Consider the following 288,358-nt stretch of genomic DNA (forward strand, 5'->3'; position numbering starts at 1 on the left):
GGCCGCCCAGGTCGGAGGTCCCCAGGAAGCGGCGAACAGCATCCAACCCATAGGAGTGATCTATGCACGTGTATAAACCCTCGACGTCGGCTGTAACCAGGATAGTGTCGTGATCCACAAGGATGCCATCAACCCTCGACAGGACGTCCGTGGTGTCTTTAATGTATGACGGTAAAGTTTCGACAAATGGTTTAAGATAAAAGTCGATAAATTGGCAAACTGGATCACAAATTCCATCAATACCTGACACAATCGGACGTCCCGGGGGGTCGAGGGCATCCTTGTGGATTTTTGGAAGCAGATAGAATGTGGGGACCCTGGGTGATTTGACAGTGAGTCCGTCAAGTACCTGCTTGGTGATAATATTGGCCTCAAAGGCCCCCACCAATATACAGTATTCTGTAGTTCCCGTGAGAAGGAGGCCATGGGATTGGAGGAAAGCTTGAGATATGTGTTAGAATCTTTAAGCTGTCGGAACACTTCCCGCTCATATTTCACACACGGCCAAACCACCACGTTCCCCCCCTTATCCGCTGGCTTAATTACCACATCTTTCATTTCTCTAAGTTGTTTTATGGCGTAGCGCTGTTGTGATATCAAATTATCATGCGTACGCCGTGAAGATAACTTTTTGAAATCCTCACCAACCAATTTGGTGAAGATCTCAATCGCCGGTGACAGGGCCAAGGAGGGGAACCTGGCGGACTTTGGACGGGTGGACGGTGGAAACTTACTTAAACTAGATGTCTGTTGTTCTTCAAGCAGATCCTCCAAATCCCGAAGGGTCTCCCTCTCACTTTCACTCATATCTCCATCAGTATATCTGCTAGTATGGAGCTTCTTAAAGATCAATTTACGTGAAAATAAATGATCTTTCAATGCTGCAAAGTAATTAAAAGAGTTAGTGGGAGAGAATGTCAATCCTCTGCTCAGAACCTCTGTCTGACTTGCTGAAAGGACATGTGTAGAAAGATTTATCACCCGCAACAGCCCCTGCGTATTTACCTGGGCGGACCTCCCTCCAGTAGTCTTAGTTTTAGCCAGTTGTCTTGTGGCCATTCTTTTGTTATCAGTAGGTCCTGTGGGAACTGGGCCACTAGGTTGGGACATAGTAGTCAGGTCCTCATCATGAGTGGATCTGTTAGAGCGCATAGAGGTAGATCTAGATCTAGATTGGTAATTATTCCTAGATCTATCCCGGGACCGTCCATAAGAGTGTTGCCATCTATAAACTCGACCTAGTTGTTTATCTTGGGCATCCCGATGAAATTTCTTAGCCTTGGTTGACTGAATATCATTGGCCCATCTCTGAAGTTCAATATCCACCTCATCGTTTAATTTTTTGAGAGAATCCCCTTTCATGTCCTTATGCAAGATGGCTTGTAGGCCCTCGATCTCAGTCTCCATGCTTTCTAATGATTTCTGGTTCATTTGTTTCAAAAGAACCATAAAGCCTTTGGAGCAATTGTTGGTTAGATCTTCCCATTTCCCCTTAAAGGGAACCTGTCACCACGTTTTTGGAAGATGGGATAAAAATAGCGTTAAATAGGGGCAGAGGTGGGCGTTACATTAGTGTGTGTGTTATGCGTTTATTACCCACCTAAGTTGCCGAAATAACTTTGCAAAGTCTCCGTTTTCGCCTGTCAATCAGGCTGGTCAGGTCGCATGGGCGTGGTGTCTTCACCCAGATTTGGCGTAGTTTTCCGTTGGTGGCGTAGTGGTGTGCGCATGCCCAAAGTCCGGAATCCTCTTCCAGGGGATTTAAAATAGCGCGGTGTTCGTTATTGCATTGGTGATCGGTGGGCGCGGCCATCTTCCTTTGGCCGCGCGTGCGCAGAAGCGGCGCTCTGCTGGCCGCGGCTTCAGGAAAATGGCCGCCGCGATGCCGCGCGTGCGCAGATGGATATCGCGGCGGCCATTTTCCTGAAGCCGCGGCCAGCAGAGCGCCGCTTCTGCGCACGCGCGGCCAAAGGAAGATGGCCGCGCCCACCGATCACCAATGCAATAACGAACACCGCGCTATTTTAAATCCCCTGGAAGAGGATTCGGGACCTTGGGCATGCGCACACCACTACGCCACCAACGGAAAACTACGCCAAATCTGGGTGAAGACAACGCCCATCTGACCAGACTAGCCTGATTGACGGAGACTTTGCAAAGTTATTTCGGCAACTTAGGTGGGTAATAAACGCATAACAAACACACTAATGTAACGCCCACCTCTGCCCCTATTTAACGCTATTTTTATCCCATCTTCCAAAAACGTGGTGACAGGTTCCCTTTAAATTCCTCATCCTCTATGGGGAATGAGGGAAACACCTGTATGCGGAGTCCCCTCGGGATGAGGTCTTTTTGGATGTATTTATCTAGGAACTCGTGATTCCACCAAATGCGCGTTCTCTTGCGCAATAGGTCCTTAAAGCGTGTAATCGTCTCCTGTAATTCTCTGCTTGGCCCATCATTACCCCCTTCTATGTTATCATGGAACACCTCGTTGAGTTGTGCACGCCAAGTGCGATCGCGTGCACGGAAGTCCATGAATGTAGAGGGAAAAACTGTGAAACACACAGAAATAGTTAATAATATAACAAATCCCAAAGTCATATTAATAGTCTGGAACAAACACATGTGTGTTGTATATCATCAGACTTATCACTTTGCTCCAAAAATTTATGAATAAGAATAGGAGAACCCGGAGCGTAATATAAAAGAAGTACTTTATTGATACAAGAATTTAAAACCGACATAAATCAACAATACTAGGAGGTGCATGGTGGTTGCCATGAATCACATATATAAGGGGAAGCCCACCCCTCTGAAGTCCCCATAATATATAGTAACACTGGGAGGGGAATAGAAAGAAACCCCTGCCATGCAGTAAAACTTGGTAAAGCGCCCAGCTAAATAGCCAAATAACAAGCCCAAAGGTCAATGTGCAAATAAAGACTCAACCTGAGTCAGCTTACCAAAGTATCCGGGGGGAGACAGAGAGGCGGGGTCCCACCAGAATAACGACCCCGACACGTGTTTCGCGGCTGAGAAACGCCGCTTTTTCAAGGAAGTGCAGCAGCAGTGGGAATTTTGAGCAGGAAGGTGTCAAAGCCAAACAAAATGGATTGGAATGCAGTGAAGAGAGTAATCCGTTATTTGAAAGGGACTAGCAGCGTTAAACTGAAACTACCTGCAGGTGAGAAATGCATTTTAACTGGATACGATGATGCAGACTGGGCTGGAGATCCAATTGACATGAAATCTACCAGTGGCTATCTTTTCTTGCTCTCTGGTGGACCAATTAGTTGGACTAGTAAGAAACAATCTACAGTAACACTGTCGTCGACAGAAGCAGAATATGTTGCCGCAGCACATGTCAGTCAAGAAGTTCTGTGGTTAAGACAACTGCTAACAGACTTAGGACAACAATAAATGGGACCAACAAAGATGTATGAGGACAATCAAGGATGTCTAGTTCTTGCTCAGATGGAAAGAGATAATCCAAGAATTTAACACATTGATGTGAAGTTTCACTTCTTGAGAGATCACCATGAATAAGGAATCCTAAATTTAGAGTACTGCTCAACTGAAGATATGACAGCAGATATTTTCACAAATGCATTGAATGCTGAAAGACATCAGAGACTGATTAAGAAATTAGGCTTAACTGAATAAGTCCTTACTGTTGAGAAAGGGTGTTGGCAGATATGCAACAGATACAGGCTTATTTGTGTGCAGGAGGAGTTTACACTTTTCTGACAGTAGATGGCATTGTTGTTACTGTTATATGCTTAGTTGAATGCATATACTTGTTGTACTTTGATTTCACTTTCTCTCTGGTAAAAGGTCTTTCAGACTTCCTGTTATGCTGTATTAAGAAGCTGATGCAAGTACCCCATGTTCTGTGAATATAAAACTTGAATTACCCCATATAATCTACTCTGACAAGTTTCTTCTGCAACCAAACTATGCAACAGTGGGCAAGGTGAAACTGTGCCTCCTATGGGTGCACAGTAAACACACACATCATGTCGACATAATTTCTCTCTCTTGAAGCCAGACCATTGTGAAAAGGTCATTGGATGGATAGCAGATAATGCTTCAAGTCACTTTGCCAGTTCCAACCTGTTTTCCACATGGTCCAATTTTAGTAGCTGTGATTCTGGACCACATAATCCTCACCCTGCTCCTCCTTCCTTCCACCATGCCCAGTGCCTGGAGATAAGTGATCCCACTGAGCTGTTCATATTTCCATTTATAGATTCTGACCTCTCACCCTGCCTGTTTCAAGTGGGCTTTGAGGAGATTGCATGTAGCAATGCCCAAATATTTGAACAGCCACATTCACAAGAAGGTGACGGTGGGAAAATGCAATTACTGTAGCAAGAGCTGGATGATAATGAGACACAATTGCCAACAAATGATGTTGTTACGTCAGGAAGTCAGGAGTAGTTATGAGCAAATTTGTTCGGAAAATGATCGCCAAACATAAATGCTGTACAAATATGGTATATTCGGAATCATGATCGGAAACCAGAGCAAAATTTTATTAAATCTGTAAAAATCGGTAGCATTCTGTAAAAGTGGGGGAAAATATTGCGTTGCCACAAAAATATTTTCAGCACCTTAGAAACGATAATGGTGGTGTATCATGAGAGCTTGGCACGTGTTTGATGAGGGGTGGGGGTTTGCTGTTCTTGTAAGCACAGCATAGCAGTCGTTTTTCTCCTAGCTTTATGTGTGCACATTGCGGCTAGCCAATTAGGACGCAAGAAACACCTACACCTACACCTACAATGTCCTGACACTATGGCTTATGTCATTGGCCTGCTGAAATCACATGTTCCTCTCCATATACATAGCTGACATCTTGTTTTAGCACCATTTTGACACTGTAACAGCGCAGAGAGGCTGCTCCTGACACTGTCACTGTTGACAGCAAGATTTTAGCTAGTTAGTTAGGCAGTTGTATATCAATCAGATAGTGTAGCTAGATAGTGTCCAGTGTGGCTGTAAAATTTACCTTACAGAATTTTTTGGGGGCCATTACTGAGGTCCACAGACAAAGCCGGCAGGGCACATGTCCTACAAGTGTGTTGTGTGCTGCTTCTATTGGGCTCCATGCACAAGTATAACATTCTAAATAATATTTTTTCTAGCTATAGCTAAATGTGAAAAAGCCTGCTGTATCCAACATTGTCATTTAGTGCTGTGGTAATATGAAAATGTCTGCAGACCTAAGGCACATTAAAAAAAAGTATAACTTTTTCTGTTGCTGAATGTGATACAGCCCACCATATCCCACATTGTCATGTTGTGGCGATAATACAGGGCCGCCATCAGGCTGCCCTTACTGCTGTTTGGGGCTTGGTGAGCAGCAATACACAGAGAGCAGGTCTGGGGCCCCGCTTATGCGATTCTGCTCACTGGGCCTGATCGTGCATTAAAGTGGTGCGTGCTGCGGCACACTTGTCGGCGCTGGGGCCTGGGAGCTTTCTCAGAGATGTGCACAGCTGTCTAACCTTCATGGCTGCACAGCTCCCGCTCCCTCCCTCAGTCTTCTGTGCACTTCCTGTCAGGTGACGGCGGTGCATATGCGACGATGTCATCACATACGTGCCGACATGTACCAGATGCTGGAAGCAGAGCTGCGCTGCTGAGGGACATCTGTGAGATAAGTATCCAAACCATTTTTGTTTTCTTTATAAAATGAATTACATGGGTGAGGGGAGGAGGTGGAACTGAGAAGGATGAATTGGGGAGGTTAAAGGGGACTGCACATGATCAAGTGGGGGTTAAAGGGGACTGCACATGATGAAGTGTGGGGGTTAAAGGGGACTGCACATGATGGAGTAGGGGGTGGGGACTACACACGAAGTGGGAGGTGGGGGTGGGGACTGCACATGATGCAGTGGGAGGCTAAAGGGGACTGCATATGATGAAGTTGGGAGGTTAAAGGGGATTGCACATGATGAAGTGGAGTGTTAAAGGGGACTGCACATGATGAAGTGGGGTGTTAAAGGACACTGCACATGATGAAGTGGGGGTTAAAAGGGGCTGTGTATGATGAAGTGGAGGGTTAAAAGAGACTGCACATGATCAAGTGGGGGTTAAAAGGGACTGCACATGATGAAGTGTGGGGGTTAAAGGGGACTGCACATGATGGAGTGGGGTTTAAAGAGGACTGCACATGCTGAAATGGGGGGATTAAAGGGGACAGCACATGATGAAGTGGGGGGTGGGGACTACATACGATGAAGTGGGGGGTGGGGTTGGGATTGCACATGATGCAGTGGGAGGCTAAAGGGGACTGCATATTACGAAGTTGGGAGGTTAAAAGGGACTGCACATGATGAAGTGGGGGGTTAAAGGGGACTGCACATGATGAAGTGTGGGGATAAAGGACACTGCACATGATGAAGTGGGGGTTAAAAGGGGCTGTATAAGATGAAGTGGAGGGTTAAAGGGGACTGCACATAATGAAGTGGGGGTTAAAGGGGACTAGACATGGTGAAATGGGGGTTAAAGGAGACTGCACATGATGAAGTGGGGGTTAAAGGGGACTGCAAATGATGAAGTGGGGGGTTAAAGGGGACTGCACATGATGAAGTGGGGGGTTAAAAGGAACTGCACATGATGAAGTGGGGGTTAAAGGGGACTGCACATGATGAAGTGGGGGAGAGGGGGACTGCACATGATGAAGTGGGGGAGGGGATGGGGGACTGCAAATGATTAATTGAAAGTGAGGGATGGGGACAGCAATTGAATTGAAGGTGGAGAGAGAAAATGATCTCATGGAGAGAAAATAATGAATTTTGATGGTGGGGGAGTAAATAATATATTGAATGTGGGGGGAGAGCTGTTGATAATGAGTAGAGAGCATGTAAATATAATGAATCGAGGGAGCGGGAGGTACATATTGGGGGCATTGAGTATGCAGTGACTTGTAATGAATTGGGGGAAAGAGTACAGGTGTTAATTAATTTATATATTTATTAAGTGGGAAAGTGGCTATGTATAGTTAGTTGGGGCACAGTGGCAGATTATAATGTATATTTGGAATGGTGAGTTGCATAATAACCAATTATATGATAATGGTGAGTGCATATCTGTATTCAGAGGTGTAGTGTAGAAGAAAGGGAAAAAGTGGGGAATGTGCTCTGGAAGCTGTGCTCTAAGTAACTAACTATGTGTTATTTTATGCAGAGACGAGTCCTGGCTGGAAGAAGTGATGACAGTCTGCACTGCATGAAAAGAAAAGCAAAGATGAAGGACATCAGCTAGAATCATCACTGGTGAGTCAGTGTGTTACCTGTACACTGACACTATACATTGTATACTATATACAAAGGTCCTGTGTATAATGTCACTAGTGATCACTGTATTATATGTACACTGACACTGTATACTATATACAGAGCTCCTATATTTAATATCTCTGGTGATCACTGTATTACCTGTACACTGACACTATATACAGAGGTCCTGTGTATAATGTCACTAGTGATCCCTGTATGACCTGTACAGTGACACTATAATAATAATAATAATTTTATTTATATAGCGCCAACATATTCCGCAGCGCTTTACAAATTATAGAGGGGACTTGTACAGACAATAGACATTACAGCATAACAGAAATCACAGTTCAAAATAGATACCAGGAGGAATGAGGGCCCTGCTCGCAAGCTTACAAACTTTTAGGAAAAGGGGAGACATGAGAGGTGGATGGTAACAGTTGCTTTAGTTATTTGGACCAGCCATAGTGTAAGAATCAGGTGTTCATATAAAGCTGCATGAACCAGTTAACTGCCTAAGTATGTAGCAGTACAGACACAGAGGCTATTAACTGCATAAAGTGTATGAGAACATGATACGAGGAACCTGATAATGTTTTTTTTTTTTTTTTTTTTATGATAGGCCACACAGGGATTGTTAGGTTAATGCATTGAGGCGGTAGGCTAATCTGAACAAATGAGTTTTTAGGGCACGCTTAAAACTGTGGGGATTAATCGTATTAACCTAGGTAGTGCATTCCAAAGAATCGGCGCAGCACGTGTAAAGTCTTGGAGACGGGAGTGGGAGGTTCTGATTATTGAGGAAGCTAACCAGAGGTCATTAGCGGAGCGGAGGGCACGGGTAGGGTGGTAGACTGAGACCAGAGAGGAGATGTAGGGTGGTGCTGAGCCATGGAGTGCTTTGTGGATGAGGGTAGTAGTTTTGTACTGGATTCTGGAGTGGATGGGTAGCCAATGTAATGACTGGCACAGGGTAGAAGCATCGGTGTAACTGGAGCACCCCCACTGTCGCAGGGCCGAGGGGCACCCGGTACCGGGCCTCTCTGTCTCGGTTCTGGGATTGTCACGGTGGCTAGACCCGGTCCGTGACCCTGCTAAGGGGCATCCAGTAAAAGTTGAGAGTGATAATGTGTGGTGCAGGGTGCGATGAATAACGAGGACACAGGGTTGCAGTCTCTTTACCTCTTTACCGAAGGCTCCAGGATCCTCAATCCAGAGTACAGTTAACAGGGCTGTCTGAGACCGGCCGGTCCGATGGCACCTCCAGAGTTCCCTTTGCAGGTGGAAATCTGTGCCTTCCTTCTAGCGCTTGTGTGTTGTAGTCCTTCCCTGCTGAGCACCACGGGATAGTCCTCACAACTGTTGTGTCTGTTTCTGATGTTCCCTTACAACTGATTCTGATGTTCTTCTCCGTCCCCCAGATGATATGGCTAGGACGCACCCGTATGACGGGTAGGCCTGGAGTTCTTCCGGGACCCTAGAGTCACTCCTCTCCCACTGTTGCCCCCCTATGTCTGCTTAGGTGATTTAGGTGAGACAGCCCGCCTATAACTGACTGTCCTGCCGTTGGTTTGAAGTAAGGCTTGGAGCCAGTACTTCCTCGGCGTTTCCGGCCACCGGCTACACGCCTCAGTAGGATGTTGCCTCGATCTTACAGCACGACTCCTACTGGTGTTTTCGCCTTGTTGCGTTGATCTCGTTTCTCACTCTTCACAATAAACCTCGCTTCTTGTCCTTTCTTGGGGTACCGCCGCGATGAAGTGCAGGCGCGGTCCCGTAACGTTCTTTCTGTTCGCTAGGCCTCTGTCAGGATCCCACCCAACAGGGACCCCCCTGAAACTTCCCCTGCAACACCCTCTGCCACAGGATGTTGCCTGGTTCCAACCCAGTCAGCTTTCTGTCTAACTTTCTAACCCCCAGTTTTACCAGATTGTGAGGAGTGGCCTAATGCATAGTGCCCTTTGCTCCCCCTGGAGGCCAGACTATGAAGTGTATTGGTGTCTGTGATACCTGGTCAGGTGAACCCCTTCAGTGCCATCAGACGTACCATCACTCCCCTTAGTGGCGGAGCGATGTCACTGCAACGACCAGGTCTCTGGGGCGCTGCATAACGGTTGGTGAGGAATATGATCCTGGCTGCAGCATTCAGGACAGATTGGAGCGGGGAGAGTTTGGTAAGAGAGAGGCCGATTAGTAGAGAGTTACAATAGTCCAGACGGGAATGAATAAGTGAAACAGTAAAGGTACCTTCACACTGAACGATATCACTAGCGATCCGTGACGTTGCAGCGTCCTGGCTAGCGATATCATTGAGTTTGACAGGCAGCAGTGATCAGGATCCTGCTGTGATATCGCTGGTCGGAGCAGAAAGGCCAGAACTTTATTTCGTCGCTGGATCTCCCGTAGACATCGCTGGATTGGTGTGTGTGTGACGCTGATTCAGCGATGTCTTCACTGGTAACCAGGGTAAACATTGGGTTACTAAGCGCAGGGCCGCGCTTAGTAACCCGATGTTTACCCTGGTTACCAGCGTAAATGTAAAAAAAAACAAACACTACATACTTACATTCCGGTGTCTGTCCCCCGGCGCTGTGCTTCTCTGCACTGTGTAAGCGCCGGCCGGCCGGAAAGCAGAGCACAGCGGTGACGTCACGGCTGTGCTTTCCGGCTGGCGCTTACACAGTGCAGAGAAGCACAGCGCTGGGGGACAGACACCGGAATGTAAGTATGTAGTGTTTGTTTTTTTTTACGTTTACGCTGGTAACCAGGGTAAACATCGGGTTACTAAGCGCGGCCCTGCGCTTAGTAACCCAATGTTTACCCTGGTTACCAGGGGACTTCGGCATCATTGGTCGCTGGAGAGCTGTCTGTGTGACAGCTCTCCAGCGACCACACAGCGACGTTGCAGCGATCGGGATCGTTGTCTAGATCGCTGCAGCGTCGCTAAATGTGACGGTACCTTAAGAGTTTTTGCAGAGTCGAAAGTAAGAAAAGGGCGAATTCTAGAAATGTTTTTGAGATGAAGATAGGAAGAGCGAGCCAGTGATCGGATGTGGGGGGTGAATGAAAGCTCGGAATCAAGGATGACCCCAAGGCAGCGGGCATGTTGCTTTGGAGTAATGGTGGAACCGCACACGGAGATGGCAATGTGTAATGTGAATATAAAAATGGCTATTTTGAGTCCATTTTGAAATATAGAGAACGCATTTAGACCATTACAGAGCAGCATTTCTTGTCATACATTAACAGACAGACAATGCTCATTGTGACACAATCTTGAGAACTGTTTATTTATTGTCTGAAGACCTTTCAGTTCACAAACAGTTTTAGGTTTCTGTTTACTATTGTAAAACATTAAGGTTTATTTAACCTCTGTCTGTGGTAGTTTTATCTAAAGGTACCTTCACACTGAACAACTTAACAACGATAACGACAACGATCCATGATGTTGCAGCGTCCTGGATAGCGATCTCGTTGTGTTTGACACGCAGCAGCGATCAGGATCCTGCTGTGACATCGTTGGTCGGAGCTAGAAGGCCAGCACCTTATTTCGTCGCTGGATCACCCGCTGACATCGCTGGATCGGTGTGTGTGAGGCGGATTCAGCGATGTCTTCACTGGTAACCAGGGTAAACATCGGGTTACTAAGCGCAGGGCCGCACTTAGTAACCCGATGTTTACCCTGGTTACCATTGTTAAGTAAAAAAAAAAAACACTACATACTTACATTCCTGTCGCGTCCCTTAGCATCAGCTTCTCTGCGTCCCCCAGTGTCAGCGCCGGCCGGCCGTAAAGCAGAGCACAGCCATGACGTCACCGTCATGACAGGAATGTAAGTATGTAGTGTTTTTTTTTTTACTTTTACAATGGTAACCAGGGTAAACATCGGGTTACTAAGCGCGGCCCTGCGCTTAGTAACCCGATGTTTACCCTGGTTACCCGGGGACTTCAGGATCGTTGGTCGCTGGAGAGCTGTCTGTGTGACAGCTCTCCAGCGACCAAACAGCGATGCTGCAGCGATCGGCATCGTTGTCTAGATCGCTGCAGCGTCGCTTAATGTGACGGTACCTTAACCCTTGTGGGCTTTTATGTATCTATGGGTTTATGGCCCATTGTCTGATGTACGACTGATATCTTGGTCTCATCCTATCTTGAAAGCTGGCCACTTGAAGGGCAGGGTGAAACCAAATGAAGCATAGCGCAAATCACTATATAAGGCCAGAGAAACATGACTAAGACAGAAGCATAAACTGGAATACCTGTACTTACATGTGTACAGTGTTGAAGATACCTGCATAATTGGGGACGCCCGTGCAGTGTTGTGAATTTTCCAGGGGTTCTCTGTCTTGGTGTTGCTTCTCTGATTTTCCAGACTGATGATGTTTAAAAGCCCCTTGGTGACGGATGATGTGAGTATATGTACTTAATCCTTATATGTACTTAATCGTTATATGAATTTAATCCTTATATGTACTTTGTATCTTAAAATATACAAAGGTCTATGCGATCATACTATTCAATCATACCATTCCTTTAATTTTGTACTTTGAAATAAAATTACGTTATATCGCAAGTAGTAGCCTTTTTTAAAGCCGTATCCGAACCTTAGAGTTAAAAACTTGGCAATACACAATGTCAGGCAAAGGTAGGTTAGTGGAGGGAGAGAACACGAGGAGTTCAGTTTTTGACAGGTTCAGTCTCAGATAGAGGGAGGACATGATGTTAGAGACAGCGGTAAGACAATCACTGGTGTTTTCTAAAACAAACAGAGCTCCTGTGTATAATGTCAACGGTGATCACTGTTTTACCTGTACACTGACATTGTATATAGAGTTCCTGCGTATAGTCACTGATGATCTCTGTATTACCTTACACTGACACTGTATACTTTGTACAGAGCTCCTGTGTATAATGTCACTGGTGATCCCTGTATTACCTGTACAATGACACTGTATACAGAGCTCCTGTGTATAGTCACTGATGATCTCTGTATTACCTTACACTGACACTATATACAGAGCTCCTGTGTATAATGTCACCAGTGATCACTGCATTACCTGTACACCGACACTATATTCAGAGCTTCTGTATATAATGTCACTGATGATGACTGTATTACCTGTACGCTATATACTATATACAGAGTTCCTGTGTATAATGTCACTGGTGATCAATATATTACCTGTACATTGACACTATATACAGAGCTACTGTGTATAATGTCACTGCGGATCCCTGTGCAGCGCCCCAGAGTCCTGGTCGTTGCAGTACTGGAGCTCCGCCGCTAAGGGGGGCTATGGTACGTCTGATGGCACTGAAGGAGTTCATCTGACCAGGTATCACAGACACCAATACATTTCACAGTCTGGCCTCCAGGGGGAGCTAAGGGTGCTATGTATTAGGCCACTCCTCACAGTCTGGTAAAACTGGGGGTTAGATAGGAAGTTAAAAAAGAAAGCTGACTGGGTTGGAACCAGGCAACACCTTGTGGCAGAGGGTGTTGTAGGGGAAGATTCAGAGGGGTCCCTGTCAGGGGTGGGATCCTGACAGAGGCCTAGCAATCAGAGAGAACGTTACGGGACCGCGCCTGCACGATATAGCGGCGGTACCCTAAGAAAGGACAAGAAGCGAGGTTTATTGTGCTGAGTGAGAAACGAGATCAACGCAACAAGGAGAATACCAGTAGGAGTCGTGCTGTAAGACGAGGCAATATCCTACTGAGGCGCATAATCGGTGGCCGGAACGCCGAGGAAGTATAGAGCTCCAAGCCAAACTTCAAACCTACGGCAGGACAGTCAGTTAGAGGCGGGCTGTCTCACCCAATTGACCTAGGAAGACACAGGGGGGTAACAACAGGAGTGGGGCGACGCTAGAGTCCCGGAAGAGCTCCGAGCCTCCCCGTCATACGGGTGCGTCCTAACCATAAGATCTGGGGGACGTGGAAGAACATCAGAATCGAGTTGTGAGGGAACACGAGAAACAGACACAACAGTTGTGGGGTACTATCCCGTAAGCACAGCAGGGGAGGACCACAACACACAAGCGCTAGAAGGAAGGCACAGATTTCCACCTGCAAAGGGAACTCTGGAGGTGCCATCGGACTGGCCGGACTTGCGCAGCCCGGTTAACCGTATTCCGGATTGAGGACCCTGAAGCCTTCAGTAAAGAGGTAAAGAGACTGCAACCTGGTGTCCTCGTTATTTACTGCGACCGGCACTTCACCGCACCATAACTTCATCACCAAACATCCACTTTCATCGGGTGCCCCTCAGCAGGGTCACGGACCGGGTCTAGTCACCGTGACAATCCCAGAGCAGAGACTCAGAGGCCCGGTACCGGGTACCCCTCGGCCCTGCGGCAGTGGGGGCGCTGCACCTGTATTACCTGTAAACTATATACTACAGTGTGTCCGAAAAGTCATGGTGCACGTTTGACCAGTCACATGATCTATTTATAGTTTACATTTTAGCACCCTTTCTCTGGCCCAGTCATATCAGACCTGTTCATGAGGAGAGACAACAAGAATCAATCAAAAAACACATACTCATTTAAGCTGTTGCTGAGCCCCCACTCAGATTAACCCCTGATAAACTGAACTCTGATTAATACACTGCCAGGTCTGTGACATCATGCAACCACAAGCTTATGCCAGCTGTTTGGTTTTCCATGCCAGTCGAGATGTGGACGGTACAGTGGAAAGTTCAGTGTGTTCTGTGGCTCCCTAAATTCGAATCCATGACCAAAGTGCTACGTGAATGTCGGTGCGTTTATATTGAAGCGCCACCACATAGTAATAGGGATAAGCAGTTGAAGGAAATCGGCAGTTTTGTGGAGAAACTCCGTGATAGGCCCATTTTTTTTCGCGGAGCGGTCTGTGATGGCATGTTGGAATTGAATGCAGTGCCACAATTTCCAGAAGGAGTCATCTTTCAGCAGGACAGCGCTCCTCCATACTACGCCACCATTGTTCATAAGCTTCTGGATAGAACATTCCCCTGGTGTTGGATAGGCAGGGGTTCTGTCAAGCCATGGCCACCACGATCCCCGGATCTGATGCCTTTAGACTTTTACTTTTGGGGTTATGTGAAGCAACACATGTACATTGAATGTATCAACAACATTAATCACTTAAAACAGAGAATCACAGACGTTATTCACTCTGTTACACCAGACGTCCTTACCCGTGTGTGGCAAGAACTTCACTATCGTTTAGATATGTGTAGGGCAACAAATGGAGCCCACATCGAACTGCACTGAATAGTTATGAAACTGGGAGAGTTTTTCTTTTATTTGGAGCAGATTTCACATTTCTATCGTTTTTTGTTGCATTCCAGTGACTGGTCAAAAGTGCACCATGACTTTACGGGCACACTCTATATACAAAGCTCCTGTGTATAGTGTTACAGGTGATCCCTGTATTTCCTGTGAGCTATATACAGAGCTTATATGCATAATGTCACCAGTAGTGTTGAGCGATACCTTCCGATATCCAAATGTATCGGTATCGGATTGGATCAGCCGATATTCGAAAAATATCGGATATCGCCGACACCGATACCCGATACCAATGCAAGTCAATGGGACCAAAATATCGAATTAAAATAATCCCTTTTTTTCCTTGTAGGTTCATTCTACATGAAGGAAAACAACTAAGAATAATGTAGGATATATTGGGGGAGGTGGATGAGACATTAAAGGCATAGAGGTTTAGCCCAATCAAATGGAATAGCAGGAATTATTTTTTTTTTAAAAGACGTTCGGAGTTACAAAGATATTGACTATGTTAAGATTTTTTATATTTTGTCAGATATTGATGTTTCACTAATTCCATGCTCTTCACCTTCTTTTTTACTTCTCCGACACTTTCTTCTTCATCATCCTCAGCATCCAGCATCTTTTACATCAACTTCTTCTTCACCTTATTCATCTTCTTCTTCATCTTCTACCTATTATTCTTTTTTGTTACATTCTTCATATTCTTTTTATTAAACTATTAATCTTCTTCATATTCTACTTCTTCATCATATTCTTATTTGTGACAGGCATTCCTGTAGTTGTTATCTATAAAAGTTTGAAGATTACACCTTCCATTCTGCCTGTCACAAAAGAGTTACAACAGGATTTGTCGGCGTTCAGTTTGGTCTGCAGCAGCAGGATTTTTCCAGGGGCACCATGAGAAGGAACGGACTCACCCACATACACTGCTTAGTCTTCTTCTGCTTATAATTTAGATAATATCTTTTGCTCTGATGTTTAGTCTTATGCTTAATGTTCTTCTGCTCTTTGTTCTGCAGCTTCTTGTTCTTCTGCTTCTCGGTCTTCAGGGTCGTCGTCTCCGGGGTCGTCGTATTCGGGGTGGTCTTCAGGGTCGTCGTCTCCAGGGTCGTTGTCTCAGGGGTCGTCGTCTCTGGGGTCATCGTCATCTTAGGGGTGGTCTTCAGGGTCATCATCTTTAGGGTCTTGAACTTGGAAATGTAGCAGAAGGTACAAGAAGGCTGAGGAAATGCCGAGGACCAGCTGACGGTACTGGAACACGGTTACAAAGCAGGAGGTACCCGTGTCAGAAAGCACTACCAAGGACCACCTGACGTTGGTGGAACTCAGATACCCAGAAGGAGGCACCTAAGCCAAAGGCTCTGCCCGGAATCAGCTGATGGTACTGGAACCAGGAAGGGGAGCAGAAGGTACAAGAGCAAAAGACACTGCCGAGAACCAGCTGACGGTACTGGAACCCGGATGGGTAGCCAAAGGTACAAGAGCCAATGGAACTACCGAGGACCAGCTGACGTTACTGGAACCTGGTTACTAAGCATGAGGTACCCGTGCCAGAAAGCACTACCAAGGACCACCTGACGTTGGTGGAACTCAGATACCCAGAAGGAGGCACCTAAGCCAAAGGCTCTGCCTGGAATCAGCTGATGGTACTGGAACCAGGAAGGGGAGCAGAAGGTACAAGAGCAAAAGACACTGCCGAGAACCAGCTGACGGTACTGGAACCCGGATGGGTAGCCAAAGGTACAAGAGCCAATGGAACTACCGAGGACCAGCTGACGTTACTGGAACCTGGTTACTAAGCATGAGGTACCCGTGCCAGAAAGCACTACCAAGGACCACCTGACGTTGGTGGAACTCAGATACCCAGAAGGAGGCACCTAAGCCAAAGGCTCTGCCTGGAATCAGCTGATGGTACTGGAACCAGGAAGGGGAGCAGAAGGTACAAGAGCAAAAGACACTGCCGAGAACCAGCTGACGGTACTGGAACCCAGATGGGTAGTAGAAGGTACAAGAGCCAATGGAACAACCGAGGACCAGCTGACGTTACTGGAACCCGGTTACTAAGCAGGAAGTACCCGTGCCAGAAAGCACTACCAAGGACCACCTGACATTAGTGGAACTCGGATACCCAGAAGGAGGCACCTAAGCCAAAGGCTCTGCCTGGAATCAGCTGATGGTACTGGAACCAGGAAGGGGAGCAGAAGGTACAAGAGCAAAAGACACTGCCGAGAACCAGCTGACGGTACTGGAACCCGGATGGGTAGCCAAAGGTACAAGAGCCAATGGAACAACCGAGGACCAGCTGACGTTACTGGAACCCAGTTACTAAGCAGGAGGTACCCGTGCCAGAAAGCACTACCAAGGACCACCTGACATTGGTGGAACTCAGATACCCAGAAGGAGGCACCTAAGCCAAAGGCTCTGCCCGGAATCAGCTGATGGTACTGGAACCAGGAAGGGGAGCAGAAGGTACAAGAGCAAAAGACACTGCCGAGAACCAGCTGACGGTACTGGAACCTGGATGGGTAGCAGAAGGTACAAGAGCCAATGGAACAACCGAGGACCAGCTGACGTTACTGGAACCTGGTTACTAAGCAGGAAGTACCCGTGCCAGAAGGCACTACCAAGGACCACCTGACATTGGTGGAACTCGGATACCCAGAAGGAGGCACCTAAGCCAAAGGCTCTGCCCGGAACCAGCTGACGGTACTGGAACCAGGGGGACCTATTCAAGATTGTCTTCCTAAGAACCAGCTAATGGTGCTGGAACTCAGATAGGCAGCAGAAGGTCCACAGGAAAAACAAAAGTTGCTAGGCCGCGAGCTGGCCGTGGTTACCAAAAATTCACAGTCCTGAAGGGGGAGCTTGTCCTATTGGCATTACGGAACCAGCCTTGATTGCCAGTTCCCGCAGCCCACATAGGAAGCACCTAAACTGCAAGCACCATAGAGTCGGCTAACCCAACCTCAACCCGACAGGACAACGTATTGGAGGCCAAGTGACCTTGACACTACCCGTAAACAGCTGGCGTGCTGTAACCGGGCTGGGTAGGAGAGAGTACCCATGCCAAAGACATTTCTGAGCAGCAACTAGCGGTGTTAGAGCCCAGGGACAGCAGGAGGAGCAGAGTGTAGGCCGAAGCCTGCACTCGAGGCAGTTTAATATCTGTTGTTGTGTCAGCGTGGCGGTCGCAGGACACATTGCCGGATACACAGCTGGGGATCTGCTGAAGTTACTGAAACCCAATAACATGGCAGCAAGTGTTGACTGTGCAAACAGCACTTCCGGGCAGCAACTGGCGGTGTTGGAGCCCAGGGTCAGCAGGAGGAGCAGAGTGTAGGCCGAAGCCTGCACTCGAGGCAGTTTAATATCTGTTGTTGTGTCAGCGTGGCGGTCGCAGGACACATTGCCGGATACACAGCTGGGGGTCAGCTGACGTTACTGAAACCCAATAACACAGCAGCAAGTGTTGACTGTGCAAATAGCACTTCCGGGCAGCAACTGGCGGTGTTGGAGACCAGGGACAGCAGGAGGAGAAGAGTGTAGGCCGAAGTCTGCACTCGAGGCAGTTTAATATCTGTTGTTGTGTCAGCGTGGCGGTCGCAGGACACATTGCCGCATACACAGCTGGGGATCAGCTGAAGTTACTGAAACCCAATAACACGGCAGCAAGTGTTGACTGTGCAAACAGCACTCCCGGGCAGCAACTGGCGGTGTTGGAGCCCAGGGTCAGCAGGAGGAGCAGAGTGTAGGCCGAAGCCTGCACTTGAGGCAGTTTAATATCTGTTGTTGTGTCAGCGTGGCGGTCGCAGGACACATTGCCGGATACACAGCTGGGGATCATGTGACGTTACTGAAACCCAATAACACGGCAGCAAGTGTTGACTGTGCAAACGGCACTTCCGGGCAGCAACTGGCGATGTTGGAGCTCAGGGAATGCAGGAGAAGCCGAGTGTAGGCTGAGGCCAAATTGGAGAAAGTTGAAAGGGAACCTTTAATTTCCCCCAGGTATTTGTAACTGAAAGAGCCACCTTGTGCAGCACTAATGCTGCACAAGGAAAAGGTGGCTCTTTTAATTATGCTCCTTGCAAACGCAGAACTAAACACTTATAAAATGTGTCCCCTGATACCGTGAAACCGTCCCGGAGGTGGGACTTTCCTTCATAATGAGACGCAACACAGCCGTCATTCCTACCCCCTTGGCGCCATGCGCCGCCTCCTCAGCGTTGTTTGAATCTGTCCCGTAGCCTGCGCTGTTATGTTAAACCCTGGCCATGAGAAGTTAGCGATGCCCGTCTTCTGACATCATTTGGTGTCAGGCTGACTGCGCCTGTGCGGCCGCGCTGCCCGAGATCCCGCCTCGCAGTGTCTTCTCATTTAATCACACTGCGGGGCTGGGATTCATGGGCATGCGCAGTGCATATCTTCGCCTCACTCATCTCCTTCTGCCTTCTTCAGACTGTGCGGCGTCACGGCCGTGGCATGTGATTAGGGATCAGCTGATGCCGCACAGTCTGAAGAAGGCGGAAGGAGATGAGTGAGAGGCGAAGGTATGCACTGCGCAAGGCTATAAATCCCAGGCCCGCAGTGTGAATAAATCAGAAGACACTGCGAGGCCGGATCTCTGGCAGCGTGGCCGCACAGGCACAGTCATCCTGACACCAAATGATGTCAGAAGATGGACAGCGCTAACTGCGCATGCCCAAGGTTGAACATAACAGGGCAGGCTCCGGGACAGATTCAAACAACACTGAGGAGGCGGCGCACGGCGCCAAGGGGGTAGGAATGACGGCTGTGTTGCATCTCATTATGAAGGAAAGTCCCACCTCAGGCACGGTTTCACGGTATGAGGGGACACATTTTATAAGTGTTAAGTTCAGCGTGTGCAAGGAGCATAACTAAAAGAGCCACCTTTTCCTGAACACAAGGTGGCTCTTTCAGTAACAAACGCCTGGGGGGGGGGGAGACAGGTTCCCTTAAATTTCTGTTGTAGTGTCAGCGTGGAGGTAGCAGGAATCATTGCCGGATACACAGCAGGGGATCAGCTGACGTTACTGAAACCCTTTAACACTGGGTCATGTGTTGACTGTGCAGATGACACTTCTGAGCAGCTGTAAGAGGGTGGTGCTGTTATGGACAGTAAGAAACACGCTGTCACTTTAAGAGGCTGCATCCCCTTGTCTGGTGTGAGATGGAATGGTCTGCTCCCCCCCTGCTCTAATCGTTGTGATGAACCAGTCAGTGCAGTGTGGAGGGGTGGAGCTGAGGCAGCGTGTGTGAGAAGAAGCTGATATAGAAGACGGTGTGCTGTTTTGCTGCAAGAAGGGTTACACAGCTTGAGACGGACTGCATTTTTGAAATAGACTTTTCCAGTTACAGCAAAGGTGGCTGTCCTGTGCTAGTTTGTGAAGCCACGAAGATACTGAGAAGGGGACTTACAGTTTCCATGAGCACCCCTAGGATCCGGAAGCAAGGAGAAGACCACGCTTCGCAGAGCTGACAGGAATCCGTGCGCACCACCGTGTTGGACTTCTGGGGGCCCCCTGGGACTGGACCTGTGTCCCCAACATCACCGTGAGTCTGTTCCTGTATGGTGCACCAGTTAGGGCCTAGTGCAGGCTTCAGTAATCAGAACACGGTAGCCGTGTGGCCTGCGTAGTAAAGGCCAGGGAGGTTATACATAGAGTAGCATCGACATTTGTTTATCGTTTAAAGTTGCTTGTGAGACAAATTCTGAGTTTGTAATTGTTGAAGCACCGTGCTATTTTACGGACAAGATAACTCATGTGCATTATCTTTTCCTATTGTAAACCCCTGTTTGCATCTTCCTTGTTCCTTCCATTCCCTGTCTCCCAATAAATCTACCCTTTGCTGTTTGCACCTCATCTTCTGTACAGTAGTCTTCCTGCACAGTGGTGGTCCCCCGGCCATCGCTTCAAGTGGTGCTGCGAGCAGGGTACTGTCACCAAGATGGAGGCAGCAGACAGCAATGGCGGGAATGCTAACATTAATGGGGATGCTGTGGGCATTGGTGGAACCCCTGCAAGGACACTCTCTATGAGCACCATATTTAGTGTGCTCCCAAAGTTTGACGGCAAGAATATGCCACTGTCCGACTGGGTGTCCCGGCTGCAAAACACCCTGAAGATTTATAACATCAGCCCAGACCTTGAAGCGGACATTGCTTTAACTGCCCTAGAGGGGGAAGCCCGCAGAAACGTCTGCCTACAACCAGAAATCACCCGCAGTACCCTGAAGGAGCTAGTGAAGTTCCTGGAAGAGATCTTCGGCGAGACTGCTAGCGCGGGACATCTTTGAGGCTACCCTGATCTATCTGGATAACATCATTGTGTTTTCAGCCTCATTCGAAGACCACCTTGCCCGGCTTGGACAGGTACTCGGAAGACTGCGGGCTCATAACCTGAAGGTGAAGCAAAAAAAAATGCCACCTCTTCAAGAGAGAGATCGAGTACCTAGGCCACATAGTGTCACACTCACAAGATGAAGTTCTACCCTCGCCAGAAAAAGTGGCTGCTATCCAGAAGTGGCCAGTCCCTCAAACAGTGAGAGAACTCCAGGCCTTCCTGGGACTCACTGGGTACTACCGCCGGTTTGTTAAAGACTTCGCGAAGGTGGCAGGTCCTCTCAATGAGTTGCTGAAGGGGACCGCGGGAGTGCCAAAGACCCAGCGCATCCCCTGGGCACAGGGACAACACGAGGCCTTCCAGGCTATAAAGAATGCCCTTATTTCGGCCCCGATTTTGGCCTACGCAGACTTCGATCAACCGTTCCTGTTGTACACCGATGGCAGCCTTCATGGACTCGATGCAGTACTTTCTCAGATACAGGGTGGACATGAGAGAGTCATCGGGTATGCTAGCAGGTCCCTGCGAGACAGCGAAAGAAACCCTCACAATTACAGCTCCTTCCGGTTAGAGCTCCTGGCCCTGGTGTGGGTCATGACAGAAAAGTTTGCAGGCTTCCTGACAGGTACCAAAATTCAAGTTTGAACAGACAATAATCCCCTGGCCCACCTTGAGAATGCTAAATTGGGGGCCTTAGAACAACGGTGGATGGCTCGCCTAGCCAAGTTCGACTTTACCATCCGTTATCGCTCTGCTACCGAAAACGCAAATACGGATGGGCTGTCAAGAGTGCCTGTGGAGACTCCAGTGGGGGATCTTGATGAGCAACTCGAAGAGGAGGAAACCCCAGACTTTAATAAGTTTAAGCCCCCAATGGTTGTGGCCCAGTCAAGAAGGGAGGCCTGCGCATTACCCTGGTCCCTGGGGAGAACCAATGAGGAATGGGGACACGTTCAGGATGAAGACGAAGGGCTGAGACAGATGAAATGGTGGGTAACGCAAAAGCGGAAGCCTGGCAAACAAGAGAGAGATAATCTGGACTCTGAAATGAGGAGTGTGTTGCACCAGTGGGATAGACTGGAAGTGCGAGAGTCAGTACTATATCGTAAGAGGCAACAGCCAAAAGATATGGAAGTAAGGTGGCAAGTGGTCATCCCGGGAAGAATGGCTCAAGAAATAGCTAAAGAAGCCCACGAATTCGGAGCCCACTTCGGCCCCACAAAGACCTACCAATGGTTGCAGCGGTATGTGTATTGCCCCCGGTTGGAGCTTGTGGTGGAAGAGGTTTGCCGGCAATGTCGAGTATGTGACCTCATTAAGAGTACTGAACAGAGGGCATCCATCCAGACCATACAAACTAAGGAACCGCTGGAAGTCTTGATGATCGACGGGGACACTCGGCCCGGGGGCTGCAATACTGTTTGGTGATGACCGATCATTTCTCTGTTTGCAGAAGTCACTCCAACTAGAGACCAGACTGCAGAATCGGCGGCGCGAGCCATCTGTCAAGACTTCATCCGGGTGTATGGGTGCCCAAAGCGCATCCACTCTGACCAAGGTGCATGTTTCCAAGGCAAGGTGATGGAAGAATTGTATCGCATGTATGGCATCGAGCGGTCCTGGACCACCCCTTACCACCCTCAAGGCAATGGAGCTTGTGAACGCTTCAACAGAACCTTGCTTCAGATGCTGAGAACGTTGGAGGAGGATAAGAAGGCGTGTTGGCCAGACTATCTGCCAGAATTGGTCTGGACCTACAACAATCGGGTCCACTCCACCACGGGTTATACCCCCTATCTACTGTTGTTTGGAAGAGCTGGACGAGAGATCATTGAGCTGAATTTGGAACAGCCAGAGGAGCTGATGGAGCGAACTGTCACCTCATGGGTGAAAGAGCATCGGCAAAGATTGCAAACGATATGGCGGTTGGCGGGTCAGCAACTGCAAGAAAAAGAACATACGGCCCGCAAACCGACTCAAGAGTTACCGCTCCAACCTGGAGACCGAGTATTGGTCAGAGAGAAACGCCCTAAGGGAAAACTAAGTGAGAGATGGGAAGTACAGCCGTACAAGGTTATCGAGCAAGTGTATGCTAACGGCCCTGTCTACAAGGTACAGATTGAGAATGGGGCATCCGCCCCTAGAGTACTTCACAGAAATATGCTGAGGCCTTGCCGGTCTGAGGTCTGTTCTACGCCATTGTCGCCTGAAGGCACCACTCCACTTCCTGAATCTGTCATGCCTGATGGCCAAATCGATGATGAGTGGTGTACCGTCCCCGACACAGTAGGGGGTTCTCAGCCGCCCAGAGACGGTAATCCCATGGATGTACCAGCACCGCCATGCGAGGACGAGACCAGACAAGAGCTCACAATGTCTCCTGCAACAAGTGTTCCTCTGGAAGATAGTCAAGCCTTGCCTGACAGCCAAGAGCTTCAGAGATCCCAGAGGTCTAATGCAGGGGTTCCACCAGTCTGATATGTAGAACAGTGTGCTCTGTCAGTTTTTACACCTTTGTTACCTCCTCCATTACACTTTTACCCTGATGCTGTGATGGCCGAGGACGACCATCATTAAGAAGGGAGGCATGTAAGAGGGTGGTGCTGTTATGGACAGTAAGAAACACGCTGTCACTTTAAGAGGCTGCATCCCCTTGTCTGGTGTGAGATGGAATGGTCTGCTCCCCCCCTGCTCTAATCGTTGTGATGAACCAGTCAGTGCAGTGTGGAGGGGTGGAGCTGAAGCAGCATGTGTGAGAAGAAGCTGATATAGAAGACTGTGTGCTGTTTTGCTGCAACAATGGTTACGCAGCTTGAGACGGACTGCGTTTTTGAAATAGACTTTTCCAGTTACAGCAAAGGTGGCTGTCCTGTGCTAGTTTGTGAAGCCACGAAGATACTGAGAAGGGGACTTACAGTTTCCATGAGCACCCCTAGGATCCGGAAGCAAGGAGAAGACCACGCTTCGCAGAGCTGACAGGAATCCGTGCGCACCACCGTGTTGGACTTCTGGGGGCCCCCTGGGACTGGACCTGTGTCCCCAACATCACCGCGAGTCTGTTTCTGTATGGTGCACCAGTTAGGGCCTAGTGCAGGCTTCAGTAGTCAGAACACGGTAGCCGTGTGGCCTGCGTAGTAAAGGCCTGGGAGGTTATACATAGAGTAGCATTGATATTTGTTTATCATTTAAAGTTGCTTGTGAGACAAATTCTGAGTTTGTAATTGTTGAAGCACCGTGCTATTTTACGGACAAGATAACTCATGTGCATTATCTTTTGCTATTGTAAACCCCTGTTTGCATCTTCCTTGTTCCTTCCATTCCCTGTCTCCCAATAAATCTACCTTTCGTTGTTTGCACCTCATCTTGTGTACAGTAGTCTTCCTGCACAGTGGTGGTTCCCAGCCATCACTTCACAGCAACTGGCGGTGTTGGAGCCCAGAGATTGCAGTTCAGGTGGTAGAAACATGAACACAACAGGAGACCTGGATACTGTTGCCAGCCAATTATTTAATCTGGAAGAGGAGTGGCAAATTCCTGCGAGATCCAGTCCTTGTTCATTTTCAGAAAAGTAAGCCGGTCAACGTTATCGGAGGATAGTTGCATGCGACGGTCTGTTAGTACACCACCTGCAGCACTAAAGACGCGTTCCGATAATACTCTAGCAGCAAGGCAAGCCAGCACCTCCAATGCATACTGGCTAAGCTCTGGCCATGTATCCAGCTTAGAGACCCAAAACTTGAAGGGGGAAGAGCTGTCTGGGAGTACACTGAGAGGGCAAGACATGTAGTTGGATCGCCCCCAGGCACAGGGCAGTGGGGTACTCGGTACCGGGTCCCTCTGTCTCGGTTCTGGGGATGTCACAGTGGCTCGACCCGGTCCGTGGCCCTGCTAAGGGGCGCCCAATTAAAGGATGTAGTTTGTCAAGTGTTCGTGACGCCACCTGTGGTATTCAGTCAGGATGACCGACGCTGCTAGGGGTCCACTGGGGTGATGGAATGGCAGCTAGATGGTATACCTTCCCACAGGTAAAGTATGTCCCCAGGGCTTACCAGTAAGGTAGATGATGATGGTGTAGGTCGCAGTAAATAATGAGGACACAGGATTGCAGTCTCTTTACCTTTTACTGTAGACTTCAGCATCCACAATCCAGAGCACTGCTAACGGGGCTGGCTGAATCTGGCCGGTCCGAAGGCACATCCAGAGTTCCCTTTGCAGGTGGAAATCAGTAGCCTTCCTACTTGCGCCTGTGTGTTGTAGTACCTCCCTGCTGAGCACCACGGGATAGTCCTCACAACTGTCGTGTATGTTTCTGATATTCTCTCTCTACGTCCCCCAGATGATATGGATAGGACGACCCGTATGACGGGGTAGGCCTGGAGCTATTTTATAGGGACCCTAGAGACGCCCCTCTCCCACAATTTGCCTCCGTTGTCTTCATTAGGTTAAAGGTTGGGCAGCCAACTTGGAATTAACTGTCCTGCCCTAGTTTGAAGTAATGCGTAGAGCCTATTACTCCCTCGGTGTTCCGGCCACCGGCTACGCGCATCAGAAAGATGTTGCCGATCTTAAGGCAGAACTCCTCCCGGTATTATCTCCTTGTGCTGTGATCTCGTTTCTCACTTCTCCACAATATACTCCGCTTCTTGTCCTTTCTTAAGATGCTGCCGCAATGAGGTGCAGGCGCAGCTCCGTAACGTTCTTTCTCTCGCTAAGCCTCTGCCAGGATCCCACCCCTGACAGGGACCTCTGTCTGCAGCTCAGATGTTCCTCCTTCTCTCCCTGTCTGCCTGACAGGTCTTTCCTGGGTCTCACCCAGTAGCGTTCTCCCTAACTTCCTATCCAACCCCCAGTTTTACCCGAGTGTGAGGAGTGGCCTAATAGATAGGACCTTTTGCTCCCCCTGGTGGCCGGAGTGTGAAGTATAGTGTGTGACTGTGATACCTGGTCAGGTGAACTCCTTTAGTGCCATCAGACGTACCATCACTCCCCCTGGTGGAAGAGCGTCAATACTGCAATGACCAGGACTCTGGGGCGCTGCACAGTCTGCCACCATCTGACGGAAATGTTGCCTCCTGCTGACTGGAGCCATCTGTGATGGTGTAGACATTTGTGGCAGGCACACAAAACTGTGCCACAGTTGGGCCATACTGGTCTTGCCTTGTGCTGAGGCACTGCTTCTGCTCCCTCTTTGTGCAGAGCTTCCTCCACTGCCTCGACGCACTGAACTGCTTTGTAAAGCACTAGCAGCACTGCTCTCAGTTGGACTGGAGAAGATGATGGAATTCACCAGTGTGTCTTGGTACTCCCGCATTTTACGCTCCTGGTTCAACGGTGTTATGAGGCTTTGTAAGTTGTCTCGGTAGCGAGGATCTAGGAGGGTGTACACCCAATAATCAGCTGTGTTGAGAATGTGGGCGATGCGGCGGTCGTTTCTCAGGCACTGCAGCATGAAATCAACCATGTGCTGCAGACTGCCAACTGGCCAAGAAACGCTGTCCCCTGCTTGAGGCGTGATCTCTGCCTGCCTGCTCTGCATCACCCCACCCTCGCTCTACACACTGACTACTGGAGAATTGTGTAACTCCCTCCTCTGGACCGATGTCTTCCTCCTCCATTGACTTCTCCTCATCCTCCTCACAAAGTGTCCCCTGCCTAGGCCTTTGTGAGGAACCACGTTGCGCTGACTGTCCAGAAGCAGATGGAATTGGTGACTCCTCATTCTCCACCTCCTCCACAACATCATCCCTTAGCGCTTGCAGTGTTCTTTCAAGCAGGCAGATAAGGGGGACAGTCATGCTGACTAGTGCATCATCTGCACTCACCATCCACGTGAAATCATCGAAGGCACGCAAAACCTGGCAGACGTCCTTCATAGTGGCCCACTCAGTGGTTGTGAAGTCTGAACGGCGCACAGTGTGACTTCTTTGCGCCTGATGCAGCTGGTACTCCATTACTGCTTGCTGCTGCTCACACAACCGCTCCAACATATGTAACGCGGAATTCCACCTGCTGGGTAGGTCACATATGATGCGATGTTCCGGAAGGCGGAATCGGCGCTGCAGAGCTGCAATGCGTGATCTTGCCTTGCTGGAACGCCGCAAGTGAGCACACTCTAGGCGGACCTTGTGCAGCAGTGCATCAAGATCCGGATAGTCCCTCAAAAAACTCTGCACAACCAAGTTGAGCACATGTGCCAGACATGGGATGTGAGTGAGGTTGCCTAGGGCCAGAGCTGCCACCAGATTTCGGCCATTGTCACACACTACCATGCCTGGCTGGAGATTCGCTGGCACAAACCACATGTCGCTCTCCTGCTTGATGGCATTCCAGAGCTCCAGTGCTGTGTGGCTTCGATTACCCAAAGAAATTAATTTCAATACAGCCTGTTGACGTTTGGCCACGGCTATGCTTATATCAGTTGTAACAGGTAAACGTTCACGGGTCCATATGGAGGTGGACTGTGACGGCTCCTGCAGCGATGATTCTGAGGAACTTGAGTATGAGGAGGAGTCAATGTGTGCAGACTGGATTCCTGCAATCCTTGGAGTTGGCAGAACACGTCCTGCGACACTCGCACTATCTGTACCCGGCTCCACAACATTAACCCAATGGGCAGTGAGGGAAAGGTAGCGCCCCTGTCCATGGTGACTGGTCCACGCATCGGTGGTGAGGTGGACATTGCTACTGATGGCGTTCAGTAGCGCGTGTTTAATGTTTCCCTCCACATGCTTTTGCAGGGCAGGGACGGCTTGCCTTCTGAAATAAAAGCGGCTGGGCACATTGTATTGTGGGACTGCCAATGCCATCAAGTTACGGAAGGTGTCAGTCTCCACCAGCCTGAATGACAGCATTTCAAGGGACAGTAGCTTTGCAATGCCAGCATTCAGAGACTGTGCTCGGGGGTGGTTTGCCAAGAATGGCCACCTTTTCTCCCATGCCTGTGCTACCGATGGCTGTAGACTGGGCTGGGAGTGTGAGGATGACTGGGAACGTGGTGCTATGGGTGGAATTACACTGGGTCTCTGGACAACAGTGCCAGAGGTTCTTCATGGCGATCCTGTGAGGAAGCCGAACCAGCTGTGTGTGAGCTGGAGGAAGAGGCAACAACATGAGCTGAAGAGGTGGTAGGTGCTGCTGTAGGTTGGCCTAGGTCTTCAGTGTGTTTTTGTAACTCCACCGCGTGCTTGGTCCACACATGTTTCCACATATTTGTGGTATTGAGGTTGCTGACACTTTTCCCTCTTTTGACTTTCTGATGACACACCTTGCATTTGACTAAGCAAATGTCATCTGCAACTGTATCAAAAAAGGACCAGGCACTGCAAGTCTTGGGAGCGCCCGTTTTGGCTTTTGGAAGAGGCATGCTCCTAATGGGTGCCGAAGTGGAGGCTACAGGCACCGCAGTCTTCCCCCTCCCTCTCCCTCTTTGTGCCATTCGGGGAATCTCTTCCTCAGAGCTGCTCCCACCACCTTCCTGTACCTCACGCCATGATGGGTCAAGGACCTCATCATCTACACTACCCTCTTCCACCAACTGCTTCTCCGGGGTAGTCTCGGCAGCACAGTATGCACCTGAAAGTGGCACCTGAGTCTCATCATCAGATGCGTACTGAGGTGTGCTGACCGGAGGCACTGGCCCACCCGTCTCTTTAGCATTTCTCCAATGCTGCTTGGCTGGCCCCCTCTTTCCAAGCCAAGAGATTCAGAGAACAGAAGTAGAGATGGCTCCTGTCCTGGGCTCTCTGACTGCCTGGGCAATTTGGCCAGTGGTGAAGAGACAGATGGGTACTCTTCAGTGCTCTGTGCCTGAGAGGATGTGGCACTAATTGAAGTCAATGCGTTAGCTGACATCCATCCGACAATGGCTTCAATTTGTAAGTCCCGCAAAAGCGGGGTACGGTGAGCTCCAACAAAGCTGCACATGAAGGACTGTTCCCTGCTAAAACTGGGGGATGATGAGTTACCAGTGCCCGCAGCAGGCACAGAATCCCCACGTCCTCTCCCTGCTCCACGCCCATGCCCACGTGCCTTACTCACTGCCTTCTTCATCTTGGTAGACTGATAAAGATAGGCAGAAAAGTACTAAGGGCTTAGTGTGCTTATTCCTGAACAGCTGCTAACAGGTATAAGAAACACTAATTTTATCAAGTGTGGACTAGACTTTAATATGAGCTAATGTGGCATACACAACTCTAAAGTGGAGTGTTTGTTGACCTTTATAAACTTTTTATTTTGAGCTGCACTCACACACAGACCATGCAGACAGCCGTAAACGGTGCTGCAAGGCCAAAAAAAGCTCCTCTATGTAATCCTATATAGTGTTTTTCCACAATCTAGCAGGATATGGATGGAAAGCCACTAATAGGATAAATTTGAAAAAAATGTGGAGCAGGCTGCACTAATTGAAAAACGGACAACGGAACGGTATGAGGCAGTGACGCATCCTGAGCTGACTACAACCGGCTGTGGCGGCAGAACAGACTACAGAGCGAGCTGCACTCACACACAGACCGTGCAGACAGCCGTAAACGGCGCTGCAAGGCCCGAAAAAACTTTTGTATGTAATCCTATATAGTTTTTTTCCACAACCTAGCAGGATAAGGATGGAAAGCCACTAATAGGATAAATTTGAAAAAATGTGCAGCAGGCTGCACTAATTAATTGAGAAAAGGACAATGGAACGGTATGAAGCTGTGACGCTCCCTGAGCTGACTACAACCGGCTGTGGCGGCAGAACAGACTACAGAGCGAGCTGCACTCACACACAGACCGTGCAGACAGCCGTAAACGGCGCTGCAAGGCCTGAAAAAAACTCCTCTCTGTAATCCTATATAGTGTTTTTCCACAATCTAGCAGGATACGGATGGAAAGCCACTAATAGGATAAATTTGAAAAAATGTGCAGCAGGCTGCACAAATTAATTGAGAAACGGACAATGGAACGGTATGAGTCTGTGACGCACCCTGAGCTGACTACAACCGGCTGTGGCGGCAGAACAGACTACAGAGCGAGCTGCACTCACACATAGACCGTGCAGACAGCCGTAAACGGCGCTGCAAGGCCAAAAAAAGCTCCTCTATGTAATCCTATATAGTGTTTTTCCACAATCTAGCTGGATACGGATGGAAAGCCTCTAATAGGATAAATTTGAAAAAATGTGCAGCAGGCTGCACTAGTTTCACATTTGCGTTTAAATCTGCAGCGTTTAAAACGCATCCGCAAGTGGTGGAAAAAACGCATATAAACAAGTACAAACGCGGCGTTTTTTTGACGCATGAATTGACGCATGATGTTAAAAAACGCCGCGTTTGTACGCATTTACATGCTTTTTTTCCTGCATTTCGTTTGCGTTTATGGTGCGCATGATGAGAAATTTCACAAGAGAAAAATCAAGCCAGTAATTCAGCGCGGTGTACAGTAAAATCACATTGACAGGTTAGAATAGAGTAGATATATACACATAGAATAGGTATATGTACATATATATATGTCAGTGAGACACCTATATATGTATATTTATATTTAATGCAGCGCTAGATAGCATAAAAGCCGCTAATTCAATTACCGGCTTCTGCTATCTCCTTCACAAACCCGACAGGATATGAGACATGGTTTACATACAGTAAACCATCTCATATCCCTTCTGTTATTACATATTCATCTTCAGTAATGTAAGAAGTGTCTGTGTGTCAAATTTGGGGGCTCTAGCTATTAATTTAAAGGGTTAAATGGCGGAAAAAATTGGCGTGGGCTCCCGCGCAATTTTCTCCGCCAGACTGGTAAAGCCAGTGACTGGGGGCAGATATTAATAGCCTAGAGAGGGTCCATGGTTATTGCCCCCCCGGCTACAAACATGTGCCCACAGCCACCCCAGAAAAGGCACATCTTGAAGATGCGCCTATTCTGGCACTCGGCCTCTCTCTTCCCATTCCCGTGTAGCGGTGGGATATGGGTAATGAAGGGTAAATGTCACCTTGCTATTGTAAGGTGACAGTAAGCCAGGTTAATAATGGAGAGGCGTCAATTATGACACCTATCCATTATTAATCCAATAGTACAAAATGGTTAAGAAAACACACACACATTATTACAAAGTCCTTTAATGAAATAAAGACACTGGTTGTTGTAATATTTTATTATACTGGTAATCCACCTGAAGACCCTCATTCTGTAACAAAGGAAAAATAAAAAAACAACAATATCTCATACCTTCCCTCACTCAGGTCAAGTCCCATGAAGTAAATCCATCTGAAGGGGTTAAATCATTTTACAGCCAGGAGCTGTGCTAATGCACTCGCTCCTGCCTGTAAAACCCCGGGTACTGAATGGAAAGCAGGGTGACCTGTAGTTACCTTGAGTCGCGGTGAGGCACCCTCTGCTGGATGTCCTCATATGAACTGGTAAAAGTTCCCACGCTCGAGTTCATATGAGGACATCCAGCAGAGGGCGCATCACCCCAACTCAAGGTAACTACAGGTCATTCCCCTCCAATCCATTCATTCCCTGGGTTTTTACAGGCAGGGGCCGCTGCATTAACAGGCTTCTGCTTGTAAAACTAGTTAACCCTTTCAGATGGATTTACAACGTGGGACAGAACGACGGAAGGTAAGGAATATTGTTGTTTGTTTTTTTAAACTTTGTTTCAGGTGACAAAGGGTCTTCAGGTGGATTAAGAGTCTAATAAAATATTACAACAACATGTGTCTTTATTTCATTAAAATACTTTGAAATAATGTGTGTGTGTGTTTTATTAACCATTTCGTACGATTGGATTAATAATGGATAGGTGTCATAATTGACGCCTCTCCATTATTAACCTGGCTTAATGTCACCTTACAATAGTGCAGCGCCCCAGAGTCCTGGTCGTTGCAGTACTGATGCTCCGCCACTAAGGGGAGTGATGGTACGTCTGATGGCACTGAAGGAGTTCACCTGACCAGGTATCACAGACACCAATGCACTTCACAGTCTGGCCTCCAGGGGGAGCTAAGGGTGCTATGTATTAGGCCACTCCTCACAATCTGGTAAAACTGGGGGTTGGATAGGAAGTTAGAGAGAAGCTGACTGAGAATCGAACAGGCAACATCCTGTGGCAGAGGGTGTTGCGGGGAGAGACTCAGGGGGGTCCTTGTCAGGAGTGGGAACCTGGCAGAGGCCTAGCGAACAGAGAGAACGTTACGGGACCGCGCCTGCACCTGATCGCGGCGGTACCCCAAGAAAGGACAAGAAGCGAGGTTTATTGTGCTGAGTGAGAAACAAGATCAACGCAACAAGGAGAAACACCAGTAGGAGTCGTGCTGTAAGTCGAGGCAACATCCTACTGAGGCGCGCAGCCGGTGGCCGGAACGCCGAGGAAGTATAGAGCTCCAGGCCTTACTTCAAACCTACGGCAGGACAGTCAGTTATAGGCGGGCTGTCTCACTCAAATCACCTAAGAAGACATAGGGGGCAACATTTGGAGAGGGGCGACTCTAGGGTCCCGGAAGATCTCCGAGCCTACCCGTCATACGGGTGCGTCCTAGCCATATCATCTGGGGGACGAAGCAGAACATCATAATCGAGTTGTGAGGGAACTTCAGAAACAGACACAACAGTTGTGGGGACTATCCCGTAAGCACAGCAGGGGAGGACCACAACACACAAGCGCTAGAAGGTAGGCACAGATTTCCACCTGTAAAGGGAACTCTGGAGGTGCCATCGGACTGGCCGGACTCTCACCACCCGGTTAACCGTATTTCGGACTGAGGATCCTGAGCCTTCAGTAAAGAGGTAAATAGACTGCAACCTTGTGTCCTCGCTTATTCACAGCGACCTGCACCACACCACAACATCATCACTCTCCACCTTCATTGGACGCCCCTCAGCAGGGTCACGGGCCGGGTCTAGCCACCGTGACAACCCCAGAACTGAGACAGAGAGGCCCGGTACCGGGTACCCCTCGGCCCTGCGGCAGTGGGGGCGCTCCAACTTGGCGTCACGAACAGGATCCTACTTAAGCCCGAAGATCGGGTCATGTGTGCCTTGGAACTGTGATTGAATTGTGCTTGGACTGTGACTTATTGCCAGTGTACTGCCACTAGCCGCCAAGGGTTCCCCGCCAAAACCCGCCGCCATTGCAGCGTCACAGGGAGCGCAGGGGGAGAAGAAGGGCGTGCCATGGGAGGAGACTACCAAAGCGGCGCCAAAAGCAGCGACCGCCCCCTCCGATTTCGGCTGCGCGATGACGACCTGCCCAGCAGCGGAGGAGAACGGCCCCCTGATTTGCAACGGCGGGAACGAGGTGAAGAGGGAGCTCGACCTTGGAGAAATGGCGGAGCCAGGTGCATGCGTTGCCGCCGAATGCCGGACAGCGATGATGATCAGCAAGTGCCCGAGCGACGGCGAAGTGATCTCGGCTTGCCTTCACCCACCAGAGGCGGACCCGCATCCACTGCAGCTGAAGGATCTGAACTCCTTGGAGCCGCTGGCGGAGGAGCCGAGTCTACCTATCCCGACCACGGAGCCATGGAGAGCGGAGCCACATCGAGAGGCCACCTTGGAGAAGCCGCGGTCCGGGCTGCGGCCGATTCCAGTGTCCTTGTCAGTGGAACGGACCGACATCGGTGGAATCACATCAGGCGCAGGTATGGAAGACGCACCTGCTCCCCTGACCGATCCTGCTCCCCTGACTGATCCCGCTCCCGCGACCGCTCCTCACCCCAACAATAACTGTTTCCTCTCGGCGGGGCTGGTGGTGCTCACCCCCGACACGATGAGGAAGCTGGTACCTCCATTACCGACCACGATGGAGGAACCCATAGATGTGAGCCCAGATGGGGTGATCCTCCAGTGGGACACCCCCTGGACCGGGCCAGAAGGAGCTCGGGAGGAAGGCCTCACCCTTGCTGTGCTCACTTGGGAACAATATAAACAATGCCTGATCCTACATTGGAAAAACCGAAAAGACACAGAACAAACTAATGCGCCAAAAGTACAACGCCCGAAGCCTGCGCGCGGCAGGAAAGACGTGGTAAAGCGGGGGACTGTGCTGGCCTTTCACCCAAAGCGGGGTTGGGGCTCCATACAGGAACCGGGACTACCGACTGACGTTTTTGTTACCAGTTACAACGTGAAGACTCCCTGCCGCAACCAATATGGTGACCCACTATTGCAGAGGGGGGATCAGGTGACCTACACCCGCCACCGGAGTGCGCAAGGATGGTGCGCTCGGAACGTCCAACGATGGGGACCTGAGGGGGTGTCACCTGTTGCCCCGATCATGACCGATCCGGACTTGACAGATCTTGTCACTATCGCCACTGTACGCCTTGTTGCGGCTACCGAGCTTGCAGCCAGGGTTAGTCTTCGAATCCAGACACCGGGTGACCTGACTGCACCCGAGAGATCAACCATTGACACTGACACTACATCAGCCGTAGACCAGGGGCCGAAGCCTGAACGGTCAAGAGGTGCCCACTATCGGCTGATGTCTTGCAACTTACCATGAGGCTATAGATGCCTTATAGAATGTAAATAAGTTAACTGTTTGTCTTTATGTGCTTTTGCTGATAATACCCGTTTAGGGTTAACTCTTAAAGGGATCCCTTCGTTTACCCGGGATCCCTATTATTGCCTTTTTTTTGGTTTTGTTTCTCGTTCATCATTGTTGAAAAGAACTGCTGGATCATGAACACTGCATGATTACAAACTCACTGTAAATAGTTTGCACCTTCTTAAAGGTGCTCTCTACTGGTTTTACAAAAGAAAGGACTCTTTGCGAAGAAACTGTTCCTGGAAGCAGTACCGGAGTCCTTGCTGCACACGGACTTGCAGCTTGAGAAAGTTGCACTACCTCATAGAGACTTGGTCCCCTCTTAAAGGGAATGTTCACCCATAGCACTTAAAGTATAATGATGCCTTAAGAGAAATAGTGATAATGCTTACATGTAAAGTTATGTGTAGTTAGACAGTTGATAGTAAGAAATGTTTAATGATGTGTCAGAGAATGAGGACAGGAAGTGAACCCGTATGGGGTTAGTCGGTGAGTCCTCCTAGGAGCCATACCGAGATGGCTCAGTGATCTTGAACTGAGAGAAGGTTGATAAGTTCTATACTGTGTATAGTAGCAGAAAGGCAGAAGGCCCGGGCGGAAAGGGGCGGTCCTGCAACAGAACGAGAGGCAGTAGGCCTGGGGCAGATAGACAGGCGGTCCTGCAGATGTAAAGATGGAAAATGAAGAAAGGTTGATTAGCCTTATAATGTTTTATAAGAAGGTCTTTAGTGGATTTCATGTGTACATCCTTAAAGGCAATGTTAAATTATTGTTCGGAAATTGCACTTAGTAGGATACCCGGTTGGGTAAGAGAAGTTAGTTATAGTACGTTATTTAAAAGTATTTAACCATGTTTGCAACGTTCAAGTGTCCTCACCTCCCATAAAGGGAAGCTCTATTAAAAGTTTACTTGTTTATTGCATTTCAAAAATTGTATGTCTTTTTGCTGACATGTATTGTTGTTTCTTCCCAGTCCAGGAGTACTGGATTTAACCGGGGGGGAGTGCAGCGCCCCAGAGTCCTGGTCGTTGCAGTACTGATGCTCCGCCACTAAGGGGAGTGATGGTACGTCTGATGGCACTGAAGGAGTTCACCTGACCAGGTATCACAGACACCAATGCACTTCACAGTCTGGCCTCCAGGGGGAGCTAAGGGTGCTATGTATTAGGCCACTCCTCACAATCTGGTAAAACTGGGGGTTGGATAGGAAGTTAGAGAGAAGCTGACTGGGAATCGAACAGGCAACATCCTGTGGCAGAGGGTGTTGCGGGGAGAGACTCAGGGGGGTCCTTGTCAGGAGTGGGATCCTGGCAGAGGCCTAGCGAACAGAGAGAACGTTATGGGACCACACCTGCAACTGATCGCGGCGGTACCCCAAGAAAGGACAAGAAGCGAGGTTTATTGTGCTGAGTGAGAAACGAGATCAACGCAACAAGGAGAAACACCAGTAGGAGTCGTGCTGTAAGTCGAGGCAACATCCTACTGAGGCGCGCAGCCGGTGGCCGGAACGCCGAGGAAGTATAGAGCTCCAGGCCTTACTTCAAACCTACGGCAGGACAGTCAGTTATAGGCGGGCTGTCTCACTCAAATCACCTAAGAAGACATAGGGGGCAACATTTGGAGAGGGGCGACTCTAGGGTCCTGGAAGACCCCCGAGCCTACCCGTCATACGGGTGCGTCCTAGCCATATCATCTGGGGGATGAAGCAGAACATTATAATCGAGTTGTGAGGGAACTTCAGAAACAGACACAACAGTTGTGGGGACTATCCCGTAAGCACAGCAGGGGAGGACCACAACACACAAGCGCTAGAAGGTAGGCACAGATTTCCACCTGTAAAGGGAACTCTGGAGGTGCCATCGGACCGGCCGGACTCTCACCACCCGGTTAACCGTATTTCAGACTGAGGATCCTGAGCCTTCAGTAAAGAGGTAAATAGACTGCAACCTTGTGTCCTCGCTTATTCACAGCGACCTGCACCACACCACAACATCATCACTCTCCACCTTCATTGGACGCCCCTCAGCAGGGTCACGGGCCGGGTCTAGCCACCGTGACAACCCCAGAACTGAGACAGAGAGGCCTGGTACCGGGTACCCCTCGGCCCTGCGGCAGTGGGGGCGCTCCAACTGCAAGGTGACATTAACCCTTCATTACCCCATATCCCATCGCTACACGGGAATGGGAAGAGAGAGGCCAAGTGCCAGAATAGGCGCATCTTCAAGATGTGCCTTTTCTGGGGTGGCTGGGGGCAGATGTTTGTAGCCAGGGGGGCCAATAACCATGGACCCTCTCTAGGCTATTAATATCTGCCCCCAGTCACTGGCTTTACCACTCTGGCGGAGAAAATTGCAGAACACCTGTGTATAATGTCACTGGTGATCACTGTATTACCTGTACACTAACAGTAAATACAGAGTTCCTGTGTTTTTTTATTGTAGCATTCAGTCACTATGTTTTGGTAATATGTGATCTAGTCATGATGTGGTGGTATTTGTTCCTTGTATGTGGTATTATTTGGTCACTATGTGGTTTTAATATGTGGTCTGGTCATGGTGTGACGGTATTTGTCCTTTGTATGTGGTATTAATAGTCATTTTAAAAAAAATGTATTTGACTCATTCCCTTAAAGAAAAATCCATAAAATTATATTTATATTTAATAGGTTAGATTAGAGTAGGGCCTTGCCAAAAGAGTCTACTGTGTCGTGGTGGCAGCTTAAAAAGTCTTTTGCCCAGAGCAAAACCTGATGGTTATAAATGTGATTTGGTGTTTAATGGGAACTGTTGCCAGTAGGGTTGAGCGACTTTCATTTTTTTAAGATCGAGTAGGGTTTTGGGAAACCCGATTTTGTCCAGAGTCGAGTCGAGTGCAGTCGGCCGATTATCGCTAAAAGTCGGGGATCGACCGAAACACGAAACCCAATGCAAGTCAATGGGGAAGCATAGTCGGCAGTGAGTGGAGGCCAGGAAAACACCTACAGTGCCCATTTTAATGCCAAAAACATCCATTCTTGTTTCTGAAGCTTGCCAATCTTAATTAACTGTATAATAATAGTTGGGCATAAGGAATTGGGGGAAAGTTGTGGGGGGAGTAGGGCTGGCTCAAGTTTTTCGTGGGCCCAGGAAATGCGGACTACGTCACGGCGGTGTTGCAGGGAAAGGTAAGTATTTAAAAGTTGCAAGTGCTGTGATCCTGAGCAAGCAGGGGGGGCCCACTCGTTCGCATTGCCACTGGCACAGGGCCCCTCAAAGTACGGCGGTGTGTTTGCATGGCGGGGGCGCCTCCCACCAGCAGCGACACTTTTGCGTACTCTGAGGGGCCCTGTGCCAGTGACGTCGCCAACGAGTATGCCCCCCCACCTGATGAAGGAACCTGCACTTTCATCTGCACCTTCCTCTTTGTCCCTGTGTAAGGTGGTATAACATGCGGGAAGGGGAACCTTACTTTCAGCAGGGTCAGATTCTGGCTGTGTAGAGTACAAGGGGAATGTAGTGGTCTAGGTCAATGTACCAGCAGACTCATTTAGCAGTGGCTGGGCAATGGGCAGGATGAGGAGGAAACAGATATAGGGCCAAAGAATAAAGTAGGCTACATGCAGTTCAAAATTGGTAACAGGACTAAACAGGCGGCATTGCTTTGTTCAGTGGAGTAGCAAACCCAAGAGCAGCAGACACTGTTTCAAGGGCCTAACCACACTAGTAGGCCAAATGCAGTTTAATATCTGATAGTATAGGGCGAAAGCCAGAATGTGGAAGCTCAGCTTTGTTCAGTTGAGGACAACACCAGGGAGGGGCAGACACCTTTAGTAGGCCGGAAAAGCCTATTGCATTTTTTAAAATGGTAATTTGGAGCAGAAGGTTGAAGCTCAGCTTTATTTAGTTGAGGGCAACACCAGGGAGGGGCAGAAGCCGTTAGTAGGCCCTAACCACCATTTTTTTTTTTTTTAAAACCACTTAATGAGAGCCGGAAGGTTGAAGCTCAGCTTTATTTAGTTGAGGACAACACCAGGGAGGGGCAGAAGCCGTTAGTAGGCCCTAACCACCATTTTTTTTTTAAAACCACATAATGAGAGCCGGAAGGTTGAAGCTCAGCTTTATTTAGTTGAGGACAACACCAGGGAGGGGCAGAAGCCGTTAGTAGGCCCTAACCACCATTTTTTTTTTAAAACCACTTAATGAGAGCCGGAAGGTTGAAGCTCAGCTTTATTTAGTTGAGGACAACACCAGGGAGGGGCAGAAGCCGTTAGTAGGCCCTAACCACCATTTTTTTTTTTTTTAAAACCACATAATGAGAGCCGGAAGGTTGAAGCTCAGCTTTATTTAGTTGAGGACAACACCAGGGAGGGGCAGAAGCCGTTAGTAGGCCCTAACCACCATTTTTTTTTTTTTTAAAACCACATAATGAGAGCCGGAAGGTTGAAGCTCAGCTTTATTTAGTTGAGGACAACACCAGGGAGGGGCAGAAGCCGTTAGTAGGCCCTAACCACCATTTTTTTTTTAAAACCACTTAATGAGAGCCGGAAGGTTGAAGCTCAGCTTTATTTAGTTGAGGACAACACCAGGGAGGGGCAGAAGCCGTTAGTAGGCCCTAACCACCATTTTTTTTTTTTAAACCACATAATGAGAGCCGGAAGGTTGAAGCTCAGCTTTATTTAGTTGAGGACAACACCAGGGAGGGGCAGAAGCCGTTAGTAGGCCCTAACCACCAATTTTTTTTTTTTTAAAACCACTTAATGAGAGCCGGAAGGTTGAAGCTCAGCTTTATTTAGTTGAGGACAACACCAGGGAGGGGCAGAAGCCGTTAGTAGGCCCTAACCACCATTTTTTTTTAAAAACCACTTAATGAGAGCCGGAAGGTTGAAGCTCAGCTTTATTTAGTTGAGGACAACACCAGGGAGGGGCAGAAGCCGTTAGTAGGCCCTAACCAAAGTTGAAGGCCAAATGCAGTTTAATTTCTGATACTATAGGCCGAAAGCCAGAAGGTGGAAGTTCCGATTTAGACAGTGGAGGACAATTTGAATTAGGGACTGCAGACAGACTTAGTAGGCTGTCCCCTGTGGACCATGCATCCACCACATTAACCCATTGCGCCGTAATGGACACGTAATCTTCCGTGGCCATGCCTACAGGTCCATGCGTCTGTTGTCAGGTGCACCTTTGTACTCACAGATTGCCAGAGTGCATGGACAATGCGGTCTTCTACATGCTGGTGGAGGGTTGGGATGGCTTTTCTCGCAAAAGAAGTGTCGACTGGTTAGCTTGTAGCGTGGTACAGCGTAGTCCATCATGGCCTTATTAATAGTAAATAAAATATATAACTAGGCTCTATGAACTTTTAAATAGGTTCCAGGGGTACACGGGCAGCATTGGTGTGGTCAGTGGAGGAGTATTGCAAGTAGGGGCTGCAGACAGGCTATCAAAGGCCTAAAATAACAAACAGTAGGCAGTCATGGCAGTTTTACATCGGTTACATGGATACACAGGCAGGCACTCCAGGCAGCATTGTGCTCAGTGGAGGAGTATTGCAAGTAGGGGCCGCAGACAGGCTATCAAAGGCCTAAAATAACAAACAGTAGGCAGTCATGGCAGTTTTACATCGGTTACATGGATACACAGGCAGGCACTCCAGGCAGCATTGTGGTCAGTGGAGGAGTATTGCAAGTAGGGGCCGCAGACAGGCTATCAAAGGCCTAAAATAACAAACAGTAGGCAGTCATGGCAGTTTTACATCGGTTACATGGATACACAGGCAGCTAGGTGGTGAGTGGAGGAGTATTTAAAGTAAGGACCGCAGACAGGCTATCAAAGGCCTAACATAACAAACAATAGGCTCATGGCAGTTTTACAGCGGTTACATGGATACACGGGCAGGCAGCTTGGTGGTGAGTGGAGGAGTATTTAAAGTATGGACCGCAGACAGGCTTCGAAGGCCTAACACAATAAAATGGGCTGGCTGTAGGCACTTTAAAATTGGTTCCAGGGGTACACGGGCAGCAGTGGTCTGGTCAGTGGAGGACTAGTGGAAGTATGGACCGCAGACAGGCTTCGAAGGCCTAACACAATAAAATGGGCTGGCTGTAGGCACTTTAAAATTGGTTCCAGGGGTACACGGGCAGCAGTGGTCTGGTCAGTGGAGGCCTAGTGGAAGTATGGACCGCAGACAGGCTTCGAAGGCCTAACACAATAAAATGGGCTGGCTGTAGGCACTTTAAAATTGGTTCCAGGGGTACACGGGCAGCAGTGGTCTGGTCAGTGGAGGCCTAGTGGAAGTATGGACCGCAGACAGGCTTCGAAGGCCTAACACAATAAAATGGGCTGGCTGTAGGCACTTTAAAATTGGTTCCAGGGGTACACGGGCAGCAGTGGTCTGGTCAGTGGAGGCCTAGTGGAAGGAGGGACCGCAGACAGGCTTCGAAGGCCTAACACAATAAAATGGGCTGGCTGTAGGCACTTTAAAATTGGTTCCAGGGGTACACGGGCAGCAGTGGTCTGGTCAGTGGAGGACTAGTGGAAGTATGGACCGCAGACAGGCTTCGAAGGCCTAACACAATAAAATGGGCTGGCTGTAGGCACTTTAAAATTGGTTCCAGGGGTACACGGGCAGCAGTGGTCTGGTCAGTGGAGGCCTAGTGGAAGTATGGACCGCAGACAGGCTTCGAAGGCCTAACACAATAAAATGGGCTGGCTGTAGGCACTTTAAAATTGGTTCCAGGGGTACACGGGCAGCAGTGGTCTGGTCAGTGGAGGCCTAGTGGAAGTATGGACCGCAGACAGGCTTCGAAGGCCTAACACAATAAAATGGGCTGGCTGTAGGCACTTTAAAATTGGTTCCAGGGGTACACGGGCAGCAGTGGTCTGGTCAGTGGAGGCCTAGTGGAAGGAGGGACCGCAGACAGGCTTCGAAGGCCTAACACAATAAAATGGGCTGGCTGTAGGCACTTTAAAATTGGTTCCAGGGGTACACGGGCAGCAGTGGTCTGGTCAGTGGAGGACTAGTGGAAGTATGGACCGCAGACAGGCTTCGAAGGCCTAACACAATAAAATGGGCTGGCTGTAGGCACTTTAAAATTGGTTCCAGGGGTACACGGGCAGCAGTGGTCTGGTCAGTGGAGGCCTAGTGGAAGTATGGACCGCAGACAGGCTTCGAAGGCCTAACACAATAAAATGGGCTGGCTGTAGGCACTTTAAAATTGGTTCCAGGGGTACACGGGCAGCAGTGGTCTGGTCAGTGGAGGCCTAGTGGAAGTATGGACCGCAGACAGGCTTCGAAGGCCTAACACAATAAAATGGGCTGGCTGTAGGCACTTTAAAATTGGTTCCAGGGGTACACGGGCAGCAGTGGTCTGGTCAGTGGAGGCCTAGTGGAAGGAGGGACCGCAGACAGGCTTCGAAGGCCTAACACAATAAAATGGGCTGGCTGTAGGCACTTTAAAATTGGTTCCAGGGGTACACGGGCAGCAGTGGTCTGGTCAGTGGAGGCCTAGTGGAAGGAGGGACCGCAGACAGGCTTCGAAGGCCTAACACAATAAAATGGGCTGGCTGTAGGCACTTTAAAATTGGTTCCAGGGGTACACGGGCAGCAGTGGTCTGGTCAGTGGAGGCCTAGTGGAAGGAGGGACCGCAGACAGGCTTCGAAGGCCTAACACAATAAAATGGGCTGGCTGTAGGCACTTTAAAATTGGTTCCAGGGGTACACGGGCAGCAGTGGTCTGGTCAGTGGAGGCCTAGTGGAAGGAGGGACCGCAGACAGGCTTCGAAGGCCTAACACAATAAAATGGGCTGGCTGTAGGCACTTTAAAATTGGTTCCAGGGGTACACGGGCAGCAGTGGTCTGGTCAGTGGAGGACTAGTGGAAGTATGGACCGCAGACAGGCTTCGAAGGCCTAACACAATAAAATGGGCTGGCTGTAGGCACTTTAAAATTGGTTCCAGGGGTACACGGGCAGCAGTGGTCTGGTCAGTGGAGGCCTAGTGGAAGTATGGACCGCAGACAGGCTTCGAAGGCCTAACACAATAAAATGGGCTGGCTGTAGGCACTTTAAAATTGGTTCCAGGGGTACACGGGCAGCAGTGGTCTGGTCAGTGGAGGCCTAGTGGAAGTATGGACCGCAGACAGGCTTCGAAGGCCTAACACAATAAAATGGGCTGGCTGTAGGCACTTTAAAATTGGTTCCAGGGGTACACGGGCAGCAGTGGTCTGGTCAGTGGAGGCCTAGTGGAAGGAGGGACCGCAGACAGGCTTCGAAGGCCTAACACAATAAAATGGGCTGGCTGTAGGCACTTTAAAATTGGTTCCAGGGGTACACGGGCAGCAGTGGTCTGGTCAGTGGAGGCCTAGTGGAAGGAGGGACCGCAGACAGGCTTCGAAGGCCTAACACAATAAAATGGGCTGGCTGTAGGCACTTTAAAATTGGTTCCAGGGGTACACGGGCAGCAGTGGTCTGGTCAGTGGAGGACTAGTGGAAGTATGGACCGCAGACAGGCTTCGAAGGCCTAACACAATAAAATGGGCTGGCTGTAGGCACTTTAAAATTGGTTCCAGGGGTACACGGGCAGCAGTGGTCTGGTCAGTGGAGGCCTAGTGGAAGTATGGACCGCAGACAGGCTTCGAAGGCCTAACACAATAAAATGGGCTGGCTGTAGGCACTTTAAAATTGGTTCCAGGGGTACACGGGCAGCAGTGGTCTGGTCAGTGGAGGCCTAGTGGAAGGAGGGACCGCAGACAGGCTTCGAAGGCCTAACACAATAAAATGGGCTGGCTGTAGGCACTTTAAAATTGGTTCCAGGGGTACACGGGCAGCAGTGGTCTGGTCAGTGGAGGCCTAGTGGAAGGAGGGACCGCAGACAGGCTTCGAAGGCCTAACACAATAAAATGGGCTGGCTGTAGGCACTTTAAAATTGGTTCCAGGGGTACACGGGCAGCAGTGGTCTGGTCAGTGGAGGCCTAGTGGAAGTATGGACCGCAGACAGGCTTCGAAGGCCTAACACAATAAAATGGGCTGGCTGTAGGCACTTTAAAATTGGTTCCAGGGGTACACGGGCAGCAGTGGTCTGGTCAGTGGAGGCCTAGTGGAAGGAGGGACCGCAGACAGGCTTCGAAGGCCTAACACAATAAAATGGGCTGGCTGTAGGCACTTTAAAATTGGTTCCAGGGGTACACGGGCAGCAGTGGTCTGGTCAGTGGAGGCCTAGTGGAAGGAGGGACCGCAGACAGGCTTCGAAGGCCTAACACAATAAAATGGGCTGGCTGTAGGCACTTTAAAATTGGTTCCAGGGGTACACGGGCAGCAGTGGTCTGGTCAGTGGAGGCCTAGTGGAAGGAGGGACCGCAGACAGGCTTCGAAGGCCTAACACAATAAAATGGGCTGGCTGTAGGCACTTTAAAATTGGTTCCAGGGGTACACGGGCAGCAGTGGTCTGGTCAGTGGAGGCCTAGTGGAAGGAGGGACCGCAGACAGGCTTCGAAGGCCTAACACAATAAAATGGGCTGGCTGTAGGCACTTTAAAATTGGTTCCAGGGGTACACGGGCAGCAGTGGTCTGGTCAGTGGAGGACTAGTGGAAGGAGGGAGCGCAGAAAGGCTTCAAAGGCCTAAAATAACAAACAATAGGCTCATGGCAGTTTTACAGCGGTTACATGGATACACGGGCAGGCAGCTTGGTGGTCAGTGGAGGAGTAGGGACCGCAGACAGGCTATCAAAGGCCTAAAATAACAAACAATAGGCTCATGGCAGTTTTACAGCGGTTACATGGATACACGGGCAGGCAGCTTGGTGCTGAGTGGAGGAGTAGTGCAAGGAGTGTCTGTCCCAGTACTCCCAAAATATAAATAGATGTTAATGTCTCGCAAAACAACCAAAACAAAAAAAAAGATGGCATACTTAGGTACAGGGGTGGGCTCATCTGCTGTGTTTCTGACATAGTAATTTGGCAGTAACTATTTAATGGTGCCAATATAGGACACAGACACAGACTACTTTAAGTTGCATCATAGATGTCTACAAATTTGTATTGTCAGTGCCAGACATTGAATGATGTCAGCGAATAGACTAAAGATTGGTGGAGCTGTGCGACATAATTTTGCACGTAGTACAGCCCAGTTTGAGCTGGGGTAGGGGGGAACTCTCTTGAGGCCGGCGGGACCGCCCCAGGGCCACTCATGTTACAACGGTGTGTCTGACGTTGGGTGCGCACCACCACCGCCAGAGACACTACATTGTACTATGAGGGACCCAGTAGCAATGCCGTCAACCAAAAGCGAGCACACCCACCTCTTCAGACAAACAGCAGTCTCACGGGTGCTTGCGCCAAGTCGCGATACCACGGCCCCGTGTGGGGAGTTTGGCCATTTAGGGAGGTGTAAACATGTCGTATGCTGTACAATCTGCAGCAGCAAATTAGACATTAGAAAAGTAATTCACAGGCAAGAGCTTTTCATAGGAAAGCTAGGTGTCGGCCGGGCAAGGTGGGGCAAAAGATTTTGAAATCCAGTTGTGGTTCATTTTAATGAATGTTAGATCGTCAACATTTTGGGTAGCCAGACGAGTCCTTTTTTCGGTTAATATTGACCCTGCAGCACTGAATACTCTTTCTGATAGGACACTTGCTGCCGGGCAAGCAAGCTCCTGCAATGCATATTCTGCCAATTCTGGCCAGGTGTCTAATTTGGAGGCCCAGTAATCAAATGGGAATGACGGTTGAGGGAGAACATCGATAAGGGATGAAAAATAGTTAGTAACCATACTGGACAAATGTTGTCTCCTGTCACTTTCAATTGATGCAGCAGTACCTGTCCTGTCTGCGGTCATAGCAAAATCACTCCACAACCTGGTCAGAAAACCCCTCTGTCCAACGCCACTTCTGATGTGTGCACCCCTAACACTCCTAGTCTGCTGCCCCCTGGAGCTCGTGTGAGAACGATCACGTGCGCTGTGTGCTGGGAATGCCTGAAGCAAACGGTCAACAAGAGTTGATTGTTTGGTTGCTAATATTAGTTCCAAGTTCTCATGTGGCATAACATTTTGCAATTTGCCTTTATAGCGTGGATCAAGGAGGCAGGCCAACCAGTAATCGTCATCGTTCATCATTTTCGTAATGCGTGTGTCCCTTTGTAGGATACGTAAGGCATAATCCGCCATGTGGGCCAAAGTTCCACTTGTCAAATCTCCGGTTGTGATTGGTTGAGGGGCAGTTGCAGGCAAATCTACGTCACTTGTGTCCCTCAAAAAACCAGAACCCGGCCGTGACACGCAACCAATTTCCTGTGCCCCCGTGAAAGTTTCCGCATTAAAAATATACTCATCCCCATCATCCTCCTCGTCCTCCACCTCCTCTTCGCCCGCTACCTCGTCCTGTACACTGCCCTGACCAGACAATGGCTGACTGTCATCAAGGCTTCCCTCTTCCTCTGGTGCAGACGCCTGCTCCTTTATGTGCGTCAAACTTTGCATCAGCAGACGCATTAGGGGGATGCTCATGCTTATTACGGCGTTGTCTGCACTAACCAGCCGTGTGCATTCCTCAAAACACTGAAGGACTTGACACATGTCTTGTATCTTCGACCACTGCACACCTGACAACTCCATGTCTGCCATCCTACTGCCTGCCCGTGTATCCTCCCACAAATAAATAACAGCACGCCTCTGTTCGCACAGTCTCTGAAGCATGTGCAGTGTTGAGTTCCACCTTGTTGCAACGTCTATGATTAGGCGATGCTGGGGAAGGTTCAAAGACCGCTGATAGGTCTGCATACGGCTGGCGTGTACAGGCGAACGTCGGATATGTGAGCAAAGTGCACGCACTTTGAGGAGCAGGTCGGAGAACCCAGGATAAGTTTTCAATAAGCACTGCACCACCAGGTTTAAGGTGTGAGCCAGGCAAGGAATGTGTTTCAGTTGGGAAAGGGAGATGGCAGCCATGAAATTCCTTCCGTTATCACTCACTACCTTGCCTGCCTCAAGATCTACTGTGCCCAGCCACGACTGCGTTTCTTGTTGCAAGAACTCGGACAGAACTTCCGCGGTGTGTCTGTTGTCGCCCAAACACTTCATAGCCAATACAGCCTGCTGACGCTTGGCAGTAGCTGGCCCATAATGGGACAACTGGTGTGCAACAGTGTCATCTGCCGATGGAGTGGTTGGCCGACTGCGTTCTGTGGAAGAGCTGTAGCTTCTGCAGGAGGACGAGGAGGAGGAGGAGGGGGTGCGAACGCCTACAGCCAACTGTTTCCTAGACCGTGGGCTAGGCACAACTGTCCCTAAATTGATGTCGCCTGTGGACCCTGCATCCACCACATTCACCCAGTGTGCCGTGATGGACACATAACGTCCCTGGCCATGCCTACTGGTCCATGCATCTGTAGTCAGGTGCACCTTTGTACTCACAGATTGCCTGAGTGCATGGACGATGCGCTGTTTAACATGCTGGTGCAGGGCTGGGATGGCTTTTCTGGAAAAAAAGTGTCGACTGGGTAGCTCGTATCGTGGTTCAGCGTACTCCATCAGGGCTTTGAAAGCTTCGCTTTCAACTAACCGGTAGGGCATCATCTCTAACGAGATTAGTCTAGCTATGTGGGCGTTAAAACCCTGTGTACGCGGATGCGAGGATAAGTACTTCCTTTTTCTAACCAGAGTCTCATGTAGGGTGAGCTGGACTGGAGAGCTGTAGATCGTGGAACTTTCGGGTGTGCCGGTGGACATGGCAGACTGAGAGACGGTTGGAGACGGTATTGTTTCCGCCGGTGCCCTACATGCAATATTTCCTCCTACAAAACTGGTGATTCCCTGACCCTGACTGCTTTTGGCTGGCAAAGAAACCTGCACAGATACTGCCGGTGGTGCGGAAAATGGTGGCCTTACAGTGACGGAAGGGATGTTGCGTTGCTGACTAGCTTCATTGGCCGAGGGTGCTACAACCTTGAGGGACGTTTGGTAGTTAGTCCAGGCTTGAGAATGCATGGTGGTTAAGTGTCTATGCATGCAACTAGTATTTAGACTTTTCAGATTCTGACCTCTGCTTAAGCTAGTTGAACATTTTTGACAGATGACTTTGCGCTGATCAGTTGGATGTTGTTTAAAAAAATGCCAGACTGCACTCTTCCTAGACTCTGATCCCTTTTCAGGGATTGCAGACTGAGCTTTAACCGGATGGCAACGCTGTGCTCCAACAGGTTTTGGCTTTGACACGCGTTTTGGTCCAGATACGGGCCCGGCAGATGGAACCTGTTGCGATGTTGATGCCTGCTGCGGCCCCTCCTCCACCTCCGCTTCTGAACTACTGCCGCCTGCACCCTGTTCCCCCAATGGCTGCCAATCGGGGTCAATAACTGGGTCATCTATTACCTCCTCTTCGAGCTCGTGTGCAACTTCGTCTGTGTCACTGTGTCGGTCGGTGGTATAGCGTTCGTGGCGGGGCAACATAGTCTCATCAGGGTCTGATTGTGGATCTGTACCCTGAGAGGGCAATGTGGTGGTCTGAGTCAAAGGAGCAGCATAGTACTCTGGCTGTGGCTGTGCATCAGTGCACTCCATGTCAGAATATACTTGTAATGGGCATGGCCTGTTAAATGTTTCACTTTCTAAGCCAGGGACGGTATGTGTAAAGAGCTCCATGGAGTGACCCGTTGTGTCGCCTGCTGCATCCTTCTCTCTTGTTGTAGTTTTTGCTGAGGAGGACAAGGAAGCGACTTGTCCCTGACCGTGAACATCCACAAGCGACGCGCTGCTTTTACATTTACCAGTTTCGGAAGAGGAGGCAAAAGAGCTAGAGGCTGAGTCTGCAATGTAAGCCAAAACTTGCTGTTGCTGCTCCGCCTTTAAAAGCGGTTTTCCTACTCCCAGAAAAGAGAGCGTTCGAGGCCTTGTGTAGCCTGACGACGAAACTGGCTCCACAGCTCCAGACTTAGGTGGAATATTTTTATCCCCACGACCACCTGATGCTCCACTACCACTACCATCATTACCAGCTGACAATGAACGCCCACGACGACCTCTTGCACCAGACTTCCTCATTGTTTTAAAATCTTAACCAAAGTAACTTTATTTGTTGCTATCAAACAACTTACACGGTGAGCTATAACTTCAGTATGATTTCAATATCCCTTAACAGGTTGGTGAGACCACAAGGAAAATCAGGCACAATGTTACACACTCTGTTTTCTGTGGCACAAAATCACAGAGATGACACACACGCAGGACTGTCACTCAAGCACTAATGTCAATATTAATCTCCCACCTAATTTATTTATTTTTTTTTCTCAGGGAGACTTTAGAAACCAAATAATATTAAAAAAAAAAAAAAAAAGGCTTTCTATGGCCCACAATTAGAGAGAGAGAGGTGGCACAACCAGGAGTCAAGACTGGCGCACAAGCTGAAAGGGCAATATTACTCTCCCACTGTTTTTTATGTTTTTTTTGTTTTTTTCAGGGAGACTTTAGAAACCAAATAATATTAAAAAAACCAAAAAAAAAAAAGGCTTTCTATGGCCCACTGAATGAAAGGGAGAGAGGTGGCACACCCAGGAGTCAAGACTGGCACACAAGCTGAAAGGGCAATATTACTCTCCCACTGTTTTTTTAGGTTTTTTTTTTTTTTTCAGGGAGAATTAGAAACCAAATAATATTAAAAAAAAAAAAAATAGGCTTTCTATGGCCCACTGAATGAAAGGGAGAGAGGTGGCACACCCAGGAGTCAAGACTGGCACACAAGCTGAAAGGGCAATATTACTCTCCCACTGTTTTTTTATGTATTTTTTGTTTTTTCAGGGAGACTTTAGAAACCCAATAATATTTTAAAAAAAAAATAAATAGGCTTTCTATGGCCCACTGAATGAGAGGGAGAGAGGTGGCACACCCAGGAGTCAAGACTGGCACACAAGCTGAAAGGGCAATATTACTCTCCCACTGTTTTTTTAGGTTTTTTTTTTTTTTTCAGGGAGAATTAGAAACCAAATAATATTAAAAAAAAAAAAAAAAAAAAAAAAAATAGGCTTGCTATAGCCCACTGAATGAGAGATAGCACACACAGCAGTGGCACACAAGCCCTTACTGAGGCCAATATTTTTCTCCCACTGATTGATGTAGTGTTTTTGTGTTGAGGTAGAATTTAGAACACAAATCACGGAAAAAATAAATAGGCTTTCTATGGCCCACTGAATGAAAGGGAGAGAGGTGGCACACCCAGGAGTCAAGACTGGCACACAAGCTGAAAGGGCAATATTACTCTCCCACTGTTTTTTTATGTATTTTTTGTTTTTTCAGGGAGACTTTAGAAACCCAATAATATTTAAAAAAAAAAATAAATAGGCTTTCTATGGCCCACTGAATGAGAGGGAGAGAGGTGGCACACCCAGGAGTCAAGACTGGCACACAAGCTGAAAGGGCAATATTACTCTCCCACTGTTTTTTTAGGTTTTTTTTTTTTTTTCAGGGAGAATTAGAAACCAAATAATATTAAAAAAAAAAAAATAGGCTTTCTATGGCCCACTGAATGAAAGGGAGAGAGGTGGCACACCCAGGAGTCAAGACTGGCACACAAGCTGAAAGGGCAATATTACTCTCCCACTGTTTTTTTATGTATTTTTTGTTTTTTTCAGGGAGACTTTAGAAACCCAATAATATTTAAAAAAAAAAATAAATAGGCTTTCTATGGCCCACTGAATGAGAGGGAGAGAGGTGGCACACCCAGGAGTCAAGACTGGCACACAAGCTGAAAGGGCAATATTACTCTCCCACTGTTTTTTTATGTATTTTTTGTTTTTTCAGGGAGACTTTAGAAACCCAATAATATTTAAAAAAAAAAATAAATAGGCTTTCTATGGCCCACTGAATGAGAGGGAGAGAGGTGGCACACCCAGGAGTCAAGACTGGCACACAAGCTGAAAGGGCAATATTACTCTCCCACTGTTTTTTTAGGTTTTTTTTTTTTTTTCAGGGAGAATTAGAAACCAAATAATATTAAAAAAAAAAAAATAGGCTTTCTATGGCCCACTGAATGAAAGGGAGAGAGGTGGCACACCCAGGAGTCAAGACTGGCACACAAGCTGAAAGGGCAATATTACTCTCCCACTGTTTTTTTATGTATTTTTTGTTTTTTTCAGGGAGACTTTAGAAACCCAATAATATTTAAAAAAAAAAATAAATAGGCTTTCTATGGCCCACTGAATGAGAGGGAGAGAGGTGGCACACCCAGGAGTCAAGACTGGCACACAAGCTGAAAGGGCAATATTACTCTCCCACTGTTTTTTTAGGTTTTTTTTTTTTTTCAGGGAGACTTTTGAAACCAAATAATATTAAAAAAAAAAAAAAAAAAAAATATAGGCTTGCTATAGCCCACTGAATGATAGCGCACACACAGCAGTGGCACACAAGCCCTGACTGAGGCCAATATTTTTCTCCCACTGATTGATGTAGTGTTTCTGTGTTGAGGTAGATTTTAGAACACAAATCACGGAAAAAATAAATAGGCTTTCTATGGCCCACTCAGTGAGAGATGGCACACACAGGGATGGCACTGTAGCAGAAATGCCAATCTTAATCTCCCACAAAAAAAAAACAAAAAAAAAAAAAAACTGTCCTACAATTACTATCTCCCTGCAGTAATGTAAGCCAGGTATGGCAGGCAGCAATAGGAGTGGACTGATGCACAAATTAAATAAAAAGTGTGGACAAACAAAAAAGATAGCTGTGCAGAAAGGAAGGAACAAGAGGATATGTGCTTTGAAAAAAGCAGTTGGTTTCCACAGTGGCGTACACACAGCAATACAGCTATCACGGAGCCTTCTAGGGCAGCCCAATGAGCTACAGCGCTGAGGGGAAAAAAAAAAAAAAATAGCTTCCACTGTTCCTGCACACCGAAGGTGGTGTTGGACAGTGGAAATCGCTGCAGCACAAGCGGTTTGGTGGTTAGTGGACCCTGCCTAACGCTCTCCCTGCTTCTGACGAAGCGGCAGCAACCTGTCCCTAAGCTCAGATCAGCAGCAGTAAGATGGCGGTCGGCGGGAACGCCCCTTTATAGCCCCTGTGACGCCGCAGACAGCAAGCCAATCACTGCAATGCCCTTCTCTAAGATGGTGGGGACCAGGATCTATGTCATCACGCTGCCCACACTCTGCGTTCACCTTCATTGGCTGAGAAATGGCGCTTTTCGCGTCATTGAAACGCGACTTTGGCGCGAAAGTCGCGTACCGCATGGCCGACAAGCACAGGGGTCGGATCGGGTTTCATGAGACGCCGACTTAGCCAAAAGTCGGCGACTTTTGAAAATGATCGACCCGTTTCGCTCAACCCTAGTTGCCAGTATGGGGCCCCAAAATTCTTAGTGGCAGCCCTGACTGTGTCACAATAGATAAAAACATGTCCTTCAACATGCAGAGAGATAAAGACCTTCCCCACTTCCTGTAGATAAATACAGACCTGTCTCCACCCCCTGTAATCCATTTTGGCCTTTCTGTTGCTACAGAGTGCAATTGACAAGAGGAGTGGAGTACAAGTTAGTAATAAAGCTGACACTTAGTGGCCCAGACTTTGGTACAATTTTGTTAGACATTGTATTGACCATTAGATAAACTTTATTGATATGATAGTGACCATTAGGAGGCCTCGCAGTTTTTTGATAATGAATTTGTAAAACTCAGCTATCTTGGAATGAGACTATCTACATTTATTAATTATTCACAGGTGCCATAATGTCATAAGTAGACCTTGATGCTGTAGTCCATCTTGAGAATTGAAGAGGACATTGAGTTGATGGTTGACCAGACTCTTTTCTTATGGACACGTAGTCATGAATCACCTGTTCCTGATGGTTCTCCTTTATCGGTTCGCCTTTATAAAGAGAACTGGTAATAAAAGCAAAGACTCTATCGACTGTAGAATACAACAGGGAAGTAATATCCTATCCAAGATACAAAGAACAAACTATGGGAACCCAAAAGTGCTAAATCTAATGGTATGAGCAAAAATGATGCATATGTTCATTAAATTTAAAGTGTTTTACTCTCAGACATTCTCCTTATTTTTTTTCAAGAGTGTTAGAGGAGAATATATTTGAGCAAAAGATTTGTGCCATTCAATTCAGCCCTCCATGGAAGAACAAAGGCAGTCTTCACTGCTACCACCCACATCTTTGTGGCATCAAACATGTCATGACATTTTATGAAACCTTGTGACTATACAGGTCCTTCTCAAAAAATTAGCATATAGTGTTAAATTTCATTATTTACCATAATGTAATGATTACAATTAAACTTTCATATATTATAGATTCATTATCCACCAACTGAAATTTGTCAGGTCTTTTATTGTTTTAATACTGATGATTTTGGCATACAACTCCTGATAACCCAAAAAACCTGTCTCAATAAATTAGCATATTTCACCCGTCCAATCAAATAAAAGTGTTTTTTAATAACAAACAAAAAAACCATCAAATAATAATGTTCAGTTATGCACTCAATACTTGGTCGGGAATCCTTTGGCAGAAATAACTGCTTCAATGCGGCGTGGCATGGAGGCAATCAGCCTGTGACACTGCTGAGATGTTATGGAGGCCCAGGATGCTTCAATAGCGGCCTTAACCCCTTCACCCCAAAGCCTGTTTTCACCTAAGTGACACGGCCAATTTTTACAATTCTGACCACTGTCACTTTATGAGGTCATAACTCTGAAACGCTTCAACGGATCCTGGTGATTCTGAGATTGTTTTCTCGTGACATATTGTACTTTATGATAGTGGTAAAACTTCTTCGATATGACTTGCATTTATTTGTGAAAAAAACAGAAATTTGTCGAAAATTATGAAAATTTAGCAATTTTCAAATTTTTCGTTTTTATGCCCTTAAATTAGAGAGTTATATCACATAATATAGTTAATAAACAACATTTCCCACATGTCTGCTTCACATCAGCACAATTTTGGAAACATAATTTTTTTTTGTTAGGGAGTTATAAGGGTTAAAAGTTGACCAGCGATTTCTCATTTTTGCAACAAAATTTGCAAAACCATTTTTTTTACGGACCACCTCAAACTTGAAGTGACTTTGAGGGGTCTATATGACAGAAAATGTCCAAAAGTGACACCATTCTAAAAACTGCACCCCTCAAGGTACTCTAAACCACATTCAAAAAGTTTATTAACCCTTCAGGTGCTTCACAGGAATTTTTGGAATGTTTAAAAAAAATTGAACATTTAACTTTTTTTTCACAAAATTTTTACTTCAGATCCAATTTGTTTTATTTTACCAAGGGTAACAGGAGAAATTGGACCAAAAAAGTCGTTGTACAATTTGTCCTGAGTACGCCGATACCCCACATGTTGGGGTAAACCATTGATTGGGCACATGGCAGAGCTCGGAAGGGAAGGAGCGCCATTTGACTTTTCAATGCAAGATTTGCTGGAATTGAGATCGGAGCCCATGTCGCGATTGGAGAGCCCCTGACGTGCCTAAACAGTGGAAACCCCCACAAGTGACACCATTTTGGAAAGTAGACCCTCTAAGGAACTAATCTAGATGTGTGGTGAGCACTTTGAACCTCCAAGTGCTTCACAGAAGTTTATAATGTAGAGCCGTAAAAAAAATTAATATTAATTTTCACAAAAAATGATCTTTTTGCCCCAAATTTTTTATTTTCCCAAGGGTAGCAGGATAAATTGGACCCCAAAAGTTGTTGTGCAATTTGTCCTGAGTACGCTGATACCCCATATGTGGGGGTAAACCACTGTTTGGGCGCATGGCAGAGCTCGGAAGGGAAGGAGCGCCATTTGACTTTTCAATGCAAAATTGGCTGGAATTGAGATCGGAACCCATGTCGTGTTTGGAGAGCCCCTGACGTGCCTAAACAGTGGAAACCCCCACAAGTGATACCATTTTGGAAAGAAGACCCCCTAAGGAACTTATCTAGATGTGTGGTGAGCACTTTGAACCTCCAAGTGCTTCACAGAAGTTTATAATGTAGAGCCGTAAAAAAAAATTAATATTAATTTTCACAAAAAATGATCTTTTTGCCCCAAATTTTTTATTTTCCCAAGGGTAGCAGGATAAATTGGATGCCAAAAGTTGTTGTGCAATTTGTCCTGAGTACGCTGATACTTCATATATGGGGATAAACCACTGTTTGGGCGCATGGCAGAGCTCGGAAGGGAAGGAGCGCCATTTGACTTTTCAATGCAAAATTGGCTGGAATTGAGATCGGAACCCATGTCGTGTTTGGAGAGCCCCTGACGTGCCTAAACAGTGGAAACCCCCACAAGTGACACCATTTTGGAAAGAAGACCCCCTAAGGAACTTATCTAGATGTGTGGTGAGCACTTTGAACCTCCAAGTGCTTCACAGAAGTTTATAATGTAGAGCCGTAAAAAAAAATTAATATTAATTTTCACAAAAAATGATCTTTTTGCCCCAAATTTTTTATTTTCCCAAGGGTAGCAGGATAAATTGGATGCCAAAAGTTGTTGTGCAATTTGTCCTGAGTACGCTGATACTTCATATATGGGGATAAACCACTGTTTGGGCGCATGGCAGAGCTCGGAAGGGAAGGAGCGCCATTTGACTTTTCAATGCAAAATTGGCTGGAATTGAGATCGGAACCCATGTCGTGTTTGGAGAGCCCCTGACGTGCCTAAACAGTGGAAACCCCCACAAGTGACACCATTTTGGAAAGAAGACCCCCTAAGGAACTTATTTAGATGTGTGGTGAGCACTTTTAACCCCCAGTTGTTTCACTAAAGTTTAGAATGTAGCGCTGTGAAAATCAAAAAATCATTTTTTCTTTCCACAAAATGATGTTTTAGCCCGCAATTTTTTTTCCCCCAAGGGTAACAGGAGAAATTGGACCACAAAAGTTATTGTCCAATTTGTCCTGAGTACGCTGATACCCCATACATTGGGGGGAACCACTGTTTGGGCGCACGGCAGAGCTCGGAAGGGAAGGAGCGCCGTTTGAAATGCAGACTTAGATGGATTGGTCTGCAGGTGTCATGTTGCATTTGCAGAGCCCCTGATGTACCTAAACAGTAGAAACCCCCCACAAGTGACCCCATATTGGAAACTAGACCCCCCACGGAACTTATCTAGATGTGTTGTGAGAACTTTGAACCAACAAGTGTTTCACTACAGTTTATCACGCAGAGCCATGAAAATAAAAAAAAATTTTTTTCCACGAAAATTATATTTTAGCCCCCACATTTTTATTTTCCCAAGGGTAACAGGAGAAATTGGACAACAAAAGTTGTTGTCCAATTTGTCCTGAGTACGCTGATACTTCATATATGGGGATAAACCACTGTTTGGGCGCATGGCAGAGCTCGGAAGGGAAGGAGCGCCATTTGACTTTTCAATGCAAAATTGGCTGGAATTGAGATCGGAACCCATGTCGTGTTTGGAGAGCCCCTGACGTGCCTAAACAGTGGAAACCCCCACAAGTGACACCATTTTGGAAAGAAGACCCCCTAAGGAACTTATCTAGATGTGTGGTGAGCACTTTGAACCTCCAAGTGCTTCACAGAAGTTTATAATGTAGAGCCGTAAAAAAAAATTAATATTAATTTTCACAAAAAATGATCTTTTTGCCCCAAATTTTTTATTTTCCCAAGGGTAGCAGGATAAATTGGATGCCAAAAGTTGTTGTGCAATTTGTCCTGAGTACGCTGATACTTCATATATGGGGATAAACCACTGTTTGGGCGCATGGCAGAGCTCGGAAGGGAAGGAGCGCCATTTGACTTTTCAATGCAAAATTGGCTGGAATTGAGATCGGAACCCATGTCGTGTTTGGAGAGCCCCTGACGTGCCTAAACAGTGGAAACCCCCACAAGTGACACCATTTTGGAAAGAAGACCCCCTAAGGAACTTATCTAGATGTGTGGTGAGCACTTTGAACCTCCAAGTGCTTCACAGAAGTTTATAATGTAGAGCCGTAAAAAAAAATTAATATTAATTTTCACAAAAAATGATCTTTTTGCCCCAAATTTTTTATTTTCCCAAGGGTAGCAGGATAAATTGGATGCCAAAAGTTGTTGTGCAATTTGTCCTGAGTACGCTGATACTTCATATATGGGGATAAACCACTGTTTGGGCGCATGGCAGAGCTCGGAAGGGAAGGAGCGCCATTTGACTTTTCAATGCAAAATTGGCTGGAATTGAGATCGGAACCCATGTCGTGTTTGGAGAGCCCCTGACGTGCCTAAACAGTGGAAACCCCCACAAGTGACACCATTTTGGAAAGAAGACCCCCTAAGGAACTTATTTAGATGTGTGGTGAGCACTTTTAACCCCCAGTTGTTTCACTAAAGTTTAGAATGTAGCGCTGTGAAAATCAAAAAATCATTTTTTCTTTCCACAAAATGATGTTTTAGCCCGCAATTTTTTTTCCCCCAAGGGTAACAGGAGAAATTGGACCACAAAAGTTATTGTCCAATTTGTCCTGAGTACGCTGATACCCCATACATTGGGGGGAACCACTGTTTGGGCGCACGGCAGAGCTCGGAAGGGAAGGAGCGCCGTTTGAAATGCAGACTTAGATGGATTGGTCTGCAGGTGTCATGTTGCATTTGCAGAGCCCCTGATGTACCTAAACAGTAGAAACCCCCCACAAGTGACCCCATATTGGAAACTAGACCCCCCACGGAACTTATCTAGATGTGTTGTGAGAACTTTGAACCAACAAGTGTTTCACTACAGTTTATCACGCAGAGCCATGAAAATAAAAAAAATTTTTTTTCCACGAAAATTATATTTTAGCCCCCACATTTTTATTTTCCCAAGGGTAACAGGAGAAATTGGACAACAAAAGTTGTTGTCCAATTTGTCCTGAGTACGCTGATACTTCATATATGGGGATAAACCACTGTTTGGGCGCACGGCAGAGCTCGGAAGGGAAGGAGCGCCGTTTGAAATGCAGACTTAGATGGATTGGTCTGCAGGTGTCATGTTGCATTTGCAGAGCCCCTGATGTACCTAAACAGTAGAAACCCCCCACAAGTGACCCCATATTGGAAACTAGACCCCCCACGGAACTTATCTAGATGTGTTGTGAGAACTTTGAACCCCCAAGTGCTTCACTACAGTTTATAACGCAGAGCCGCGAAAATAAAAAATTTATTTTTTTCCACGAAAATTATATTTTAGCCCCCATGTTTTTATTTTTCCAAGGATAAGGCTGGTTTCACACTTGCGTTTTTTTTAAAAACGCATGTGTGAAAAAACGCATGTAATCGCGGTAAAACGCATGCGTTTTTTTAGACGCATGCGTTTTTATAGAAAAACACAAGAAAACAAGAAAAAACCAAAAAACCCTAACCCTACCCCTAACCCTACCCCTACCCCTAACCTGAAATACGTGGCACTGAAATACGTGGCACTGAAATACGTTTATATACGTATATACGTATATACGTATATAAGTGCCACGATATTTCAGTGGCCACGTATATAAGTGCCACGTATATAAGTGCCACGTATATAAGTGCCACGTATATAAGTGCCACGTATATAAGTGCCACGTATATAAGTGCCACGTATATAAGTGCCACGTATTTCAGTGCCACGTATTTCATGTACATGCCACGATATTTAAGTGCCACGTATATAAGTGCCACGTATATAAGTGCCACGTATATAAGTGCCACGTATATAAGTGCCACGTATATAAGTGCCACGTATATAAGTGCCACGTATTTAAGTGCCACGTATTTAAGTGCCACGTATTTAAGTGCCACGTATTTCACGTAAATGCCACGATATTTCAGTGCCACGTATTTCACTGAAATACCGTGGCACTTAAATACGTGGCACTGAAATATCGTGGCACTGAAATATCGTGGCACTGAAATATCGTGGCACTGAAATACGTGGCACTGAAATACGTGGCACTGAAATACGTGGCACTGAAATACGTGGCACTGAAATACGTGGCACTATGACTGTCAGAAAATGTTCATTAAACGGTTAGGGATGAGTTTAGGGGTAGGGTTAGGGTTTGGATCCCTTTATCACCTTGATGGTGGTGGGTGACTTTTCAGTGTGTTCTGTTTTTTTTCTATAAAAACGCATGCGTTTTTAACGCAAACAAACGCGTTGAGATCGGACGCCATGTCGCGTTTGGAGAGCCCCTGATGTGCCTAAACAGTGAAAACTCCCCAATTCTAACTGAAACCCTAACCCCAACCCTAACCCTAGTCCTAACCCTAGCGCTACTTTCACACTAGCGTTTTTTTGCATACGTCGCAATGCGTCGTTTTGGCGAAAAAACGCATCCTGCAAAGTCATCTGCAGGATGCGTTTTTTCCCCATAGACTAACATTAGCGACGTATTGACACACGTCGCAAGCGTCGTGCGACGGTTGCGTCGTGTTGTGGCGGACAGCCGGCAGCAACAAACGTTACATGTAACTTTTTTTGTGCCGACGGTCCACCATTTCCGACCGCGCATGCGCGGCTGGAACTCCGCCCCCACCTCCCCGCACCTCACAATGGGGCAGCGGATGCGTGGAAAAACAGCATCCGCTGCCCCCGTTGTGCGGCGCTTGCACAGTATGCGTCGGTATGTCGGGCCGACGCAGCGCGACGGCCCCGTACCGACGCTAGTGTGAAAGTAGCCTAACGGGAAAATGGAAATAAATATATTTTTTAAAATTTCATTATTTTTCCCTAACTAAGGGGGTGATGAAGGGGGATTTGATTTACTTATATAGCGTTTTTTGGGCGGATTTTTATGATTGGCAGCCGTCACACACTAAAAGACGCTTTTTATTGCAAACAATAGTTTTTGCATCACCACATTTTGAGAGCTATAATTTTTCCATATTTTGGTCCACAGAGTCATGTGAGATCTTGTTTTTTGCGGGACGAGTTGACGTTTTTGCTGGTACCATTTTCGGGTACATGACATTTTTTGATCGCTTTTTATTCCGATTTTTGGGAGGCGGAATGAACAAAAACCAGCAATTCCTGAAATTCTTTTAGGGGGGGCGTTTATACCGTTCTGCGCTTGGTAAAAAGGATAAAGCAGTTTTATTCTTCGGGTCAGTACGATTACAGCGATACCTCATTTATATAATTTTTTTATGTTTTGGCGCTTTTACACAATAAAAACTATTTTATATAAAAAAATAATTGTTTTTGCATCGCTTTATTCTGAGAGCTATAACTTTTTTATTTTTCTGCTGATGATGCTGTATGGCGGCTTTTTTTTTGCGGGACAAGATGACGTTTTCAGCGGTACCATGGTTATTTATATCCGTCTTTTTGATCGCGTGTTATTCCACTTTTTGTTTGGCGGTATGAGAATAAAGCGTTGTTTTTTGCCTCGTTTTTTTTTTTTTTTTTTTACGGTGTTCACTGAAGGGGTTAACTAGTGATATAGTTTTATAGGTGGGGTTGTTACGGACGCGGCGATACTAAATATGTGTACTTTTATTGTGTGGTGTTTTTTTTATTTAGATAAAGAAATGTATTTATGGGAATATATTTATTTTTTTTTTCTTTATTTAGGAATTTTTTTTTTTTTTTTTTTTTACACATTTGGAAAAATTTTTTTTTTACTTTTTTACTTTGTCCCAGGAGGGGACATCACAGATCGGTGATCAGACCGTGTGCATAGCACTCGGTCTGATCACCGATGTGACAGGCACGTTCCACAGGCTTGCCGGCGCCTGCTATGAGGATTCTCAGCAGACGCCGGCAAGCAGGGTCATCTTATGACCCGGAAGGAGTCCCACGGCCATCTTGGATCCGGGGACTCCTTCCAGGTCACCGGAGCAGTGCGATCTCATCGCGCTGCTCCGGTGGGAGAGCGCAGGGAGCCCCCGTCCCTGCGCGATCCCCCTCTATGCCGCTGTCACTATTGACAGCGGCATCAGAGGGGTTAAATGGCCGCGATCGGCGACAGCGCCGATCGTGGGCATTGCTGCGGGGTGTCAGCTGTCATATACAGCTGACACCCGCACCCGATCACCGCGGCGCTCAGCGTGAGACCGCGGTGATCGGGGCGCCGTACTAGTACTGCGGCTGGCACTAATGCAGTGCCGGCAGCGCCGTACTAGTACGGCGCATGTCACGAAGGGGTTAAGCTCATCCAGAGTGTTGGGTCTTGCGTCTCTCAACTTTCTCTTCACAATATCCCACAGATTCTCTATGGGGTTCAGGTCAGGAGAGTTGGCAGGCCAATTGAGCACAGTAATAGCATGGTCAGTAAACCATTTACCAGTGGTTTTGGCACTGTGAGCAGGTGCCAGGTCGTGCTGAAAAATGAAATCTTCATCTCCATAAAGCATTTCAGCCGATGGAAGCATGAAGTGCTCCAAAATCTCCTGATAGCTAGCTGCATTGACCCTGCCCTTGATGAAACACAGTGGACCAACACCAGCAGCTGACATGGCACCCCACACCATCACTGACTGTGGGTACTTGACACTGGACTTCAGGCATTTTGGCATTTCCTTCTCCCCAGTCTTCCTCCAGACTCTGGCACCTTGATTTCCGAATGACATGCAAAATTTGCTTTCATCAGAAAAAAGTACTTGGGACCACTTAGCAACAGTCCAGTGCTGCTTCTCTGTAGCCCAGGTCAGGCGCTTCTGCCGCTGTTTATGGTTCAAAAGTGGCTTTACCTGGGGAATGCGGCACCTGTAGCCCATTTCCTGCACACGCCTGTGCACGGTGGCTCTGGATGTTTCCACACCAGACTCAGTCCACTGCTTCCTCAGGTTCCCCAAGGTCTGGAATCGGTCCTTCTCCACAATCTTCCTCAGGGTCCGGTCACCTCTTCTCATTGTACAGCGTTTTCTGCCACATTGTTTCCTTCCAACAGACTTACCATTGAGGTGCCTTGATACAGCACTCTGGGAACAGCCTATTTGTTGAGAAATTTCTTTCTGGGTCTTACCCTCTTGCTTGAGGGTGTCAATGATGGCCTTTTTGACATCTGTCAGGTCGCTAGTCTTACCCATGATGGGGGTTTTGAGTAATGAACCAGGCAGGGAGTTTTTAAAAGCCTCAGGTATCTTTTGCATGTGTTTAGAGTTAATTAATTGATTCAGAAGATTAGGGTAATAGGTCATTTAGAGAACCTTTTCTTGATATGCTAATTTATTGAGACAGGTTTTTTGGGTTATCAGGAGTTGTATGCCAAAATCATCAGTATTAAAACAATAAAAGACCTGACAAATTTCAGTTGGTGGATAATGAATCTATAATATATGAAAGTTTAATTGTAATCATTACATTATGGTAAATAATGAAATTTAACACTATATGCTAATTTTTTGAGAAGGACCTGTATAACATAATGATGTTGATGGCCTAGTAACACCATACACATCCAGGATGCCATGCGGAAAATTAAAGTTGGCTAGTCTGAGTATCACAGATTTTTGGACTGGACTCTGGACCATAGAAGGATGAATCTTTTTTGCTCAACTCTAGATAGATATAGCAACCAATGAATATACAGCTCTGGCAAAATGAAGAGACCACTGCACAGTTTTCTAAAAATCAGCTTCACTACATGTCTGACAGCCATTCCATTTCAGTGTCAGTTGAATTCAAGCAAGAGTACAGCTCATTCTACTTAATGTGCTTCTGATTAGGTGATCACCTGAACAAAATCGTATTTAATGAGGGAAAGTATAAAAAAACACCGCTGTGGTCTTTACAATCCTCTTGCAATAGGTGTAACAAACAATGCTGGCATCACTGCATGGCCTCCCATCCCCCACCTGCATTACACTCAAACTCACTTCTCTGGGCCTTGTTGTGACTTCTCTCTGCTGCCAGCTCCATGCTGTGGGCCTCATGTCTGCTGTTTGCTCTGTGCATGCTCTGTCTGTATGCATAGGGGGGCGGCCCGCAACTCCTGTTTTTTATAGAGACTGTGTGCACCTTGCTAAGGTGTCCCTGGCCAATTGCCTTGAGGCTTCCTGTATTTAAGACATTCCCACCCATTGGTGGGGGCCTGTGCAACTTACTCCCTCAGTCAGTTCTTAGCTGCTGAGGTGCCAGGCCCTGTTTCGCTTACTTCCATGTCTGCCACCCAGAGGAATGTTGTACCCTGGTCTGTTTTCTGTGTAGCCACCCAGCGGGGCTTCGTACCCTGGCCTATGTCTGCCAACCAAGAGGGGCGTCGTACCCAGGCTTGTGTCCATGTCTCTGTGCCTTGTCTCGTTCCTGACTCTGTCTTAGTCTAGCCCCGTTCCTGTGACTGTTTATATCCCTGCCTTGGTTTCCTTTCTCTGCTGTGCGTACTCTGTGTCTTGCTTTGCTCTGCTTTCGGCTCTGCTCTCTGCAACCTTGCTTAGCTCCTTGCTCTGCGTTCTGTGACCTTGCTCTGCACTGTGTTTTTGCTCTCGGCTCTGCACTCTGTGTCTTGCTCTGCACTCTGATTTTGCTCTGCACTCTGTGGCTTTGCTCTCAGCGCTGCTCTCTGTAGCTTTGCTCTGCGCTTTGCTCTGTACTCTGACTTTGCTCTGCACTCTGTGGCCCTGCTCTGCGGCTCCGCTCAGCTCTAGCTCTGCGGCTCCGCTTCTTGTGGTTCTACTTTGCTCCGCTCCTTGCGGTTCTACCTGGCTCCGCTCCTTGCGGTTCTACTCCGGCTCTTGGCTCCGCCTCCTGCATTTCTGCACTCGGCTCCGCCTCCAGCTCTTGGCTCCGCGTCCTGCTCTTGGCTCCGCCTCCTGCGTTTCTGTTCTTGGCTCTAGCTCCTGTGCTTTCGCTCTGCATCCGCTCTTGCGGTCTTTATCTACCTATTCTTAAGTCCTCGTGTCTGAACAGGTTCTTACCTGTTCTACATACCTGCCTGCAGACTGGTCCCTACTGCTACTTCCAGTGTACCTGCCTGCCTACCAGAGAGCCAGCCGTGACCGTCTGCCTGCCAGTGTCTCTGTTGTACCCATCTGCCTACCTGTGTCCCAGCCGTGCCACCTGTTGCCAGAGTGCCAGCCGTGCCCGCTTGCCTGTTTATGTTCCGTTCCCCGGTGGGATCAGCAGCCACAGCCAGACACCACAATGGAGTGGTACTTGGTAGCTTCCTATTGCACAAGTCTGACCTCACCATCAGAGGCTCCAGCGAACACCTAGGAAGCTACTTAGTTACGCCCCTTCCAGGGAAGTTTGGTCTGTGGTCCAGTGGGGCCACACCCCCGCATGCCCGCGCCAACCAGTCTGGGCGTGAGCATGACAATCGGACAGGCTGGATGGCAAAACAAGTGCTAGGAATTGCCCAAAAGTAGTTTGAATGAAAAAATAACTTTTAACCATGCCAAAGGAGTTGAAAAGAAGTCTTGAGAGAGAAAAAGAAGGGCTCAATTCTGGCTTTATTAGCAGAGTGATACAGTGAGCGTCATGTTGACTCTATCCTTAAAATTTCGAATACGGCAGTCCATTACAACAAGGTCAAGCAGCAGAAATTGGGGACAACAAAGCTACAGACCAGCAGAGGGTGAAAGCGACTCTCCACTGACTGGAATGACCATCATCTTATTCGAATGTCACTCAGCAACCACAGGATGACATCAAGTGACCTACAAAAGGAATGGCCAATGGCAGCTGGGGTGAATTGCACGGCAAGAAAAGTTCGTAACAAGCTCCTAGAGGCAGGGCTCAAGTCATGTAAAGCTAGAAAAAAGCCTTTCATCAATGAGAAGCAAAGGAGAGCCAGGCTGAAGTTTGCCAAAGACCATAGGGAATGGACCATAGAGGACTGGAGTAAGGTAATCTCTGATGAGTTTAATTTGTAGCTTTGCCCAACACCTGGTCATCTAATGGTTAGACGGAGACCTGGAAAGGCGTATAAGCCACAGTGTCTTGCACCCACTGTGAAATTTGGTGGAGGATCGGTGATGATCTGGGGATGCTTCAGCAAGGCTGGAATTGGGCAGGTTAATCTTCGCGAAGGACATATGAATCAAGCCACATACAAGGTTATCCTTGAAAAACACTTGCTTCCTTCTGCTCAGGCAATATTCCCCAACTCTGAGGACTAGTTTTTCCAGCAGGACAATGCCCCATGCCACACAGCTAGGTCAATCAATGTGTGGATGAAGGAGCACCACATCAAGACCCTGTCATGGCCAGCCCAATCTCCAGAGCTGAACCCCATTGAAAACCTCTGGAATTTAATAAAGAGGAAGATGGATAGTCACAAGCCATCAAACAACGAAAAACTGCTTACATTTTTGTACCATGAGTGGCATAAGGTCACCCAAAATCAGTGTGAAAGACTGGTTGAAAGCATGCCAAGACGCATGAAAGCTGTGATTAAAAATCATGGTTATTCCACCAAATATTAATTTCTAAACTCTTCCTGAGTTAAAACATTAGTATTGTTGTTTCTAAATGAATAAGAACTTGTTTTCTTTGCATTATTTGAGGTCTGAAAGCACTGTTTCTTTTTTATTATTTTAACGATTTCTTATTTGCTGCAAATAAACACAAAATTTTTAGCTTGGAAATTTGGAGACATGTTGCCAGTAGTGTTGAGCATTCCGATACCGCAAGTATCGGGTATCGGCCGATACTTGCGGGTATCGGAATTCCGATACCGAGATCCGATACTTTTGTGGTATCGGGTATCGGTATCGAAACAATATTAATGTAATAATGTGTAAAAGAGAGAATTAAAATAAAAAATATTGCTATACTCACCTCTCCGACGCAGCCTGCACCTTACTGAGGGAACCGGCAGCGTTCTTTGCTTAAAATTCGCGCGTTTACTTCCTTACGTGAAGTCCCGGCTTGTGATTGGTCGCGTGCCGCCCATGTGGCCGCGACGCGACCAATCACAGCAAGCCGTGACGTAATTCAGGTCCTTCAGGATTTTAAAATTACGTTCTGGCTTGTGATTGGTCGCGTCGCGGTCACATGGGCGACGCGACCAATCATAAGCCAGAACGTAATTTTAAAATCCTGAAGGACCTGAAATTACGTCACGGCTTGCTGTGATTGGTCGCGTCGCGGCCACATGGGCGGCACGCGACCAATCACAAGCCGGGACTTCACGTAAGGAAGTAAACGCGCGAATTTTAAGCAAAGAACGCTCCCGGTTCCCTCGGTAAGGTGCAGGCTGCGTCGGAGAGGTGAGTATAGCAATATTTTTTATTTTAATTCTTTCTTTTACACATTAATATGGATCCCAGGGCCTGAAGGAGAGTTTCCTCTCCTTCAGACCCTGGGAACCATCAGGGATACCGTCCGATACTTGAGTCCCATTGACTTGTATTGGTATCGGGTATCGGATTGGATCCGATACTTTGCCGGTATCGGCCGATACTTTCCGATACCGATACTTTCAAGTATTGGATGGTATCGCTCAACACTAGTTGCCAGTAGTTTATAGAATAAAACAGCAATGTACATTTTACTCAAAAATATACCTATAACTAGAAAAATCAGAGAAACTGAAAATTTTGCAATGGTCTCTTAATTTTTGCCAGAGCTGTAAGATCTGTTATGAAAATTCAATATTGTAAGTAAATTATTCTTCTAAACAGTCTTGAGGGCTATTTTACTTACTCACCTGTAGCTTCTGCATGAAGTATGATGCCATCATGACTTTGGATATTACAGATCGAATAAACCTTCCGTCCTTCAATTTTGTCCACATGACTGTCAACAAATAAGGTACACCCCAGTTTTATGGGCCTGCCAAGTAAAATGTTACCAGAAGAAGCTGAGTTTCCTCCATTAGAATTCTTATCTATAAAGACTAGTACACTGGGACTGAAGACTAGTGGTTCTGTAGTGTAGACCAAGAGTGATACATGGGGACATACTTGCTAAAATCCATAGTTCTAGACATTTAAAGGGAACCTGTCAGCAGGATTATGCACAGTAGCCTGCAGTGTCAGGTCGGCACCGATATACTAATTACAATGATTCCTGCTGATGTTGTGGTTGTTGTTTAATCTTTTGTTTTCAGTTTTGAGTTAATGATATGCCCGTCATGCTTCGGGTCGACCTGTGGGGGGTCTTTATGTGGTGCTCTGATTAGGTATTCGTCAGTATGGTTTCTGACAGGTCATTGATCCCTCACTGACCCGCACCCTAGTTTACATAATAAATATTATATGTCTTGGAAAAAAAGAAACCCTTCTGCAGGTAGATGTCAGCGGTGGTGCCTGCACTGAAATCTGATCGCATGTGTAATGAATTATATACACATATTTGTTTAAGGTAATCCTGAAGTTTCTAAAAAAAAATCCATTTGAAAATGGAGCCATCTGCACCTGTGCAGTAGAAGCTATCAGTGATCCGGTGGCGCCATCCTGCTAGAGAACAAAAAAAACTTTCCACCTCCAACATGGTGCTGCCGGCGCCTGTGCAGTAGTAGCTATTGGTGATCACCGATAGCTGTTATTGCGCAGGTGCCGGCGGTGCCATCTTGTTTCAGAAAGAAAAGAAATTCTCCTCCAAGATGGTGCCGCTGGCACCTGTACAATAGCAGCTATTGGATCACTGGTGCCATTTTCAAATGGATTTTTTTTTTAGGAACTTCAGGATTACATCAAACAAATTTGTTTATATAATTAATTACACATGCAATCAGGCTGCAGTGCAGGCACCGCTGTCAGCGCCTTCAGAAGGCTTTTCTTTTCCCCAACATATACAGTTGTGCTCAAAAGTTTACATACCCTGGGAGAATTTTTGCTTTCTTGCCCTTTTTTCAGAGAATATGATAACGTGCTGAATTCATCTTTCCTTCAACTTTGACCAAGTTTCCTGCGCCTTTGTAGCTCACAAATCGCCAAAACATCAGTGATCCACCTCCATGCTTTACAGTAGGAATGGCGTTCCTTTCATCATAGACCTTGTTGACCTCTCTCCAAATGAAACGTTTATGGTAGTGATAAAAAAGTTAAATTTTGGTCTCATCACTCCAAAATACCTTGTTCCAGAAATTTTTAGACTTGTCTCTGTGCTGTTTTGCATATTGAAGGCAAGATACTTTGTGTCATTTGCGCAGTAGTGGCTTTGTTCTGGTGAATCGACCATGCAGCCCATTTTTCTTCAAGTGCCTCCTAATTGTGCATCTTGAAACAGCAACACTGCTAGTTTTCAGAGAGTCCTGTATTCCAACTGATGTTATTTGTGGGTTTTTCTTTGCATCCCGAACAATTTTCCTGGCAGTTGTGAAGGACATTTTTGTTGGTCTACCTGACCTTCGTTTTGTTTTTACAGAGCCCCTGATTTTCCATTTGTTAATCAGAGTTTGAACGCTGCCTACTGGCATTATCAATTCCTTGGATATCTTTTTGTATCCCTTTCCTGCTTTATGCAGTTCATCTACCTTTTCTCGCAGATCCATTGACAATTCTTTTGCTTACTCATGACTCACAATCCAGAAACGTCAGTGGCTGGATGAAAGATGCAAGAGTCTGTCTGGATCCCAGAAACTCACTAAATAAATGGCATCACCCAACCACTAACCATGGGTGGAGAAAAAGTTTTTGTGTTATCATTCATATTCTCTGAAAAAAGGCCAAGAATGCAAAAATTCTGCCGGGTATGTAAACTTTGGAGCACAACTGTATATAATATTCATTATGTAAATTAGGGGGCAGGTCAGTGAGGGATCAGTGACCTGTCAGAAGCCATACTGACAAATACCTAATCAGAGAACCAAATGAAGACCCCCCCCCACAGGCCACCCCAGAGCACGAGCATATCATTCACTGAAAACTGAAAATGAAGAATAAACAACAACCACAAAACGGATTTCATCACCAGGTATCATTGTAAGCAGTATAACGGCGCTGAACTGACACTGTCTGTAGTTACTGTGCACAATCCTGCTGACAGATTTCCTTTAAAGAGATTGTCTATTGGAAACAAAATATCACCTATACATTGGATAAGAGATAACTTATTGATCAGTAGGGGTTAGTAAAACAAGGCATGTTTATCCAATATATAGCTTGACCGCCACTTGATTCATTCCACTTGGGGCTCCTGAGCGCTGCACTTGTTTTTCCAGGCAGCTTCATAAGGAATGAATGGAGCAATGCAAGTCACAGTGGTCTAGCCCTCACCAATCGATAGGTGATAACTTCTTTTCACTGGATTACTCATTTAGGAACCACCCCTGAGTAGCGCACTCAAAACAACCATACTGGGACAGTTGCAACTACGAGGTCCTCAAGTGGGCCACTAAAAATAGGCCCCTCCCAAATCACAAAAATATGCCATTATGTCCTTATTGGTGTGGGTCCATCTGCAAACACCTCCACAACCTTACATTCCTTAAAATGGAGGGTGGGCGTAATGATAATGTAGGTGTACCTCCCCATAATATTTCCCACGCAATTTGGCATGATGCGTGGAGACACACTCCTGCACGTTGGCCAGCTCAGTTGCCAAGGCAACCATACTTGTATGGTGAACTGAGTATAAAGGGTTAAGAACAAGATACTTTATTAATAAATCCGTCAAATGACAAACAGTACAAAGATTGTTAAAAGAAAAGACAGGATGTATGGATGATCCCTGATACCATCAACCCCCTGTTAGTATAGAAAGTTTCTAGGAAACAAAACGCCAGCTCTCCATATGGTATACACATGTAACGACCAAGTGGTCTACATAGACATAATAAATACACTGGAGCAGCGCTTACCAAGAAGGTATATGGCAGAGTAACAAAACTGGATGGATGGTGGTACCGAGTTGGATCTTAAGGACACCCCCGCACGTTTTGCCTCTTCAGTATGCAGCTTTTTCAAGGGGATACTGCCATATCTCAGCAAGGACCTTTTATAGCCCACATAAAGTCACATAGGGCCAGTCACATGTTGTGAACCGGCCAATGGTATTGGCATCAGCGGCGCATGCGTGTCCTTAAGATCCAACTCGGTACCACCATCCATCCAGTTTTGTTACCCTGCCATATACCTTCTTGGTAAGCGCTGCTCCAGTGTATTTATTATGTCTATGTAGACCACTTGGTCGTTACATGTGTATACCATATGGAGAGCTGGCGTTTTGTTTCCTAGAAACTTTCTATACTAACAGGGGGTTGATGGTATCAGGGATCATCCATACATCCTGTCTTTTCTTTTAACAATCTTTGTACTGTTTGTCATTTGACGGATTTATTAATAAAGTATCTTGTTCTTAACCCTTTATACTCAGTTTTCCTCCGGTTTTCATGTATTTATGGAGTGGGTTAATATGTGGCTCCTTCTGGAGAGGCATTGTCTAGTGTCATTCACGTAGGACATAGTCATTATGTGGGTTTCTGGCATTCTGATGATCATACTTGTATGGTGCATGGGTCATATAGGAATTAGTAGAACACTTGCACGATACTTTATAAAAGAAAACTGGGTCCGCGCTACAGTGCTGCAAAAACAACTAGAAATATGCACTAAACAATTCCCTTAGATAATGCACAGTAAATAAAACAACAGAGGAATGATTGCTGTAATGTCCAGTAATGCACAGGACACCAAGTATGTACAAACACCACGACCGGCATCAGAGATGGGTCTGGAGAGCCAGTGAGAAAATGACGCACTAACCGTTATAATCCAGTACCCGGTAAATGATGGTTTATGTGGGTCCAGTAGAAGGTGGTGTCCGTCGGGCTGGTGTGCGGGCAGATGGACGCACGAGCAGAGTGCTGTGTGGAAGAGCTACGCAGAGCCAGGGACAACTCCGGCCGGTAGCGTCCCTGGATACGAGCGGGAACCAACCAAGGGAGGAGCTCGCTGGCACAAGGCTCAGCGTGTGACGTCACTGAGCTTAGAGAAAGTACGGGGTGCCACAGGAATCAAACCGACGCGTTTCGAAGGAGCGGCGTCCTTCTTCATCAGGGTTACTGATCCCTGACAGTGCCCCGCTATTTAACCCCCCAAGGTGTCACTCAAACTGCCCGGCCCGCCCTAAAAGCCCGCTACTAAGATGGTGTCCAATGGGAGTGCTGGTAATATAAGATATAGTAAGGAATATGAGAGGCATGATCCGCAAAACCATATAATAAAGAAAATAATATAAACCTCATAGAAGTTATAGCTTGTGTAGGAACAGCCTATATGTGTTACACATGTAGTGCAGGTATGGGACAATACTGCTGCAATAAATTAAGTGAAATTTGGTAAAAATGGATAAAAACAAATCTTTAATAAATACTAAGTTAAAATTAATTATACTAAATAAACACTGGTTAAAACCAATAAAATGAGACAAATAAAAAGGGAGAAACAGAGGATGCGAAATAAAACCAATCAATGATCAGGGAGATAATGCATTCCCCTATCTCCCTGATCCTTGATTGGTTTTATTTCGCATCCTCTGTTTCTCCCTTTTTATTTGTCTCATTTTATTGGTTTTAACCAGTGTTTATTTAGTATAATTAATTTTAACTTAGTATTTATTAAAGATTTGTTTTTATCCATTTTTACCAAATTTCACTTAATTTATTGCAGCAGTATTGTCCCATACCTGCACTACATGTGTAACACATATAGGCTGTTCCTACACAAGCTATAACTTCTATGAGGTTTATATTATTTTCTTTATTATATGGTTTTGCGGATCATGCCTCTCATATTCCTTACTATATCTTATATTACCAGCACTCCCATTGGACACCATCTTAGTAGCGGGCTTTTAGGGCGGGCCGGGCAGTTTGAGTGACACCTTGGGGGGTTAAATAGCGGGGCACTCTCAGGGATCAGTAACCCTGATGAAGAAGGACGCCGCTCCTTCGAAACGCGTTGGTTTGATTCCTGTGGCACCCCGTACTTTCTCTAAGCTCAGTGACGTCACACGCTGAGCCTTGTGCCAGCGAGCTCCTCCCTTGGTTGGTTCCCGCTCATATCCAGGGACGCTAGTGCAGCGCCCCAGAGTTCTGGTCGTTGCAGTACTGTGGCTTCGCCGCTAAGGGGAGCCATGGTACGTTCGATGGCACCGAAGGAGTTCCTCCAATCAGGTATCACAGACACCAATATGTTTCACAGCTGGGCCTCCGGGGGGAGCTAAGGGTGCTATTCATTAGGCCACTCCCCACCATAGTGGGTAAACTGGGGGTCAGGCAGAAAGTTAGAGAGAACGCTGACGGGATTGAACGGAGCAACACCCTGTGGCAGGGGGTGTTGTGAAGGGAGAGACTGTAGGGTCTCTGCCAGGGGTGGGATCCTGGCAGAGGCTTGGCATTGAAAGAACGTAACGGGTCCGCGCAGGCTCCTGGAAGCGGCGGGACTCAAGGAAAGGACTAGAAGCGAGACAGATTGTGCTGAGTGAGAAACGAGATCAAGCAGAAGGAGAATACCAGCAGGGGTTTTGTTGAAAGAGGCAGCACCCTGCTGAGGCGCAATACCGGTGGCCGGAACGCCGAGGGAGTGGATTAGAATACAGCTTCAAGCCATACTCCAAACAGCGGCAGGACAGTCGGTCTCAGGCGGGCTGTCTACCACATATCACCTATGAAGTCTTGGGGGGCAATTGCGGGAGAGGGGCGACTCTAGGGTCCCGGAAGAACTCCAGGCCTACCTGACAAACGGGTGCCATTCCAACCTGAATACAGGGAAGGGGTGGATTACAGAGGAACATCAAATCGAGTTGTGAGGGAACTTAAGAAACAGACACAACCGTTGTGGGGTTACTTTCCGTAAGCACAGCAGGGAAGGACTACAACACATAGCGCTAGAAGGAAGGCACAGATTTCCACCTGAGAGGAGAACTCTGGAGGTGCCATTGGACCGGCCGGACTTGCGTAGCCTGGTGAACCGTGTTCTGGACTGAGGACTCAGAGATCTCCAGTAAAGAGGTAAAGAGACTGCAACCTGGTGTCCTCGTTATTTACCGCGACTTACACCCCACAACTACACCGCTCCATCGCTACTATTACTACCACCTATTACACCGGACGTCCCCCACTGACGGACAGGGCCACGGACCGGGTCTAGCCACCGTGACAACCCCGAGACTGAGAACTAGAGGCCCGGCTCTGGGTACCCCTCGGCCCTGCGGCGGTGTGGGGGCGCGCCGCAGACTTGGCGTCACGAACAGGATCTACTTAAGCCTGAAGAATCAGGTCATGTGTGCCTAGAGACTGTGATTTACTGTGCTTGGACTGTACTTTATTGTAAGACTGTGCTGCGCCATTAGCCGCCAAAAGTTCCCGCCAAAAGGCGCCGCCATTGCTACACCCAAGGGGAAGGAGGGCGTGTTATGGGCGGAGACTCCCAGTGTGGCGCGAGAAATGGCTACCGCCCCCTGCACTTCTGGCTGCAGAGGAATGACCTGCCCCAAAGCAGAAGAGAAACACCCCTTGATATGCAACGGCGGGAAGCGGGTGACGGAGAAGCCCGACCTCGGAGAAATGACGGAGCTAGGTGCATGCACTGCCACCAACTATCAGGCAGCAATGATGAACGGCGAGTGCCTGAGTGAGGAAGAAGCGGTTCAGGCCTGCCTTTCTTCACCGGAGGTGGACCGGAGGCCTGCGGATCCGACAGCGGAGTTACGTCCACCAATCCCGACCTCGGAGTTAGAGGAGGAGGAACCACAGCCAGCGGAGCCGAATCCGAGCATCCCATTGGAGGAGCCCCGGTCCGGGCTGCAGCAGACTCTAGCGTCCTCGTTAACGGACCGGAGCGACACCGATGGAACCATATTGGGCGCAGGTATGGCCGGCGTCCCTGCTCCCCTCCGCGAGCCCGCTTCCATGACCCACCTCTATCGCAGTAGGGAGCGACTTATCTCGGCAGGGCTAATGGTGCTATCCCCCGATGACCTGGGAAGGATGGTGCCACCGCTGTCGACTGGAGTGGGGGAGCCTGTGGATGTGAGCTTAGATGGAGTAGTTCTTCGGTGGGACACCCCCTGGTTTAGAGCAGATGGATCCCGGGAGAACGGGTCCACTCTTGCGGTGCTTACATGGGAACAATATAGACAGTGCTTGATTCTACAGTGGAAAGGCCGGAAAGAGGCCGAGTCGATGGGCCCATCGAAAGTACAACAACCCCCTCCGGCATGGGATGACAGAGACGTGACAAGGCGGGGCACTGTGTTGGCCTACCATGCAAGAAGAGGGTGGGGCCTCATACACGAGCCAGGATTGGATACTGACGTTTTTGTTGCGCATTGTAACGTGAGGGCTCCCTGCTGTGGCCGAAGTGGAGAACCATTGCAAAAGGGGGATTCGGTGACCTACAGCCGCCACCAGAACCCGCTCGGGTGGTATGCACGGAATGTTCGGCGGTGTATGTCTGGAGCCGCGACCCTTACCGCCTCGGACCTGGTCCCAGGAGCACCCGATCTTGTCACCATCGCAACGGTGCGCCTGGTTGCGGCCACCGAGTTGGCCAGTCGAGTTCATCTTCACGTTCGAACCGCGGACGCTGGCACCACGGTGGCTGGGGGGCAGGAGCCCGAGCCGCCTGAAAAAGAGTAAACCTCGGAAACCTGAAAATGTAAATAGTTACTGTTTGTCTTTTATTCCTTTAAGTTGCTGCTAAACCCGCCCAGGGTTAATGGATCCCTCTGTTGACCCGGGATCCTCTTTGTTTGTTTTCCTTTTCTGAAGTTGTTGCACAAAAGTTATACAAACTGCAGAAATCATGGACTGTGCATGATTCGAACTTCCCTTGTAAATAGTTTGCACCTTCTTAAAGGTGCTCCCTACTGGTTTTAGCCAAAGACACTTTGCGAAGATATTTGCCCTATTTGTTTGAGCCAAAGACACTTTGTGAAGATACCTTTCCTACCGGTTCTAGTTAAAGACACTTTGCGAAGATACCATACCGGAACCTTTGCGTGGGCTGGTAGGCTGAGAAGACGAGCTACCTCAGAAAGACTTGGTCCCCTCTTAAAGGGGATGTGAGAAACTGAACTTGAGAGAGATACTGTTGCAGAACAGTAATGCCATAATGATGCCTTGAAAAGAAATGTAACTGTTTTACATGCTAAGTTATATGTGTTGAATTTGTTGAAATGTCTAAATAATGTTTTGCAGAAAGAAAAGATGCAGAGAGCCCGTAGGGGTAGAGATAGAGGTCTGCATAGTTGAAAGTAAGCAAAGTAATAATGAAGGTGAGGATAGAAGGTAAACCCCGCGTCCCCATTGAAAGTTACTTTGTTACTAAGGACAGAGAGTGAACCCGTAGGGGTTAGAGAGTGAGTCCTTAAAGGAGCCGAGTAGAGCTGGCTCAGAGTTCTTTAAACGAAAGGAATGTTATGTCTATACCATGTATAGTAGAGAAAGGCAGTAGGCCCTGGATGAACAGGGCGGTCCTGTAAAAGAAAGGAGAGGCAGTAGGTCTGGTGCCATAAGGACAGGCGGTCCTGCAGGTTCAAAGTAGGAGAATGTGAAGTTACCTTACCTTGTAATGTGATTATAGGAAGGCCTTTGGTAAACTAAGAGTGTATGTTTCTTAAAGGCAATGTTAATTTATTGTTCCAGAATTTGCACTAAGTAGAATACCCGGTTGGGTAACAGGAGTTATGCATAGCCTGTAATTTATAATGTTGACCATGTTTGTAACGTTAAAAGTGTCCTCACCTCCCATAAAGGGAAGCCTGTTCAAGTATACTTATTGTTTTGCACTCAACAAAATTGTATGTCTGTTTACTAATCTGTATTGTTGTTTTTCTTCCCAGTCCCGGAGTACTGTGTTTAACCAGGGGGGAGTGCAGCACCCCAGAGTTCTGGTCGTTGCAGTACTGTGGCTTCGCCGCTAAGGGGAGCCATGGTACGTTCGATGGCACCGAAGGAGTTCCTCCAATCAGGTATCACAGACACCAATATGTTTCACAGCTGGGCCTCCGGGGGGAGCTAAGGGTGCTATTCATTAGGCCACTCCCCACCATAGTGGGTAAACTGGGGGTCAGGCAGAAAGTTAGAGAGAACGCTGACGGGATTGAACGGAGCAACACCCTGTGGCAGGGGGTGTTGTGAAGGGAGAGACTGTAGGGTCTCTGCCAGGGGTGGGATCCTGGCAGAGGCTTGGCATTGAAAGAACGTAACGGGTCCGCGCAGGCTCCTGGAAGCGGCGGGACTCAAGGAAAGGACTAGAAGCGAGACAGATTGTGCTGAGTGAGAAACGAGATCAAGCAGAAGGAGAATACCAGCAGGGGTTTTGTTGAAAGAGGCAGCACCCTGCTGAGGCGCAATACCGGTGGCCGGAACGCCGAGGGAGTGGATTAGAATACAGCTTCAAGCCATACTCCAAACAGCGGCAGGACAGTCGGTCTCAGGCGGGCTGTCTACCACATATCACCTATGAAGTCTTGGGGGGCAATTGCGGGAGAGGGGCGACTCTAGGGTCCCGGAAGAACTCCAGGCCTACCTGACAAACGGGTGCCATTCCAACCTGAATACAGGGAAGGGGTGGATTACAGAGGAACATCAAATCGAGTTGTGAGGGAACTTAAGAAACAGACACAACCGTTGTGGGGTTACTTTCCGTAAGCACAGCAGGGAAGGACTACAACACATAGCGCTAGAAGGAAGGCACAGATTTCCACCTGAGAGGAGAACTCTGGAGGTGCCATTGGACCGGCCGGACTTGCGTAGCCTGGTGAACCGTGTTCTGGACTGAGGACTCAGAGATCTCCAGTAAAGAGGTAAAGAGACTGCAACCTGGTGTCCTCGTTATTTACCGCGACTTACACCCCACAACTGCACCGCTCCATCGCTACTATTACTACCACCTATTACACCGGACGTCCCCCACTGACGGACAGGGCCACGGACCGGGTCTAGCCACCGTGACAACCCCGAGACTGAGAACTAGAGGCCCGGCTCCGGGTACCCCTCGGCCCTGCGGCGGTGTGGGGGCGCGCCGCACTACCGGCCGGAGTTGTCCCTGGCTCTGCGTAGCTCTTCCACACAGCACTCTGCTCGTGCGTCCATCTGCCCGCACACCAGCCTGACGGACACCACCTTCTACTGGACCCACATAAACCATCATTTACCGGGTACTGGATTATAACGGTTAGTGCGGCATTTTCTCACTGGCTCTCCAGACCCATCTCTGATGCCGGTCGTGGTGTTTGTACATACTTGGTGTCCTGTGCATTACTGGACATTACAGCAATCATTCCTCTGTTGTTTTATTTACTGTGCATTATCTAAGGGAATTGTTTAGTGCATATTTCTAGTTGTTTTTGCAGCACTGTAGCGCGGACCCAGTTTTCTTTTATATTGTATCTTCTCTCTGACAGTTTAAGCCTCTGTTCTGTCTTGGTTCCTGCGGCTCAGTGACTCTGGGAGGCAGCGCTGGTGTATTCTTTTGCATTATCTACTTGCACGATACTTGTTCTGCTGGACTGGTTACCTTTGGCAACTGTATCAGCCAACATGCAGAAGCTTCACTCTGTGCTCGTTATCAGATTGTGTGGGATAGATTCAGAGAGGGATTGAGTAATCCATCTTCTCTGGGATTACTGCTTAGTAGAGAACTGCTAGTGGATCCACGATCCACATTACATTTCCATCCTTAGTGGGTGAATGGAAATGCCTATGTGCTTAAGGCCCTTAATTATTTTCCTAATAATCAGAAAGATTTATATACAAACATAGATTTATAGGGGATCTTTTTTAGGTGTCGATTTCCTGCTGCTGTACAGGGGGAATCTTGAACCATGTCCGCTGCGGTCTCCCATTCTCCTCCAGCCGCAGTGGAACCTGTTCAGCAGAGACGTCGGTCCCAGTGCCTGGCTCGGACAGATACTGCACGTTTGGTTACTGCTGCCCTTCCAGGTTCAGCCAATATAACCAGTACTGTTCGGTGGCGAGCAGGCGCTCCTGGGACTAAGGGTACCGTCTCACAGTGGCACTTTGATCGCTACGACGGCACGATCCGTGACGTTCCAGCGATATCCATACGATATCGCTGTGTCTGACACGCAGCAGCGATCAGGGACCCCGCTGAGAATCGTACGTCGTAGCAGATCGTTTGGAACTTTCTTTCGTCGCTGGATCTCCCGCTGTCATCGTTGGATCGGTGTGTGTGACACCGATCCAACTATGCGTTCGCTTGTAACCAGGGTAAACATCGGGTTACTAAGCGCAGGGCCGCGCTTAGTAACCCGATGTTTACCCTGGTTACCATCGTAAATGTAAAAAAAAAAAAAAAAAAACAGTACATACTCACATTCCGGTGTTCGTCAGGTCCCTTGCCGTCTGCTTCCCGTCTTACGTCACCGCTGTGCTCTGCTTTCACTTTACGGCTGGCAGTCAGTCAGTGCGGGAAGCAGACGGCAAGGGACCTGACGGACACCGGAATGTGAGTATGTACTGTTTGGTTTTTTTTACATTTACGATTGTAACCAGGGTAAACATCGGGTTACTAAGCGCAGCCCTGCGCTTAGTAACCTGATGTTTACCCTGGTTACCCGGGGACCTCAGCATCGTTGGTCGCTGGAGAGCTGTCTGTGTGACAGCTCCCCAGCGACCATACAATGACTTACTAACGATCACGGCCAGGTCGTATCGCTGGTCGTGATCGTTGGTAAATCGTTTTGTGTAACGGTACCCTAAGTCCTGCTTTTCTCTCATTGGAGGTCGGGGGTCACACACTCAGGTCCTGTAGCAGCTCCTATTGGTCCACTAGGAAGGTCCTGGAGAGCTACAACTATAAAAGGTTCATATGGCCGCACGGCAATGCACTAGTATCATTTGTGTTTGGCTGTTGCCAATCTATACTCTACCACTCAGTATATATGTGGTGTGAGTCTGTTAGCCTTGGGGCTGTACACTCAGGCAGGCAGCTAGCGTCAGTGGGGGCAATTAGCCTTGGCTTAGCATCTGGTTCCTTCATGTGTGCGTTTAGCACAGAAGAGTTCCAGAGCAAGCACAACCCTAGTTAGGGTATTATTCTCTGTGTACAGTGTGACTCTGTGAGGCAACAGAGCTCGCTTTCATTTCACACAGGGTGAAGTTTAACCCATGTGTGAGCTCAGTGTCCATCCGCCATTACTTTGCAGCAGGTATCTCTGCACGGTGGACCCCGGGCTGTGAACGCACCTCGTATTAATCTCTCTATTACTTGGTGCGTTCCGCTAGCCCTAACAATCTTTCTCTTGATTGTATAATTTAAACTGAGTACCTCCTCCAATTGCAGCTGCTCGATTGATTCTGGAACAGTTTTTCTTTTTCTTCTGAGCTCCTGCATTCCAAAGTTATGCTCATCGGAAATAAAGATGGAAATTTTCTTTTAACTAACTGAGCGTATACCATAGAACTTCTATGTGGGCATGTTTTGATTGGATAGCATTAGAGGAGAAAAACCAAATGCCCACAGAGAAGTTCTGTGGTGTACACCTAGTACGTTGAAAGGAAAATTGTCACCTTTATTACCATGATACATCACTTTGGAACGGAGGGGCACAAAAGAAAAAGAAAGACTGTTCCAGAGTCAGCAGAGCAGTGGCAATTTGAGCAATTACTCAGAAAATAAATTAAAAATACCCAGTGAAAGATCCTATTTAATGTTAGCATAACAAATAAATAAGAATATGTATGTTTTGGCATGCAAAGTATTATTTCCCCATTGTAGGTCTTATGGAGGATATAGTCCAAAAAGCCAGCTTTAGAAAAGATCGGTGTCCACTCAATCAAGTCAGTCTCAGTTTTGTTCTGTCCATCAGGTGCAATTAAACCAGTGTGCTCTCTCTTAAAGATCTATGAACAAGTTGAAAGGAGCTGACAGCAAAACTAAAGGAGTCTGTCATGAGGTTTTCTGAAGCTGTGTAATTCAGTCACATAGCTGTTATAACCTACTGTACATCATGAGTGGCTTAAGGAAAGCTACTCTGACATCACATTTCATTTCCCCCAATTACCGTAAATTCATTTGGGCTGAACATATCTGAAGCTATGTGGTTCAGACGCGAAGCTGTTATAACGTGCTGTACATCATAGTAGGTTAAGAAAAGCTACTCAGACATCACAACTGGTTTCTGCCAAGTAAGCTCATTAGGGGTGGACATATTTGAAGCTATGTGGTTCAGTAAAATAGCTGTTATAACCTGCTGTACGTCATAGAAGATAAATGAAAATTACACAGACATTAAAGGGAACCTGTCACCAGTTTTGTGACATAGCAGCTAAAAATATCACCTTATTCAGCTTCTGCTATGTATTCCCTAAATCCTTATAGTACCCCCTGACTCCCCTTGTATACTCCCGAAAATCTTTTTTAATTTCTCCTGCTCTGTATGGTAATCTTCTCAGTCCAGTCCGATGGGCGTGGTTTCGGGTCTCTGCATCCCTCCTCCTGGCTTCTGCTCGCCGTCCTCCTTACATGGATAACGATCCACATCGCCATGCGACATATCTCCTGCTCAGAAACATCGTGTTTTGTGCCTGCGCAGTATGCTTTGCCCAACTGCAGGCAAAGCTGAAAAACAGAAGTGCGCATGCACTGGCAAATGTAGTTCCGGTACATGAGCCGGAAGTACAGTACGTGTGCCGGCGAATGACACTTGTTTTTCGGCTTTGCTCGTAGTTGGGCAAAGCATAGTGCGCAGGTGTGAAACGCAATATTTCTCAGCAGACGCGAGATGTTGCACGACGATGTGAGTGATGCAAGAGGCATCATCGACGAAGTAGGACGCGAGCAACAGCCGATGGTAGGGATTAAGAGGCCCAAAACCACACTTATCAGACCGGACTGTAAAGATTACCATACAGCACGGGAGAAATTAAAAAGTTTTTTCCGGAGTATACAAGGGGAATCAGGAGGTTATATAAGGATTTACTGAATGCAGTGCAGATACTGAAGAAAGTGATATTTTTAGTTGCTATGTCACAAAACTGGTGACACGTTCCCTTTAAATTAGCAGATGGAAATCATATACAGTACTTTTATTGTACAGGAACCTTCGTTGATGTTCACCCTGTGTCAGAAGCATAAACCCTTACTATCACCTACTTGTAATAGGTAATGTTGAGATTCGCTGTCATGATGCTACCACAAGTGTACACAGCTCCTGCTCCAGCTGTACTGTCAATAATTGTGGCAATGCAACCTCCGTGGGCATACCTGGAAAAGAATGTCAAATCATGCTAAGACTAGAATAACTCTTATACATGGGCAAACATTGAGATTATTAACCCTATAGCAATACAAAAAATAAGGCAGATGAGCCACTACTACACAGGGGTGCTTAGAACCTCCTTTTATCTGATGGCATCCCCAACTCTTCTTTTGATTAGTCAGTCTGGCACAATGGGCAGGCCAGCTAATCAAAAGAAGAGCCACAAATGCCATCAAATAAGAGGTGGTCTTCACTGTTACCATCCAGCATAGTGGTCAATAGACTGGGTCCTGTGAATCAAATCGCACCAGCTCTGCTGAGTACTACAACAAATGTTTTGTTTTTTTTAATTTTGTCTTGAAACATTGATCTAAAATGTGTAAATATTCAATATCTAACCCAGGAGGACCTTCAAGGTAGGGACCAGGCTGGAAAAGACAGACCATTCTGCTTTCATCCTTGTTGTAAAACATGCAATACTCAAATCCGAGACCATCGCTGTCTAAGTTCCTGAGGAACATCCGTTTGCCTATCCCTGTTTCAAGAGGGTCACCTGCATGTGAAGAAGAATATTATGAATGACTTATGAAAAGCAAAGACTCGCCCCTGAAGAGTCTAACTCTTTCTATTAAAATTGCTCCATAGCTTAGACCCATTTTCATAGATTCTCACCATCTAAGTGATGTGCGATGGTGTTGTGTGAAGGGATTCGTTTCCAGTTGCCACTTTTGCTGAGTTCCAGGAATTTATTATATAGATCCTTTAAGTTCGGGCCCCATGTAGCATTGGGTAGTCCAAAATCCCGTAGCTCCTCAGTAGGGCTATGGCGTCTGACCTGAAAGAAAGCATCCAATGTGATATCATTGGTTACCATAAAGCTTTTTTTCATGTATTTGTGCAAAACTCACCGAGAAGTCACAGCAAGATGTTTTGGTTCCCTGTAGTTGAATGGGTAGACTACACAGAACCTTGGTTTTTTCGATCAATCTGGCCCATCTTTTAAGCATAGTTATCACTCCTGTTGGTAAAAAGAAAATAATTTGGATGAAAAGTCTACATCTTCACAACAAATCTGAACAGATCTGAATTATGCTCTGCAGTGCAGGTAAAGTGGAGATGAGGCTACTACAACTCAAGAATGAACTAGAGAGAGTCAACATTGGTCTACATCAAAGAAAAAAGTAATTGGAATAGCGATTGAAAAAAACAATTGATTAGGTTCTTTGAATAATCAGATAAGCTAAGCACATATTGGGATTCCAGTGTTATAACTGGTGAATTGATAGGAGAATCGCTAGTGTTACTAAAAATTATTCAGATACTACTTGTAGTATTTAGGGAGTAAACTTCTCAGTCTGTCTAGTGAACATTGACTTGAAAAAGTTGATGTCAACATCTCTGAGATTGAAAAAAATTGAAAAAATATGAACTTTTATTAATAATTTTGTAAGTTTAAACTGCCGTGATACTGTAAATTTGATTAGAGAAAAGTATATTTTCTAGTTAGTGCATAGTGCTCGTAGGCTGCAGGTAAAGCCAAGATAATTTCTGAGACGTCTTTACTAGCTGGAGGAATGTCTTTATTCTGCTATGTAGCAATATAATCAGAACCTATTGGAAATATTCAAAGAGACCATGGTGCTGATTAGGGATGAGCGAACGTGCTTGTTGATACTCGGTACTCACGCGAATCCCCCGCCCCGGATGTTTTGCACCTGTTACACAGCCAATAAAAATGAAGGGATTGCCCGTGTGTCACTGTAATGCCATAGCCATCTTGGGTGTGGCATTACTGTGATTGGCTGGCCATGTGACATCATCAGAGGTTATAAAAGAACAGGTGCACGCTGATGCCATTGCACAGCTCTGTGACAGTTCGTATTACTTGTATAGGCCAGTGTGTGCACAGTATAATGAATCAGAGAACTGTAGTGTTGATACTGGTGCTGAAGCTGAGCCATCATAGTAACAGCCTTTCTAAGGCTTATCATTTGCTTTGCTGTTACAATGCTTTGCATGTTGCTGCACATACAATCTCCATTTAACCTAGGTAAGGAGAGAGTCGCAGGAGCAGGGAGAGTGACAGAATCCAGTCATTAGACAAGGATTAGGGCTGTGCAGTCTCTTGCAAAATAAATAGCTGCATTTTTGGGGGGAGGAGGGGGTAAAATAATGAATATATTTTGATCCATTGAGTATTACAGTCTTTTTGTCACTTTTTTGTTATATAACACTCAAAAAATCATTAAAAATGTAATTTTGTACCAATAAAATATTCTGTGTTCTGCGGTAAATTGTTTTTACATATAACACTCCAAAAGCATTTCTATATTTGGCAGGGTTAAATTTCTCACCCATACTGTATTACGTAGTTTGGGGTGCATTTCTATAATCTATAAAAATGAAAAAAGCATTAAACAATTTTGCAGGCTTAAATTTCTCAGCAATACAGTTTTCCATGGTCGGTGGTACATTTCTGTAAAATCAAATACTCCAAAAAAGTGCTAAAAAAAAGAAGCTGGATGACGTTTCTCACCCATACACTATTCTGTGGTATGAGGTACATTTCTGTGATCTATAAAGTTGAAAAAAAGTGTTAAATTTTTTTGCAGGTTTAAATTTCTCAGCCATACAGTATTACATGTTCTGTGGTACATATCTAAGACTTCAAAAAATGGTTAAAAAATGAGTTGGATTACATTTCTCACCCATACCCTATTCTGTGGTCTGGGGTACATTTCTGTGTTATATAACACTACAAAAAAGTGTTAATTTTTTTGCTGTATTCAATTAGTCATCCATACAGTATAAGCTTAGTGGGCAACAAAGATGTCAGAGCCACGCAAGACTCTCAAGGGAGCGACAGGAAGAATATTGGAGCCAGAGGAAGCTGGCAGGATCCTGTGATCCGGATCTGGATGATTTCCTGAAACTACCAAGGCCCAAACCATGCCGTATCCTTTAACACTGGGGTTCTTGCGGACTGCAGACAATAGTTCCAGGATCCAGGAACTGGTGACTGGAATGTGGTTTCTAGGCTGGTCGGAAAAGACAAAGAGGCAAGCCAGGACCAGGTCTGGAGAAATGTTGTTAGGCCTACTATCTGTAAGGTACTGAAAGTTTGTATCCCAGGAAGTGGTTGTTACAAATGACAGTCAGCGGAGAAGGGGGTCCATTGAAGAGGTTGGGACCCATCATCACATCTTGTTCAACCATTGGGCATTGGAGACGGAACACACTGGGGCCGTGTGGTCTGAAGCACCACAGCTCCTGGAAAGAGACACACAGAAAGCCGACCATTGTTCAGTGAGAGAGAAGGAGAGAGAAGCAAAAGGAGAAGGACATCAGGGGAGACCAGCCACCAGTAGCCGGACCACCGAGGATTGTAAGGAACTGCATGACTTACATCAGAGACCGGCAGGACAGCTGAACTGCAAGTTACCTGTCCGCCTTAATACCCAGGAGGCACGGTGACACATATAGAGCCTGGGGCATGCTAGAGTCCCTATAAACCGGCTCAAGTCACCAGTCATACGGGTTATGTTTTATCCTATACGGGGGACAGAGAGAGAACATCTGTGAGGACCTTATCTGAAGCCATAGGCAGTAAGGGACTACAACACCACCGAGCTAAAGGAAGGCTTTTAACTGCACCTGGTAAAGAAGACTCTGGATTCGCTTCCAAGCCGGCCAGACCCTGCCTGCCCTGTGATCTGGTGCTCTGGACTGTGGCTGCTGAAGTCTTCAGTAAATAAGGTAAAGAGACTGCAACCCTGTGTCCTCGTTCTTCGCTGCACTTCTCACCATCTTCCATCTACACACCGGGAGCCCTGGGGATATGCACCATTGTCTAGATGTGAATTTTTTAATCAGCTTTCTCTGGGAAATTTGAAAACATGCTCTGTGGGTGAAATGTATTATCAGCTTCTGTGGGAGAAATGTGGAAACATGCTACAGGTGCTTCTAAAAAAATTAGAATATCATCAAAAAGTTAATTTATTTCAGTTCTTCAATACAAAAAGTGAAACTCATATACTATATAGAGTCATTACAAACAAGGTGATCTTTTTCAAGTGTTTATTTCTGTTAATGTTGATGAATATGGCTTACAGCCAATGAAAGCCCAAAAGTCATTATCCCAGTAAATTTGAATATTTTATAATACCAGCTTCAAAAATTATTTTAAACTCCGAAATGTTGGCCTACTGTAATGTATGTTCAGTAAATGCTCTCAATACTTGGTCGGGGCTCCTGTTGCATCAATTAATGAATGCTGCGTGGCATGAAAGCGATCAGTCTGTGGCACTGCTGAGGTGTTATGGAAGCCCAGGTTGCTTTGATAGCAGACTTCAGCTAGTCTGCATTGTTGGGTCTGGTGTCTCTCATTTTCCCCTTGACAATACCCCATAGATTCTCTATGGGGTTAAGGTCAGGTGAGTTTGCTGGCCAATCAAGCACAGTGATACTGTTGTTTTTAAACCAAGTGTTGATACTTTTGGCAGTGTGGACAAGTGCCAAGTCCTGCTGGAGAATGAAATTTCCATCTCCAAACAGCTTTTTGGCAGAGGGAAGCATGAAGTGCTCTAAAATTTCCTGGTAGACGGCTGCTCTGACTTTGGTCAACTCTTGACAAATCACAGTGGACCTACACCAGCAGATGACATGGCTCCCAAACGATCACTGATTGTGGAAACTTCACACTAGACCTCAAGCAGCTTGGATTGTGTGCCTTTCCACTCTTCCTCCAGACTCTGGGACCTTGATTTGCAAATGAAATGCAAAATTTACTTTCATCTGAAAACAACACCTTGGACCATTGAGCAACAGTCCAGTTCTTTTTGTCCTTGGCCCAGGTAAGACGCTTCTGGCATTCTCTATTGGTCATGAGTGGCTTGACACAAGGAATGCAACACTTATAGCCCATGTCCTTGATACCTCTGTGTGTGGTGGCTCTTGAAGCAGTGACTTCAGCATTAGTCCACTCCTAGTGAATCTCCCCCATACGTTTGAATGGCCTTTTCTTAACAATCCTTTCAAAGCTGCGGTTATCTTAGTTGCCTGTGCACCTTTTTCGATCACACTTTTTTCTTTCCCTCAACATTCCATTAATATGCTTGGATACAGCACTCTGTGAACAGCCAGCTTCTTTAGCAATGACCTTTTGTGGTACATCCTCCTTGTGGACTGTGTCAATGACTGCTTTCTGGACATCTGTCAAGTCAGTAGTCTTCCCCATAATTGTGGAGCTACTGAAACAGAGTATGGGACCTTTTTAAATGCTTAGGAAGCCTTTGCAGGTGTTTTTTGTTAATTATTTTAATTTACTGAGATGACTTTTGGGTTTTCATTGGCTTGAAGCCATAATCGTCAACATTAACAGAAATAAACACGTGAAATAGATTACTCTGTTTGTAATGACTCTATATAATATATAAGTTTCACTTTTTGTATTGAAGAACTGAAATAAATTAACTTTTTGGTGATTTTCTAATTTTGTGAGAGACACCTGTCTGTGTGCGAAATTTGTAAGCTGATAATGTAGGGGTACTGTGGCCCATGTTCAGTCGGTGAAATTTTTAACTGGACTGGAAGTAGCAAGCCTCAGTCTCTGTGAGGGCACTGTTAAAATTCATTTACATCCTATTTTACCATTTTTGCTATGGTGAACAAAAACCTTTAATTCGTATTAATGTCCAGATTTGTTTGCAGGGCATTAGTCCTATTACCCCCATTTAGTTTACTTCTGCAACCCCCATGGCCCTCATTATCACCTTTTTAAAGCCAACATTAAAGCACCGAATTTCGTGTCTCCATTATTTGTTCCAACGAACATCCACGGGATCGTGCACCTCTACTTGTGATATACACTGTCAAATTTGATTCATGTGAAACTTTACTGGCTTGAAATAAAAAATAAAAATGGCCTGGTACAGATGTACAGTAGATATTTGGTTGTTCAAAAATTAAATATTGTCACATACTGTATATTGTTGAACTTGGTTTGTATGAAATTTTGTCTCTTTCAAATAAAAATAAAATTTGGCCTGATACAGGTGTAGAAATTTGGTCCCTCGTTACTATCTCCCTATACGCCACTTTTTTTTGTGTCTTGGCGTCCCCACTCACACACGTATCATGCTTGGTACATGTGCTCAACTTGATAGTTCTGCGGTTTCTGAAAACCTAACCAGATTTGACAGATTCTGATCAAAATACACTGCATCAACACCCATTTCTGCAAGTCGCCTACAACCGCCTCCCGGCACTACTGCGGTAGCTCATGCAAGCGCCAGCTCACTGACTGGTGTGCAACGTGAACAAGCACTGGAACTCCACACTGCACATTCTGGTAAGGTTTTATGAGCAGCAGAGGCCAATTGTGAAATACCAGTTCCAACACGTCCGTCGGTATTTGGGTCAGCCTCCGCACATAACAACTGAAGAGTGGGCATGGATGTCTGACATTTGTGCTGTTCTCCAAGATTTAGAGGACTTGACAAAGATGGTGAGTGTTGAAGACGCCATAATCCATAGCTCCCAACCGTCCCTCATACTACGGGACTGTCACGATTTTGAGGCTCTGCCCCGCAGCCCCGCATGAGACTCTACTTCTCCCACACAGCCAGAAGAAAAAGAAGCCAACACGCCCCCTTGTATTAGGCCATGCCCCTTCCCCTTTTGTATGTTCTTCCAGTGCGGTGGTTCAGAGAGGGAGAGAGGACATTCTGAGGTACGTGTGTGTGTGCACGTCAGTGTGTGTGTGTAAGTACTGTACACATACATGCAGCTGGCCATGCTGTGCTTACAGTACAAGGCATTATAACCAGGAGTAGTGGCAGCAGTTAGAGCAATCCAGTGCAGTCTGTTAGTCATAGGCACAGTATATACAGTATATATATATATATATATATATATATGTATCCTTTATATACTACAGCATTTATGGAGTGGAGCCAGTAGATAGTGGTGTTGTCTGAGTGCATGCAGGGTTCGCAGAACTGGGCTACATTGCAATGTGCAGGACCTGTGAAGCTGCAGTGTGGACAGCGATAGGTGCAGAAGTCTTTGTCTGCATTGTAAGCAGAGCCGCTGGGACACATCTACAGCCCCGACAGTACACTTGCATCATCATGTGGGGCCATTATACTGTACGCAGCATCATGTGGGGCCATTATACTGTACGCAGCATCATGTGGGGCCGTTATACTGTATGCCGCATCATGTGTGGCCATTATTCTGTACGCAGCATCATGTGGGGCCATTATACTGTACGTAGCATCATTTGGGGCCATTACACTGTACGCAGCATCATGTGGGGCCATTATACCCTATTGAGCACTATATGTGGCCATTATACTGTACACAGCATCATGTGCAGCCATTATACTGTATGCAGCATCATGTAGGGCCATTATACAGTATGGAGCATAATATGTGGCCATTATACTGTATGCAGCATCATGTGGGGCCATTATACATTATGGAGCACTGTGTGGCCATTATACAGTATTGAGCATCATGTGGGGCCATTATACAGTATGGAGCACTGTGTGGCCATTATACAGTATGGAGCATCATGTGTGGCCATTATACTGTATGCAGCATCATGTGGGGCCATTATACAGTATGGAGCACTGTATGGCCATTATACAGTACTGAGCATCATGTGGGGCCATTATACAGTATGGAGCATTGTGTGGCCATTATACAGTATGGAGCATCATGTGTGGCCATTATACTGTATGCAGCATCATGTGGGGCCATTATACAGTATGGAGCACTGTGTGGCCATTATACAGTATGGAGCATCATGTGTGGCCATTATACTGTGCGCAGCATCATGTGGGGCCTTTATACATTATGGAGCACTGTGTGTGGCCATTATACTGTACGCAGCATCATGTGGGGCCATTATACAGTATGGAGCACTGTGTGGCCATTATGCAGTATTGAGCATCATGTGGGGCCATTATACAGTATGGAGCACTGTGTAGCCATTATGCAGTATGGAGCATCATGTGTGGCCATTATACTGTACACAGCATCATGTGCAGCCATTATACTGTTTGCAGCATCATGTGGGGCCATTATACAGTATGGAGCATAATATGTGGCCATTATACTGTATGCAGCATCATGTGGGGCCATTGTACAGTATGGAGCACTGTGTGGCCATTATACAGTATTGAGCATCATGTGGGGCCATTATACAGTATGGAGCACTGTGTGGCCGTTATACAGTATGGAGCATCATGTGTGGCCATTATACAGTATTGAGCATCATATGGGGCCATTATACAGTATGAAGCATTGTGTGGCCATTATACAGTATGGAGCATCATGTGTGGCCATTATACTGTACGCAGCATCATGTGGGGCCATTATACAGTTGGGAGAAGCCCTCATGACAGGGTATTTTTAAACAAGGAGGGAAAAGTTTTAAAAGATTGTCAAGCAATACTGGGACAACCAAACCAGCGTACTCCCTAATTTGTCTGCTAACTTCAGCAATTGGGTTTCAAAGCTGGACACCTGGCATGAGTTGTCCCTTCTTGCCTTGGAGGTGTTGTGCTGCCCTGCCGCTAATGTTTTGTCTGAGCTGATTTTTAGTGTCACAGGGGGACCATAACAGACAGATGCTTTCGCCTGTCATTAGAAAGAGCTGACATGCTCACTCTGATAATAATGAACAAAGCCTGGCTTAGACCTAACTTTTACATATTACTAGATGATAGCAGCACATAAAGTGTTTTCAATTTTCAATATTTGAAAGAGGCCCACCAGTTGTTGCCTTCTAGGGTCTATGGATGACCCTAGTTAAATTTTTACTGGCTTTGCAGTTTGTGCAAAGCCTTTATGAATACCACAACTATACTTTGTTCACAATATTTGAATGAGGCAATACAGTTGGTGCCTACAAGGATGTATGATGACCCTGCTTGCAATTTTTGACAGGGTTTGCACTTAGTGCATGGCCTTTATGACTCTAGAAGTACCAATACAATTTGAACAGAATGTGTATGAGGCCCTTTATGTATTATACAGCTCATTTCCTATTTTGTAATTAAAAAAAATAAATTTTGTTTTACTTAAATTATATTTTTTTAAAATTCTTTTAAAATTTTGCATTATATACAAGTTATTATACAGGAAAAATGTTTCTCAACTTTTTTTCAGTAAAATTAAATTTTGTGCTGATTTCAAATGTTTTATTGTCTCTCCTTAAAGTGGAGTAAAGTGTGACACCATTGTTCTCAGGAGCAATCTGGAAGTCAGAGATGCTTCCAGGGGTCTTCCTCATGCCATTCTCCTTCCATTCATCACTATTCCCATCCATTTGATCATTTTCACTGCCCCCCCCCACACCTCTTTGTAGGGTCTGCAGGAAAAATCTTCAGTTTTCCCATTGACTACCAATATACTCGTTACACGAAATGAGCATGCACGTATTAAGAATTGCTTGGTTTGAGCAACAAGCACCCAAGGATTTTAATGCTCGCTACTCTCTAGTGCTGATTGACTATTTGAATTGTTTTTCAATTCTTTATTTTTTTGTCTTGGGTTCCTCATTGCTGTTTTATGTGCCAAATTTTTCAAAATATTGGCAGATTAATTTTGTGGAAAATTATAGCCGTTCCTTTTACCTTTGTGCACATTTCCAGAGCAGGCCAGTCTTCGATCGACCAAAAATAAAATTAAAAGGATTCTGTACTCTACAGAGTACAATTGTGCAAAAAATGTTCAACATTTTGAAAAATCGTAAATGATGATTTGATCTAAGCCATTTGGATATGCAAAACTAGTCATAATGCCAAACTAAAAAAAAAGCAAACAAAAACAAATAGACGAAATAAGGTAAAGTTAACTTAAAAAGCCAAAAATTAAATAATGAATAAGGTGCAAACAGAAAAGTTGCTATTTGAACCATTGTTACTCCAGAAAAAGGTGCAAAAACCATGATGAATCGGGATTCTTGTCTATAAGGAGACATTGAGAAGATTGATCAATCCAATTAAAAAGTTGCAAAAATGTAATGTGTATAAACTTAAGAAAAGAAAGAGAAAAAGTGGCCGGTTTCCTAGGAAGGACCATACACTTTGGATTGATTCCAATTAATGGATGCAGCCAGCTTCAGTACCCCTAGCTCTTCGGTTGATGCAGAGACAAAGCTGTCTATACTGGCAGCATGGGAGGGGACTAGTGGCATAACTATGCCACTGTCCTTAACTCTAAATCATTCAGGAACCCTCTGCCCCCCCAACAAGCAGGAAGACAAGAGGCAGAGGAGCAGCGGGCTCCTGAAGTTAGAAGATGAGTACTCGCCTTTAAAAAATGACATGTCCAACAAGGTCAACCAAGAGAAGTAAAAGAATATGAAAGAAGGAAAGGTGGATGGTTGTACCTTAAAACTTTGCTAACCTCACATTCTGCCCTGAAAGGAAAACATTTCCTACCTAACCCAAACCATTGACCACAGTGGTGGTCTTCATTGACAGTATTCTCAACAGCTCATGAAGTAAAATGACTTTATGGGATCTCTGATGGTTTGAGGATGCTCAACTGCTGTACATGGGCTGAAACGTCTGATTGTTTGGCTCTCGCTGGATTAAATAAGCAATAGTGTTGAGCATTCCGATACCGCAAGTATCGGGTATCGGCCGATATTTGTGGTATCAGAATTCCGATACCGAGTTCCGATATTTTTGCAATATCGGGAATCGGGATCGGGATGCATATTCATGTGTAAAATAAAGAATAAAAATAAAAAATAGGGATATACTCACCCTCGGACGCGCCCTGGTTGTAACCGCTGCAACCGGCAGCCTCCGTTCCTAAGAATGAGCGAGTGAAGGACCTGCGATGACGTCGCAGTCTTGTGATTGGTCGCGTAACCGCTCACGTGACCGCTCACGTGACTGCGACGTCATCGAAGGTCCTTCACTCGCTCATTCTTAGGAACGGAGGCTGCCGGTTGCAGTGGTTACAACCAGGGCGCGTCCGAGGGTGAGTATATCCCTATTTTTTATTTTTATTCTTTATTTTACACATGAATATGGATCCCAGGGCCTGAAGGAGAGTTTCCTCTCCTTCAGACCCTGGGAACCATCCAGGATCACTTCCGATATTTGTGTCCCATTGACTTTTATTGGTATCGGGTATCGGTATCGGCGATATCCGATATTTTTCGGATATCGGCCGATACAATCCGATACCGATACTTTCAAATATCGGAAGGTATCGCTCAACACTAATAAGCAATTATCTTACATGTGAGTGCTGGGATTTCTTTCCATTTTGCTGTTTCTTTCCACGTGCACCACAATCACACAGAGTGCCGACCAGCTTCCTATTATTCAAAACACTGACAAACTGAAACAGCTTTTGCTGAAGAATATCCCTGTATTTTGTGCCATCCATCTGCCACTCGATTCAGACCATTTTTTCCTTTTAATTGCTGCTGAAAAACATCCTCACAGCATGATGCTTCCACCACCATGTGGGGATGATGTTCTTGGGGTGATGAGCTGTGTTGGTTTGGCGCCAGCCATAGAGTTTACCTTTGTGGCCAAAAAGTTTAATTTTGGTCTCTTCTGACCACATCACCTTCTTTCATACATGTTGGGAGTCTCCCACTTGTCTTTTGTCAAACTTGTCCTTACAATTTGTGTGTGTGAGAAAAGGCTTCTTTCTAGCCACTCTTCTTTAAAGGCCAGCTCAGTAGAGTGTATGGCTTATTGTGGCCGTATAAACAGATACTCCAGTCTCTGCTTGCGAACTCTGAAGCTCCTTTGGTCTCTGTTATGCCTTTCTGATTAATGCCTTCCTTGCCCGGGTGAGAGATTTTGGGGGCACTCTCTCTTGGCAGGTTTGTTGTGGTACCATCTTCTTTCCATATGATAATGGATTTCATGGTGCTCCGGGAGATCATCAGAGATTGGGATATTTTTGATAACCCAACCCTGATTTGTTATTCTCAACAACTTTGTACCTGACTTGTTTGGTGATCTCCTTGGACTTCATGGTGGTGTTTGGAGAGCTCCTTGGTCTTCATGGTGTTTGGAGATCTCCTTAGTCTTCATGGTGTTGTTTGGAGATGTCCTTGGTCTTCATGGTGGTGTTTGGAGATCTTCTTGGTCTTCATGGTGTTGTTTGGTGATCTCCTTGGTCTTCGTGGTGTTTGGTCAGTGGTGCCTCTTGCTTAATGGTACTGCAGCCTCTGACCTTTCAGAAAAGGTAAGATTTATATACTGACAGACATGTGACACAGACTGCACACTGTAATCTGGATTTAGAATTGAAATTGGCATTTGCCTTTCTGTGGCTTGTGAAGAAGAAAGAAGAGCAAGACAAGACGGAAAAGGCGTCGTCATCGCTACTGGCAACATCCCATTGTGGAAGTCCAAGAGAGCCGTGGACCCTACCACTCGTTGTACACTGAGCTGTGTGAAAACCTGGAGAAGGTTTTCAAATACACGAGGATATCGGAACAGAGCTTCGATGAATTGCTGCAACGCATCCGAGAATCCATCACCAGGCAGGACACACAACTACGTCGAGCAATTCCTGCAGAGGGACGTCTGTTGTTGACCTTGATGTACGTAATTTTGAAAAATAAACACATATCATTTGTATTATTGTTATAACAGCCATGTACTGATTTTTTTTCCATTTTCTGTTCAGCAGATTCCTGGCTCCCGGATAGACCTTATGACCTCTACATTTTCAATTATGGATTGGAGTGTCCACCCTATCTGGGATTGTTGGAGATACCTGCCGTGCTTTTTGTGATGTTCTGTGTGCAGAATTCCTCCCCCAACCCACAACTGAACTCTGGCTGAAAATTCAATGAAATGTGCAATTTTCCAAACTGTGTGGGGGCTGTGGATGGCAAACACATTCAGATTCTGATACCTGCTGGAAGCGGATACCAGTATTTTAATTACAAAAAATACTTTTCGATTGTTCTCATGGCGATTGCACATGCTGAGTGTTGATTTTTCGCCGTTGACATTGGCTCATTTGGACAAGGAAATGACTTTCAAAAACTCTGACATGGGCCAACGTTTGTATGGTAATAACTTAAATTTTCCACCACCACAACATCTATTCCGAACACTGAAGGACCGCCAATGCCGTTTGTTGTGGTTGGGGATGAGGCGTTTCAAATGTGTGCCAACCTCATAAAAACGTACTTGAGTCAGGACATGCATGAATCACACCAAAAGGATTTTCAACTACTGACTGACTCTGGAGCGTGGTGGATGCTGCTTGCTGCAGGGGTGCTGCACTCTGGAGCATGGTGGGTGCTGCTTGCTGCTGGGTGCTGCACTCTGGAGTGTGGTGGATGCTGCTTGCTGCAGGGGTGCTGCACTCTGGTGCTTGGTGGATGCTGCTTGCCGCATGGGTGCTGCACTCTGGAGCTTGGTGGATGCTGATTGCTGCATGACTGCTGCTCTCTGGAGCATGGTGTAACTGTGAACTGGGGTGATGCTGTGCTCGTTGATGCTGGTAAAATCCAGCCATCGGATGATAGCTTCGGAACTGCTGCTGTAATGCCTGGCTGTAAGCAGCCTGGCAGGCCTGCATGATGTTCAGCTGGAGTTCAGGTGTAAGGTTTACTGACACACCCCGCTCTATTGCTGACAAAAAAAGTCTCGCCGGTCTCTGAGGGTCGGTTTCCAGGCAGTCAAGGCGTCTGTGGACATCCTGGAAAAGTGTGTTCACCTGAGTGAACCCACTCTTCAGTCTATCACCAATCACCTTCATCCCATCCTGGAAGACCGAGCTTAAGTGAATAAACTCGGGCATGACTGACCTCTCCCAGGCCCTCTGCCGCTGGTGAGCAGACCCAACAAAAGCAGTGGCAGAAAGCTGGAAGAGGGGAAAACCTGATGGACCAGCTGCTTGTTCCCCAGCCTGTGAAGCCTGCCTGGTTGGTACATCGCTTGTGGATGATTGGGACAGTTCGTTGGCTGGTCGATGATGGGCCGCTCCAACAGAAGAAGATCCAGGTTGTATAGTTCTGCTCCAGGTTATGTGTTGAAAATAAAAGAAAAACATTACTAAAAAATGTTTTATAGTTTGTATAGGACAACAGAAAAGATACTCACGTTCGCTTATCATCCGCAGGCCTCAGAAAAGAAAGCATATGGTTGTATTTATATTTCAAAGACTTTGGAGCAGCATCACTTTTAACCCGAATCTCCTGTCTAATATCCTTATTGAAATGATCCTTCATCGAACGCCATTATTATAATATTAAAATATACCTTTTATTAATAATTAATTATAAAATACCAAATATCAGACAAACAACGACACACTGCACATATATAAAATGTCAGACTTATAGAAGTCAATAGCTGTTAAGCCCCAAATACAGCACAATATTTCCTTATTGCACTGCTTATCAACAAATCTGTGCAAATCAGGTAGTGCCAGTGATTGCATCTTATGCTACTATATATATAACCTACAGTACAGACCAAAAGTTTGGACACACCTTCTCATTTAAAGATTTTTCTATATTTTCATGACTATGAACATTCAGTGTACATTCACACTGAAGGCATCAAAACTATGAATTAACACATGTGGAATGATATACTTAACAAAAAAGTGTGAAACAACTGAAATTATGTCTTATATTCTAGGTTCTTCAAAGAAGCCACCTTTTGCTTTGATGACTGCTTTGCACACTCTTGGCATTCTCTTGATGAGCTTCAAGAGGTAGTCACCGGGAATGGTTTTCACTTCACAGGTGTGCCCTGTCAGGTTTAATACGTGGGATTTCTTGCCTTTTAAATAGGGTTGGGACCATCAGTTGTGTTGTGCAGAAGTCTGGTGGATACACAGCTGATAGTCCTACTGAATAGACTGTTAGAAATTGTATTATGGCAAGAAAAAAGCAGCTAAGTAAAGAAAAATGAGTGGCCATCATTACTTTAAGAAATGAAGGTCAGTCAGTCTGAAAAATTGGGCAAACTTTGAAAGTGTCCTCAAATGCAGTGGCACAAACCATCAAGCGCTACAAAAAAACTGGCTCACATGAGGACCGCCCCAAGAAAGGAAGACCAAGAGTCACCTCTAATTCTGAGGATAAGTTTATCTGAGTCACCAGCCTCAGAAATCGCAGGTTAACAGCAGCTCAGATTAGAGACCAGGTCAATGCCACACAGAGTTCTAGCAGCAGACACATCTCTACAACAACTGTTAAGAGGAGACTTTGTGCAGCAGGCCTTCATGGTAAAATAGCTGCTAGGAAACCACTGCTAAGGACAGGCAACAAGCAGAAGAGACTTGTTTGGGCTAAAGAACACAAGGAATGGGCATTAGACCAGTGGAAATCTGTGCTTTGGTCTGATAAGTCCAAATTTGAGATCTTTGGTTCCAACCACCGTGTCTTTGTGCGACGCAGAAAAGGTGAACGGATGGACTCTACATGCCTGGTTCTCACCATGAAGCATGGAGGAGGAGGTGTGATGGTGTGGGGGTGCTTTGCTGGTGACACTGTTGGGGATTTATTCAAAACTGAAGGCATTCTGAACCAGCATGGCTACCACAGCATCTTGCAGTGGCATGCTATTCCATCCGGTTTGCGTTTAGTTAGACCATCATTAATTTTTCAACAGGACAATGACCACAAACACAACTCCAGGCTGTGTAAGGGCTATTTGACCAAGAAGGAGAGTGATGTGGTGCTACGCCAGATGACCTGCCCTCCGCAGTCACCAGACCTGAACCCAATCGAGATGGTTTGGGGTGAGCTGGACCGCAGAGTGAAGGCAAAAGGGCCAACAAATGCTAAGCATCTCTTGGAACTCCTTCAAGATTGTTGGAAGACCACTTCCGGTGACTACCTCTTGAAGCTCATCAAGAGAATGCCAAGAGTGTGCAAAGCAGTCATCAAAGCAAAAGGTGGCTACTTTGAAGAACCTAGAATATAAGACATAATTTCAGTTGTTTCACACTTTCTTGTTAAGTACGGTATCTAATTCCACAAGTGTTAATTCATAGTTTTGGCGCCTTCAGTGTGAATGTACAATTTTCATAGTCATGAAAATACAGAAAAATCATTAAATGAGAAGGTGTGTCCAAACTTTTGGCCTGTACTGTAGGTATAAGTATATATTGTGATATATGCTATGAATAGTATGTATAGTATATATTGTGACAATGTCACTGGCAAAGTATATATATATATATATGTGTATATCTATATATATATATATATATATATATATATATATATATACTGCAATTCTACACTATTGCAGTATATAGAGAAACTATGGTTCTGCAGGCTGCATTTCATAGGTGTACAGTCTTGGCCTCCATGGGGGCCTATAGCAAACGTCAATTGGCACCTTGTGAACTTGTCATGGAGGGGGAAAAGAGTGCTAGTACCCTCACACACTGTCATTGACTCCCCCGGATGTTGATCTTAAAGGCATATACAGTACAGGCTGTGTAGCACAGACGTCATTTGCCAGTAACTATACAGACTCACCTCGTTAGACAGTTAAATACTTCCTTGCGACCATATGATGTATTATTACATTATAGGGTCACAAACAGATTAATAAACCCATTTTATGGCAGTCTGTATCCGGCTGTGGCAAGTAATTAGGCATTTTTTAGGCCCACAACTGCCATGCCTACCAAATGCACCTTGTGATCATATACAGTGGCTTGCAAAGGTATTCACCCCCTTGGTTTTTTCCTTATTGGCCGGATTGGCTGCTGCGGATTGTAAACCTATGAAAAACCAAGTCCGCTGTGCCCATGGTGCGGAAAATACCGGTCGGTATTTTCCGCAGCATGTCAATTCTTTGTGGGGATTCTGCAGCGTTTTACACCTGTTCCTGTGAAATCTGCACAAAAAAACACTGGAAATCCATGGTATATCCGCGGATCACTGTATATCAGTGCGTTTTACCTGCGGCTTTTTAAAAAACGGTGCCGAAAAATCCGCACAAAAATCCTCAACGTGGTCACATAGCCTTAGGGTTGGAATTAGAGTTAGGGTTGGAATTAGGGTTAGGGTTGGAATTAGGGTTAAGATTAGGGTTAGGGGTGTGTTGGGGTTAGGGTTACGCTTGTGGTTAGTGTTATGGTTGGGATTAGGGTTAGGGGTGTGTTGGGGTTAGGGTTGTGGTTAGGGGTGTGTTGGGGTTAGGGTTGTGATTAGGGTCATGGTTAGAGTTGGGATTAGGGTTAGGGATGTGGTGGGGATTATTGTTGGATTTAGAATTGAGGGGTTTCCACTGTACAGGCACATCAGGGAGTCTGCAAACATGACATGGCGCCACTATTCCAGCCCATCTTGAGTTCAAAAAGTCAAATTGTGCTCCCTCCCTTCCGAACCCCGACGTGTGCCCAAACAGTGGTTTACCCCCACATATGGGATACCAGTATATCAGGACAAACTGGACAACAACTTTAGGGGTCCAATTTCTCTTGTCATTCTTGTGAAAATAAAAAATTATGGGCTAAAAAAATAATTTTTTAGGGAAAGAAAAATTATTTTTTATTTTCACGGTTCTGCGTTATAAACTTCTGTGAAGCACTTGGGGGTTCAAAGTGTTCACATCCAGATAAGTTCCTTGGGGGGTCTAGTTTCCAAAATGTGGTCACTTGTGGTGGGTTTCTACTGTTTAGGCTCATCAGGGGCTCTGCAAACACAACGTGACGCCCGCAGACCATTCCATCAAAGTCTGCATTTCAAAACGTCACTACTTCCCTTCCGAGCCCCGACATGTGCCCAAATAGTGGTTTACCCCCACATATGGGGTATCAGCGTACTCAGGACAAACTGGACAACAACTTTTTTGGTCGAATTTCTCCTGTTACCCTTGTGAAAATAAAAATTTGCAGGCTAAAAATCATTTTTGAGGAAAGAAAAATGATTTTTTATTTTCACGGCTCTGCGTTATAAACTTCTGTGAAGCACTTGGGGGTTCAAAGTGTTCACCACACATCCAAATAAGTTCTTTGGGGGGGTCTGTTGTGAATTTGCTTTTTGCTCCCTCTAGTGGTTACTAGTTTTTTGACTCTGGTTTTTCTGTCATTCCTTTTATCCGCACCTGGGTCGTTAGTTAGGGGTGTTGCTATATAAGCTCCCTGGACCTTCAGTTCAATGCCTGGCAACGTAGTTATCAGAGCTAGTCTGCTGTGCTCTTGTCTACTGATCCTGGTTCCAGTTATATCAGCTAAGTCTGCCTTTTGCTTTTTGCTATTTGTTTTGGTTTTGTATTTTTGTCCAGCTTGTTCCAAATCTATATCCTGACCTTTGCTGGAAGCTCTAGGGGGCTGTTCTTCTCCCCCCGGACCGTTAGACGGTTCGGGGGTTCTTGAATTTCCAGTGTGGATTTTGATAGGGTTTTTGTTGACCATATAAGTTACCTTTCTTTATTCTGCTATCAGTAAGCGGGCCTCTCTGTGCTAAACCTGGTTCATTTCTGTGTTTGTCATTTCCTCTTACCTCACCGTCATTATTTGTGGGGGGCTTCTATCCAGCTTTGGGGTCCCCTTCTCTGGAGGCAAGAAAGGTCTTTGTTTTCCTCTACTAGGGGTAGCTAGATTCTCCGGCTGGCGCGTGTCATCTAGAATCAACGTAGGAATGATCCCCGGCTACTTCTAGTGTTGGCGTTAGGAGTAGATATATGGTCAACCCAGTTACCACTGCCCTATGAGCTGGATTTTTGTATTCTGCAGACTTCCACGTTCCTCTGAGACCCTCGCCATTGGGGTCATAACAGTTTGCCAGGCCAGTATTAAATGTTTAATGCATTGCAGAAGAGGGATTATAAGAAAGAAGATTCTGAGTTTTTTTTTTCTCCTTCCCCTTTACCTCAGAGTGGCTATGCTTGCTGCAGACATGAATGTCCAGACCTTGATTACAAGTGTGGACCAGCTGGCTACTCGTGTGCAGGGCATACAAGACTATGTTATCAGAAATCCTAGGTCAGAACCTAAAATACCGATTCCTGAACTGTTTTCCGGAGACAGGTTTAAGTTTAGGAATTTCGTGAATAATTGTAAATTGTTTTTGTCCCTGAGACCCTGTTCATCAGGAGATTCTGCTCAGCAAGTAAAAATTGTTATTTCGTTCTTACGGGGCGACCCTCAGGATTGGGCTTTTTCGCTGGCGCCAGGAGATCCGGCATTGGCTGATCTTGATGCGTTTTTTCTGGCGCTCGGTTTACTTTATGAGGAACCCAATCTTGAGATTCAGGCAGAAAAGGCCTTGCTGTCTATGTCTCAGGGGCAGGACGAGGCTGAAGTGTATTGCCAAAAATTTCGGAAATGGTCCGTGCTGACACATTGGAACGAGTGTGCACTGGCCGCTAATTTTAGAAATGGCCTTTCTGAAGCCATTAAGAATGTTATGGTGGGTTTTCCCATTCCCACAGGTCTGAATGATACTATGGCACTGGCTATTCAAATTGACCGGCGGTTGCGGGAGCGCAAAACCGCAAATTCCCTCATGGTGTTGTCTGAACAGACACCTAATTCGGTGCAATGTGATAGAAAAACCGCAAATTCCCTCATGGTGTTGTCTGAACAGACACCTGATTTAATGCAATGTGATAGAATCCTGACTAGAAATGAGCGGAAAATTCATAGACGCCGGAATGGCTTGTGCTACTACTGTGGTGATTCTACACATGTTATCTCAGCATGCTCTAAACGTATAGCTAAGGTTGTTAGTCCTGTCACCGTTGGTAATTTGCAACCTAAATTTATTCTGTCTGTAACTTTGATTTGCTCACTGTCATCTTATCCTGTCATGGCGTTTGTAGATTCAGGTGCTGCCCTGAGTCTCATGGATCTCTCATTTGCTAAGCGCTGTGGATTTACTCTTGAACCATTAGAAAATCCTATTCCTCTTAGGGGTATTGATGCTACACCATTGGCAGCAAATAAACCGCAGTATTGGACTCAGGTTACCATGTGCATGACTCCTGAACACCGCGAGGTGATACGTTTCCTGGTTTTACATAAAATGCATGATTTGGTCGTTTTAGGGCTGCCATGGTTACAGACCCATAATCCAGTCCTGGACTGGAAGGCTATGTCAGTCTCAAGTTGGGGCTGTCGTGGTATTCATGAGGATTCCCTGCCTGTGTCTATTGCTTCTTCTACGCCTTCGGAAGTTCCGGAGTATTTGTCTGATTATCAGGATGTCTTCAGTGAGTCTGAGTCCAGTGCACTGCCTCCTCATAGGGACTGTGACTGTGCTATAGATTTGATCCCAGGCAGTAAATTTCCTAAGGGAAGACTGTTTAATCTGTCGGTACCTGAACATACCGCTATGCGTTCATATATCAAGGAGTCTCTGGAAAAAGGACATATTCGTCCGTCTTCTTCCCCTCTTGGTGCGGGATTCTTTTTTGTGGCAAAAAAGGACGGATCTTTGAGACCTTGTATTGATTATCGGCTTTTAAATAAGATCACTGTCAAATTTCAGTATCCTTTACCGCTGTTGTCTGACTTGTTTGCCCGGATTAAGGGTGCCAAGTGGTTCACCAAGATAGACCTTCGTGGTGCGTACAACCTTGTGCGCATTAAGCAAGGTGATGAATGGAAAACCGCATTCAATACGCCCGAAGGTCATTTTGAGTACTTGGTGATGCCTTTTGGGCTCTCCAATGCGCCTTCAGTTTTTCAGTCCTTTATGCATGACATTTTCCGGAAGTATCTGGATAAATTTTTGATTGTTTATCTGGATGATATTTTGGTTTTTTCTGATAATTGGGATTCGCATGTGGAGCAGGTCAGGTTGGTCTTTAAAATTTTGCGTGAAAATTCTTTGTTTGTCAAGGGCTCAAAGTGTCTCTTTGGTGTACAGAAGGTTCCCTTTTTGGGGTTCATTTTTTCCCCTTCTGCTGTGGAGATGGACCCAGTCAAGGTCCGAGCTATTCTTGATTGGACTCAGCCCTCGTCAGTTAAGAGTCTTCAGAAGTTCTTGGGCTTCGCTAACTTCTACCGTCGTTTTATCGCTAATTTTTCTAGCATTGTGAAACCTTTGACGGATATGACCAAGAAGGGCTCCGATGTAGCTAACTGGGCTCCTGCTGCCGTGGAGGCTTTCCAGGAGTTGAAACGCCGGTTTACTTCGGCGCCTGTTTTGTGCCAGCCTGACGTCTCACTTCCCTTTCAGGTTGAGGTGGATGCTTCGGAGATTGGGGCAGGGGCCGTTTTGTCGCAGAGAGGCCCTGGTTGCTCTGTTATGAAGCCTTGTGCCTTTTTCTCTAGGAAATTTTCGCCTGCCGAGCGAAATTATGATGTGGGCAATCGGGAGTTGTTGGCCATGAAATGGGCATTTGAGGAGTGGCGTCATTGGCTCGAGGGTGCTAAGCATCGTGTGGTGGTCTTGACTGATCACAAAAATCTGATGTATCTCGAGTCTGCTAAACGCCTTAATCCGAGACAGGCCCGCTGGTCATTGTTTTTCTCCCGCTTTGATTTTGTTGTCTCGTATTTACCAGGTTCAAAGAATGTGAAGGCCGATGCTCTTTCTAGGAGCTTTGTGCCTGATGCTCCTGGAGTCGCTGATCCTGTTGGTATTCTTAAAGATGGAGTTATCTTGTCAGCTATTTCTCCGGATCTGCGACGTGTGTTGCAGAGGTTTCAGGCTGATAGGCCTGAGTCTTGTCCACCTGACAGACTGTTTGTCCCGGATAAATGGACCAGCAGAGTCATTTCCGAGGTTCATTCCTCGGTGTTGGCAGGTCACCCGGGAATTTTTGGCACCAGAGATCTGGTGGCCAGGTCCTTTTGGTGGCCTTCCTTGTCAAGGGATGTGCGGTCATTTGTGCAGTCCTGTGGGACTTGTGCTCGAGCTAAGCCTTGCTGTTCTCGTGCCAGCGGTTTGCTCTTGCCCTTGCCTGTCCCGAAGAGACCTTGGACACATATCTCCATGGATTTCATTTCTGATCTTCCGCTATCTCAGGGCATGTCCGTTATCTGGGTGATATGTGATCGCTTCTCCAAGATGGTCCATTTGGTTCCTTTGCCTAAGCTGCCTTCCTCTTCCGATCTGGTTCCTGTGTTTTTCCAGAACGTGGTTCGTTTGCACGGCATCCCTGAGAATATTGTGTCAGACAGAGGATCCCAGTTCGTTTCCAGGTTCTGGCGATCCTTTTGTAGTAGGATGGGCATTGATTTGTCGTTTTCGTCTGCTTTCCATCCTCAGACTAATGGACAGACGGAGCGAACCAATCAGACTTTGGAGGCTTATTTGAGGTGTTTTGTCTCTGCTGATCAGGACGATTGGGTGACATTCTTGCCGTTGGCTGAGTTTGCCCTTAATAATCGGGCTAGTTCCGCCACCTTGGTTTCGCCTTTTTTCTGCAACTCTGGTTTCCATCCTCGCTTTTCTTCGGGTCATGTGGAGCCTTCTGACTGTCCTGGGGTGGATTCTGTGGTGGATAGGTTGCAGCAGATCTGGAATCATGTGGTGGACAACTTGAAGTTGTCACAGGAGAAGGCTCAGCGCTTTGCCAACCGCCGCCGCGGTGTGGGTCCCCGACTACGCGTTGGGGATTTGGTGTGGCTTTCTTCCCGCTTTGTTCCTATGAAGGTCTCCTCTCCCAAATTTAAACCTCGTTTTATTGGGCCTTACAAGATATTGGAAATCCTTAATCCTGTATCTTTTCGTCTGGATCTTCCTGTGTCGTTTGCTATTCACAATGTATTTCATAGGTCCTTGTTGCGGCGGTACATTGTGCCTGTAGTTCCTTCTGCTGAGCCTCCTGCTCCGGTGTTGGTTGAGGGCGAGTTGGAGTACGTGGTGGAGAAGATCTTGGATTCTCGCCTCTCCAGGCGGAGGCTTCAGTACCTGGTCAAGTGGAAGGGCTATGGTCAGGAGGATAATTCCTGGGTGGTCGCCTCTGATATTCATGCGGCCGATTTAGTTCGTGCCTTTCATGCCGCTCATCCTGATCGCCCTGGTGGTCGTGGTGAGGGTTCGGTGACCCCTCACTAAGGGGGGGGTACTGTTGTGAATTTGCTTTTTGCTCCCTCTAGTGGTTACTAGTTTTTTGACTCTGGTTTTTCTGTCATTCCTTTTATCCGCACCTGGGTCGTTAGTTAGGGGTGTTGCTATATAAGCTCCCTGGACCTTCAGTTCAATGCCTGGCAACGTAGTTATCAGAGCTAGTCTGCTGTGCTCTTGTCTACTGATCCTGGTTCCAGTTATATCAGCTAAGTCTGCCTTTTGCTTTTTGCTATTTGTTTTGGTTTTGTATTTTTGTCCAGCTTGTTCCAAATCTATATCCTGACCTTTGCTGGAAGCTCTAGGGGGCTGTTCTTCTCCCCCCGGACCGTTAGACGGTTCGGGGGTTCTTGAATTTCCAGTGTGGATTTTGATAGGGTTTTTGTTGACCATATAAGTTACCTTTCTTTATTCTGCTATCAGTAAGCGGGCCTCTCTGTGCTAAACCTGGTTCATTTCTGTGTTTGTCATTTCCTCTTACCTCACCGTCATTATTTGTGGGGGGCTTCTATCCAGCTTTGGGGTCCCCTTCTCTGGAGGCAAGAAAGGTCTTTGTTTTCCTCTACTAGGGGTAGCTAGATTCTCCGGCTGGCGCGTGTCATCTAGAATCAACGTAGGAATGATCCCCGGCTACTTCTAGTGTTGGCGTTAGGAGTAGATATATGGTCAACCCAGTTACCACTGCCCTATGAGCTGGATTTTTGTATTCTGCAGACTTCCACGTTCCTCTGAGACCCTCGCCATTGGGGTCATAACAGGGGTCTAATTTCCAAAATGGGGTCACTTCTGGGAGGTTTCTACTGTTTAGGCACATCAGGGGCTCTGCAAACGCAACGTGACGCCCGCAGACCATTCCATCAAGGTCTGCATTTCAAAACGTCACTACTTCCCTTCCGAGTCCCGACGTGTGCCCAAATAGTGGTTTACCCCCACATATGGGGTATCTGCGTACTTAGGACAAACTGGAAAACAACTTTTGGGGTCGAATTTCTCTGTTTCGCTGGTGAAAATAAAAAATTGCGGGCTAAAAAAATCATTTTTGAGGAAAGAAAAATGATTTTTTATAAACTTCTGCGAAGCATTTGAGGGTTCAAAGTGCTCACCACACATCTATGTAAGTTCCTTGGTGGTTTTTTTTTCCAAAATGGGGTCACTTGTGGGGGAGCTCCAATGTTTAGGCACACAGGGGCTCTCCAAACACGACATGGTGTCCGATAACGATTGGAGCTAATTTTCCATTCAAAAAGTCAAATGGCGCTCCTTCTCTTCCGAGCCCTGCCGTGCGCTCAAACAGTGGCTTACCCCATATATGGGGTATCAGCGTACTCAGGACAAATTGGACAACAACTTTCGGGGTCCAGTTTCTCCTTTTATCCTTGGTAAAATAAAAAACATTCTTGCTAAAATATCATTTTTGGGACTAAGAAGTTAAGTGTTAATTTTTTCCTTCCATGTTGCTTCTGCTGCTGTGAAACACCTGAAGGGTTAATAAACTTCTTGAATGTGGTTTTGGGCACCTTGAGGGGTGCAGTTTTTAGAATGGTGTCACTTTTGGGTATTTTCAGCCATATAGACCCTTCAAACTGACTTCAAATGTGAGGTGGTCCCTAAAAAAATGGTTTTGTAAATTTTGCTGTAAAAATGAAAAATCGCTGGTCAAATTTTAACCCTTATAACTTCCTAGCAAAAAAATTTAGTTTCCAAAATTGTGCTTATGTAAAGTAGACATGTGGCAAATGTTATTTATTAACTATTTTGTGTCACATAACTCTCTGGTTTAACAGAATAAAAATTCAAAATTTTAAAATTGCGAAATTTTCACCAAATTTCTGTTTTTTTCACAAATAAATGCAAAAATTATGAAGCCCAATATGTCACGAAAAAACAATCTCAGAATCGCTATGATCCGTTGAAGCATTCCTGAGTTATTACCTCATAAAGGGACACTGGTCAGAATTGCAAAAAATGGCCAGGTCATTAAGGTAAAAATAGGCTGGGTAATGAAGGGGTTAAATGAGGTGGTGTGTCCAAACTTTTGGTCTGTACTGTATATAGAATATATTGTGACAAAGTAACTGGCAAAGTACTGGATGGGAGTTGGCTTCAGTGATAACAACCTAGGAATATGCTCCAGCACACTTAAAGTGCTTAAAAGTGTTAATCGGCCATATTCAGTGCAGGCTGACTGCAGCAGTAACAGTTGGCACAACAGAAGACAAGAAAGCTGCTGATGCAACAGCTCCAGCAACAGCAGCAGCAGAGTCGACAACAGTAGCAGCAGATTGAGTTACTCACAGAGGTGATTCATGGCACTACAGCAGCTCTAACCCCAATGTCAGCTAATGATTTCTCTGTCCAAAAGGCAGTGAGGCGGGCCTTGCACAAAGTGACCCAGGGTAACAACATAGAGGCCTTTTTTGAAAGAGTCGCCGAAAGGGAGAAACTCCCGCTAGAGCAGTGGGCTGAAATCTTGGCGCCATACTTAATGGGGAACCACAAAATGCCTTTGATTTGTCCTTACAGGACGCTATAGAATATGTAAAATGAAAACAGAAATTTTGCTGCGCATGGGGGTGACAATGACTGTAAGGACGCAAAGGGTCCACCACTGGACATATCACCGTGACATACCCCCTCACTCCCAAATGTTTGATCTGCTGCACCTTGTTCAAAAGTGGTTACAGCCAGAGTCCTCTACCCTAGTGCACATGGTATAGCGAGTTGTAATAGACCGGTTTGTGCACTCCCCTCCGAGCCCAATGCAGACTTGTGTTGTCCAGGGAAATCCCTGGAATGCCGATAACTTGGTTGGACTGGTTGAAAGGTATCAGGGGGCCGACAGTTACTTGGCAAGGTAAGCCACTCTATAATGGGGGTGGAGGTTAAAAAGGGAGAGGGGACTTATTGTACTGGGTTACTAAGGTGAGGGAGGAGATAGTGGAGCAATTGTTGGTTTCTGGTCCGTATAGACAAAGGGTGTTGGACATGGCACATTCACATGTCTTGGGTGGCTATCCAGGGGTGGGGCAAACTTAAGAATGGGTCATGTGGAGGTTCTATTAGTCCAGATGTCACCGGGAAATATTGCAAGTCCTATCCCACCTACCAGTTAACCACTACCACCTCTTACTTCCAAAATCCTCTCATGCCGCTACCCATCAAGGCAAGGCAAGAGAGGGCCCCCATTGAAACTTCATGTTAGCTGGGCAAGCCAGAAGGGAACATAGAGGATGTAACAGTGGCAGAGACACTTTCACTGGCCCAGAACCAAGATTACCAAGAACTGCTTCAGCAGAACCTGGACCTATTTTCAGAGTTGCCGGATGTTGAACATGAAATCTCGATGGGACCACGTGTGCGGATAAACAAAAAAATATATAGACTCCCCAAAGCTCTTTACGAGGTGATTTTGAAGGAGATGAGGAAAATGGTGAGCTTGGGCGTCGTCAAGGAGTCAAAAAGTGGCAGGTCCAGCCCCACTGTCCTTGTGCGGAAGCCTGGTGGAAAGGGGCGTTTCTGCAACAACTACCTTGTCTATGATCTCATAGAGAAGGTAGGTTCAGCCAGATACATCACCACTCGGAACCTAACAAGAGGTTACTGGCACATACTTCTCTCTCAAAGTGCAAAGGAGAAGACGGCCTTTTCTTCACCTGGAACTTGCTTCCAGTATATCAGAATTCCATTCGGGCTGCAAGGAGCCCCAGCTACCTTCCGAGGGCCATGAACTGGATCATACGCCCTCACAAAAAGTACATCGGTTTATCTTGACGATATTGTGATATTCATCTAGGATAGGGGAAGTCATCTGCAGTAGGTCCAGATCATGCTAGATGTGCTGAGGAAGGCAGGGTTTTCCGTAAACTAAAAGAAGTGTGCCATGGTTAAAAAGAAGGAAAAATATTTGGTATACTTCGTTGGAATAGGCAAAATAAAGCCGCAAGAGAATTAGGGAGAGGCAATCCAAAATTGGCAGCAACCGGTCTTTAAGAAACAGGTCATTTCTAAGCATGGTAGGATACTATTGATGGTTTATCCTGAATTTACCCATGAAAGTCGCACCCCTGATCGACCTCCTTAAAGGCATGAAGACTTTGATGGCCAAATGGTCTATTGAAGCAGAGGGCTACAGGACTTCAACTTTCATGAGCAACACAGCCCTAGGAGCTGCAAGGTAAAGCAGATGCCCTGTCTAGACTTTCCTGTTTGGTGACTGAAAGTGCCAAAACCCCCAGTTTTGGTCAGTGGAGTGGGGATATGTGACAAAGTCACTGGCAAAGTACTGGAGAGAAAGTATGTTTCACTGAGGGTGTTAGCTACAGTGATAGTAACCTTGGAATATGCTCCAGCACACTAAGTGCTAAAAGTGGTTAATCAACGATGTTTAATGCTAGGTTGATTGAACAGCTGTAGAGTGGGAGGAGTCTAGAGGTGCAAGCTCTGGAGCTGTGTTTTCATGTTAAGGAAAGCTGAACCTTTTGTTGCTTGTTCCTGAAGCGGGAGGAACAAGGTCTGTAGCAACAAGGACTGTGCCATACCTTATATTTTTGTTTTCCTGTTCTGCCAAGTAGACCAGGTCTGTTTTTGCTAACCAAGTAAGCAGATCTACCACATTATACAAACACACTTGGTCAAAAAGAAAAAGAAAATGGAAACATCAGAGTTGCAATTTTTCTGGCAGCCTCATTTCTCACAGAAAATGCAATAAAAAAGATCAAGACATGACATGTACTCCAAAATAGTGTCAATAAAACTGGTAGCTCAGTGCGCAAAAAGCAAGCCTTCATCCAGCTCCATCAATGGAAAAATAAAAAGTTACGGGTCTTATAAAAGAGGTCAGAAGCCAACATTATTGTTTTACACAGTTCAGAATTTTTTTGACCACTAAAATATATATAAATACACTGTACAAGTTTGGTAATTATATTTATCTGAAAACTCTTGTTGCCCAATCATTTGTTCCACACAATGGACGTAGATAAAGCAAAACCCCAGAAAAACAGTGGCGGAATGTATTTTTTCCACCATTTCACCATGCTGGAAACTACAACTCATACCACAAGAAAATGTTACATGTTGATGTACAAAATAAAAAAAAGTTATGGCTCCTGAAACAAGGCAAGAAGAAAAAGAATGAAGCTTTAAAATGGGAAATTGCCCAGCAATGAAAGGGTAAAAAAATGAATGTGTTAATAAAATGCCCTATTTCTGTGCTAAAGTGGTAAAAAAATATATGTCTGGTGCTGCCTTAATTGTACCAACTAAACCACACAATGAATGTCGCAAAAATCAAAAAATGTAAAAAAAATTTAAATAATGGAGTTATTCTTTTTTCCCTGCTTCTGCAAAAAGAGTTCATGGAAGTGAATCACTACCCCAAAATGGGGCCATTGAAAATGGATGCCCATCTACAGAGACACAGACGCAGATGCAGAAACCAAAAACTCTATCAGCCCCAAAAGTGTTAAAATGGGGTCCAAATCAAACTCATCAGAGACGTAGATAATCAAGAGTGGGTCCGTGCACCATGGAAAGCATAATATGGCTCATACATAAGCAGAGCGTTTCTTAGATGCACTATATGGCAGGCAGCAGAATGGTGTGAACACATGCATGTATATAGGAAAGAAAATGAAAATACCATGAAGAAATAAGATAAAATATCTCAGACACTCACCTGCTGCTGGGGATTGGCTTTTGCAGAAACAGAAGAGGTCTTTTGGGCTCATCCAGCTTATCTTGCAGCATGATAAAGCCCTTTGCATGCTCACAATGACTGACAGGCATGATGATGGTCAGCTGAAGCTTTACAAAGATTAGGATCATGGAAATGTCACTGTCATATCCTCTTTGTGAAGGATTGGAGACAAGCGCCTGAGGACTAAGAGACAAGTCTGCTGATGGCCACATGGGTGTCTATGGTCTAAGTGGCTAAGGCTACGTTCACATTTGCGTTGTGCGCCGCAGCGTCGGCGCCGCAGCGCACAACGCAAACAAAAACGCAGCAAAACGCATGCACAACGCTGCGTTTTGCGCCGCATGCGTCGTTTTTTTCATTGAATTTGGACGCAGCAAAAATGCAACTTGCTGCGTCCTCTGCGCCCCGACGCGGGCGCCGCAGCGACGCATGCGGCGCAAAACGCAAGTGCGCCGCATGTCCATGCGCCCCCATGTTAAATATAGGGGCGCATGACGCATGCGGCGCCGCTGCGGCGCCCGACGCTGCGGCGCTGGCCGCAAATGTGAACGTAGCCTAAGAGCAGTAAAACGAGAATCCTGCACCAGTCATATACTGTTCAGAATAAACTCTTGTACAGTGGGTATGAAAGTATTCATACCCCTTTAAATTTTTCACTCTGTTTCATTGCAGCCATTTGGTAAATTCAAAAAAGTTCATTTTTTTCTCATTAATGTACACTCTGCACCCCATCTTGACTGAACAAAAACAGAAATGTTTTAATTTCTGCAAATTTATTCAAAAAGTAAAACTGAAATATCACATGCTCATAAGTATTCAGACCCTTTGCTCAGTATTGAGTAGAAGCACCTTTTGAGCTAGTACAGCCATGAGTCTTCTTGGGAATGATGCAACAAGTTTTTCACACCTGAATTTGGTGATCCTCTGCCATTGTTCCTTGCAGATCCTTTCCAGTTCCATCGGGTTGGATGGTGAACATTGGTGGACAGCCATTTTCAGGTCTCTCCAGAGATGCTCAATTGGGTTTAGGTCAGGGCTCTGGCTGGGCAAGTCAAAAATGGTCACAGAATTGTCCTGAAGCCACTCATTTGTTATTTTAGCTGTGTGCTTAGGGTCATTTTCTTGTTGGAAGGTGAACCTTCGGCCAAGTCTGAGGTCCAGAGCACTCTGGAAGAGGTTTTCATCCAGGATATCTCTGTACTTGGCCGTGTTCATGATTCCTTGAATGATAACCATGCGTCCTGTCCCTGCAGCTGAAAAACATCCCCATAGCATGATGCTGCCACCACCATGGCATACCGCTTAGAATTATCACCAAAAAGGTCTCTTTTCTTCTCATCAGACCAGAGAATCTTATTTCTCATAGTCTGGGAGTCCTTCATGTGTTTTTTAGCAAACTCTATGTGGGCTTTCATATGTCTTGCACTGAGGAGAGGCTTCCGTCAGGCCACTCTGCCATAAAGACCGAATGGTGGAGGGCTGCAGTGATAGTTGACTTTGTGGAACTTTCTCCCATCTCCATACTGCATCTCTGGAGCTCAGCCAAAGTGATCATGGGGTTCTTCTTTACCTCTCTCACCAAGGCTCTTCTCCCTTGATTGCTCAGTTTGACTGGAAGGCCAGGTCTAGGAAGACTTCTGGTAGTTCAAAACTTCTTCCATTTAAGAATTATGGAGGCCACTGTGCTCTTAGGAACCTTGAGTACTGCAGAAATTGTGTTGTAACCTTTGCCAGATCTGTGCCTTGCCACAATTCTGTCTCTGAGCTCGTTGGCCAGTTCCTTTGACCTCATGATTCTCATTTGGTCTGACATGCACTGTGATCTGTGAGGTTTTATATAGACAGGTGTGTGCCTTTCCAAATCACGTCCTATCAGTTTATTTAAACACAGCTGGACTCCAATGAAGGAGTAGAACCATCTCAAGGAGGATCACAAGGAAATGGACAGCATGTGTTAGGGGTCGAGTTCCTGCATCTGCACAGGGGGAATCTCGGGCCATCTCCACTTCGGTCTCCCATTCTTCTCCTGCCGCAGTGGAGCCTGCTCAGCAGAGACGTCGGTCCCAGCGTCTCACTCAGTCTGACTCTGTGCAAAGGGTTACTGCTGCTTTTCCAGCTTCTGCCATTGAAGCCAGTGCTGGGCAGCGGCGAGCAGACGCTTTTGGGATTAAGTCCTGCTTTTCTCCTTCTGAGCATGCCCAGGGTAAGATCTCTCATTGGAGATCGAGGGTCACATGCTTGGATACTGCAGCAAAGCCCATTGGTTCTCCAGGAAGGTTCTGAAGGTGCTCAGGCTCTGTGGCAGCCTCTCATTGGTCCCTCTAGGAAGGTCTTGTACTTGCTGCAGCTATATAAGGTTTGCATGGCCGCACGGCCATGCGCTAGTATCAATGCATGGTATGAGTTTTGCGCCAATGTGGTCACGCTTGTGTGGATTCAGGGCCCCGGCTGAAATAAGCCACCTAGAATACCGGCTCCTCCGGTGAGGAGATTGTATGTTTGCCTCCTTGTCTGCTTGACCACAAGCTGCTATCTGCTCAGCAGTTACTGTGTATTCCTGTGGAGTTTAACAGGACACAGTCCTTTCTTTATAGTGACTCTGTAAAGCAACAGAGATCGCTTCTACCGCCATATAGTGCCATCATTTGCCAGCAGCAGGTTCTTTTCCTGCACGGTGGACCCCGGGCTGCGAACGCACCAAATAACATCTCTATATTTACTCGGTGCATCCCGCCAGCCCTAACAGTATACTAGCGCCAGGGTCTGGCTGGTAAATGGCAGACGATTAGCATCTACATCTATATACATCCAGCAGCTGGAGGGTAGGTTGGCGGCTCTTGAGCGCACAACCTCAGCTGTGGATGTTACCGCAGTCGCTGCTCAGGCTGCCAGTGTAGCTGCAGCCAGTTTGTCCTCTGCCACCCCTGCTCCGACTTTATCCCGTCTCCCGCTTCCAGACAAGTTTGCTGGTGACAGTAAGCTATGTCGGGGATTCGTGAGTCAGTGCTCCATACATCTTGAGCTCCTGGCTGCACGTTTTCCTATGGAAGGGCGAAAGTGGGATTTATTTTATCCCTTTTGTCAGGCAGGGTGTTGGAGTGGGCAACGCCGCTAAGGGAGCGTAATGATCATGTGGTGCAGAGTGCTCCTCTCTTCCTGGACGCTCTGAAACAGGTCTTTTTGGGACCTCGTGTCACCCACTATACCGCACTCCAATTGTTGGCAATAGCACAGGGTTCGTCCATGGTCAGCCAGTTTGCCGTTCAATTCCGGACTCTGGTCTCTGAGCTGGAGTGGCCGGATAAAGTCCTTATTCCGGTGTTCTGGAGAGGACTGGCAGACCATGTGAAGGACGCCTTGGCCACCAGGGAGATTCCCTCCACACTGGAGGAGCTCATTACTATATCTACCCGCATCGACCTCCATTTTAATGAGCAGAGGTTAGAGCTGACCCAGTGTAGGCAGAGGTTTCGGCTGGCTCCCTGTTGTGATTCGGTTCGTGGGCTCCCCCGTGGTCTCTTGTGGTACTGGTGTCCTGCAAGCTTTGTCTTCTCAGTTCACCTGTTCCTATCAGGATGTGGGAGTATCCTATTTAACCTTGCTCCTCAGTCATTCTAATGCTGGCCATCAATGTATCCAGAGTGATTCTGTTGCATGTTCCTGCTCCCAGTTTTCTGCTCAGCTAAGTTGGACACTTTAGTCCTTAAGTCTATTTTTGTATGTTTTGTCCAGTTTGCACTTATGTGAATCTCTGCAGCTGGAAGCTCTTGTTGGGCTGAAATTACCACTCCAGTGGCATGAGTTGTCACATGAGTTAAGGTAATTTCAGGATGGTGTTTTGAAGGGTTTTGCAGCTGACCGCGAAGTCCTCTGTTGTATCTTTCTGCTATTTAGTTAGCGGGCCTCTCTGTGCTAAATCTGCTTTCATACTACGTGTGTCTTTTCATCTGCTCTCACCGTTATTATATGTGGGGGGCTGCTATCTCCTGTGGGGACATTCTCTGGAGGCAAGCCAGGACTGTGTTTTCTTCTACCAGGGGTAGTTAGTTCTCCGGCTGGCGCGCGGCATCTAGAGACAACGCAGGAATGCCCCCTGGCTACTTCTAGTGTGGTGTGTAGGTTTAGCATCGCGGTCAGCTCTAGTTTCCATCACCCGAGAGCTTGTCCGTTTATTCTATGCTTCTGATGTTTCCTTGCCATTGGAAACCATAACAGTATGGCCAGCCCAAATGTTTAATCTATAGGCTGAAGCAGGAGAGAAAAGGAACTGTGTGAAACCTTTTTTTTTTTTTTTTTCCTTCCTCTGAAGTTGCACTCCAGCTCTAATTGCAGTCTCCTGTTTTCCTCTCCTCTTAACCCCTGAATGGCTCAGACTTTATCTGTTGAAATATGGATCCCCAGAGTCTGGCTACCAATTTGAATAATCTTGCCTCTAAAGTTCAGAATATACAAGATTTTTTGTTACATGCTCCTCGGTCTGAACCTAAAATTCCTATACCGGAGTTTTTTTCTGGAGATCGATCTTGTTTTCTAAATTTTAAATACAATTGTAAATTGTTTCTTTCGCTGAGATCTCATTCTGCTGGAGATCCTGCCCAGCAAGTAAAAATTGTTATTTCTTTACTGCGGGGTGACCCCCAAAATTGGGCATTTTCATTGGCACCAGGGGATCCTGCGTTGCTCAATGTGGATGCGTTTTTTCTGGCTTTGGGGTTGCTTTATGAGGAACCAAATTTGGAGATTCAGGCTGAGAAAGCCCTAATAGCCCTCTCTCAGGGGCAAGATGAAGCCGAAATATATTGCCAAAAATTTCGAAAATGGTCTGTGCTTACTCAGTGGAATGAGTGCGCTCTGGCGGCAATTTTCAGAGAAGGTCTCTCTGATGCTGTAAAAGACGTCATGGTGGGGTTTCCTGCGCCTACTGGTCTGAATGAGTCCATGACAATGGCAATTCAGATTGATCGGCGTTTACGGGAACGCAAACCTGTGCACCAGTTGGCGGTGTCTTCTGAAGGGGCACCACAGAGTATGCAATGTGATAGCTTTCTGTCCAGAAGTGAACGACAGATTTATAGGCGCAAAAATCATTTGTGCTTCTATTGTGGAAATTCTACTCATGTTATATCAGCATGCTCTAAACGAACAAAGAAAGTTGATAAATCCTCTGCTATTGGCACTTTGCAGTCCAAGTTTATTTTGTCTGTAACTCTAATTTGTTCGTTATCTTCTATTGTTGCGGATGCGTATGTGGATTCTGGCGCCGCTTTGAGTCTTATGGATTGGTCCTTTGCCAGGCGCTGTGGGTTTGATCTAGAGCCTCTGGAAGTTCCTATACCTTTAAAGGGTATTGATTCTACACCATTGGCTAGTAATAAACCACAATACTGGACACAAGTGACTATGCGTATGACTCCAGACCATCAAGAGGTGATTCGCTTCCTTGTACTGTATAATCTACATGATGTGTTGGTGCTGGGATTGCCATGGTTGCAAACTCATAACCCAGTCCTTGACTGGAAAACAATGTCTGTACTAAGCTGGGGATGTCAGGGAAATCATGGGGACACATCTTTGGTCTCCATTGCTTCATCTATTCCCTCTGAAATTCCTGAGTTTTTGTCTGATTATCGTGAGGTTTTTGAGGAATCTACTCTTAATTCTCTTCCTCCTCACAGAGATTGCGATTGCGCCATAGATTTGATCCCTGGCAGTAAATTTCCTAAGGGTCGTCTATTCAATCTGTCTGTACCTGAACATGCTGCCATGCGAGAGTATATTAGGGAGTCCTTGGAAAAGGGACATATTCGTCCTTCTTCGTCTCCTCTTGGAGCGGGGTTCTTTTTCGTAGCTAAAAGCGATGGTTCTTTGAGACCTTGTATTGATTATAGACTCTTGAATAAGATCACAGTCAAGTATCAGTATCCTTTGCCATTGCTGACAGATTTATTTGCTCGCATTGAGGGGGCGAAGTGGTTCTCTAAGATTGATCTTCGCGGTGCGTATAATTTGGTGCGAATTAAGCAGGGGGATGAGTGGAAAACCGCATTTAATACGCCCGAGGGCCATTTTGAGTATTTGGTGATGCCTTTTGGTCTGTCAAATGCCCCTTCGGTCTTTCAGTCTTTTATGCACAATATTTTCCGTGAATATCTGGATAAATTTATGATTGTGTATTTGGACGATATCTTGATTTTTTCGGATGACTGGGAATCTCATGTTCAACAAGTTAGGAGGGTTTTTCAGGTTTTGCGGACCAATTCTCTGTTTGTTAAAGGTTCAAAGTGTGTTTTTGGGGTTCAGAAGATTTCTTTTTTGGGGTACATTTTTTCCCCCTCTTCTATTGAGATGGATCCTGTGAAGGTTCGGGCTATTTGTGACTGGACGCAACCGACTTCTCTTAAGGGCCTTCAGAAATTTTTGGGCTTTGCTAACTTTTATCGTCGATTCATAACTGGTTTTTCTAGCGTTGTCAGGCCTTTGACTGATTTGACTAAAAAGGGTGCTGATGTTGCAGATTGGTCTCCTGCTGCTGTGGAGGCCTTTCGGGAGCTTAAGCGCCGTTTTTCTTCTGCTCCGGTGTTGTGCCAGCCTGATGTTTCTCTTCCTTTTCAGGTGGAAGTTGATGCTTCCGAGATCGGAGCGGGGGCGGTTTTGTCGCAGAAAAGTTCAGATTGTTCAGTGATGAGTCCTTGTGCGTTCTTTTCTCGAAAATTTTCGCCCGCCGAGCGAAATTATGACGTCGGTAATCGGGAGCTTTTGGCGATGAAGTGGGCATTCGAGGAGTGGCGTCATTGGCTTGAGGGTGCTAAACATCAGGTGGTGGTCTTGACTGATCACAAAAATTTGATTTATCTTGAGTCGGCCAGACGTCTGAATCCTAGACAGGCGCGCTGGTCGTTGTTTTTCTCCCGGTTTAATTTTGTGGTTTCGTATCTGCCAGGTACTAAGAATGTGAAGGCGGATGCCCTTTCTAGGAGTTTTGAACCTGATTCCCCTGGTGATTCTAAACCTACGGGTATACTTAAGGATGGGGTGATATTGTCTGCTGTCTTCCCAGACCTGCGACGTGCTTTACAAGAGTTTCAGGCGGATCGGCCTGATCGTTGTCCGCCTGGTAGATTGTTTGTGCCGGATGAGTGGACCAATAGAGTCATCTCGGAGGTTCATTCTTCTGCGTTGGCAGGTCATCCGGGAATTTTTGGTACCAGAGATTTGGTGGCTAGGTCCTTCTGGTGGCCTTCCCTGTCTCGGGACGTGCATACTTTTGTGCAGTCTTGCGATGTTTGTGCTCGGGCCAAGCCTTGTTGTTCTCGGGCTAGTGGGTTGTTGTTGCCCTTGCCTGTTCCTAAGAGGCCTTGGACACACATCTCTATGGATTTTATTTCTGATCTCCCTGTTTCTCAGAAGATGTCCGTCATTTGGGTGGTGTGTGACCGCTTTTCTAAGATGGTTCATTTGGTGCCCTTGCCCAAGCTGCCTTCCTCATCTGAGTTGGTGCCCCTGTTTTTTCAGAATGTGGTTCGGCTGCATGGTATTCCGGAGAATATAGTTTCCGACAGGGGATCCCAGTTTGTGTCCAGATTTTGGCGGGCGTTTTGTGCCAGGATGGGCATTGATTTGTCTTTTTCGTCTGCATTTCATCCCCAGACAAATGGCCAGACGGAACGTACTAATCAGACCTTGGAGACTTATTTGAGGTGTTTCGTGTCTGCTGATCAGGATGACTGGGTCTCCTTTTTGCCGTTGGCTGAGTTTGCCCTTAATAATCGGGCCAGTTCTGCCACTTTGGTCTCCCCTTTCTTTTGCAATTCAGGGTTCCATCCTCGTTTTTCATCTGGTCAGGTGGAGTCTTCGGATTGTCCTGGAGTGGATACCATGGTGGATAGGTTGCATCGTATTTGGGGGCAGGTGGTGGACAATTTGGAGTTGTCCCAGGAGAAGACTCAGCGTTTTGCTAATCGCCATCGTCGTGTTGGTCCTCCTCTTCGTGTTGGGGACTTGGTGTGGTTGTCCTCCCGTTTTGTCCCTATGAGGGTCTCTTCTCCTAAGTTTAAGCCTCGGTTCATCGGTCCTTATAGGGTTTTGGAAATTCTTAACCCTGTGTCTTTTCGTTTGGACCTCCCAGCATCCTTTGCTATCCATAATGTCTTCCATCGGTCATTATTGCGGAGGTATGAGGTACCACTTGTGCCTTCTGTTGAGCCTCCTGCTCCTGTGCTGGTTGAGGGTGAATTGGAGTACGTGGTGGAGAAAATCTTGGACTCCCGTGTTTCCAGACGGAGACTTCAATATCTGGTGAAATGGAAGGGCTACGGTCAAGAGGATAATTCTTGGGTTACAGCTTCTGATGTTCATGCTTCTGATTTGGTCCGTGCCTTTCATAGGGCTCATCCAGATCGCCCTGGTGGTTCTTGTGAGGGTTCGGTGCCCCCTCCTTAAGGGGGGGGTACTGTTGTGATTCGGTTCGTGGGCTCCCCCGGTGGTCTCTTGTGGTACTGGTGTCCTGCAAGCTTTGTCTTCTCAGTTCACCTGTTCCTATCAGGATGTGGGAGTATCCTATTTAACCTTGCTCCTCAGTCATTCTAATGCTGGCCATCAATGTATCCAGAGTGATTCTGTTGCATGTTCCTGCTCCCAGTTTTCTGCTCAGCTAAGTTGGACACTTTAGTCCTTAAGTCTATTTTTGTATGTTTTGTCCAGTTTGCACTTATGTGAATCTCTGCAGCTGGAAGCTCTTGTTGGGCTGAAATTACCACTCCAGTGGCATGAGTTGTCACATGAGTTAAGGTAATTTCAGGATGGTGTTTTGAAGGGTTTTGCAGCTGACCGCGAAGTCCTCTGTTGTATCTTTCTGCTATTTAGTTAGCGGGCCTCTCTGTGCTAAATCTGCTTTCATACTACGTGTGTCTTTTCATCTGCTCTCACCGTTATTATATGTGGGGGGCTGCTATCTCCTGTGGCGACATTCTCTGGAGGCAAGCCAGGACTGTGTTTTCTTCTACCAGGGGTAGTTAGTTCTCCGGCTGGCGCGCGGCATCTAGAGACAACGCAGGAATGCCCCCTGGCTACTTCTAGTGTGGTGTGTAGGTTTAGCATCGCGGTCAGCTCTAGTTTCCATCACCCGAGAGCTTGTCCGTTTATTCTATGCTTCTGATGTTTCCTTGCCATTGGAAACCATAACAGCTCCCACCTTCGCCAGAACTCTAGAATCTTCCATTCAGGCATCCGACTCCCATGAGGCCATGGAGGTTTCTCGAGCGGGAACTAAGTCTCGGACTGCTCGAGTACCCGTGGTTTGTAGAAATTGCCAACAACAAGGACATTATGCAAATAAATGTCCATGGCGGTCGGGTAAACGATCGCGTCTAGTATCCATTGGAGGAGGTTCACTGGACACAGCGGCGTTTTCCTCCAAGCTGTCCTTCAAAGGGACAATCATGTTAGGCTCATCCTCTCTAACAGTCGAGCTTTGTGTGGACTCTGGAGCAGAGGGGAATTTCATGTCCTCTTCTTTTGCTCTGCGCCATGCAATACCTCTGGTGATGCTTGCCAAACCGGTGACTGTTAGAGTAGTGAATGGGTCGACACTTCCCTCACAAATCACACACCAGACTGTCCCTTTCACGTTATCTATGTCCCCTTCCCACCAGGAGATTATTTCCCTTCTTGTTCTTCCCGAGGGAATGGACGAGATTCTGCTGGGAATACCCTGGCTACATTTCCACTGACCACATATTGAGTGGACCTCTGGGAGGATATTGGGTTGGAGTGATTCATGTAAGGGCAGATGTGTGAGGGAGTGTGTTCAGGTTTCCTCTACTAAGATACCCGCAGATCTCTCTTTCCTTCCCAAGTGCTATTGGTCCCATGCAGACGTCTTCTCCAAAAAGACTGCGGAGACCCTTCCGCCTCACCGTCCCTATGACTGTCCTATTGATCTCTTGCCTGGAGCAGAACCTCCTCGGGGACGGGTCTATCCCCTCTCTCTCCCGGAAACGGAGGCTATGTCCCAATACATCCAGGAGAATTTGGCAAGAGGGTTCATTAGGAAGTCAGTGTCACCTGCAGGGGCGGGGTTCTTCTTCGTGCAGAAGAAGAACGGAGAATTACGTCCTTGCATAGATTACAGGGGTCTTAATGCCATCACCGTTAAGAATAAATACGCGTTGCCCCTGATTTCTGAGCTCTTTGATAGGCTATGGGGAGCAAGGGTATTTACTAAATTAGATCTGCGGGGTGCTTATAACCTGATTCGCATCCGTGAGGGGGACGAATGGAACATGGCGTTTAATACCAGGGATGGGCACTATGAATATCTGGTGATGCCCTTTGGGCTCTGTAATGCCCCAGCCGTTTTCCAAGACTTTGTCAACAATATCTTCCGGGATATGCTCTCCACCTCGGTCATAGTCTATCTAGATGATATTCTCATCTTCTCTCCAGATATTGACTCCCACCGGAGAGATGTTGGCAGAGTCTTCGACCTCTTACGGGCAAACTCCCTCTATGCAAAGTTGGAGACGTGTATGTTTGAGCAGGAGTCTTTACCTTTCCTGGGCTATATCATCTCCGCCCAGGGATTGGCTATGGATCCTGCCAAACTACAGGCTGTGATGGACTGGCAAGAACCCCATTCTCTTAAAGCGGTGCAGCGCTTTATGGGGCTCATAAATTACTATCGTCAGTTCATTCCCCACTTCTCAACTTTGGTAGCTCCCTTGGTAGCCCTCACCAAGAAGGGAGCAAATCCCAAATTGTGGTATGAAGAGGTCTCCAAGGCTCTTTCTTGTATTAAGTCTCATTTTGCTAGCGCTCCCATCCTACATCATCCCGATGTTGATAAGCCGTTTATAATGGAGGTGGATGCCTCATCCGTTGGTGCAGGAGCAGTCCTCTTCCAAAAGGATGCTCAAGGTCGGAAGCATCCTTGCTTCTTCTTTTCCAAGACCTTCACACCAGCGGAGAGGAATTATTCCATCGGGGACAGGGAGTTGCTAGCAATGAAGTTAGCCTTCTCGGAGTGGAGACATCTTTTGGAGGGGGCTCGCTTTCCCTTCCAAGTCTTCACGGACCACAAAAATTTGGTTTATTTACAAACAGCCCAGCGGCTAAATTCTCATCAGGCCAGATGGTCCTTGTTCTTCTCCCGGTTCCACTTCACCCTCCATTATCTCGCTGGGGAGAAGAACATTCGTGCTGATGCCCTCTCTCGCTCCGTTGTGTCATCTGAGGAGGAGGAAGGGGAGCCTCGGCTTATTGTCCCTTCTGAGAGCTTGAGAACCGTAGCTCTGGTTTCGCTAGAGTCTGTGCCTGCGGGCAAGACTTTTGTACCCATTAATTTGCGACCGGAGGTTCTCTCTTGGGCTCATTTGTCCAGGGTGGGTGGACACTTTGGGACAAAGAGGACATCTGAGCTGCTGGCGAGGATGTACTGGTGGCCACATATGGTCCGTGACATCGGAGATTATATTCGGGCGTGTGTCTCCTGCGCCAAAAATAAGTCTCCTCGACAACGGCCAGCTGGTTTACTCTATCCCTTGCCAGTGGCAGACAGGCCCCGGGAGATGGTCGGGATGGACTTTGTGGTGGGTTTGCCCAAGTCTCCTGGCTGTACCATCATTTGGGTTATCACCGATCATTTTTCTAAAATGGTGCATTTGGTGCCGCTTCCACGGCTACCTTCTGCACGGGCCTTAGCAGCGTTGTTCATAAAACACATCTTCCGCCTACACGGTATGCCGGACAAAATTGTCAGTGACCGGGGTCCCCAGTTTGCGTCTCGGTTCTGAAGAGAGCTTTGTCGTCTTCTCAGCATTGAGTTGAATCTCTCTTCCGCGTATCATCCCTAGACGAATGGGTTGGTAGAGAGGGCCAACCAGACCTTGGTCACATATCTGCGACATTTTGTCTCAGCCAGGCAGGATGACTGGGCTTCCCTGCTACCGTGGGTGGAGTTTGCGCTGAACAACGCCATAGCCGACTCCACTGGACAAACCCCATTCCTCCTTAACTATGGTCAGCATCCGCGGGTACCTGTGCCTATGCCGTGTCTTCCGCTGACTCCAGGGTGGCAGACTGGGCTGTGGAGGCACGGGATATTTGGGACCACACTCAGGATGCCATTCGGGCCTCCAAGGAGAGAATGAGGTCCTCCGCCGATGCAGATCGGTGCCCCGCTCCGACCTTTGCTCCTGGCGACTTGGTGTGGCTCTCTGCCCGTAACATCAGGCTGCGAGTTGAGTCCTCTAAGTTTGCACCTCGCTACTTGTGCCCTTTCAAGGTCCTCGAACAGGTTAACCCTGTGGTCTACCGTTTAGCCCTTCCACCACGCCTGGGTATCACCGACACCTTTCATGTGTCCCTCTTGAAACCCGTATACATGTCTCGGTTTTTCGAGTCATCTGCCGGGACATCGGGTTCGGCTACGGACGATTACCAGGTGAACGCTATTTTGGGGTGCAAGGTAGTATGTGGCAAAAAATTTTATTTGGTGGACTGGAAGGGTTATGTTCCTGAGGACAGGTCCTGGGAGCCTGCTGAGCACATTCAGGCTCCACAGCTCATCGCTGCCTTCGAGTGTAGCGAGGTCCAAGGGGGGGGGGGGGGCCTAGGAGGGGGGTAATGTTAGGGGTCAAGTTCCTGCCTCTGCACAGGGGGAATCTCGGGCCATCTCCACTGCAGTCTCCCATTCTTCTCCTGCCGCAGTGGAGCCTGCTCAGCGGAGACGTCGGTCTCAGCGTCTCGCTCAGTCTGACTCTGTGCAAAGGGTTACTGCTGCTTTTCCAGCTTCTGCCATTGAAGCCAGTGCTGGGCAGCGGCAAGCAGACGCTTTTGGGACTTAGGCTAGTTTCACATTTGCGTCTAAATCCGCAGCATTTAAAAAGCATCCGAAAGTGGCGGAAAAAACGCATGTAAAAACGCGGCATTTTTTTGACGCATGCGTTGACGCATGCGGTTAAAAAATGCCATGTTTGTACGTGTTTACATGCGTTTTTTCCTGCGTTTGCGTTTTTGGTGCACATGATGAGAAATTTCACAAGAGAAAAATCTAGATAACCAGACAATGCCAATGGGACTACAGAGGGCGTGTATTATGGAATCTCTATATATAGACCCTAGGGCTACTGAAATTTTAACAGTTTGCTACTGTATCCTGTGTCATGATGGATCTTTGCATGGAGAGCTTTTATTTCAACCTGGATTTCAGCTTCAAACTGTTTCTTGCCTGTACTTTTGCTTGGGTGCAAGACAGAAATCGCCAAAGATGGAGAAGGAGACAACATAGGCGTTTTTGGAGGCACCCCATTATCGAACTATGTGAGAGCCGTGGAGCCTACCACACACTCTATGCCGAGCTTAATGCCAACCCGGAGAAATTCCAGGAATACAGAAGGATGTCGCAAGACTCGTTCCGGGATTTGCTTTCTCGTGTCCAAGGAGCCATACGGCGACAGGACACCCAGCTCCGTAGAGCGATTCCACCCGAGGAACGTCTGCTGGTTACATTAAGGTACGTTCAAAATCTAAACCAATGACAGTCCAAATGTAGTGTTTTCAGACATGTATTTTTGGGGTATTTTCCTTTCTTTCTTTAGCGTAACCACACCATAAAAAGAATAGATTGTAATGTTTTTTGTGTTTGTTTTTCTTCCAGATTTCTGGCCACCAGAGAGAGTTTAGCATCCCTCCACTTCCAATACCGGCTTGGAATATCCACCCTGTCCGAAATAGTTGTGGACACCTGCCGGGCTTTGTGGAATGTACTCCGGGATGAGTTTATACCCCTACCCACCTTGGACATGTGGCTAGAAATTGCGGAGAAATTCTGGAGTGTGTGTGATTTCCCCAACTGTTTAGGAGCGGTGGATGGAAAGCACATTCGCATTATCAAACCAGCCAGAACAGGATCGGAGTACTTCAATTACAAAAAATATTTTTCTGTTGTGCTCATGGCAATTGTCGATGCGAACTGTCTCTTCATCGCCGTGGACATTGGAGCTTTTGGACGTGGCAACGATTCCCAGACTTTCAAGAACTCGGATATGGGCCACCGTGTGTATGGCAACAATTTCAATTTTCCCCCACCACAACCTCTCCCCAACACTCAAGGACCACCAATGCCATTTGTTATGGTTGGGGATGAGGCCTTTCAGATGTGTGAAAACCTACTGAAGCCCTATTCCAGTCGGGACTTGAACCACACTAGAAGGATCTTTAACTACAGACTGACCAGGGCCCGAAGAACTGTAGAGTGTACCTTTGGCATTCTGGTCGCTAAATGGCGCATTCTTGCATCAGCCATAAATCTAAAAGTGGAAACAGTCGACGAGGTGGTCAAAGCCTGTGTGGTTCTGCACAATTATATAATGGTTAACCCCTTCACCCCCAAGGGTGGTTTGCACGTTAATGACCGGGCCAATTTTTACAATTCTGACCACTGTCCCTTTATGAGGTTATAACTCTGGAACGCTTCAACGGATCTTGGCGATTCTGACACTGTTTTCTCGTGACATATTGTACTTCAAGATAGTCATAAAATTTCTTCGATATAACTTGCGTTTATTTGTGAAAAAAACGAATATTTGGCGAAAATTTTGAAAATTTTGCAATTTTCCAACTTTGAATTTTTATGCCCTTAAATCACAGACATATGTCACACAAAATACTTAATAAGTAACATTTCCCACATGTCTAATTTACATCAGCACAATTTTGGAAGCAAAATTTTTTTTTGTGACGGAGTTATAAGGGTTAAAAGTTGACCAGCAATTTCTCATTTTTACAACACCATTTTTTTTTAGGGACCACATCTCATTTGAAGTCATTTTGAGGGGTCTATATGATAGAAAATACCCAAGTGTGACACCATTCTAAAAACTGCACCCCTCAAGGTACTCAAAACCACTTTCAAGAAGTTTATTAACCCTTCAGGTGTTTCACAGGAATTTTTGGAATGTTTAAATAAAAATAAACATTTAACTTTTTTTCACACAAAATTTATTTCAGCTCCAATTTGTTTTATTTTACCAAGGGTAACAGGAGAAAATAGACCCCAAAAGTTGTTATACAATTTGTCCTGAGTACGCTGATACCCCACATATGGGGGTAAACCACTGTTTGGGGCGCATGGCAGAGCTCGGAAGGAACGAGCGCCATTTGACTTTTCAATGCAAAATTGACTGGAATTGAGATGGGACGCCATGTTGCATTTGGAGAGCCCCTGATGTGCCTAAACATTGAAACCCCCCACAAGTGACACCATTTTGGAAAGTAGACCCCCTAAGGATCTTATCTAGATGTGTGGTGAGCACTTTGACCCAACAAGTGCTTCACAGAAGTTTATAATGCAGAGCCGTAAAAATAAAAAAATCATATTTTTTCACAAAAATGATCTTTTCGCCCCCAATTTTTTATTTTCCCAAGGGTAAGAGAAGAAATTGGACCCCAAAAATTGTTGTGCAATTTGTCCTGAGTACGCTGATACCCCATATGTGGGTGTAAACCATTGTTTGGGCGCAGGGCAGAGCTCGGAAGGGAAGGAGCGCCATTTGACTTTTCAATGCAAAATTGACTGGAATTGAGATGGGACGCCATGTTGCGTTTGGAGAGCCCCTGATGTGCCTAAACATTGAAACCCCCCACAAGTGACACCATTTTGGAAAGTAGACCCCTTAAGGAACTTATCTAGATGTGTGTTGAGCACTTTGACCCAACAAGTGCTTCACAGAAGTTTATAATGCAGAGCCGTAAAAATAAAAAATCATATTTTTTCACAAAAATGATCTTTTCGCCCCCATTTTTTTATTTCCCCAAGGGTAAGAGAAGAAATTAGACCACAAAAGTTGTTGTGCAATTTGTCCTGAGTACGACGATACCCCATATGTGGGGGTAAACCACTGTTTGGGCGCATAGCAGAGCTCGGAAGGGAAGGAGCGCTATTTTACTTTTCAATGCAAAATTGACTGGAATTAAGATGGGATGCCATGTTGCGTTTGAAGAGCCCCTGATGTGCCTAAACATTAAAAACCCCCACAAGTGACACCATTTTGGAAAGTAGACCCCCTAAGGAACTTATCTAGATGTGTTTTGAGAGCTTTGAACCCCCAAGTGTTTCACTACAGTTTATAACGCAGAGCCGTGAAAATAAAAATTCTTTTTTTTTTTCACAAAAATGATTTTTAGCCCCCAGTTTTGTATTTTCACAAGGGTATCAGGATAAATTGGACCCCAAACTTTGTTGTCCAATTTGTCCTGAGTATGCTGATACCCCATATGTGGGGGGGAACCACTGTTTTGGCGCATGACAGAGCTCGGAAGGAAAGGAGCGCCATTTGGAATGCAGACTTAAATGGATTGGTCTGCAGGCGTCACATTGCATTTGCAGAGCCCCTGATGTACCCAAACAGTACAAACCCCCCACAAGTGACCCCATATTGGAAACTAGACCCCCCAAGGAACTTATCTAGATGTGTTGTGAGAACTTTGAACCCCCAAGTGTTTCACTACAGTTTATAACGCAGAGCCGTGAAAATAAAAATTCTTTTTTTTTTCACAAAAATGATTTTTTTAGCCCCCAGTTTTGTATTTTCACAAGGGTATCAGGATAAATTGGACCCCAAAAGTTGTTGCCCAATTTGTCCTGAGTACGCTGATACCCCATATGTGGGGGGGAACCACTGTTTGGGCGCATGACAGAGCTCGGAAGGGAAGGAGCGCCATTTGGAATGCAGACTTAAATGGATTGGTCTGCAGGCGTCACGTTGCATTTGCAGAGCCCCTGATGTACCCAAACAGTACAAACCCCCCACAAGTGACCCCATATCGGAAACTAGACCCCCCAAGGAACTTATCTAGATGTGTTGTGAGAACGTTGAACCCCCAAGTGTTTCACTACAGTTTACAACGCAGAGCCGTGAAAATAAAAAAATCTTTTTTTTCCCACAAAACTTATTTTTTGGCCCCCAGTTTTGTATTTTCCCGAGGGTAGCAGGAAAAATTGGACCCCAAAAGATGATGTCCAATTTGTCCTGAGTACGCTGATACCCCATATGTTGGGGTAAACCCCTGTTTGGGCACACGGGAGAGCTCTGAAGGGAAGGAGCACGGTTTTCCTTTTTCAACGCAGAATTGGCTGGAATTCAGATCGGATGCCATGTCCCGTTTGGAGAGCCCCTGATGTGCCTAAACAGTGGAAACCCCCCAATTATAACTGAAACCCTAATCCAAACACACCCCTTACCCTAATCCCAACAGTAACCCTAACCACTCCTCTAACCCAGACACACCCAACCCTATTCCCAACCGTAAATGTAATCCAAACCCTAACCCTATCTTTAGCCCCAACCCTAACTGTAGCCCCAACCCTAGCCCCAACCCTAGCACTAACCCTAGCCCTAACCCTAGCAATAACCCTAGCCCTATCACTAGCCCTAACACTAGCCCTAACCCTAGCCCCAACCCTAGCCCTAACCCTAGCCCTAACCCTAGCCCCAACCCTAGCCCTTACCCTAACCCTAGCCCTAACCCTAGCCCCAACCCTAGCCCTATCCCTAACCCTAGCCCTAACCCTAACCCTAGCCCTAACCCTAGCCCCAACCCTAGCCCTATCCCTAACCCTAGCCCCAACCCTAGCCCTAACCCTAGCCCAAACTCTAGTCCTAACTCTAGCCCTAACCCTAACCCTAACCCTAATGGGAAAATGGAAATAAATACATTTTTTAATTTTTTTATTTTTCCCTAACTAAGGGGGTGATGAAGGGGGGTTTGATTTAGTTTTATAGCGGGTTTTTTAGCGCATTTTTATGATTGGCAGCCATCACACACTGAAAGACGCTTTTCATTGCAAAAAATATTTTTTGCGTTACCACATTTTGAGAGCTGTAATTTTTCCATATTTGAGTCCACAGAGTCATGTGAGATCTTCTTTTTTGCTGGACGAGTTGACGTTTTTATGGGTAACATTTTCGGACATGTGACATTTTTTGATCGCTTTTTATTCCGATTTTTGTTAGGCAGAGTGATCAAAAACCAGCTATTCATGAATTTCTTTTGGGGGAGGCGTTTATACCGTTCCGCGTTTGGTAAAATTGATAAAGCAGTTTTATTCGTCGGGTCAGTACGATTACAGCGATATCTCATTTATATCATTTTTTTTATGTTTTGGCGCTTTTATACGATAAAAACTATTTTATAGAAAAAATAATTATTTTGGTATCGCTTTATTCTCAGGACTATAACTTTTTTATTTTTTTGCTGATGATGCTGTATGGCAGCTTGTTTTTTGCGGGACAAGATGACGTTTTCAGCGGTACCATGATTATTTATATCAGTCTTTTTGATCGCGTGTTATTCCACTTTTTGTCCGGTGGTATGATAATAAAGCGTTGTTTTTTGCGTCGTTTTTTTTTTTTTTTTTTTCTTACGGTGTTTACTGAAGGGGTTAACTAGTGGGGCAGTTTTATAGGTTGGGTCGTTACGGACGCGGCGATACTAAATATGTGTACTTTTATTGTTTGTTTTATTTTATTTAGCTAAAGAAATGTATTTATGGGAATAATATATATTTTTTTTTCTTTATTTAGGATATTTTTTTATTTTTTTTTTTACACACATGTGGGGAATTTTTTTTAAACTTTTTTACTTTGTCCCAGGGGGAGACATCACAGATCATTGATCTGGCAGTGTGCACAGCACTCTGCCAGATCTGCGATCTGCTGTGCAGGGCTGCAGGCTTACCAAGTGTCTGCTCTGAGCAGACACTCGGTAAGCCACCTCCCTCCCTGCAGGACCCGGATGCCGCGGCCATCTTGGATCCGGGACCTGCGGCGAGGAGGGAGGTAGGAGACCCTCGGAGCAACACGATCACATCGCGTTGCTCCAGGGGTCTCAGGGAAGCCCACAGGGAGCCCCCTCCCTGCGCGATGCTTCCCTATACCGCCGGTACACCGCGATCATTTTTGATCGCGGTGTGCCGGGGGTTAATGTGCCGGGGGCGGTCCGTGACCGCTCCTGGCACATAGTGCCGGATGTCAGCTGCGATATGCAGCTGACACCTGGCCGCGATCGGCCGCGCTCCCCCCGTGAGCGCGGCCGATCGCGTATGACGTACTATCCCGTCGGTGGTCATACGGGCCCACCCCACCTCGACGGGATAGTACGTCAGATGTCAGAAAGGGGTTAAGGAGCAACCCAACATTGAACTGGATGAACCAGTTACACACCCACTGCCCGATTTCCAGCATCACCCGCTGCGGTCAACTGCAGCCGTTGGTCACATGCGGGACCAATTTGCTGCCTTTTTTGATTCAGATATTGGACGTGTGTCATGGCAGGACAATGTTGTGTAAATGTCCTGTTGTAATTACATCTGTACCAGTAATTTTCTACAATGATAATAATGTTTCTCATTAATAAACTTTAGTTTTGGTTGTGTTGACCGTGTCTCCTACAAACCAAGGCTGTCCTAAAACTGGCAGTATTTGATCTGTATTTAACCCCTTCATGACCCAGCCTATTTTGGCCTTAATGACCTTGCCGTTTTTTGCAATTCTGACCAGTGTCCCTTTATGAGGTAATAACTCAGGAACGCTTCAACGGATCCTAGCGATTCTGAGTTTGTTTTTTCGTGACATATTGGGCTTCATGTTACTGGTAAATTTAGGTCGATAATTTCTGAGTTTATTTGTGAAAAAAACGGAAATTTGACGAAAATTTTGAAAATTTCGCAATTTTCACATTTTGAATTTTTATTCTGTTAAACCAGAGAGTTATGTGACACAAAATAATTAATAAATCACGTTTCCCACATGTCTCCTTTACATCAGCACAATTTTGGAAACAATTTTTTTTTTTGCTAGGAAGTTATAAGGGTTAAAATTTGACCAGTGATTTCTCATTTTTACAACAAAATTTACAAAACCATTTTTTTTAGGGACCACCTCACATTTGAAGTCATTTTGAGGGTTCTATATGGCTGAAAATACCCAAAAGTGACACCATTCTAAAAACTGCACCCCTCAAGGTGCTCAAAACCACATTCAAGAAGTTTATTAACCCTTCAGGTGTTTCACAGCAGCAGAAGCAACATGGAAGTAAAAAATGAACATTTAACTTTTTAGTCACAAAAATGATCTTTTAGCAACAATTTTTTTTATTTTCCCAAGGGTAAAAGGAGAAACTGGACCACGGACGTTGTTGTCCAATTTGTCCTGAGTACTCTGATACCTCATATGTGGGGGTAAACCACTGTTTGGGCGCACGGCAGGGCTCGGAAGGGAAGGAGCGCCATTTGACTTTTTGAATGAAAAATTGGCTCCAATCTTTAGCGGACACCATGTCGCGTTTGGAGAGCCCCCGTGTGCCTAAACATTGGAGCTCCCCCACAAGTGACCCCATTTTGTAAACTAGACCCCCCAAGGAACTTATCTAGAAGCATAGTGAGCACTTTAAACCCCCAGGTGCTTCACAAATTGATCCGTAAAAATGAAAAAGTACTTTTTTTTCACAAAAAAATTATTTTAGCCTCAATTTTTTCATTTTCACATGGGCAACAGGATAAAATGGATCCTAAATTTTGTTGGGCAATTTCTCCTGAGTACACCAATACCTCATATGTGGGGGTAAACCACTGTTTGGGCACATGGTAAGGCTCGGAAGGGAAGGAGCGCCACATTGGAGCTCCTCCACAAGTGACCCCATTTTGGAAACTAGACCCCCCAAGGAACTCATCTAGAGGCATAGTGAGCACTTTAAACCCCCAGGTGCTTCACAAATTGATCCGCAAAAATGAAAAAGTACTTTTTTTTCACACAAAATTTCTTTTAGCCTCAATTCTTTCATTTTCACATGGGCAACAGGATAAAATGGATCCTAAAATTTGTTGGGCAATTTCTCCTGAGTATGCCGATACCTCATATGTGGGGGTAAACCACTGTTTGGGTGCACGGCAAGGCTCGGAAGGGGAGGCGTGCCATTTGACTTTTTGAATGGAAAATTAGCTCCAATCGTTAGCGGACACCATGTCGCGTTTGGAGAGCCCCTGTGTGCCTAAACATTGGAGCTCCCCTACAAGTGACCCCATTTTGGAAACTAGACCTCCCAAGGAACTAATCTAGATGTGTGGTGAGCACTTTGAACCCCCAAATGCTTCACAGAAGTTTATAACGCAGAGCCATGAAAATAAAAAATAATTTTTCTTTTCTCAAAAATGATTTTTTAGCCCACAATTTTTTATTTTCCCAAGAGTAGCAGGAGAAATTGGACCCCAAAAGTTGTTGTCCAGTTTCTCCTGAGTACGCTGATACCCCATATGTGGGGGTAAACCACTGTTTTGGCACACATCGGGGTTCGGAAGGGAAGTAGTGACGTTTTGAAATGCAGACTTTGATGGAATGCTCTGCGGGCATCAGGTTGCGTTTGCAGAGCCCCTGATGTGCCTAAACAGTAGGAACTCCCCACAAGTGACTCCATTTTGGAAACTAGACCCCCAAGGGAACTTATCCAGATGTGTAGTGAGCACTTTGAACCCCCAAGTGCTTCACAGAAGTTTATAACGCAGAGCCGTGAAAATAAAAAATGTGTTTCCTTTCCTCAAAAATATTTTTTAAGCCCAGAAGTTTTTATTTTTGCAAGAGTAACAGGAGAAATTGGACCCCAAAAGTTGTTGTCCAGTTTCTCCTGAGTACGCTGATACCCCATATGTGGGGGTAAACCACTGTTTTGGCACACGTCGGGGTTCGGAAGGGAAGTAGTGACGTTTTGAAATGCAGACTTTGATGGAATGCTCTGCGGGCATCAGGTTGCGTTTGCAGAGCCCCTGATGTGCCTAAACAGTAGGAACTCCCCACAAGTGACTCCATTTTGGAAACTAGACCCCCAACGGAACTTATCTAGATGTGTGGTGAGCACTTTGAACCCCCAAGTGCTTCACAGAAGTTTATAACGCAGAGCCGTGAAAATAATAAATGTGTTTCCTTTCCTCAAAAATATTTTTTTAGCCCAGAATTTTTTATTTTGCAAGAGTAACAGGAGAAATTGGACCCCAAAAGTTGTTGTCCAGTTTCTCCTGAGTACGCTGATACCCCATATGTGGGGGTAAACCACTGTTTGGGCACATGCCGGGGCTCGGAAGGGAAGTAGTGACGTTTTGGAATGCAGACTTTGATGGAATGGTCTGCGGGCATCATGTTACGTTTGCAGAGCCCCTGATATGCCTAAACAGTAGAAACCCCCCACAAGTGACCCCATTTTCTAAACTAGACCCCCCAAGGAACTTATCTAGATGTGTGGTGAGCACGTTCAACCCCCAAGTGCTTCACAGAAGTTTACAACGCAGAGCCGTGAAAATAAAAAATCATTTTTCTTTCCTCAAAAAAGATGTTTTAGCAAGCAATTTTTTATTTTCACAAGGGTAACAGGAGAATTTGGACCCCAATATTTGTTGCCCAGTTTGTTGTGAGTACGCTGATACCCCATATGTGGGGGTAAACCACTGTTTGGGCACACGTCAGGGCTCGGAAGGGAAGTAGTGACATTTGAAATGCAGACTTTGATGGAATGGTCTGCGGGCGTCACATTGCATTTGCAGAGCCCCTGATGTGCCTAAACAGTAGAAACACCCCACAAGTGACCCCATTTTGGAAACTAGACCCCCGAAGGAACTTATCTAGATGTGTGGTGAGCACTTTCAACCCCCAAGTGCTTCACAGAAGTTTATAACGCAGAGCCGTGAAAATAAAAAATAATTGTTCTTTCCTCAAAAATTATGTTTTAGCAAGTAATTTTTTATTTTTGCAAGGGTAACAGGAGAAATTGGACCCCAACATTTGTTGCCCAGTTTGTCCTGAGTACGCTGGTACCCCAAATGTGGGGGTAAACCACTGTTTGGGTGCAAGTCGGGGCTTGGAAGGGAGGGAGCACCATTTGACTTTTTGAACGCAAGATTGGCTGGAATCAATGGTGGCGCCATGTTGCGTTTGGAGACCCCTGATGTGCCTAAACAGTGGAAACCCCTCAATTCTAACTTCAACACTAACCCCAACACACCCCTAATCCTAATCCCAACTGTAGCCATAACCCTAATCACAACCCTAACCCCAACACACCCCTAACCACAACCCTAACCGCAACACACCCGTAACCCTAATTCCAACCCTAACCCTAATCCTAACCCTAATCCCAACCGTAACCCTAATCCCAACCCTAACCACAACTGTAACCCCGCCAAACCCGGCCCTAACCCTATCTGTAACCCTAACCACAAGCCTAATCTTAACCCTATTTCAAACCCTAGCCCTAATTCCAACCCTAACTCTAATTCCAACCCTAACCCTAAGGCTATGTGCCCACGTTGCGGATTCGTGTGAGATTTTTCCGCACGATTTTTGAAAAATCTGCAGGTAAAAGGCACTGCATTTTACCTGCGGATTTACAGCAGATTTCCAGTGTTTTTTTGTGCGGATTTCACCTGCGGATTCCTATTGAGGAACAGGTGTAAAACGCTGCGGATCCGCGGCCAATCCGCTGCGGATCCGCGGCCCATCCGCTGCGGATCCGCGGCCCATCCGCTGCGGATCCGCGGCCCATCCGCTGCGGATCCGCGGCCAATCCGCTGCGGATCCGCGGCCAATCCGCTGCGGATCCGCGGCCAATCCGCTGCGGATCCGCGGCCAATCCGCTGCGGATCCGCGGCCAATCCGCTGCGGATCCGCTGCCAATCCGCTGCTGATCCGCGGCCAATCCGCTGCTGATCCGCAGCCAAATCCGCACTGTGTGCACATGCCATAACCCTACCCCTAACCCTAACCCTACCCCTAACCCTACCCCTAACCCTAACCCTACCCCTAGTTCTAACCCTAGTTCTAACCCTAACCCTAGTGGAAAAAGAAAAAAATATATTTTCTTTATTTTATTATTGTCCCTACCCATGGGGGTGATAAAGGGGGGGGTTTATTTATTATTTTTTTATTTTGATCGCTGCGATAGAACCTACCACAGCGATCAAAATGTACTTGTAATGAATCTGCCGGCTGGCAGATTCGGCGGGCGCACTGCGCATGCGCCCGCCATTTTCCAAGATGGCGGTGCCCGTGGAGAAGACGGCCGGACACCGGGAGGGACATCGAAGCTAGGTAAGTATGGGGGGGTGGGATCGGAACACGGGGGGGGGGATCGGAGGACCGGGGGAGCGGACAAGAGGACCGGGGGAGCGGACAGGAGGGAGGAGGGGAGCGGACAGGAGATCGGGGCAGAAAGGACGACTGGGGGGGCGATCGGTGGCAGTGTGGGGGGGGCAGATCGGGGTCTCCAGCCATGGCAGATGCTATTGCAGCATCGGCCATGGCTGGATTGTAATATTTCACCATTTTCATAGGTGAAATATTACAAATCGCTCTGATTGGCTGTTTCACTTTCAACAGCCAATCAGAGCGATCATAGCCAGGGGGGGGGTGAAGCCACCCCCCCTGGGCTGAAGTACCACTCCCCCTGTCTCTGCAGATCGGGTGAAAATGGAGTTAACCCTTTCACCCGATCTGCAGGATCTTTCCATGACGCCACATAGGCGTCACAGGTCGGATTGGCACCGACTTTCATGACGCCTACGTGGCGTCAAAGGTCGGGAAGGGGCTAATATCAGGTTTTGTAATCCAAAACCAGGAGTGGGTGATCAAAGCATAGGTGCTAGTTATTATGCTAATATCATAATTTACCTCTAATTGTTCCACTCCTTGTTTTGGCTTACAAATACTGATATAAAACACTGGCCACATACTTCTAGTGTTATGGCAGCCATGTTGCTTTATTGGTAAGTTTGTTGACGTCATTGCATCCTGATTCTGTTCTGCTGCATCCATTGGACACAAACTGAAGAGACAACGACTGTCACACTATCTATACTCATCAAGTCAGGTGTCAGAAATAATGAATTCATGATGCACATATTACAGCCTCATGAATTCACTATTTCTGACACCTGTGCAGGTGAGCATAGATATGCAGTGTGTGACCACCATTGTCCCCTCAATTTGTGTGTAATAGATTATGTATAAAGAAGAGAAAATGGTGGTTATACAAGGCAGTTCTCTACTCAACAGGTCAGGTGTCATAACTAATGAGTTTTTTGACACCTGACCTGTTCAGTAGAGGTCTGCACTGTATTGCCACCATTTTCTCTTCAGACTGCCACACTAGGCACAGACAAAAAGAGATTATGGAGATACATGTAATTTTTTTTGGGGCCACCTCATATCTGTATACTAAAGACACACAAAGCTGCAGTCTTTTTATTTTTAACTAGTGGAGATATGATGTGACCCAAAAAGTGTGTGGCGAAGTTTCTTGGCGCACGGTGTGTGTTGCCGGCGGCGGAAGACACAATAAACCAAACATAATTGTGGCAAAACAAACTCTTTTTATTTTGTTAACAACTCAAAAAATTATTTTTCACTGCGCCGGCTTGGGGTAGAGTGATGTAAACGGGGGGGTGAAGAACTGAGGCCTGGCTAACCGTGGACGATGCAGAGGTGGCAGGAGAAGGGGCAATGAAACTAGAACGGTCTGGAAGTTCGAGGATGGGGCTTGACACATGAGAGGCTTGAGATGCACTGGAAGGGTGAGACAAACCTGACATTACAGACACATTGGGAGGTGAAGGGGGAGGAATGCTAAGAGTCCTCTGTTTTTTTTTCTGTTGTTTTTTTTTGGTTTGCCTGGTTGTGGGAGGTCTTGGTGGGCTCATATGGCGTGGCGTGGTGGCGGGTGACCTGTCAGGGTCTGGCTGCACTGTGTCAGAGTCCATAGTGCTCGTAGATCGTGCAGCCATGCCAGAGTCCATAGTGCTCGTAGAGCATGCAGCCATGCCAGAGTCCATAGTGCTCGTAGAGCGTGCAGCCATGCCAGAGTCCATAGCGCTCATAGAGCGTGCAGCCATGCCAGAGTCCATAGCACTCGTAGAGCATGCAGCCATGCCAGAGTCCATAGCACTCGTAGAGCGTGCAGCCATGCCAGAGTCCATAGCGCTTGTAGAGCGGAAGGCCATGCCAGGGTCCTGCTGCATCGTGGAGGTGGCGGTACGGAAGGCCATGCCAGGGTCCTGCTGCATCGTGGAGGTGGCGGTACGGAAAGCCATGCCAGGGTCCTGCTGCATCGTGGAGGTGGCGGTACGGAAGGCCATGCCAGGGTCCTGCTGCATCGTGGAGGTGGCGGTACGGAAGGCCATGCCAGGGTCCTGCTGCATCGTGGAGGTGGCGGTACGGAAGGCCATGCCAGGGTCCTGCTGCATCGTGGAGGTGGCGGTACGGAAGGCCATGCCAGGGTCCTGCTGCATCGTGGAGGTGGCGGTACGGAAGGCCATGCCAGGGTCCTGCTGCATCGTGGTGTCAGTGGAGGAGGTCCAAGCAGGAGCAGCGGATGTCATGGTGGTGGGATGTCCAACTGCACTCGGCATGGTGGTGGTGCTGTAGTGGTGTCCGGCTGTGGAAGGAATTGAGGTGGCCGTGCAGTGGGATGCAGCAGAGGTCGGCATTGAGGACAATTGTGACAGTGAAGGCACAGGTGGATAGGCCCCCACTGTCTGCTGGAAATACCGACTCTGCTGCATAGCCTGCACATAAGCAGCATTGCAGGCCTGCATGACACTCAGCTGGAGATCAGGAGTAAGGTGTTCCGACATGCCCTCTCAATTTGGTTAAAAAAATGATGTGCTGGCCTCTGGAGGTCGGCTTTCACTTGATCAAGGCTTTTGCTGACATCCTGGATACGTGCATTCAAGAGGTTATGTGAAACATCCATTTGGTCACCCAAAGCCTTGATTGCTTCGTGTAAAACCGAGCTCAAGTGCAAAAACTCGGGCATGAGTGACCTGTCCGAAGCCCTCTGCTGCTGCCGGGAGGAGCCCAAAAAAAAGGGGGCAGTGGAAGAGGACTGTGAAAGGGGAAGACCTGATGGACCAGCTCCCTGGTCTCCAGTTAGTGTGGAAGGACCACTTGCTGCTGCGCTGCTTGATGGCTGGGACAGGTCCGTGGCTGTCGGATGAAGAATCGCTCCAGAATCTGGGCCAACAGTAGTGCTGTATGTGCTGTGAAAAAAGGAAAAAGAAAATTACTATCAAAAATTTAACAGACGCAAAATCCTGTGGAATGTAAAAATACAGATTATGGCAATACAATACAACCTAATGCACATGATAAATACTTACGTTCTCTGGGCAAGGACCAGTCTTAAAAATGACAGAACGCGATGGTATTTGTAGTGTCTGATCCTTGCTCCTGAACCACTGGGAACACGGCTCTCTTGATGCAGGTCCTTGTTGAAGCGGTCCTTCATCGAACGCCAACGTGTTTTGACTTTGGATACTGTTTAAAAAACAGGTTGGTCAGAAAAAGTACTTTTGGCCGTGCTCACACAACTGTGTGTGATGAGAGAAACTCCAGAAAGTTTCTTTCATCACACACAGTCGACTGAGCACAGCCAACGTCTCTGCTGCTTCACACTGCAGTGCAATACTTACCAAATGCAGCTCGGACCCGTGTCGGGGCGTTGTCCCAGCCATCCCACATCGCTTGGGCCACCTCATTCCATAACCACCGGATCGTCACGTTGTTTGAGTGCAGTGGATCCCGGGTGTCCCACAACGGGACTCTCTCCTGGACCAGGGGGATGAGGAGGTCATTCTCGATCAGATCATCCTCCCGTTGTGAAACCTAAAAATGAAAGAAAGTCATTACAGTTTGCTCAATTAACAGAAGGAAAAGAAAGAAAAAAGATGCTGAGAAATGGCATGAATAGTAAAGTCAACATACAAAAGGATTCCACAAGAAAAAAGTAAAGAAATAAGAATAGAAAGAAAGGTAGATTCAAGAATATTACACTGAGGAAAGTCAGCCTTGTATACGTACCCGCTGCCGTCTTGCCACCGGACCTTGACTCCGCTGCTCCTGCCCTGTCTCTGCCGCAGTAGAAGAGCTCTAAAAGAAAAAATTAAAATTGTCACATGTGTCGATGTGACAGTGAATACTTACCAATCTGACGAGGCAAGTACTCACCTCACTGACATGCTCCACTTCCGACTGTCCTGGCCGAAACTCCTCACCAGAAGAAGAATCCGAAGAAGACATTCTGATGCATGTAGAAAGAAAGAAATGCAAGAAATTAGGACATGTAGAGACAGAAAATAGAAAATAAAGGCATTGGCTAGGATATACTCACATTGTTCTGGGGCTTGTTTGCTCCAAGGTGCTGTGGTCCGTCTGCTCTGCTTGGCTGTCCGCTGTGGGCCGTCTGCTCTGCTTGGCTGTCCACTGTGGTCCGTCTGCTCTGCTTGTCTGTCTGCTGAGAACTGACCTGCAACTCTCCACACCCTCCCTTTTATCACCTTGATGGTGGGGGGTGGCTTATCAGTGTCTAGACATGTTTTTCTCAATTGAAACGCTTGCATTCAAAAACGCAACCAAACGCATGTGCTAAAAAACGCATGTGTTTACATATTTTTTGGTCGCAATCCTTGCGCAATCGACCGCATGCGTTTCCTGGCTGCAAATAGACGCCTCTAGAAATTACTACATGTTGCATTTCCGCGCCAAGCTGCAAACGACGAGACGACGCATGCGTCGTCAAACGCGGCAAAACGCGAACCAAAAAAAACACATGCGTTTTTAATGTTAAATATAGGAAAACACGACGCATGCGTTTATATGCGGTACAAATGCTGCGGCAACAAATGCAAATGTGAAACCAGCCTAAGTCCTGCTTTTCTCCTTCTGAGCATGCCCAGGGTAAGATCTCTCATTGGAGATCGAGCGTCACATGCTTGGATACTGCAGCAAAGCCCATTGGTTCTCCAGGAAGGTCCTGAAGGTGCTCAGGCTCTGTGGCAGCCTCTCATTGGTCCTTCTAGGAAGGTCTTGTACTTGCAGCAGCTATATAAGGTTCGCATGGCCGCACGGAGGAGAGGAGATTGTATGTTTGCCTCCTAGTCTGCGTGACCACAAGCTGCTATCTGCTCAGCAGTTACTGTGTATTCCTGTGGAGTTTGACAGGACACAGTCCTTTCTTTATAGCGACTCTGTGAAGCAACAGAGATCGCTTCTACCACCATATAGTGCCGCCGTTTTGCCAGCAGCAGGTTCTTTTCCTGCACGGTGGACCCCGGGCTGCGAACGCACCAAATAACATCTCTATATTTACTCGGTGCATTCCGCCAGCCCTAACATGTGTCTTAAATATGAGTGTCTGAGCAAAGGGTCTGAATACTTATGACTAGTGTTGAGCGATACTTTCCGATATTGGAAAGTATCGGTATCGGAAAGTATCGGCCGATACCGTCAAAATATCGGATCCAATCCGATACCGATACCCGATCCCAATGCAAGTCAATGGGACGAAAATATCGGAATTAAAATAAACCCTTTATACACTTGTAGGTTCATTCTACATGAAGGAAAACAACTAAGAATAATGTAGGATGTATTGGGGGACGTGGCGGAGACATTAAAGGCACAGAGGTTTAGCCCAATGTAATAGAATAGCAGGATTTTTTTTTTTTTGGATGACGTTCGGCGTTAGAAAGAATTTGACTATGTTAATTTTTTTATTTTTTTTATGCCACATATTGATGTTTCACTACTTCAACGCCCTTCACCTTCTTTTTTTCTTCTCCCACGCTTTCTTCTTCATTATCCTCATCATCAGCTTCTTTGACATCAACTTCTTCACCTTATTCATCTTCTTCTTCATCTTCTACCTATTATTTTTTGGGTTACATTGTTCATATTCTTTTTATTTTACTATTATCTTCATCATATTCTACTTCTTCATCATATTCTTATTTGTGACAGGCATTCCTGTAGTTGTTATCTATAAAAGTTTGAAGATTACACCTTCCGTTCTGCCTGTCACAAAACAGTTACATTTGTCCGCGTTCAGTTTGGCCTGCAGCATCAGGCTTTATCCAGGGGCACCACGAGGAGGAACGGACTCACCCCCATACACTGCTTAGTCTTCTTCTGCTTATAATTTAGATAATATTTTTTGCTCTGATATTTAGTGTTATGCTTAATGTTCTTCTGCTCTTTGTTCTGCAGCCTCTTGTTCTTCTGCTTCTCGGTCTTCCAGGTCGTCGTCGTCTCCAGGGTCGTCGTCTCCAGGGTCGTCGTCTCCCGGGTCGTCGTCATCGGGGTGGTCTTCAGGGTCGTCGTCTCCGGGGTCGTCGTCATCACGGTGGTCTTCAGGGTCATCGTCTCCAGGGTCGTCGTCATCACGGTGGTTGTCGTCTCTGGTGTCGTCGTCATCTTAGGGGTGTTCTTCCGGGTCATCGTGTTTAGTCTCTTGAACTTGGAAATGTAGCAGAAGGTACAAGAAGGCTGAGAAAATGCCGAGAACCAGCTGATGGAACTGGAACTCGGATGGCTACCCAAAGGTCCAAGAGCCAATGGAACTACCGAGGACCAGCTGACGTTACTGGAACCCGGTTACTAAGCAGGAGGTACCCGTGCCTGAAAGCACTACCAAGGACCACCTGACGTTGGTGGAACTCGGATACCCAGAGGGAGGCACCTAAGCCAAAGGCTCTGCCCGGAACCAGCTGACGGTACTGGAACCAGGATGGGGAGCAGAAGGTACAAGAGCAAAAGACAGTGCCGAGAACCAGCTGACGGTGCTGGAACCCGGATGGGTAGCCGAAGGTCCAAGAGCCAATGGAACTACCGAGGACCAGCTGACGTTACTGGAACCCGGTTACTAAGCAGGAGGTACCCGTGCCTGAAAGCACTACCAAGGACCACCTGACGTTGGTGGAACTCGGATACCCAGAGGGAGGCACCTAAGCCAAAGGCTCTGCCCGGAACCAGCTGACGGTACTGGAACCAGGATGGGGAGCAGAAGGTACAAGAGCAAGTGTCTGCGTGGCTTTTGCAGGACACGATGCCGGCTGCACAGCAGGGGAACAGCTGGCGGTGCTGAACCCCACTGACACATTGGCGAGGTGTTTTTCTCTGTGCAGCTAGCAGTACCGGGCCCCAACTGGCGGTGTTGGAGCCCGGGGTCAGCAGGAGGAGGAGAGGGAGCAGAGTGTAGGCCGAAGCCTGCACTGGCGGCAGCTTTGGGTCTGTTGTGCCTGCGTGGCTGTTGCAGGACACGTTGCCGGCTGCACAGCAGGGGAACAGCTGGCGGTGCTGAACCCCACTGACACATTGGCGAGGTGTTTTTCTCTGTGCAGCTAGCAGTACCGGGCCCCAACTGGCGGTGTTGGAGCCCGGGCTCTGCAGGGGGAGCAGAGTGTAGGCCGAAGCCTAATCGAACCAATTTCAAAGGTAACCTTTAACCCCCCCTCAGGGGTTACAAAGTAGAAGAGCCACAGCTTATGCAGCAGTAGTGGTGCACAAGTCAAAGGTTGCTCTTTTAATTTGGCTCCTTGCACACGCTGAATGGAACACGTATAACATTTAGCCCTTTATACAGTCAAACTGTGTTGGAGGCGCGAGTTCCCTTTGTAATGAGACGCAGCACAGATGTCAAGAATCCCACCTTGGTGCTGGGTGCAGCCTCCTGAGCGTTGTTATTTGCTGTACAGGAGTCTGCGCTGTCGTGTTATCCCCTGGCCTAGCGCTGTTAGCGCTGCCCATCTTCTGACCTCATTTAATGTTGGCTGGTGCGGTTCGCGATGCCCATGAATCACAGCCCCGCAGTGTATTGACATAGTTAAAACACTGCGGGGCTGGGATTCATGGCCTGGCGCAGTACATATGTTCGCCTCTCGCTTGGGTTCTTACACCTGCTTCAGACTATGTGGCGTCAGCTGATCCCTTATCGCATGCCACGGCCATGAAGCCGCACAGTCTGAAGAAGGCGGAAGGAGATGAGGGACAGGCGAACTGATGCACTGCTCATGCCCATCAAACACACCCTCGCAGTCCCAAGAAATAAGACACCGAGGGGCGTTGTGTGGGTCAGGGCGGCCGCAGAGGCGCAGGCAGCCAAACAATGATGCCAGAAGACGGGCAGCGCTACCAAGGGGGTTGCAGCGTGTCATTACAAAGGAAAGTCACACCACCGGGACGGTTAAATGGTCACACAGAGGACACATTTTAGACGTGTTTTCCGTTCCACATGTGCGAGGAGAATACGTTTATGAGCCACCTTGCACACATGCAGCATTACCGCTGTACAAGGTGGCCTTAAAAACGTACAAACGCCTGGGGGAGGGGGGACAGGTTCCCTTCAATTTCAGTTCTGGTGTCTGCGTGGCTTTTGCAGGACACGATGCCGGCTGCACAGCAGGGGAACAGCTGGCGGTGCTGAACCCCACTGACACATTGGCGAGGTGTTTTTCTCTGTGCAGCTAGCAGTACCGGGCCCCAACTGGCGGTGTTGGAGCCCGGGGTCAGCAGGAGGAGGAGAGGGAGCAGAGTGTAGGCCGAAGCCTGCACTGGCGGCAGCTTTGGGTCTGTTGTGCCTGCGTGGCTGTTGCAGGACACGTTGCCGGCTGCACAGCAGGGGAACAGCTGGCGGTGCTGAACCCCACTGACACATTGGCGAGGTGTTTTTCTCTGTGCAGCTAGCACATCTGGGCCCCAACTGGCGGTGTTAGAGCCCAGGGTCAGCAGGAGGAGCAGGGGGAGCGGAGTGTAGGCCGAAGCCTGCACTGGAGCAAGTTGAAAGGAAACCTTTAACCCCCCCCCCAGGCGTTTGTAGCTGGAAGAGCCATCGTGTACAGCACTAATGCTGGAAAAGGTAAACTTAGCTCTTTTAATTATGGTCCTTGCAGATGCTGAACCTAACACTTATGAAATGTGTCCCCTCACAGCGTTCAACCGTCCGGTAGGTGGAACTTTCCTTTGTCATGTGACGCAGCACAGCCGTCATTTTTACCCCCTTGTCGCCGTGCGCCGCCTCCTCAGCGTTGTTTGAATCTGTCCCGGAGCCTGCGCTGTTAGGTTACCCCTTGACCATGCACACATTTTGCGCTGCCCGTCTTCTGACATCATTTGCTGTCAGGCTGGCTGCGCCTGTGCGGGTGCGCTGTCTGAGATTCAGCCTCGCGGTGTCGTCTAATGTAATCCCACCGCGGGCCTGGGATCCGTGTCCATGCGCAGTGCATATCCTCGCCTCTCACTCCCCTCCCTACGGCTTCTTAAGACTGTGCGGTGTCACGGCCGTGGCATGCTATTAGGGATCAGCTGACACCGAACAGTCTTTAGAAGCCGTAGGGAGGGGAGTGAGAGGCGAGGATATGCACTGCGCATGGACACGGATCCCAGGCCCGCGGTGGGATTACATTAGACGACACCGCGAGGCTGAATCTCGGACAGCGCACCCGCACAGGCGCAGCCAGCCTGACAGCAAATGATGTCAGAAGATGGGCAGCGCAAAATGTGTGCATGGCCAAGGGGTAACCTAACAGCGCAGGCTCCGGGACAGATTCAAACAACGCTGAGGAGGCGGCGCACGGCGACAAGGGGGTAAAAATGACGGCTGTGCTGCGTCACATGACAAAGGAAAGTTCCACCTACCGGACGGTTGAACGCTGTGAGGGGACACATTTCATAAGTGTTAGGTTCAGCATCTGCAAGGAGCACCACGAAAAGAGGCACTTTTTCCCTTTGCATCATTACTGCTGCACAAGGTGGCTCCTTCAGTAACAAACGCCTGGGGGGGGGGGGGACAGGTTCCCTTAAATTTAACTTGTTGTGCCTGCGTGGCGGTCGCAGTACACGTTGCCGTATACACAGCAGGGGAACAGCTGGCGGTGCTGAACCCCACTAACACATTGGCGAGGTGTTTGGCTCTGTGCGTACAGCACTTCTGGACGGCAACTGGCGGTGTTGAAGCCCAGGGGCAGGTGGAGGAGGAGGAGGTTGGAGGAGGTAGGAGGGATTGCCACACACACAGCAGGGGAACAGCTGACGTTACTGAACCCCAATAACAGAGGAGGGACTGTTGACTGTGCGTACAGCACTTCTGGACGGCAACTGGCGGTGTTGGAGCCCAGGGGCAGGTGGAGGAGGAGGAGGTTGGAGGAGGTAGGAGGGATTGCCACACACACAGCAGGGGAACAGCTGACGTTACTGAACCCCAATAACAGAGGAGGGACTGTTGACTGTGCGTACAGCACTTCTGGACGGCAACTGGCGGTGTTGGAGCCCAGGGACAGGTGGAGGAGGAGGAGGTTGGAGGAGGTAGGAGGGATTGCCACACACACAGCAGGGGAACAGCTGACGTTACTGAACCCCAATAACAGAGGAGGGACTGTTGACTGTGCGTACAGCACTTCTGGACGGCAACTGGCGGTGTTGAAGCCCAGGGGCAGGTGGAGGAGGAGGAGGTTGGAGGAGGTAGGAGGGATTGCCACACACACAGCAGGGGAACAGCTGATGTTACTGAACCCCAATAACAGAGGAGGGACTGTTGACTGTGCGTACAGCACTTCTGGACGGCAACTGGCGGTGTTGAAGCCCAGGGGCAGGTGGAGGAGGAGGAGGTTGGAGGAGGTAGGAGGGATTGCCACACACACAGCAGGGGAACAGCTGACGTTACTGAACCCCAATAACAGAGGAGGGACTGTTGACTGTGCGTACAGCACTTCTGGACGGCAACTGGCGGTGTTGAAGCCCAGGGGCAGGTGGAGGAGGAGGAGGTTGGAGGAGGTAGGAGGGATTGCCACACACACAGCAGGGGAACAGCTGACGTTACTGAACCCCAATAACAGAGGAGGGACTGTTGACTGTGTGTACAGCACTTCTGGACGGCAACTGGCGGTGTTGGAGCCCAGGGACAGGTGGAGGAGGAGGAGGTTGGAGGAGGTAGGAGGGATTGCCACACACACAGCAGGGGAACAGCTGACGTTACTGAACCCCAATAACAGAGGAGGGACTGTTGACTGTGCGTACAGCACTTCTGGACGGCAACTGGTGGTGTTGGAGCCCAGGGACAGGTGGAGGAGGAGGAGGTTGGAGGAGGTAGGAGGGATTGCCACACACACAGCAGGGGAACAGCTGACGTTACTGAACCCCAATAACAGAGGAGGGACTGTTGACTGTGCGTACAGCACTTCTGGACGGCAACTGGCGGTGTTGAAGCCCAGGGGCAGGTGGAGGAGGAGGAGGTTGGAGGAGGTAGGAGGGATTGCCACACACACAGCAGGGGAACAGCTGACGTTACTGAACCCCAATAACAGAGGAGGGACTGTTGACTGTGCGTACAGCACTTCTGGACGGCAACTGGCGGTGTTGAAGCCCAGGGGCAGGTGGAGGAGGAGGAGGTTGGAGGAGGTAGGAGGGATTGCCACACACACAGCAGGGGAACAGCTGACGTTACTGAACCCCAATAACAGAGGAGGGACTGTTGACTGTGCGTACAGCACTTCTGGACGGCAACTGGCGGTGTTGGAGCCCAGGGACAGGTGGAAAAGCAGAGGAACACAATGTAGGCCGAAGCCTGAGAAAGTCGAAAGGGAACCTTTAACCCCCCCCAAGGCGTTTGTAGCTGAAAGAGACAGCTTGTGCAGCACAAAAGATGCAAAAGGAAAAGGTGGCTCTTTTCATCATGCTCCTTGCAAACACTGAACTAAACACTTATAAAATGTGTCCCCTGCAACCGTAAAACCGTCCCGGAGGTGGGACTTTCCTTCGTAATGTGACGCAGCACAGCCGTCATTCCTACCCCCCCGGCGCCGCGCACCGGCTCCTCAGCGTTGTTTTATTCCGTCCCGGAGCCTGCGCTGTTATGTTATCCCGTGGCCAGACACACTTAGCGCTGCCCGTCTTCTGGCATCATTTGGTGTCAGGATGGCTGCGCCTGTGCGGCCGCGCTGGCAGAGAGCCCGCCTCGCAGTGTCTTCTGATTTAATCCCACTGGGGGCCTGGGATCCATGGACATGCGCAGTGCATATCCTCGCCTCTCACTCCCCTCCCTACGGCTTCTTAAGACTGTGCGGTGTCACGGCCGTGGCATGCTATTAGGGACCAGCTGACACCGAACAGTCTGAAGAAGCCATAGGGAAATGAGTGAGAGGTGGAGGTTCAGATATGCACTGCGCATGTCCATGGATCCCAGGCCCCCAGTGGGATTAAATCAGAAGACACTGTGAGGCGGGCTCTCTGCCAGCACGGCCGCACAGGCGCAGCCATCCTGACACCAAATGATGCCAGAAGACGGGCAGCGCTAAGTGTGCCTGGCCACGGGATAACATAACAGCGCAGGCTCCGGGACGGAATAAAACAACGCTGAGGAGCCGGTGCGCGGCGCCGGGGGGGTAGGAATGACGGCTGTGCTGCGTCACATTACGAAGGAAAGTCCCACCTCCGGGACGGTTTTACGGTATCAGTGGACACATTTTATAAGTGTTAAGTTCTGCGTGTGCAAGGAGCTAAACAAAAATAGCTACCTTTTCCTTGTGCAGCATTACTGCTGCACAAGGTGGCTCTTTCAGTAACAAACGCCTTGGGGGGGGGGACAGATTCCCTTACATTTCCGTTGTTGTGTCAGCGTGGCGGTCGCATGACACATTGCCGGCTACACAGCTGGGGATCAGCTGACGTTACTGAAACCCAATAACACTGGGTTGTATGTTTTGACTGTGCAGACGGCACTTCTGAGCCTCAACTGGCGGTGTTGGAGCACAGGAATTTAAGTTCAGGTGGTAGAAAGATGAACACAACAGGAGACCTGGATAACGTATACAGTGACCTAATTATTTAATCAGGAGGAGGAGTGGCAAATTCCTGCGAGATCCAGGCCTTGTTCATTTTCAGGAAAGTAAGCCGGTCAACGTTATCGGAGGATAGTCGCATGCGACGGTCAGTTAGTACACCACCTGCAGCACTAAAGACACGTTCCGATAATACACTGGCCGCAGGGCAAGACAGCACCTCCAATGCATACTGGCTTAGCTCTGGCCATGTATCCAGCTTTGAGACCCAAAACTTGAAAGGGGAAGAGCCGTCTGGGAGTACAGCAAGAGGGCAAGACATGTAGTCTGTCACCATCTGACGGAACCGTTGCCTCCTGCTGACTGGAGCCGTCTGTGATGGTGTAGACTTTTGTGGGGGGCACAGAAAACTGTGCCACAGTTGGGCCATACTGGTCTTGCCTTGGGCAGAGGCACTGCTTCTGCTCCCTCTTTGTGCAGAGCCTCCTCCACTGCCTGGACGCACTGAGCTGCTTTGGAATGCACTAGCAGCACTTCTCTCAGTTGGAATGGAGAAGATGATGGAATTGACCAGTGTGTCTTGGTACTCCCGCATTTTTCGCTCCCGGTTCAACGGTGTGATGAGGCTTTCTACGTTGTCCCGGTAGCGAGGATCGAGGAGGGTGAACACCCAATAATCAGACATGTTGAGAATGTGGGCGATGCGGCGGTCGTTTCTCAGGCACTGCAGCATGTAATCCACCATGTGCTGCAGACTGCCAACTGCCCAAGAAACGCTGTCCCCTGCTGGAGGCGTGATCTCTGCCTGCTCGTCATCACCCCACCCTCGCTGTACACACTGAGTACTGGACAATTCGGTAACTCCCTCCTCTGGACGGACGTCTTCCTCCTCCATTGACTCCTCCTCATCCTCCTCACAAACTGTCCCCTGCCTACGCGTTTGTGAGGAACCACGTGGCGCTGACTGTCCAGAAGATGATGGAAATGGTGAATCCTCATCCTCCACCTCTTCCACAACATCATCCCTTAGCGCTTGCAGTGATTTTTCAAGCAGGCAGATTAGGGGGACAGTCATGCTGACTAGTGCATCATCTGCACTCGCCATCCGCGTGGAATAATCAAAGGGACGCAAAACCTGGCAGACGTCATTCATAGTGGCCCACTCTGTGGTTGTGAAGTCTGTACGGCGCTGACTGCGACTTTTTTGCGCCTGAAGCAGCTGGTACTCCATTACAGCTTGCTGCTGCTCACACAACCGCTCCAACATATGTAACGTGGAATTCCACCTGGTAGGTAGGTCACATATGATGCGATGTTCCGGCAGGCGGTGTCGGCGCTGCAGAGCCGCAATGCGCGCTTTTGCCGTGCTGGAACGCTGCAAGTGAGCACACTCTAGGCGGACCTTGTGCAGCAGTGCATCAAGATCCGGATAGTCCCTCAAAAAGCTCTGCACGACCAAATTGAGCACATGTGCCAGACATGGGATGTGAGTGAGGTTGCCGAGGCCCAGAGCTGCCACCAGATTTCGGCCATTATCACACACTACCATGCCTGGCTGGAGATTCGCTGGCACAAACCACACATCGCTCTCCTGCTTGATGGCATTCCAGAGCTCCTGCGCTGTGTGGCTACGATTCCCCAAAAAAATTAATTTCAAGACGGCCTGTTGACGTTTGTCCACGGCTGTGCTCATGTCGGTCGTAACAGGTACACGTTCATCACGGGTCCATGTGGAGGTGGACTGTGACGGCTCCTGCAGCGATGATTCTGAGGAACTGGTGTAAGAGGAGGAGTCAATGCGTACAGAATGGATTCCTGCAATCCTTGGAGTGGGCAGGACACGTCCTGCGCCACTCGCACGGTCTGTACCTGGCTCAACGACATTAACCCAATGGGCAGTGAGGGAAAGGTATCGCCCCTGTCCATGTTGACTGGTCCACGCATCGGTGGTGAGGTGGACCTTGCTACTGACGGCGTTCAGAAGTGCGTGTTTTATGTGTCCCTCCACATGCTTGTGCAGGGCAGGGACGGCTTGCCTGCTGAAGTAAAAGCGGCTGGGCACATTGTACTGTGGGACTGCCAATGACATCAAGTCACGGAAGCTGTCAGTCTCCACCAGCCTGAATGACAGCATTTCCAGTGACAGCAGTTTGGCAATGCCTGCAGTCAGAGCCTGTGCTCGTGGGTGGTTTGACGAGAAAGGCCGCCTTTTCTCCCATGCCTGTACTACCGATGGCTGTAGACTGGGCTGGGAGTGTGTGGATGACTGGGAAAGTGGTGCTGCGGGTGGAATTACAGCGGGTCTCTGGACAACAGGGCCAGAGGTTCTTCCACGGCGATCCTGGGAGGAAGCCGAACCAGCTGCGTGTGAGCTAGAGGAAGAGGCAACACGAGCTGAAGAGGTGGTAGCTGCCGCTGTTGGTTGGCCTACCTCTTCAGTGTGTTTTTCTAACTCCGCCGGGTGCCTGTTGCGCACATGTTTCCACATGTTGGAGGTATTGAGGTTGCTGACATTTCGACCTCTTTTGACTTTTTGATGACACACGTTGCATCTGACATAGCAAATGTCATCTGCAACTGTGTCAAAAAAGGACCAGGCACTGCAAGTCTTGGGAGCGCCCTTTTTGGCTTTTGGAAGAGACATGCTCCTAACGGGTGCCAAAGCGGAGGCTGCAGGATCCGCAGTCTTCCCTCTCCCTCTCCCTCTTTGGGCGGTACGGGGAATCTCTTCCTCAGAGCTGCTCCCACCACCTTCCTGTCCCTCACGCCAAGATGGGTCGAGGACCTCATCATCTACACTACCCTCTGCCCCCAACTGCTCCTCCTGGGTAGTCTCAGCAGCAGAGCACGCACCAGTAAGTGGCACCTGAGTGTCATCATCAGCTGATGCGGCCTGCGATGTGGTGACCGGAGCCACTGGCCCACCCGCCTCTTCAGAGGAAGACAGAAAAAGCTGTTGGGCATCACTGCACCCTGCCTCTTCTTCCATTTCTCCAATGCTGCTTGGCTGGCCCCCTGTTTCCAAGCCAAGAGATTCAGAGAACAGAAGTAGAGACGGCTCCTGTCCTGGGCTCTCTGTCTGCCTGGGCAATTTGGCAGGTGGTGAAGAGACAGATGGCTGCTCTCCAGTGCTCTGTGTCTGAGAGGATGTGGCACTAATGGAAGTTGATGCATTAGCTGCCATCCATCCGACAACAGCTTCAATTTGGTCTTGACGCAGCAGCGGTGTACGGCGCTCTGACACAAAGCTGCGCATGAACGACTGTTGCCTGGTGAAAGTAGGTGCTGATGAGTCACCGGTGCCCGCAGCAGGCACAGAATCCCCACGTCCCCTCCCTGCTCCGCGCCCACGCCCACGCCCACGTGCCTTACTCACTGCCTTCTTCATCTTGGTTGACTGATAAAGATAAGCAGAAAAGTACTAACGGATTTGTGTGCTTATTCCTGAGCAACTCCTCCTAACAGGTATAAGAAACACTAATTTTCTAAAGTGTGGACTAGACTTTAATATGAGCTAATGTGGCCTACAGAAATGTAAAGTGGTGTAACTGGTGTGTTTGGTGAACTTTATTATTTATTTCTTTTTTGGGGGCTGAACTGACAACAGATAGAGCTGCAGTCACACAGAGACCGTGCAGACAGACGTAAACGGCGCTGCAAGGCCCAAAAACCCTCCTCTACTTTATCCTATGTAGTGTTTTTCCACAAATTAGCTGGAGACGGGTGGAAAGACACTAATAGGATTTTTTTAAATTAATTAGCAGCAGACTACACTACTTGAAAAAAAATTAAAATTGATTTGGCGGTATGACGCAGTGAACAACCCTGAGCTGGAGACAACCAGGCTACGGCTGCTCACAGACTACAGGGCGAGCTGCAGTCACACGGAGACCGTGCAGACAGCCGTAAACGGCGCTGCAAGGCCCAAAAACCCTCCTCTACTTTATCCTATGTAGTGTTTTTCCACAAATTAGCTGGAGACGGGTGGAAAGACACTAATAGGATTTTTTTAAATTAATTAGCAGCAGACTACACTACTTGAAAAAAAATTAAAATTGATTTGGCGGTATGACGCAGTGAACAACCCTGAGCTGGAGACAACCAGGCTACGGCTGCTCACAGACTACAGGGCGAGCTGCAGTCACACGGAGACCGTGCAGACAGCCGTAAACGGCGCTGCAAGGCCCAAAAACCCTCCTCTACTTTATCCTATGTAGTGTTTTTCCACAAATTAGCTGGAGAAGGGTGGAAAGACACTAATAGGATTTTTTTGAATAAATTAGCAGCAGACTACACTACTTGAAAAAAAAAAAAAAAAAAAAAAGAACAGTATGAGGCAATGAACCACCCTCCCTGAACTGAATACAACCAGCTATGGATGGCCTATGTGGCTGCACTCAGACTAGAGAGTGGGCTGCACTCACACACACACACACACACAGACCTTGCAGATCGCTGTGAAAACAGCGCTACAAGGCAAAAGCAAGGTGAATAGTAGGTGAACACAGCGGTTGCTAAATTAGCCTTTGGAAAGCACAAAGAAGCAAATCGCTATCTCTAAACTGTCCCTCAGTCAGCAAACAGCGTCCTGTCACTAACTGAATTCACAGCAGAGTGATCGCAAAATGGCGCCAGCGACTTTTAAACTGCATCATGACATCATTTCAGCAGCCAATCACAGCCTTGCCAGTAGTTTCATGCCCTCCATGCTAAACAGGATGTGCCCACACTTGGAATCATTCTCATTGGCTGAATTTCGGAATTTTGAATCTGGGAACTTCCGATTCCGGTATCCGATACGCGGCAAGTATCGGAATCCCGGTATCGGAATTCCGATACCGCAAGTATCGGCCGATACCCGATACTTGCGGTATCGGAATGCTCAACACTACTTATGACCATGTAATATTTCAGTTTTTGTTTTTTATTAAATTTGCAAAAATTACTATATTTCTGTTTTTTCAGTCAAGATGGGGTGCAGAGTTAATGTGAAAAAAATGAACTTTTTTGAATTTACCAAATGGCTGCAATGAAACAAAGAGTGAAAAATTTAAACGGGTCTTAATACTTTCTGTACCCACTGTATGTGTGTAAATGAGAAACTAAATTTATTTCTGTCCATTGTAGAAATTGTATCCTGCATTTTCTCAGTTTTCTGTCACTAATTTTCAGTTACCTTTGAGTTAGTGGGTAGAGGCTGGTTGCTCTAATGTTTCTCATGTTCTGTCTGTATGTAACACACAGCAATGAGGGATTCCTGCTCTCCTGTCTGTATGTAACATACAGACATGAGGGATTCCTGCTCTCCTATCTCCATGTAACACACAGCCATGATGGATTCCCACGCTCCTGTTTCTATGTAACACACAGAAATGAGGGATTCCTGCTCTCCTCTCTGTATGTAAGACACAGACATGACTGATTCCTGCTCTCCTGTCTGTATGTAACACACAGACAAGAGGGATTGCTACTCTCCTGTCTCCATGTATCACACAGACATGAGGGATTCCCGCTCTCCTGTCTCTATGTAACACACAAACATGAGGGACTTCTGCTCTCCTATCTCCATGTAGCACACTGCCATGAGGGATTCCCGCTCTCCTGTCTGTATGTAACACACAGCCATGAGGGATTCCTGCTCTCCTGTCTCCATGTAAAACACAAACATGAGGGATTCTCGCTCTCCTGTGTCTATGTAGCACACAGACATGAGGGATTCCCACTCTCCTATCTAAATGTAACACACAGACATGATGGATTCCCGCTCTCCTTTTTGTATGTAACACACATCCATGAGGGATTCCTGCTCTCCTATCTCTATGTAACACACAGACATGAGGGATTCCTGCTCTCCTGTCTCTATGTAACACACAGACATGAGGAATTCCTGCTCTCCTGTCTGTATGTAACACACAGACATGAGGGATTCCTGCTCTCATGTCTGTATGTAACACACAGACATGAGGGATTTCTGCTCTCCTATCTCCATGTAGCACACAGCCATAAGGATTTCCGCTCTGCTGTCTGTATGTAACACACAGCCATGAGGGATTCCTGCACTCCTATCTATATATATAATTGTCTAAGGGTTTTTCCGTCTGTCTGTCTGTCTGTCTTTCTTTCTGTCTGTCTGTCTTTCTGTCTGTCTGTCTTTCTGTCTGTCTGTCTTTCTGTCTGTCTGTCTGTCCTGGAAATCCCGCATCTCTGATTGGTCGAGGCCGCCAGGCCTCGACCAATCAGCGACAGGCACAGCATGGCGACGATAATGTCATAAAGGTTGCCTCGACCAATCAGCGACGGGCACAGCATGGCGACGATAATGTCATAAAGGTTGCCTCGACCAATCAGCGACGGGCACAGTATCGACGTAGATGTCATAATGGATGCCATGGCGATGATGATGTCATAAAGGTTGCCTCGACCAATCAGCGACGGGCACAGTCTGCCGCGAATTCTGGAATCATCATTGTCCATATACTACGGGGACATGCATATTCTAGAATACCCGATGCGTTAGAATCGGGCCACAGTCTAGTCTATATATAATTGTCTAAGGGTTTTTCTGCCTGTCCTGGAAATCCCGCATCTCTGATTGGTCGAGGCCGCCTGGGCCTCGACCAATCAGCAACGGGTACAGTATCAACGTAGATGTCATAATGGTTGCCATGGCGACGATGATGTCATAAAGATTGCCTTGACCAATCAACGACGGGCACAGTCTGCCGCGAATTCTGGAATCATCATTGTCCATATACTATGGGGACATGCATATTCTAGAATACCCGATGCGTTAGAATTGGGCCACAATCTAGTCTGTATATAACTGTAATGATTATAAGGGATAACTCAGGAGACTCTTTGAATGGAACAAGACAACTACAGGACACAGTTTTATAAGTGGTAAAGTCTATATTATCACATGGTGATTCAAACAGGTGCAGAGAGAAACTCAAGTCCACAACACTTGGTGTAAATATTAAACGCAGCTTAACAGTCTATAGGAAACTTCAGAGGAAAATGCAATCACGCAGAAAGTCTATGAAGCACAATTATTTTTGAGGATACTTGACACGAATAAGTCCTTGGTAGTCCAAACACAGATAGATATGCTTATAAGGCAGTTCAGATAATATCTAGCACAACCAGGGAGGCCTGGGTAAAAGTCTCAGGTTTAAGCAGAGCAGCAACAGCTTACATGTCCAGCAAATGCAGATGGAAACAAACACAAGCAGCCAGATGGAGGATTACTGGAAACCGATGTATGCAGCAGAAACTCAGAGCTGAGTAGCAGGATCTCCACACAGGTTCACAGGAGCAGGTGCAGGTGCAAAGCCAGTGAGTCGTCAAGAGCTGGATGCAAGGCAGAATACTCTAGCACAGACTAAAGGCTGGGGTGGAGTTATATAGCAGGAAGATACAGTGCGCATGAGACCAAATACGCCATCTTGGAAAAGGGCAGTAATGCAGAAAAGGTAATCAAAATGTTCAGAGTCCTGACAATAACACACAGATATGAGGGTCAAAAATGTAACACACAGCCATGAGAGATTACTGTTCTCCTGTGTCAATGTAAAACACAGACATGATGGTTTCCTGCTCTCCTGTGTCTATGTGCCACACAGACATGAGGGATTCCTGCTCTCCTGTGTCTATGTGTAAGGAGGTGGCGAGGACCCTCAATTTTCTTCCCTCTCCTGAACACTGTTCATCTATGCCACATGCGGCGCACTGATGTTTATTCAATCTTGTACTACTGTGTGTATTATAATGTACATGTATTGTTATGTGTCTTCCATAAGCTTAGGGATAGAAAGGAGTGTTGGCCAGGTATGGCCACATGGGGGTTAAGCAGATGAGAGGAGTTAGGGTGTGACAGTGCAGAGCCACCATAGGGGAAGCAATTCCTGGGTAGCATCAGAATCCCGGGCAGTCTTGTCCAGGGCAAGGCCTGTACATCAGTGTGCACAAGGAGTTCCCCGGACGTGGGGGATACAGTGGCTCCAAACCTGGAGAACAGTGGAAATGGGCATTAGCTCAACGGGACCGTCCTCAGAAAGACTTTGGGGTCTGAGACCAGGACAGAAGCTGATGAAGTCTAACGGACAGATAGGACCCGAATGGTCTGTAGAGACGGCAGGGAAAGCATAGGAAATGTTGACCTACATGAACTGAACACCTGAATATGATGGAAATCTTGCCATTTATTAAACTTTAACCGTTGGAACAAACACTGTGACTTTGTGGTGTCTCCTGGGACTGGATTTCCAGCAGACACAGTGAGTACTCTTCTCTTCATGTGCAAGGTGCTGGGGTGCTCACTGATTGTTCCTTAATGAACTCGCCCATGATTACCACCCCGTGTCACCTTGTTACATATGTACCACACAGATATGAGGGATTCCCAGTCTCCTATCACCATGTAACACACAGACATGAGGGATTCCTGCTCTCCTGTCTGTATGTAACACACAGACATGAGGGATTCCTGCTCTCCTATCTGGATATAACAGTATAATGATCAGATCTATAATATTCATATATTTATTTCATTGATATAGATTGGTTGAGGTTGAGAAAAAATTCTCCCTCAAAATAGCACCATTGGAGGAAAACCTCCACTAAACTCAAAAAAAACACCAGAACACAGGCATGCTTACCTGTTCAAGGCCTCCAACAATTGCACTACCCAGGGTGCACCAGGCCCAAGTAAAGATAGCAAACAACACAGGTGCAAATAATACCGATGCAGCCAACCTACAATCAGGAATTGGCAGCTTGGAGCACCCATGCAAAAAAATAGTCTGTATGTGGCATGTTCACACAGGACTGCAAAGTATATGGTGAAAAGCCTATTAATGACGCCATAAATATAGCGGGCTAACCATGATGCATCCTGTGTGAACAGAGGCCACAGTGTTTTTGGTGCACTGTACATTTTTCCAGGGTGCGCCTGGGCCCTAGATGGCTCCGTACACTGTGGCCTCTGTTCACACAGGATGCATCATGGTTAGCCCGCTATATTTATGGCGTCATTAATAGGCTTTTCACCATATACTTTGCAGTCCTGTGTGAACATGCCACATACAGACTATTTTTTTGCATGGGTGCTCCAAGCAGCCAATTCCTGATTGTAGGTTGGCTGCATCGGTATTATTTGCACCTGTGTTGTTTGCTATCTTTACTTGGGCCTGGTGCACCCTGGGTAGTGCAATTGTTGGAGGCCTTGAACAGGTAAGCATGCCTGTGTTCTGGTGTTTTTTTTGAGTTTAGTGGAGGTTTTCCTCCAATGGTGTTTTTTTAGATTAGGACTGCCAAGATACAAGGACCCTTGACGTGGGTTGGCAGCTTCAATATTGTGGCCATAATATCAACCAATACCTTGCATACATTGTTATGTTTTTGGTGCACTGTACATTTTTCCAGGGTGCGCCTGGGCCCTAGATGGCTCCGTACACTGTGGCCTCTGTTCACACAGGATGCATCATGGTTAGCCCGCTATATTTATGGCGTCATTAATAGGCTTTTCACCATATACTTTGCAGTCCTGTGTGAACATGCCACATACAGACTATTTTTTTGCATGGGTGCTCCAAGCAGCCAATTCCTGATTGTAGGTTGGCTGCATCGGTATTATTTGCACCTGTGTTGTTTGCTATCTTTACTTGGGCCTGGTGCACCCTGGGTAGTGCAATTGTTGGAGGCCTTGAACAGGTAAGCATGCCTGTGTTCTGGTGTTTTTTTTCCCTCAAAATAGCACCTGCTGAGCCTGCACAGTACCATAATTTGGCGTTCTGATAGATGCTACTGTGCAGGCGCTGCTGGAACCATCTTGGTCAAATTTTATTTCCTGTAGCAAAATGGCGCTCGCAGTGGCGCCTGTGCAGTAGCATCTATCGTGTTCAGAAATATACTACTACGCATAAGCAGCCGGCACCATTTTGAGGAAGAAATTTTTTTTTCTGAACAAATTGATATCACTAAATAAAATGAATTATATGGATATTATAGATCCGATCATGCTACAGCGCCGGCCCCTGCAGGATGAATGTAATTTTTTTCCCCAAAAAATAAATTTTGCAGTATGTAAAACAGGGGTCAGGTCACTGAGGGATCAGTGACTAGAAATGAGCAAACCTTTAAAGGTTCGGCTCGATTCGCCGAACGATTAGACGTTTACCAAACATGTTCGATGAATGGTTTGACAAACGTATCCGAAGCCCAATTGATTGAATGGGAGGCCAAACCAAACGTATACACAACAAAGGGGTGAAAAAAAACAGCTAAAACTAAGGGCAGACACCATGAAAAGTGGCATCAATTGACCCACAGTAGAAATATGCAAATGGCACAGCAGCAGTCACCCAAGGGCCATGCATGAGATAAAAGAGCCTGGCCCAGCATTTACAGCTTGGAAATTAAGTTTCAATGAGGACCTGGTGGTTAAGGAAGCGGCGTAAACCTTCTTAGCTTGTTGACCTGATACCTTATGCAACACCTCCAATTTATTTTTTTTTAATTCCAGCCATACTCAAATGAAGCAAACATCAGTTTCAAACAGTACTATTTCTAGAAAAATGTAAGGAAAGTAACACAGGTAGCTGACTGAAAGTGAGTGCAGGCTTGCCTGTTTGGGAGCCCTAATTGCACAGGCAACCCACCAGCTAGAGATCTAACTTTGAGTCTCTGCATTTCAAAAAGATAATTATTACAAAGCACTAAAATTACATCAATTTGCACAGAGTAAAAACAGTATAAACAGTATAAAAAGGCCTCTGACACACCTTCTACTACAGGCAAAACACCCGATGGAGACCAAACTTGGCATCTTCACATTTCAAAAAATTGTTTGCAACATCAGCAGCAGTAGCAACAGCAGGCACAGGAGACACCACAAAGATGGCACAGACTGCAATAATGCGACACCAATACATGAAACTAAAAATAACACCATAGCCTATTCTGCCCAATATGCGACTGGGGAACAAAAGTCATTGGAGATCCATGATAGTTCATTTTGATGAAAGTTAGGCGGTCTACACTTTCAGGGGACAGCTGGATGCGCTTATCCATCAGGACACCATGAGCAGTGCTGAAGAAACGTTCTGAGAAACCTCCTTGGCGTGACAGGCAAGCTCAGACCACTTCCATTTTTTGAAGACCAAAATGCAAAAGGGTCCAAACCCCTCCTGATGGCATTCATATTGAACTCCAGATACTCCTGCACCATCCTCTCCAGTCATTCACAATGTGTCAGATTTGTGCTCTGTTCTACTGGTGCATGGGCTGGCCTAAAAAACTGTGTTAAAAGACTCACAGAAATTGCTTATGCTACTTACACTGCTGCTGCGCCTAATGATGCCTTGAGGTTCCCGGGGTTGGGCGTCTAGAATTGGGATTCACACTGTATACCTCACTGCTGTCTTGGGAAAAACCACTCTTAACCCCTTCACCCCCAAGGGTGGTTTGCACGTTAATGACCGGGCCAATTTTTACAATTCTGACCACTGTCCCTTTATGAGGTTATAACTCTGGAACGCTTCAACGGATCTTGGCGATTCTGACATTGTTTTCTCGTGACATATCGTACTTCATGATAGTGGTAAAATTTCTTCGATGTAAGTTGCGTTTATTTGTGAAAAAAACGAATATTTGGCGAAAATTTTGAAAATTTCGCAATTTTCCAACTTTTAATTTTTATGCCCTTAAATCACAGACATATGTCACGCAAAATACTTAATAAGTAACATTTACCACATGTCTACTTTACATCAGCACAATTTTGGAACCAAAATTTTTTTTTGTGACGGAGTTATAAGGGTTAAAAGTTGACCAGCAATTTCTCATTTTTACAACACCATTTTTTTTTAGGGACCACATCTCATTTGAAGTCATTTTGAGGGGTCTATATGATAGAAAATACCCAAGTGTGACACCATTCTAAAAACTGCACCCCTCAAGGTACTCAAAACCACTTTCAAGAAGTTTATTAACCCTTCAGGTGTTTCACAGGAATTTTTGGAATGTTTAAATAAAAATGAACATTTAACTTTTTTTCACACAAAATGTATTTCAGATCCAATTTGTTTTATTTTACCAAGGGTAACAGGAGAAAATAGACCCCAAAATTTGTTGTACAATTTGTCCTGAGTATGCTGATACCCCATATGTGGGGGTAATCCACTGTTTGGGCGCATGGCAGAGCTCGGAAGGAAAGGAGCGCCATTTGACTTTTCAATGCAAAATTGACTGGAATTGAGATGGGACGCCATGTTGCATTTGGAGAGCCCCTGATGTGCCTAAACATTGAAACCCCCCACAAGTGACACCATTTTGGAAAGTAGACCCCCTAAGGAACTTATCTAGATGTGTGGTGAGCACTTTGACCCAACAAGTGCTTCACAGAAGTTTATAATGCAGAGCGGTAAAAATAAAAAATCATATTTTTTCACAAAAATGATATTTTCGCCCCCAATTTTTTATTTTTCCAAGGGTAAGAGAAGAAATTGGACCCCAAAAATTGTTGTGCAATTTGTCCTGAGTACGCTGATACCCCATATGTGGGTGTAAACCATTGTTTGGGCGCAGGGCAGAGCTCGGAAGGGAAGGAGCGCCATTTGACTTTTCAATGCAAAATTGACAGGAATTGAGATGGGACGCCATGTTGCATTTGGAGAGCCCCTGATGTGCCTAAACATTGAAACCCCCCACAAGTGACACCATTTTGGAAAGTAGACCCCCGAAGGAACTTATCTAGATGTGTGGTGAGCACTTTGACCCAACAAGTGCTTCACAGAAGTTTATAATGCAGAGCGGTAAAAATAAAAAATCATATTTTTTCACAAAAATGATATTTTCGCCCCCAATTTTTTATTTTCCCAAGGGTAAGAGAAGAAATTGGACCCCAAAAATTGTTGTGCAATTTGTCCTGAGTACGCTGATACCCCATATGTGGGTGTAAACCATTGTTTGGGCGCAGAGCAGAGCTCGGAAGGGAAGGAGCGCCATTTGACTTTTCAATGCAAAATTGACTGGAATTGAGATGGGATGTCATGTTGCGTTTGGAGAGCTCCTGATGTGCCTAAACATTGAAACCCCCCACAAGTGACACCATTTTGGAAAGTAGACCCCCTAAGGAACTTATCGAGATGTGTGGTGAGCACTTTGACCCAACAAGTGCTTCACAGAAGTTTATAATGCAGAGCCGTAAAAATAAAAAATCATATTTTTTCACAAAAATGATCTTTTCGCCCCCATTTTTTTATTTCCCCAAGGGTAAGAGAAGAAATTAGAGCACAAAAGTTGTTGTGCAATTTGTCCTGAGTACGACGATACCCCATATGTGGGGGTAAACCACTGTTTGGGCGCATAGCAGAGCTCGGAAGGGAAGGAGCGCTATTTTACTTTTCAATGCAAAATTGACTGGAATTAAGATGGGATGCCATGTTGCGTTTGCAGAGCCCCTGATGTGCCTAAACATTAAAAACCCCCACAAGTGACACCATTTTGGAAAGTAGACCCCCTAAGGAACTTATCTAGATGTGTTTTGAGAGCTTTGAACCCCCAAGTGTTTCACTACAGTTTATAACGCAGAGCCGTGAAAATAAATTCTTTTTTTTTTTCACAAAAATGATTTTTTAGCCCCCAGTTTTGTATTTTCACAAGGGTAACAGGATAAATTGGACCCCAAAATTTGTTGTCCAATTTGTCCTGAGTATGCTGATACCCGATATGTGGGGGGGAACCACTGTTTGGGCGCATGACAGAGCTCGGAAGGGAAGGAGCGCCATTTGGAATGCAGACTTAAATGGATTGGTCTGCAGGCGTCACGTTGCATTTGCAGAGCCCCTGATGTACCCAAACAGTACAAACCCCCCACAAGTGACCCCATATTGGAAACTAGACCCCCCAAGGAACTTATCTAGATGTGTTGTGAGAACTTTGAACCCCCAAGTGTTTCACTACAGTTTATAACGCAGAGCCGTGAAAATAAATTCTTTTTTTTTTTTCACAAAAATGATTTTTTAGCCCCCAGTTTTGTATTTTCACAAGGGTAACAGGATAAATTGGACCCCAAAATTTGTTGTCCAATTTGTCCTGAGTATGCTGATACCCGATATGTGGGGGGGAACCACTGTTTGGGCGCATGACAGAGCTCGGAAGGGAAGGAGCGCCATTTGGAATGCAGACTTAAATGGATTGGTCTGCAGGCGTCACGTTGCATTTGCAGAGCCCCTGATGTACGCAAACAGTACAAACCCCCCACAAGTGACCCCATATCGGAAATTAGACCCCCCAAGGAACTTATCTAGATGTGTTGTGAGAACTTTGAACCCCCAAGTGTTTCACTACAGTTTATAACGCAGAGCCGTGAAAATAAATTCTTTTTTTTTTTCACAAAAATGATTTTTTAGCCCCCAGTTTTGTATTTTCACAAGGGTAACAGGATAAATTGGACCCCAAAATTTGTTGTCCAATTTGTCCTGAGTATGCTGATACCCGATATGTGGGGGGGAACCACTGTTTGGGCGCATGACAGAGCTCGGAAGGGAAGGAGCGCCATTTGGAATGCAGACTTAAATGGATTGGTCTGCAGGCGTCACGTTGCATTTGCAGAGCCCCTGATGTACCCAAACAGTACAAACCCCCCACAAGTGACCCCATATTGGAAACTAGACCCCCCAAGGAACTTATCTAGATGTGTTGTGAGAACTTTGAACCCCCAAGTGTTTCACTACAGTTTATAACGCAGAGCCGTGAAAATAAATTCTTTTTTTTTTTTCACAAAAATGATTTTTTAGCCCCCAGTTTTGTATTTTCACAAGGGTAACAGGATAAATTGGACCCCAAAATTTGTTGTCCAATTTGTCCTGAGTATGCTGATACCCGATATGTGGGGGGGAACCACTGTTTGGGCGCATGACAGAGCTCGGAAGGGAAGGAGCGCCATTTGGAATGCAGACTTAAATGGATTGGTCTGCAGGCGTCACGTTGCATTTGCAGAGCCCCTGATGTACCCAAACAGTACAAACCCCCCACAAGTGACCCCATATTGGAAACTAGACCCCCCAAGGAACTTATCTAGATGTGTTGTGAGAACTTTGAACCCCCAAGTGTTTCACTACAGTTTATAACGCAGAGCCGTGAAAATAAATTATTTTTTTTTTTCACAAAAATGATTTTTTAGCCCCCAGTTTTGTATTTTCACAAGGGTAACAGGATAAATTGGACCCCAAAATTTGTTGTCCAATTTGTCCTGAGTATGCTGATACCCGATATGTGGGGGGGAACCACTGTTTGGGCGCATGACAGAGCTCGGAAGGGAAGGAGCGCCATTTGGAATGCAGACTTAAATGGATTGGTCTGCAGGCGTCACGTTGCATTTGCAGAGCCCCTGATGTACCCAAACAGTACAAACCCCCCACAAGTGACCCCATATTGGAAACTAGACCCCCCAAGGAACTTATCTAGATGTGTTGTGAGAACTTTGAACCCCCAAGTGTTTCACTACAGTTTATAACGCAGAGCCGTGAAAATAAATTCTTTTTTTTTTTCACAAAAATGATTTTTTAGCCCCCAGTTTTGTATTTTCACAAGGGTAACAGGATAAATTGGACCCCAAAATTTGTTGTCCAATTTGTCCTGAGTATGCTGATACCCGATATGTGGGGGGGAACCACTGTTTGGGCGCATGACAGAGCTCGGAAGGGAAGGAGCGCCATTTGGAATGCAGACTTAAATGGATTGGTCTGCAGGCGTCACGTTGCATTTGCAGAGCCCCTGATGTACGCAAACAGTACAAACCCCCCACAAGTGACCCCATATCGGAAATTAGACCCCCCAAGGAACTTATCTAGATGTGTTGTGAGAACTTTGAACCCCCAAGTGTTTCACTACAGTTTACAACGCAGAGCCGTGAAAATAAAAAATCCTTTTTTTCCCACAAAACTTATTTTTTGGCCCCCAGTTTTGTATTTTCCCAAGGGTAGCAGGAGAAATTGGACCGCAAAAGATGATGTCCAATTTGTCCTGAGTACGCTGATACCCCATATGTTGGGGTAAACCCCTGTTTGGGCACACGGGAGAGCTCGGAAGGGAAGGAGCACTGTTTTCCTTTTTCAACGCAGAATTGGCTGGAATTCAGATCGGATGCCATATCCCGTTTGGAAAGCCCCTGATGTGCCCGAACAGTGGAAACCCCCCAATTATAACTGAAACCCTAATCCAAACACATCCCTAACCCTAATCCCAACGGTAACCCTAACCACTCCTCTAACCCAGACACACCCAACCCTATTCCCAACCGTAAATGTAATCCAAACCCTAACCCTATCTTTAGCCCCAACCCTAACTGTAGCTCCAACCCTAGCCCCAACCCTAACCCTAACCCTAGCCCTAACCCGAGCAATAACCCTAGCCCTAACTCTAGTCCTAACTCTAGCCCTAACCCTAACCCTAATGGGAAAATGGAAATAAATACATTTTTTAATTTTTTTATTTTTCCCTAACTAAGGGGGTGATGAAGGGGGGTTTGATTTACTTTTATAGCGGGTTTTTTAGCGGATGTTTATGATTGGCAGCCGTCACACACTGAAAGACGCTTTTCATTGCAAAAAATATTTTTTGCGTTACCACATTTTGAGAGCTGTAATTTTTCCATATTTGAGTCCACAGAGTCATGTGAGATCTTGTTTTTTGCGGGATGCGTTGACGTTTTTATTGGTAACATTTTCGGACACGTGACATTTTTTGATCGCTTTTTATTCCGATTTTTGTGAGGCAGAGTGATCAAAAGCAGCTATTCATGAATTTCTTTTTGGGGAGGCGTTTATACCGTTCCGCGTTTGGTAAAATTGATAAAGCAGTTTTATTCGTCGGGTCAGTACGATTACAGCGATATCTCATTTATATCATTTTTTTAATGTTTTGGCGCTTTTATACGATAAAAACTATTTTATAGAAAAAATAATTATTTTGGTATCGCTTTATTCTCAGGACTATAACTTTTTTATTTTTTTGCTGATGATGCTGTATGGCGGCTCGTTTTTTGCGGGACAAGATGACGTTTTCAGCGGTACCATGGTTATTTATATCAGTCTTTTTGATCGCGTGTTATTCCACTTTTTGTTCGGCAGTATGATAATAAAGCGTTGTTTTTTGCCTCGTTTTTTTTTTTTTTTCTTACGGTGTTTACTGAAGGGGTTAACTAGTGGGCCAGTTTTATAGGTCGGGTCGTTACGGACGCGGCGATACTAAATATGTGTACTTTTATTGTTTTTTTTATTTTATTTAGATAAAGAAATGTATTTATGGGAATAATATATTTTTTTTTTTTTCATTATTTTGGAATATTTTTTTTTTTTTTTACACATTTGGAAATTTTTTTTTTTACTTTTTTACTTTGCCCCAGGGGGGGACAATACAGATCGGTGATCTGTCAGTTTGCATAGCACTCTGACAGATCACCGATCTGAGAGAAGTGCAGGCTGCTTCACAGTGCCTGCTCTGAGCAGGCTTCTGTGAAGCCACCTCCCTCCCTGCAGGACCCGGATCCGCGGCCATCTTGGATCCGGGTCTGGAGCAGGCAGGGAGGGAGGTAAGACCCTCGCAGCAATGCGATCACATCGCGTTGCTGCGGGGGGCTCAGGGAAGCCCGCAGGGAGCCCCCTCCCTGCGCGATGCTTCCCTGCACCGCCGGCACATCGCGATCATGTTTGATCGCGGTGTGCCGGGGGTTAATGTGCCGGGGGCGGTCCGTGACCGCTCCTGGCACATAGTGCCGGATGTCAGCTGCGATATGCAGCTGACACCCGGCCGCGATCGGCCGCGCTCCCCCCGTGAGCGCGGCCGATCGCGTATGACGTACTATTCCGTCCTTGGGAAGTAGGGCCCACCCCACATGGACGGAATAGTACGTCTAATGACAGAAAGGGGTTAAGATTGTTTACAAGTGTGTTTCGACACTCTAGCATGCACACATCCCTTTCCAGGGGGGAAGCATCTGGCCAAATTTACTCTTACATAGTGGGTCTAACAGAGTAGCAACCCAGTAGTCAGCACTATATCTAACCCTAAGAATACGGGCACCGTGTTGAAGATAGTGCAGCAAGCAGGCGCTCATTTGTCAGACGCTTCCATGAAGTCTAAGTCCATGCTGTGTTGGTGGCGGGGTAACACTCAAAGTTGCTTCCTTCGTCCCTTCCCACCAACCACGGACAACATAGAGCCTTCATCACCTCATCCTCCTCAATTTGTTTCTTGGCTCCTGCATCTTCACTAACAGTTTGTCTGGTACCATGAGTCCCCCTGATGGCTGTAAGTCACCCTCCCATTGCACCCGCCTGTACGATGATAGTCCAGAAATTTGAGATATCATTATCCCTTCCGCCTCCTCCTCTGCTTCCAACTCTTCCTCTGGGATCATCACCTCCTCATGCAGACTATCCAAAGTGTGCTCCAGCATGTAGATGACCGGAACAGTGATGCTGATGACGGCATAGTCAGCACTAACCATCTTAGTAGCCATTTCAAAACTGTGCAAAAGGGTGCAGAGGTCCTTAACCTGTGCCCACTCCGCAAGGGTGATTTGCACCACTTCCAGACTGCGTTGGCCCAGGCTATGTAAAAGGATATGCTGCATTAGGGCTCATCCCTGTTGACACAGCCGCTGCAACATGTGCATAGTGGAATTCCACCATGTCGAAACTTTGCGAATCAAACGGTTAACCAGCAGGCTGAAAGTTTCAAGTCAATGACCTGTGGGGTGCGATCGTCGGTAGGGGGCACAGAGCAATTGAGCTTTCTGCAAGCCGGGATAGTAGTGGAGAAATTGCTGTACCACCAGGCTGAGGATGTGAGCCACGCAAGGTACGTGTGTGAGGTTGCCACCACGGCTTTCCCTGGCTCCAGGTTTAGTGAAGTCAGCCGTTGCTTTAAGTCGGCCTGGATAGCTGTCCACAACTCTTGAGCTGTGTAACTGCGTTCTCCAAGGCCCATTAATTTAAACACTGCCTGATTGCAGTGAGCCACTGCTGCGCAGTAAGGAGGTGGGGGAGTTTGTATCTGCACTGTTGGAAAGCGTGTCTGATTAAGGGAGCAGTTGAGGGCACAGATGAAGACCTTAGCGGTGGTGGAGGAGGCAGAAGCAGTGGAGAAACTGTTAGATACAGAGGTTTGTCCCATAAGCCTTGAGGATTCCAAGACTAGTGGAGCAGTCCCATGACTGCCTGCCCCCATAGTCACCTAGTGCCCATTTAGCGAGATGTAACGCCCCTGCCCATATTTGCTCTTCCAGGTGTCATTGTTTAAATGCACCCTGGCATACATAATACATAATAAAGGGAATAACAGTGGCATGCTGGTGTAGTGCAGGCACAGCTTTCTTAGAGAAGTAATGGCGACTGGACAACTGGTACTGGGGGACTGCGATGGCCACCATTTTTCTGAAACCATTTGTGTCCACCAGGTGAAAAGACAGCATTTCCATGGCCAACAGATTGGACATGGTGGAGTTTAAGCTCCTAGCTTTGCCATATGTAGGTGCAAACATTCTTTTACGTGACCACAACTGCGGGACTGAGGGCTGGCTGCTGTGCTGAGAGAGGATGGAGTACGGAGAACAGGACAAACTGCTGAGTGAGGTAGAGGTAGAGATCTTATAGTGGATTGAGAAAGATGTGTTGTGCTGGGTGACACAAAAGCAGCAGTCATGTCTACTTCCTAACAGCTGACTGTCTCTCACTCACCCTGACAGTTGTGGGTAAACAACTGTAGTTTCTGTGGCCGGAAACCTGTGTGAGAAGACTTGGAATGGTAATGGAGGGCAAAGGAAGGAGGAGTAAGAAGCAGCAGATGGGGTTGATGGGATTGCTGGTGGTTGGCGAGGCCCACTAGTCCACATTTTAGTGCAGTGAGATTCCCACACTAAGGCATGTTGATTGTGCAAGTGCCGGTTCATGCATGTAGTTGTCAGAATTTTGCTATTTTGACTATATTGAGTTTTTTCTTGCAAATTTATCATAACGGTTGTTGCGTCATCCTTTGCAGTCTCAAAAAACGACCAGGCTAGGCAACCCTTGCCACCCCTGTGAACTGTACACTTGTGACCGATGCTGGTCACAGCCAGAGTTGGGGCTGAGGATTCAGTGCTTGTCGTGGTTGCATCACTTCGTGCCTGTGTGGGAAGCTGTAATGTAATGTTTTCTGTTCCTCCTCCTCGACCTCCTGCGCTGAGCTACTCAGCTGTGTAACTCTGGATTCACACCAAGTAGGATCTACAACCCCATCATCATCCTCTCTGTTCTCACACTCCTCACCCTGAAAGTCGGCCTCCTACTCTTCCTGCCCTGACACCACAGTACAGTCCGTGTGCACCTCTGGTATCTGATTCTCATCAGGATCACATCCATCCTTGGTGGTTAACGTCTGGTGACAAGACTCTGGATTCTGCTCAGACCCTACTTCATCCAGCCCTGTATCCAAGATGAAAAAATTTGGGGCATTGGTACAGATGCTTTCTTCCTCTGGATTCTGTGATTCTTATGCCCATGGAATAAAATGGGGAACAGCACTTCAGAATGGCCCATCTGAGGATCCCCATGGTCAGTTGGGCGTTTGGAAATTTTTGACACTGGGGAATCAAGGGTGATTGGGGTGCCACCTCTGGAGATTGTACTGTGTGTGATGTTAAGGTGGAGGAAGAGGAGAAGAGACCACTTGATGCAACGCATGCCATTCACTGGAGAACATGCTCTTTCTGAGCCTCATCTACAAGGTGTACCGCTGTGCGTCTGCCAAAGAAAGGGAGTCGAGTAGCCTGGCCAGTAACAGATGTTGTTAGCGGTCTTTGGACAGGACAGGACAGTGATTGTTCAGTTGAGCTTTCATTCACATTAACACCTAACCCACGTACGCATTGAACAAGTCCATATCCCCTTACACCACGACATCGCTTGTTCCCACTCATGTTGTAAGTAGCCTTCCCCTCTTGAACCTGCTGTTTCACAACCTTAGGCCCACAGCTGTCAGTCACCTGTCACTAAATGAACAATCACTATTTATTTTCTTACATAGTGTGCCTGAACAACACTGTTATGCCTAACGATGTTTGAGTTGAAATCAGGGTTTCTGATTTGAAATGCAGTTTTAGCACAAATGATTTGGAGTAGCTAATTGGGCCTTATGGTTTCACCACAATATTAGGAAAAGCGATATTTAGTTGGAAATCTGGCCTTCTGATTTGTCTCAGAAACACAGTTTTAGTACAAATGATTCGTAGTAGATAATTGGGTTTCGTGGCTGCACCCCACTGAAAAATGAAAACAAAGATTAAACAACAACAACCACAAGACAGAATTCATCACCAGGCATCATTGTAATCAGTATAACGGTGCCGACCTGGCACTGTCTGTAGGTTACTGTGCACAATCCTGCTGACAGGTTCCCTTTAGAGAAGCACTCCTCTGCCTCCCATCCCAGTGTTTATGCTATTAATATATTGTCATCATATTATACAGCACTGTGTACTTACAATTGCTCCTTTTGCCTTTCTACGCAGATAATTCTTCTCTTTTCCATCCAGTCTATGACATCATGTGATTAAGAACTGATGAGCTGAATCCTTCTAAGTCAGGCCCATATACATTTGTATCTCATGAACTTACAACTCCCAGTATGTCCTTAACAATAGTAAGAAGATGCTGGGAGTTGTTGTTATCAGTTTTTATGAGACTGCGAACCATACAGGAACTACAGTACTGATGAGACGTAGTCAGTATCAACAGAAAAGGGATCTTATTGGTGAATGGGTCTTTATTTTCTCCTCCATCTTGTATAGACGCCATGATGACTTCTCAAATCCACAGCTCTTCTCTCCAGATTCCCTCTTCTCCGGTTTTCTGCAGCACATACCGACATGGTGACCTTTAAAAATAACAGTGTTATCAAAATGCTCTGTGCATAAAAATAATCTGTCCATATTATGATCTAAGTAAGCCTCTTATATATATTTATATATACTGTATATATATATATATATACACTCACTGGCCACTTTATTAGGTACACCTGTCCAACTTCTTGTTAACACTTAATTTCTAATCAGCCAATCACATGGCGGCAACTCAGTGCATTTAGGCATGTAGACATGGTCAAGACAATCTCCTGCAGTTCAAACCGAGCATCAGTATGGGGAAGAAAGGTGATTTGAGTGCCTTTGAACGTGGCATGGTTGTTGGTGCCAGAAGGGCTGGTCTGAGTATTTCAGAAACTGCTGATCTACTGGGATTTTCACGCACAACCATCTCTAGGGTTTACAGAGAATGGTCCGAAAAAGAAAAAAAATCCAGTGAGCGGCAGTTCTGTGGGCGGAAATGCCTTGTTGATGCCAGAGGTCAGAGGAGAATGGGCAGACTGGTTCGAGCTGATAGAAAGGCAACAGTGACTCAAATCGCCACCCGTTACAACCAAGGTAGGCCTAAGAGCATCTCTGAACGCATAGTGCGTCGAACTTTGAGGCAGATGGGCTACAGCAGCAGAAGACCACACCGGGTACCACTCCTTTCAGCTAAGAACAGGAAACTGAGGCTACAATTTGTACAAGCTCATCGAAATTGGACAGTAGAAGATTGGAAAAACGTTGCTTGGTCTGATGAGTCTCGATTTCTGCTGCGACATTCGGATGGTAGGGTCAGAATTTGGCGTAAACAACATGAAAGCATGGATCCATCCATGGAGCATCTTTGGGATGTGCAGCCGACAAATCTGCGGCAACTGTGTGATGCCATCATGTCAATATGGACCAAAATCTCTGAGGAATGCTTCCAGCACCTTGTTGAATCTATGCCACGAAGAATTGAGGCAGTTCGGAAGGCAAAAGGGGGTCCAACCCGTTACTAGCATGGTGTACCTAATAAAGTGGCCGGTGAGTGTATATATATATATATATACAGTTGAAACCAGAAGTTTATACAAACTATATAAAGAGACACATCTGCATGTTTTTCTCAGTATGTGACATGAAATCATAATAAACTTTTCCCATCTTAGGCCAATTAGGATTACAATAATTATTAAAATTTGGCAAATGCCAGAATAATGAGAGAGAGAGAGAGAGAGAGAGAGAGAGAGAATGTTTTAAGGCCTTTTTATTACTTACTGGCCTCCACATAGTGCTCCATACAATATAATAGCCCCCACATAGTGCTACATACAGTATAATAGCCCCCACATAGTGCTTAACGCAGTATAATAGCCTCCACATAGTGCTCAATACAGTATAATAGCCTGCACACACGGTGCTCCATACAGTATAATAGCCCCCACATAGTGCTCCATACAGTATAATAGCCCCCACGTAGTGCTCAATACAGTATAATGGTCTCACATAGTACTCTATACATTTCAGTAAAGGTTGAAGCAAAATTGTAGAGCCATATAGCAGTCAAAGTAGTACCTACAGTGGCATGGTAAAGATTGTGCACCCCTGGTCAAAATTACTGTTATTGTGAACAGTTAAGCAAATTGAATATGAAATGGTCTTTAACCCCTTAACCCCCGGGTCATTTTACATTTTTGCGCTTTCGTTTTTTGTTTCCCTTCTTCCCAGAGCCATAACTTTTTTATATTGCTCAGTCAAAATGGCCATGTGAGATGTTGTTTTTTGCGGGTCAAATTGTACTTTTGAACTGCACCATTGGTTTTACCATATCGTGTACTGGAAAATGGGAAAAAAAATTCCAAGTGTGGTGAAATTGCAAAAAAAGTGCAATTCCACAATGTTTTTTTTACCATGTTAACTAAATGCTAAAACTGACCTGCCATTATGATTCTCCAGGTCATTAGGAGTTCATAGACAGCAAACATGTCTAGGTTCTTTTTTATTTAAGTGGTGAAAAAAAAATCCAAACTTCGGTAAAAAAAATGATGGCATCATTTTCCGAGACCTGTAGCATTTCCATTTTTCATGACTTGTGAGGGCTTTTTTTTTTTTGCGCCGAGCTGACGTTTTTAATTATTCCATTTTGGTGTAGATACAATCTTTTGCTGTTATTGCATTTTATTGCAATGTAGCGGCTACCAAAAAAACCTAATTTTGCCATTTTAACTTTTTTCTTGTTATGCGATCAAGTTAATTATTTTTTTATATTGATAGATCGGGTGATTCTGAACGAGGCGATACCAAATATGTGTGTTTTTTATTTCTTTTTTATTGTTTTATTTTGAATGGCGCAAAAGGGGGGGTGATTTGAACTTTTATATTTTTTAGAATTTTTTAGCAATTTTAAAGGGAACCTGTCACCCCTCTGGTGTTTTTTTACTAAAAGAGCAGCCTTGTGCCCCCCCCGACAGAATACAGGTATGGCAGGCAAATTAAAAAAACAAATATTGCAGCGTTGGAAGGGGCCCCAACTAAAAGAGCCACCTTGACAGAATGCAGAATTAGTGCTGCACAAGGTGGCTCTTTTAGTTAAAAACGACAGGGGGGTGGTGACAGGTTGCCTTTAAAAACATTTTTTCTTTCTTTTTTCATGCTTCAATAGTCTCCTTGGGAGATTAGAAGCTGCAGCTGTGTGATCCCCTCTGCTACACACAATCGATGTCGATGATCAGATCGCCTGTGTGTAGCAGAAATGCTCACTTGCTATGAGTGCCGACCATCCGGCTATGACAACCATAGAGGACTGCTGGAGACCTCTGGTGGTCATACCAACCCATGGATGACCCCCTATCACGTGACGGCTTCACTGATGTGCAGGTTTCCCGGCGCGCTTACTGGAAGCACAAGTTAAATGCCGCTGTCAGAGATTGACAGCGGCATTTAACAGGTTAACAGCCAAGGGTGGATCGAGATAAAGGTTGCCCACCATATCAAAGTGTATTGAGGCTCTACAATTTAAAAATAGAAGTAGTATGGTAGTGCCATGTGGTGGCACCATGTTGTGGCCATAGTAGTGCCCAAATCATGGAGCTTTCAGTAGTGTCTTCTAGCAGAGGCCATATTGCACCATTGCTAATACTGAGTCTTCTCCTCCATGTACCCACACCCTGCACTTGGTGCTTTTTTCCCTACATCTGTTCTGAGTTTGTGACCTCCTCCCAACATTGCACAGACCACATGCTTACAGCGTAATATACCGTAAATACCTGATCAGCCCCCATCGCACATATTTCTCCAGACTTCGCCTGAAGCAAGAAGGAAGAGGGACCATCAGAGGTAAGAGCCTGGTCCACCGCCTGCAGTAAGTGACTGTCTGCAGATGAGACTATGTGACAGGACTGGCTAATGCCTAGAATCTCATAATGATACCCAAACATTAGAGGGCTTTATTTTCTGCTTCCTCTTCTCATTCCAAGAGACGCTATTTATACTTACCATGGCCACACGAGTTCATGCTTTTTGGCAGGCATTTTTTAACAGAATTATTAGCATGGAGCACACAACTCTTTGCATTTTTGCTTTGGAATGTTACAACAACAACCAAATAAAAAAAACAAAAAAAACCCACTTTTTCTTTTTTTAAAACTTCTACATAATAAACGTTTTTGTGGGTAAAACTTTTTTTTTTATTTTTTCATTATTGTTATTTTCCGGGCTTGAATTAGTGATTACTTATTTAAAGGGAATCTGTTAACAGGTTTTTGCTACCTAATCAGAGAGCAGAACAATGTTGTGGCAGACAGCCTGATTCTAGCTATGTGTCACATACTGGACTGCTTTTTGTGGTTTTGAAAAAATGAGTGTTTTATCAGCAAGAGATTATCACTAGAAGACTAGTAAGCCTGCTGCCAGGTAGTCCAGTGATGTCCCCACCACTTATTGGCAGCTTTCTACCTATGCACAGTGTAAATAGAAAGCTGCCAATCAGTGATGTGGGAGGGGTTATACAGAGCTCAGCATTCAAAAAACTAGTAGATCTGCAGCAGGGGAAACAGATTTAAATCAACACCACAGCAAGCAACACAGTAAGTGACACATCATGCTGCAGTCAGATTTAGTAGAAAAAAAAGGTACCAGATTACCTTTAACTATGACACATTCTAACACGTTTATAGATGCAAAACTTTTATTTATTTGTTTTTAATATTTTGTGTCCAGCATGAAAATCTATGCCAGACAAAATAATTACAAAAATGAAAGTTTAGTAACCCTTCAACTTTTTGACCAATGACTGAATGAGGTAGACCATACTTTCCAACATTTAGAGCACCAAAGTCTTAGTTACCCTCCCATGAATACTTGGAAACTCCCAAAAATGGCACTTTTGAGCTTTTTAATTTTGTAGACTCAGATTGTGGGGTAGGCAAACTCATGACGGTTGGTGAACATGAAAGTATAAGGGGTGAAAATGGAAAGTGAGAAATGAAACACCACTAGGGATAAAAGCAGTTGGCATGCTGGGAGCTGTAGTGCTGCTGTTGGTTTTGTATAGAGAACCTTATATTTGTCTCTTAGGGACAAGATGATAATACAGGGGATAATGCTGCTGCAGATGATACAGAGCTCAGCTACTACACAAGATGTGACCTTCTGCAGTAAGTACAGACTATTGCATCCTTATTCAGAAATAATCAGAATGAATGTGTATAATAATTATATATAATATATAACTTTAGGTACATTAAAATAAGTGTTTTCTTATCCATATCTCCAAGGACCCTAGTGCCTACACTTAAAACCAGAGCTGTTTTCAGATCAAAATTGCTAGTTTTTGCTCTTATTTTGCTCCCACTGCTCCCTTAATTATTAAATCCATCAAACGGTTTCAGAGAGATGGACCTTTTTATTTTTTGCAAATGTTTAATGTATTTTTTAAAATTGAGCAAGGCTTACAGGATCCTCTGGGGCGTGTCTTTAGATGACTCTGCGATCCACGCCCCCTTGTAAAACGAGAAAAATTAGCACTAAATAATAAATCCTATATCTCTAGAACCATACAATGGATTTAAAAAAGGCAAACACCAAATTACTCAGGAATGTAGTGGAAATAACATAAGAACAAAAACTGGACACTTGTGACCGAGTTCCAAGTGCCCCCTACCAGTAAACTATTTGGTATAAGCTTCGGTATTCTAAAAAACAGAGTATTATTTCCCCTCCTCGGCTTTCTGCTCTTATCCCTATCTTTAATGTTTGCTTGTAGTGCTAATATGTTGAGGGAGCAGCTGCTAGTCACAAAGCTCAGCAGCTTTACCAACGCAGTCCGCAAGAGCTGTTGAGCTTACTGATTAGCTACAGTGCTACCAATGCTGCTAACAATCAACAGAGACAGAGGCGGCGGTGGAGAGCAGGTCCTTGACTTAAGAAGGGTAAGTAACAACTACGAATAAGTTTTCTGTAAGGGGACAACCCCTTTAATCAGTAAAGGTACCGTCACATTAAGCGACGCTGCAGCGATAGCGACAACGATGCCGATCGCTGCAGCGTCGCTGTTTGGTCGCTGGAGAGCTGTCACACAGACCGCTCTCCAGCGGCCAACGATGCCGAGGTCCCCGGGTAACCAGGGTAAACATCGGGTTGCTAAGCGCAGGGCCGCGCTTAGTAACCCGATGTTTACCCTGGTTACCAGCGTAAAATGTAAAAAAAACAAACAGTACATACTTACATGCGTCCCCCGGCATCCGCTTCCTGCAGTGACTGAGAGCCGGCAGTAGCAGGGCACAGCGGTGACGTCACCGCTGTGCTGTACTTTCACTTTCACTTTACGGCGCTCAGTCAGTGTGGGAAGCGGACGCCGGGGGACGCATGTAAGTATGTACTGTTTGTTTTTTTTACATTTTACGCTGGTAACCAGGGTAAACATCGGGTTACTAAGCGCGGCCCTGCGCTTAGTAACCCGATGTTTACCCTGGTTACCAGTGTAAAATATCGCTGGTATCGTTGCTTTTGCTGTCAAACACAACGATACACGGCGATCGGACGACCAAATAAAGTTCTGAACTTTATTCAGCGACTAGCGATATCACAGCAGGATCCTGATCGCTGCTGCGTGTCAAACTAAACGATATCGCTATCCAGGATGCTGCAACGTCACGGATCGCTAGCGATATCGTTTAGTGTGACGGTACCTTTAGTTTTCATCCGTTGGATCCTCAGACTCTATATTCTTTCATTACATTTTTACAAGATCTGTATCCTAATTTAATTTTTGATCCTTTAGAATTTGGTATTTCCCCTATTAACTCAATTTCCATGAAGTCTGCTTGTTACAGTAGGGATTACCTGAATTCTTTTCCTTGTATGTTATCTAGAAGACACATCAGTATCATCAAAGAAAGAGAAGATCCTGAATCTTCTGTCCTGCTGGGAAGATGTTAAAGTAAACAAATATAAGACCAATAGTTACAATGAGAACCGTGAGCATGTGGTCACATACAGGAGCTGTAAGGAAATCCGAGACTCCACCAATGATGTCAAAGGTGAAAATTCATATACCGTACAATCCAAAAACAAAGTCAATAAGTTACAGGATGGTTTGAGCAAAGATGGCAGTGGCCTAAACAGAATAGAGAGGTCCTCATGGCAAAGACCAAAATGTGCCCCCCAAAAAGTATAAAGGCCTCACTCTTGTTTTCCATTCCACCAAAAATTCTATGATCCTTGGGTCAATGCCCACCACTTTCCATTCGTACCACTTGGTAGCAAAGAAAATAACGTCAACTTGTTCAGGGTCCCTTCTCTCCAAAAGTCCAATTAGAGCTTCATGGTCTTTCTATATGTTTTCTGATAATATTTTTATCCCATAGCCAATGGCATTTATTCTTTAACCACAAAAAACGGATTGATCTACCAGACGTTCTGTGATATGACAACTAATGGTGGAGGTTGGACTTTAGTGGCAAGCATTCATGAGAATAATATACATGGCAAATGTACCTCGGGAGATCGCTGGACAAGTCAACAAGGAAATAATGCAAATAATCCAAAGGGTGATGGCAACTGGGATAATTATGCTACATTTGGGACACCGGAAGGAGCCACAAGTGATGATTATAAGGTATGATGGCTGAAATATGTTTACAGGAGAAGCTATGATGTTATTATAACAGAACACCACCAGTCTGGTCAAACAGAACATGATTCTAGTTGCAAAAACTTTAGGAATGTGAAAGTTGCATGATGGTGCAGAGTTGTAAATATTATTCCACCCAATTAGAGCCTTTGGGGTATAGGTTTGGGCAACGGCAGCTATCTAGAAACATCACAAAACGAGGGTTAATCAAGATTCATGGATTAAGGTACATCAAGGTGTAAGGTTCAGGAATCAAGGTTCATTATGGTCTAAGGTATATGGATCAGGGTCATCATGATTAGTGGTGAGCGAGAATGCTCGCCACAACTCATTACTTGCCCGAGCATCTCACTGCTTGAGATGCTCAGAGCTCGCCGAGTATTTCCGGGGTTGCTCGGTGGGAGTTCGGGTCCCTGCCCTGCATGTTTGGTGCGCTTTAGAGAGCCAGTGAACATGCAGGGATTGTCTGCCACACACTGAAATGCTGCAGCCATGTTGGTTGTGGCATTACAGTGATAGGCTTGCTACACAGCGTCATCAGGTCTATATCAGACCTGGTGCCGCAATGCTCATCATAGTCTGCTCCGGAATCAGGCAGAATCAGGGAGAGTTGCTGTTGAGCTAGAGAGAGATTTGCTTGGTTCTTACATAGTGTGGGTATACCATATAATATACACAAATCCATCTCAACTAACAGTCCTTCTGAGGACTAATAAAGCTGCATAGATATCAGTGCTAGACAGACAGGCAGCGTATGGGGCAGCCTGCAGTGCATATAGCAAGAGGGTCCATTCCAGTTCTTTCTGCCGCTGCTGCTATTACAGATATTTGTAGACACAGCTCCTGGTATCAGGGGCCAGGAATAATTTATTACAGGTCACCTATTGAAAACTGTGGTTTGTCCGTCACACGGATCACTCAAAATTCTGCCATTTCTGCCCTCCCTTTAAATTTTGTTGCAGTGTGTTAGTGAAGTTATTGACACCAGTCTGCTGGTAAAAATAGTTACCTACAGGACAACAATTTCAAACTGTGGTTTGTTCATCACACGGATCACATATAAGTTCACTCCAAGTTAAGCGATTTGTAGTGAACGTTGAAAATATTGTCCTGTATTTAGAATGGGCAAGGTGCATGGCAAGGGACGGGGAACTGGACTTGATGGTGATGGTGCATGCAGACACCGAGGCTGTGGCTGTGGGTAAGCTGAAATTGTGCCACAACAAACACCTGCATCTTCTAGCCCGATCTTCCTGTCCCAATTACTAGGGGACTGCAGCACACCACTATTGAACCCAGAGCAGTGTCAAAAGGTTGTTGGTTGGATAGCGGATAATGCTTCCAGTAACTTTGCCACCACCACCACCATGTCTTCCATGCGGTCAAGTCTCAGTAGCCGTGAGTATGTACCGCATATTCCTCACCCTGATCCTCCTTCCTCTCACCATGCCAAGATTCCAGAGACAACTGATCCCACACTTGAACACTCCGAAGAGCTGTTCACTTTTCCGTTTATAGATTTAGGCTTCTCACCTGGTCCACTTGAAGCGGGGCAAGTAGAGATCACATGTAGCAATGCCCAAATATTTGAGCACCAACGGTCACACGAAGGCGACGGTGGGAAAGTGTCACAAGAGGTGGACGATGATGAGACACAATTGCCAGAAAGTCAGGAGGAGAACCAGGGTGCAGAAGTGGAAGACGAGGTGGTGGATGATAAAGTAACTAACCCACCCTGGCAGGAGGACATGCAGAGCGAGGACAGCAGCACACAGGTGGAGGGAGGTGTAGCACACCAACAGGTAGGAAGAAGCAGTGTGATGGCCGCAGACAGAAGGCGGGAAACTGTTCCGCGTAACACCAACACGACAGAAATTGCCAACACAACTGTTAAGGCTTCCCGAGTCTGGTTGTTTTTTAAAGAATCTGCCAATAATCCCAAAAAGGTCATTTGCACCACCTCCCTGGCCAGCATCAGCAGGGGTAGCAAAACTACCAGCCTGACCACCACCAGCATGATCAGGCACATGGCAGCAAAGAACCCGAATTTGTGCGCCAAACTCCAGGGTCCAGGAACAGTGTCTGCTGGTGACACCACTGCTTCTTCCGCTGTTGTGCGTGCAAGCCAATCCCTTGTCCATGGTGCATGCGAAGATGCTTCCTACCCTGCACCTGTCATTGCACACACTCAACTAGCACCATCAGCAAGCACGTCCACGTCCTTGTCTCAGCGCAGCGTTCAGTTTTTTATACCCCAGTCCTTGGAACATAGCCAACGCCCTACAGGCCACACTACTAAATTCACAAATTTTGTGACTGCTTGCTCTCAAAATGTTGCCTTTTAGGCTCGTGGAGGTGGAAGCTTTTGGCAAACTGATGGTGGTGGCCGTCCCTCGGTAATCGGTCCCCAGCCGCCACTATTTATTTCGGTGTTCCGTTCCCGCATTACACAAGCATGTGTCCCACATTAGCCGTGCCCTCAACAATGTAGTTACTGGAAAAGTCCACCTAACCACGGACACATGGACAAGTTCTTGTGGGCAGGAATGGTACATCTCACTGATGTCACACTGTATTACCATAGTGGAATCCGGGACCCAGTCGGACATTGGGATGGAACACGTCCTACTGACGCAGAGGTCAATCGGGGTTGCCCCCACAGTCTACAGCTCCTGCACGTCTTCCTCATGCCTCCTTCTCTTCAGCCTCCATCTCCCAAAATGACCACATCAGTTACAAGCTGGAAGCACTGCAGCACTGCCTCAGCCCAGCAGCAACAGACTGTACTGAAGCTAATATGCTTAGGTGACAAAACGCACAATACTGATGAGTTGTTGGACAGCTCTAAAAGAGCAGGCAGATCTGTGGCTGACACCACTGAACCTACAGCCAGGCATGATCGTGTGAGACAATGGCTGGAACCTGGTGGCAGCTCTGAGGCGAGGCGAGCTCACACACGTACCATGCCTGGCCCAGCATGCAATAACCTCCAGCAACAACAATGATCTCCAACCCAGCACAGCGACTCCAAGGAGCTAAGAGGTAAAATTTTCACTGGCAAGGAAGTAAATGTGTGGCTAAATTTTATAGGGAGAGTAAATGACCAGGTCAGAAACAGCTCTAAGATGAAGCTGCAAGTGTTTAGCCAGCATAGAAAGAGTCATTAACTTCTTTAGTACCAAAGGAAACAAAAATCCATTTAAGGCTACGTTCACATTTGCGTTGTGCGCCGCAGCGTCGTCGCCGCAACGCACAACGCAAACAAAAACGCAGCAAAACGCATACACAACGCTGCGTTTTGCGCCGCATGCGTTCAACGCATGCGGCGCAAAACGCAGCGTTTTTTGTAAACGCAGTTGCGTTTTCAACAAAAAACGCAGCGTTTTGCGCCGCATGCGTTTTTTTGAGCAGTGAGTCATTCTTCATCCCACCCCCAAAAAAAAGTGTCTACACAATAGATAAGGACCACCAATGGCTAGAAGAGGGTTGGTGTTTATGTAATTGTGTATATATACCATGGCAGACATGAATTCCTCCCATTTTGCTGGTATTCATGATGGAGCGTCCCATGGACAGTATCGTCATGGATATGGAGATGGAATTTGCCTTGGCTCATGCCTATGCTGTCGCCTGTGCTCATCAAAGAGAAAGAGAAAAACGGAGATGGATTCATCGCCGATTTTGGATACACCCTATCTTGGAAGTCCGGGAGAGCCGTGGAGCATACCATAGCTTGTTTGGCGAACTGAATGAGAACCTGGAGAAATATTTCGAGTACACCAGGATGTCTCAGGAGAGCTTCCGGTATCTTCTTCGTCGGGTGGAAGGAGCCATTAGCAGGCAGGACACTCAGCTCCGGAGAGCTATTTCCGCAGAGGAACGGCTGCTGGTGACTCTACGGTACGTAGCTGTTTGAATGACTGAGATATGTTCGGCTACGTTCACATCTTCCCTTTTTTTTTTTTTTTTTTCTTAATTTTTTTTGGGGGTGGTATGGTCAATGTACTTTTAGGCTGTGTTTCTACGGTCAGTAAACGCTGCTTGTTTGACGCTGCAGCGTCAAACAAGCAGCGTCCAGATGTTCCAGCATAGTGGAGGGGATTTTATGAAATCCCGTCTCCACTATGCGTGGAAACCCGCACGCGGAGGCCCTGCGACTCCGGACATGCTGCGCGTCTTTTCAGAACACAGCATGTCCGTACACCTTGCGGGGACGCAGCGTCCCCGCAAGGTATATCACAGGGCCCTACGGCGAGGGGTGCGATGATCCCGGATGTGTACTGTACACATCCGGCACCATCGCGTCCCAGGAAGGGGGCGGGGCTTATCGCCGACCGGCTTCGCCACTGCAACGATAGCGCCGCGTCTCCGGACAGTGGAGACATACCCTTATAAATTGCAATGTACTAATGTAATTTCTTTATCTTCTTGGCAGTTTCCTGGCTACCGGAGAGACCTTGCGATCCCTTCAATTTCAGTTCCGGATTGGAGTCTCCACTCTCTCGGGAATTATTGCTGAGACCTGCCGCGCTTTGTGGGATAACCTCCGTGAAGAATTTTTACCCGTCCCTACAAGCGATATCTGGTTGGCCAACGCCGAGAAATTTGAGGAAGTGTGTTCGTTTCCAAACTGTATTGGCGCGGTGGATGGCAAGCACATTCGTATTACCAAGCCAGGGAAAAGTGGATCCCTTTTCTATAACTACAAAAAATATTTTTCCACTGTGCTGATGGCAATTGCCGGTGCGGACTGCCGTTTTCTGGCAGTCGACATTGGTGCTTTTGGCCGGTCAAATGACTCGCGCACATTCAAAGAGTCTGATATGGGCCAAAAATTATATGGCAACAATTTCAATTTCCCCCAGCCACGACCTCTTCCCCACACCGAAGGCCCTGCGATGCCATTTGTTGTGGTTGGGGATGAGGCATTCCAAATGTCTGCCAACCTATTGAAACCCTACTCAAGTCGGGGCTTGGACCACACGAAAAGGGTGTTCAATTACAGACTGTCCAGGGCCAGAAGGACTGTGGAGTGCGCCTTTGGCATCCTTGTCTCTAAATGGCGGATATTAGGATCCGCCATTAATCTGAAAACTGAGACAGTGGATGAGGTGGTGAAGGCGTGTGTGGTTCTCCACAATTTTATTCTGGCCAAAGAGAGACTGAACGTTGATCTGGATGAAACCATAGCCAACCCATTGCCCAATTTCCATGATCATCCTCTGAGGACAAGTGTGGAAATTGCGCAGATGAGGGACCGTTTTGCGGCCTATTTTGTGTCAGATGTTGGCCGTCTGTCATGGCAAGATTCAATGGTGTAATAAACTGTTGGACTGTATTCTGGTGTGACTATGCTAAAAATAGTTCACCAATGTAAATGTGCCTTATCTAAAAAACTTGGAAACCTTTGTTTTTAAAATGTTGTGTTTTAATAAAAAAATTTTCTTACGTTTTCTACCCTGCTTCCAAGACAAAATTTATACCATACCATATTTATTTGTTTGTCAGATCGCCGTGTATCGTTGTGTTTGACAGCAAAATCAACGATACCAGCGATGTTTTACACTGGTAACCAGGGTAAACAACGGGTTACCAAGCGCATGGTCGCGCTTAGTAACCCGATGTTTACCGTGGTTACCAGTGTTAATTGTAAACTAAAAAATAAAAATAAATATACTCATCTTCGCGTCCCCTGGCGTCCACTTCCTGCACTGAGTGAGCGCCGGCCGTAAAGTGAATGCACAGCACAGCGTTGCTGTGAGGGACGTCACTCAGTCAGTGCAGGGAAGCTGACGCCGGGGGATGCGATTGTGAATATTTTTTTTTTTTTCATTTTACACTGGTAACCAGGGTAAACATCGGAAGTGCGCCCTGCGCTTAGCAACCCGATGTTTAACATGGTTACCCGGGGACCTCGGCATCGTTGGTCGCTGGAGAGCGGTCACACAGACCGCTCTCCAGCTCCCAAATAGCGATGCTGCAGTGAATTGCATCGTTGTCTGTTTTGCTGCAGCATTGTTAAGTGTGAAGGTACCTTTACAGTATGTGTCCACGTTCAGGATTGCATCCTGAATTGCTCAGGTTTTTTCATCAATATTTGTAAGCCAAAACCAGGAGTGGAACAATTAGGAAAAGTAGAATAGAAACATATGCTCCACTGCTGTATTTATTACCCACGCCTGGTTTTGGCTACAAATATTGAATTAAAATCCGGACCAAATCCGGATGCAATCCTGAGCGTGGACACATACCCTTTTTCTTTGAAAACAACTCATACACTTTAGTGTTTGGAAACACCTCATACAGCAATGAAAGACACCCAAAGAAACGGTCAAATTAAAAAATCCAAAAATACTGTCTGACATTGCATATATGAGGTGTTTGAAGCACAAATAAACGACGCACGGAGTGAATTACCGAGCAGTGTACTTGAAAAGAAGACCAAATATTGTATACAAAAAAATAAATTTTTATTGAGGGGAAACAGAAAAAAAGGGAAAAGAAAATTAGGGGGTATCAACAGCCGAGGGGGGATCAACATCCGCTACCACCGGTGACCGGTAGCTTCTAGTTCTGGACCTGGGAGTGGGAGTGGTAGAGGAGGAGGAGGAGGAGGAGCCGCCATACTCGAGGAGGCTTGATGGCAGGTCCAAACCCCCCGCAGGGTACACTAGGGAGACCGCCTCGTCAGTAGAGGAGGGAGGAGGCAACACAAGCCGCCTGCGTTTTTGGCTTGGTTGGCCCTGGCTGCTCCTGCTGTGGCTAGAGCCACGACGAGATGGTGTCTGTCCTGGAGCAGCCAGAACCTGTGCCTCTGTGTGTGTGTCTGTGTGCCTCCTCTTATGTGTTTTTTTTTTTCTTTTCCTGCCTTCTGCGGCATCTCCCCCAGAAGCACTCCTACGGGAGGATGAGGGCCTGGCAGGAGCAGGAGTGGGCCGCACACTGGTATGGTGCCTGTGGTGGCGTCGCCCGGCACTTGGACCAGGGTGGGGTGGCTGGAGTGACTCTGCAGCAGTAGTCGGAGTCACGCTAGCCAGCGACGGCACTACGGGCAGTGTCGCTGACTGCGCGACCCGAGACTGCTGCAGAGCCCTCACGTAAGAATTGTTGCAGTCCTGCATCACCGAAATCTGGAGTTCCGGCGTAAGGTTTTCCACCATGCCCTTAGCAATTGTGCTTAAAAAATGTTTTGCCGGATTTGAGAGCTCGGCTTCAATGGCTTCAAGGCGACGTTCGATACTGGACATTTTATCGGTCATCGCCTTGAAACCATTCTGGAACACCGTGCTCAAGTGCAAAAATTCGGGCATGGCTGGCCTGTCCGAGGCCCGCTGGCGCTGTCGGGAATTCCCGAACGAAGGTGCGCCAGAGGCCTCGGGCAGGGGAAAACCTGATGTACCGGCAGCCGGTTCTCCAGATGATGGTGGTGCAAGCCTGCTGCCGCTGTGGGAGGGCTGTGACGGGTCAGATGGCGATCCATGAAGTTCCGCTTCACAGGGGGGAGCTCGCTGGAGGGTGCTGCTGTGTGTCCTGTGAAAAGAAAAGGAAAAAATTAGTCTTCAATTAATAAACTATCACATACGCCAACTCCTGTAAAAAAATTTACATTACATGACACAACAAAACATTACAATCCCCTGTCTCTCAGTCTGTGTGGCCTATAATAAATTGCTGATTGTTATCGCCAGCTGAGCATTAGGGCTCACGATAACAATCATGGACATACCGACGGCAGATAATGACTGTTAATTCAAGTTGGCAAAGGCAATGCATACCCCTGTCATCTTAAAAAAACAAATCTAGATAATGCCTATGTCAAAAAAAATAGTAGAAAATTTAAAGTCAAGAATAAAATTTAAAAACCAAAAAACTTAAAAAAAAAGACTTTGTTGATCTGATCGCAGGAATGGCCATGACGTTAGGATCATGTGATCGAGACGTCATCATTATTCCTGCAATCAGAACTACCCTGACTCAGAACGTAACCTGTCATGGACTACAATGACTCACGCCTAACCCAAAAAATTACTAATGGGCTATATACCATTCCACTAGGGTTAAAGGATGGCCAAAATGCTACGATGACTACATGGATGGCCAATACACTATGTGCCTGGGAAATATACTATGTGGATACGTGGCTAGAACGTGTACTATGTGGCTGCGATATAGTGGCCTGGCAATATACTATGTGGATGCACAATGTACGTGGCTCGGCAATGTACTATGTGGCTGTGCAATATGCTATGTGTCTGGGCAATGTACAATGTGGCTGTGCAATATGGTATGTTGACAAAATACTTACTGTCGGCGGCCAAGGACCGGTCTTAAGAACTGTAGTGCCCTGTTATATTTATAGGGCACCGACTTGGACGCAGCAGCACCACTCCGAGCTTGCTCCTCCTCAGCACGAATCCCCTTATTGAAACGGTCCTTTATGGATCGCCATCTGGTCCTCAACTTTTTCACTGTTAATGTAAAGACAAAAAAATTGTTACATATTTAGCATTGTAAAAGGATAAAACAACCGTGTGCGATGCAAAGTGTAGGCGTTGATCGCATCACACACGGTTGTGTTTATCCTAGCAAGATGGGTCATAGCAGCGTATCTGCAATACTCACTAAAGGTGCCTTTGTCCTTCGCTGAGGCACTGTCAAAGCCATCCCACAGCGAGTTTGCCACCTCTGCCCACAAACGCCTAGACACCACCTGGTCCATGTGCCGAGGGTCACGGCTGTCCCACAACGGGCCCCGCTCCTGGATGCTTGAAATAAGGAGGTCCACATCTACACTCTCTCCTTGGGCCCGTTGTGAAACCTAGAAAAATTAGAAAACAAATAGGTTAAAAATATGCAAATATTAACAACCACCAGCACCTGGCATGATAGGTACCTCTGCCCTATCCTTTGCCATTTGATGTATGTATATTGATGTTTTCTACACCTGTGTTTTGGAATGTTTGTGTGCAGGGAGTTCAACTTTATTTTACCTTCCCCCAATACTTGCTGCCCTGAAAATCTATAATGTATAAAGGCCCCGTCTCACATAGTGATTTAACAACCATCACGACCAGCGATACTGCCTGGCCGTGATCGTTGGTAAGTCGTTGTGTGGTTGCTGGGGAGCTGTCACACAGACAGCTCTCTCCAGCGACCAACGATCAGGGGAACGACTTCGGCATCGTTGAAACTGTCTTCAATGATGCCGAAGTCCCCCTGCAGCACCCGGGTAACCATGGTAAACATCGGGTTACTAAGCGCGGCCCTGCGCTTAGTAACCCGATGTTTATCATGGTTACCAGGGAAGACATCGCTGGATCGGTGTCACACACACCACTTCAGCGATGTCAGCGGGACCTCAACGACCAAAAAACGGCCCAGGCCATTCCAACACGACCAGCGATCTCACAGCAGGGGCCTGATCGCTGGTACGGGTCACACATAGCGAGATCGCTACTGAGGTCGCTGTTGCGTCACAAAACTAGTGACTCAGCAGCGATCTCGCTAGCGATCTTGGTATGTGTGACGGGGGCCTAAGCTTAGTAAACATCCCTAGTGAAAGCAGGATGCTCCTCAAATGTAATGTTCCTCACAGCAGGATGCTACTGAAAAAAAAAAGATAAAAAAAAAAAATACTCACTCGCCGGCCTGACGCCACATCTTGGCCCCGATCTCTCTGCTCCCGCTGACTGCCTTCCCCCTCACTTGAAGAAGCCTGGAAAAATTGTATACAAAAATTATTGTCAATGCTACAAATGGCAGCTAATAGTAAGCAACTGGACATAATTACTCACCGCACTCCCCCGCGCCGATTGGCTATGTTCTGAAGAACTTGGCATTCTTGCAAGTTTGTGCTGCAATGAAAAAATGAGCAAAAAATCACATCCAATGCCACATACAATAAAATAGGCCCAAAACATTAAAAAACCACAATTGACTGTTGACTGATAGGACAATGCAAACTCAAAAAGCGACACCACAATGCCATACATTGCAAGAGAATAAAATCGAAGAAACAATACAAGAATAGACCCAAACAAAATTAAGCAAAAATAGACACCTATGTAAAATTTTCAAAAGCTACAAAATTATCAAAAAAATAAATACAGAAAAAAAAAGGCACAATGAAATAGCAAACTAATGAACGCCATAATTTACAATTACAACAAGACATGATCCAAAACAACACCATCTGGTGACATCCACAGAAATACATCAGAAAAAGGCGATAAATACCATTCTAGATAATAAGCAATAAACATTACGGGTCAACCGCTGTTACAATATACAGCAACCCAAAAGATAAAACATAGTCAAATAGAAAAGAAAACACAATAAATTTTTAAAAAAAGGCCCCCAACAAAAAAAAATTATTAATATAAAGGCCATACTACACACTTGTCAATGGAAACATTCAAGAAAGGAGATACATACGGAAGCCATAGGGAAAACGACGTAAAACCATCAGAGTTTAAACCCCCCCAAAAAAAGGTAAAATACAATTGAAAATAGAATGGCATATAGCAGCCCAGAACAATACAATACAAATGAAACATCATAAATGTAGCCCCCCCCACCAGCAAGAAAAGACACTCAAGGAAAGAAAAAAAAATGCCCACAGCATAATAAAACACAGCAAGACATGAGCCAATAAAAAACGCCATACGGTTACCCCCAACAATAGAAACCAGAAAAAGACATGCACCAGAAATGTCAAAAAAAAATCTGCCAAATTTAAAGACATTGACCAACTGCATGACACCAGAACAACCCAAAACCAAGCAAGGCCGAAGACAACAAACGCCAGCATATAACGCCAGAAGTACATCAAAACCAGATTAAAAAAAACAATTTTTCAATACAACCCACAGTGCCATAACCGTACAATAGCACAGAACAAACATTGCACAAATTAAATCAAAATCAATAAATAAAACACAGAATAAAAAATATGCAAAGAGAAATATATACTTACATGTTTGGAAAGCAGATTCCCTTCAGTCAGTCTTCTCTGTAGCTAGCCTTGTGAAAGACAATGCCAAACCCCCTTTTTTTTTTATATATATAGTGTTTTTTTAGTGTCTAGACAAAGTCTAGACAATGTTTTGCATTTTTTATTGGAAAACGCATGCGTCGTACAACGCACCACGACGCAAGTACTTGCGTCGTCTGCGTTGTCAATGCAAGTCAATGGGAAAAAAGCCGCATTGACGACGCAAACACGACGCAAACACGACGCATGCGTTTTTTACGAAGTCTGCGCCGCCCAAAAAATGCAACATGTTGCGTTTGCCGCGCCCTGACAGGTGCGCCCTAACGCCGCATGCGGCGTACAACGCACCAAAACGCATGACAACGCATGTACATGCGGCGCCATGCGGCCCCAATGTTAAATATAGGGCCGCACGCCGCATGCGTTTTGGTGCGGCGACGACGCTGCGGCGCACACCGCAAATGTGAACGTAGCCTTATATGAATCACAAACACGCAGGCTAAATGGAAGATCTGTGATTCACACTACGTAGAGATCTTCTAATTCTAGATCTCCCAATCATGACAGTGTTAGAGGGAAACCAGAGTAACCTTAGGAAACCCATTGAAACATGGAGAGAACATTCAACATATCTACATTCACCTTGATGAACCTTGATATGTACTGAAATCTTGTAATTGATAGCAGTATTTGTCATTTTTTTTCCATTGAACCCCCCAGAACCCTGGATATTTTGATATCTTAACAAAAGATGTGAGTGTTTGGCACGTGCCCAATGATACTCCACTGGAATTATGGAAGAACTCCTCATTACAAAGATATCGGACAGACACTGGTTTCATGGAGCATGAAGGTGGAAACCTCTTCCATTTATACAAGGTAATGTTTTCCCAATAACGCTCTCCTTCATGGTTGCCATTCTTCATCTCATACCCAGTCCTTTTCTAGTTTTATTCACATCAGCATATATTTCCTTCCGAAGGCAGAAGGTAAAGGGATCAGTTGGTCCCAATTTCTTTGTTCACCATGCTGTTGTAAAGCAATGCATTTGTATTTCATTCACTAGAAATATCCAGTTACTTTCAAGGCAGGAACATGTTTAGCACATAATGGACCAGCTGTGCCTATAGTGTATGACTATGGATATGCGGAAAGGACTGCCAAGTTTTACTCACCCAATGGAAGAGGTAAGATTTCCCAATGTCTTACCGTCCTTCATTATAAATTTGTAAAAACACACTCATAGTTCTCCAAAACGATGTATTTTTCACAACTAAGAAATGATAAATGTTACCTTTGCTTAAAAAATCATTCATCTCGGCAGGACATCGTCCCATGTACTGCCCAGAGCTATGCCTAGCCATGCACGCAGAGCACTCGATTAAGAGTCGTTCTGTGCACACCTAAACAGGCTATTGAAGGAACACTGAACAGCAAACACACAGCTGATCAGCGGTCATTTGACCAATTGGCCCATCAAAAATTAGCCATTATTTCCACCAAATGTTACCATCTCCAAGTCTCCAATTCATCAAAGATTTTACTCCAAGAAACTGACATAATACGTTTGAAAAGTTGCAAAATTTTAGTGCAACCTGAATCTGCTTTAAATCTTGCGAGTTTGGGCATTTTCACATTATTTTTGCCCAGCCCTGATAAAGTAGGCCAGCTCGGTGGGAATGTAAGGGCATGACGGGGCAACCTGTGCTCATTGAATTCATGATGAGCCTTGTGCCACAAAACTTAATCCGTCTGTCACTGGAGTAATATTTTTGGTGAGGCAAACTCAAATTTGGGTGCACCTCGTAATGAATCAGGTGCCTCACATTTTGTCTTTCCCCTCATTAAGACCGTCGTGAAAAACTGGCAGGAGGTCAGGGCAAGAAGAAGTCAAGAATGAAGGTCAGGATTAACTGCGTTGGAAGTAAAAGGCAATTCAGAAGAATTCTGTTGCATAGTTATAAGCCAAAAGACCTCATTGATCAGGCATAGAGCGATGAAGGAGGGTCTCTTATTTATCCAGGGTCAGCTTACAAATTAGTTGGGGACTATAGACCACAGTAAGAAGAGAATACGGCACCAAGGGAACAGAAGACCAGGGTGGTGGAGAAAGTGAAGAACAGGAGACCAGTGTTAGCAGCCAGTGGCGGTGGTAATGGAATGGATCTGATTATGGTAATTTTATGTCATATTCACAGCTCAGTTCATTGCCGGCTTCATTCAGTTCCGTGCCATAAACAATGAGGGGGCCGCCTTGGCACTTTGCCCAGGAATGAAAGTGATCGGTTGTGATGCAGAACAGGTATGTGTAATGATTTTTGTAGCTTTTCGGACCAAAGTGATTACATAATAAGGGCTAGTAGTCCATACGGATTAGTTGAAGTGATTAATTCTGCAATATGTAGGCCTACTGTAAATGTATGTTGGATGGATGCCCCTAAAATGTGGCTTATTTTAGATGGAAGAAATAGTATTATTTTCAATTCATGTTTTTTTTGTTAAATGCAAGTATTAAATAAAACTATTTTTGACAATGTATTTTATTTTTTAAAGGTATTTTAATCATTTTTTTGGGGGGAAAGAGCACCAGTTGAGAAGACAGAGGGAGGCTGAGCAGATAATGTGAATGACAGAAAGAAGATATTTTAGTATCTGGTTTTGCTCCATTCTGTGTCAGTTGCAGAAGGTTTTGTCAGTTGAAGAGGGTTTGTGTCAGTTGCAGAGGGTTTGTGATCAAGAGCCATGTTACTGAATAGTTATTATCCTTCTATATTATTTCAAAACAATCTTTTTCGGTGATTACTTTGTATCTCCGTTCATACTGCACCCACACACACAAATGAAACACCATTTGAAAGGTAAACTTGCTCCCTTCACCAAGAAAATAGCCAAACAAACCACACATCCACGATGTTATCACAAAATACACTTTAAACATTAATTATCATAAACCTGCAGTAAGGAAAAATGACCTGCAGGTGGCACCACACTACCCCATGCATACCACCACAAAGCTGAAACAAATCCTAACATTTGCCTTGGGGGCTTTCCAGCTTGCTGAACTCCATGCCTAGCCGATTTCAGGCAGGTACATAAAATATTTGATACATATGTGGAAGTAGAATAAAAGTAAAACTTTACCTGTTTAAGACTTCAGCTTTAAATCTGAAGATACAAATGAATGCAGCCTAAAAGGGACTAGACAGGTTCTGAACCATCAGATTTTCCGTATTATTAGACAGTCATTGAAAAGGTCTATCTTCCTTCTAAGGTTGCAGCTTATTGGTGACCTGGAGTCCCCTCTGGTTCCAAGTGAAAAACTGCATCGTTGACATAACTCAGACTGTACATTGTTTCCCGATGGGAGAGATTGGTGGAAACAACCTTGCAAAAATTGAAAAAAAAAAAAAATCCAACCGTAGGGGAAAAAAGGTAAAATAATTTTTTAAGGGATATTCCCAATTATTATACAATGGTGTAAATACGCTCAGTTATGGGGTCAATTCTCCTTCATCATTTTTACTGTCAAAGTGGCACTTCTGTGCAGGGAGCTGCTCAATTCACATACTGTACATAGGGCTGTGTTGCACTTCCCTACACTACAGATAGATAGCAGTGCTGCTGTGGAGGGGAAAAAATGCTGCTGCCCCTGCTCTTTTGCAAGGTCCTGACCAGGGCCGGCTCCAGGTTTTTGAGGGCACTGGGCGAAAGAGTCTCAGTGGGCCCCCCCTTTATCACATACCACGATTCATGATGCACAGATACAGCAGAGAAATATAGGTATAGTATAATGCCAGATCACTTCTTACATGAGTGATAGCTATTGTAAATTCTACAATACCATACAGCAGAGTGGCTTTATATAAGTCAACCCCTTATATGCCAATTTTTGTGACCTACTCTCTTTTCCTTAGTTACCAGTAGGCATTTAATGTTAGCTAAACTTGCTGCAAATAAAAAAACTACATACATTGAATATGACAATTTTTTAATGGAAAACTTTTTAAAGTAAACATTAAAAAGTATTAACGTAAAACATTTGTAAAAGTGCAAAATGGGTAGCATATAGCAAAGCCACATAGTATATAGCACAGCCCACGTAGTATATAACACTGCCCACGTAGGAAATAACACAGCTATGCAATATATATAACACAGCCACGTATCATGTAACATAGCCCATGGAGTATATAACACAGTCATGTAGTATGTAGCACAGCCACATAGCATATAACACAGCCCACGTAGTATATAACACAGCCCACGTAGCATATAGCAAAGTTACGTAGTATATAGCACAGCCACATAGCATATAACACAGCCCACGTAGTATATAGCACAGCCACATAACATATAACAGCCCACGTAGTATATAGCACAGCCACATAGCATATAGCACAACCAGGTAGTATACAACACAGCCCACATAGTATATAGCACAGCCCACATAGTATAACACATATCCACGTAGTATATAGCACAGCCACGTAGTATATAGCACAGCCCATGTAGCATATAGACAGCCACGTAGTATATAATGGTCATATAATGGATCCATGGGCTCAAATATTCGTGAAAACATACATTATATTTATATATATATATATATATATATATATATATATATATATATATATATATATATATATATATATATATGCAGCGCCCCAGGGTCCTGGTCGTTGCAGTAATGCCATTCTCCCACCAGGGGGAGTGATGTTAAGTCTGAAGGCAATAAGGGAGATCACTTTACCAGGTATCACAAACCACACAACACTCTTCACACTCCAGTCCACCAGGGGGAGCTATGCTCCTATTTATTAGGGCATTCTTCACAATTAGGTAAAACTGGTGGTCTGGATAGGAAGTGAGGCAGGCTTCACCCAGTTAGCTGCTATCTGAGCTCCGCTCAGGTAGTTGGTCCCTGACAGAGGTGGGATCCTGTCAGAGGCCTAGACAGAAGGCCCGACGTGCGGCAGCATCCTAAGAAAGAGACAAGAACAGCAAATTGTATTGTAGAGAGTGAAAAACAAAGTCATAGCAAAAGGAGAGGAAACCAGAAGGAGTTCTGCCCTGCAAAAGGCTGCCTCCTTTCTGAGGCGCTGGATCTGGTAGCCGGAACACTGAGGGAGTCATCGTCTTCAAGCCTTGCTCCAGAGACTGGCAGGACAGCTAATTCCATATTATCTGCCCGACCCATACACAGGAGGCACGGTGGCAACTTGTGGGGGACGGGGCATGCTAGAGTCCCTGTAAAAAGCCTCAGGCCACCAGTCATATGGGGTTGTCCTATCCTTACCATCAGGGGGACAGAGAGAGAGACATAACATCGAGAACATCTACAACAGTTGTGAGGACCTGATAAGAGGCTCAGCAGTAAGGTACTACAAGATCCCAGGCGCTAGAGGAAGGCTACTGATTTCCACCTGGATAAGGGGACTATGGATTTGCCTTCAGACCGGCCGGACTCTGCCTGCCCTGTGATCTGGTGCTCTGGACTGTGGACGCTGAAGCCATTAGTAAAGGTAAAGAGACTGCAACCTTGTGTCCTCGTTCTTCACTGCGTCTCACACCATCCACCATCTACTCTGGGAAGCCCTGGGGATACACTTCACCTGTGGGAAGGTATACCATCTAGCTGCCATAACATCACCCCAGCGGACCCCTCACAGCAGCGTCGGTCACCCTGACCGAATACCACAGGTGGCGTCACGAACATTATCCCTTTAAAGACCTTTCCTCCTTATCTCAACGGACCTCCCGAGGGCCACGGACCGGGTCAGCCACCGTGACATCCCCCTTGAGAACTGAAGGACCCGGTACTGAGTACCCCACTGCCCTAAGGCGGCGCTCTATATATATATATCAGTGAGACACATACCTCTCTGTGTTCATGATCTCATTAAATACATTTACATTTGACCAGCTTAATTTTCCTGAAATTGCTTGTGCCACCGACAACCAATGTGCGAAAATTTTGCATGGGCCAACTAGTCAGATACAAACTGGAAACATATTGGACTATGTGCTGCACTGGGTTACAGAAAGAAAATTGTCCACAGCGTTGGAGACCATCTATCAGTAATGGAGAGGAAGAAGAGATTGCCCTGATAAAGAGGAGCATCTCTGAAGAACAATAGCTTTTCTGATGCAGTTTTTCCACCGTCACGATGGCATCCATGAAACACCCCAGTTTCAGAGAAAAGTATCCCCCTGTTACGACTTATGTCATTGGCAGAGCTGATCTGCGTCTGCTTAGTCTCAGCAGCTCTCTTACACCAGGTTGCAAGAGCTAAAGCATTAAAGCATCAAAACTGGGGACCTGCACCATCCAAATTAAATGAGAGTTGGCGGATACCGATAACATGAAGCATAGTCTTGATTACTATAGCCAAGTCATTAATAAGGCTCCAAGCTTATGTCTAAACTATCAACGTTGGTTAAAAGCTAACATTTTGGGTATTCCATTAATTAGACTCCCATTTCCAGGGATTTGTGTAGCGCCCCCACTGCCGCAGGGCCGAAGGATACCCGGTACCGGGCCTCTGAGTCTCTGTTCTGGGGTTGTCACGGTGGCTAGGCCCAGTCCGTGACCCTGCTGAGGGGCGCCCAATGAAGGATGTGGAGGGAGGTGATGTTGTGGTGCAGTGCAGGTCACAGTAAATAACGAGGACACCAGGTTGCAGTCTCTTTACCTCTTTACTGAAGGCTTCAGGATCCTCAATCCAGAGTACGGTTAACCGGGCTGCGCAAGTCCGGCCGGTCCGATGGCACCTCCAGAGTTCCCTTTGCAGGTGGAAATCTGTGCCTACCTTCTAGCGCTTGTGTGTTGTGGTCCTCCCCTGCTGTGCTTACGGGATAGTCCCCACAACTGTTGTGTCTGTTTCTGAAGTTCCCTCACAACTCGATTATGATGTTCTTCTTCGTCCCCCAGATGATATGGCTAGGACGCACCCGTATGACGGGTAGGTTCGGAGCTCTTTCTGGACCCTAGTGTCGCCCCTCTCCTGTTGTTGCCCCCTATGTCTTCTTAGGTGATTTGGGTGAGACAGCCGGCCGCCTATAACTGACTGTCCTGCCGTAGGTTTGAAGTTAGGCCTGGAGCTCTATACTTCCTCGGCGTTCTGGCCACCGGCTGCGCGCCTCAGTAGGATGTTGCCTCGTCTTACTGCACGACTCCTACTGGTTTTTCTCCTTGTTGCGTTTATCTCGTTTCTCACTCAGCACAATAAACCTCGCTTCTTGTCCTTTCTTGGGGTACCGCCGCGATCAGGTGCAGGCGCGGTCCCATAACGTTCTCTCTGTTCGCTAGGCCTCTGTCAGGATCCCACCCCTGACAGGGACCCCCCTGAATCTTCCCCTACAACACCCTCTGCCACAGGATGTTGCCTGGTTCCAACCCAGTCAGCTTTCTGTCTAACTTCCTATCCAACCCCCAGTTTTACCAGACTGTGAGGAGTGGACTAATACATAGCGCCCTTAGCTCTCCCTGGAGGCCAGACTGTGAAGTGTCTGTGATACCTGGTCATGTGAACTCCTTCAGTGCCATCAGACGTACCATAGCCCCCCTTAGCGGCGGAGCATCAGTACTGCAATGACCAGGACTCTGGGGCGCTGCACTCCCCCCCCGGTTAAATCCAGTACTCCTGGACTCGGAAGAAAACAACAATACATGTCAGCAAAAAGACATACAATTTTGAAATACAATAACAGTAAGCAAATTTAAACAGAGCTTCCCTTTATGGGAGGTGAGGACACTTGAACGGTGCAAACATGGTTAAATACTTTAAATAGCATACTATAAATAACTCTTTCTTACCCAACCGGGTATTCTACTAAGTGCAATTTAACGTTGCCTTTAAGGACGTACACACTGAATCCACTAAAGACCTTCTTATAAAACACGTACGGGTTCACTTCCTGTCCTCATTCTCTAACACATTATTAAACATTCTTTACAATTAACTAGCTAACTACATATAACTGCTACATGTCAGCATTATTACTTCTTTTTTTAAAGCATCATTATACTCTAAGTGCTATTAATGAACGTCCCCTTTAAGAAGGGACCAAGTCTCTATGAGGTAGTGCAACTTCTCAAGCTGCAAGTCCATATGCAGTAAGGACTCCGGTGCTGTTTCCAGGAACAGTTTCTTCGCAAAGAGTTCTTTCTTTTGTAAAACCAGTAGAGGGCACCTTTTAAGAGGGTGCGAACTATTTACAATGAGTTTGTGAATCATTCACCGTCCATGATTCGGTAGTCTTTGCAACATGGGTGAATAAGGAGCAAAAAGGAAAATAAAAGCAAAAATAAAAAGCAATAGGGATCCCGGGTAAACAAAGGGATCCCTTTAAGAATAACCCAGGTCGGGTATTAGCAGCAAAAACAAGCAAGAAGACAAACAGTTAAATGAACTATATACATATCCATGGCATCGAGGTTTACTCTTGCTCTGGCGGCCGTAGCTCCGCATAGACCTCGCCCGGCAAGGTGATCTGCAAGCTCGGGGCCTTTAAGAAGTGCTCCATACCCGGGGCCTGATCCCAGGGTGTAAGGCGCTGGAGTTTATAGGTCCCAGGGAGAGGGGGTGCCGCAACGGGGCCTATCAGCAGGTCCTCTGCTGGCGAGGCAGGGTCGTTCTTCATAACTGCTTCAGATGCGGTCCCACCGGTGCTGATCTGCTCCGTCTCCTCTGGAATCTGGAAAGCTGGTTGCAGGGCCTTGCGCTGCGGCGTAGTCAGCTCCGTTTTCAGCATCTTGCTTTCTGGCAGGGCCTTGCCTTCTGGCTTCGGAGCGCTGAAACTTCTTTCTTGCTCCGGACCAGACGAGGCTGCCGATATACGTCTGGTGAGGCTCCCGATGAAGGTCTTCTTCCACTCGGCCTCAGTGCTCAGCTGCGTCCGCCGGAGTTGGTCGCCGAGCTCATCCGCTCCGGCCTGCAGGAAGTCAATATCAGCGGTGGAGGCCTGGTTGCAGTGCCCCTCCGGGTAGCTGGGGGAGTCCTCTGCTCCTACCCCACGCTCCGGCTTCGGGCGGCTCGCCATGGCATCCTCCATGTCGCTGACTTCTTCTTCCTGGTCCTTTTCCCGCTCTCTCCTTCGTGGGCGGTTTCGCTTTCGTTGTCTCCGCCCTCCATTGAGGATGAGGAGGCGGATCTCGGCTGCTGACGGACATGTCCTCAAGGGGCAGAAATACTTAGACTGGGGGGCCATTGTCTTTCGCGCTCTTCAGCTTGTTTACGCCCACTTCCATGCCCTTCTTCTTCTCCTGCGCTCCTCTTAGCGCTGTAATGGCGGTGGTTTTGGCGGGAACTTCTGGCGGCAAGTGGCAATACACAGTCTTTGCAATAAGTCACAGTCCAAGCACAATAAATTACAGTTCCAAGGCACACATGACCCGATTCTTCAGGCTTAAGTAGATCCTGTTCGTGACGCCAAAATTGTAGCGCCCCCACTGCCGCAGGGCCGAGGGATACCCGGTACCGGGCCTCTGAGTCTCTGTTCTGGGGTTGTCACGGTGGCTAGGCCCAGTCCGTGACCCTGCTGAGGGGCGCCCAATGAAGGATGTGGAGGGAGGTGATGTTGTGGTGCAGTGCAGGTCACAGTAAATAACGAGGACACCAGGTTGCAGTCTCTTTACCTCTTTACTGAAGGCTTCAGGATCCTCAATCCAGAGTACGGTTAACCGGGCTGCGCAAGTCCGGCCGGTCCGATGGCACCTCCAGAGTTCCCTTTGCAGGTGGAAATCTGTGCCTACCTTCTAGCGCTTGTGTGTTGTGGTCCTCCCCTGCTGTGCTTACGGGATAGTCCCCACAACTGTTGTGTCTATTTCTGAAGTTCCCTCACAACTCGATTATAATGTTCTTCTTCGTCCCCCAGATGATATGGCTAGGACGCACCCGTATGACGGGTAGGCTCGGAGCTCTTCCTGGACCCTAGTGTTGCCCCTCTCCTGTTGTTGCCCCCTATGTCTTCTTAGGTGATTTGGGTGAGATAGCCCGCCTATAACTGACTGTCCTGCCATAGGTTTGAAGTTAGGCCTGGAGCTCTATACTTCCTCGGCGTTCCGGCCACCGGCTGCGCGCCTCAGTAGGATGTTGCCTCGTCTTACAGCATGACTCCTACTGGTGTTTCTCCTTGTTGCGTTGATCTCGTTTCTCACTCAGCACAATAAACCTCACTTCTTGTCCTTTCTTGGGGTACCGCCGCGATCAGGTGCAGGCGCGGTCCCGTAACGTTCTCTCTGTTCGCTAGGCCTCTGTCAGGATCCCACCCCTGACAGGGACCCCCCTGAATCTTCCCCTACAACACCCTCTGCCACAGGATGTTGCCTGGTTCCAACCCAGTCAGCTTTCTGTCTAACTTCCTATCCAACCCCCAGTTTTACCAGACTGTGAGGAGTGGCCTAATACATTGCGCCCTTAGCTCCCCCTGGAGGCCAGGCTGTGAAGTGTATTGGTGTCTGTGATACCTGGTCAGGTGAACTCCTTCAGTGCCATCAGACGTACCATAGCCCCCCTTAGCGGCGGAGCATCAGTACTGCAACGACCAGGACTCTGGGGCGCTGCACTTGCAACCTAATGTAACATACTGGATATAGCTCTTGCATCAGATTTGGAAGCACGCAGCATCCTAGCTCTTGCATCAGATTTGGAGGCACGCAGCATCCTTTTTGTTCTCTCTGCTCAGCAGGAGCAATCTGTGCCAACGCTCCAGTGAGATATGGAGCTATATGCAATCAGAGAAAACTTCTAGCTTCATACATTTCGAGCTCTTAAAAAGAGCATATGCAGGAACTGCAGGACCATGTTATACAGCTTCACATTCTTCCTGATCATTTGAGTCTATGCACCACTAAGGATAGAAGCACCAAATGTAGAAATCAAAATATGGATTTTGACCAGCCAGATCTACAAACTTTCCTATGCCGGGAATGTTTTTGCAATAGGTGGAAAATCATAGGTTGGAGACTTTTGATCTAGTGCTGTAGAAAACCAGAAGGTAAGAAATGATCGAGACCAGAGAAAGTCCAGAAGACGTGGTAAGAGTCCAATAGAGCTGGTGAAAATCTATTCATACAACCCAGTCCATCGATCATGACTGTAAGACTGTAATCTGTGACCTTAGGATGGGAGCCATGAGAACAGGATCTTACATGAAAAAATTAACGGGTCTTCTTTTGATTAGTCGCCCTGGCGCAACGTCACACGTGCATCACCCAGAAAGGATGATGTTACACAAGACTGGCAAATAAAAAGAAGTAATGGATTCCGCCAATGAGAGGTGGTTCTCACAGCTCCCATCCATTGGCCACAGATTATTATTAGGAACAAATGACCACATTGGGTGACTCAATGGGCAATTTGGCACCAACAGTAGTGGTCAGGTTTCCATATGCATTTATGATAGTTGAGCAATAGTGTATAAACATCTATAAGATCTCTTCACTAAAGTTCTCTGGATTTATTGTGACCTTCTCTATACTTCAAGCATTGCATCGGAGGAGGAGGCTATGTAGGAGAGGGGCTCACCAGACAGTGTGGAGACTTCACTTCTTATGACTGGGATGGATATGGTACGCATACTGGATGGAGTTCCAGCAAAGAAATCACAGATGCAGCCGTCCTGATCTTCTATCGCTAGTGTACTTACTTACATCTATCGGTTATTAACATAGTACTATTTCTATTAATTACTGCTATAGTTTGTAGAGACTTCAGACTGGCCTGAATCTACTGTGAGAATAAACCTGTATTCATAGTGGTGTCAGAGGTTGTATTCGCATCTGGAGCCCAGATTTTTATCAATATACCATGACATCACTATGTGAACTGTAGCCTATGACATGATTGTAATATGATGCTGAGTTTATTACTATACCGCCATACCTGTGTACACTAACCCCATACTATGACTTCACTGTGTTCAATGCTCATGTATTACGACATCACTGTGTACAATAACTCCATACTATGACTTTACCATGTTTAATGCCAATGTATTGTGACATCACTGTGTACACTAACCCCATACTATGATGTCACCGTGTTCAATGCTTATGTATAAGTACATCACTGTGTACAATAACCCTATACTATGACGTGACTGTGTTCAGTGTTCATGTATTATGACATCACTGTGTGCAATACCTCTATACTATGACATCACCGTGTCCAATGCTCATGTATTACGACATCACTGTGTGCAATAACCCTATACTATGACGTCATCGTGTTCAATGCTCATGTATAGCGACATCACTATGTACAATGACCCTATACTATGACGGCACCATGTTCAATGCTCATGTATTATGATATCAAGGTGTACAATAACCCCATACCATGATGTCACCGTGCTCAATGCTCATGTATTACAACATCACTGTGTACAATAACCCCATACAATGACATCACCACGTTCAATGCTCATGTATTACAACATCACTGTGTACAATAACCCTATACTATGACGGTACCGTGTTCAATGCTCATGTATAGCCACATCACTGTGTGCAATAACACTGTACTGTGACTTCACCATGTTTAATGTCAATGCACTGTGACATTAGTGTGTGTATTGATCCAACACTGTGATATCACTGTGTGAAATAACGCCTTTTCATGATTTCAAAGTGTTGATTGCCCATGTATTTTGACATTGTGGTCTTCTTTCACACTTAATTATGACATCAATACATTTTTTTTCAGTGACATTACCTTGCACATTACTTCTCTACTTTGGCATGACCATGTGCATTATTCTCATACTATAGCATCACTGTGTGCAATAATCCTTATCTATCAGAAAAAGATAGGTATGGGCAGGACAGTTCTCCATTTTTATGCAAATATTTTGGGGAATCCTGGGAAAGACCATGTTGCTGTATCCCACTGTATAAGCGGTGTGACTGTATGGATTGAAGTAACCATTTTATAAAGAGTCTTCTGAGCATACTCAGGAGATGCTGTTCCCACTGATCCTTATCTAGGATTTCAAAATGTTTATTGCTCACATGTTGTGACATCACTATGATTGTTATTTCACCTACACGTATGTGACATCACTGTGCATAATTCTAGTTGACAAGCTGCGAATGAAAAATTGGAAGATTAATAAACCCCACATTTTTCCATTTCTCATCATTCTTGGGATGATTCACTTGCATAAGAAAAAAGAAGAAGGCACTCACCGATCTAAAACTTTCTTGCTTTATTGAAACTTCGTTAAAAATTCATGGCCGGGAGAGTGAGAACAGGAGCCCCTGTGAGCAGGTGTGAACAACGACGGCCGTTTCGCGCTATACCAGTGCTTCTATGGGTCAGTATGTAAGAGGCCATGATGGCAGGAGAAATATACCCTGGCCACAGCATAATCTTCCTCCTCAAATCTCCTCCCACCATACAACGAGATACAAAATTTAAAACCAAATAAATCAAACATAATTAAAAACAAGACATTCGTTACACCATATGTCTAAGGATTACAATTATCATTAGAGCAGGAAAATAAATGCCCATATTCATAACACACAACATGCAGAGTTACATATCGGAAAAAAAGAAGAATCCCACCATCTATCGGCCAATGATAATCAAAACTGCGGGTTTTTATAAAGGAGAAAATGTTTCTACACCAGATCACAGAAAAAACGACATATCCAGTTTGTCATTAAACCCCACTGGGCCCATTGCGCTAGTGCGCATGATCCATTTTGCTTCATGTCTAAAGAGGAGATTGTTCCAATCCCCGCCCCGTGCAGGTAAGCTAACTCTTTCGAGTCCCGCAAATGCCAGGACATTGGGATTTCCTCCATGCACGTCTTTAACATGAGTAATCAATCTAGGAACCCCTTTGCCTGAAGTGATCGATTTATAATGTTCCCGGAACCGTACATACAACGGTCGTATTGTTTTTCCAATATAGTAATACCTACATGGACAGAAAATCACATATACTACGTGGTCCGTCTTACAGGTTATAAATTCAGAAACCAAATGTTCAATACTTCCCATATGTAATACTCGACTCGTGACATGATACTTGCAGAAGGGGCAATGTCCACATTTATAATTACCCATTGGGACCCCCATATTCATCTCTCAATGCGATTCTTCACTAACTTATCTCTCAATTTAGCGCTACGTCTATTCGATATTAGAGGACCCCTGGCTACAATACCAGCTATATCCTTGTCTCGTTCCAAAATGTGCCAGTTTTTACTTATAGACGAACAAATCTGTTGGTCCATTGTGCTGTATTGGAAACAGAAAGTAAACCTCCTTTCCTTAGCTTTCTCTTTTTTCCTCCTCCTAATCTGTGTCCCTCTATCAAAACCCACTGTGTCATTCGTCATGTTGTCTTTCACTTTCTCAAATGCTGTGCGTAATAATGTTTCTGGGTACCCTCTTTGTCTAAACCTGTCATGCAATTCCGCCGACTGTCTCAAAAAACCTTCATCTGTATTGTTAACACTTCTAATCCTTAAAAACTGGCTATAAGGTAGTGGTTGCTTAATACGTCTTCGGTGAAAGCTGTCATAATGCATCATCGCATTGGTTGCAGTGGGTTTACAATATAATGAGGTACAGATTGAACCCTCTTATTTCCACCAGCACGTCTAGGAATTCCCCCCGTATATGCCTGGAAATGCCATATTCATCGTGTTACATCTATTGCCGTGAACTCCTGAAAGATGTCAGCAGATCCGTCCCACACAATGAATATGTCATCGACATATCTCAAATAGAGCTTAATATGTCTCAAAAAATTATTTTCTGTGGAATATATATACCTCTCCTCCAAAAGTCCTAAAAATAAATTGGTGAAAGTAAAAGCTGCTGGGGTCCCCCTCACTGTACTGACCTCTTGCTAGTACCACACATCCATGAACGTGAATGTATTATGGGTAAGTATAAAGCTTAATCCCTCACATACAAAGTCTACAAAATTATGGCTTCTCCCTGTGGTACTTAATATATGCTTAATGGCTTCAACACCCAATTCCTGGGGGATCTTAGTATACAAACTTTCGACATCAATCGATACTAGAGAGAAATTTGATTGCCATGTGAATTGCTGTGCGTTTCTCAAAAAAGCATTCGTATCCGTGAGATAAGAAGGTATATCCTTCAATAACGGGCGTAATAACCAATCAGTGTACTGGGATAGGGGCTCCATGAGCGACCCTATCCCAGACACGATGGGACGCCCTGGGGGGAAATTTATAGATTTATGCACCTTCAGAATGTGGTACGGCAGCAACTTCTCAGCCTTTTTTTGCGATATGATACCCAAGCTAACATACTTTCTTAGGTAGGACCTTAATTCTTTTTTATACTTCTGTTCAGGATCTTTCTGCAGCAGTTTATGTGTTCTGACATCCGATAATTGTCTCAATGCTTCCGATAGATACAGGGATCTAGGGAGTAACACCACCTTACCCCTTTGTAGGCCGGTCTGACTATAGTATCTGTCCACCCTTCAATCTCCGACAATGCCTTCCTTTCCGACTTTGTAAGATTAGTTGAAGCTTTCTGGTAAATCAAAGCTTCTATATCCCTAATCACCTGTGTCTCAAACAGGTCGATGAGGTTCCCTGGTGATACTGGAGGCATATAGTTCTAGGCTACCCCCCCATAAAGGGAGTTGGTGCCTCGACCTCACTGTTATCGGTCACATCTTGCATTTCTGTCAGATCAAGTAATAATCTGGCGTCTTTTGCCATATCAGACAACGCATCAGTACCAGCCATGAAGCCCAACGGCCCAATTGTGCAGGGACTTTCACCCTCTAACATGCTGCCAGTCACAGGTTTAGTTGAAAAGGTTTTATGCAAATGAATTTTTCTGACTGATTTAAATAAATCGATCTTGAAATCAGTAAGATCAAACTCTTCTGGAATACTGTACCCCACACTCTTGGAAAGTAACGACAAATGTTCTGGAGTCAAACGATGGTCAGTCAAATTTATTACAAAGTGTTCAAGAGGCGCAGTCAATATCTCCGTGTCCAAGAGATGTGTTTCCTCTTGCGTTGACCGCCGATCGCGTTTCTTCCTTCTTCCCCTCCGTATCCTCCTCCTACAGGGAACGCATCATTAGGTGATTCGATACTGTCCGCCAATGTTTGCTCCACATAACTTACTGATGCGGCTGCTCCGTCACTCAAGCTTGAATCCGATTCCGTGGTTAAATAATCTCTCTTCTGATTACGATCAATGTTTTTATTATAATATCTCCTTCTGTTCCGTCTACCAACATTTCGTCCTGATGTTATGTCACCATCCAATATCTTTTGTTTGTTCCAAGAAAAAATCTGACCTGTTTCAAAGTCCATTTTGTCACGTATAAATTTGTCTCGTTTCCTCTGTTTTATGTCCACTTGGATTGGAATTAATTTACTGTCCATCTTTTTATTTAATGTAGTCCACTGACTTTCCATCAATCGACTTTTCAATTCTCCTTGTGTTTTTGTTAAATCGGCATTCACCATTTCATAATTACGCAAATTAGTTTTCAAGACCAACTGTAACAATTCTTGTGAGCATTTAAGCATTATGTTCTCCCACTCCGTGCGAAAGGAGGTATCTTCACCAAATTGTGATATCTCTTTCCATACCCTTAATCCACGAGGTACTCTGCCACTTTCACTGTAAGATTTCAATGAATTATTTGTCCAAAACAGTTTTATTTCCCTTTCCGCCAAATTCGTTAGCTTGTACTCTAGGGATTTGGTGCTTAAGGAATGTATCCCATCACCCTGCTCACACTCCTTAAAATAATTCTCAAAATTCTCCCGACCAGCTGATAAGCTTGGCCTAATTGGTATATCTTCAGACTCCATCTGCTCCATACTCTTCGGAGTTAATTGCTCAAAATTGAACACCTGCGTGCTTAGTCAACATCGTGCTCTATCACCAACAAGCTGTTTATATGTGCAAAAAAGAAAGAAAAAAATAGACGGCACTGCTGCACATTTGTGACCATAAGCCGATACAGTCCACGGGTGATACAACCAACCTGCACGGTTGTGTGCTATACCAAAAGATCATGGGTGCTCTTCTTAGAAACAACAAGTAAATCAACTTGCATAAGAAAAAAGAAGAAGGCACTCACCGATCTAAAACGTTCTTGCTTTATTCAAACTTCGTTAAAAATTCATGGCCGGGAGAGTGAGAACAGGAGCCCCTATGAGCAGGTGTGAACAACGACGGCCGTTTCGCGCTATACCAGCGCTTCTACGGGCCAGTATGTAAGAGGCCATGATGGCAGGAGAAATATACCCCGGCCACAGCATACTCCTCCTCCTCAAATCTCCTCCCACAATACAACGAGATACAAAATTTAAAACCAAAGAAATCAAACTTAATTAAAAACAAGACATTCGTTACATCATATGTCTAAGGAATACCATTATCATTAGAGCAGGAAAATAAACGCCCATATTCATAACACACAACATGCAGCGTTACATATCGGAAAAAAAGAAGAATCCCACCATCTATCAGCCGATGATAATCAAAACTGCGGGTTTTTATAAAGGAGAAAAGGTTTCTACGCCAGATCACAGAAAAACCGACATATCCAGTTTCTCATTAACCCCTTAAGCCCAAAGGGTGGTTTGCACGTTAATGACCGGGCAAATTTTTACAATTCTGACCACTGTCCTTTTATGAGGTTATAACTCTGGAACGCTTCAACAGATCTTGGCGATTCTGACACTGTTTTCTCATGACATATTGTATATCATGATAGTATAAAATTTCTTCGATATAACTTGCGATTATTTGTTAAAAAAACAAAACGGAAATTTGGCGAAAATTTTGAAAATTTGCAATTTTCAAAATTTGAATTTTTATGCCCTTAAATCACAGAGATATGTCACACAAAATAATTAATAAATAACATTTCCCACATGTCTACTTTACATTGGCACAATTTTGGAATCCAAATTTTTTTTTGTTAGGGAGTTATAAGGGTTAAAAGTTGACCAGCAATTTCTCATTTTTACAACACCAATATTTTTTAGGGACCACATCACATTTGAAGTCATTTTGAGGAGTCTATATGATAGAAAATAACCAAGTGTGACACCATTCTAAAAACTGCACCCCTCAAGGTACTCAAAACCACATTCAAGAAGTTTATTAACCCTTCAGTTGTTTTACAGGAATTTTTGGAATGTTTAAAAAAAATGAACATTTAACTTTTTTTCACAAAAAATTTCTTTCAGCTCCAATTTGTTTTATTTTACCAAGGGTAACAGGAGAAAATGGACCCCAAAAGTTGTTGTACAATTTGTCCTGAATACGCTGATACCCCATGTGTGGGGGTAAACCACTGTTTGGGTGCATGGCAGAGCTCGGAAGGGAAGGAGCGCCGTTTGACTTTTCAATGCAAAATTGACTAGAATTGAGATGGGACGCCATGTTGCGTTTGGAGAGCCCCTGATGTGCCTAAACATTGAAACCCCCCACAAGTGACACCATTTTGGAAAGTAGACCCCCTAAGGAACTTATCTAGATGTGTGGTGAGCACTTTAACCCACCAAGTGCTTGACAGAAGTTTATAATTGCAGAGCCGTAAAAATAGAAAATCGTATTTTTTCACAAATATGATTTTGTCGCCCCCAATTTTTTATTTTCCCAAGGGTAAGAGAAGAAATTGGACTCCAAAAGTTCTGCCATTTGTTTTGAGTACACTGATACCCCATATGTGGGAGTAAACCACTGATTGTGCACATGGCAGAGCTCGGAAGGGAAGGAGCGCCATTTGACTTTTCAATGCAAAATTGACTGGAATTGAGATGGGACACCATGTCACGTTTGGAGAGCCCCTGATGTGCCTAAACATTGAAACCCCCCACAAGTGACACCAATTTGGAAAGTAGACCCCCTAAGGAACTTATCTAGATGTGTTTTGACAGCTTTGATCCCCCAAGTGTTTCACTACAGTTTATAACGCAGAGCCGTGAAAATAAAAATTCTTTTTTTTTTCACAAAAATTATTTTTTAGCCCCCAGTTTTGTATTTTCCCAAGGGTAACAGGAGAAATTCAACTGCAAAAGTTGTTACTCAATTTGTTCTGAGTACATTGATACCCCATATGTAGGGGGGAACCACCGTTTGGGTGCATGGCAGAGCTCGGAAGGGAAGGAGCACCATTTGGAATGCAGACTTAGATGGATTGGTCTGCAGGCATCACGTTGCATTTGCAGAGCCCCTGATGCACCTAAACAGTAGAAACCCCCTAGAAGTGACACCATTTTGGAAACTAGACCCCCTAAGGAACTTATCTAGATGTGTTGTGAGAACTTTGAACTCCCAAGTGTTTCACTACAGTTTATAACGCAGAGCCGTAAAAATAAAAAATCATTTTTTTTCCATAAAAATTATTTTTTAGCCCTGTTTTGTATTTTTCCAAGGGTAACAGGAGAAATTGGACCCCAAAAATTGTTGTCCAATTTGTCCTGAGTACGCTGATACCCCATATATGGGGGGAACCACCGTCTGGGTGCATGGCAGAGCTCGGAAGGGAAAGAGCGCCATTTGGAATGCAGACATAGATGGATTGGTCTGCAGGCGTCATGTTGCATTTCCAGAGCCCCTGATGCACCTAAACAGTAGAAATCCCCCACAAGTGACCCCATATTGGAAACTAGACCCCCAAGGAACTTATCTAGATGTGTTGTGAGAACTTTGAACCCCCAAGTGTTTCACTACAGTTTATAACGCAGAGTCGTGAAAATAAAAATTAATTTTTTTCCCACAAAAATGTTTTTTTTAGCCCCCCAAATTTTTATTTTCCCAAGGGTAAGAAGAGAAATTGGACCCCAATAGTTGTTGTCCAATTTGTCCTGAGTATGCTGATACCCCATATGTTGGGGTAAACCCCTGTTTCAGCACCCGGGAGAGCTCGGAAGGGAAGGAGCACTGTTTTACTTTTTCAACACAGTATTGGCTGGAATTGAAATCGGACGCCATGTGGCCTTTGGAGAGCCCTGATGTGCCTAAACAGTGGAAACCCCCAACTCTAACTGAAACCCTATCCCAAACACACCCCTAACCATAACCCTAACCACACCCCTAACCCTAATCCCAACCGTAAATGTAATCCAAACCCTAACCCTAACTGTAGCCCCAACCGTAACTTTAGCCCCAACCCTAACCCTAACTTTAGCCCCAACCCTAACTCAAACTTTAGCCCCAACCCTAACCCTAACTTTAGCCCCAACCCTAACTGTAGCCCTAACCCTAACTTTAGCCCCAACCCTAATTTTAGCCCCAGCCCTAACCCTAACTTTAGCCCCAGCCCTAACTATAGCCCTAACCCTAACTGTAGCCCTAACCCTAGCCCCAACCCTAACCCTAGCCCCAACCCTAACCCTAGCCCCACCCCTAACCCCAACCCTAGCCCCAACCCCAACCCTAGCCCTTACCCTAGCCGTAACCCTAACCCTAGCCCTAACCCTAACCCTAGCCCTAACCCTAACCCTAGCCCTAACCCTAGCCCTAACCCTAGCCCTTACCCTAGCCCTAATGGGAAAATGGAAATAAATACATTTTTTTAATTTTTTTATTTTTCCCTAACTAAGAGGGTGATGAAGGGGGGTTTGATTTACTTTTATAGCGGGATTTTTAGCGGATATTTATGATTGACAGCTGTCACACACTAAAAGACGCTTTTTAATGCAAAAAATATTTTTTGCGTTACCACATCTTGAGAGCTATAATTTTTCCATATTTTGGTCGACATGTCATGTGAGGTGTTGTCTTTTGTGGGACGAGTTGATGTTTTTATTGGTACTATTTTTGGGCAGGCAGAATGACCAAAAACCAGCTATTAATGAATTTCTTTTGGGGGGGGGTTTATACCGTTCCACGTTTGGTAAAATGGATAAAGCAGTTTTATTCTTCGGGTCAGTACGATTACAGCGATACCTCATTTACATAATTTTTTTTATGTTTTGGCGCTTTTATACGATAAAAACTATTTTATAGAAAAAATAATTATTTTTGCATCGCTTTATTCTGAGGACTATAACTTTTTATTTTTTTGCTGATGATGGTGTGTGGTGGCTCGTTTTTTGCGGGACACGATGACGTTTTCAGCGTTACCATGGTTATTTATATCCGTCTTTTTGATCGCGTGTTATTCCACTTTTTGTTCGGCGGTATGATAATAAAGCGTTGTTTTTTGCTTCGTTTTTTTTTTTTTTTACAGTGTTTACTGAAGGGGTTAACTAGTGGGCCAGTTTTATAGGTCGGGTCGTTACGGACGCGGCAATCCTAAATATGTGTACTTTTACTGTTTTTTTATTTAGATAAAGAAATGTATTTATGGGAACAATATATATATATTTTTCTTTATTTAGGAATTTTTTTTTTTTTTTTTTTTTTTTTTACACATTTAAAATTTTTTTTTTTACTATTTTACTTTGTCCCAGGGGGGATATCACTGTATAGTGACAGATCGCTGATCTGACACTTTGCAGAGCACTGTGTCAGATCAGCGATCTGACGTGCCCTGCTCCTGGCTTACCAGCGCCATGCACCCCTATATTTAACATGGGGGTGCATGGACATGCGTTGCCTTTGCGTTTTATGACGCATGCGTCGCTGTGGTGCATGCGTCAGGGTGCAGAGGACGCAGCAAGTTGCAGTTTTTTTCTGCGCCCAAAACCATGCAAAAGTGGACGCATGCGTCACAAAACGCTGCGTTGTGCATGCGTTCACATTTGCGTTGTGCGTTGCGTCGCCGACGCTGCGGCGCACAACGCAAATGTGAACGTAGCCAAAATAAACCTCCTTTCCTTTTCTTTCTCTTTTTTCCTCCTCCTAATCTGTGTCCCTCCATCAAAACCCTCTGTGCAATTCGTCATGTTGTCTTTCACTTTCTCAAACGCTGTGCGTAATAATGTTTCTGGGTACTCTCTTTGTCTAAACCTGTTGTGCAATTCCGCCGACTGTCTCAAAAAACCTTCATCTGTATTGTTAACCCTTCTAACCCTTAAAAACTGGCTATAAAGTAGTGATTGCTTAATATGTCTTTGGTGAAAGCTGTCATAATGCATCATCGCATTGGTTACAGTGGGTTTACGATATAGTGAGGTACAGATTGAACCCTCTTTTATTTCCACCAGCACGTCTAGGAATTCCAAACGCTGCCCACCGTATACGGCTGTAAATGCCATATTCATCGTGTTACATCTATTGAGATATGCCACAAACTCCTGAAAGATGTCAGCAGATCCGTCCCACACAATGAATATGTCATCATCAACATATCTCAAATAGAGCTTAATATGTCTCAAAAAATTATTTGCTGTGGAATATATATACCTCTTCTCAAAAAGTCCTAAAAATAAATTGGCGAAAGTACAAGCTGCCGGGGTCCCCATCGCTGTACCGACCTCTTGCTGGTACCACACATCTATGAACGTGAATGTATTATGGGTAAGTATAATTCTTGGGATATTGCCTTATAACATGTAGATTATAATTTATGATAAACCCAACAGTTTGGAACAGCCAACATTCAGACCAAGGAAGCAAATCCAGTCAATTTTCTTGATGGGAGTTGGAGAAAATTGGTAAATATTACTCCATGGACTGATTGATTCTCTCTGTTTGCCCATTACCTTTGTGGTGATAAGCTGAGGAAAAGTCCAAAAAGATCTTCAAGTTCTTGCAGAGCATTCTCCACAACTTGGAAAAACATTGCACATGGTTGGAGACTACATAAGCTTGAAGATCATGAAATCGGAACAATTCCTTAAAAAACACTTGAGCCACCTGCAGAGAAGGTGGAAGTCCTGATAATGGAACAGCATGAGATATATTGGAGATAATAGTGAATTCTTGTGCTTCTGGAAGATTGGTAACAAAGTCCATGGACATCTCAGCCCAGGATTCTTTTGGTATATTAAAAGGCCGGAGAGGGCTCGAGGGGTAATTCAACTGCACACAATAAGGGCGAGATGCTACAATATTTTTTATCTTATTTCTTAATTTGGGCCTCCAGTAGAAACGAGAAACAGGATAAGCCATTTTTTTTAACTCCTGGATAACCCCGTGGAGGAGAGATTAATGGGCCCAAGATGAGAAATTCCAATTGAATGCTTTAGAGATCAGAGAACAACATTAAGGTGGAACATTGAAGAGGCGATAGAAATTATTTATTTAGGTTTAATTACATTTTACCTCTTCAGAGGCATCAAATGTGTCTAAGGATCTGAATAGAGCATAAGCTCTGCTTTTTTCTCAGCAGGGCAATAAGTGTGAGAAGAGAGACCATCGAGGATTCAGCCTATTAGCTGACTGAAGATACTGTAGATTTTTGTGGCCAGTATAGATGGTCATCAGGAACTTAGCCTCCTCAAGTAGATGTTGTCATTCCTCAAGGCGAGGACTGAGAGGTGAGGGTGTAGCTGCCATTTCTATCCCATATGTGGCCGTTGCCTTGTTTCACTGGTTTGGCGCACTGATGGAGCTTTTCTTTGTACTAGGCCAAAATTCCTCCTGAACTGAGGCCCTACTTTAAGATTTTATTTTACAGGGCAATTATGGAGATTCCCCTGCATCTAACATGCACAAATAATTAAATTTCAGCCAAAAGTCAGGGACAATTAATTTTACAAGCAAAGATTGAGGAGTGCAGGCCCTTGAATGTTTCAGCTGCTGGAAGTTATTGTTTCTATATACTGTGTATGTCTATACCTTGAAAAAAATGAGTGTGGCTGTGCAGGACTCACTGGATTTCTGACTGGTTTATAGATAAGACAAGTTTTGAATCATATTTTGTTTTCTACACAACATCCCTATCTCCTCCATGTCTCTGTTCTGCATGTGCCTGTGTGAGGCCAATGGTCTCCTCCATGGCTTGTGCATCTAGTGGCTTGATTTAGGGTTAAGGGTTTTGCTTCCAGTTTCTTGTGATTTTTATCGTCAGGGGTCTTTCCGTTGAGTTTTTGTTTGTGTTGGATCTAGGCTTGGTGTTTCTGTAGCACAATGTCCTTCAGCTTCCCAGAAAGAAGGCTGACAACTTTTTTGTTGAGGTGCTTGCTGTCATACAGGTGATGGTGATTTATGGAGGAATGTTGCCCTAGGGTGATGGGCACAGACTTGATTCTAGCGGCCAGCTCCATGTTGATGCTCTGGATGGTTTGTGTGGTTATAACCTTATAACCATCCTTGGGAGCAGAGATGACAAAATTATCTATCTCACATCTCTCTACAGTATCAATCACATTTGTCTATGTCAGAGATAGTAGATAGATAAATATTAAAGCTATAAAGACAGATCTATCTACAGTTGTGCTCAAAAGTTTACATACCCTGGCAGAAGTTTTGCTTTCTAGGCCTTTTTTCAGAGAATATGATTGATAAGACCAAAACTTTTTCTCCACTCACGGTTAGTGGTTGGGTGAAGCCATTTATTGTCAAACTACTGTGTTTTCTCTTTTTAAATTGTAATGACAACCCAAAACATACAAATGACCCTGATCAAAAGTTAACATACCCTGGTGATTTTGGCCTGATAACATGCACAGAAGTTGACACCAATAGGTTTGAAAGGCTACTAAAGGTAACATCCTCACCTGTGACCTGTTTGCTTGTAATCAGTGTGTGTGCATAAAAGCTGAATGAGTTTCTGGGATCCAGACAGACTCTTGCATCTTTCATCCAGCCACTGACGTTTCTGGATTGTGAGTCATGAGGAAAGCAAAAGAATTGTCAATGGATCTACGGGAAAAAATAGTTGAACTGTATAAAACAGGAAAGGGATACAAAAAGATATCCAAAGAATTGATTATGCCAGTCGGCAGCATTCAAACCGTGATTAACAAATGGAAAATCAGGGGCTCTGTAAAAACAAAACCATGGCCAAGTAGACCAACAAAAATGTTGTCTACAACTGCCAGGAAAATTGTTTGGGAAGCAAAGAAAAACCCACAAATAACATCAGCTGAAATACAGGATTATCTGAAAACTAGTGGTGTGGCTGTTTCAAGATGCACAATAAGGAGGCATTTGAAGAAAAATATGCTGCATGGTCGAGTCACCAGAAGAAAGCCATTACTGTGCAAATGCCACAAAGTATCTTGCCTACAATATGCAAAACAGCACAGAGACAAGCCTGAAAACTTCTGGAACAAGGTAATTTGGAGTGATGAGACCAAAACTGAACTTGTTGGCCACAACCATAAGCGTTACATTTGGAGAGAGGTCAACAAGGCCTATGATGAAAGGAACACCATTCCTACTGTAAAGCACGGAGGTGGATCGCTGATATTTTGGGGATGTGTGAGCTATAAAGGCACAGGAAGCTTGGTCAAAGTTGAAGGAAAGATGAATGCAGCAAGTTATCAGCAAATACTGGAGGCAAATTTGCACTTATCAGCCCGGGAGCTGCGCATGGGACATACTTGGATGTTCCAACATGACAACGATCCAAAACACAAGACCAAATCAACCTGTCATTGCTTACAGCAGAACAGAGTGAAGGTTCTGGAGTGGCCATCTCAGTCACCTGACCTCAATATCATTAAGCCACTCTGGGGAGATTTCAAGCACGCAGTTTATGCTAGACAGCCCAGGAATTTACAGTAACTGGAGGCTATTTGCCTAGAAGAGTGGACAGCTTTACCATCTGAGAAAATAAAGAACCTCATCCACAACTACCACAAAAGGCTTCCAGCTCTCATTGATGTTAGAGGGGGCAATACATAGTATTAAGAAATGGGTATGTGAACTTTTGATCAGGGTCATTTGGATGTTTTGGTTTGTCATTATGATTTAACCCCGAAGCCTGTTTTCAACTTCCTGACAAGGCCATTTTTTTCAATTCTGACCAATGTCAATTTATGAGGTTATAACTCTGAAACGCTTCAAAGGATCCTGGTGATTCTGAGACTGTTTTCTTGTGACATATTGTACTTTATGATAGTGGTAAAATTTCTTTGATATGACTTGCGTTTATTTGTGAAAAAAAAACAGAAATTTGGCAAAAATGTAGAACATTTTTAAAATTTTAGTTTTTATGCCCTTAAATTAGAGGGTCATATCATACAAAATAGTTAATAAATAACATTACCCACATGTCTGCTTTAAATTAGCACAATTTTGGAATCATAATTTTTTTTTGTTAGGAAGCTATAAGGGTTTAAAGTTGACCAGCGATTTCTCATTTTTACAACAAAATTTGCAAAACCTTTTTTTTTTAGGGACCATCTCACACTTGAAGTGACTTTGAGGGGCCTATATGACAGAAAATACCCAAAAGTGACACCATTCTAAAACCTGCGCCCCACAAGGTACTCAAAACCACATTCAAGAACTTTATTAACCCTTCAGGTGCTTCACAGGAATTTTTGGAATGTTTAAAAAAATTGAACATTTAACTATTTTTTCACAAAAATTTTACTTCAGCACCAATTTGTTTTATTTTACTAAGGGTAACAGGAGAAATTGGACCCAAAAGTCATTGTACAATTTGTCCTGAGTACGCTGATACCCATATGTGGGGGTAAACCAATGTTTGGGTACATGGCAGAGCTCGGAAGGGAAGGAGCGCCATTTGACTTTTCAATGCAAAATTTGCTGGAATTGAGATCGGCCACCATGTCACATTTGGAGAGCCTCTGATGTGCCTAAACAGTGGAAACCCCCTACATGTGATATCACTTTGGAAAGTAGACCCCTAAGGAACTAATCTCAATGTGTGTGGAGCACTTTGAACCCCCAAGTGCTTCACATAAGTTTATAATGTACAGCCTTAAAAAAATCATATTTTTTTCACAAAAAATGATCGTTTCGCCCCCAATATTTTATTTTCCCAAGAGTAACAGGAGAAACTGGACCCCAAAAGTTGCTGTGCAATTTGTCCTGAGTACGCTGATACCCCATATGTGGGGGTAAACCACTGGGTGCATGGCAGAGCTCGGAAGAGAGGGAGCACCGTTTCACTTTTCAATGCAAAATTGTCTGGAATTGACATCGGACACCATGTCGCCTTTGGAGAGCCTCTGATGTGCCTAAACAGTGGAAACCCCCCACAAGTGACACCATTTTGGAAAGTAGATCCCATATGGAACGTACCTAGATGTGTGTTGAGCACTTTGAACACCCAATTGTTTCACTAAAGTTTATAATGTAGAGCCGTGAAAATTAAAAAATATTTTTTTTCCACAAAATGATCTTTTGGCCCGCAAATTTTTATTTTCCCAAGGGTAGCAGGAGAAATTGGACCCCAAAAGTTGTTGTCCAATTTGTCCTGAGTATGCTGATACCCCATATGTTGGGTTAACCACCGTTGGCAGAGCTCGTAAGGGAAGGAGAGCCGTTTTGTAATGCAGACTTTGATGGAATGGTCTGCGGGCGTCACGTTGGGTTTGCAGAGCCCCTGATGTATCTAAACAGTAGAATCCCCCCACAAGTGAGCCCATATTGGAAACTAAACCCCAAGGAACTTATCTAGATGTGTTGTGAGAACTTTAAACCTCCAAGTGTTTCACTAAAGTTTATAACGCAGAGCAGTGAAAAAAAATAAAAATTCTTTCCACAAAACTGATTTTTTAGCCCCCAAATTTTTATCTTCACAAGGGTAACAGGAGAAATTGGATCACAAAAGTTGTCCAATTTGTCCTGAGTACGCTGATACCCCATATGTGGGGGGGAACCACTGTTTGGGCACATGGCAGAGCTCGGAATTGAAGGAGCGCTATTTTGGAATGCAGACTTTGATGGTATGGGCTGCGGGCGACACATTGCGTTTGCAGAGCCCCTGATGTACCTAAACAGTAGAAACCCCCCACAAGTGACCCCACATTGGAAACTAGACCCCCAAGGAAATTATCTAGAAATGTTCTGAGAACTTTAAATCACCATGTGTTTCACTAAACTTTATAACGCAGAGCAGTGAAAATGAAAAAAAAAATTTCCACAAAATGATTTTTTAGCCCCCAAATTTTTATTTTCACAAGGGTAACAGGAGAAAGTGGACTGCAAAATTTGTTGTCCAATTTGTCCTGAGTATGCTGATATCCCATATGTGGGGGTAAACCACTGTTTGGGCGCACGGCAGAGCTCGGAAGGGAAGGAGCACCGCTTTAATGTTTCAGTGCAGAATTGGCTGGAATTGAGATCGGACACCATGTGGTGTTTGGAGAACCCTGATGTGCCTAAACAGTGGAAACCCCCCAATTCTAACTCCACCCCTAACCCCAAAACGCCCCTAACCCTAATCCCAACCCTAATCCCAATCCTAACCATAACCCTAACCACACCCCTAACCTTGACACACCCCTAACCCTAATCCCAACCTTAATCCCAACCCTAACCCAACCGTAAACATAATCCAAACCCTAGCTCCAATTTTAGCCCCAACCCTAACCCTAACTTTGGCCCCAACCCTAACTTTAGCCCGAACCCTAACCCTTACTTTAGCCCCAACCCTAGCCCTAATATTAGCCCCAACAATAACCCTAACTTTAGCCCCAACCCTAACTTTAGCCCTAACCCTAACCCTAATGGGAAAATGGAAATAAATACATTTTTTTAATTTTATTATTTTTCCCTAACTAAGGGGGTGATAAAGGGGGGTTTGATTTACTATTTACAGTGGGTTTTTATGTTTGGCAGCTGTCACACGCTAAACCCAGTAAGTATCAGCACGGGTTTACTAGGGACCGTTCATGTCAGACTAATTTGATCAGCTTCTATGAAGAGGTAAGTTCCGGACTGGACCAAGGGAACCCAGTAGATGTAGTGTATATGGACTTTTCAAAAGCTTTTGATACGGTGCCACACAAAAGGTTGATACATAAAATGAGAATAATGGGGATAGGGGAAAATATGTGTAAGTGGTTTGAGAGCTGGCTCAGGGATAGGAAACAAAGGGTGGTTATTAATGGAGCACACTCGGACTGGGTTGCGGTTAGCAGTGGAGTACCACAGGGGACAGTATTGGGCCCTCTTCTTTTTAACATATTTATTAATGACCTTGTAGGGGGCATTCAGAGTAGAATTTCAATATTTGCAGATGACACTAAACTCTGCAGGGTAATCAATACAGGGGAGGACAATTTTATATTACAGGATGATTTATGTAAACTAGAAGCTTGGGCTGATAAATGGCAAATGAGCATTAATGGGGATAAATGTAAGGTCATGCACTTGGGTAGAAGTAATAAGATGTATAACTATGTGCTTAATTCTTAAACTCTGTGCAAAACCGTCAATGAAAAAGACCTGGGTGTATGGGTGGATGACAAACTCATATTCAGTGGCCAGTGTCAGGCAGCTGCTGCAAAGGCAAATAAAATAATGGGATGTATTAAAAGAGGCACAGATGCTCATGAGGAGAACATAATTTTACCTCTATACAAGTCACTAGTTCGACCACACTTAGAATACTGTGCACAGTTCTGGTCTCCGGTGTATAAGAAAGACATAGCTGAACTAGAGCGGGTGCAGAGAAGAGCGACCAAGGTTATTAGAGGACTGGGGGGTCTGCAATACCAAGACAGGTTATTACACTTGGGGCTATTTAGTTTGGAAAAACGAAGACTAAGGGGTGATCTTATTTTAATGTATAAATATATGAGGGGACAGTACAAAGACCTTTCTGATGATCTTTTTAATCATAGGCGTGAGACAGGGACAAGGGGGCATCCTCTACGTCTGGAGGAAAGAAGGTTTAAGCATAATAACAGACGCGGATTCTTTACTGTAAGAGCAGTGAGACTATGGAACTCTCTGCCGTATGATGTTGTAATGAGTGATTAAATTTAAGAGGGGACTGGATGCCTTTCTTGAAAAGTATAATGTTACAGGGTATATACACTAGATTCCTTGATAGGGCGTTGATCAAAGGAACTAGTCTGACTGCCGTATGTGGAGTCGGGAAGGATTTTTTTTCCCCAATGTGGAGATTACTCTTTGCCACATGGTTTTTTTTTGCCTTCCTCTGGATCAACATGTTAGGGCATGTTAGGTTAGGCTATGGGTTGAACTAGATGGACTTAAAGTCTTCCTTCAACCTTAATAACTATGTAACTATGTAAAAGACGCTTTTTATTGCAAAAAATAGTTTTTGCATCACCACATTTTGAGAGCTATTATTTATCCATATTTTGGCCCACAGAGTCATGTGAGGTTGTTTATTGCAGGACGAGTTGACGTTTTTATTGGTACCATTTTTGATTGCTTTTTATTCTGATTTTTGGGAGGCAGAATGAACAAAAAACAGCAATTCCTGAATTTCTTTTGGAGGGGGGGGGGGCGTTTTGTACCGTTCCACATGTGGTAAAATTGATAAAGCAGTTTTATTCTTCGGGTCAGTACGATTGCAGCAATTCCTCATTTATATCTTTTTTTATGTTTTGGCATTTTACACAATAAAAACAATTTTACATAAAAAAATAATTGTTTTTGCATCGCTTTATTCTGAGAGCTACAACTTTTTTATTTTTCTGCTGATAATGCTGTATGGTGGCTTTTTTTTTGCGGGACAAGATGACGTTTTCAGTGGTACCATGTTTATTTATATCCGTCTTTTTGATCGCGTTTTATTGCACTTTTTGTTCGGCAGTATGATGATAAAGCATTGTTTTTTGCCTTGTTTTTGGTTTTTTTTTTACGGTGTTCACTGAAGGGGTTGTTATGGACGTGTCGATACCAAATATGTGTACTTTTATTGTTTTTTTTATTTACATAAATAAATGGATTTATTGGAAAATATTTATTTATTTAGTTTTTTTCTTTATTTGGGGATTTTTTTTACACTCTATTTTTTTTTTACTTTATAACATTGTCCTAGGTTGGGACATCACTATATAAATCAGATCGCTGATCTGACACTTTGCATAGCACTGTGTCAGATCAGCGATCTGACAGGCAGTGCAGGAGGCTTGCCGGCGCCAGCTCTCAGCAGGCGCCGGCAAGCCACCTCAGTGAAGGACCCGGAAGGAGCCCTACAGTCAATTTGGATCTGGGATCTCCATGGAGAGCGCAGGGAGCCCCCACCCTGCGTGATTGTTCTCTGCGCCGATCGTGGGCATTGCTGCGGGGAGTTAGCTGTCACATACATCTGACACCCGAACGCGATTGTGCCGCCATGATAGTACTGCGTTAGTACGGCGCATGTCAGGAAGGGGTTAGAAAGAGAAAACACAGTAGTTTGACAATAAATGGCTTCACCCAGCCACTAACCAAGAGTGGGGAAAAGGTTTTGGTGTTATCATTCATAATCTCTGAAAAAAGGCCAAGAAAGCAAAAATTCTGCCGGGGTATGTAAACTTTTGAGCACAACTGTATCTCATATCTAATCTATCTATCTCTCATATGTATTAATCTGCAAACAAGTCCAAAATGTTATCCCTAGGGATGAGAGAGTATATTCGTTAGGATTCGATACTCTGCAAGTAATTCGATACTCGCAGTACTCGAATCCTAGTGAGTATTTCACTACTCGCCTCGCAATATTCGTATCTCCTGCCCAGCATTAGCCAATCATAGTAAAACCACAGCCTTCTTGGTTGTGGGTGGCATTACTGTGATTGGCTAGATGCGCAGCGTCATAGATGAGTCATCATAGTAGGTTATGACTCATAGGCTCTATACAAGCCCTGCTGGCACCATTTTCTGTACATTGCATCCGGAACACAGCTAGTGCTCGCTAGGATTGAGCGAAACGGATCGGACAAATTAAAAAATCGCCGACTTTCGGCAAACTCAGGTTTCATGAAACCCGACCCAATCTTAGTGTGGGATCGGCCATGAGGTCGGCGATCTTCGCGCCAAAGTCGCGTTTCGCATGACGCGTTCAGCGCCATCTCTCAGCCAATGAAGGAGGACGCAGAGTGTGGGCAGCGTGATGACATAGATCTCGGTCCCCACCATCTTAGAGAAGGGCATGACCGTGATTGGCTTGCTTTCTGAGGCATCACAGGGGCTATAAAGGGGTGTGCACGCCAACCGCCATCTTACTTCTGCCGATCTTAGCATAGGGAGAGGTTGCTGCAGCTTCATCAGAAGAAGGGACATAGTTAGGGAGGGAAGATTAACCCCCAAATCGCTTGTGCTGTAGCGATTTCCACTGTCCAACACCACCTTTGTTTTGCAGGGACAGTGGAGGCTATATCTTTGTGCATCAGCTCTGTAGCTTATTAGGCTGCCTTATAAGGCTCCCTGATAGCTGCATTGCTGTTTGCACCGCTGCTGTGCAAACCAACTGCTTTTTTAAAAGCTAAAATCCTGTTGCTCCTTTCTGCACAGTTATCTTGTTTATTTGTCCACACTTTTGTGTGCAGCAGTCCTTTTTATTGCTGCCATACCTGTCCTGAGATCATTGTAGGGAGATTGAAATTGTACTACAGTCCTTGTATTTTTTCATATATCAGCCAGCCACTTGCTGCCACTCACATTGAGTTGTTTTATACACTGGGCCTGAGTTTGGGTTCAGTCTCCCCCCCAAAAAAAAGTGATATTGAAATTCTCACAAAGTGGATATACCTCAGTCTTCTTAGTTTGTCGTATATCAGCCAGCCACTTGCTGCCACTCACATTGCATTGTTTTATACGCTGGGCCTGAGTTTGGGTTCAGACTTCCCCCAAAGAAAGTGAGATTGAAATTCTCACAAAGTGGATATACCTCAGTCCTCTTGGGCTACTTTCACACTTGCGTCGGTACGGGGCCGTCGCGCTGCGTCGGCCCAACGTACCGACGCATACTGTGCAAAAAATGCCCGACGTGGGCAGCAGAAGCAGTCTTAGGACGCTTCCGCTGCCCCATTGCAAGGTCCGGGGAGGAGGGGGCGGAGTTTCGGCCGCGCATGCACGGTTGAAAATCGCGGTCTCAACGCACAAAAAAAAGTTACATGTAACTTTTTTTGTGGCGGCAGTGCGCCAAAACACGGTGCAACCGTTGCACGATGGTTGCGACGTGTGGCACTGCTTCGCAATGCGTCGCTAATAAAAGTCTATGGAGAAAAATCGCATCCTGCGGGCAACTTTGCAGGATGCGTTTTTTATCCACAACGACGCATTGCAACGTGCAGTGCACGACGCTAGTGTGAAAGCAGCCTCAGTTTGTCGTATATCAGCCAGCCACTTGCTGCCACTCACATTGCGTTGTTTTATACACTGGGCCTGACTTTGGGTTCAGTCTCCCCCCCAAAAAAAGTGAGATTCAAATTCTCCCAAAGTGCATATACCTCAGTCCTCTTAGTTTGTCGTATATCAGCCAGCCATTTGCTGCCACTCACATTGCTTTGTTTTATACACTGGACCTGAGTTTGGGTTCAGTCTCCCCCCCCAAAAAAAGTGAGATTGAAATTCTCACAAAGTGGATATACCTCAGTCCTCTTAGTTTGTCATATATCAGCCAGCCACTTGCTGCCACTCACATTGTGTTGTTTTATACACTGTGCCTGAGTTTGGGTTCAGTCTCCCCCCAAAAAAAACTGAGATTGAGATTCTCACAAAGTGGATATACCTCAGTCCTTTTAGTTTGTCGTATATCAGCCTGCCACTTGCTGCCACTCACTTTGCGTTGTTTTATACACTGGGCCTGAGTTTGGGTTCAGTCTCCCCCCCAAAAAATGAGAATGGAAGCCCCCCCCCTACTTTACGTAGGGAATATAGGGGGGGTCACATGGCCACACAGCATCTAAATATGATTGGCTAACACAGGTTACTAGCCAGAATAGTAATTTGGGTTATTTATATTAAGTTTTTGGATTGGTAAATCCAGCTCCTATCATCTTTTTTGGCGGTCATTTAACGGCTGACAATTGGCTGTCAGTGCATTGCTGTACGGTCGCTGGGTTATTTATGGCCAGGTTCTGGCAAGTTTCGGTCATTCTGAGGCGACATTCAAGAAAAGAAGACCTCACGCCATCATATGGATAATCTATTACAGCAAGTGCTTGCCAGGGCAGCTGAGGATGATGGTGCTGCCTGGCTGATGTCCTGCCTCGCTTCAAAGCCTGTGGCTGCAGCGCCGGAGGGCGTTCGTGAGCAATCGGATCCCAGCTCATTACCTCAGCCCATACCTTTACCTCCATTGTCTCCCCTGATCCACCGCGGTAGCGCAAGGAAAAGGAAACCCAGAGCAGCGTATTCCCCATCGCAGTCTTCTCCAGCACCCAGGCATCCTCCGATGGAGAACATCAGGAAGTCCCGCCTCACCACGGCAAGAAGATCCCGAAGTCCATCTCGCGTTCCTCAGAGACGTCGCGACGAGTCACCGCCTTCGTCATCAGGCGCCGCCAGCAAAACCGGAAGCAGTCGCGGCCGGAGGACCCAGGCGGCGAGAGCGCCAATTTCAAATGCCGGTTCCCCTCTATCAGCGGCTGCGGACTTCTCCTTCCCAGCCGCTTCCATGATGTCTTCAGCGCGTACCCAGGACCCGGATTGCGTGCCTGCCTTATCCACACAGCTGCGCTCGCCTAACTTGGAGGGCTTGAGCGCAGGCTGTGCAACGGAGACGCCATCGGATGTCAGGAGCACTGGAAGGGGTGAGATTGCGGACCCTCAGTTATCTTTAATTAATTGTGATATTAAACGCATGGTTCAGAATGCTCTTTCTGAAGCCCTGGGCGGCTCTTTAATTGCTAGTCCACATTCTACCCCTCATATAGATTTAACTGCTTCTGTCCCTAAGAATGTTTTTAAAGAGGCGTTAACATGCGAGCTTTCTCCATTAGGATTCCACTTGAGCTCCTCCACCAAGGAGCTTATTTGGAATAATCAGTACGTGGACTTATTCTCTTTACTTCCTCGTAGGGAACAGCCGAGTAGGTTTGATAAAAAAGATGAGAAGCCTGATTCAGAAGATGCTAAACGTACTTTTAAGTCTTTCAACAATTGGCTTCAGGCTTTCGCTATTTACTCGGCTGTCCTTGGAGAGAAGTCACCTCACTTATGTAGTCAATTGTTCCAACATATAGATATCATTTTGGCAGCATATCGCAATTTCGGCGGAGTTGCTTGGCTTCACTATGACGAGGCCTTCCGCCAGAAGCTCGCTGTTCACCCTGAAGTCCACTGGGGTAGTAAGGATGTGGGCTTATGGCTAAATTTGATGCTCCCTCAGAGGCACTTTTCATCCAGATCCTCGTCTGCTCCCGTGTCTAGGAAGGGTTTCTGTTTTGCTTTCAACGAATCTAGTTGTAAATGGAGTTCCAATTGTCGCTTTCGCCACGAGTGTTCCTTCTGTGGGAACACACACCCCGCGTTTAAATGCTTCAAGAAGCAATCAGCTGCTTCCGTGTCTAAGGAATCTAACGGAAAAAGCAGTGACGCCGGTGAAAGTGGAAAACATGGTTTTGTGGCTAAATCAATACCCAGACCGAGCGAGCAGTGACCTGCTTTTTAGAGGTTTTTCATTTGGTTTTTTTGTTCCCCCTTTTCAAGGTTCGGGGTGTAACGCTGTTGATAATCTACGTTCAGTGGATTTATATCCTGATGTCGTGTTAGAAAAGATCAGGAATGAATTGGATCTCGGTAGGATAGCAGGTCCTTTTTCTTCTCCACCATTTGTAAATTTTAGAATTTCTCCACTAGGTGTCGTCCCGAAAAGAGATCCTGGTTCTTTTCGGCTGATTCACCATCTTTCTTTTCCTGCCGGTTCCTCTTTAAATGATGAAGTTGACAGTTCAAGCTGTTCTGTGTCATACTCTTCTTTTGACAAAGCAATTGACATTTTACGGCAGTTTGGACGGGATGCATTATTGTCTAAAGCTGATATTAAATCTGCTTTCCGTCTTCTTCCTGTTCATCCTGTCGGTTTTTCCTCCTTGGGCTTTCATTTCCAGGATTGTTTTTTCTTTGATAAATGTCTCCCGATGGGTTTTTCTTTATCTTGTTTTTATTTTGAGAGTTTTTCTTCATTTTTACATTGGGTTTTGGAGTCAAATTTACCTGGGGCAGGCATTTTACACTATTTGGACGACTTTCTTTTTGTTGGCCCCCCTTCTTCACCCGAATGTATCAATACGTTGAATTTTTTTGTTAATCTATGTAGTCATTTTGGTGTGCCTCTTGCTCAATAAAAGACTGTTTTGCCCACTACAACAATTGAATTTTTGGGTGTCATTTTGGACTCCTCGACTATGGAGTGTAGACTTCCTGCTGATAAAATTTCCAAATTGCATTCTGCTTTACGTAAATTTATTTCCAAGCCAAAAGCTACACTTAAAGAGTTGCAATCTTTATTGGGCCTGTTAAATTTTGCGAGTAGAATTATTCCAATTGGTAGAGCATTTTCCCGCCGCCTTTATGACGCCACAAGAGGTATTTCTGGTCCTAATTCTCATGTGAGAATCGTCTCGTTTTTAAAAGAGGACGCCAGGGTCTGGCTGTCTTTTCTCTCTGAATTTAACGGTATATCGTGTTGGCAGACGCCCTTCATTTCTGCAGATTCCTTACCTTTAGTGTTTTCGGTTCATGCCTCTGCTGGCTGCAGTATGTTATTTTCCTCTCATTGGTTAGCTCAAGAATGGCCACTTACTTGGGTCTCTGCGGGTGTTACCAGCAATATGATGGTCTTGGAACTTTTTTCTATTTTTTTAGGCATCTCCATTTGGGGTCCTCTTTTACAAAATTCCAGAATTGTCCTTCTGTCTCTCGACCCTGGCGTGATTTTCTCGATTAATACCTTATCATCCAGAAACAAATGGGCAGCGAGCATCTTGAGACATCTGGTTCTGGCTTGCCTTAGGCAGAACATTTGGCTTAAAGCAAGCTCAGGTAGAAGTAGATTTCATGCCGCAACTGATGCCCTATGTGCTCATCATTGGTCGAATTTTCGTTCACAGGTTCCAGAAGCGGATACAGAAGAAACCCCTTGCCCGACTTTAATCTGGGAAGTGATTTCGGTTTGATCCCGCATTATATTAAAGAGTCATTGTCTGGTAGATCATGGGCCAGCTATTCGGCCGCATGGCTAGCTTGGCTGAATTTTTGCAGATTGCACTCTTTTAACCCTAGAGCAGCAGATGCCATTAATAGTTTAAAATTTTCTGAGTCATTAGTTTCTCAAGGTCTAGCCTATTCTGCAGTGTCTAAAAATTTAGCGGGGGTGTCATTTTTTCTTAAGCTTCTCGGTGAATCACCACTAACCTCATTTTTCCCAGTTAAACAATTCTTAAAAGGCCTTAGGAAATGCACTTTTCAACCTGATACCAGACGGCCTATTTCTTTGCCTCTGCTTAAAGATTTGTGTTCGGCTTTGGGCCAGGTTTGTTTAAATTCTGATGAAGTGTTATTGTTCCACACAGCTTTTTGTTTGGCATTTTTTGGGGCACTTAGAGTAGGCGAATTAGTTTCTGCCAATAAGTCTCATCCGTCTGGTCTTAGGTTGTCCGATTTGAAGTTATTTGATGGTTTTTTCACACTGTTTATTTGGAGATCTAAGACTGACCAGCTATCTAGAGGAACAACTATTAAAATCGTATCTTTTCCGGATCCATTCATCTGCCCTGTTGTGCGTATTGGGCTTTCGTTACGCACTAGAGCACTTACGGAGGGACCGTTGTTTATTCATAAAGACGGTTCACCTGCTACAGTTTTCCAATTTAACTTTATTTTGAAAAAATGCCTAAAAGCCATCGGCAAGGATCATCTCAAAATTTCTTCTCACTCATTTCGGATTGGTGCTGCAACTGAAGCCTCTAGGGCTGGCCTCTGTGATTCTCAAATTAAACGAATTGGGAGATGGGAATCGGGGAGGTTTAAGCTTTATGTACGTCACAATTTATATGACTACTAATTTTTGATTTATTTTCAGGTCCGGTAATAGTTTGGATAATCGGTCATTCTTTTATTTTCTGGGCACAAAGACGAGCTTCCCAAAGATGTTACACGGAGAATTTGTCCTTCGACCCGGCATTGGTCCAAATTTTTTGGCATGGTGTCCGTGGACTGAGTTGGTATAATTTAAAATTTGAATTTCAACACTGTATTGATTTATTTCCTTTTCCGGATCTAGTAATCTTCCATTTAGGTGGCAATGATCTTGGAAAATACAGAACCCTGGATTTGCTCGCTCTAATGCGAACTGATTTGGCTAAGCTTAAACAATCCTTTCCTTTTCCGGGCTTTGTTTTTTCCGAGATCATACCTAGGTTATTATGGCAATCTCCGGAATCCAGGTTTATGGATAAGATTCGTAAACGGGTGAACAAAGGCATGGAAAAATTTTTTCCCTTAATTAATGGCTTTTCTTACAGGCACATTGATCTCGAGGGTTTTTTACCTGGTCTTTTTAGACAAGACTCAGTTCATTTGTCTAACATTGGTTTTGATATTTTTAATATTGATATGCAAAACATAGTGGAAAAATGGCTGTGTGGTGTGGGGGGGGCCTCTCCTCTGTGAGTCAAGGCTTTTGGGAAAATCGCCCAGTTTTTTCTGGGTGGATGGTTTTGTGGTTTATGGAAGATTGGTCAATTTAATGGATTATTTATTTGGTTTGTTTGTTATGAATTTTATAGTTACCCAAAATAAACATCACGGCCTTATTTTTTCACTATGAAAACCTTGTCGTGTCTTTATTTATTTATTGAATGAATGATGCTTGTGTTGCCATGGAAGCCCCCCCCCCTACTTTACGTAGGGAATATAGGGGGGGTCACATGGCCACACAGCATCTAAATATGATTGGCTAACACAGGTTACTAGCCAGAATAGTAATTTGGGTTATTTATATTAAGTTTTTGGATTGGTAAATCCAGCTCCTATCATCTTTTTTGGCGGTCATTTAACGGCTGACAATTGGCTGTCAGTGCGTTGCTGTACGGTCGCTGGGTTATTTATGGCCAGGTTCTGGCAAGTTTCGGTCATTCTGAGGCGACATTCAAGAAAAGAAGACCCCACCCTCCCTCCCTTGAAAATGTACTTTGTCGTGATGTTTATGTTGTGGGAAAATCGCCCAGTTTTTTCTGGGTGGATGGTTTTGTGGTTTATGGAAGATTGGTCAATTTAATGGATTATTTATTTGGTTTGTTTGTTATGAATTTTATAGTTACCCAAAATAAACATCACGGCCTTATTTTTCCACTATGAAAACCTTGTCGTGTCTTTATTTATTTATTGAATGAATGATGCTTGTGTTGCCATGAAATTCTCACAAAGTGGATATACCTCAGTCCTCTTAGTTTGTCGCATATCAGCCAGCCACTTGCTGCCACTCACATTGCGTTGTTTTATACACTGGGCCTGAGTTTGGGTTCAGTCTCCCCCCAAAAAAAAGTGAGATTCAAATTCTCACAAAGTGGATATACCTCAGTCCTCGTAGTTTGTCGTAAATCAGCCAGTCACTTGCTGCCACTCACATTGCATTGTTTTATACACTGGGTCTGAGTTTGGGTTCAGTCTCCCCTCAAAAAAAATTGAGATTGAAATTCTCACAAAGTGGATATACCCCAGTCCTCTTAGTTTGTCGTATATCTTCCAGCCACTTGCTGCCACTCACATTGCGTTGTTTTATACACTGTGCCTGAGTTTGGGTTCAGTCTCCCCCCAAAAAAAGTGAGATTGAAATCCTCACAAAGTGGATATACCTCAGTCCTCTTAGTTTGTCGTATATCAGCCAGCCACTTGCTGCCACTCACATTGCATTGTTTTATACACTGGGCCTGAGTTTGGGTTCAGTCTGCCCCCCCAAAAAAATTGAGATTGAAATTCTCACAAAGTGGATATACCTCAGTCCTCTTAGTTTGTCATATATCAGCCAGCCACTTGCTGCCACTCACATTGCATTGTTTTATACACTGGGCCTGAGTTTGGGTTCAGTCTCCCCCCAAAAAAAGTGAGATTGAAATTCTCACAAAGTGGATATACTGCAGTCCTCTCAGTTTGTCGTATATCAGCCAGCCACTTGCTGCCACTCACATTGCGTTGTTTTATACACTGTGCCTGAGTTTGGGTTCAGTCTCCCCCCCCAAAAAAGTGAGATTGAAATTCTCACAAAGTGGATATACCTCAGTCCTCTCAGTTTGTCGTATATCAGCCAGCCACTTGCTGCCACTCACATTGCATTGTTTTATACACTGGGCCTGAGTTTGGGTTCAGTCTCCCCCCCAAAAAAGTGAGATTGAAATTCTCACAAAGTGGATATACCTCAGTCCTCTTAGTTTGTCGTATATCAGCCAGCCACTTGCTGTCACTTACATTGTGTTGTGTTATACACTGGGCCTGAGTTGCGGTGCTGTCTCCCCAAAATAAAAAGGGAGATTTAAATTCTTAACAAGTTTATATACACCTTCTACCTTGTTTTACTGTACCATATAACAGTTGTTATTTTGGTTACATTTTCCCAAAAATGAGGAAGTCTGGTGGAAGAGGCCGTGGGCGGTCGTTGCCAGCTGGTACTGATGGTGGTGGTGGTGGTGGAGCATCTGGTGGTAGTGGGAAAAGCAAAATAGCACCTAAGGCTGGAGGTGTTGAGCCAGCGTCATCGTCTGGCTACACAAGGCCTCGAAGGCTCCCTTATCTGGGAGTAGGAAAATAGCTTTTAAAGCCGGAGCAGCAGGAAAAAGTTTTGGCTTTCCTTGCTGACTCAGCCTCTAGCTCTTTCGCCTCCTCTTCAGAAAGTTCAAAATATAAAAGCAGCGAGTCGTCAGTGGATGCTCCTGGTCAGGAACAAGACATTTTCTTGTGTCCTTCACCCAAACCAAAGGTGAAGGATGCGTCAGGCGACACCACAGGTTACTCCATGGAGCGCTTTACACATACCGTGCCTGGGTTAGAAAGGGAAATTGTTAACTGCCCATTGAATCGGACATGGAGTGCACTGATGCACAGCCACAGCTAGATTATTATGCTGTTCCATTGACTCAGATCACTACATTGCCCTCGCAGTGTACTGAGCCAGAATCTAACCCTGATGAGACTATGGTGCCCCGTCCCGAACACTATAGCACCTTACAGGGTGACACAGAGGAAGGTGCACATGACATTGAAGAGGAGGTGATAGATGACCCAGTTGTTGACCCAGATTGGCAGTCATTGGGGGAAGAGGGTGCCGCTGCCAGTAGCTCAGAAGCGGAGGAGGATGATCCGCAGCAGCCATCTACATCGCAACAGCTGTCATCTGGCAGGCCCGTCTCAGGCCAAAAACGTGTGTCAAAAACAAAAACAGTTTTAGGACAACGTGGCCATCCGGTGAAAGTAGCACAGCGTGCAATGCCTGAAAAGGTATTCGATAGTAGGAAGAGTGCAGTGTGGCAATTTTTTAACCAAGATCCGAATGATCAGTCAAAAGTTATCTGTAAGTAATGCTCAAAGACCTTTAGCAGAGGGAAGAATCTTCAAAATTTAAATACAACGTGCATGCGTAGACATTTAACCAGCATGCACTTGCAAGCCTGGACTAACTACCAAGTTTCACATACCGTTGGTGCACCAGCTCAGACGGAAGGTAATCAGCAATGCTACATTGCTTCCCTCACTGTAAGCCCACCGGTTAGGACACCACCAGCAGCAAATGTGGAGGTATCACCGCAAGGCCAAAGCAGTCAGGGAATCACAAGGTTATTGCTAGGAAACACTGTATGTAGGCCAACATCAAGAATACCATCACCAACCCTCTCTCAATCTGCCATATCCACCACCACCACCACCGCTAGGTCCACCATATGCAGCTCTCCAGTCCAGCTCACCCTACAAGAGACTCTCGCTAGGAAAAGAAAGTACTCATCCTATCATCACACAGGGTTTGAACGCCCACATAGCTAGACTAATCTCGTTAGAGATGATGCCATAGCGGTTGGTTGAAAACGAAGCTTTCAAAGACCTGATGGCCTATGCAATACCACGCTATGACCTACCCAGTTGACACTTCTTTGCGAGAAAAGCCATCCCAGCCCTCCACCAGCATGTCAAAGACCGCATTGTCCATGCACTGAGGCAATCAGTCAGTGGAAAGGTGCACCTCACAACAGATGCATGGACCAGTAGGCATGGCCAGGGACGTTACGTGTCCATCACGGCGCACTGGGTTAATTTAGTATATGCAGGTCCACAGGGGACAGCCATAGAGGGACAGTTCTCCATATCCCATGGTCTAGGAAACAGTTGGCTGTAGGCATTCGCCACCCCTCCTCCTTCTCCTCCTCCAGAAGCGAAAGCTCATCCAGAGAGCGCAGTCGCACAACCACTCCATCCGCAGCTGCCAGTGTTGCACACGAGGTGTCCCATTATTGAACAGCTAATGGTAATATGGCTGCCATAGCCCTTTCAAAACTGAAACACATACCTTGCCTGGCTCACACCTTGAACCTGGTGGTGCAGTGCTTACTGAAAAATTATCTGGGGTTACAAGCCCTGCTCCTGAAGGTGCAAAGACTTTGTTCGCACATCCGCTGGTCGCCCGTACACTCCAGCCGTATGCTGACCCATCAGCGATCACTGAATCTTCCCCAGCACCGCCTAATAATCGACATTGCAACAAGGTGGAACTCCACTCTGCACATGCTTCAGAGGCTGTGCGAACAGAGGCGTGCTGTAATTTATTTGTGGGAGGATACACATACATGAGCAGGCACTTGGATGGCAGACATGGAGTTGTCTGGTGTACAGTGATCGAAGCTACAAGACCTCTGTCAAGTCCTTCAGTGTTTTGAGGAATGCAAACGGCGGGTAAGTGCAGACGACGCCATCATAAGCATGAGCATCCCACTAATGCATCTGCTGATGCAAAGTTTGACGCACATTAAGGAGCAGGCATTTGCAGCCGAGGAGGAGGGAAGCCTTGATGACAGTCAGCCATTGTCTGCTCAGGGAACTCTCCTGGACGAGGTGGCGGACGAAGAGGAGGAGGAGGAGGATGATGGGGATGAACATTTATGGGAGGAGGATGCTTCTCAGGGGGCACTAGAAACTGGTGGCGTTGCAAGGTCAGGTACAGGGTTTTTGTGTGACACAAGTGATGTTGATTTGCAAGAAAGTGCTCTTCAACCCAGCACAAGCAGTGAATTGACACCTGGAACATTGGGCCACATGGCTGAGTATGCCTTGCGTATCCTAAAAAGGGACCCCCGCATTATCAAAATGATGACCGATGACGGTTACTGGTTGGCCTGCCTCCTGGATCCACGATATATAGGAAAATTACAAAATATCATGCCACATGAGAACCTTGAGCAAATATTGGCTACCAAAAAAGCAACTTTTGTAGACAGTTTGGTTCAGGCATTCCCAGCACACAGGGGTGGTGATGGTTCTCACACGAGCCGTAGTGGGCAACATGGCAGAGGTGTTAGAGGTGCACAAATCCAAAGTGGTGTTGGACAGAGGGGTTTTATGACCAGGTTGTGGAGTGATTTCGCAATGACCGCTGACACGACAGGTACTGCTGCATCGATTCAAAGTGACAGGAGACAGCATTTTTCCAGTATGGTTACGAACTACTTTTCCGCCCTTATCGATGTTCTCCCTCACAGGTCATTCCCCTTTGATTACTGGGCATCTAAAATAGACACCTGGCCTGAATTGGCAGAATATGCATTACAGGAGCTCGCTTGCCCTGCTGCTAGTGTGCTATCAGAAAGAGTATTCAGTACTGCTGGTTCAATACTGACCGAAAAAAGGACACGTCTGGCTACCCGAAATGTTGATGATCTACCCTTCATTAAAATGAACCAATCATGGATTTCAAATGATTTGGCCCCACCTTCCCCTGCTGACACATAGCTTGCCTGAAAAATGTCTTGCTTTTGGCCTCCTCTTACTGACTTCTCCAATTCCTCCATTTGCAGCTGCTGAATGTCCACCATAGGCCATTTTTATACCTCCTTAAATGGGCTGACTCCCCCCAAAGGGCCGTGATCACCACCTGGCGCAAGCACCCGTGTGAGTGCCGTTTGCCTGGACAGGTGAGTGGGCCCACTCTTGGGTGACGGCACTGGCACAGGGTCCCTCATAGTACAATGAAGTGTCTCTGATGGTGGTGGTGCACAACCAACGTCAGACACACCGTCGTAATATGAGGGGCATGGTGCCAGTACCGCCCCCCACGAGAGAGTGTTCCCCCCCAGCTCGAACAGTGCTCTACCACTTGCAATAATTACCTCTCCCTGCTCCACCACTGTGTAGTCTGTGCTGTTAAATCCTTCAATGGCACTGCCAATACAAATTTGTTGAAATGATAGATGATAGTAAAAATATACAGGTGCCCTGGCCTCCATTTAGACCAGTTAATACTTTGTGCCTACTACTATCACTGTCTGCTACTCAGCAGAGGAGCCCACCCCTTTACCTAGCTATGCCACCTGGTTATTTATAAAAAAAATTTTGGCAGACATTTAGCCTACTTTATTATTAGGGCCTACTCACTGTGTCAGCCACTCCTTACAATTGTCCTCCGCTTAACAAAGCAATGCCGCCTGGTTAGTCCTGTTACCAATTTTGAACTGCTTTTAGCCTACTTACTTATTTGGGCCTAGTCACTTTGTCAGCCTCTCATTACAGTTGTCCTCCACTAAACAAAGCAATGCCGCCAGTTTAGTCCTGTTACCAATTTTGAACTGCATTTAGCCTACTTACTTATTTGGGCCTACTCACTGTGTCAGCCTCTCATTACAGTTGTCCTCTGCTGAACAAAGCAATGCCGCCTGGTTAGTCCTGTTACCAATTTTGAACTGCTTTTAGCCTACTTACTTATTTGGGCCTACTCACTGTGTCAGCCTCTCATTACAGTTGTCCTCCGCTGAACAAAGCAATGCCGCCAGTTTAGTCCTCTTACCAGTTTTGAACTGCTTTTAGCCTACTTACTTATTTGGGCCTACTCACTGTGTCAGCCACTCCTTACAATTGTCCTCCACTGAACAAAGCAATGCCGCCAGTTTAGTCCTGTTACCAATTTTGAACTGTATTTAGCCAACTTACTTATTTGGGCCTACTCACTGTGTCAGCCACCCATTACAGTTGTCCTCCGCTGAACAAAGCAATGCCGCCTAGTTAGTCCTGTTACCAATTTTGAACTGCTTTTAGCCTACTTACTTATTTGGGCCTACTCACTGTGCCAGCCTCTCATTACAGTTGTCCTCCGCTGAACAAAGCAATGCCACCAGTTTAGTTCTGTTACCAATTTTGAACTGCTTTTAGCCTACTTACTTATTTGGGCCTACTCACTGTGTCAGCCACTCCTTACAATTGTCCTCCGCTTAACAAAGCAATGCCGCCTGGTTAGTCCCGTTACCAATTTTGAACTGCATTTAGCCTACTTACTTATTTGGGCCTACTCATTGTGTCAGCCACTCCTTACAATTGTCCTCCGCTGAACAAAGCAACGCCGCCAGTTTAGTCCTGTTACCAATTTTGAACTGCATTTAGCCCACTTTATTATTTGGGCCTATATCTGTGTTTCCTCCTCATCCTGCCCATTGCCCAGCCACTGCTAGATGAGTCTGCTGGTACATTGACCCAGACCACTACATTCCCCTTGCACTCTACACAGCCAGAATCTGACCCTGCTGAAATTCAGGTTCCCCTTCCCGCATACTATACCACCTTACACAGGGACCAAGAGGAAGGTGCAGATGAAAGTGCAGGTTCCTTCATCAGGTGGGGGGGCATAGTCGTTGGCCACGTCACTGGCACAGGGTCCCTCATAGTACACAAAAGTGTCTCTGCCAGTGGGAGGCGCCACCTGCCATCAAACACACCGCCATACTATGAGGGGCCCAGTGCCAGTGCCAATGCCAACGAGTGGGCCCCCACTGCTTGCTCAGGATCACAGCACTTGCAAAGTTGAAATACTTACCTCTCCCTGCTCCACTGCCGTGACATATTCCGCGTTTCCTGGGCCCACGAAAATCTTGAGCCAGCCCTACCCCACCACAACTTTAGCCAAATGACCCCCAGTTTTCAATGCCTAACTATTATTATAAAGTAAATTAAGATTGACAAGCTTCAGTAATAAGAATTGATGTTTTTGGCATTAAAATGGGCACTGTAGGTGTTTTCCTGTCCTCCACTCTCTGCCGACTTTGATTCCCCATTGACTTGCATTGGGTTTCGCGTTTCAGTCGGCCCCCGACTTTTCGCAATAATCGGCCGATTTCACCGAAACCCGACTCGATCCTAAAAAAGTAAAAGTCGCTCAACTCTAGTGCTCGCGTAGGGAGAGTGTGAGCAGATGCTAGGGAGAGTTGTGCTTTTGGAAATCCAGAAATAATCTTAAAAAAAGCACAAAAGCTCTTGTTAGAGCTATTCTAGTAGTAGGTGACTATAGTAGTACAGGGAGACAGGCAGGAGAGTTACAGTACATACATAGTACCTCAATATCTCAGCTCTTGCTGAAAGTACTGTATAAGGTCAGTGGGTAGTGACAGTTTTCTCAGTTATTTTTGGGGCCACATTTACCCCTGCAGGCCAGTTTTTTTGCTCTTGCGGTGCTGTTTGCACACCGAATAGCATGCACGTTACTGCACAACCGAGACACAGCCAGCACCATTGTCTTCTGCTGTGACTGGCGAGCAAGATATTTGGCGTTAAACTCAGGTCACATTTTTTGCTTTTGCCTTTACGATGCTGTTTGCACACCGAATAGCACGTACGTTACTGCACAACTAACACACAGCCAGCACCGTTGTCTTCTGTTGTGACTGGCAGGCAAAATATTCGGCGTTAATCTCAGGCCAATTTTTGTTTACATTGCAGACAGTCCTCCTGTTTGTAAAACACAAAGCAGTACTAGGCTGTAGCGCTACCTTCCACAAAGCATGAACTGCTCCTTGTTTCCCAATATCTGCATCTGAACATCTGCAACTATGTCACAAAAAAACCAAATTCCCAAAAGCCCGTAGTGAAGTGACAGGGACGTGGACTTGGGCGTGGGGTTGTCAGTGGTGCCCAACAAGGCACTGAGTCTGGGAGACCGAAGAAGGTTGATGTATCTATGTCCCTGGTGAAAATTCCCGGTATGGAACGTACGCATGTCTGGAAGCCAGAAGAGCAAGAGCAGATACCATCTTGGATGGCAGATAAGGCCTCGATGAAATTTTCTAGTAGCACCCAATCCTCCACGACCACACAGTCTACTGTTGATACACAGAACGCTGGGTCATCCAATCCTCAACCTGTTCCTACTTCCTCCCCCCCGAGCAGTCACAGGATACATTTGACCCCATGCTTGGCGACTCCGATGATCTGTTTGGTACATATGATCCTTTGGTTGCCTCTGGCCTCTCAATGCGCAACATTGAAGAGGAACGTGAGGAGGTATCATCTGTTCATGGCCAAATATTTGAAAACCCATGGACAGAAGAAAGCCACTTTCAGCCATGTGATATACCGGCTCAAGAGGTGGAGGCTGATGATGATGAGACACAGTTGCCATCTGGCAGGCCGACAATGTCAACACGGAAGGAGGATGACATGAACGACGAGGTGGTCGATGATGAGTCCACTGATCCGACCTGGACTGTTGGTACCTATAGCCAACACAGCAGCACAGAGGAAGAAGGTGGATACGTAGCACCAACAAAGGCACCAAGGGCTACTGGTTTGAGCAGAGTTCAAAGTGTATCAACGGTTGCCAAGAGCAATCCCTCTGTGCCCCAAGTCAAGGCAAGGGGGATGTTCATCCTCTGTCTGGAATTTTTTTTGGAGAGTCCTTCTGAACCAAACATTGTCATCTGTAGCATCTGCCATATGAAGCTGAGCAGAGGCCAGGACAAAGGCAACCAGAGCACCACCAGTATGCGTAAACACATGGCAGCTAAGCACCCTAGTCGGTGGGCAGAACAACAAGAGTACCAAATCAGTGTCTGCGAGTCAAACCACTGCCATGTCACCTGTGATTCGTCCTTCCCAATCTGCTGGCCAGGAAGCAGGTGCTCATACCTCCTGCTCACAAGCTGCGGTTGCAGAGACACAGGACACAACAATTCCATCCACTTGTTTGTCCCAGCTAAGCGTCCAGTTGTTCGTGCCCAAGATCTATGAAAGGAAAGCGTAAATACCAACCCACAAGCACAAATACTAAACGCACACGTTGCCAAGTTGCTAGCCGTGGAGATGTTGGCGTTTAGGACTGTGGGGACACAGTCTTTCTGTGATCTCTTGGCTGTGGCTGCCCCACGATACTCTGTTCCCAGCCGGCACTATTTTTCCTGGTGTGCCATCCCTGCTTTACACCAGCACGTGTTAAACAATCTAAAGCGCGCTCTCACCAACGTCGTAACCGGGAAAGTCCACTTAACAAAAGACACGTGGACAAATAGTTATGGACAGGGAGCATAGATTTCTGTCACGACACACTGGCTGAACCTGGTGGAGGGTGGGACAAAGTCGCAAACTGGAACATCACTTATCTTACCCACGACACGTATAGCAGGCCCAACCTCAGTCATCATTTCTGCATCATCAAGGAAGGAATAAAACAACAAACCGATCAGTGGCTCTCCCCACTGCAACTCGAACCTGGTCTGGTTGTCTGTGATAATGGGCGTAACCTGGTGATGGCATTAAAGCTCAGGAAGCTTGTACACATGCCATGCATGGCTCATGTGCTGAACCTAGTGGTTCACAAATTTATCAAATCTTTCCATACCTACTTGAAAAGGTGCGCTGTATTTGTTCCCCATTTCCGCCATTCCTCTACCGCTGTTGCCGATCTTGCAGCGCTTCAAAAGCAATTTAATTTGCCAAATCACTGACTCATTTTCATCCTGCCCACATGGAGGAACTCAACATATCTTATGTTGGCAAGGATTAGTGAGCAGCAGAGGGAACTTTCTGAATACCAGTTTAAACACTGTCGAATGGGTGTGGATCGCTGACATTTGTGAGGTGCTTGATAACTTGAGTACATCTTGAGCGGTGATCAGGCTATCATCAGCTTTATCATCCCGATGCTATGTTCGTTGAAAGAATCGCTGCATAATCTAAACATTGAATCTTTAAGTGCCCATCAGCAGGGTATGGAGCAAGATTTCCCACTGGGTGGTCCTACCTAACCCAGCCAATATCATGATGAGGCAAGATTGGGTAATGAAGATGAGGAGGAACATGAGGAGGGAGAGGACTTATTTTTATGTGGTACCGACGGGACCCATGATGCTACAGAGGGGACTCCCAACCCCAGCTTCAGGTCTGTCCAGCATGGGTGGGCTGGAGAGGAAGAGGTGGAGGAGGAGAGTCAGTGTGAGGAGAGGATGGGTATTGTTCCTCCTTCTGGGGCCACAGTACATTTGCCTCATTGCAGCTTGGCACACATGGCACAGTTCATGTCTAATTGTCTGTCCCAAGACCCTTGCATGATCCACATTTTCAACAGCAACCTATACTGGTTGGCCACCTTTCTCGACCCACGGTACAAGGACAAATATCCTTCGCTACTGTTGCAGTCACCAAGGGGTTTCACAATTGAATCCACCAAGAGGGCCATTGTCGATCATTTGATGACAACATCAGACTCAGACACCACTGGTAGCAGAGGTACCAGCTCTTTGCAAGAGCATGCATTAATGGGGAGTGACACGTCCAGCAGGTCCAAAAGAGGTGGGGGGAAAATGTCCACAAACTGGGCAATCATCAATTAACCAGCTCATCAGCAAGGGCTATCTGGACCGGTAACAATGTCAAGGAGGCAGAAGTTGAACAACATGATCAACAAGTATCTAAGTGACCATACCTGCTTCCTTCCTGATGCTTCAGTTCCATTTAATTACTGGGTATCCAAGCTGCACAGTTGGCCAGACCTCTCCTTATATGCCTTGTAGGTGCTGGCCTGCCCTGCTGCTAGTGTGGTGTCAGAGCGTGTTTTCAGTGCCGCTGGGGCGATCATCACAGATACACACGGCTGACTACAGAGAATGCAGACAGTCTGACTCTGATAAAATTTAACAAGGACTGTATTTCGCCACAGTTTTTAAGACCTCCAGATGACATCATCCCAACCTTAAGTCACCCAAAATGTTCTTTCATGCTACTGGTGATCACGTCCATCCCTTCCCATACAAACCCCTTTCCTCTTTCTAATTACATGTGTATCCTACTCCTGCTTCTGCCACATGTACCTCATGGTCAACAAGCTAGAAACAATGTTCCATTCATTAATATTTCCCATCGGAGGTAATTGTGATGAGACCTCCTTCCTGCATCAACCATGATATCATGCCCCTTGGGCTAATTTTTGGAAACACTATGTCTATGCCTGCACTTTGGGCACTGGAACTACCATGCTAGTAGTCTAGTTTCATAATTGTCTGGCTCTTGAGGCCTCCTTCCTGCATCAACCATGATACAGCCCCTTGGGCTAATTTTTGGAAACACTATGTCTATGCCTGCACATTGCGCACTGGAATGACCGTGCTAGAAATCTAGTTTCATAATTGTCTGGCTCTTGAGTGGCTTCCTGCGTCAACCATGATACAGCCCCTAGGGCTAATTTTTTGAAGACACTATGCCTGCACATTGTGCAGTGGTAGTGGAACAACAAGGACAGTAGTCCAAACTTTAGAATTGTAAACCCCTTGTGATGATGATAGGTGGTTTCTTCCTGCTTTAACCAACACAGTTTTTTAGCCGGCTTTTAAACAATCATGCACCCATTTCAGCCTTTTCCTCAGGCCCCCAGATCGCTTTGTAGGATCCAGCATAAAATTACTTGCATTTCCCATTGACTTGCATTGGACTCGCTACTCGTTACGAATACCCAAGTATTAAGACCTACTCGTTACGAGTATAGCGAGTCCAAATATTTCACTACTCGCTCATCCCTATTTATCCTCCATTTGACAGCCGCAATGTTTGTGTCAGTCCATATCAGTCCATTGCCATGGACAATTGCACCCCCATATAATCCATCGGTGCTGTAATGGCTTGCTCAAGTCTCTGGTCTGTGTTTTGCTTCTCAGAGACAGGTCTGCACATAGCTCCTGCTCTGTTGCTTGCAAAACCCAATACTGACACACCCAAACCTTAACTGAAAGTTTAAATGAGAATCGTGGACATGAGCCGCTCCCAAGACCCTGAGTGGAAAAAGTGATACATTCCACTACCATCCTACAGATTTCTCCAAAAATAAAAGCCCACATCAGGTTTTCTTAAAACAGACTTGGTCAAATAGGTTGACTAAATCCACACGGTATTTTATTTTGCATTTTAACCACAGTTTTGGCTGTAACTACAATGCTCTCCGGCAGGTTTAGTATGTTTCTATGCACATACTGGGGACACATAATGACACTCGTATATGATTTCCCTCACTGACTCACAACTATCTATCTATATCTAATTTCTATCTATTTTCAAAAAGATGAAGGCAACATTCTGCTGTCCAATTTTCATTGGTTTATTGACCCATGATGATGTGAGCAGGTACCAGGATGCAGTAACGGTCGGAGGCAGAGCAAGGGTTAACAGAGGGATTTAATGAAACAGCATTGCTCCATGCAGGGAGAGGGTAAATGAAGGAGATAAGGATGATAAAACTGTGTCTGGTGGGCGTAGGTATAACAGGGGCAACAAAGGGTTGAACAAAAAGTACAAAGGTATCAAACTTATCAGTCCAGTGGTGTTGAGGATCAGTCTCTGAGAAGATAGCAGTCTGAGATGGATCCTGGGTTCCAGTGTCGTCAGGGGTCCTGGAATGTCCTTTTGTGGGTCCTAGTTCTGCGATGGGTCATGCTGGAGAGAGGACAGTACTTTCTATTTAAGCGCCGGCACAACGCTAATACAGGCAGAAGAGTATACGTTCCATGGCCGCACTCGGTTCACTGCTTGGATGTCGAATATCGAACTGTGTCCCCTGTGGTCTGGTCATGGGGAGAGATCCCACACGCTGTTTCAATATGTGGCCTGTATTTTTTAAACTACAAAGTACTGTAGAGACCAAGGGTAGACAACCAAAAGTGGAATGTATGCCTGAAAAGCAATTATTCGGACACCACAGATAGACCAATAGACCAGGCTTCTGACTGAGATAACAGACTGTTTCAATATGTGGCCTGTATTTTATTTTATATTTTTTTAACCACAAAATACTGTATAGCTCAAGGCAAGCAGACAAAAAAATGCAATGCATGCCTGCAAAGCGAGGATTTGGACATCACAGATACACCGGGCGTCAGACGGAGATAACAGACTGTTTCAATATGTGGACTGTATTTTTTTTACATTTTTTTAACCACAAAATACTGTATAGCCCAAGGCTAGCAGACAAAAAAATGCAATGCATGCCTGCAAAGCGAGGATTTGGACACCACAGATACACTGGGCGTCTGACGGAAATTACAGACTGTTTCAATATGTGGCCTGTATTTTTTAGATTTTTTTTAACCACAAAATACTGTATAGAACAAGGGTTGCAGACGTACAAAAAAGTGGAATGCATGCCTGAAAAGCAAGAATTTGGAGACAACAGATAGACCAGGCGTCACACGAAGATAACAGACTGATCAAAATGTGGTCTTGATTTTTTTGGCCCACCAAAATTGTTTCAATAAGTAGGCTGTGACACTAAAAAAAAATTGGAGTACTAAATTTGTAAAATATTTTGCGCCATGATATGTGATGCGTGTGGCATACAAATCACAGTGATACATATAAGAACTGTAGCTAAATATTTTTGGGCCAGCTACAGATTTTTTGGGCAGCAAAATGGTGTCCAAAAATGTTGTAAGACACTCAAAAAAATAATATAGTACCAAAAAAAAAGGCCAGAATTTTTCCGCACTCACATCTGATGCCTGGGACAAAACAAAAATTTTTAAATTGCTAGATTTTCATGCTCTTGTATTGAAATGACCTGGCTGTAGTCTGCAATGTGACCAAGCAAGTAAATGAAGAAAAAAGGGGCTATGGATTGGTTTCTACTAAAATTAGCAGGTATAAGGTGCAAAAAAAACCAACAAACCTAGCCACGGATACCTGCAGCTACATATATATAAAATACGCAGCAGACAGTAATGGAGCTTTTTGAGGTATGCAGTGAGATCTACATACCCACATACAGAGCCTGTATGCCTTGCACTGATGTGGATAGTATTAATATTTACTAGCTGTACTACCCGGCTTCACCCGGGTTAATAACTGCTGTTAGCAAAATAGAATGTGTTAACAAAAATTTATTCTGCACACAAAAACCACAAAACAAATAGAAATGTAATTATTAAAAGGCAAAAACTAAGCTAATAGAAGCAATTTACCACATATATTTCAACACCAGAGATATTCCACACAGATGTAACTAAATTGGCCAAGTAATGTGAAGTAATCTTCTACTACTTATTCGAGAGCCTTTTGATAAAGGACATTCTTAGTTTTTCCTTCAGGTGCAAAGACAAACAGATTTTTGGCTGTTCCAACTCTTGAACAGGCCACATAAAGTTGACCATGAGAAAAGCATGGAGATTGTAAATCGATTCCAACTACTTTCAAGGACTGTCCCTGAGCCTTGTTGATGGACATAGCAAATGCCAGTCGAACAGGAAACTGGAGGCGTTTAAAATCAAAAGTCAAATAAGATGGAATGAGAGGAATTGTTGGAATGAAAACATCTTCTCCTGTGGCACATCCTGTCAAAATGGTTGCCTCAATTACATGTGGAAACAGGTTCTTAATCAAGAATCTTGTTCCATTACACAGCTTTGGTGGATCCAAATTTATCAATAGCCGAATAGGTGCTCCAGGTTTTAGAAAGAGGTTGTGAGGAGGAAGTCCTTGTGGCTCCAAGGAATTGAGGAACTCAGTTGGATAAAATAATGCTTGAGCAGGGTCTATTACTGTATCTACTGACTTGTAGGTTGTGCACACACCTGGAAGGAGATTTAGAATTTGAAGATTGATCTTGTTGACACTGTCATTTTTGGGAGCTAGAATAACCCTTTCACACAGCCAGCCAGAATTTTTGAAGTGGAGTTGAATGTTTGGAAAAACCTTTGCTTTCAACTCCTCAATGGAAGTCACAATGCAACAAAAGTGGCTTGGGAAGGTGATCTGTCCAGTGGTTGAGTTTACTGGTGCCTTGCCATCTCCAATAGTCAACAACTGGCTCGAAAACAGTCCAGCAGAAACATCGCCTGTCATGTAGACCCTCATGTTTGTGTTCAGCGACATTTTCTTTACTTTTCTCCAAAGGTACGATGCTTTGAGACAGGCATTGAGTTCGTCTGCAGGAGTTGATCTTGGAATAACAGGTAGTGTTTGGCGGAAGTCACCTGCCAAAACAACAACTACTCCTCCCATGATATATTTGTTGCTACGCAGGTCTTGCAGCAGTCTGTCCACTGCTTCCAGAGCCCTTTTGTGTGACATGGTGCATTCATCCCAAATGATGGCACTGCAATTTTGAAGCAATTTGGCCAGTCCTGATCCCTTGGCAATATTACACACAGGGCTGTCACTATGAGACAGGTTAAGTGCTAGTTTGAATGTCGAATGTGCTGTCCTGCCACCGTTTAAAAGCGTAGCTGCAATTCCAGAAGATGTGTTGTGAATTCCGTTCTTGGGCTCCCTCCGGTGGTTGTAAATGGCACTTTTGTGAATTCTGCCCTTGGGCTCCCTCCGGTGGTTTTAAGTGGAACTGCTGCTCCTTGGATTTAGCTTAGCAGCTGCTTCCACTGATCGCCTCTCCTGCTCTGCTATTTAGCCTGGCTCTGATCTTCAGCCACTGCCAGCTGTCAATGTTTCTTGGTTGGATTCAGATCTCTCCTTGGATTTCCTTGATAGTCGGTCCAGTTCAGCAAAGATAAGTCCTTGCATGTTCATTTGTTGTCCTCTTGCTGTGGACTTAATCATTCAGCTCATTTTATGTTTGCTCTAGTCCAGCTTGTCAGTATTCGATATTCAGTTAAGCTGGAAGCTCTGGGGAAGCAGATTTGCCCTCCACACCGTTAGTCAGGTGTGGAGATTTTTTGTAAACTCTGTGATGGATTTTTTAGCTTTTAATACTGACCGCACAGTATCCTTTCCTATTCTGTCTATCTAGTTAGAAGATAACACAACCTAAATGGCATAATATCAATGCCAAACATGTCATTAAAAAATATGACAAAGCAACAAAGAAAAAAGGAAACCACTCAATATAATATAGTATGACTCTGGAGAAAAAAGAGCAACCCGGTTTTTTATAAAAGTATACAAAGAATTTTATTAATAAATTTGTAACACCATAGCAAACAATTATTAATATATAATAAGTAGCAGGGGAAGACCCCAAGAGAGGAAACACAGGACTCCCAAACAGTCATGCCCGGTTACTAGACGCTAAGCACATCAAAATTTCACAGCATGGCATAAAGTGCACAGTGCTAAGTCAGAGCCGCACGCAGGCAGCATGTCAATGTATAACCTCATACGTCGCCGCGCAATGCTGTAGTAATAGATGACCCCTTAGGGTGAAATGCTTACCGGGCAGTCCAAGTTAGGAAGTCCTGGGTCAGGTGTGCGAACCCCGACGCGCGTTTCGCAGGTGACAAGCCCCGCTTTCTCAAGGGAATATCAAGTTTAGCCCAGGCAGGACCTTATATTAACCTTTGAACCGGCATGTGACATCAGCCGGCCAATCACAGGTGGGATTATTGGCGCATGCGCACCGCGATTACAACACCCCCGGCCAGAGAAGCAGGGCGTCATCGTCATCACATGGAAGAGGGGAGGAGGAGCAATCCCCCGTCCCATGGACGAGGATGAAGACGCGCCGCTGCACAGCCGAGGGTCAGCACCGCGGCACGCACGCGCACACCCACTGTGTCACCAATGGTAAATTTCATGAAATAAACAAACATAAGATAAGTGACATTTACAAAAATAAGAGCTGGGATTTTCTTTTGCCCCAACTAATTCGTTTAATTTTTTTACAGCCATGAAGGACCTCAACTTATTCTCTCGGAAACTACTTCTCAGAAAGCTACATCACAAGAAAGAATCATGTGAGCTGATGTCTGAGATAGAGAGAGAGACCCTTCATGACTTGGAGGACCTCCTGGAGGAGCAGGAGGGCCCCAGTACAAGTAGGTTCCCACCCTCTGCTGCGGCCAGATCGACTAAGTTTCCCCCCTTGTCACTTAGTCCTGCCATCGACATCTTTACCAGATTGGTAATGTGATAGAAATATATATATCATGTAGATCTCACTTGCATGTATACTCCTCTATAATCAAATATATACTTATATGCTCACAGCTAATATATACATTATAATCAATGGTTTAAAATGGCTGACAAACTGATATAACCCAGACAGATCATATGGGGTTTTCCATCCCAAAAAAGCAGAAGAGTGTCAGATGTTTGGTGACTGCTGATCAGATGTCTCCACTTTGTCCTAGACACAGAACTCAAGTTTAGTTGCTTAATCAGCAGTCATATGAGCATTAATCACAATATTCCATATATGTTTAGATAACCAATGACAGAAGAGCTAGACAATATGGTAATTAACTAACCACCCCTGACAACCCCTAACCACTCCTTTCTATGTGAAAATATAAAACTATGTATGTACAATAAAGTTTCAGTATTGATGGAATGTTGTTCTGTCACAGTTGTGTACAGTCCATTCTTGATGAGCGCTCAAAATACTCAGTCTAATTGGGAGCGGCCACAGCACACACAGGGATATATTTATCCAACCCTAATATTTCCATAACAGAATGGCGCCCAACGTGGGGCACGGATGAAACGCACGGGATCCTTCTAACCGGAGATACGGAAGTTGTAGCCGTGGCCTTGGCACAGGGGCAGGAGACTGCGCAGCTCCATAAGTAAGGTAAGAAAATGTTATCATCTTACCTGAAAGTCCCCTGTGCCCAGTCCTTGTCTATACCTCTTGCCGGTCAGGTGTGGTCTGGTCACAAATTCCCAGGTAGTGTAAAAAATCCGTAGCCACGAATCCACCCTGGGAGGTGTCTGCTGTGTGCCGTGTATATGTTTTGTGTAAAATCCGAGAGAGGAAGGAAAAAGTGACTTTTGTTTATGGTGGCTGGGTAACAGACAGCAGGAGGTCAAATCGCTGAGTAAGCTATCACAGATTCCCGTGCAAGAGGAAAGGAACAGGTAGTTCCGGAGCAGGTGGCTCCAGGATCCAGGCTCGGATGGTGATAGCTTTCAGGGGCTGCCACAGATTCCCGTAGCCGGCGGCCAGTCAGGACGACCGGATCGGAGGGTGGTAGATTCCCGGCATATGCGTGCCAGTGCGATTGACAGTTGTCTGTTCCCAGAACGGCCTGCACGTGTCACAGAATTAAAAAGGGCATCTCTCGGATTGTCTATCTGTTTCTGTTTGTGTCATGTACTATTGCCGCTTTAAGAGCATGAAATAGTAAGAGAAAGTTTTGGGTTTTTTTTTCCTTCTCTCATGAACTTCCTCTTTTTTCAGCTACGAGCAGAGATGCATTGTAAATCACACTGTCACATCGGGGTTTTTTTTCCTGACTGTTTTCAGCTGCAATGCCGGCTATGTGTAGCTATTTGTGAAGTGAAACAAATTGTATCTATCATTTTTGATGTGACATAAGCGTTTTCAGATACGTGATTTTAGTGACATTTGATATTATTGCAATAGCATACGGAATAAAAAGAGGAAGTGTGTCTCTGACTGCATTTGAGCGCAGAGATTCTAAAAAAAAAAAAAAAAAAAGGAGAAGAGAAAAGCCGTTTTCATCTTTAATTTTTAATTTTTTTTACTCTCTTAAAGGGTCTTTTTTTCTTTTTGCGGCATTTTAAAGTTTTTTAATTAAGTTTTCCTCAATCTTCAATCTCTTTACCTTTTTACTTTTTTTGGGAAAAAGTTTTTTTCCTCTTGTATCAAAGTTTTGAGTTTTTGGTTGTGAACTAAGTTTTTGACGGTTTTTCTTATCGTTTTGGGTTTTTCTTAGAGTTTTATATACTCATTTTTAGAAGTTTTTTTTTAGTACTGTTTTCTTTTTTTTCATTTTTGTGTGTTTTTCATTTTTTTTGCTTTTGCCATGGGGAATAAAATGGCCGAGCAACAGGAAAGTCTTTTTACTTCCTAATGAGAAAACAGCCCCTAGTTAGTGGCAGAACACGAGGGTGTTAAGTATGTGAAGATTTTTGGAAGGTATAAAGTACGTGAAATTCATTAGAATGGCAGACTTCAAGCTGCGGAGTGGCATGACGTAGAAAGGAAAATAAGGGAAGTTAGCTGATGTTAGATTGCTGAATACTAATACATGGAATGAAGTGGCAGCAGAGCTTACATCGTTTAGGTGGTACAGAAAGTTATGTGAGCAAACCAGGAAGTGATTTTTGTGGGTATGAGACGGGAGAATCTGCGCAGTAGGTAGTTATTTTTGCACAGTATGTGGTGCGCCCCGTCTCTCCCTACAGGGAGAAGGCATAATTGCTCCTCTCTATTATTCTTGTTGTTCTCCTCTATCCTTTTTTTTTCTCTGTCAGTCTTTTCTCTCCGCATTCTCTCTCTCTCTCTCCTTTCCTCTCCTCTTCCCCCACATTTTTTCTCTTCTCTCTCTTCCCCTCCTTCTCTCTTCTCCTCCCTCTCTCTCTCTTCCACACCCTCCATCTTCTCCTCCCTTTTCTCCTCACCCTCTCTCTCCCCTCCTTCTCTCTCCTCTCTTCTCCTCCCTCTCTCTCTCTCCACATTCTCTCTCCCCTCCTACTATTCCTTTGTCTCACTCCTCAACCCCTCCCTCTTCTTCTTCCTCTTTTTTCCTCCTTGTTGCCGGCTGGGCCAATGCCCAATTCAAATAATATGGTGCTTACAGCACAAGGTTTCCCTCTATGCCCCTGGCACAAACCAGACATTGCCATTTGTGATATCGGGGAAAGAAGGTGAAAGCCCCCCCCCCTACAGTGGGCAGCCCCAGACACGTCAGGCAGCAGACAGCTCAGCCCTGGGTGCAGAGGGGGGACGAATGATATCAGAACAAGCTCACTGACAGATCCTCCGTTACCTCATTTCACAGTCAACAATATTGTAACCCTTAAGGTTTTACATGAACTTTGATATCACCATGCATTGATAATGTACAGCTTCAGCACCGGTCAGAGCTGCCTACATTCACACCAGCATGAAACTATAAGCCTAATCCATCATAGCTTCAGCAAGGGGGGAGACATCCTCACATAAGAAAGGCAACTTCTAAGTCCAATATCAGTCAGTGTACGACCCCAGTACAAGCTATCACAACTATTCCTCTGATGAAGATGAAGAGGGAACATCATACATGCTGTCCAGTACTAGGAAAAGAAACCCACAGGCACCAAGAATGCAAGGGCAGATAGAGGCACCACCATTACACTATGTGCACTGCACTTCAAGTCAGGTGACAATCTTCCAGACCCAGGGATGCATCCCATGCCATTTTACCGAAGAATGTAGCAGAAGCAGCAAACATATGCAGCCAGCTGGAATGATCTCTGGGCCATGAATGGAAATAGAAGCAGGTGATGCACTCTGGCCAATCATGAAGGAACAATTCAAATTTCCAGCAGAATTAGATGTACACGCTTGGGAGTCAGGGCCACAGCTAATTGAACAACTCAGAGAGTGGGCCAAAGGCAGATTGGCAGGACAAGCCATGACATGAGCCAAGATAAGACAGAGTCTGTAAAGAAGTTTCATTGCAGAGTAATGCAAGTATTCCAAGACTTGGGCTTCACCATTCATGACCAGATACACAGGCCTTTGGGCATGGACTGAGACAGCCAATCAGGAAACCACTGATAGTGGCTAGGCCTAGGAACAGGTCAATAGCAGTGGACTGACCCAGAAAAAATGTTTTATGTGCGCCTAGGAGACTGTTTATTGCCGATTGTCACCAAAACTGCCGCCATTATAGCACCACAAAGAGCGCAAAGAAGGAAAAGGGTGCCATGCTGCTGAGAACGCCAGAAGGGAAGCCAGAGGTGAAGATGCTGCAAAGTGCCAATCAACACACCGGAAGAACTGCTGCAGACTCCATAGAGGAGACACCGACCTCAATAAGGTTAGCAAAGGGGAGAAGCTATGTCAGACCAGGGGTAAGAAGTGACGGCAGATGCAGCCGCAGCCCCTGTAATGCCCCAAGACCTTGGGTTGGATGCAGCCGCCGGTCTCATGGCACCCCCGGGCCTCGCCACGAATGCACCTGCAGGCCCTGTCTTACCACCGCAGCTTCAATCAGCAGGCCGGACCCCGCTGCTGCTGCAGTACCCATCATGTTGTCCACAGTAGCCAAAGGGATTGAGTCCCAACCAGGGGTGCAGAAGACAGCCCCTCTCATGGTGACCACTGACCTGGAAGCGCAGCCACCCTACAAAGACAGAAAAAGTGTCAAGTGTTACATCTGTGGCAAGTTTGGCCATTACCAGAACCAGTGCAAAGCACCCACGCCCCTGAAGAAACTGGACCCATGCAACCCAAGAGTTGGTCCAGAGAAACAGGTCAAGGAAGAAGTGCAGAAAGCAGTGAAGTACCCCGTCCATAGGACAGAGGCAAGCAAGCCAGGCCCGCAAGACACTATGCTCCTGACATGTAAAACTTCATCTGCAGGACCAATACCTCAAATTACCCTTAAAGTGGATGGCGTTGTCAGATCCAAAGTGGTGCAGCCAGAAGTGTGATGACACCTGTGGAACTCGCTGATCCCACCTGCCTATCAGAATCCTCTGTGTCTCGCATGGGCATTGATGGTCAAGTCAGACATTCTCAGCTTACAAAGCCACTGAGCGTGTGCACTCAGCCAGGACACTCTATCCTGTCCCAGTTTGTGGTGTAAAGGACCTGCCACTCAACCTGCTGGGAGCGAACCTACTGCAGAAGCTGAAGGCAACCACAGTGTTCCAGGAAGATGGGACAGTGACGCTTTCTTCATCCCTGACCCAAGAAGAGTCATGCTGGCGGCCCTACAAGAACATTAAGCAACCAATGAGGCCTACTCAAGGAGGTACTGGACATAGTACCAGAAAGTCTATGGTCTAAGGGACCCCAGCACGTGAGAAAACCTCAAGTTGCCCCAGTACGGGTGTCACTCAAGCCATGTACCCCGTACCCTCGTAAGGCCCAGGCCAGGCCTAGAGTCAAGCTGCCTCTGACCAACTGAAGGTCTACCTGGAAATAGGAATCATAGTTCCTCGCACATCGCCTTGCAATACCCCGCTTTTCCCCGTCAAGAAAAAGACTGTAAAAGGAGAGCCAGCCAAGTTCAGAATGGTATATGACCTGAGAGCTGTGAATGACGCCACGGTGTTTGAAACTGCAATTATGCCGAATCCGCACACTCTGCTCTCAAATGTGCCTGCCACAGCAAAAGTGTTCACAGTGAACAACCTGGCTAACAATTCTCCAGTGTTCCAGTTCATCCGGAAGACCAGTTCCTGTTTGCCTTAATGCACCAGGGGGGACAACACACATGGACAGTGATGCCACAGTGGGCCCAGAACAGCCCTTCACGGTTCACCAAAGCAATGTCCACAGTCCTCACCAACTGGGTCGCAGAACATGCAGAAGTGACCCTGCTACAATACATGGACAATCTACTCCTTTGTGCAATTGAATTTGACACGTGTAAAGCCCATTCCTTGTATCTCCTACTCTACCTGGCGGAGCAGCACTGCAAGATCTCAAAGAACAAAGTCCAGTGGTGTCAGGAAGCGAGTTACGTTCCAGAGACACTGTATTGCTCACCAGGTGAAATACCTGACAGATGACCGGAAGACCACAGTAGAGAAGATGGTTCCTCCAACAACTCAAAAGGTGCTACAGGCCTTCCTTGGTCTAGTTTCGTATTGCAGAGCCTGGGTCCCTGATGCTTCCGTCCTAATGCAGCCTCTGTGTAAATAAAACAGCGTGACCCCGTTCCTCCAGACAGATGTGGCCTTCAGTTCGTTCAAGAAGTTAAAAGGCTCTGTAGTCTCAGCGCCAGCACTAGGCCTATCTGACTACTAGAAGCCATTCCGTCTCTACTTGATGAGAAGAGAAGGCCTTGCTACTGGAGTCCTGACACAGCTTCAGGGGGGAAAGCAGAGACTTTCGGACTACTTTTCAGCTTGCCTGGATCCAGTTTCAAGGGGAGCCTCTTCCTCCCGCATGAGAGCAGCAGTTGCAGCACACGCCCTCCTAGACAGGACTACTGACATCAGTGGAAAAAACCATTGGAAATCCTGGTTCTGCATGACATCTCAGCAATCCTCAACCAAACCCAGCCAAAACATCTCTCCACCGCCAGTGCTCTCTACTCCTGCCCGACAATGTCACCATCTCCAGATGCACAGTCCTCAACCCGTCCACTCTACTCCCACTCCCAAGGGGGGATACAGATACGGATCCTCAGATAAAAAGTCTGATCAAAATCTGCATGATACATTCTGCAGGGATCTGAATTTGCTCCGGACGGATGACCATGATTGCTTCAGCATCATGCAACAGGAAACAGCAGGACTACCCAAGGTGGCAGAAGAGCCACTGACCAACCCAGAGTTGATCCTCTCTGTGGATGACTCCAGATTTGCAGATGATGAAGGAAGATTCCACACGGGAGGTGCAGCGACCAGCAATCAAGAGATCCTGTGGTCCAGAAGTCTGCCGCCCAGTCTGTCAGCCCAGGAAGCAGAACTGATAGCGCTGATGAAGGCCTACCAGATGGCAGAAGACAAGACTGAGAAAATGTATACCGATTCAAGGTACTTGCATGGCATAGCACACGACTTCGGACCCATCTGGGCTGCAAGGGACTTCCTCACAGCAAGCAGAACAACCGTGAAGCATCATGGAGCCATTAAGGACCTGCTGAACACACTTCAACTTCCAAAAGTGGTGACAATACTAAAAGTCATAGCACATGGAAAACTGAACACAGTAGAGGCACGAGGCAACAATATGGCGGATATGGCAACCAAAGAAGCAGTCAAAGGAAGACAATATGGAAAAGTGGAAGAGGTCGTAGAGCCGGACGGCTACTACAGGACGGCTGAAGACAGGAAACCTGACAAGATGACATCCTGGAATCTGCTCAAAAAAAAAGCTGCAAGAGCAAGCCCCAAAGGACAAGAAGGAATGCTGGATGCAGAAGAGAGCAACACATGAAGAAGGAAGGGTATACTAAATGGACTACAAACCCTGTTTACCCCGAAGCATGTACCCTATGGTGGTCCAGTGGGCACATGAGCCCACACACAGATTAAAGGCACAGATGAATGATCCGATTGGTGCTTACTGGTTCGCCCCAGAAATCTCCACCCTAACAGCCAAGTGCATAAACAGCTGTCTGACCTGTGGCAAATGCAACCCTGGAAGAATGAAGAAAGTTCCCACACATCAACTTGCCAGACCACTGTACCCCCTTCCAGAGGATCCAGATAGACCACATCCAGATGCCGCCAAGTGGAGGATTCGAATATGCCCTTGTGGTCGTGGACGTGTTCTCAGGATGGCCAGAAGCTTTCCCAGTAAGGAACCAGTCAGCAAAGACTACTGCAAAGAAGCTACTCTCAGAGATGAGATATGCAGCTATGGGGTCCCAGAAGTGATAGAGAGTGACCAGGGACCCGCATTCACAGCAAATCTCACACGAGAAATCTAGTCAGCAGTAGGGTCAGACTTAGGCCTACACGCTCCCAATCACACTACTTAATGTAAGGCATACTTCCAGAGGCCCAGCAAAGCTGTTACCATATGAAATTTTGTTTGTGTCTAGTCCCAGGTTAGGGGTATCCTTTCCCTCAGCAGCTGACTATGTAATATGATACTTTGTCTGCTTATGTAATTGAAATCACCAAGAAACTTGCTAACATCCATTCTCGAGTTTTTTTCTTCATTGCCAGATCCAGGTTCAGTGTCCGGTATGCACTCCTAGAAGCCAGGAGACTGGGTGTTGGTGAAAAAGTTTGTAAGGAGAACACCACTCGATCCCAGATTTGATGGTCCTGCTCAAGTGCTGCTGATGACACCAAACTCTGTGAAACTGGAGGGAAGACCCACTTGGATACACTCATCGCATGGCAAGAAAGCTCCCCTACCAGAAGATGACACCCAAGCCAGAATGATGTCGTGGATGCCCTGCCTGACCGAACAGATGACCTACCTGATAAAGACTACACATCGCTCACTACACATGCTATTGACTAAGAGACTGATTGCAACGAACCCCCGTTAGGGACAGATCTCCTGACCGCCCATTTGCGAAAAGTCTGTACGGAGTGGGGCACAGGCGTTAGGCTTGTGTCAGTTCGCCGACAGCACAAAAGAGTTGCAGCGCTTTGGGACAGGAGGCTAGGATTAGGGCAAGTGATATCTAAGGGGGGCTTGTGATAGAAATATATATATCATGTAGATCTCACTTGCATGTATACTCCTCTATAATCAAATATATACTTATATGCTCACAGCTAATATATACATTATAATCAATGGTTTAAAATGGCTGACAAACTGATATAACCCAGACAGATCATATGGGGTTTTCCATCCCAAAAAAGCAGAAGAGTGTCAGATGTTTGGTGACTGCTGATCAGATGTCTCCACTTTGTCCTAGACACAGAACTCAAGTTTAGTTGCTTAATCAGCAGTCATATGAGCATTAATCACAATATTCCATATATGTTTAGATAACCAATGACAGAAGAGCTAGACAATATGGTAATTAACTAACCACCCCTGACAACCCCTAACCAGTCCTTTCTATGTGAAAATATAAAACTATGTATGTACAATAAAGTTTCAGTATTGATGGAATGTTGTTCTGTCACAGTTGTGTACAGTCCATTCTTGATGAGCGCTCAAAATACTCAGTCTAATTGGGAGCGGCCACAGCACACACAGGGATATATTTATCCAACCCTAATATTTCCATAACAGTAACAGAGGAATTCAAACAGCTGTCCACCAGACGGCGCTTTGATAACCTTACTAAAAATGAAAGGACGGCCATTTCTGATCTTCAAAAACTATCCAACATTGTTTTCAAGGCTGCTGACAAGGGGGGTAACATAGTCATCTGGCCTCAGGATAAATATGAACGCGAAGCATTTCGCCAACTCAGGGACCGAGACACCTACTGTAGATTGTCCTTTAACCCTGTATCCTCATTCTCATTGGATCTCCAAAAAATCCTAATTAGGGCTCTGGATGATGGCCTTATTTCCAAACAAATCCTTGAGGGATTGACGGTTAGGTTTCCTAAAATTTCTACCTTTTACTTATTGCCTAAGATCCACAAGAATGCCCTCGACCCCCCTGGGCGTCCTATAGTGTCAGGAATTGGCAGCCTATGCGATCCAATATGCCAATTCATAGATTTTTATTTAAAACCGTTGGTGGAAACACTTCCATCGTATGTTCGTGATACGACAGACGCCCTGGCAAGGGTCGATGGCATTCTTGTGGATCATGACACGCTTCTAGTGACAGCAGACGTAGAAAGCCTATATACGTGTATTAACCATCATCATGGTATTGAGGCTGTCCGCCTCTTCCTCGGGGCATCTGACCGGGCCGGCCCTTTTTGTGAGTTCATCCTCGAGCTGTTGCACTTTGTCCTTACCCACAATTTTTTCGTCTTTAAAGATTGTTTTTACCTTCAGACACGCGGCACAGCCATGGGCGCGGCCTGTGCGCCCTCGTACGCAAATCTCTTCTTGGGTTCCTGGGAGAGATCTCTGTTTGGCGACGAGGGCCCAAGGGCCGCCTCCCATGTGCTGTGCTGGCATCGTTATATAGACGATGTATTCTTTTTGTGGGACGGGACGGTGCAGCAGCTCGGGGAATTTATGGGGACACTTAACCAAAATGCTTTAAACATCCGTCTAACTTATACCTATGACACCAAGAGAGTCAATTTCTTGGATGTCACTTTTGAGGTGGACAATAGTGGCCACATCCAGACGGATGTTTATCGCAAACCAACATCGGTTAATGCACTTATCCATGCATCCTCAGCCCATAATCCATCCACGATCAGGGCCGTCCCGGGCGGTCAGTTCCTGAGGATGAGGCGGATCTGCTCGTCTGATGCAAAATTTGAGAACCAGAGTGCGGACCTTAAAAAAACGTTTTTCCGCACGTGGCTACTCGAATAGATGCATCAAGCGTGGATACCAACGGGCTAGAGCCACCTCACGCAATGACCTACTACAGCCCTCAAGGACGAGAAATGTGACCCGTGACAATGGCCCTATTAGGTATATTTCAACATACAATCATGAATGGGAGGAGATGCGTAACCTTTTTAAAAAGCACTGGTTTATTCTGGGGGCTGAACCCTCCTTACATGCCTCGGTAGGGGTAGGCCCTCTCATGACTGCCAGGAGATCTAATAATTTAAAAGACCTTCTGGCGAAAAGCCATTATGTTCCATCTCGAGTTAACCCGTTTGGGTCGAGGGGGCCTACTGTTGGATCTATACCTTGCGGTCACTGCCTGGCCTGCGCGAATGTCCTGCGATGCACCACATTTAAATCATCCGACGGTAAAAGGGAGTTTAGTATAAGGCACCGTATCTCGTGCGGGAGTACTAATATTATTTATTATGCCACTTGTGGCTGCTCCAAAATTTACGTCGGTTTGACTTCAAGAGAACTTAGAAAACGTGTGCGTGAGCATGTGCGGGACATTGACGCGGCCAGGACAGTGACTGATCTTTCTCTCCTCAAAACCATCCCGCGCCATTTTAAGCAATTTCATGGCTGTGACCCCACATCATTTATGGTGCGGGGCATTGATGTAGTCCATTTGGGGATTAGAGGGGGGAATTATAAAAGAACACTCGCACAGGTAGAGGCCAAGTGGATTGTGGTTTTAGATACCATGACCCCAAGAGGATTAAATGAGTCACTTTCTTTTTCCTCATTTCTCTAAATGTATATCGCAGACATTGATATTTGCTATTATATTTTCTTTGAAAAAAGAAAAAATATGCCTTCCAATTTCCTGTCCTTCCCCTGGGGTTTGGGTGTGTGTTTTTGTTTTTAATTCGTTGTTTTTAACTTCTCCTTTTATTCTTCATTACCTTTCCTGCTATCCCAGGCATGATATCCTTATTGGATTCTGTCCATCCACCATTGTTCTGCCAGCAATTTCAATACCACGGTCCTCAAAACGTCTGATTACAAGCTACAAAGATGGGACACCATGCAGCGTTATATATCGATTTGGACTGTATATCCCTTATATTATTGCTATTTTTATGTCCAATGTGTATATCTTTTTCTATGAGCTCTTATTTTTGTAAATGTCACTTATCTTATGTTTGTTTATTTCATGAAATTTACCATTGGTGACACAGTGGGTGTGCGCGTGCGTGCCGCGGTGCTGACCCTCGGCTGTGCAGCGGCGCGTCTTCATCCTCGTCCATGGGACGGGGGATTGCTCCTCCTCCCCTCTTCCATGTGATGACGATGACGCCCTGCTTCTCTGGCCGGGGGTGTTGTAATCGCGGTGCGCATGCGCCAATAATTCCACCTGTGATTGGCCGGCTGATGTCACATGCTGGTTCAAAGGTTAATATAAGGTCCTGCCTGGGCTAAACTTGATATTCCCTTGAGAAAGCGGGGCTTGTCACCCGCGAAACGCGCGTCGGGGTTCGCACACCTGACCCAGGACTTCCTAACTTGGACTGCCCGGTAAGCATTTCACCCTAAGGGGTCATCTATTACTACAGCATTGCGCGGCGACGTATGAGGTTATACATTGACATGCTGCCTGGATGCGGCTCTGACTTAGCACTGTGCACTTTATGCCATGCTGTGAAATTTTGATGTGCTTAGCGTCTAGTAACCGGGCATGACTGTTTGGGAGTCCTGTGTTTCCTCTCTTGGGGTCTTCCCCTGCTACTTATTATATATTAATAATTGTTTGCTATGGTGTTACAAATTTATTAATAAAATTCTTTGTATACTTTTATAAAAAACCGGGTTGCTCTTTTTTCTCCAGAGTCATACTATCTAGTTAGAAGTGGCCTCCTTTGCTAAATCCTGGTTTCATTCTATGTATGTCATTTCCCTCTCCACTCACAGTCCATATTTGTGGGGGGCTGTCTGTACTTTGGGAATTTTCTCTGAGGCAAGATAGCTTTCCTGTTTCCATCTTTAGGGGTAGTTAGTTCTCCGGCTGTGACGAGATGTCTAGGGAGTGACAGGAACATTCCACGGCTACTTCTAGTGTTGTGTTAGGTTCAGGAACTGCGGTCAGTAAAGATACCATCTCCTCAGAGCTCGTCCCATGTTGCTCCTTAACCACCAGGTCATAACAGTACAGCTGGCCAACAATGTATTGAATGCATCTCAAAAGAGGAAAAAAAAGTTCTGAACCATTTTTTTTTCTCTGCAGCCTGTTTTGTCTTTTTTTTCCCCTTAATCTCTGGGTGGTTCAGGATTTTGGCGCTGACATGGATGTTCAGGGTTTGTTCTCTCGTGTGGATCAACTTGCTGCAAAGGTACAGAGTATCCAAGATTATGTTGTTCAGACTCCAGTTTTGGAGCCTAGAATTCCTACTCCTGATTTGTTTTTTGGGGATAGAGCTAAGTTCTTGAACTTTAAAAATAACTGCAGATTGTGTTTTGCTTTGAGACCCCGTTCCTCTGGTGACCCCATTCAGCAGGTGAAAATTGTCATCTCTCTGCTTCGTGGAGACCCTCAGGATTGGGCATTCTCTCTTGAGTCAGGGGATCCGGCATTACTTAATGTAGACGCATTTTTTCAAGCGCTCGGATTACTGTATGATGAACCTAATTCTGTGGATCAGGCAGAAAAAAACTTGTTGGCCCTGTGTCAGGGTCAGGAAGCGGCAGAATTATACTGCCAGAAATTTAGAAAGTGGTCTGTGCTCACTAAATGGAATGAAGATGCTCTGGCTGCAATTTTCAGAAAGGGTCTTTCTGAAGCCCTTAAAGATGTTATGGTGGGGTCCCCCACGCCTGTTGGTTTTAACGAATCTATGTCTCTAGCCATTCAGATTGATCGGCGCCTGCGCGAGCGCAAGGTTGTGCACCATATGGCAGTGTCCTCTGAGCAGAGTCCTGAGCCTATGCAATGTGATAGGATTTGGACTAGAGCAGAACGGCAGGAATTCAGACGTCAGAATAGGCTGTGTTTTTACTGTGGTGATTCTGCTCATGCTATTTCTGATTGCCCTAAGCATACTAAGAGGGTCGCTAGGTCTGTTACCATTAGTACTGTGCAGCCTAAATTTCTCTTGTCTGTTACCCTGATTTGCTCATTATCATCCTTTTCTGTCATGGCATTTGTGGATTCAGGCGCTGCCCTGAACTTAATGGACTTAGAGTTTGCCAGACGCTGTGGTTTTTCCTTACAGCCTTTGCAGAGCCCTATTCCCTTTGCAATGAGATAGTGTTTGGATCTGCACCACGTCACCCGTCACACTCACCTTGCTGAGGACTCTGCCTTAAGAACTCTGCCGATTTACTGTATATATTTCAAGGACTCGTTTCATTCTAGGACACTGTGGGTTATCAGTATATTGTTTTGGGTGTTATTGCTGTTGTGCAAATACACTATTTGCACTAAAGATACCCGTCTCTGTCTGTTCATTGCCCCATGTTATCAGAATCCTTGAGTTCCTACAATAGTATTACAGGATACTCCAGCCCAAAAAAAAGGATTTTGCTGGGGCAATGACAGAGACACCGGTAGACAAGATGTTTGCTATGATTAACTCCTTGCAGCAGGAGGTGGCGGCTATACAAAATAAGATTAGAGACATGGACTCCCGGGCTAACCACAATGCGCAGGTGTTTGTTCAGGCTCTCCAAGATTTACGTACCTTGGTAGAAGCTCAGGTTACATCACCTGCTCTGCATACACCACCTGCTCGGCATACACCACCCACCACCACTATGCCTAAATTGCCTCCTTTCCGATTTAATGGTGACCGAAGTCAATTCCGCGTGTTTGTTAATCAATGCATATTATTTTTTGATGTACATGACTCCTACTATCAGTCAGATAGATCTAAGGTACTATGTATTATTATGTTGTTGACATCACGGGCACTGGCTTGGGCAAATCCTATGGTTGAAAGTCGCGATGTCCGTCTAAATGATTTGGATGATTTTCTGGCAGCTATGGCGCAAATGTTTGATGATCCCAACCGCCGTGCCTCCGCTGAAAAATCCTTGCTTTCCTTACGCCAGGGGAAACATTCAGTCATAGAGTATATTACTGAATTTAAGAGGTTAGTAGTGGATACCAGCTGGGATAACAATGCTTTATTGCCAATTTTTAGGAAAGGGTTGTCCAGTACAATCAAGGATGAGCTAGCTCGCTCAGAGTGTCCACAGGAGTTTGAGTTATTTTTACAACACTGTGTGCGTATTGATATCCGCCTAACTGATCGCAGACAAGAGAAATGGACGGCTTCAAATCGCATCACTAATTTTACTCTTCCGTCTAGGGAAACTACCAGCAAGAACCCGCGGGAAGCTGAGGAGGTGCCAATGCAAGTGGACTCACTACAAAACCGTGAGAGTAACAAACGCCGTGAATATCGGTTTCGTGAGCGCTTATGTTTTTACTGCAGTCAATTGGATCATTTCCTCATTAATTGTCTTAAGTGTCCCAGGCGACCTAACAAAGTGTTGGCGGCAGTAGGGGACTATGACAATATGGACACTGAGTCAGAAGTTTCGGAGACCAGTTTACATATAGATGTTGTGGTTCCCCTAACAGTGATGCCGACCTCCCCTAAAGATCAAGGGGAGAAATACTCACATTGTTCTCTTCCTATTCAGATTCGGTGGGAGGGACAGTGGATACCAAGTTCTGCTATGATAGACTCTGGAGCAGGTGGAAATTTCATGGATTCTTCTTTTGCCAGGGAACATGGCATTAACTCTCCCTGACGAAGCTGCTTGCTGGCAGCGATACGCGTGGGATCTTCCCACACCCCGTCTCCAGCCATGCTTTGCCCTACCACTAGGGTTGAGCGACTTTTACTTTTTGGGGGTCGAGTCGGGTTTTGCGAAACCCGACTATCTCAAAAGTCGAGTCGAGTGCAATCGGCCGATTATCGCGAAAAGTCTGGGATCAACCGAAACACGAAACCCAATGCAAGTCAATGGGGAAGCATAGTCGGCAGTGAGTGGGGGCCAGGAAAACACCTACAGTGCCCATTTTAATGGCAAAAACATCCATTCTTGTTTCTGAAGCTTGTCAATCTTAATTCACTTTATAATAATAGTTGGGCATTGAAAATTGGGGGTCATTTGGCTATGACCCCCAAAGATTGAGACAGAGCAATGAGTCTCTCTGTCTCAATCTTTGCTGCCTTGATTTGCTTTTTACAGAATTTATTTAATTTTTTGTATTTATTTAATGCCTCCTCACTACCTACTACCTTTAATTCTCTAAATGCTTTCTTTTTGTCACTTATTGCACCCCTTACAGCTTTATTTAGCCATCTTGGTTTCCGCCTATTTCTAGTATGTTTATTCCCATACGGTATATACTGTGCACAGGTCCTATCCAGGACGCTAATAAACGTCTCCCATTTTCTTTGTGTACTTTTATGCCTCAGGATATCGTCCCAGTTAATTGCACCAAGATCCTCTATCATCCATTGGAAATTAGCCCTCCTGAAGTTTAGTGTCCTTGTCACCCTTCTACTACACATCTTATTAAAGGAGACATAAAAACTTATTATTTTGTGATCACTATTCCCCAAGTGACCCCCAACCCTTATATTTGATATGCGGTCTGGCCTGTTGGTTAATATTAGGTCTAGCAGTGTCCCCCTTCTTGTTGGGTCCTGAACCAGTTGTGAAAGGTAATTGTCTCTCATAGTTGTCAAAAACCGATTACCTTTACTGGAACTGCAGGTTTCTGTTCCCCAATCTATTTCAGGGTAGTTGAAGTCCCCCATAATAATGACTTCTCCTTGAGTCGCAGCTTCATCTATTTGCTTTACGAGGATATTCTCCATTGCTTCCATTATTTTTGGAGATTTATAACAAACCCCTATCAGTAATTTATTATTTTTCCCCCTCCCCTTATCTCCACCCACAGGGACTCTACATTTTCATTAGATTCAACTATATTATCACGCAGGATGGGTTTTAAGGTCGATTTTACATACAGACACACCCCACCCCCTTGCTTATCTGTACGGTCATTTCTGAAAAGGCTATAGCCCTGCAAGTTAACAGCCCAGTCATGGCTCTCATCCAGCCATGTTTCAGATATCCCCACCATATCATAATTATGTTCCAACAACATTAGTTCTAATTCATCCATTTTGTTGGCGAGGCGTCTGGCATTAGTATACATGCACTTGATGTTCCTCTCTGTACCTCTATTCTTGCTTAAATTACTAACTGTTCTAACCCCACCCCCCATGCCACCGCCACCCCCAACTTCCTTATTAGTGCCCAGGTCTCTATCTGCACTATCTTCCCCTCCTATAAAATGAATACCCTCCCCCCCAATCCCTAGTTTAAACACTCCTCCAACCTTCTAGCCATTTTCTCCCCCAGCACAGCTGCACCTTCCCCATTGAGGTGCAGCCCGTCCCTAGCATAGAGCCTGTAGCCAACTGAGAAGTCGGCACAGTTCTGCAGGAACCCAAACCCCTCCTTCCTACACCAATTCTTGAGCCACTTATTAACCTCCCTAATCTCCCGTTGCCTCTCTGGTGTGGCACGTGGTACAGGCAGTATTTCGGAAAATACCACGTTGGAGGTCCTTGCTTTCAGCTTGCAGCCTAATTCCCTGAAATCATCTTTAAGGACCTTCCACCTACCTCTAACTTTGTCATTTGTGCCAATGTGCACAATGACTGCTGGGTCCTCACCAGCCCCTCCCAGTAATCTGTCAACCCGATCAGCGATGTGTCGGACTCGAGCGCCAGGTAGGCAGCACACCGTGCGACGATCCCTGTCTTTGTGACAGATTGCCCTCTCTGTTCCCCTAATAATTGAGTCCCCCACTACCAGCACCTGTCTGGCCTGCCCTGCTCTCCTATTTCCCCCCTTACTGGAGCAGTCACTCCTCCGGCTATCAGAGGATATGCCTGGCTGCAGCAGTGCTACCCCTGTACTGGCACCCCCCTCATCTGCCAACTTAGCAAACTTATTGGGGTGAGCCAGTTCAGGACTAGCCTCCCTGGCACTCTTCCCTCTACCCCGCTTTCTGAATGTCACCCAGCTACCTACTTCACTGTCCTGCAGCTCCATCCTACCATCCCCCTCCTCATCTATCCCATTGAGCGTCTGCTCTGTAAGCAGAAGCCTCCTCTCCATATTGTCTATGGATCTGAGTGTTGCCAGCTGCACATTTAGATCCAGAATCTGGGATTCCAAATGCACAACGTGCTCACATCTCGCACAGCAGTATGCACCCTCGACCGGCTGATCAAGGACTGCATACATGTGGCAAGATGTGCACTGGATGGCATTAACAATAGTGGAGCACATTTCCTAATGGGGATTGCACCACACAGAAACGTTAAATAAAAATTCCTCCCTTGGAAACTCCCTGATTCCAAAGTCACTGAATCACAAGTCACACTTACCGCCGTCCACACTTACACTCAGGTCACACTCAGCTCGCTCACACTCGCTATGCTGAAGATTTATAGATTTTTTTTTCTCTCTATTTCCCTTCAACAACAAGCCACCTTGCTGTTCAAATGCACTTCCAAAAAGGACTTGAGCCCCAAACAGCTGCCCCTTATAAACCCTTGATTATGACCGCCCACCCTAAGTTAACCCCTTGTGAATATAGCTACTCCCAATTCAGCAACTCACACAAATTCACACAGGTATTTGTTAAAGGCTTTCCAAATACCTCCTCACTGAATCACAAGTCACACTTACCGCCGTACACACTTACGCTCAGGTCACACTCAGCTTGCTCACACTCGCTATGCTGAAGATTTATAGATTTTTTTCTCTCTATTTCCCTTCAACAACAAGCCACCTTGCTGTTCAAATGCACTTCCATGCTGGTGGAGGGCTGGGATGGCTTTTCTGGAAAAGAAGTGTCGACTGGGTAGCTCGTAGCGTGGTACAGCGTAGTCCATCAGGGCTTTGAAAGCTTCGGTTTCAACTAACCGGTAGGGCATCATCTCTAACGAGATTAGTCTAGCAATGTGGGCGTTCAAACCCTGTGTACGCGGATGCGAGGATGAGTACTTCCTTTTCCTAAGGAGAGTCTCATGTAGGGTGAGCTGGACTGGAGAGCTGCATAGGGTGGAACTAGCGGGGGTGCCGGTGGACATGGCAGACTGAGAGAGGGTTGGTGATGGTATTCTTGCTGTTGCCCTACATACAGTGTTTCCTACCACGAACCTGGTGATTCCCTGACTGTTTTGGCCTTGCGACGAAACCGCCACATTTACTGCAGGTGGTGTGGTAAACGGTGGGCTTACAGTGAGGGAAGGGATGTAGCGTTGCTGACTAGCTTCATTGTGAAAGGGTGCTACAACGTTAAGGGACGTTTGGTAGTTAGTCCAGGCTTGCAAGTGCACGGTGGTTAAATGTCTATGCATGCAACTTGTATTTAGATTTTTAACATTCTGACCTCTGCTGAAGGTCCTTGAGCATTTCTTAAGGTATCATCTCACAGTGGCACTTTGGTCGCTACGACGGCATGATCCGTGACGCTCCAGCGTCGCTCCATTAGCGCTCCAGTGTCGTAGACTGCGGTCACACTTCGCAATGCACGGCGCTGGAGTGATAATTTCATGACGTATTTGCGATGTAGAAGCCGTTGGTTACTGTGCGCACATCGTATACAATATCGTGCACACCTTTGTTACACGATGCGATCATGCCGCCACAGCGGGACACTTGACGACGAAAGAAAGTTTCAAACGATCTACTACGACGTACGATTCTCAGCGGGGTCCCTGATCGCAGTAGCGTGTCAGACACAGCGAGATCGTAAGTATATTGCTGGAACGTCACGGATCATGCTGTCGTAGCGACCAAAGTGCCACTGTGAGACGGTAGCCTTTCAGATGACTTTGCACTGATCATTTGGATCTTGGTTAAAAAAATGCCAGACTGCACTCTTCCTATTATCGGATACCTTTTCAGGCATTGCACACTGAGCTACTTGAACCGGATGGCCACGCTGTCCTACAACTGGTTTTGTTTTTGCCACACGTTTTTGACCAGATACGGGCCTGCCAGATGGAACCTGTTGCGATGTTGATGCCTGCTGCGGCTCCTCCTCCTCTGCTTCAGAGCTACTGCTGCCTGCACCCTGTTCCCCCAATGGCTGCCAATCGGGGTCAACAACTGTGTCATCTATGACCTCCTCTTCTATGTCCTGGGCACCTTCCTCTGGGTCACCGTGTAAGCCGGTGCTATAGCGTTCGTGACGGGCTTAATAGTCTCATCAGGGTCAGATTCTGGATCAGTACACTGTGAGGGCAATGTTCTGATCTGAGTCAAAGGAACAGCACAATAATTTGGCTGTGGCTGTGCATCTGTGCACTCCATTTCCGATTCATCTTGTAATGGGCATGGCCTGTTAACAATTTCCCTTTCTAACCCAGGAACGGTATGTGTAAAGAGCTCCATGGAGTAACCTGTTGTGTCGCCTGACGCATCCTTCTCTGTTGTTCTGGGTGAAGAACACAAGGAAGCGACTTGTCCCTGACCGGGAACATCCACTGACGACGCGCTGCTTTTACATTTTGCACTTTCCGAGGAGGAGGCGAAAGAGCTAGAGGCAGAGGCAGCAAGCAAAGACAAAATTTGCTCCTGCTGCTCCGGCTTTAAAAGCGGTTTTCCTACTCCCAGAAAAGGGAGCGTTCGAGGCCTTGTGTAGCCAGACGATGACGCGGGCTCAACAACTCGAGACTTAGGGTCTATATTCCTGTTCCCACGACCACCTGATGCTCCACGACCACCACCACTACCATCATTACCAGCTGGCATTGACCGCCCATGGCCACGACCTCTTCCACCAGACTTCCTCATTCTTGGAAAAATGAAACCAAACTAACAACCGTTATGTGGTCCTGTACAACCAGGTAGAAGGTGCACGTAAACTTGTTGTGAATTTAAATCTCCCTTTTTTATGTGTGGGAGAGTGCAGGAAAAAATCAGGCCCACTGTATTACACTACACAGTTTGATTGGCAGAAAGATGCTGGCAGATATGCCACGAACAGGACTGACGCACGCAGATGCACACACTGGCAATAGAAATCTCCCTCTTTATGTGTGGGAGAATGCAGGGAAAAATCAGGCCCACTGGATTACACTACACAGTTTGATTGGCAGAAAGAGGCTGGCAGATATGCCACTAACAGGAGTGACGCAGATGCACACACTGGCAATAGAAATCTCCCTCTTTATGTGTGGGAGACTGCAGGGAAAAATCAGGCACACTGTATTACACTACACAGTTTGATTGGCAGAAAGAGGCTGGCAGATATGCCACTAACAGGAGTGACGCAGATGCACACACTGGCAATAGAAATCTCCCTCTTTATGTGTGGGAGAATACAGGGAAAAATCAGGCCCACTGGATTACACTACAAAGTTTGATTGGCAGAAAGAGGCTGGCAGATATGCCACTAACAGGAGTGATGCAGATGCACACACTGGCAATAGAAATCTCCCTCTTTATGTGTGGGAGAATGCAGGGAAAAATCAGTCCCACTGGATTACACTACCCAGTTTGAATCTCAGAAAGAGGCTGGCAGATATGCCACTAACAGGAGTGACACAGATGCACACACTGGCAATAGAAATCTCCCTCTTTATGTGTGGGAGAATGCAGGGAAAAATCAGGCACACTGTATTACACTACACAGTTTGATTGGCAGAAAGAGGCTGGCAGATATGCCACTAACAGGAGTGACGCAGATTCACACACTGGCAATAGAAATCTCCTTCTTTATGTGTGGGAGAATGCAGGGAAAAATCAGGCCCACTGGATTACACTACCCAGTTTGAATCTCAGAAAGAGGCTGGCAGATATGCCACTAACAGGAGTGACGCAGATTCACACACTGGCAATAGAAATCTCCCACTTTAAGTGTGGGAGAATGCAGGAAAAAAATCAGGCCCACTGGATTACACTACACAGTTTGATTGGCAGAAAGAGGCTGGCAGATATGCCATGAACAGGACTGACGCATGCAGATGCACACACTGGCAATAGAAATCTCCCACTTTATGTGTGGGAGAATGCAGGGAAAAATCAGGCCCACTATATCACAGTATAGTTTCTGTGGCACAAAATGACTGCCAGATACCACAGACAGCACTGGCACAGATGCACAGATTTGGCAATATTATTCTCCCTTTATTTTAATTTTTTTTATTTATATGGAAGACAAGTGATTTAATCAGGCCCACTATATCACAGTATATTTTCTGTGGCACAAAATGAATGATAGATGCCACAGACAGCACTGGCATAGATGCACAGATTTGGCAAGATTATTCTCCCTTTGTTTTAATTTTTTTTTGTGATATGGGAGACAAGTGATTTAATCAGGCCCACTATATCACAGTATAGTTTCTGTGGCACAAAATGAATGACAGATACCACGGACAGCACTGGCACAGATGCACAGATTTGGCAAGATTATTCTCCCTTTATTTATTTTTTTTATGGGAGACAAGTGATTTAATCAGGCCCACTATATCACAGTATAGTTTCTGTGGCACAAAATGAATGACAGATACCACAGACAACACTGGCACAGATGCACAGATTTGGCAATATTATTCTCCCTTAATTTTAATTTTTTTTATTTATATGGGAGACAAGTGATTTAATCAGGCCCACTATATCACAGTATATTTTCTGTGGCACAAAATGAATGAAAGATACCACAGACAGCACTGGCACAGATGCACAGATTTGGAAATATTATTCTCCCTTTATTTTATTTTTTTTTGTGATATGGGAGACAAGTGATTTAATCAGGCCCACTATATCACAGTATAGTTTCTGTGGCACAAAATGAATGACAGATACCACAGACAGCACTGGCACAGATGCACAGATTTGGCAAGATTATTCTCCCTTTATTTATTTTTTTTTTTGTGATATGGGAGACAAGTGATTTAATCAGGACCACTATATCACAGTATAGTTTCTGTGGCACAAAATGAATGACAGATACCACAGACAGCACTGGCACAGATGCACAGATTTGGAAATATTATTCTCCCTTTATTTTAATTTTTTTTCTTTATATGGGGACACGTGATTTAATCAGGCCCACTATATCACAGTATATTTTCTGTGGCACAAAATGAATGACAGATACCACAGACAGCACTGGCACAGATGCACAGATTTGGCAAGATTATTCTCCCTTTATTTTTTTTTTTAATGGGAGACAAGTGATTTAAACAGGACCACTATATCACAGTATAGTTTCTGTGGCACAAAATGAATGACAGATACCACAGAGAGCACTGGCACAGATGCACAGATTTGGAAATATTATTCTCCCTTAATTTTAATTTTTTTTATTTATATGGGAGACAAGTGATTTAATCAGGCCCACTATATCACAGTATATTTTCTGTGGCACAAAATGAATGAAAGATACCACAGACAGCACTGGCACAGATGCACAGATTTGGAAATATTATTCTCCCTTTATTTTATTTTTTTTGTGATATGGGAGACAAGTGATTTAATCAGGCCCACTATATCACTGTATAGTTTCTGTGGCACAAAATTAATGACAGATACCACAGACAGCACTGGCACAGATGCACAGATTTGGCAAGATTATTCTCCCTTTATTTATTTTTTTTTTTGTGATATGGGAGACAAGTGATTTAATCAGGACCACTATATCACAGTATAGTTTCTGTGGCACAAAATGAATGACAGATACCACAGACAGCACTGGCACAGATGCACAGATTTGGAAATATTATTCTCCCTTTATTTTAATTTTTTTTCTTTATATGGGGACACGTGATTTAATCAGGCCCACTATATCACAGTATATTTTCTGTGGCACAAAATGAATGACAGATACCACAGACAGCACTGGCACAGATGCACAGATTTGGCAAGATTATTCTCCCTTTATTTTTTTTTTATGGGAGACAAGTGATTTAATCAGGCCCACTATATCACAGTATAGTTTCTGTGGCACAAAATGAATGACAGATGCCACAGACAGCACTGGCACAGATGCACAGATTTGGCAATATTATTCTCCCTTAATTTTAATTTTTTTTATTTATATGGGAGACAAGTGATTTAATCAGGCCCACTATATCACAGTATAGTTTCTGTGGCACAAAATGAATGACAGATACCACAGACAGCACTGGCACAGATGCACAGATTTGGCAATATTATTCTCCCTTTATTTTAATTTTTTTTATTTATATGGGGACAAGTGATTTAATCAGGCCCACTATATCACAGTATATTTTCTGTGGCACAAAATGAATGACAGATACCACAGACAGCACTGGCACAGATGCACAGATTTAGCAAGATTATTCTCCCTTTATTTTTTTTATGGGAGACAAGTGATTTAATCAGGCCCACTATATCACAGTATATTTTCTGTGGCACAAAATGAATGACAGATACCACAGACAGCACTGGCACAGATGCACAGATTTGGCAAGATTATTCTCCCTTTATTTTATTTATTTTTTTGTGACATGGGAGACAAGTGATTTAATCAGGCCCACTATATCACAGTATAGTTTCTGTGGCACAAAATGAATGACAGATACCACAGACAGCACTGGCACAGATGCACAGATTTGGCAATATTATTCTCCCTTTATTTTAATTTTTTTTATTTATATGGGGACAACTGATTTAATCAGGCCCACTATATCACAGTATATTTTCTGTAGCACAAAATGAATGACAGATACCACAGACAGCACTGGCACAGATGCACAGATTTAGCAAGATTATTCTCCCTTTGTTTAAATTTTTTTTTGTGATATGGGAGACAAGTGATTTAATCAGGCCCACTATATCACAGTATAGTTTCTGTGGCACAAAATGAATGACAGATACCACAGACAGCACTGGCACAGATGCACAGATTTGGCAAGATTATTCTCCCTTTATTTTTTTTTATGGGAGACAAGTGATTTAATCAGGCCCACTATATCACAGTATAGTTTCTGTGGCACAAAATGAATGACAGATACCACAGACAGCACTGGCACAGATGCACAGATTTGGAAATATTATTCTCCCTTTATTTTTATTTTTTTTTATGATATGGGAGACAAGTGATTTAATCAGGCCCACTATATCACAGTATAGTTTCTGTGGCACAAAATGAATGACAGATACCACAGACAGCACTGGCACAGATGCACAGATTTGGAAATATTATTCTCCGTTTATTTTATTTTTTTTGTGATATGGCAGACAAGTGATTTAATCAGGCCCACTATATCACAGTATATTTTCTGTGGCACAAAATGAATGACAGATACCACAGACAGCACTGGCACAAATGCACAGATTTAGCAAGATTATTCTCCCTTTATTTCAATTTTTTTTTTTGTGATATAGGAGACAAGTGATTTAATCAGGCCCACTATATCACAGTATAGTTTCTGTGGCACAAAATGAATGACAGATACCACAGACAGCACTGGCACAGATGCACAGATTTGGCAAGATTATTCTCCCTTTATTTTTTTTTATGGGAGACAAGTGATTTAATCAGGCCCACTATATCACAGTATAGTTTCTGTGGCACAAAATGAATGACAGATACCACAGACAGCACTGGCACAGATGCACAGATTTGGCAATATTATTCTCCCTTAATTTTAATTTTTTTTATTTATATGGGAGAAAAGTGATTTAATCAGGCCCACTATATCACAGTATAGTTTCTGTGGCACAAAATGAATGACAGATACCACAGACAGCACTGGCACAGATGCACAGATTTGGCAAGATTATTCTCCCTTTATTTTATTTATTTTTTTGTGACATGGGAGACAAGTGATTTAATCAGGCCCACTATATCACAGTATAGTTTATGTGGCACAAAATGAATGACAGATACCACAGACAGCACTGGCACAGATGCACAGATTTGGCAATATTATTCTTTCTGTATTTTAATTTTTTTTATTTATATGGGGACAAGTGATTTAATCAGGCCCACTATATCACAGTATATTTTCTGTGGCACAAAATGAATGACAGATACCACAGACAGCACTGGCACAGATGCACAGATTTGGCAAGATTACTCTCCCTTTATTTTTTTTTTATGGGAGACAAGTGATTTAATCAGGCCCACTATATCACAGTATAGTTTCTGTGGCACAAAATGAATGACAGATACCACAGACAGCACTGGCACAGATGCACAGATTTGGCAATATTATTCTCCCTTAATTTTAATTTTTTTTATTTATATGGGAGAAAAGTGATTTAATCAGGCCCACTATATCACAGTATATTTTCTGTGGCACAAAATGAATGACAGATACCACAGACAGCACTGGCACAGATGCACAGATTTGGAAATATTATTCTCCCTTTATTTTTATTTTTTTTGTGATATGGGAGACAAGTGATTTAATCAGGCCCACTATATCACAGTATAGTTTCTGTGGCACAAAATGAATGACAGATACCACAGACAGCACTGGCACAGATGCACAGATTTGGAAATATTATTCTCCCTTAATTTTAATTTTTTTTATTTATATGGGGACACGTGATTTAATCAGGCCCACTATATCACAGTATAGTTTCTGTGGCACAAAATGAATGACAGATACCACAGACAGCACTGGCACAGATGCACAGATTTGGAAATATTATTCTCTGTTTATTTTATTTTTTTTGTGATATGGCAGACAAGTGATTTAATCAGGCCCACTATATCACAGTATAGTTTCTGTGGCACAAAATGAATGACAGATACCACAGACAGCACTGGCACAGATGCACAGATTTGGCAATATTATTCTCCCTTAATTTTAATTTTTTTTATTTATATGGGGACAAGTGATTTAATCAGGCCCACTATATCACAGTATAGTTTCTGTGGCACAAAATGAATGACAGATACCACAGACAGCACTGGCACAGATGCACAGATTTGGCAAGATTATTCTCCCTTTATTTTTTTTATGGGAGACAAGTGATTTAATCAGGCCCACTATATCACAGTATAGTTTCTGTGGCACAAAATGAATGACAGATACCACAGACAGCACTGGCACAGATGCACAGATTTGGCAATATTATTCTCCCTTAATTTTAATTTTTTTTATTTATATGGGAGAAAAGTGATTTAATCAGGCCCACTATATCACAGTATATTTTCTGTGGCACAAAATGAATGACAGATACCACAGACAGCACTGGCACAGATGCACAGATTTGGCAATATTATTCTCCGTTTATTTTAATTTTTTTTTGTGATATGGCAGACAAGTGATTTAATCAGGCCCACTATATCACAGTATAGTTTCTGTGGCACAAAAGCAATGACAGATACCACAGACAGCACAGGCACAGATGCACAGATTTGGCAAGATTATTCTCCCTTTACTTTTTATTTATATGGAAGACAAGTGATTTAATCAGGCCCACTATATCACAGTATATTTTCTGTGGCACAAAATGAATGTCAGATACCACAGACAGCACTGGCACAGATGCACAGATTTGGAAATATTATTCTCCCTTTATTTTATTTTTTTTGTGATATGGGAGACAAGTGATTTGATCAGGCCCACTATATCACAGTATATTTTCTGTGGCACAAAATGAATGTCAGATACCACAGACAGCACTGGCACAGATGCAGAGATTTGGAAATATTATTCTCCCTTTATTTTATTTTTTTTGTGATATGGGAGACAAGTGATTTAATCAGGCCCACTATATCACAGTATAGTTTCTGTGGCACAAAATGAATGACAGATACCACAGGCAGCACTGGCACAGATGCACAGATTTGGCAATATTATTCTCCCATAATTTTATTTTTTTTTATTTATATGGGAGACAAGTGATTTAATCAGGCCCATTATATCACAGTATAATTTCTGTGGTACAAAATGAATGACAGATACCACAGACAGCACTGGCACAGATGCACAGATTTGGCAAGATTATTATCCCTTTATTTATTTATTTTTACGGGAGACAAGTGATTTAATCAGGCTGACTATATCACAGTATAGTTTCTGTGGCAGAAAATGAATGACAGATAGCACAGACAGGACTGGCACAGATTCACAGATTTGGCAATATTATTCTCCCTTTATTTTAATTTTTTTTTTTATATGGGAGACAAGTGATTTAATCAGGCCCACTAGATCACAGTATATTTTCTGTGGCACAAAATGAATGACAGATACCACAGACAGCACTGGCTCAGATGCACAGATTTAGCAAGATTATTCTCCCTTTATTTCAATTTTTTTTTGTGATATGGGAGACAAGTGATTTAATCAGGCCCACTGTATCACAGTATAGTTTCTGTGGCACAAAATGAATGACAGATACCACAGACAGCACTGGCACAGGTGCACAGATTTGGCAAGATTATTCTCCCTTTATTTTTATTTTTTTTTATTTATACGGGAGACAAGTGATTTAATCAGGCCCACTATATCACAGTATAGTTTCTGTGGCACAAAATGAATGACAGATACCACAGACAGCACTGGCACAGATGCACAGATTTGGCAAGATTATTCTCCCTTTATTTTTTTTTTATGGGAGACAAGTGATTTAATCAGGCCCACTATATCACAGTATAGTTTCTGTGGCACAAAATGAATGACAGATACCACAGACAGCACTGGCACAGATGCACAGATTTAGCTAGATTATTCTCCCTTTATTTTAATTTTTTTTTGTGATATGGGAGACAAGTGATTTAATCAGGCCCACTATATCACAGTATAGTTTCTGTGGCACAAAATGAATGACAGATACCACAGACAGCACTTGCACAGATGCACAGATTTGGCAAGATTATTCTCCCTTTATTATTTTTTTTTTATTTATACGGGAGACAAGTGATTTGATCAGGCCCACTATATCACAGTATATTTTCTGTGGCACAAAATGAATGACAGATACCACAGACAGCACTGTCACAGATGCACAGATTTAGCAAGATTATTCTCCCTTTATTTCAATTTTTTTTGTGATATGGGAGACAAGTGATTTAATCAGGCCCACTATATCACAGTATAGTTTCTGTGGCACAAAATGAATGACAGATACCACAGACAGCACTGGCACAGATGCACAGATTTGGGAAGATTATTCTCCCTTTATTTTTTTTTTATGGGAGACAAGTGATTTAATCAGGCCCACTATATCACAGTATATTTTATGTGGCACAAAATGAATGACAGATACCACAGACAGCACTGGCACAGATGCACAGATTTGGCAATATTATTCTCCCATAATTTTATTATTTTTTTATTTATATGGGAGACAAGTGATTTATCCAGGCCCACTATATCACAGTATAGTTTCTGTGGCACAAAATGAATGACAGATACCACAGACAGCACTGGCACAGATGCACAGATTTGGCAAGATTATTATCCCTTTATTTATTTATTTTTTATGGGAGACAAGTGATTTAATCAGGCCGACTATATCACAGTATAGTTTCTGTGGCACAAAATGAATGACAGATACCACAGACAGGACTGGCACAGATTCACAGATTTGGCAATATTATTCTCCCTTTATTTTAATTTTTTTTTGTGATATGGGAGACAAGTGATTTAATCAGTCCCACTATATCACAGTATAGTTTCTGTGGCACAAAATGAATGACAGATACCACAGACAGCACTGGCACAGATGCACACATTTGGCAGTATTATTCTCCCTTTATTTTAATTTTTTTTTATTTATATGGGAGACAAGTGATTTAATCAGGCCCACTATATCACAGTATATTTTCTGTGGCACAAAATGAATGACAGATACCACAGACAGCACTGTCACAGATGCACAGATTTAGCAAGATTATTCTCCCTTTATTTCAAATTTTTTTTTTGTGATATGGGAGACAAGTGATTTAATCAGGCCCACTATATCACAGTATAGTTTCTGTGGCACAAAATGAATGACAGATACCACAGACAGCACTGGCACAGATGCACAGATTTGGCAAGATTATTCTCCCTTTATTTTTATTTTTTGATTTATACGGGAGACAAGTGATTTGATCAGGCCCACTATATCACAGTATATTTTCTCTAGCACAAAATGAATGACATAGCACAGAAAGCACTGGCACAGATGCACAGATTGGCAATATAAATCTCCCTTCTTAGGTGTGGGACAGTGCAGAAAAATACAGGCCCACTGTTTTACACTACACAGTTTCAGGGGCTGAAAGTGGCTGGAAGATATTAAAAAAAAAAAAAAAGGGACTGTACTACAATTACTATCTCCCTACAATAGTCTTTGAAAAGTATGGCAGGCAGCAATAAAAAGGACTGCTGCACACAAAAAATGAGGACAAACAAACAAGATAGCTGTGCAGAAAGGAAGGAGCAACACGATTTTTGCTTTTAACCCCTTCATGACCCAGCCTATTTTGGCCTTAATGACCTGGCCGTTTTTTGCAATTCTGACCAGTGTCCCTTTATGAGGTAATAACTCAGGAACGCTTCAACGGATCCTAGCGATTCTGAGATAGTTTTTTCGTGACATATTGGGCTTCCTGATAGTGGTAAAGTTAGGTCGATAATTTCTGAGTTTATTTGTGAAAAAAACGGAAAATTGGCGAAAATTTGGAAAATTTCACAATTTTCACATTTTCAATTTTTATTCTGTTAAACCAGAGAGTTATGTGACACAAAATAGTTAATAAATAACATTTCCCACATGTCTACTTTACATCAGCACAATTTTGGAAACAAATTTTTTTTTTGCTAGGAAGTTATAAGGGTTAAAATTTGACCAGTGATTTCTCATTTTTACAACAAAATTTACAAAACCATTTTTTTTAGGGACCACCTCACATTTGAAGTCATTTTGAGGGTTCTATATGGCTGAAAATACCCAAAAGTGACACCAATCTAAAAACTGCACCCCTCAAGGTGCTCAAAACCACATTCAAGAAGTTTATTAACCCTTCAGGTGTTTCACAGCAGCAGAAGCAACATGGAAGTAAAAAATTAACATTTAACTTTTTAGTCACAAAAATGATATTTAGCAACAATTTTTTTATTTTCCCAAGGGTAAAAGGAGAAACTGGACCATGAACGTTGTTGTAAAATTTGTCCTGAGTACGCTGATACCTCATATGTGGGGGTAAACCACTGTTTGGGCGCACGGCAGGGCTCGGAAGGGAAGGATCGCCATTTGACTTTTTGAATGAAAAATTGGCTCCAATCTTTAGCAGACACCATGTCGCGTTTGGAGAGCCCCCGTGTGCCTAAACATTGGAGCTCCCCCACAAGTGACCCCATTTTGGAAACTAGACCCCCCAAGGAACTTATCTAGAAGCATAGTGAGCACTTTAAACCCCCAGGTGCTTCACAAATTGATCCGTAAAAATAAAAAAGTATTTTTTTTTCACCCAAAAATTCTTTTAGCCCCAATTTTTTCATTTTTACATGGGCAACAGGATAAAATGGATCCTAAAATTTGTTGGACAATTTCTCCTGAGTACACCGATACCTCACATGTGGGGGTAAACCACTGTTTGGGCACACGGTAAGGCTCGGAAGGGAAGGAGTGCCATTTGACTTTTTGAATGAAAAATTATCTCCATCGCTAGCGGACACCATGTCACGTTTGGAGAGCCCCTGTGTGCCTAAACATTGGAGCTCCCCCACAAGTGACCCCATTTTGGAAACTAGACCCCCCAAGGAACTTATCTAGAAGCATAGTGAGCACTTTAAACCCTCAGGTGCTTCACAAATTGATCCGTAAATATGAAAAAGTACTTTTTTTTCACACAAAATTTCTTTTAGCCTCAATTTTTTCATATTCACATGGGCAACAGGATAAAATGGATCCTAAAATTTGTTGGGCAATTTCTCCTGAGTACGCCGATACCTCATATGTGGGGTAAACCACTGTTTGGGTGCACGGCAAGGCTCCGAAGGGGAGGCGCGCCATTTGACTTTTTGAATGGAAAATTAGCTCCAATCGTTAGCGGACACCATGTCGCGTTTGGAGAGCCCCTGTGTGCCTAAACATTGGAGCTCCCATACAAGTGACCCCATTTTGGAAACTAGACCCCCCAAGGAACTTATCTAGATGCATAGTGAGCACTTAAAACCCACAGGTGCTTCACAGAAGTTTATAACGCCGAACCGTGAAAATAAAAAATAATTTTTCTTTCCTCAAAAATGATTTTTAGCCCGGAATTTTTTATTTTCCCAAGGATAATAGGAGAAATTGGACCCCAAATGTTGTTGTCCAGTTTGTCCTGTGTACGATGATATCCCATATGTGGGGGTAAACCACTGTTTGGGCGCACGGCAGGGCTCGGAAGGAAAGGCACGCGATTTGGCTTTTTGAATGGAAAATTAGCTCCAATCGTTAGCGGACACCATGTCGCGTTTGGAGAGCCCCTGTGTGCCTAAACATTGGAGCTCCCCCACAAGTGACCCCATTTTGGAAACTAGAACTCCCAAGGAACTAATCTAGGTGTGTGGTGAGCACTTTGAACCCCCAAGTGCTTTACAGAAGTTTATAACGCAGAGCCATGAAAATAAAAAATAATTTTTCTTTTCTCAAAAATGATTTTTAGCCCACAATTTTTGTCTTTTTCCAAGGGTAACAGGAGATATTGGACCCCAAAATTTGTTGTCCAGTTTCTCCTGAGTACACTGATACCCCACATGTGGGGGTAAATGTTGTGAATTTGCTTTTTGCTCCCTCTAGTGGTTACTAGTTTTTTGACTCTGGTTTTTCTGTCATTCCTTTTATCCGCACCTGGGTCGTTACTTAGGGGTGTTGCTATATAAGCTCCCTGGACCTTCAGTTCTATGCGTGGCAACGTAGTTATCAGAGCTAGTCTGCTGTGCTCTTGTCTACTGATCCTGGTTCCAGTTATATCAGCTAAGTCTGCCTTTTGCTTTTTGCTATTTGTTTTGGTTTTGTATTTTTGTCCAGCTTGTTCCAAATCTATATCCTGACCTTTGCTGGAAGCTCTAGGGGGGCTGGTGTTCTCCCCCCGGACCGTTAGACGGTTCGGGGGTTCTTGAATTTCCAGTGTGGATTTTAATAGGGTTTTTGTTGACCATATAAGTTACCTTTCTTTATTCTGCTATCAGTAAGCGGGCCTCTCTGTGCTAAACCTGGTTCATTTCTGTGTTTGTCATTTCCTCTTACCTCACCGTCATTATTTGTGGGGGGCTTCTATCCAGCTTTGGGGTCCCCTTCTCTGGAGGCAAGAAAGGTCTTTGTTTTCCTCTACTAGGGGTAGCTAGATTCTCCGGCTGGCGCGTGTCATCTAGAATCAACGTAGGAATGATCCCCGGCTACTTCTAGTGTTGGCGTTAGGAGTAGATATATGGTCAACCCAGTTACCACTGCCCTATGAGCTGGATTTTTGTATTCTGCAGATTTCCACGTTCCTCTGAGACCCTCGCCATTGGGGTCATAACAGGTAAACCACTGTTTTGCCACACGTCAGGGTTCGGAAGGGAAGTAGTGACGTTTTGAAATGCAGACTTTGATGGAATGCTCTGCGGGCGTCAGGTTGCGTTTGCAGAGCCCCTGATGTACCTAAACAGTAGGAACTCCCCACAAGTGACCCCATTTTGGAAACTAGACCCCCCAAGGAACTTATTTGGATGTGTGGTGAGCACTTTCAACCCCCAAGTGCTTCACAGAAGTTTACAACGCAGAGCCGTGAAAATAAAAAATCATTTTTCTTTCCTCAAAAAAGATGTTTTAGCAAGCAATTTTTTATTTTCACAATGGTAACAGGAGAAATTGGACCCCAATTTTTGTTGCCCAGTTTGTTGTGAGTACGCTGGTACCCCATATGTGGGAGTAAACCACTGTTTGGGTGCACATCAGGGCTCGGAAGGGAAGTAGTGACATTTGAAATGCAGACTTTGATGGAATGGTCTGCGGGCGTCACGTTGCATTTGCAGAGCCCCTGATGTGCCTAAACAGTAGAAACACCCCAGAAGTGACCCCATTTTGGAAACTAGATCCCCCAAGGAACTTATCTAGATGTGTGGTGAGCACTTTCAACCCCCAAGTGCTTCACAGAAGTTTATAACGCAGAGCCATGAAAATAAAAAATAATTGTTCTTTCCTCAAAAATTACGTTTTAGCAAGTAATTTTTTCTTTTTGCAAGGGTAACAGGAGAAATTGGACCCCAATAGTTGTTGCCCAGTTTGTCCTGAGTACGCTGGTACCCCATATGTGGGGGTATACCACTGTTTGGGCGCACGTCGGGGTTTGGAAGGGAAGGAGCACCATTTGACTTGTTGAACGCAAAATTGGCTGGAATCAATGGTGGCGCCATGTTGCGTTTGGAGACCCCTGATGTGCCTAAACAGTGGAAACCCCTCAATTCTAACTTCAACACTAACCCCAACGCACCCCTAACTAGGGTTGAGCGACTTTCATTTTTGTAAGATCGAGTCGGGTTTTGTGAAACCCGACTTTGTCCAGAGTCGAGTCGAGTGCAGTCGGCCGATTATCGCTAAAAGTCGGGGATCGACCGAAACACGAAACCCAATGCAAGTCAATGGGGAAGCATAGTCGGCAGTGAGTGGAGGCCAGGAAAACACCTACAGTGCCCATTTTAATGCCAAACACATCCATTCTTGTTTTCTGAAGCTTGTCAATCTTAATTAACTTTATAATAATAGTTGGGCATAGGAAATTGGGGGTCATTTGGCAAAAGTTGTGGGGAATATGGCTGGTTCAAGGCTTTAGTGGGCCCAGGAAACGTGGACTATGTCACGGCGGTGGAGCAGGGAGAGGTAAGTATTTCAACGTTGCAAGTGCTGTGATCCTGAGCAAGCAGGGGGGGCCCACTCGTTCGCATTGGCACTGGCACAGGGCCCCTCAAAGTACGGCGGTGTGTTTGCATGGCGGGGGCGCCTCCCACCAGCAGCGACACTTTTGTGTACTCTGAGGGGCCCTGTGCCAGTGACGTCGCCAACGAGTATGCCCCCCCCCCACCTGATGAAGGAACCTGCACTTTCATCTGCACCTTCCTCTTTGTCCCTGTGTAAGGTGGTATAACATGCGGGAAGGGGAACCTTACTTTCAGCAGGGTCAGATTCTGGCTGTGTACAGTGCAAGGGGAATGTAGTGGTCTAGGTCAATGTACCAGCAGACTCATCTAGCAGTGGCTGGGCAATGGGCAGGATGAGGAGGAAACAGATATAGGGCCAAAGAATAAAGTAGGCTAAATGCAGTTCAAAATTGGTAACAGGACTAAACAGGCGGCATTGCTTTGTTCAGTGGAACAGTAGCAAACCCAAGAGCAGCAGACACTGTTTTAAGGGCCCAACCACACTAGTAGGCCAAATGCAGTTTAATATCTGCTACTGTAGGCCAAAAGCCAGAAGGTTGAAGCTCAGCTTTATTCAGTTGAGGACAAACAACATGGAGGGGCAGACACCGTTAGTAGGCCCTAACCACCAATTTTTAAAAACACAGCACTTAATGAGAGCCAGAAGGTTGAACCTCAGCTTTATTCAGTTGAGGTCAACACCACGGAGGGGCAGACACCGTTAGTAGGCCGTAACCAAAGTTGAAGGCCAAATGCAGTTTAATATCTGATACTATAGGCCAAAAGCCAGAAGGTTGAAGCTCAGCTTTATTCAGTTGAGGACAAACAACATGGAGGGGCAGACACCGTTAGTAGGCCCTAACCACCAATTTTTAAAAACACAGCACTTAATGAGAGCCAGAAGGTTGAACCTCAGCTTTATTCAGTTGAGGTCAACACCAGGGAGGGGCAGACACCGTTAGTAGGCCGTAACCAAAGTTGAAGGCCAAATGCAGTTTAATATCTGATACTATAGGCTGAAAGCCAGAAGGTTGAAGCTCAGCTGTATTCAGTTGAGGGCAACACCAGGGAGGGGCAGACACCGTTAGTAGGCCATAACCAAAGTTGAAGGCCAAATGCAGTTTAATATCTGATACTATAGGCCGAAAGCCAGAAGGTTGAAGCTCAGCTGTATTCAGTTGAGGGCAACACCAGGGAGGGGCAGACACCGTTAGTAGGCCCTAAACACCATTTTATTTTTTTTAAATAGCTTAATCAGAGCCAGAAGGTAGAAGCTCAGCTTTATTCAGTTGAGGACAACACCAGGCAGGGGCAGACACCGTTAGTAGGCCCTAAACACAATTTAAAAAAAAAAAAATAGCTTAATCAGAGCCAGAAGGTAGAAGCACAGCTTTATTCAGTTGAGGACAACTTGAATTAGGGACTGCAGACAGACATACCAGGCTGTCCCCTGTGTGGACCATGCATCCAATACATTAACCCATTGCGCCACAAAGGACACGTAACCTTCCGTGGCCATGCCTACAGGTCCATGTGTCTGTTGTCAGGTGTACCTTTGGAGTCACAGATTGACAGAGTGCATGGACAATGCGGTCTTTAACATGCTGGTGGAGGGGTGGGATGGCTTTTCTCGCAAAAGAATTGTCAACTGGGTAGCTCATAGCGTGGTACAGCATAGTCCAGCATGGCTTTATTAATATTAAATAAAATAAAAAAATAGGCTCTATGCACTGTAAAATAGGTTCAAGGGGTAAACGGGCAGCATTGGTGTGGTCAGTGGAGGAGTATTGCACGTAGGGACCGCAGACAGGCTAACAAAGGCCTAAAATAACAAATAATAAGCTCATGGCAGTTTAACATCCGTTACATGGATACACAGGCAGCTCAGTGGTCAGCGGAGGAGGAGTATTGCAAGTAGGGACCGCAGACAGGCTAACAAAGGCCTAAAATAACAAATAATAGGCTCATGGCAGTTTTAGATCCGTTACATGGATACACAGGCAGCTCAGTGGTCAGCGGAGGAGGAGTATTGCAAGTAGGGACCGCAGACAGGCTAACAAAGGCCTAAAATAACAAATAATAGGCTCATGGCAGTTTTACATCCGTTACATGGATACACAGGCAGCTCAGTGGTCAGCGGAGGAGGAGTATTGCAAGTAGGGACCGCAGACAGGCTAACAAAGGCCTAAAATAACAAATAATAGGCTCATGGCAGTTTTACATCCGTTACATGGATACACAGGCAGCATTTTGGTCAGTGGAGAAGGATTGCAAGGAGTGTCTGACACAGTTAGTGCTCACAAAAAATAAATAGATGTTAATGTCTCGCAAAACAACCCAAAAAAAAAAAAATGTGGCATACCTAGGTACAGGGGTGGGCTCATCTGCTGAGTTTCTGACAAAGTAATTTGGCAGTAAATTAGTATTTACTGGTGTCAATATAGGACACTGACCCAGACTACTTTAACTAGCATCATACATGTCAACAAATTGGCATTGTTTGACAGTGCCAGCCAGCATTGAATGATGTCAGCGCATAGACTAAACATTGGTGGAGCTGCGCGAGATAATTTTGCACGTGGTAGAGCGCATTTTGAGCTGGGGGGGGACTCTCTTGTGGCTGGCGGTACCGCCCCAGGGCCCCTCATGTTACAACGGTGTGTCTGACATTGGGTGCGCACCACCACCGCCAGAGACACTATATTGTACTATGAGGGACCCAGTGGCAGTGCCGTCGACCAAAAGCGAGCACACCCACCTCTTCTGACAAACAGCACTGTAACTAACGGGTGCTTGCGCCAAGTGGCGAGACCACGGCCCCGTGGGGGGAGTTTTCCCATTGGGGGAGGTGTAAACATGTCGTATGCTGGTCAAACAGCTGCTGCAAATTAAGAGATTGGAACACTCAGTAAAACCAGTCCACAAGAAAGACCTTTTTATAGGAAAGCTAGGTGTCAGCCGGGAAAGGTGGGGCAAAATAATTTGAAATCCAGGAGTGGTTCATTTTAATGAAGGTGAGATCATCCACATTTTGGGTCTTTCTGATAGCACACTAGCTGCTGGGCAAGCAAGCTCCTGCAACGCATATTCTGCCAATTCAGGCCAGGTGTCTAATTTTGATGCCCAGTAATCAAATGGGAATGACGGTTGAGGGAGAACATCGATAAGGGATGAAAAATAGTTAGTAACCATACTGGACAAATGTTGTCTCCTATCACTTTGAATAGATGCTGCAGTACCTGTCCTGTCTGCGGTCATTGCAAAATCACTCCACAACCTGGTCAGAAAACCCCTCTGTCCAACGCCACTTCTGATCTGTGCACCTCTAACACCTCTGCCATGTAGCCCCCTGCAGCTTGTGTGAGAACCGTCACCGGCGCTGTGTGCTGGGAATGCCTGAATCAAACGGTCTACCAGAGTAGCTTGTTTGGTTGCTAAGATTTGTTCGAGGTTCTCATGTGGCATAATATTTTGCAATTTGCCTTTATAGCGAGGGTCAAGGATGCAGGCCAACCAGTAATCATCATCGCTCATCATTTTACTAATGCGTGTGTCCCTTTGGAGGATACGTAAGGCATAATCCGCCATGTGGGCCAAAGTTCCAGTTGTCAAATCTGCGTTTGTGCTGGTTGGAGGGGCAGTTACAGTCAAATCTACGTCACTTGTCTCCCTTAAAAAAACAGAACCCGGCCTTGCAACTCCACTAATTTCTGTTGGCCCAGGAGAAGCTTCCTCATTGAAAAAGTACTCATCCCCATCATCCTCCTCGTCCTCCTCCTCCTCTTCGCCCGCTACCGCGTCCTCTACACGGCCCTGACCAGACAATGGCTGACTGTCATCAAGGCTTTCCTCTTCCTCGGCTGCAGACGCCTGCTCCTTTATGTGCGTCAAACTTTGCATCAGCAGACGCATTAGGGGGATGCTCATGCTTATTATGGCGTTGTCTGCACTAACCAGCCGTGTGCATTCCTCAAAACACTGAAGGACTTGACACAGGTCTTGTAGCTTCGACCACTGCACACCTGACAACTCCATGTCTGCCATCCAACTGCCTGCCCGTGTATGTGTATCCTCCCACAAAAACATAACAGCACGCCTCTGTTCGCACAGTCTCTGAAGCATGTGCAGCGTGGAGTTCCACCTTGTTGCAACGTCGATGATTAGGCGATGCTGGGGAAGGTTCAAAGACCGCTGATAGTTCTGCATACGGCTGGAGTGTACCGGCGAACGGCGGATATGCGAGCAAAGTCTGCGCACTTTGAGGAGCAGGTCGGGTAACCCCGGGTAACTTTTCAGGAAGCACTGCACCACCAGGTTTAAGGTGTGAGCCAGGCAAGGAATGTGTTTCAGTTGGGAAAGGGCTATGGCAGCCATGAAATTCCTTCCGTTATCACTCACAACCTTGCCTGCCTCAAGATGTACAGTGCCCAGCCATGACTGAGTTTCATTCTGCAAGAACTCGGACAGCACTTCCGCGGTGTGTCTGTTGTCGCCCAAACACTTCATTGCCAATACAGCCTGCTGACGCTTGCCACTAGCTGTCCCATAATGGCACGCCTGGTGTGCAACAGTGGCAGCCGCGGATGGAGTGGATGTGCGACTGCGGTCTGTGGAAGAGCTCTCGCTTCTGCATGAGGAGGAGGAAGAGGAGGAGGGGGGCGAACACCTACAGCCAACTCTTTCCTTGACTGTGGGCTAGGCAAAACTGTCCCAATATTGCTGTCCCCTGTGGACCCTGCATCCACCACATTCACCCAGTGTGCCGTGATGGACACGTAACGTCCCTGACCATGCCTACTGGTCCATGCATCTGTTGTCAGGTGCACCTTTGTAGTCACAGACTGCCTGAGTGCATGGACGATGCGCTCTTTAACATGGTGGTGGAGGGCTGGGATGGTTTTTCTCGAAAAGAAGTGTCGATTGGGTAGCTTGTGGCGTGGTACAGCGTAGTCCATCAGCGCTTTGAAAGCTTCGCTTTCAACTAACCGGTAGGGCATCATCTCTAATGAGATTAGTCTTGCAATGTGGGCGTTCAAACCCTGTGTACGCGGATGCGAGGATGAGTACTTCCTTTTCCTAACAAGAGTCTCATGTAGGGTGAGCTGGACTGGAGAGCTGGAGATCGTGGAACTTGCGGTGGTGCCGGTGGACATGGGTGAGTGAGAGAGGGTTGGAGATGGTATTCTTGCCGGTGCCCTACATGCAGTGTTTCCTACTGCAAACCTGGTGATTCCCTGACTGCTTTGGCCTGGCGACGAAAGCTGCACAGATACTGCAGGTGGTGCGGGAAATGGGGGGTGGACAGTGAGAGAAGGGATGTAGCGTTGCTGACTAGCTTCATTGGCCGAGGGTGCTGCAACCTTTAGGGACGTTTGGTAGTTAGTCCAGGCTTGCAAATGCATGGTGGATAAGTGTCTATGCATGCAACTTGTATTTAGACTTTTAAGATTCTGACCTCTGCTTAAGGTAGTTGAACATTTTTGACAGATGACTTTGCGCTGATCATTTGGATGTTGTTTAAAAAAATGCCAGACTGCACTCTTTCTACTATCGGATACCTTTTCAGGCATTGCAGACTGAGCTTCTTTAACCGGATGGCCACGCTGTCCTCCAACTGGTTTTGGTTTTGCCACACGTTTGTGGCCAGATACGGACCCGGTAGATGGAACCTGTTGTGATGTTGATGCCTGCTGCGGCTCCTCCTCCTCCGCTTCAGAACTACTGCCGCCTGCACCCTGTTCCCCCAATGGCTGCCAATCGGGGTCAACAACTGGGTCATCTATGACCTCCTCTTCTATGTCGTGTGCAACTTTGTCTGTGTCACCGTGTAAGCCGGTGGTATAGCGTTTGTGACGGGGCACCATAGTCTCCGCTGGGTTTGATTCTGGCTCAGTACACTGCGAGGGCAATGTTCTGGTCTTAGTCAAAGGAACAGCATAGTAATCTGGCTGTGGCTGTGCATCTGTGCACTCCATGTCCGATTCAACTTCTAATGGGCATGGCCTGTTAACTGTTTCACTGTCTAACCCAGGAACGGTATGAGTAAAGAGCTCCATGGAGTAACCTGTTGTGTCGACTGACGCATCCTTCACTGTTGTTCTGGGTGAAGGACACAAGGAAGCGACTTGTTCCTGACCGGGAGCATCCACTGACAATGCACTGCTCTTACATTTGGCACTTTCCGAGGAGGAGGCGAAAGAGCTAGAGGAAGAATCTGCTATGAAAGCCAATACTTGTTCCTCCTGCTCCGGCTTCAAAAGTGGTTTTCCTACTCCCAGAAAAGAGAGCGTTCGAGGCCTTGTGTAGCCCGACAACGAACCTGGCTCAACAACTCGAGACTTAGGTGCTGTACTGCTTTTACCACGACCACCATCATTACCAGCTGACAATGACCGCCCACGGCCACGACCTCTTCCACTAGACTTCCTCATTGTTTGCAAAACGTAACCAAAGTAACGCTATTTGTTACTGTAAAACAACTTATAAGGTGAACTCAAACTTCTGTAGGAATTATATATACCTTTATAGGTGCCTGACACTGAAAGGAAAATCATGCCCAATGTTACACACTAGGTTTTCTGTGCCCCAATAATTTAAGACAGATGGCACCCACAGGACTGGCACGGAGGCAGACTTGCCAATATTTATCTCCCACCAACTTTTTTTTTTGAAAAGGGAGAATTTAGCCAAAAAAAAAAAAAAAGGCCAAGTATCACACAGTGCTTTTCGGTGGCACACAATGAGAGACAGATGGCACACACAGGACTGGCACGGAGGCAAACTTGCCAATATTTATCTCCCACTAACTATTTTTTTTTGAAAAGGGAGAATTTACCCCCCCCCCAAAAAAAGGCCCAGTATTACACAGTGCTTTTCGGTGGCACACAATGAGAGACAGATGGCACACACAGGACTGGCACGGAGGCAAACTTGCCAATATTTATCTCCCACTGACTATTTTTTTTTTGAAAAGGGAGAATTTCCCCCCCCCCAAAAAAAAGGCCCAGTATTACACAGTGCTTTTCGGTGGCACACAATGAGAGACAGATGGCACACACAGGACTGGCACGGAGGCAAACTTGACAATATTTATCTCCCACTAACTATTTTTTTTTTAAAAGGGAGAATTTACCCCCCCCAAAAAAAGGCCCAGTATTACACAGTGCTTTTCGGTGGCACACAATGAGAGACAGATGGCACACACAGGACTGGCACGGAGGCAAACTTGCCAATATCTATCTCCCACTAACTATTTTTTTTGAAAAGGGAGAATTTACCAAAAAAAAAAAAAAAAAGGCCAAGTATCACACAGTGGTTTTTTCGGTGCCACACAATGAGAGAGATGCCACCCACAGCAATGGCACGGAGGCAGACTTGCCTATATTTATCTCCCACTAATTTTTATTTTTTTTGAAAAGGGAGAATTTAGCCAAAAAAAAAAAAGGCCAAGTATCACACAGTGGTTTTTTCGGTGGCACACAATGAGAGAGAGATGCCACCCACAGCAATGGCACGGAGGCAGACTTGCCTATATTTATCTCCCACTAATTTTTATTTTTTTTGAAAAGGGAGAATTTAGCCCAAAAAAAAAAAAGGCCAAGTATCACACAGTGTTTTTTTCGGTGGCACACAATGAGAGAGAGATGCCACCCACAGCAATGGCACGGAGGCAGACTTGCCTATATTTATCTCCCACTAATTAGTATTATTTTTGAAAAGGGAGAATTTAGCCAAAAACAAAAAAAAGGCCAAGTATCACACAGTGGTTTTCGGTGGCACACAATGAGAGAGAGATGCCACCCACAGCAATGGCACGGAGGCAGACTTGTCTATATTTATCTCCCACTAATTTTTATTTTTTTTTAAAAGGGAGAATTTAGCCAAAAAAAAAAAAAAAAGGCCAAGTATCACACAGTGGTTTTTTCGGTGGCACACAATGAGAGAGATGCCACCCACAGCAATGGCACGGAGGCAGACTTGCCTATATTTATCTCCCACTAATTTTTATTTTTTTTGAAAAGGGAGAATTTAGCCAAAAAAAAAAAGGCCAAGTATCACACAGTGGTTTTTTCGGTGCCACACAGTGAGAGAGATGCCACCCACAGCAATGGCACAGAGGCAGACTTGCCTATATTTATCTCACACTAATTTTTTTTTTTTTTTTTTTTAAAGGGAGAATTTAGCCCCCCCCAAAAAAAAGGCCAAGTATCACACAGTGGTTTTTTCGGTGCCACACAATGAGAGAGATGCCACCCACAGCAATGGCACGGAGGCAGACTTGCCTATATTTATCTCCCACTAATTTTTTTTTTTTTTGAAAAGGGAGAATTTACCAAAAAAAAAAAAAAAAAAAGGGCAAGTATCACACAGTGGTTTATTTCGGTGCCACACAATGAGAGAGATGCCACCCACAGCAATGGCACGGAGGCAGACTTGCCAATATTTATCTCCCTGCAGTTATCTCAGAAAAGTATGGCAGGCAGCTATAAAAAGGACTGCTGCACACAAAAGTGTGGACAAACACACAAGATAGCTGTGCAGAAAGGAAGGAAATACAGGATTTGTGCTTTGAAAAAAGCAGTTGGTTTGCACAGCAGCGTACACACAGGCACAGCAACGCAGCTATCAGGGTCAGGGAGCCTTCTAGTGCAGCCCAATGAGCTACAGCGCTGAGGAAAAAAAAATGTAGCTTCCTCTGTCCTGCAATCAAAAGGTGGTGTTGGACAGTGGAAATCGCTACAGCACAAGCGGTTTGTGGCTTTATGTACCCTGCCTATCACTATCCCTGCTTCCGAAGAAGCTGCAGCAACCTCTCCCTACGCTCACATCAGCAGCAGTAAGATGGCGGTCGGTGGGAACGCCCCTTTATAGCCCCTGTGACGCGGCAGAAAGCAAGCCAATCACTGCAACGCCCTTCTCTAAGATGGTGGGGACTGAGATCTATGTCATCACGCTGCCCACACTCTGCGTCCACCTTCATTGGCTGAGAAATGGCGCTTTCAGCGTCATTGAAACGCAACTTTGGCGCGAAAGTCGTGTACCGCATGGCCGATGCAACGCTGGGATCGGCTCGGTTTCATGAGACGCCGACTTTGCCAAAAGTCGGCGACTTATGAAAATGAACGATCCGTTTCGCTCAACCCTACACCTAACCCTAATCCCAACTGTAGCCATAACCCTAATCACAACCCTAACCCCAACACACCCCTAACCACAACCCTAACCCCAACACACCCGTAACCCTAATCCCAACCCTAACCCTAATCCTAACCCTAATCCCAACCCTAACCACAACTGTAACCCCAACACACCCCTAACCCTATCCGTAACCCTAACCACAAGCCTAGTCTTAACCCTATTTCCAACCCTAGCCCTAATTCCAACCCTAACTCTAATTCCAACCCTAACCCTAAGGCTATGTGCCCACGTTGCGGATTCGTGTGAGATTTTTCCGCACGATTTTTGAAAAATCTGCAGGTAAAAGGCACTGCATTTTACCTGCAGATTTACAGTGGATTTCCAGTGTTTTTTTGTGCGGATTTCACCTGCGGATTCCTATTGAGGAACAGGTGTAAAACGCTGCGGAATCTGCACAAAGAATTGACATGCTGCGGAAAATACAACGCAGCGTTTCCGCACAGAATTTTCCGCACCATGGGCACAGCGGATTTGGTTTTCCATAGGTGTACATGGTACTGTAAACCTGATGGAAAACTGCTACGAATTCGCAGCGGCCAATGCGCTGCGGATCCGCGGCCAATCCGCTGCGGATCAGCGGCCAATCCGCTGCGGATCCGCGGCCAGTCCGCTGCGGATCCGCAGCCAAATCCGCACTGTGTGCACATGCCCTAACCCTAACCCTACCCCTAACCCTACCCCTAACCCTAACCCTACCCCTAGTTCTAACCCTAGTTCTAACCCTAACCCTAGTGGAAAAAGAAAAAAAAATATTTTCTGTATTTTATTATTGTCCCTACCTATGGGGGTGATAAAGGGGGGGGGGGCATTTACTATTTTTTATTTTGATCACTGTGATAGGTTATATCACAGTGATCAAACTATACTTGGAACGAATCTGCCGGCCGGCAGATTCGGCTGGCGCACTGCGCATGCGCCCGCCATTTTGGAAGATGGCGGCGCCCATGGAGATGATGGACGGACACCGGGAGGCCCGGTAAGTATGAGGGGGGGATCTGAGCATGGGGGGTGGATTGGAGGTCGGGGGGTGGGATCGGAGCACGGGGGAGCGGGCAGGAGGACGGGGGAGCAGACAGGATGACGGAGGGGAGCGGAGCACCGGACGGAGGACCGGGGAGGAGATCGGTGGTGGTGGTGGGGGGTACATAAGTGTTTCCAGCCATGGCTGATGATATTGCAGCATCGGCCATGGCTGGATTGTAATATTTCACCATTTTTTAGGTGAAATATTACAAATCACTCTGATTGGCAGTTTCACTTTCAACAGCCAATCAGAGCGATCGTAGCCACGGGGGGGGGGGTGAAGCCACCCCCCTGGGCTGAAGTACCACTCCCCCTGTCCCTGCAGATCGGGTGAAATTGGAGTTAACCCTTTCACCCGATCTGCAGGGACGTGATCATTCCATGACGCCACATAGGCGTCATGGGTCGGATTGGCACTGACTTTCATGATGCCTACGTCGCGTCATAGGTCGGGAAGGGGTTAAAAAAGCAGTTGGTTTGCACAGCGGTGTCCAAACACCAATGCAGCTATCAGGAAGCCTTCTAGGGCAGCCCAGTAAGCTACAGAGCTGATGAAGAGAAATCTAGCCTCCACTGTCCCTGCAAAGAAAAGGTGGTGTTGGACAGTGGAAATCGCTACAGCACAAGCGGTTTGGGGGTTAATTTACCCTGCCTAACGCTATCCCTGCTTCTGACGAAGCAGCAGCATCCTCTCCTTATGCTCAGATCAGCAGCAGTAAGATGGCGGTCGGCGGGAACGCCCCTTTATAGCCCCTGTGACGCCACAGAAAGCAAGCCCATCACTGCCATGCCCTTCTCTAAGATGGTGGGGAGCAGGACCTATGTCATCACGCTGCCCACACTCTGCGTGCACCTTCATTGGCTGAGAAATGGCGCTTTAAGCGTCATATGAAACGCGACTTTGCCGCGAAGATCGTGTACCGCATGGCCGATCCCACGCTGGGATCGGGTCAGGTTTCATGAAACCCGACTTTGCCAAAAGTCAGCGACTTATGAAAATGGCCGATCCGTTTCGCTCAACCCTACCTACCACTTCTTGGACTTGCACTCCAGCGGTAATTGTCTTTATGCACTGAACAGATCCTGCTTTCCCAAAGGTCTGATCTGTTACACCATGCTTTAGGCTGGTTCTTATGCATTATCATTAGTGTTGAGCATTCCGATACCGCAAGTATCGGGTATCGGCCGATATTTGCGGTATCGGAATTCCGATACCGAGATCCGATACTTGCCGCATATCGGATACTGGAATCGGAAGTTCTCAATTCAAACAGCATGAATTCAGCCAATGAGGAATGATTATGTTGAGGGAGGATCACTTGGCAACTGAAAATGACCAGACGGAGACGTGTGTCTCTGTTTGGGGGATCGAGCTGATCTCTGGCCCCCGTTTAATTGTGTATGAGTTTTGATAGTCATAGAAATTATACTTCAACCAATCAGCATAAGAACACGCTCACAGTTCTTAACCTATAAGAATACAGGAAAAACTTAACCCATGAGGATACAGGAAAAATGGAAACTACAGATATGGTCATGTCTTTTTGTTATAGTATGTGTTTTTCTAACAGATGCCTCAGTCTTGTATAGTGATACACCCCCGAATATGTTATCTGGCTTGAGTCAGAAGACTCAAGGTCTTTATACCAATTATAAACCATAGCCTAGTTGCATACCAGGCTTGTGAACAACAAGATAAAATTACTTCATGGCAGCTGTAACCTTTTACCTAATTAAATAACAGAATTTATCTTTAAGCAACAAGAAAATGGAGTCAAAAACACAAAATGGAGAATCTAGCACAAAATGGAGAACCTTTCATAATTTGTTCCTTCACATTCCCCCCTAGATAAATTTTGTTAATGTCCAGCATCAGAGGTACTATCCCAAGCTCTAAGCTCGAGGGGTACTGGTCTTCACATGACTGGTGCCATGTTACCAGCCATGGCTGTTGCGGCGTACCCGTCCCCCCTGTATACTAGAATTTACGAATAACAATTATTGATAACAGTAGTGGGGATCTTTTGAAGATAGCCATATACACTCACCGGCCACTTTATTAGGTACACCATGCTAGTAACGGGTTGGACCCCCTTTTGCCTTCAGAACTGCCTCAATTCTTCGTGGCATAGATTCAACAAGGTGCTGGAAGCATTCCTCAGAGATTTTGGTCCATATTGACATGATGGCATCACACAGTTGCCGCAGATTTGTCGGCTGCACATCCCAAAGATGCTCCATACAAGGCAGGATGGATCCATGCTTTCATGTTGTTTACGCCAAATTCTGACCCTACCATCCGAATGTCGCAGCAGAAATCGAGACTCATCAGACCAAGCAACGTTTTTCCAATCTTCTACTGTCCAATTTCGATGAGCTTGTACAAATTGTAGCCTCAGTTTCCTGTTCTTAGCTGAAAGGAGTGGTACCCGGTGTGGTCTTCTGCTGCTGTAGCCCATCTGCCTCAAAGTTCGACGCACTGTGCGTTCAGAGAT

At 45.8% G+C, this 288,358-nt stretch overlaps 3 protein-coding genes across 3 annotated transcripts; 1 reads left to right on the forward strand and 2 right to left on the reverse strand.

Annotated features, from left to right (window-relative positions):
- Window positions 1-52,057: 52,057 nt before the first annotated feature.
- LOC143768702 (acyl-coenzyme A thioesterase THEM4-like) lies at window positions 52,058-170,996 on the reverse strand. Its single transcript, XM_077257352.1, has 8 exons — window positions 170,916-170,996; window positions 167,302-167,693; window positions 81,344-81,453; window positions 81,108-81,270; window positions 80,835-80,988; window positions 80,330-80,440; window positions 65,968-66,092; window positions 52,058-52,298 (listed from the first exon to the last, which is right to left on the reverse strand). Exons 3-8 carry the CDS (start codon window positions 81,440-81,442, stop codon window positions 52,273-52,275), a joined length of 678 nt encoding a protein of 225 aa, XP_077113467.1. The 5' UTR covers window positions 81,443-81,453; window positions 167,302-167,693; window positions 170,916-170,996; the 3' UTR covers window positions 52,058-52,272.
- On the forward strand, window positions 170,921-198,911 carry LOC143768694 (intelectin-1-like). The gene is made up of 8 exons (XM_077257339.1): window positions 170,921-170,985; window positions 172,225-172,304; window positions 174,021-174,188; window positions 174,516-174,766; window positions 186,495-186,653; window positions 186,841-186,961; window positions 187,973-188,076; window positions 197,265-198,911. Exons 2-8 carry the CDS (start codon window positions 172,232-172,234, stop codon window positions 197,415-197,417), a joined length of 1,029 nt encoding a protein of 342 aa, XP_077113454.1. The 5' UTR covers window positions 170,921-170,985; window positions 172,225-172,231; the 3' UTR covers window positions 197,418-198,911.
- LOC143768675 (uncharacterized) lies at window positions 179,301-185,698 on the reverse strand. The gene is made up of 5 exons (XM_077257321.1): window positions 184,576-185,698; window positions 184,422-184,496; window positions 183,404-183,599; window positions 183,087-183,249; window positions 179,301-182,311 (listed from the first exon to the last, which is right to left on the reverse strand). The coding sequence occupies exons 1-5, from the start codon at window positions 184,771-184,773 to the stop codon at window positions 181,288-181,290; spliced, it is 1,656 nt and encodes a 551-aa protein (XP_077113436.1). The 5' UTR covers window positions 184,774-185,698; the 3' UTR covers window positions 179,301-181,287.
- Window positions 198,912-288,358: the final 89,447 nt, after the last annotated feature.

This window comes from Ranitomeya variabilis, chromosome 1 (assembly GCF_051348905.1).
Source record: "Ranitomeya variabilis isolate aRanVar5 chromosome 1, aRanVar5.hap1, whole genome shotgun sequence".
Lineage (NCBI taxonomy): Eukaryota > Metazoa > Chordata > Amphibia > Anura > Dendrobatidae > Ranitomeya > Ranitomeya variabilis.

Bases quoted from the DNA above. Each gene is read 5' to 3' on its own strand.
- LOC143768702 (XM_077257352.1), bottom strand. From the start codon at position 81,442: ATGCTTAAAAGATGGGCCAGATTGATCGAAAAAACCAAGGTTCTGTGT. The intron at 81,271-81,343 runs GTGAGTTTTGCA...GCTTTCTTTCAG, and splicing joins CATCTTGCTGTGACTTCTCG to GTCAGACGCCATAGCCCTAC. The intron at 80,441-80,834 runs GTTAGATATTGA...ATTCTTTTCCAG, and splicing joins TACCTTGAAGGTCCTCCTGG to GTATGCCCACGGAGGTTGCA.
- LOC143768694 (XM_077257339.1), top strand. From the start codon at position 172,232: ATGATAATACAGGGGATAATGCTGCTGCAGATGATACAGAGCTCAGCT. The intron at 172,305-174,020 runs GTAAGTACAGAC...TATGTTATCTAG, and splicing joins ACAAGATGTGACCTTCTGCA to AAGACACATCAGTATCATCA. The intron at 186,654-186,840 runs GTAATGTTTTCC...TTCATTCACTAG, and splicing joins ACCTCTTCCATTTATACAAG to AAATATCCAGTTACTTTCAA.
- LOC143768675 (XM_077257321.1), bottom strand. From the start codon at position 184,773: ATGTATGGCATTGTGGTGTCGCTTTTTGAGTTTGCATTGTCCTATCAG. The intron at 184,497-184,575 runs GTGAGTAATTAT...CAATTTTTCCAG, and splicing joins AATCGGCGCGGGGGAGTGCG to GCTTCTTCAAGTGAGGGGGA. The intron at 183,600-184,421 runs GTGAGTATTTTT...TAATTTTTCTAG, and splicing joins ATGTGGCGTCAGGCCGGCGA to GTTTCACAACGGGCCCAAGG.